Raw genomic sequence first — 273,453 nt, 5'->3', positions numbered from 1 at the left:
GTTTCTGCCCGTCCCCCTGGGCCGGAGCTGCCCCTTCTGGCCGATGGGAAGGCTTGGGCCGGATCCCAGAGAACTTTCCAGAGTGGGGGTGTGCTCCGGCCCTGGGGAAGACAAGTGTCAGCCGGGGGTCCCGGGGCTTCCTAAAACCCCAGATTTCTCAAGCCCCGTTGTGAGGCCCCGCTCAGGCCGGGGTAGCCCAGGCCGCCAAGGCCACTTTGGATCCCGCCTGTTGGGCCGCCCCCTTCCCAGCTCCCCGGCTCTTTATGGAAGCCCTTGGGGGGAATGACCCGGCCGGGCTGGAGATGGAGCCGAGCTGGCCCCTTGGGTCCAGCCGGTCTGGAAATAGCCGGGCCTGAGCCGGTCCCCAGTGCCAGCATCCTCCCCTCTGCGTGTAGCCGGGTGTGAGTGGCATTGCCCGGCCTCTTCCAGGGAAGGTGGGCTAGCAAAGCCACTGCCGGAGGGCCCCAGGTTAGCCCCTGTGAGCAAGGCAAAGCAGGCCCCGGAAGAGACTGGGCTAGCCCTTTAGAGTCACCCCTTGGGGGGGGCACACCCTGCCCTTCCAGGAGCTGGCTGCGCCGGGTTCTGCTGATGCCCGCTGCTCGGGCACGGGGGCAGGCTCCGGGTCCTGAGCTCTCCTTCCCTGCCACAGGTGCCTGGCAGAGGGAGCCGGAGACGTGGCCTTCGTGAAGCACAGCACGGTTCTGGAGAACACCGATGGTGGGTGAGAGCGCTGCCCTGGGGGCCGCGCCCTTGGGGAAGCAGGGGGTCCGGCTGGAGGGCGAAGTGCCCTTTGCTCACAGCTGGAGCTGGGGCGGGAGGGGGAGGGGCGGCTCCTGGCGGACAGAAGCTGGGAACTCCGTCCTGGCCGAGCCAGCCCCCCGGCCTTTGTATGTGTATGCTGATGCCCACCCCGCCCCCAGGCCCCCCAGCTCCGCCGACAATCCCCGCCCCCCCGTGGGTTCCCTCTGGTCGGAGCAGGGCAAAAATGGGGAGTCCCCCCAGCTGAGAGGCGCTGCCGCCGAGGCTCCGGGGGGGGGGGGGCAGAGCCTGGGGATGGGCCCCTGGGAGCCGCTGTGAGCGGGGCTCTCCTCCAGGGAGGACGCTGAGCTCGTGGGGCCGGCCGCTGCTGTCCCGGGACTTCCAGCTGCTGTGCAGGGACGGCAGCCGGGCGGAGGTCACCGAGTGGCGGCGCTGCCACCTGGCGCGGGTGCCCGCCCACGCTGTGGTCGTCAGGCCCGACACGGACGGGGCCCTGGTGTTCCGGATGCTGAAGGAAGGCCAGGTGAGGGGGCGGGGCAGCTGCTCCCTGCTGGGGGGGGAAGGTCCCCGACGGGGGTCCGGGGAGGGGGAGGTCCGCAGTGGCGCTCACCCAGTTACCCTTTCAGCCCCTCCCCCTCGTCCCCTGCTGGCCCCTCACGTGGGGGGCGGAGCCTCGGATCCCCCTGACCCCCTCCCCCTCCCCCCCAGATGAGGTTCAACCACGAGGGAGCCAGCTTCCAGATGTTCGAGTCCCAGGCCTTCGGGCAGAAAAACCTCCTGTTCAAGGACTCCACCACGGAGCTGGTGCCCATCGGCACCCAGACCTACCAGGCCTGGCTGGGCACCGACTACCTCCACGCCATGATGGGCCTGGTCTGCGACCCCGACCGTGAGTCGCGGGGGAGCCCCTCCCCCCAGACCCTGAGAACAGCGGCCCCGCGGGAAGGGAGAGCCCCCCCATCTGCCCCCCCATCCCCCCCAGCTCCCGTCTGTCCGTCTCCCCGGTCCTGCCCTTCACGGAGCCGTTGCTTGACAGCTGAGGAAGCTGAGGCAGGCGGGGTGAGGGGGTCGGACTTGAGCCCAGCGCCCCCAGCTGCCCCGCCCCGAGCGGCTCCGCGCCCCCACCCCCCCTTAGGGCCCCCTGGGGCGGCTTCCCCCCCTCTCACCCCACCCCCGTCTCCCCCCAGGGCTCCCCCGCTACCTGCGCTGGTGCGTGCTCTCCGCGGCCGAGATCCAGAAGTGCGGGGACATGGCCGTGGCCTTCAGCCGGAAGCAGCTGAAGCCCGAGATCCAGTGTGTGAGCGGGGCGTCCACCAGGCACTGCATGGAGCAGATCCAGGTGGGCAGCAGGGGATGCCGCCGGCCCCTCCCCTCGGCTGCTTGGCCCCTCCCCTCGGCTGCTTGGCCCGCCCCTCGGCTGCCTGGCCCCGCCCCTCGGCTGCCTGGCCCCGCCCCTCGGCCGCTTGGCCCCTCCCCTCCGCCACTCGGCCCCTCCTCCCTGGCCCTGCCACCTCCCAGGAGGAGAGGCCGAGGTCCTTGCCCCCAGAATCCCCCTTCCAACTCTGGGAGCAGAGCTGGGGGGTCCCTCTGCCCCATGGCGGGGCCGGCAGTGCCCATGGGAAGCCTGATGCCCTTCACGAGGAATGACCCGGCAAGAGGACCCCAGGGCGCCGGTGGCCCTCACCCGGACACCTCTCAGGGCCTGCTTCTCCCTTTCATTGCTTCCCCCGTGCTTAGCACAGTGCCGGGACACAGCAGGCGCTTAATAAGTGCCTCCTGACCAGCCCCTGCTGCATCCCGGGTCCCGGGGGCCACAAGGACCCCTGCTGGCTCTGCTTCCCCCGAGCCCGCAGGGCGCCCCCTCTCTGTCCCCGCCCGGCTCCCCCTGGGCGTGGAGCCCCCGAGGGTCCCCAGGGTCCGAGCCGACGCCATCCCGCCCCCTGCAGGCCGAGGCAGCCGATGTCATCACCCTGAGCGGCGGCGACATTTACACGGCCGGGCAGACCTACGGGCTCGTGCCAGCTGCGGGGGAGAGCTACCGGAGTAAGGGCAGAAGGGGGGCCCGCTGGCTGGCAGGGGCGGCTCCCTGGGGACGGGCCCCGTGGGGGGAGGGGTGCCAGCCCGGGCATTCGGGAATCCCCACCCCCACGCTGACTTGCCTCGGAGACCTCCACTGATGGGCCCTCACTGCCTCCCACGTCGGGGCGGCCCCAGTGCTTAGAGCCCAGGCCTGTCCGGAGGCCTGACAGCTGCCCCCCCAGAGCTTGGCCCGGCCCAGGAGCTGTTTGGGGCCTTTCCCGCCCCGGGCGTGGGGAGCCCCGGTGTCCTGGCGCCTTCTCGGGGAGATGAGAAAACTCTCACAGAGGCGCCGGCCTGGCACAGCCCGGGACGGGGGAGGGGGCCAGGGCCGGGGCGGGCAGGAGCGCAGCCGCCCAGAGCCCTTCTCCCCGGCGGGGGCTCTCAGCCCCTGGCACTCGGGAGCAGCAGGAGCCCCGGATGCCCAGGGTCACACAGGTGGACGGGCTGGGCGGCGGGACCCGAGCTCGAGTCACCTAACTTCCGCCTGCCTCAGTCTCCCCATCTGTCAAATGAGTCAATGTGGGCAAAGCGCCTGATTCTTATTGGTGGGCGGGGCGGGGACCCCCAGGGGGGCACTGGGGTGGGCTCTCACCCCCCGGGCCACCCCCAGCAGACAACAGGAAGGACTCGTACTACGCGGTGGCCGTGGTCAAGAGGAACAGCTCCTACTCCTTCACCCTCGACGAGCTCCGGGGCAAACGCTCCTGCCACGCCGGCCACGGCACCCCGGCCGGCTGGGACATCCCCGTCGGGGTCCTGGTGCAGAGGGGCTTCGTCCGGCCCAAGGGCTGCGACGTCCTGCAAGGTGGGGGGCAGAGAAAGGGGGCAGGGGAAAAGGGGGCAGAGAAAGGGGCGGGAGAGCCGGGGAGGACATGGCTAAACCCCCAAGGCCAGACCTGCCCGTGCTGCTGAAGGAGCGTTTGGGAGCCTTTCGACTGGCATCCGCTGCTGGGCCACCCCGGCCTCCACTTATCCCTCCTCCTTGGAGAACGGGGGGGAGAAGGGGGGACGGGGCTCCGGGGGATGTGGCTGGACCGGAGAGTGGGGGCACCAGGGTCCCCGCTCCCGCTCACCCCCGCCCCCTTCCTCCCAGCCGTCAGTGAGTTCTTCTCGGCCAGTTGCGTGCCCGTGAACAACGCCCAAGACTACCCGCCCCGGCTGTGCGAGCTCTGCATCGGGGATGAGCACGGCCTGAACAAGTGTTACGGGAACAGCCAGGAGCGCTACTATGGTTACAGCGGGGCCTTCAGGTACCACACCCCCGGCAGCCTCCCAGGGTGGCAGGGGCTGGCATTTATGGAGTGCCAGCTGTGTACCCGGCCCGGGACACAGCTAGAGAGACAAAGCTGGAAAGTCAGTCCTGCCCTCCAGCAGCTCACTTTGTCTCTATTTCTTTCTGTCTCTGTGTCTCTGTCTCTGTCTCTCTCTGTCTCTGTCTCTGTCTCTCTCTGTCTGTCTCTGTCTCTCTCCTCTCTGTCTCTCTCTCTCTCTCTCTGTCTCTGTCTCTCTGTCTCTGTCTCTCTCTCTCTCTCTGTCTCTGTCTCTGTCTCCCCCTCCCCTTGTCTTGGTCCCTGGCAGGTGTCTGGCCGAGGGCGCTGGGGACGTGGCCTTCGTCACACACTCCACTGTTTTTGAGAACACCAACGGTAAGAGGCTGGGAGGGTCCGGGGGGGGGCTGGGGCTCCCCCACACCACACTTGCCGTTGTGATGATTCGCTGGCACAGAGACCACAGCGAGCCCCCCCCCCCGGTGGCCTGTTGGCCCCCGTGTGCCCCCCCAGAGCACGGTCCAGTGGCCTCGGCCCAATGTCCTTCGGGGCGACCCTGCCCTTTCTGTGCCTCGGTTTCCCTGTCAGTAAAGCATAAGGCTCCGCTCGGTGGCCCCCGGGACCGGGAGGTTCCAGACCCGTGTCTGAGGCCGCAGGGCGGGGCCCACAGCTGGTCTGGCCGAGCTCCCAGAACCTGCCTTGGAGTCCGGGGGGTCCTGAGATCCTGAGCTTCCGGGGCTTCTCCCCTCTCACAGCGGAGGAGAGTGGGGGCAGGGGCTGGGGAATGGGGCGCTCCCCCAACGGCCGCCTCCCCCTCCCCCCCAGGCCACAACCCCGAGGACTGGGCGCTCCACCTGAAGTCCGAAGACTATGAACTGCTGTGTCCCAACGGCGCCCGGGCCGAGGTCACGCAGTTCGCGGCCTGCAACCTGGCCCAGGTGCCGGCTCACGCCGTCATGGTGCGGCCAGACACCAACCCCTTTGCTGTGTACGGGCTGCTGGACAAAGCGCAGGTGAGGAGGGGGAGGAGGAAGGGGAGGAGGAGGAGGAGGAGGAGGAGGAGAAGGAGGGGTACCAAGCCTGGACAGTCCAGGTTCCCCGGAGCTATGGAGCCTTGAGAGGGCCGGACTTGCAGCCCAAAGTCGGTCCGGGCCACCGGCCCTCTGCCCTGGCTGGGCTGCATCGGGCTGTTATGGGCGCTGTGGCTGGGGGGGGGGGGGCGGCCATTAACTGAAGACTGGCCCACAGGGGCAGACGGGAGGAGGGAGGGTCGGTGCCCAGAGCCGGACCAGAGAAGGCAGGGGGGCCCAGAAAGGTGGGGCCGGGCCCGAAGGACTCGCGCCCTGTACAGAAGGACGGATCCCAGCCGGGGCAGGAGTGACCGGGGGGGGGGCTGGCGGGCAGAAAACTCCCTTCTGGAGAGAGCTGCCCCAAAAGCCGGGGGCTGTCTTGGGAGGTGGCGAGCCTCCCGCTCCTGGGGGTGTCCGAGGAAGGACGGGGGCCGCCTGTCGGGGACCTCAGAGCAAGGCTTCCTTTGTCGTCCCCTCCCCCGGCTCTGACTCTGATTGTGAGCTCTAGCGGCGGGAGGCACTGAGCGGTCACTGTCCCTGCCCGCGGCCGAGCTTGTCGGTCACACGCCCCGGCCGAGGAACCGACCTTTATGTTTTCTGGGCGTGGGACTTGTCCGGAGTCCCCAGTGACGGCCGAGTCCCCCAGGGAAGGGAAGCCTCACTTGCGGGCCCTGGGGGAGGGGGGTCTCCTGGGGAAGAGGAGGAGCCGGGCCGGGCTCAACAGAAGCTGAGCCCTCTGGGGGCAGAAGCCACCCGGCTTTGTCTCTGGATCCCTGAAGCACAGACAGAACCTCGGCCTGCGCTTAAGGGTCTCTTACATAAAGGAACGAATGAGCGAACGAACCAACGAACAAACAAATGAATGAACAAACTAACATAACTAATGGATGAACGAATGAATGAACAAACATGTGAATGAATGAATGAACAAATGAATGACCAAACTAATGGATGAACGAATGAATGACCAAACTAACCTATGAACGGATGAATGAACGGATGAATGAGCAAACTAGCCTATGAACGGATGAATGAACGGATGAATGAGCAAACTAGCCTATGAACGGATGAATGAACGAATGAATGAGCAAACTAGCCTATGAACGGATGAATGAACGGATGAATGAGCAAACTAGCCTATGAACGGATGAATGAACAAATGAATGAACAAACTAGCCTATGAACGGATGAATGAACGAATGAATGAGCAAACTAGCCTATGAACGGATGAATGAACGGATGAACGCCGTTTCCAGGAGCTGTTCGGGAACGACAGCAACAAGAACGGATTCAAAATGTTCGACTCCTCCGACTACCACGGCCAAGACCTGCTCTTCAAAGACTCCACGGTGCGCTTGGTGCCGGTCAGGGAGAAGACGTCCTCCTCGGCCTGGCTGGGCCAGGACTTCGTGGCTTCCCTGGAGGGCCTCAGGTCCCTGCAGTGCTCAGGGGCAGGTAAGAGGGAGAGCCCCAGGCTGGGCCCCGGGAGCTGGGGGAGAGGCGCCCTGCGGGCGCCCATCGGGGAGCCTTGGTCCTTCATGTGCAGAGGAAGGAGGAAGGGGAAGGGCAGGAGTTGGGGGGCCCGGCGGGAGAAAGCCCCGTGGCTCCAGCCTCCGTCCGTCCTGGGAGCAGCCCCCGGGCCCAGCGTCCCCTGTTGCCCCCCCCAGCCAGACCCTTCTCTTCCGGTGAAGCTTCTTACTCTTGTGGTGACCCTGAGGGGGCCAGAGGCCCGGCGGGGGCTGGGGGGCACCGACCACCGGAGGCTCAGCCCCTGTTCACCCCAGGGGTTGCAGGTGCAGGAGGGGGTCCTCCCCAACCTCCCTCACAGCCTCAGATTCGGCCCGGGGGGGGGGCAGCTTAGAGCCTCATTACCTCCTGCAGGCTGAGGCCATGGGGGCAGGGAGGACAAATCAGCATTGCTAGAGCACCTGCTGTATGCCAGGCCCAAACTAAGCAAACCACCTGAACCTCACATTCAGGTCCTCCTGGTTTCAGACTTAGCCGTCTCACCCCCCCCCCCCCCCCCCCCCCCCCCCCACAGATCCTCCCAGGGAAGCTGCCCGGGGCTTAGGGGAGGATTGCTTCCCCCTGAGAGAGCCCCCGGGCCCAGGGACTGGGGGAGGCAGCTGGAAAGGTCCCACCGCCCCCTTAGCCGCTGGAACTGCGCCTCAGTCTTCTCCGAAAAGTGGGGCCAGCAGTTCCTGCTCCCAGGAAGGCCCCGGCCCAACCCCTGGGCCTCCGGGGGCGAATCCTGGGGGCCGAGGTGGGCCAGGCCCCTTTCAGGCTCCTCCTGCGTCCTGCGGCCCCCATTTGTGCTCAGTTCCCCTCCTCCTCCTCCCAGCCTCGGGTCCCCAAAGCTGAGCCAAAGGCTGGACCCCCTGGGAGCTGTCCGCGGTGCCCGAGAGCGGGAGGGGGGGGGAGAGAGGAGAGCTCCCACGGGGCTCAGCCCGGCCTCTCTGTCCTCCCTGGCAGTGCCGGCCGCCCCCGCCCTTCTGCTGCTCCTGCTGCTGACCCTCGGCTCCATCCTCAGCGGCCCCGCCCTGTGACAGCCCCCCCTTCCTGAAATCCGCCCCGCGGCCCTTCCTGACCCATCCCCCAGCCAGGGTCCGGGAGCCTCAGACGGAGAGGGCCCCCAGGACAAGGATTTCTGCAAAGGAGAACGGATCTTCCTTCTGGCCCCAAATCTGGATTAGAGCAAGGCTGAGGGGGTCGTGCCCGGGAGCCCCCTCCCACACTCCTGGAGCAGAGCTGGGCCACCCCCAGGCTGCCCCTACTTGCCCCCACCCTGGGGCAGAACCCCTGGCACCGAGGGCTTGGGGCGCTGCAGAGGGCACCGGCTCCCTCCGCTGGGAACCTCGGTCAGCCCTGCCCTGAGGGGCCATCCCACCGAGGCTGGCTTCTAGGCCCTGACCACTTCAGAACCCCCAAGACAGAGCCCCAGGCCCAGACCCCTCCAAGGCCCCGGACCCCCCCAAGGCCCCGGACCCCCCCAAGGCGGAGCCCCATGCCCCATGGGCACACGGCCCATTGCTGGATCAAGCCCGGTGGAGCCCTGAGCACATACAGTGGAGATGCCCCTTCCCCCGGGAGCAGCCACAGGGAGCCCCCGCCCCATCCCCTGCCCCAGGCGGGCTCCCACGGGACACCCCCACCCATCAGGCCGCTGCTGAGCCACCTTCTGCGCCACACCTTCTGCTCTGGCTTCTGCTCCGTCTCCTGGGCGGGGCCGGAGGTTCCCAGCAGGCTCCCAGGCCTCAGGGCCTCAGTGACCAGGATGTTGTGGGGGATTATGGGGGCAGCGGATCTAACACTGTGTGGCTCAGAAATGGTCACCATTTAATAAAAAGCTGGAGACATCTCTGGAGGCAAAGCAAAGTTTATTATACGTTCTCGGGGCATCCCACCGGGGGAGGGGGGTCTCCTGGGGAAGAGGAGGAGCCGGGCCGGGCTCAACAGAAGCTGAGCCCTCTGGGGGCAGAAGCCACCCGGCTCTGGATCCCTGAAGCACAGACAGAACCTCGGCCTGCGCTTAAGGGTCTCTTACATAAAGGAACGAATGAGCGAACGAACCAACGAACAAACAAATGAATGAACAAACTAACATATGAACGAATGAATGAACAAATGAATGAACAAACTAACATATGAACGAATGAATGAACAAATGAATGACCAAACTAATGGATGAATGAATGAATGAACAAACTAACATATGAACGAATGAATGGACAAACATGTGAATGAATGAATGAGCAAACTAGCCTATGAACGGATGAATGAACGGATGAATGAGCAAACTAGCCTATGAACGGATGAATGAACGGATGAATGAGCAAACTAGCCTATGAACGGATGAATGAACGGATGAATGAGCAAACTAGCCTATGAACGGATGAATGAACGGATGAATGAGCGAATGAATGAGCAAACTAGCCTATGAACGGATGAATGAACGAATGAATGAGCAAACTAGCCTATGAACGGATGAATGAACAAATGAATGAACAAACTAGCCTATGAACGGATGAATGAACGAATGAATGAGCAAACTAGCCTATGAACGGATGAATGAACGAATGAATGAGCAAACTAGCCTATGAACGGATGAACGCCGTTTCCAGGAGCTGTTCGGGAACGACAGCAACAAGAACGGATTCAAAATGTTCGACTCCTCCGACTACCACGGCCAAGACCTGCTCTTCAAAGACTCCACGGTGCGCTTGGTGCCGGTCAGGGAGAAGACGTCCTCCTCGGCCTGGCTGGGCCAGGACTTCGTGGCTTCCCTGGAGGGCCTCAGGTCCCTGCAGTGCTCAGGGGCAGGTAAGAGGGAGAGCCCCAGGCTGGGCCCCGGGAGCTGGGGGAGAGGCGCCGTGCGGGCGGCCATCGGGGAGCCTTGGGCCTTCATGTGCAGAGGAAGGAGGAAGGGGAAGGGCAGGAGTTGGGGGGCCCGGCGGGAGAAAGCCCCGTGGCTCCAGCCTCACGTCCGTCCTGGGAGCAGCCCCCGGGCCCAGCGTCCCCTGTTGCCCCCCCCAGCCAGACCCTTCTCTTCCGGTGAAGCTTCTTACTCTTGTGGTGACCCTGAGGGGGCCAGAGGCCCGGCGGGGGCGGGGGGTGCCCAGACCCTCGGGAACGCCCCCTGGGGGGCACCGACCACCGGAGGCTCAGCCCCTGTTCACCCCAGGGGTGGCAGGTGCAGGAGGGGGTCCTCCCCAACCTCCCTCACAGCCTCAGATTCGGCCCGGGGGGGGGGGCAGCTTAGAGCCTCATTACCTCCTGCAGGCTGAGGCCATGGGGAGCAGGGAGGACAAATCAGCATTGCTAGAGCACCTGCTGTATGCCAGGCCCAAACTAAGCAAACCACCTGAACCTCACATTCAGGTCCTCCTGGTTTCAGACTTAGCCGTCTCCCCCCCCCCCCCCCCTTGCCCACAGATCCTCCCAGGGAAGCTGCCCGGGGCTTAGGGGAGGATTGCTTCCCCCTGAGAGAGCCCCCGGGCCCAGGGACTGGGGGAGGCAGCTGGAAAGGTCCCACCGCCCCCTTAGCCGCTGGAACTGCGCCTCAGTCTTCTCCGAAAAGTGGGGCCAGCAGTTCCTGCTCCCAGGAAGGCCCCGGCCCAACCCCTGGGCCTCCAGGGGCGAATCCTGGGGGCCGAGGTGGGCCAGGCCCCTTTCAGGCTCCTCCTGCGTCCTGCGGCCCCCATTTGTGCTCAGTTCCCCTCCTCCTCCCAGCCTCGGGTCCCCAAAGCTGAGCCAAAGGCTGGAGCCCCCGGGAGCTGTCCGCGGTGCCCGAGAGCGGGAGGGGGGGGGGAGAGGAGAGCTCCCGCGGGGCTCAGCCCGGCGCCTCTGTCCTCCCTGGCAGTGCCGGCCGCCCCCGCCCTTCTGCTGCTCCTGCTGCTGACCCTCGGCTCCGTCCTCAGCGGCCCCGCCCTGTGACAGCCCCCCCTTCCCGAGATCCGCCCCGCGGCCCTTCCTGACCCATCCCCCAGCCAGGGTCCGGGAGCCTCAGACCGAGAGGGTCCCCAGGACAAGGACTTCTGCAAAGGAGAACAGATCTTCCTTCTGGCCCCAAATCTGGATTAGAGCAAGGCTGAGGGGGTCGTGCCCGGGAGCCCCCTCCCACACTCCTGGAGCAGAGCTGGGCCACCCCCAGGCTGCCCCTACCTGCCCCCACCCTGGGGCAGAACCCCTGGCACCGAGGGCTTGGGGCGCTGCAGAGGGCACCGGCTCCCTCCGCTGGGAACCTCGGTCAGCCCTGCCCTGAGGGGCCATCCCACCGAGGCTGGCTTCTAGGCCCTGACCACTTCAGAACCCCCAAGACAGAGCCCCATGTCCCGGACCCCCCCAAGGCCACGGAGCCCCACGCCCCGGACCCCCCCACGCCCCAGACCCCCCCAAGGCAGAGCCCCGGGCCCCAGACCCCTCCAAGGCCCCGGACCCCCCCAAGGCAGAGCCCCATGCCCCATGGGCACACGGCCCATTGCTGGATCAAGCCCGGTGGAGCCCTGAGCACATACAGTGGAGATGCCCCTTCCCCCGGGAGCAGCCACAGGGAGCCCCCGCCCCAGCCCCTGCCCCAGGCGGGCTCCCACGGGACATACCCCCACCCATCAGGCCGCTTCTGCGCCGCCACCTTCTGCTCGTCTCCTGGGCGGGGCCGGAGGTTCCCAGCAGGCTCCCAGGCCTCGGGGCCTCGGTGACCAGGATGTTGTGGGGGGTTATGGGGGCAGCGGATCTAACACTGTGTGGCTCAGAAATGGTCACCATTTAATAAAAAGCTGGAGGCAAAGCAAAGTTTATTATACGTTCTCGGGGCATCCCACCGGGGGAGGGGGGTGACGCCGGAGAGGAAGCCCCCTGGGGCCCCGGCAACATTTTTAATCCCTAAGGCAAATGCCCCCGCCCACCACTGACCCTCACCCTCGCTGGCTGAGGGTCTCACATTTGGGAACTGCCCAAGAAATTGAACTTGACCGAGATGTACAGAGCTGCCCATATTTGATTGAATGGGGGAGACCCTGATGTCCCAGCGGAGTCCCCCCTTACTCAGCAAACGCGGGCGCAGAGGGCGAGGTCACCTGACTTTGACCAAGAGTCGCCGGGTTCTGGTGGGGGTGAAGCTGGGGCACGTTTCCTCCCATGTTAAAGGCAGGACTTGGGGAACAGCTGTTATTTGTGCAGCCCCGGGACTCGCTCTTATGTCCGGCTCCTCACCTGATCCCGGCAGGCGGGGGCTGTTGGGAAGCCCATTTTACAGATGGGAAAACTGAGTGCCAGGGCTTGTCCAGGACTAGCACCGCATGCCGGAGGCAGCTTTGGGGTGCGAGACCGGCCAGGGACCCCGCGGGGACAGCTCCTGGTTCTTGGGGGCCCGCGGAGGACACAGCTCGGGCTGCAGCTGTCCTTTCTGGGGAAGCCCTGAAGGCCGGGCAGTGTCCCCCCCTCACACGGCTCCCGAGGAGCGCGTGTTCCACGGAGAAGAGAGCGGCCAAAAGGGACTGCAGGGGGAGGAGATTTTTGGGAGGAAAGGCTGCGGGGATCATTGGACATTCCCAGGAGACGCGCCCTGGGGCGAGGGACGCTCCGGCGGCAGAGGCTCGGACTGGGAGCCCAGAAATGGGGGGCGGAGCAGGAGCCACCGACTCTGGCCAGCGGAGCCCCCCGACCCCGGCCCGAGCCTCCCCCCCCCCCTGCCCGAGCCCCCCGCAGAACCGGAGTTAGAAGCGGGCCAGAGACTCCGTGAGGCCCCGGGCTCAGCAGCAGCTAGAACGGGCCTCCCGCTCCGGGCCTGGGGGACCGCGGCTCTCCCCGTCTGCGAACCCCCGGCGATGAAGCGGGCAAGGGCGTCCCCCACTGCCTGCAGCCCCGCCCCCGCCCCAAGACGGCCCAGTCCCCTTGGGGAGAACTGCGCGACCAAGGCGTTTTTGCCTCCCCCACCCCCTGCTGCCTTCTGGGTCCGGCTCCCTCCCCCACCGCACGTACCCCGCGGGGGGCCTCCTCCAGACCGCCCCCCGCCCCCGCTCTGGCCCTCCCCGACGTCTCCGGGATAAGCCGACTCCCGGCTTCCGGGACTTCGCACCTGCCCTGCTAACCGGGGCACCCTCCTGTAGATGCCCCAGCTGATCGGGGTGCCGGGAGCCATAGATGGCCGGACCAGGGCAGGGGAGAGAGGGATCCCCCTCTGCCCGGCGGCTCCCAAGGGCCCCCACGGCCCGGTGCTGAGGAATGGCCTTCAGAGACACGGGGGACAGGAGGAGCTCACTGAGAGAGACCCCGTCCAGGGGCTGGGAGTCCTGCCTGGGGGGCCGTGCCGATGACTCCGAAGGTGCCGGGCGCACAGCCCACCCCGCGGCCCTGAACGCCAGGCACAGCCCTCCCAGCTTCCCCACCCGCTCCCTTCACCCTGTGTGCCTCAGTTGTCCCATCTGCTCATTAATTAAAGCTTTTTATTTACAAAACACACACATGGGTAATTCTTCAACATTGGCCTTTGCAAAACCTTCTGTTCCAGCTTGTCGGCCTTCCCTCCCTCCCCGCCCCCAGAAGGAGGTAGTCCAGGACATGTTAAATAGGCTCCAATATTTGTCGATCCAACATGTGTGTACATCGTTGTGCAGTTATCGGCTGGACAAGAAAAATCAGACCAAGGGGAAAATGAGGCAGAAAACAAAATGCAAACAACAGTGAGCGCTCCGGGGTGTTCCTCCCTCCCCCCTCCCCCCCTCTCTGGGTGGGGGCCTCGGTCATCCCTGAACAACTGGAACTGGTTTGGATCTGAAATGGACAAAGGACTGGCCGCCCTCCCCTCCCTCAGTCTGAGGGCCTGGGGCTGGCAGAGAAGGGTCTGCTCAGCTAGATTCGGGGACTTCTTTTGCCCTTCAAAGGGCCAGATCAGCAAAGTTCCCAAGGAGATCTGTTCCGTGAGCGTGGTCCCCTAACCCTGATCCCTGTCTATGTTAAACATCTGCCTTTGTACCCTTCCTCCTGTAAAGTGGAGTCACTGTTTAATGTCCACATGTGCCGGCGGGTGAACAAGAATGCTTCTGAGGCCCGGAACCACGCCAGAATCCTTCTGGAGCTCCGGCCTGGCCACTGGGCCAGTGACCAAGAAATGATTTCTAAATCGTGAATTACTCTGGCCCTCTTGAATTCTCTTGCCTGCGCTACTTCAGATCATCTCCTTGTTGAAGAGCCACGTGGTCAGTATTGCACATTGTATAATCTGGTTGCCAGGTACAATGTTCTGATCCCGCTCTCGTCCCTCAGCCCCAGTTCCCGATGGTCTCTCCGGCCTCTCTGACATCCTCCTGCCCGGCATTCCTTACAGAACCAGAATGTTCCAGAACATTCATGTGCCACGATTTCCTCAGCCTTCCCCAGCGGAGCATCCTCTCAGGTGCCAGTTCCTTGCCCCTACAAAAGGGCCGCCACGTGGGTCCCTTCCCTCCTTTAGGATCTCTTTGGGATACAAGAGACACACCCCTGGATCAAAGGGTCTGTACAGTTGGATAAACTTTGGGGCAGAGAGGAGTGAGTGAGTGAATGAGTGAATGAGTCAGTGAGTGAGTGAGTGAATGAGTGAAAGAATAACTGACTGAGTGAAAGAGTGAATGAGTGAGTGAGTGAATGAGTAAGTGAATAAATGAATGAGTAAATGAGTGAGTGAATGAATAACTGAGTGGGTGAGTGAATGAATGAATGAGTGAGTGAGTGAGTGGGTGAGTGAGTGAATGAATGAGTGAGTGAGTGAGTGAATGGGTGAGTGAATGAATGAGTGAGTGAGTGAGTGGGTGAGTGAATGAATGAGTGAATGAATGAGTGAGTGAGTGGGTGAGTGAGTGGGTGAGTGAGTGAATGAATGAATGAGTGAGTGAGTGGGTGAGTGAGTGAGTGAATGAGTGAGTGGGTGAGTGAATGAATGAGTGAGTGAATGAATGAATGAGTGGGTGAGTGAATGAATGAGTGAGTGAATGAGTGAGTGAGTGAGTGGGTGAGTGAATGAATGAGTGAGTGAATGAATGAATGAGTGAGTGAGTGAGTGGGTGAGTGAATGAATGAGTGAGTGAGTGGGTGAGTGAGTGAGTGAATGAGTGAGTGGGTGAGTGAGTGAATGGGTGAGTGAATGAATGAGTGAGTGAGTGGGTGGGTGAGTGAATGAATGAGTGAGTGAATGAGTGAATGAGTGAGTGAGTGGGTGAGTGAATGAATGAGTGAGTGAATGAATGAATGAGTGAGTGGGTGAGTGAATGAATGAGTGAGTGAATGAATGAATGAGTGAGTGGGTGAGTGAATGAATGAGTGAGTGGGTGAGTGAATGAATGAGTGAGTGAATGAATGAATGAGTGAGTGGGTGAGTGAATGAATGAGTGAGTGAATGAATGAATGAGTGAGTGGGTGAGTGAATGAATGAGTGAGTGGGTGAGTGAATGAATGAGTGAGTGAGTGGGTGAGTGAATGAATGAGTGAGTGAATGAGTGAATGAGTGAGTGAGTGAGTGAGTGAGTGAATGAATGAGTGGGTGAGTGAGTGAGTGAAGTGCAGGGACCCAAGACTGTGCCCTCGGAGGCAGACTAGGGGGAGCCGGGTCTCCAGCCTCCCCGGCTCTGTGATCATGTGCTACAGCCTCATCCCCCAGGCCCCCACATCGGGTAGTGAGGAGTTAGGTCACCTGGGTTTCTCTGGACCGTCCTTGCCCTGCCCAGGGGGTCAGGGGGCCAGGGCCTAAAGGCCAAGGGCCAGACCCTCGGCTCTGCTGCAGCCTCAGCCACAGAACAAAACCTCCACTGAGCTTGGGGTGAGGACTCGCTCCCTGAATGGTCCTCCCCAGCCCCCCCAGGACGCACCTCCTTCTAGGTCCCAGATGAAACCGCCCCCCCCCGCCCCCCGGCCACGCCCCCCCAGCCCCAACCTCCCCCGGCAGCAGCGCCTCGGGCGGGTCCCCAGCGTCCGGCTGAGGGTCGGTGTCAGAGGCAGAATCGGGATTCAGGCCCCCCTCGGTGCCCAGACTTGGGGGGTACGTGGGGGTGAAGCTACAAGCCGCCCCCAGGCCCTCCCCCGCTCCACGTTTGCGGCGGACTTTACTCAGGGACGTGATCGTCCACCTCCACGGGGCACCAGCCCAGGACTTCGCAGGTCTTGACGGAGCTGTTAAAGCGCACGCAGTTGCCGGTCCGGATGCCTGCGGGGGGAGGGGGGAAGGGGCTGAAGCTCTCCTGCTGGGGGCGCCCTCCCGGACCCTCACCCAGGGAATGGGGGCTCTGTCCCGGCTACTCCTCTCTACACACTCCCCCTCCCACCCTGGGCGGGGGTCTCTAAGCCCGGCATAAGCCGCGGGGTCCGCGCCCCGCCCCGGGTCCGGGACCGGCCCTCCTAGGGGTCAGTGCCCCGCCTCCCACGGGTCCGCGCCCGGCCCACCTAAGGGCCTTCTCTCCCGTCCGCTCTTTTAAAAACAAATGGAAGGAAGGAAAGAGAGAGGCAGGAGGAGAGATGGAAGGGGGAGGGGGAGAGGAAGAGGGCACATGGGAGGAGGGGACATGGAAGGAGGGGACAAGGGAGGAAGAGATAGGGGAGGGGAGAGGGGGAGAGGGAAGGAGGGGGGAAAGGAGAGGGGGAAGCAGGCTGGGGGGAGCTGTCCATGGTGGGCAAGTGCTTCCCTGAGAGGCCTCTGGGCTCCTGACCCTTGGTCCGCGTGACCCTGAGAGACTTGGACCAGACGGGACCTGGGCTGCCTTAGGGGAGGGGGAGAACAGCGTGGGGAGGGGCCGACCCTTACCGTGGCCCTTGCGTTTGGGTTTCCCTGCCGGGCAGCCCCTGTCATCCTGACAAAGCCCTCCGTCTGGATTCTGGAAAGACCAGGGGGCGCCCATGAGGAGGGAGGAATGCCCTCCCTCGCACCCCCAGGCTCCGGAGAGCTGTCTCAGAGCGGATAAACCGCTTCCGAAGGTGGGGAGCTCCCCATCCCCACAGGTATTCAAGGCGGGGTGGCTGCCTGCCAGACATGGGGCCAGGTGCTCCTGAGCGCCCCCCCCAAACACAGAGAATCTGGAGTCCCCAGGGGACCCCCCCAGACGCCCGGGGCAGAGGCAGGGAGTCCCAAGACTTCCTGGGGGGTTGGGGGCCGGGCGCACCTTAGCCCCCAGCCCCAGCAGAGGGGGAGGTGCAGTCACTCAGCCATCACCTCACCCTGACAGCCCCAGCCAGAATTAGGACTTGGAGCCTCGCCACGGCCCCGTTTTGTAGACAGGGAAACTGAGGCAAAGGCTAAGTGATTTTAAAAAAAACCCTGTACACCATATTCCAAGAAATCATTAAAAAAAAAACAAAACAAAAAAAAACTGTCCCTATCTTCTAGAATTAGAGGGCAAGTGAAAATAGAAAGAATCTATGAGTTATCTCTGATAAGAAGTACGAAAATGAAAACCCTCAGAAACATCATAGTCAAAATCCAGAGTTTAGAGGATGAAGTAAAAATATCGCACGAGGATTCACAAAGAAAGAAGTGAAGAACATAAGGAACCAGAATCAGGATCACATAAGATCTCACCTTAGGAGAGAAGAAATTTTGGAATATGACATCCCAAAAGACAAAGGGAAGAAGACTTGCAACAGAGAACAACTTATCCTGTAAAACGGAATTCTAATCCTGTGTGGTGGCAAATGGGGAGGGATTTTTATTATAGCACAGAACTTCCGAGCACTACAGATGAACCGGTTAGACTTGGGCAGACTCTTTGAAATGTAAACGTAGGAGAAAAGAGAAACCTAGAAACGAAAATATATTCCAACAACCAAATGATGGCCAAAGACTTACATTCTAATAGAAGGAGAAGGAAAAGTGTCCCTTCAGAATTCCATTGTCTTAGAGTTAAAAAAAAAAAAAAAAAAGACCTAGGCATAGTTTTGTCCCGTTTTATTTGCTTTTAAGAAAGAAATAAAAAAGGAGGGGGAAAAGAAATACTAAAGAAGAAATTAGGGAAAAGAAGGAAGAGCTCTGTTTCTCATAATTGAGATGTACTAAAAAGTATAAAAATATGAAGGAAGCTGTCGGGAGAGGAAACATCTCATAAACTTTATTCTTCTTTGAACCAGGAAAGGAGTGTTGACTATATACACAAAGTTTGGAGTAGATATATATTAAATTCAATAGGGAAACCGACAGGGACAGTGAAAGAGAAGAAAGTGTTTGTAAGAAGGGAAGAACTGGTGAAGTAATGGTTTCAAACTAAACAAATGTCAGCTTTAGAAAGAGGATCATGAAAGGAAGATTCATGGGAAAGAAAGTATATGAAGCCGTGATCAAGGTCTGGGCTGGATGAAGAGAGGAAAGAAAGAGAAATGGAATCGGTCCAATTCAATACTCTTAGCGTTGACCCTATTCCTTTTCTTTTCTTTGTAAAGAATAGCTTGGGGACAAAGAAAAGAAAAATCATAAGAGGTTATGAAGGAAGAAAAATATGAGTAATAATCATAATAATAAATGTCAGTAGGATAAATTCACCTACAAAATCCAGGAGGATAGCAGAATGCGTTGGAAAGCAGAACCCAATAAGAAACATAACAAAGATGGGCGTGAAGTTAAAATGTAAGGATTGAGACAAATATATTCTGCCGTAGGTGAATTTTTCTTTTTTTTTTCAGTATAATTTTTAAAAATTGTAACTTTATATTGACAGAATCCATGCCAGGGTAATTTTTTACAGCATTATCCCTTGCACTCACTTCTGTTCCGACTTTTCCCCTCTTTCCCTCCACCCCTCCCCTAGATGGCAAGCAGTCCTATACATATTAAATATGTCACAGTATTTCCTAGATACAATATATGTGGCAGAACCGAACAGTTCTCTTGTTGCACAGAAAGAATTGGATTCAGAAGGTAGAAATAACCCGGGAAGAAAAACAAAAATGCAAGCAGTTTACATTCAGTTCCCAGTGTTCTTTCTTTGGGTGTAGCTGCTTCTGTCCATCGCGGATCAATTGAAACTGAGTTAGATCTTCTCTTTGTCGAAGAGATCCACTTCCATCAGAATACATCCTCATACAGTAACGTTGTTGAAGTATATAATGATCTCCTGATTCTGCTCATCTCACTTAGCATCAGTTCACATAAGTCTCTCCAGGACTTTCTGAAATCCTCCTGTTGGTCATTTCTTACAGAACAATAATATTCCATAACATTCATATACCACAATTTATCCAACCATTCTCCCATTGATGGGCATCCATTCATTTTCCAGTTTCTAGCCACCACAAACAGGGCTGTCACAAACATTTTGGCACATACAGGTCCCTTTCCCTTCTTTAGTATCTCTTTGGGATATAAGCCCAGTAGAAACACTGCTAGATCAAAGGATATGCAAAGTTTGATAACTTTTTGGGCATAATTCCAGATTGCTCTCCAGAATGGTTGGAGCTGTTCACAACTCCACCCCCAATGAATCAATGCCCCAGTTTTCCTGCATCCCCTCCAACATTCATCATTATCTTTTCCTGTTATCTTAGCCAATCTGACAGGTGTGTAGTGGTATCTCAGAGTCGTCTTAATTTGCATTTCTCTGACCAATAGTGATTTGGGACACTCTTTCATATGAGTGGAAATAGTTTCAATTTCTTCAACTGAAAATGGTCTGTTCGTATCCTTTGACCATTTATCAATTGGAGAAAGGCTTGAATTCTTATAAATTTGAATCAATTTTCTTTATCTTAGAAATGAGGCCTTTATTATGAATAATTTATTATTAAACCTTTGGTGCTGAGTCTTATTATTCTGAGAAGATCTCCGTTTCCTGTTTCACGCAATATCATCTGCAAAGAGTGATAATTTGGTTTCCTCATTACCCACTCTAATTACTTTTATTGCTTTTTCTTCTCTTATTGCTGAAGCTAGCATTTCTAATACACTATTGAATAGTAATGGTGATGGTAGGCAGCCTTATTTCACTCCTCCTATCTTATTGAGAACGTTTCCAGTTTATCACCATTACATATGATGTTTACTCTTGGTTTTAAATAGATGCTACTGACTATTTTAAGGAAAAGTCCATTTATTCCCATACTCTCTAGTGTTTTTAAAAGGAATGGATGTTGGTTTTGTCAAATGTTTTTCTGCATCTACTGAGATGATCATACGGTTTTTGTTAATTTGGTTATTGATATAGTCAATTATGCTAAAAGTTAATTCAATAAGTTTCTTACTTTCAATTTTATTAATCTCTCCTTTTATTTTTAGAATTTCAAGTTTGGTATTTGACTGGGGTTTTTAAATTTTTTTTCTAGCTTTTTTAGTTGCAAGCCCCAATTCACTGATTTTCTCTTTCTCTGTTTTATGCAAATAAGCATCTAGAGACATAAAATTTCCCCTTATCATCGCTTTGGCTGCATCTGACAAATTTTGATATATCGTCTCATTGTTGTCATTCTCTTGAATGAAATTATTAATTGTGTCTATGATTTGCATTTCATCCATTCATTATTTAGGATGAGATTATTTAGTTTCCAATTACTTTTTGGTCTATTTTCTCCTGCCTTTATATTGCACGCGATTTTTCTTGCATCATGATCTGAAAAAAATGCATTTACTATTTCTGCCTTTCTGCATTTGATTTTGAGGGTTTTATACCCTGACACATGGTCAATTTTTGTATAAGTTCCGTGAACCGCTGAGAAAAAAAGTAAACTCCTTTCTGTCTCTAATTTTCTCCAAAGATCTATCACAGCTAACTTTTCTAACATTTTATTTACCTCCTTAATTTCTTTTATTTATTTATTTGGTGATTCTATTTCTCTAGTTCTGAGAGAGCAAGGTTGAAACACATGTTTAGTATTGATATTGCTTCATTATTTATGGCACCCTTTAGTAAGATATAGTTTTCTTCCTTATCTCTTTTAATTAGATCTATCTTTGCTTTTACTTGTTCTGAGATCAGGATGGCTTTTTCCTTAACCTGAAGCATAATAGATGCTGCTCCAGCATACCTTCACTCTGTATGTATCACTCTGCTTTAAATGAGTTTCTTTTAATCCAGTTTGCTATCCGCTTCTGTTTTATGGGGGAGTTCATCCCATTCACATTCACAGTTAAAATAACTAATTCTGTATTTCCTGCCATCTTATTTACTTAGGTTATGCTTTCCTCTTTCCTATATCCCTTCCCTCCCCCCCAGTATTTTGATTTTGATGATCACCTCCCTCAAACAGTCCTCTCCCTTTAGAGCCCCTCCCCTTTTTTACACTTTCCCCCAATTCTTTTGTTTCCCTTTCTTTTCCCCTTTCCCCTTCCGCTTTTCTATAAGGTGAGACAAGTTTCTTCGTGATACCAAATGTGTCTGATATTCTCTCTTAGAGCCAAATCTGGAGAAAGTAAGATTCATACAATGCTCATCCCTTTCCCTGCTTTCCCTCAATTATAATAGGTTTTCTTTGCCTCTTTGTGAGATGTAATTTCCTTAATTTAATCTCTTTTCCCTCTTGTTCCACTATGATCTCCTTTCCACCTCTAGTTTTTTTATATTATCATAATAAAATCAAATTATAACCGCATTTTCTAAGTATACCCATAACAGAAATGTAGTTCTCAAGAGTTCCTTCCTTTTTATGCTTCTCTTGAGTTCTGTGTTTGGAGATCAATTTTTTGTTCAGTTATGGCCTTTTCATTAAAAATAGGTTAAATTCAACTAGATCATTGGATGTCCATTTTCCCTGAAAGCTAATGCTCATTTTAGCTATATAGCTTATTCTTGGCTGTAATCCAAGTTCCTTTGCCTTTTGGAATATCAGATTCCAGGTCCTTCAATTTTGTAAGGTGGAAGTTGCTAGGTTCTGGGTAATCCTAATTGTGGATCTTTGGTTCTTAAATTGTTTCTTTCTGGCTGCTTGCAATATCTTTTCCTTGGTATTACAGTTATGAAATTGAGCCATGGTGTTCCTTGGGGATTTAATTTATGGGTCTCTTTCAGGAGGTGGTTGGTAGATTCTTTCCATGGCTATTTTAACTTCTGATTCTAAAATATCAGGGTAGTTTTCTTTTGTGATTTTTTGTAAGATAATGCCTAGGTTCTTTTGTGCATCATGGCTTTCAGGAAGTTTAATAATCCTTAGCTTGTCTCTCCTAGATCTCTATTTTCCAGGTCAGTTGTTTTTCCTAGGAGATAGTTCACATTTTCTTCTATTTTTTTCATTTTTTGTTTTTGTTTTTGTTTGACTGATTCTTGAAGTCTTATTGAGTCATTCACTTCCATTTGTTCAATTCTAATTTTTATTATATTATTTTCTTCAGTTACCTTTTAAAGCTCCTTTTGTATTTGGCCATTTGAACTGTTTTGTTCATTGCATTTTTTTTTTCATTTCACAAATTTTGTTTTTCAATGAATTGGTATCTTTTTTCATATCAATTTTGTAAGGTGTTATTTGCTTTTTCCATTTCATCAAATCTATTTTGTAGGGATTTATAGGTTTTTTCCATCCCTTCTTGCAGAGTTCTCATTTTCTTTCCCCATTTTTCTTCTAACTCTCTTTTAAGATCCTTTATGCAAGATTGCCAGAAAGCCTTGTGAAATGGGGACCAGCTCATATCTCCCTTGCTTTCTCTTTAGGAACCTCAGGATTTGAGGTCTGTTCTCTCTCTCCATAAAAGCTGTCTATGGTGAGAGTTTTATTTATTTATTTTTTTATTTTTTAAGGCTTGAGGTCTGTTCAATGCAAAGGAGCGACAGCTGCTTTAATTTGCCCTGGGGCAATTTTGCTGATTGATTTCCAGTGCTGGGTAATGGCGGCTAGGTCCCGCGATCTTCGTTCTTCCGAGGCTCAGTGCTTCACAATTGGTCTTTTACAAAAAGCTAATCTGCTAAACCACCTGCTCGCACCCCGGAGCCTAGGAGGCCCGCGGAAGGTTCCCGGGTGTACTCCCGGCCCCAGCTCCTTGCCCGTGCTCCCTTTACGGCAATCTGGGCCCCACAACTTCTGGCCCCAAGGAAACAGACCTAGTCTGGAGTGCTTCCAAGGTAACTCCCTGTGTTGTACTGTCCATCTGCTCAAGCCCTCGGCTTCTGGCTGTGATAGTAACTGGGCTTGACCTTTTACCGAAGGTCCCTTCTCCCGACCGGCCTCAGTTTCCTTATTTGTGCAAAGGCAGGCCGGGCCCCTTCAGCTGCCTCCCTCCCCCTAAGGTATGGTGGGGCGTCAGTGAGTGCACGTGATAAAGAAGATCTGGGGGTGACAACGCAGGAGGACTGCCCCCCCCAGCCTTGGAGGGATTGTCCCTGGGGGGAGGCCCCAGGAGGGGCTGCCCTGGGGAGGGGCTTGGATCCGGGACTCCTGTCCGTGGAAGGCCAGCCCTGAGGGAGGGTACCCAGGAGCCGAGGTCTGGGATGACCCAAACTCACCCCGGGCTGTCCAGACTGCGGTAGGAGGGGTAGGTGGGAGGCCGACAGTGGAGTCTGCTGCTCTTTCCAGACCAGACTTTCTGGGCCTGGAAATTTCCTTGGTCAGGCCGGGCCAAAAGAAACAGCCTTGCCCCAGTGCGGGGGTGCGGCACACAGGAAGCCCCACATGAATGAGCCTTCAGTGCCCGACAGTGACGGGGCCCGGGCCCAGCCCCGCCCCGCCCCAGGGCCTGCTGCTGGGGGGGAGGGGAGGCAGAAGGGCCGCTGGGCTTCTGAGCGGGCCCTTCACAGTGGAAGGGGCAGGCTTGGGGGTTCTGGAAGGAGGTGGGAGCCTTCAGAGGCTGCGAAAGGCACCTGGCTGGAAGTTGGTCCTCTTTAAGGGAATGAGCTCCCGGCAGGAGCCTTGGCTGGGGAGGCTGTGGCCGTGTGGCTCGGGGAGGTGCTGTCTCAGAAACCAGATCTTTCTGTAATGTGATTCCCTGTGAGTCCCTGCGCCCCGGCTTTTCCTCTGCAGAACTGGGGGTTCAGCTCTAGCTTGTGGACCCCTGGATCCTTGCCAGGGAAGAGGTCATGGGGCCCCTGTGCTTCCGAGAGGATGGGCAGCACTTGGGTGAGTGAGAGGTGCGGGTGAAGGGACGGTCACAGTGAGAGAAAGGCGAGAAACAAGAGCCCCTGGAAGGTCTGAAGCCCCGTGATTGGGGAGCAGGGCAGTGGAGAAGGGGGGGGCGCTCCTTCAGCCCCAGGACCCTGACACCTCCTCTCTGGGCTCTCCAGCTTCAGCCCCTCCTGCTGGCCTTGGTCAAGCCGTGGGCGTGTCCCCGGGACAGCTTTGCGGGCACAGACTGGAGCCGTCTCTGCGGGGTCTCGGGCCCCCAGGTCACCCCGGAGCCTCAGCAGGGAGGGACTAGCTTGGCCGCTTTTTAAAGCCCAGGGGAGCGCTGGAAGTCTGCCCCCCATCTGCCCCAACCCGAGACGGGCCCTCAGCAGAGCAGCCCAGGGACAGGGTCGGCCACTGTGACCTGGGGGGCTGGCTTTGGTGGGGAGGAGCGCTAGGGGAGGACGGGCGGGTGTGCGGACTGTGTGGGACTGTCCCCGCCCCCAGACCTTAGTCCCCGAAGCAGAAGTTCACCCTTGGAAGTGGGGCCCAGGGGCCCCGGAGGAGCAGCCTCGGGGCTCGTCTTGTCCCAGGGACCTAAGGTTGGGGGGGGGGGCAGTCACATGGAGCCACCGCCTCTTTATCAGGACACGCCCCTTCCCGGCCTGGAGGAATTCCAGGAATTTGGGGACTTGTCCAGGCTCCCAGCCCCCAACTTCCTGCTCCGGGAGCTCTGGGGGACACGAGAAACCAACCCCGGGACTGGCTGACTCTAGTGGAGGTCCAGGGTCCAAGGGAGAGCTCGGACCCTCTGGGAATTTTGCTGACTGTCTGGGCGGGTCCCAGGTGAGGCGAGGGGTGTGGCCGCGCCCAGTCTTGTGATTCGGGGCCCATTACGGGGACCCCTCGCGCTGCCCTGACCCGTGGTTCGGTGCGGACACTCCCTATGCCAGTCCGGACTGCGGCCCCTCCCCCGCCGGGCTTTGGCCACGAGGGTTCCGGGCGAAACCCGCCAGGCTATTTCCGGATGGATCATCCCGCGCCCCCTCAATTATCCCGCATCCCCCCTCCCCCGCCCCCTCCTAGTCCACATCCCCGCCTTCCCTGAGAACCGTTCAGGATCTGGGGGCTGGAATGTTCCCCAGAGCTCGGCGGGGTCACTGGGCAATGGTGGCCGGAGGAAGTGAATGGAGGGTGGGAGGGCTGATCCGGCCCCCTGCTTCCATTCGGCCCGCCCGGGGCTCCCCTCACAGAGGGTAGTTATTGGTGGGGCCCGCGGGCCGCTCCCGGGGGTCCTGAGGGAAAGGAGGAGGAGCTCTGCCATTAAGGAGTCTCTATGGGGGGGGGGTACATGTGCGCAAGCAAGAAGTATAACAATATAACATATAAGTGTATACAGTAGCAGCCCAGACTCCTGGGGGGGAAGGGGGGGGGACGCCGCCGAGGGCTGGAGGTTAGACGGGCGCCGCGCCGTGAAGGGCTTTGAACAACGGCCGAGGGGCTGGCGTTTGATCCGGAGGGTGACTGGGCTCCTGCAGGGAGGGCCTGCCAAAGGCCAATGCGCCGGGGCCTGTTTCCTGGACTCGGAAATTATTGCTGGGAAACGGAATCAAAGAAGCGTTTGTGTCCTTCCTGACAGAAAGGCGGGTCTGAGGTTTCTCAGCCTGAGAGGGGACGCCCAAAGCTCCCACCTGGGGTGGGAGGGCTGAGGAAGAGTCCGAGGGGAAAGGGCCCTGTTGGACTGGAGCGGCCCGCAGGCGTTGGGGAGGTTCTGGTTCTGACTCGGTGGGAGGCTGCGGTTACCGTGGGCTCACGGTCCGACCAGAGGAAGGCTCTGAGTCGGAGAGCTGAGAGGCGCCCGATCCGCCGCTGGGGGAAGGGCTGCCGGGCGAGGGTGGCCTTGCCCTGAGGCCTTTTGTGGGCCCCCTGGCCTGGGAAGGGATCCCGCAGAGCCCGGCAGAACTTTGGTAGATCCCGGGCTTAGAGGCTTTTCCCTGAGAGAGTGGCCAACTCTGGGGCCAGTGGGGGAGCGTTTGGGAAACTAGAAATCCAAGGGCTGAGGACCCAGTGTGTGCCAGCCGCGGCCAATAACTAGGTTTCTGTGAATTCGTGCCCGCCCGGGTGTTCCCTAGTAAGGGGACGACTTCACCTTGGCTTGTTTGTTAAATAGGAAGCCCCGGGTGGGGGCTCGGGAGCTATGAGCCGTCGGTCCTGATACCCAGCCCGGGGGTGAACTGTTCGCCCCGCCCTGACCTCCCAGCCTGGCAGGGGGACGAGGGGCCAGAGTCGGGGACCGCGCCACAGCTGCGCACGTCGCCCAGGGCTGGGAAGTTCGACGGGCGCCGCGCTGTGAAGGGCTTTGAACGACGGCCCAGGATTTGGCGTTTGATCCAAAGGGCGATTGGGGTCCATTGTGTCGCTTTGGGAGCCGGGGGCCCAGCCAGAGAAGGCCCCGAGCTCGCTTCTGAAAGCTCCAGAGAGCCGGGGATGGGGCATCTGGGGAGGGCGGGGCCCAGCGCTTCCTAGCAGCTGCCCAGAGACCTTCTGAAAGGGCTCTCTCCATGGGCTCACCCCCCTGCCCTAATGGTCCCCACGTGATCAGAAAGTCCTGGCCCCTCACTCTCTGCGCAGGAGACAATGTGCAGTCATGTTCCTAATGTATAATGTCTGCTTCTTCCCTTCCTTCTTTCCTCTTTTTCTTCTCCTTTCCTTCCTTCCTTTTCTTTCCTCCTTCCTTCCCTTCCTCTTTTTTCTTCCATCCTTCCTTCTCCCCCCCCCCCCATTCTGTCCCTCTTTTCCTTCCCTTCTTTCTTCCCTGCCTCTGCCTTTCTTTCTGCAGCCCCAGCCCTCCCTGGGCATCCCTAGCGGGATTTGATTCTCTCCTTTTCCCTCACAGGGGCTGGAGGCCGAAAGGTCGGAGGAGGGGAAGTTAACACCCGGCCCCCGCCCAGGACTCCGGCTCCGATAAGATCTGACCATTGAGACTTGCAGGGTTGCAGAAACGCGGGGGGGAATCCCGGTTTGCGTCTGGGGGTGAGTCACCCCCCCTTCCCTGACATTCCTGTTAATGATCTGGGGTCTGACTCGGTTCTCCAGCTTCTTTCACAATGGGGCGAGGACACGAGATTATCCCTCACGAGGGAAGCAAGGAACAAAAGGTCGGCGGGGCCACCAGGCCATAAAATTCTCCCCGACGGCAAAGGCAAAGAGGGCCCGGGCGGAGGCTCCAGCTCCTTGGCCTGCCTCACCCCCCTGTGGCCGGAGCCAGGGACGCAGGGCAGAAGGGCGGCCCTGGGAAGGCAGCGGCTGGGGGCAGGGCGGGGGGGCTGGGCCCCCAACTCGAGTCCAGCGGGAAGTCCGGACAACATCTCTGCAGGAACCCGGGAGTCGTGTGTGCGAGGGGAGGAACAGGGACCTTCTCCCAGGATGGGTCGGCGGGTTGGGCAGGTCTGCGTTCAAATCCTCTGCTCCTTGTGGGGGGGGGGGGAGGGGGGCGGGCGCTGGACCACCCGGGCCTCTTTTTCCCCCTGAGGCAGTTGGGGTTAAGGGCCTTGCCCAGGGTCGCCCAGCAGGAAGCGGGGTCTGAGGCCGGATCTGATCTCGGGGCTGGAGCTCTGTGCGCCGCAGCCACTGTGCCGGGCCAGGGGCGGGCAAGAAGCAGGGTGGCTACCCGAGCCATCGGCCTGTCTCTCCCCGTCTCATCGCTCCCTATGGTTCTGTCTCTCCCTTTCCCTGTCTCTCTGTCTCTCCTTACCACTCTTTTTCTTCCTGTCTCTCTCTCTCCCTGTCATTCTCTGTGATTTTTCTATGATTTCCTGTCTCTTCCCCATCTGTCTCCTCATCTTTCTCTCCCCCATCTCTCCTTATCACTCTCTGTTTTTTCCTGTCTCTCCCTCTCTCTTTCCCTATCTTTGTCTCCCAGTCTCTCCATTTCAATCTCTGTGACTCTCGCCCTATCTGTCCCTCCCTAGTTCTATCTCTGTTTCTGTCTCTCTCCCTATCTCTGTCTCTGTCTCTCCCTAGTTCTATCTCTGTCTCTCTCTGTCTCTCCCTAGTTCTATCTCTGTCTCTCTCTGTCTCTCCCTAGTTCTATCTCTGCCTGTCTCTCTCTGTCTCTCTCCCTATCTCTGTCTCTCCCTATTCTATCTCTGTCTCTCTCTGTCTCTCCCTAGTTCTATCTCTGCCTGTCTCTCTCTGTCTCTCTCCCTATCTCTGTCTCTGTCTCTCTCTGTCTCTGTCTCTCTCCCTATCTCTGTCTGTCTCTCCCTAGTTCTATCTCTGTCTCTCTCTGTCCCTCCCTAGTTCTATCTCTGTCTCTCTCTCTCTGTCTCTCTCTGTCTCTGTCTCTCTCCCTATCTCTGTCTCTCTGTCTCTCCCTAGTTCTATCTCTGCCTGTCTCTCTCTGTCTCTCTCCCTATCTCTGTCTCTGTCTCTCTCCCTATCTCTGTCTCTGTCTCTCTCCCTATCTCTGTCTCTGTCTCTCTCTGTCTCTGTCTCTCTCCCTATCTCTGTCTCTCTCTGTCCCTCCCTAGTTCTATCTCTGTCTCTCTCTCTCTGTCTCTCTCTCTCTCTGTCTCTCCCTAGTTCTATCTCTATCTCTGTCTCTGTCTCTCTCCCTATCTCTGTCTCTCTCCCTATCTCTGTCTCTGTCTCTCTCTGTCTCTGTCTCTCTCCCTATCTCTGTCTCTCCCTATCTCTATCTCTGTCTCTCTCTCTCTGTCTCTCTCTATCTCTGTCTCTCTCCCTATCTCTATCTCTATCTCTGTCTCTCTCTGTCTCTGTCTCTCTCCTTATCTCTGACTTTGGCGCAGCCATCTCAGCCCTGTTTCTCCCTCTCTGACCCCCCCCACAGGAAGAAGGGGATGACGTCAGTCCTTGATCAGTGTCAGCACCACGGCCCTGGGAGGGGGCGCAGCGATCCCCACTTTACAGAGAAGGAAACTGAGGCAGACGGCGGTGAAGTGACGTGCGCAGGGTCACCCAGGGAGCAGGTGTCCGAGACTGGATTCGAACCCAGGTCTTGCTGCCTCTAGGCGGGCTCCCACGTGCCCCAACAGGGACCCGTCCGTCCGTTCTCTCCCCACTTTGGCTCACGCTGGCACCTGCCATTCCCGTCCCCTCTCCGGGCAGCCTCAGTTGTTCCCCGTGCGCAACCAGCGGGCCCGGAACCTTCTGATCACGGAACAGATTTCCCTTCGAACTGGACACAGAAGCGGGGCCTGCTGGGAAGAAGGTCACGCTGTGCCACCTGAAAAATCCATCCGGAGTCCCCAGCCGGAAGAACTTACTCACCGTGACATCTGATTGGTCGGCACAGCCCCTGCTTCCTGTTTTCCTGACTGAGCTTCCTCCTCCACTGGGTCAGTGCCCCTCCCTAAGGTCACATGACGTGTGAGTGACGTGGAGTGCCCAGTGGCAGGCGGCACCCCTCCCCCTTCCCGGTCGTGCTCTCGTGGGGCCCTCAGAGGTGGAGGCCGAGGCAGCGCTGCCGCCGTTTTCATCCCCGCAGGCGCCTCAGTTTCGGTGTTGTGGGGGACTTCTCCCAGAAGCCCCTGGAGCATGTGCCCCACCCTCACCACAGGGTCTCTCTCCCCACCATGGGTGGGGCCTCCCCGGGGCAGCCCCCAGAACTCCTCACAGGCTTGGGCCACAGGAGGGCGCCCCCCCCGCAGTCACTGTCCTGCGGCCCCTCCCCTTGTGTCTGCCCTCCCTGTCTATCGTTCCCTCCGGGAGCTGGTGGCCCGCAGCGAGCCCCGCCCTTGGGGTCCGGGAGCCTCCCTTGCCGCCTGTGTTCCCCACCCTCCTCGCCCCTTCCCGGCCTCTTGACTGTGCTTTGGGCCGGCTCTCGCTGGGATTCTCCCCCCGGGCGCCCCGGGCCGGCCTCCGAAGGGCTTGGACTTCTCCCCCAGTTCTCCGGCCCTCTGGGGCAGCTGGAGGAAATCTCCCCAAATGGGGGGGGGCGCTCCTTTAAGAATCAGGACCCTCCCCCAGAGCAAGCCCCTCCCCTCCACGGAGCTAAAGGAGGCCCGGAGTCTGCCGCTCGGCCCCTGATTGTGGCAACAGCTCTAGGAGGTCAGAGCCCTCTGGGTGGGGGAGAGCGGCGCGTTTGGGCCCCGGGTGGGAAAGGAGCCCTCGGCCAAGAGAAGCTGGGAGGCGGATGAGGATCTTTGTCTTTGCGCCCTTCCAGGAGGGGGCAGCCGGTTCTCTGTGGCCCTGGGGTGAAGGGCCCCTCCCACGGGAGCCGGGTCTGTGCCGGCCGAGCCCCCCTCAGCTCCCCGGGGCCTAAGGCTCAGACATGGCTTCTCCCTGACATGGAGGCCGGTGGAGGAGCCTTCAGGGGAGGCCTTGGGCCAAGCAGGAGGCCCAGAGGTTCCTGAAAAGGGTCTGTTTGCTCCCCCCTTATTTTGGGCCCGGAGCCGTGAGGCTCGTTCTGGGTCAGGCTGGGGGGGAGTTTGAGGGCCTCCTTCCCTCTCACAGCTGCCGAGGCCCAGCTGGGGAGAAGTGACGGAGACTGGTTCTTGCGTATCTACATTTTAATGAGTATGTACAGGCTTCTGTCCTCCCACAATACACAGCGCTCCATTCCCCCCTCCCCCCCATCTCCGAACGGGTCAGACACCTGGGGGTCGCTCCACTCCCTCTCAAACTCCTAAGCCTGCAGGGAACAGGGATTCAGAACAGGGGGTCCCCGCGAGGGTCTCCTCTGGGGTACAAGGGCCAGCACTGAGACACCCTTGGAGGAGGCCTTGGGGGGGGGCTGCTCTTTGCTCAAGTCTGTGGGCTTGGCCCAGAGCGGCCCCTGAGTCAGGGCCCCCCCTGGTCTCACCGTGGCTCCCTCTGGCCTCCTCAGGGGCCACTCGGAGCAAAGGAGGTGCGAGACAGAGCATGCAGAGCGTGCAGACAGGCACGTGGAGGAAGCGCGGGGCTGGGGGGCCGTGGGGTTTGCCCCCCCAGACCCCTTTTCTGTGAACTCCCTGCTTTCAGAATTTGCTGCTTGGCAGATGGGAATGCGGATGGTCGGGTTTTTAGGCGTCGCAACGTTTCCTTTTTCTGCTCCCGCAGCTGGAGGCTCTGGGACCTGGTGTTCTTGGGGTGCTGGGGGCCTGCAATCTCCCCCTCCTCAGGCCCCACGACTGGACTTGGTGCAGGGTTAACCCGCCCCCTCCGCCCCAGCACCACGGTCAGCGCCCAAATCAAGCTGCATAGAGGGGCCTGAGAGAGGGAGCAGCCCTGCCCTTGGCTGCAGAGGGAGGTGGGTCAGTGCAAGGGGGGCCGGAGGGTCGGCCCCATCGGGAGGCCCTGAACGGGCGCCCATTTAGGCCAATTTAGTGCAGAGCCCCCCGGCCCGAGGGCGAGACGAGAAGTCACCTCCTAAGGGGCTGCCCAAGGAGCCCCGAGCTCCCAGACTGCCCGAGGCTCCCGCTGCCTCCGCGTCTCTCCTGAGGAGAAATGGGGAGGTCGGGGCTGCTTTCTTTCCCCGGGGGAAGGATTCTGATTCCAGTTATGGCCGAGGACAAGGGCCCGGCCTCTTTCCTCCAGAAGGGTCAGGGGGTGTCTCCCACTGCCGCTCATTCTGCCGGGTGGGGGTGCCTTTACCTTGGCGGCTGCCCCGGGCAGAGGTAACTGGGTGGGGCAGCAGACAAGCAGGCCTGGGAGGTGGGTGATCACTCCCCCTTGTAAACACACTTGGGGTGGGGGGAGACCAGAGTCCGCGGAAAGCATCCCTGCCCCTCCGGGGTCCTCCTCCCCGCCCCCAGCTGCAGGGGCCCCGGGTAATGAGCAGGAAGAGTTTCCTCTCCCACCTTCTGAGCCCCCCCCTGCGAGGGGCGGCAGCTCCACTGAATCATAAATTAAACACATTCATCAGTCGGGGGCGGGGGAGATGAGGCGCAGATTCCGGGGCTGGCTCTCGGCCCAGGCCTGGCTGTAAACAAGGTCCCCAAAGCTCCAGGGCCGGCGGCCCCTCCCCTCCCTCCTCCCTTCCCACACGTCCCTCCTCTTCACAACCTTGGCTCCTCAGTGGCGGTCCATGGGAGTGGGCGCATGATCCCGGGATGAATGGCGACAGCAGCGGTGCAAGGACCCCCGAGGGGGCCGGGGGGAGCTCAGGAGGCGGGCTGGTCCTCTCGGGGCTCAGGCACTTCTTTGTTACAGGCATCCTTCCTGCGGGGAGGGCCAGCTGAACCTTCTGCCCCACGAACCAACCACCCTGAGCTCTGTTCCCCCGCCCTTACTACTGTTACAAACAACCCCCAGGCCTGGGGGCTCAGACTTGGGGTGTCAGGAGCCTGCCTGGGGGGCCGCCCCCTCCAGGCTCTGGCAGTTTGCCCCTAAGCTGAGCTCTGCATCCTGGGGCCAAGGAGGAGGGGCCCCAAGCCCTTTCCAACCTCCTGGACCCCAAGGGGGTGAGTCTTTGCTGGAGGGGGAGCCCCGGCCCCTGATACAGCCCCTTCCCCTCGGGAACCTTGGAGGACAAGCAGGACCCAGTGGGCCTTGCCAGGGCCAGTCAGGGCTCCAGGAGGAAGGCCCCAGGCTTCTCCAGCTCATGTACCTGTCCCCACCCCAGCTGGGGGGGACCCCAACCATAATTCTTGGGCAGACATGGCACAGTTGTTTGGGGGGAGGGTCATTCCAAGCTGGGGCTGGAAGAAGGCGAACACTTCTCTAAGTCACTTCTAACTCTAATCCCGGGATTTACAGAGGCTTTATCCTTCCCCCTTTCCTACCCCTCCCCAAATCAGGAGGACACAGAAGCTCCAGTGGAGCGCGCTGACCAGGGAAGAATCGACCTTCTTAAACAAGGAGAGTGAAGGCTCATGGGACTTGGAAGAGGCTCCGGGAGCCCAAAGCCACGGGACGGGGAGGGTGCAAGGGAGCCTCCCACCCACCCCTGCTGGCCCTGCTTCTGCCCCCCATCCACCCGGCTCCCTTCCTGAACAAGTGTAGGAATGGGGGGCGTGGGCACCGGAGGTGAGAGAGAAGCGCCCCTTGCCTGTCCACTCAAGGGGGGGCGTGGCTGCCAGGGAGGGGAAGTCTGGGGGAGATACATGGACGTGTCCAGGGGCGGAGACATTCAGTCCCTGGAGCTTGTGGGCAGCTCGGTCAAGGGGCGATGTGTCCTTTGGGGTTGTTAGCCACAAGGAGAGTCTCTCTGAGGCACCTCCAAGATCGCAGCCTTCAAGTCCCTGAGAAACTAGTGCTTCGGCTGCGGGCCCGAAGCTAGACGAACCCTGGCAGGGGGCCAGCCCCAACCTGTTCCACGGCAAGAACAGTGTCAGGAGGCCTTGGGGGAGCGGGCAGAGGCAGCTTGGGGCCCCCTGCGCTCAAAAACCACTGGGGTAACTCAGAGCGACCCAAGGGCAGCTGGGCGAGCCCAGGGGAACCCGAGGGTGACCAGTCTCAACCCCCCAGATCTATCCCTGAGCCCCCCTTCTGCACAGGAGGGCGACGTTGCCCCATGACTTACTTTAATAAGTTTCTTGATGGAGACCTGTCCTCAGATCTGAAGTGGGCTTCAAATGGATTCCCAAAGGAGCGCTTCCTCAGCATGGCCTTCACCAGGATCTGGAGAGAAGGGGCACATGCTGTGGGGCACTGGCGGCAGAGGCGGCTCCGGGAGCCACCACCCAGCTTGGCAGCCAGGGTTTCCCGCCCGGGGCCTTTTGCTGTCGGTGCGTTCAGAGGCAGAACTGAATTTTCACCCATTTTGAAAATCCATTTCTGTGACCAGCAGCTAAGGGAAGTGAGCAGAAGCGGGAGATCGTTATACCCTTCCACAACAAAACGACATGAGGATCCGAACCAGTTCCATTTGTTCAATAATGAACAGAACCAGCGGCACCCAGAGAGAGAACTCTGGGAAATGAGTGTGGACCACAACTTAACATATGCACTCTTTCTCATTTGTTTACATCTTTGTTTTTCTTCCCAGGTTATTTTTACCTTCTTTCTAAGTCCAATTTTTCTTGTGTAGCAAAATAACTGTAAAAATATGTATAAATATATTGTATTTAACCTATAGGGGACGACCTGCCATCTGGGGAAGGAGGGCAAAAGTTGGAACAGAAGGTTTTGCAAGGGTCAATGATGAAAAGTCATTCAGGCTTATGTTTTGTCAATAAAGAGCTGGAAGAAAAAAAATCCATTTGATTAGGACAGCAGGTAGTGATCGTCTGCTGCTGAGCCCAGGGAGGGGGCGAGGCTCTGCGTGGGTCACTTTGGACCCGAGTGGTGACCAAAAATCTGGCCAGTCCTGCTGTTCCCGAGTCACAGACTCAGACTGGCAGGGGACTCATTTTACAGATGGGGAAACTGAGTCGCAGAGATAGAGGGATTTGTTCGAGGGGGCGGGGGATCCGGGACCAAGTCCAAGACTCTCTCCACTCCTCTCTGATAGAGTCAGATGGTACCTCAGCATTGAGGAATGACTTGTATTTTTGTAAATTTGACTCACCTTTCCTCAGGAAAAATTCAAATCTGACTCACGCCTACCCGACTAATTAGCAGTTCCCTCGGGCTGGGCTAAGCTGACTACCTGACCAAAAAATGCTGGAAAACTAGAAAACAGTATGGTAGAAACTAGGTATACACCAACATCTCACACGATATACCAAGCTCAGGAAATGGGTATACTAGTTATACAGAAAGCTTGATATTAGCAAATTAAGAGAGCACAGAATAGTTTAACTGTCAGATTTACGTGAAGGAAAGAATTTATACCAAAGAAGATATAGAGAACATTATAAAATGTAAAATAGATCATTGATTAATAAACGTTAACTTTTTTTTTGCACAGACAAAACCAATGCAACCAAAATTATAAAGGGAAAATGTGGGGGAAAGTTTTTCAACATGTATCTCTCTTAAACGTCTCATTTATCAAATATAGAGAGAGCCGAGTCAAAGTTATAACGATACAAGCCACGCCTCCATTCATAAATGGTTGAAAAAGGATATGAACAGGCAGTTTTAGGCAAAGAAACCAAAGTTATCTCTAATCATGTGAAAAAATCCTCTCAATCACAATTGATCAGAGAAATGCAAGTTAGAACAACGCTGAGGTACCATCTCACCCCTATCAGAGTGGGTAACACGACTAGGGAAAGGGGGGATGTCAGAGAATGTGGGGAAACCGCACCACTGATGCACCCTTGGTGGAGTTGTGAACTGATCCAACCGCGCTGGAGAGATTTGGAACCGCGCCCAAGGGGCTGCCAGACTGTGTGTGAGCTCTGAGCGTCAGAAAGGGAGCGGGGCCGCTTTGTGCAAACATTGGTGCACATTTTTTTGGTATCTAAGAACTGCCTCTGCCTGGGGAAGGTGCTTCCTAGGACCCGAGCTGCCCCTGGGCCAGCCCTCACCCGCTCCAAGCCCGCTGCCCCGCCCCCCGCCCCCCACAGCCTCCCGGCAGCCCCGGGCGGCGGCAGCACCGCGGACAGCTCCTTACCACCGTGGGCAGCCGCGGGATCAGCTTCACCGAGTTCTTCACCTCCTCCTCCGTCACCTCCACGATGCTGCAGTGCTCCTCCTCCGAGGGGAGCGGGCACTCTCCGTTCTTGGTCACCCAGGGGTGCACCTGCATGGGAGGGAGGGAGGGGCCCGGTCAGCCAGGGGAGGGAGGGAGGGGCCGGTCAGCCAGGGGAGGGAGGGAGGGAGGAGGGAGGGAAGAGGGAGGGAGGGGCCCGGTCAGCCAAGGGAGGGAGGGAGAGAGGAAGGAGCTGGTCAGCCAGCCCCCCCCCCCCCCGACATTCTGACGCCATGATTCTGGGATCCCACTGTCTCATGGAACCTCCCCAGTCCTCCCTCAGCTTCTGCCCTCCCTCCTGCCTCCATACCCCCACTCTTGGCTTCCGTCTGGTCCTGAATGCTGGCCCCCAGCGCAGGCGGCCTCTTACTTCTCCCCGCCCCCCCCCCCCAATCAAGCGGACGTCTCCCACCCTGCACCTTCGGGCCCTCCGTGGTGCTTGGCCAGCCCTTGCTTTGATGACTCTGCCCCCTCTCCACAAGAGCCCCGCCCTCGGCTCGGAAAGCTCCGGGTTGTATGAGGTCGAGACCCCTGACGCCCCGACCGCCTTCCGTGGAACTTCTCAGGGAAGCTCATCCCCTTCTCCAGGCAAAGGAGAGACAGGGCGGAAGAAGGGGTGTTTGAGAAGAGGAGCCTGGGGTCCGGGGAGCCCGTAGGAAGCACAGTGACCAGGGGCACGCCTCCCCCTCCCACCTCGGACAGCAGAGGCTACTAAAAGAGGCTTCCGGGCAGCCCCCAGGCTCTGGCCACTGGGTTTCTCCCCTCGGGGCCTCCCGGCCCCTCTCTGGCTCCAGCTCCCGCCCTGCCTGAGCTCTCCAAGGTCCCAATGGTTTCCTTTCACCCCTGACTTTGCCAGTGTCTTCCATCACTGAGCACTCCCTCTGTCCCCGCCCCAACCCCGCCCTTCGGCTTTCCCAGGCCGGCTCTGTCCCCCTCCTCTAACACTCAGCCTTCTGGGTGGGGGCTGGGTGGGCACTGAGGGGCGGGGCGGGGTGCAAAGTTCAGCTAAGGCCGCCCCGGCCTCATGGAAGGACCTGATCACACACACAGCAAAGGAGCGAACTGTCAGGGAGGAGGGGGAAGGGGGAGGGAGGAAGCTGGGGGGAAGGGAGAGCCTCAGTCCCTGCCAGCGGGAGGCGGGCGCTGGGGGGTCGGAGAGGAGGGGGCGACAGGGAGGCATCCGAGGCTGTGGTGCAGGCCAGGCCAGGAGGAAGCTGCTCCCGACGCCCCAAGGAGGCCCAGGGCACTCACCTTGATCTCGGGGATCACGATCCTCGTCTGGGGATCCTTGTCCAACATGCGGAGGATCAGGTCCTTCAGAGACTCACTGATCAGGGGCCTGGGAGGGAGAGGGCGTGGTGGGCAGGGCGGCCCCAGACCAGGACAATGAGCAGCCCGGCTCTTGCCTGGTAACCCCGAGTTGTTTGCTTTCTGGTTTCCCCACGGCGGGAAGTCCAACCTCCGGCCCCATTTGGGGAGGCTTCGGGGACACCTCTGCCTGGTGGTCTTAGTGGTCACTTGGGGGGGGGGGGAGGGGGAGGGCGGAGGGGGAAGCCCTCCTCAGTCTGGGCCGCTGCCTGCACGGGAGGCTTACTTACTGCTCTGGGAATCCCACTTCCTCATTCTTGATCTTCTGGTGGAGGGCCAGGATGGAGTCATCGATGAAAGGGCACTGGAAGAAGGAGCCGGGCTTTAGGAGGGTCATCTGGGGACAGGGATGGGGGAGAGGGGGCCGGGGAGAGCTGGAGGGGGGGGTCGTGAGAGTCAGTGAGAAGTCACAAAGCTGCTGGGGGCCCAACCTGCAGGTCCGAGCAGAAACCGGGTGGCTGGAGGTCAGTGTGGGGATGGCTAAAAGTCAGAAAAATGGGGATGAAGTAGTGAAAAGTTGGAAGGAAGGAGCGAGGAAGGAAGGAAAGGAAGTTAGGATGGAAGCAAATAAAGGAAGGAGAAAAGGAGAGAAGGAAGGAGTGATGAAGGGAGGGAGGGAGGGAAGGAAGGAAAAAGGAAAAAAGAAGGAAGGAGAAAAAAAAAGAAGGAAGGAAAGAAGGAAAGAAGTACAGGAGAGAAGCAAAGAAAGAAGGGAGAGAAGGAAGGAAGGAAGAAAGGAAGGTAGGAGGGAAGAAAGGAGTAAGAAAGAGAGAGAGGAAAGAAGAAAGGAAGAAAGAAAACAAAAAAGGAAGGAAGGTGCAGTCTTTCTCCATTATACAGGGCAAGTCCCCGTGGGCAGAGCTGGGAAGATGGCACCGGCTAGGCGTGCCCTCACCCCTTCTCCCTTGGCCTGGCCCCCTCCCACAAACATGAAGACCATCTGTGTCAGAGGGAGGGGCAGCGCTCGTCCCCCAGGGTAGGAGAGCGGGTGGCTTCCCGCCAGCATGAGCACAGCTTTGGACGGGCACGCTCTGCCCCATGTGGGGCGCCCTGCCCAGGCCTTGGCACCTGGCAGGAAAGGGGGCAGTCGTGTTAGCGAGGAGACTGGGCCCGCTCACCTTCCCGTAGACGAAGCAGTACAAAGTGATGCCCGTAGCCCAGATGTCCAGGGCCTGAAAGAGAGCACACAGTAGGGCTGACTAGTGCCGGGCTGCCCTGGCCCCGGCTCCCTTGGCCCTCCTGGGGTCCAAGCCGCTGCTCATTTTGCCCCAGAGGCCGGGGACGGGGGAGAGCCAGGCGCTCTGGCTTGGCCGAGGGCCCGGGCACCCACCTTTCCTCGGAAGCTCTGGACCGAGTCAGAGATGGCTTCCGGAGCCATGAAGGCCGGGGTCCCGGCAGTGCTGGACAGCTGGGCGTCGCTCCCCTCAAACTGATTGCTGACCCCAAAGTCGGCGATCTTCACGTGGTCGTCGTCGCCCAGGAGCAGGTTGGACGGCTTGATGTCCCGGTGGATGATCTTCTGGTAATGGACTGCGGGCGAGGAGAGGGGAGAGACTGTGGGCTTCTGGGGCGGCCGGCCTGGGCAACTGGCTGCGGCGTCTGCCCGGGGCCGGCTCCGGGGCGCCTGAGCATGGCGGCAGAGGCTGCACTCTTGGGCAGTGCCCTCTGGGGCCCCCTTTTCCCCTGAGTCTCTCTGGCCCTGGTCTGGACCTCCTCAAGACTGGCAACGGTCCTTCTGCCCTGGGACCCCCTGGAACTGCCCCCAGGCCGGCTGGGCCCGAGCCCCCCTCCCAGACTCTGGGCTGCCCCACCCCCCGACAGGCTGGGCGCCCCGTGACCTCTCACCCCCCCAAACAGGGATCAGGCCAGGAGGTGGAAGGGCTCCAGCTGCTTCTAGGACCAGAGGCCAAGGACCCGGAAAAGGACTGGCCCTCCGGCCCCAAGGGGCTCCCTCACTGCCCGACACCGCTGCCTCCCCCCGCTTCCCCCCCACGGTAACCCAGGGGCATGAACCCCAGGAAGAGCCCCGAACGTTTCCAGCTTTGGGCTTAAGTGCTGAGGGGTACCCTGAGGAGAAGGGGCACCCGCCCATTTTTCAGATGGAGAGACTGAGGCTGGGGAGGCTACATGGCCAGGAAAGCTAACCCTCAGTGCCTCCTGACTCCCTCCTAGGGACGCAGAGGGGGAGCCCCTGGGAGAGAGCCTGGGACAGGGACCCCCATCTTACTAGCCCCCCAGGATGAGCTGAGCTTCCCCTCGCCCTCCCCAACCCGCCCCCCTGGGGCTCCCTCTGCACCCTCCCACCCTCAGGCCCTAACCCTGGCTCCCAGCTGAGACCCCCTGCCCAGGCCCAGCCCCCCCTTCCAGAATTTTCCAGAAAGTTCCCAAGTGTCACTAATTCCCGAAGTCTCAAGCGCCTTTCTTTAAGGGAGCGGCGCAGGGTCCCGAGGGACGCCAGGCCGCACTTTGGGGGCTCCCGGGGCCCTGGCGGCTGTTCCAAGTCAGCCTCGGGCTCCCCTTGCGCCAGCCCTCGTCTCCCGTCAGCCCCGCCATCAGTGCTGAGCCTCCTTTTCCCAGAAGGCCCCGCAGAGGAGCCGAGCCGGCCTGGTCGGATGCCCCCTCCCCTCCCCCCAGGGAAGAGTCCGTGACCCGAGGCCCCGCCCCCGGGCCCCGAGGCCCCGCCCCGGGCCCCGCCTCCGGGCCCAGGCTAGACCTGGTCCGGAAAGCGGGCGCCGATGGGAAAGAGGCTTTCCCGGCCACGGAGCCGGTGCCACCGGCGGGCGGGCTTCTTAGGTTACCGCGACATGAGTCATGTGGGGGAGAAAAGTCGGAACAAGAGGGAAAAACCGAAAGTAGCCCCTGGGATCTGTCCTCAGGCTCCGGGGCTCGCTCTCTACATGCCCGGCCTCGGCCATCCCATCTCTCCACTGATGGCGCTGTTGGGGCCCCCTGCCCTTCCTAGGCCCCTCCCCTGTCCTCCCTAGGCCCCTCCCCTGTCCTCCCTAGGCCCCTCCCCTGTCCTCCCTAGGCCCCTCTCCTGTCCTCCCTAGGCCCCTCCCCTGTCCTTCCTAGGCCCCTCCCCTGTCCTTCCTAGGCCCCTCCCTCTGTCCTCCCTAGGCCCCTCCCCCTGTCCTTCCTAGGCCCCTCCCCTGTCCTTCCTAGGCCCCTCCCCCTGTCCTTCCTAGGCCCCTCCCCCTTCAGTCACTCCTACTCTCAGGCTCCGGTCCCGGACAATCTCCCCACCTGGGCGGCGCCAGCTCCGTCCTGGCCCCTTGCCCCGCTCTGCTCTCACCGGCCTTTGCCCTTCTGGCATTTCCAGGCTTGGGACCGGGCCTGGCACGGAGGAGGCGCTTAATAAATGCTCACTGACCGAGGGACTGCGCAGGGCGGTAAATGCGAGCCAAGCAATGGGGGGGGGCGGGGGGAGGGCCCGTCTCCGGACAAAGCCCCGCCCTCCCCGGCCCAGGCTACTCACGGTACTCCAGGCCCAGGACGATGTCCCGCAGGTACGGCCAGGCCTGCTCCTCGGTGAAGGGGTCGTCACAGGGCACCTCCATCACGGGGCTGTGGGGACACGGCCATCAGGAGCCTGGGGGGAGGGGCACGGGGGGGGAGGGGGGAAAAGTGGGGACCTACAGCCAAGCTGGGCTCTGATCTCCGGGGGCTGCTCTTGGGTCCTCAGTGGGCATTTAGCATCCTTGGCAGTTTCCCTCTCTCCCCTGTGTCTGTCTTTGTCTGTGTCTCTGTCTCTCCTCTTCCTCTCTCTCTCCTGTCTCTGTCTCTCACTCTCAGTCTCTTTCTGTCTCTGTCTCTTTCTGTCTGTGTTTGTGTCTCTGTCTCTCTCTGTGTGTGTGTCTCTCTCTCTCTCCTGTCTCTCACTCTCTCTGTCTCTCTGTCTGTCTCTCCTCTCTCTCTCTCTGTCTCTCTCACTCTCAGTCTCTGTCTCTTTGTGTGTGTGTGTGTCTCTCTCTGTGTCTCTCTTTCTGTCTCTCTGTCTCTGTCTCTCTCCTCTCTCTCTCATTCTCAGTCTCTGTCTGTGTGTCTGTGTGTGTCTCTCTCTCTCTCTCTCTTTCTCTCTCTCCTCTCTCTCTCTCTCTCAGTCTCTGTCTCTGTGTGTGTGTGTCTCTGTGTCTCTCTTTCTGTCTCTCTGTCTCTGTCTCTGTCTCCCCCCCCCTCTCTCCTCTCTCTCTCTCTCTCTCACTCTCAGTCTCTGTCCCTCTGTGTGTGTGTGTCTCTCTGTCTCTCTCTGATTCTCTCTCTCACTCTCAGTCTCTGTCTCTCTGTCTCACTCTGTGTCTCTCTCCTCAGACTTAGACATTTTTACTCTCTTCATGGACCTCAGGCCTGGGTGACTGGGGCAGGCCCAGAACTCTCTCCACGTGTCCCCAGACTCCCAGGAGTCTCCCGACATCATTCTGGGGTGTCCCAGCCCCCACAGGGGCGCCTCTCCCGCTCAGGAAACTGCTCCCCACCTCCGGACTCAGTTGGCCTCTTGGACCCCCTTTCCTTCGCGTCTCAAAGCCAGGAGGGCGCCCTCGTGGTCTGCAGAGTCCCTCTGCTGGCCAACACCCTTCCTACAACTGACCGTGGGGCAGAAGAGCCCCTGGGAGCTCCCCTGGCCTCCCCTGCACAGGCGGCGCCTCGGTCCGGTCTCCAACACGGCAGCCCCGAGGGAAACAGACCGGCCCAGAGGCCGAGAACCAAGCTGGACACTCCCTGGCCGAGGCTGGGGCCCTGTGGTCCGGTGGTCACTGCAGCCTCCTCCAGGGGACCCTCCATGCCTCGGTGGATCCCTCCCCACTCCCCCCCATTCAGAGGGGACAGTGAGGGGCTCGTAGGCTACTTACCCCTTTTGGAGCAGGTCAAACACTGGAAAGAAAGCAGAAGACGGTCAGACAGCTACGGTCCCATGGGTGCCATGCCCCCCCCCCCCCAGGTAGAGATCTGAGTTCCAATCCTCTTGGCCTGAGCCGAGTCAGTTCACTGGCTTAAAGCTCAGTTTCCCCACATGTAGAGTGAGGAGGCTGGACTTCTATGACAGGATTCTGAGAGGTTTTTTTTGGGGGGGAGGCCCCTCCCCATCCAGAATGGAGTCCAGCATTTCAGGCGGGCAGCAGAGTCCCAGAGTGGCCAGTGACCTTTGGGCCCCATGACACCCTCGGCCCAGGCTCAGTTCCCGATGCCTGAGGCAGGATTCACACCCAGCCCTGGCCCGGCTGGCTACCTCTGAGGCCCCTTTTCGGGAGGGGGGAGGGGGGGCAAGCAGTTTAGGGCTGACCCCTCACTCTGGTCTGCCGCCCCTCCCCCGGCTCATCTTATCAAAAGGGAAACTCCCTCCCCACCCCCAATTGCATCCATGGCGAGAACCCAGGAGCTCACCCATGTAGAGGTTGTCCTCCGCGGGGTCATCCAGGACCTGTCCGGGGAGGAAGCACCATCAGCAGGAGGGGCGCCAGTGTCCACTCAACCCGGGGACCCGAGGGGAGGAGGACAGTGTGGGGGAGGGGAGGAGGGCAGCATGGGGGAGGGGAGGATAGTGTGGGGAAGGTGGGTTGAAGAAGAGGATGACAATATGGAGGGTCAAAGAAAGTGTCAGTTTGTACAGAACACTTTCCACACAAATTAAGTCTGATCTAATCAACTGGAAAAATATGAAATGCTCTTGGATTGGGCGAGCAAATTAATAAAGATGACAATACGACCTAATCTAATCTATTTATTTAGCGCTATACCAATGAGACTCCCAAAAAACTACTTTGATGACCTAGAAAAAATAACAACAAAGTTCATATGGAAAAACAAAAGGTCAAGAATTTCAAGGGAATTAATGAAAAAAAATCAAATGAAGGTGGCCGAGCTGTACCAGATCTAACATTATATTATAAAGCAGCAGTTACTAAAACCATCTGGTATTGGCTAAGAAATAGACTCATTGATCAATGGAATAGGTTAGGTTCAAAGGACAAAACAGCCAATAACTTTAATAATCTAGTGTTTGACAAACCCAAAGACACCAGTTTTGGGGATAAGAATGCATTATTTGACAAAAATTGCTGGGAAAATTGGAAATCAGTATGGCAGAAACTAGGCATTGACCCACACTTAACACCGTACACCAAGATGAGGTCAAAATGGGTTCATGACCTAGGCATAAAGAATGAGATGGTAAATAAATTGGAAGAGCATAGGACAGTTTACCTCACAGACCTGTGGAAGAGAGAGGAATTTATGACCAAAGAAGATCTAGAGATCACTATTGACCACAACATAGAAAATTTTGATTATATCAAATTGAAAAGTTTTTGTACAAACAAAACAAATGCAGACAAGATTAGAAGGGAAACAATAAACTGGGAAAACATTTTTATAGTCAAAGGTTCTGATAGAGGCCTCATTTCCAAAATATATAGAGAATTGACTCTAATTTATAAGAAATCAAACCATCTCCAATTGATAAATGGTCAAAGGATATGAACAGACAATTTTCAGGTGAAGAAATTGAAACTATTTATAGACATATGAAAATATGCTCCAAATCATTATTAATCAGAGAAATGCAAATTAGGACAACTCTGAGACACCACTACACACCTGTCAGATTGGCTAGAATGACAGGGAAAGATAATGACAAATGTTGGAGGGGATGTGGGAAAACTGGGACACTGATACATTGTTGGTGGAACTGTGAACACATCCAGGCATTCTGGAGAGCGATTTGGAACTATGCTCAAAAAGGTATCAAACTGTGAATACCTTTGATCCAGCAGTGTTTCTACTGGACTTATACCCCAAAGAGATAATAAAGAAGGGAAAGGGACCTGTATGTGCCAAAATGTATGTGGCAGCCCTGTTTGTAGTGGTTAGAAGCTGGAAAATGAATGGCTGCAGATCAATTGGAGAATGGTTGAGTAAATTGAGGTATATGAACATTATGGAATATTATTGTTCTGTAAGAAATGACCAGCAGGATGAATACAGAGAGGCTTGGAGAGACTTACATGAACTGATGCTGAGTGAAATGAGCAGAACCAGGAGATCATTATATACCTCAACAACGATACTGTTTGAGGATGTATTCAGATGGAAGTGGATCTCTTTGACAAAGAGACCTAACTCCGTTTCAATTGATAAATGATGGACAGAAGCAGCTACACCCAAAGAAAGAACACTGGGAAATGAATATAAACTGCTTGCATTTTTGGTTTTTTTCCCGGGTTATTTCTACCTTCTGAATCCAATTCTCCCTGTGCAACAAGAGAACTGTTCGGTTCTGCACACGTATATTGTATCTAGAATATACTGTAACCTATTTAACATGTATAGGACTGCTTGCCATCTAGGGGAGGGGGTGGAGGGAGGGAGGGGAAAAATCGGAACAGAAGTGAGTGCAAGGGATAATGTAAAAAAATTACCCTGGCATGGATTCTGTCAATATAAAGTTATTTAAAAAAAAAAAAAAAAAAAAAAGAAAGTGTCAGTTTGATGAGGGAGAAGGGAAGTCCCTTCTCGGAAAATTTCCAGGGAAAGCACAGGCTCAGGCTCCAGCCCAGAAGGGAAAGCAATCTGGGGGATGGTAGGGGAGGAGCAGACGGCAGACTCCCCCCTCCAAGGTGGATGAATGAAACATAGGAAAGGAGGGTAGGGGAAGAGTTGGGGGAGAGGGCTGGGGAGGAGTCCCCAGTAACAATAGCTTCCTATAGTCCTTGGGCCCCAGGGCTGGGCCCCCCCAGCTTTTGACTGCTTCCCCTCCTCCCATCCCCGGGGTGCAGAGGAGCCTCCTGCAGTTCCAGGGGTCTACTGGGAGCACGGGCCCAGGCTGCCTTGTCTGCCACCCGGGGGTCCTGTCCCCAATGTCCGGACTTACCTCGATGAGTTTCACGATATTCACATGGTCCAGCTTCTTTAAGATGGCGATCTCCTGGTAAACCCGGTCCAGGGGAGCCAGGGGGACAGTCTGACCACCCATGGCAGCCTTGGAGCCGCGTGGCGGAGGACGCCCTACAGAGAACAGGAAGCCACGGGAGGCTCAGGGGGTGTTTGTCCAGAAAGGCAGAAGCAGAGAAACCTAGGGATCCCCCCCCATCAGAGACTCTCCTGATGGCAAAACCCGCTGAAGGCTCCCAGGCCTGCCAGAGGCACCTGCCTGACCCCAGCCTCAGGGGGCCACCAAGGGGTCCCCCCGCCTCTGTTCAAGGGGCCACCAAGAGGCCACTTAGTCCCTGCCCAAAGGACAACCAAGGGGCCACCAGCCTCTGCCGGACACCCTAACCCTCCAGTTCATCTCCTGCCCCACCCCCAGCCTCCCACCTTTGGGCCTCCCTGATCATCAGGAATGAGTTCCTCCATCCTGTTAGGAAGGCTCCCCACATCTGCCCCCTCACAGCCCCCTCTTGCTCCTGACTCTTCCTTTGGGACCAGGGCTAAGTGCCCCCTCCCCCACACAGTCTGGCCCTTCAGATGCACGAGGAAACTCCGCGGTCCCCCCTCCTCAGGCTCCTCTTCTCCAGGCTCCCCCAGGGCAGGCTGCTGCCTTCCTCCTGGGGGCTTCTGGGAGAGGCCTCATCCAGGCTGGGATCACAGGGACCCCCCCAATCTTGTTCTTAGGGACTTTCAATGTCTTTCTACCAGGGCCTGGAGCTCCCCGGGGCCTGAGGCTGAACTTTGTTTCTTTGTCCCTTTTCTCAGGGAAAGGATGCCAGCCCCGGGCCAGGCCTTGGGGAGACACAAGAGGGCCCTGCCCTGTTCCTTGTCCGGTGAGGATACTGCCCAAGCACCCGCAGAGCCGGCAGCCCGAGGGCGGGCCGGGGCCCCGACCCCCAATCCCCTTCCCCCAGCGGGAGCCTGCCCGGCCAGAGACACCCATGGGAGGGGGTCCCTGCTTCAGCCCAGGCTGGGGGCGTGGTCAGCTTGCTCCCCAGGCCAGGCCTGTAGCGGACGCGGAGCCCCCCCCCCCCCCCCCCCCCCCCCCGCGGGACCCACACAGACAGCCCGGTCCAAGAAGTCACGGGCGCGCGTCCCAGGCCTCCCCAGGAGACTACCTACGTGGGAATCCGTACTGCTTCAAGAGCTTCTTTTTGGACAGGACTTTCATGGCCTGGGGAGTCAGAGAGACAGGGAGGTTAGCGCCGCCGCCCCTCGGTCTGCTCCCCGGGGGCCGGCCCCCTCCCCAGGAGGGCGGGGCTGCCGGGCACAGGCCTCCAGGTCCCTCAGGACTTGGAATGACGCGGCCTGGGGCTGGACGTTGGCGGCTGCGGGGTCTGAGCTCAGCACCTCGGAGAGCGGCCCGGGGCGGAGCCACGAGCCAGCCCAAGCCTGGCCCCGCCCAGCAGCCTCCGGGAGGCGGGACGGCTCCGCCCCGAGGCGGTCCCAGGGCGCCGAGGGGGCGTGGCCTCAGACACCCGCACTCCAACGCTCCACCCCAAATGCGCGCCTCCGACTCGAGACCCTTTGTAGGTGGCCCGGGGCTCGTCCCCGCCGGGCTTCCAGACCTCCGAGGAGAACCCAAGCAGGGGGCCAGGCTCTCCCACCAGCCGCCGCCCCCTCCCAGCTCCTCCGCCCCGCCTTTCTCTGTCCGCTCTGGACACGCCCGACCTCATGGACGCCCCCCCCCCTCCCGTGCCAGCGTGGCGGTCAGAACCCAGCGCCAGCGGGGGCCGGCACGTGCCGGGCAGAGGCCCCCGCCCCTCCTGGCTCCCGCAAACGCTCCGTCTCTCCCGTCCCTCTGTCCCCAGGTCTGTGTGTCTGCTTCCCTCTCCTTCCGTCCCCCGTCCCTCTGTCCCATCCTCCCTCTCTCTTCCTCCCCTCTCCTTCTGTTCTTGTGACCCTCAGTTGACTCGCGCTCACGGGGCTGGTGGATCACGGGGCCAGGGGCGACCTTCCCGGCAGGATTTCTCCGTCCCCCAGACTCTCCTTCCAAATCCCGATAACTGGAGCAGAAGCCCCCCAGGGACAGGTCCCACCCCCTGCCCGCCCCGAGCGCGCTCAGCTCTCAGGATTACCAGCGGGTCGGCCCGCTGAGGGGGGCTGGGACAGCGCCAGGGCGAGCTATGGCTCCGCCCCCGGCCCCGCCCACACCTGACACGGCTTTCCCACAGAGTCGGGAGGAGGAACAGAACTCCCTCCCCCACCCGAGGCCGGCCTCGCACATTCAGTCTCCCCAGCTCAGGAACCAAGACCCCCCCCCCCCACCGGCCGAAGCGAGCCCCCTGCTGGCATGGCGGAGGAGCTGCTTTCTTAGTCACGGGTTGGGAGCCCAAAGCTTCCCTGGGCAGATTCTCCTTTCCCACGTTCACACTTGCCATCCCAGGCGGGCACTTCTGCAGTCCCCTCGTCCTGAGCCTGGCAGCCCTGCTGTCCGCTGGGCCCGACAACTACCCCGGTGCCGCCGTGTCCTCGGAGATGGAAAACTTGCTGGGGGGCGGCTGGGGGGGGGCAGTGGGGAGCGCCCCAGCCCTGAAGGCAGGGTTTAAATCCGGCCTCAGACACTTAACACTTCCTGGCTGTGTGACCCCGGGCAAGGCACTTACCCCCAACTGCCTCAGGCAAAAAAAAGAAAAATCCCCCCCCACACACTCAGAAGTCCTGGAGGGCGTCCCTAGAAATGCCTGACCCGGCTCCCGAAAGCTGCCGTGGGCGCCCCGGGGCCCCCAGAGGGGCTTCAGGCCCGGCCTGTGCCGGCGAGGAGCCCTCGGGCTGACGGCGGCCCAAAGGGCAAGAAGCCGGAAGCTCCCCTGGGCCCGGCGTGGAGGGGGCCGCCTCCGGAGGCGGGAGGGCCGGCCTGGCAGAAAAGGCGACCCCCCAGAGCGGCCCGGCCTTCTCCCACTCCACCCAGACACTCACATAATACTTGTCATCAGATTCGTTGTAAGCCAGCCGCACCACGCCATAGGAGCCCTGGGGACACAAAGGACCCGAGTCATGAATGAAGAAAAGGGGGGAGGGAGGGAGGGAGAGAGGGAGGGAGGGAGGGAGGAGGGAAGGAGGGAGGGACAAACAGCTCCCATTTCTGAGGCCTTCATTTCCCAACACCCACTGGATTGAACTGGACCCCCACCACGGTGGCATAAAATAGGGGCTTCCCTCTCCCCTCGGTGCAGAGGAAGGAGCAGGGGCCAGAGTGTGGGAGTCACTTAAGCATCATGGTGGCCTTGGGCCTGGCTCTCCTAGGATGCCCCCCCGCCCCCACTGCTCTCAGCCAGCGGCCTGGCTTTGGCTCCCACCTCATGGCCGCATCTCTCGGGGCAAAGCCTCTCGGCCCCCAGACCCTCCCCACCACTGAGCTGGAGCTGGAGGGCGCTCCAGGGCCAGCTGGTGTAGGGCTCCCTTTCACGGAGGGGGAGACTGAGGCCTGAGAAGGGGCGCTGACTGCTGCCCCGAGGGCCCCCGCGGCCTCAGAGGGAACAGAGCATCCTCTCTGGGCCGGGCTCTTGATGCAAGACTTTGCGCTTGGAGACGGGAACGTCCGTCTGTCTGCACCCGTCTCTCTGTGTCTCTGTTTCTGCCTCTGCCGCAGCAGAGCCGTCCCGCCCGACAATCAGAGCAGAAGCCCTGGCTCCTTGCGCCCATCCCCGGCCCCCCCAGGCCAGGAGCAAGGGCAGAAACCATGGGGGCAGGAGAAGGACGGGAGGCCCCGGCCAACCCACCTTTCCAATCTCGCTCTGGAGCTTGTACTGGTTTAGCTGGACACAGTCCTGTGGGGGGAGGAAAGAGCAGAATCAGGACGGGGTCGGCCTAACCTCGCGGACCCCGCCTAGGCCGGAGCACCCAGAACCCCCCGGGCGGCCAACAAACCCCAACGGGCTCCCGGGCCTGGGACCCAGGACAACCGTCTCTGCCCTGGCCCGAGGTCAGGCAGGAGGCAACTGAACGGGAGCGGCTGGTCCCCCTTGCGCCTGGGGGCCGGAAAGTCAAGGACTCGCCAGGCCTGGCACGGGCCCAGCCTGGCCCCCTCAGACCCCGGGTGCCCATCTTGGCAGCAGTGCCAGGAATTAGGTGGCAGAAACCATGGGCAATGCCAAAAGCAGCAGCCTCTCGCCTGGATGGAAGCATTAGTCCACGTGTCCGGAAATGGGCTGCTGGGAGTTGGTCACCAAGAGCATTCGTTGCAGGGGAAGGAGGATTTGGTCTTCAGGCCGAGCAAGGGAGGGGCTGGGTCAGCCAATAAACATTTATTGTGCACCTACTGTGTACCGGGCATTGAGCTCCTTTCTCAAACTAAACAGCCAAGCGTTCCAACGCTACCGCAGAGGGCACAACTCCATGGCATTGGCCAGTGTGTGAAAGCCAGACGCTTGCTTGCCAAAAAGATGACTTACAGAGAACTCTCGCACGGCGAGTGCTCAAAAGGCCGCAGAAAAGGAGATGCGAGGACGCTCTCGAGGTCTTTCTTCAGAACCTCGATTGTCTGCCATGGAAGACCTTGGCACAGAGCCTCCCAGCATGGCGTGCCCCCTCAGAGGGGCTGGGCGCTGAAAAAGCCGGATTCAAGGAGCACAGAAGAGACACCAGATGTGCAGCACGACAGAGGCCCTCCCAGATGTTCCCCCAGACTCCGTGTCCCATCTGGGCAGAGCGTTCCGGGCCTGTATCTCGTCAGCCGCCGCCACACACGCTATCTGGCTCTCATACGTGGGTGCCATTTTGGTCCCCTTCCAGGACAAAGAACCGCCACCTACGGCCACCTGACCCGCTGGCACGCTGAGGCCGGGGGTCGCTGCTTCCCCCAGATGGCCACCAAACTTCCTCGCGGAATAAGGAATCCTGCAGGTGTGCACGCGTGGCAAGGAAGCTAAGCTTCCACGACTCCTTTGTTAGCACCCGGAAAGTGCTGCTTTGTGCACACCAAGAGGTGTGTGAGCCTCTTCCCCTGCGCTCGCAACAACCTGCCAGGACAGCCAGTCTCCTCGCCCTGCCTGCAGCTCCTCCCATTAGTCATCCTCCTCCTCCATGCTTGCAGCCCCCTTCCTAGGCTACACCAGCCTCCTCGCCCGTGCTTGCAGGATCCTTCCTAGGAGAGTCACCCTCCTCGCCCATGCTTGCAACACCCTTGCAGGACAGCAATCCTCCTCGCCCATGCTTGCAACACCATTGCAGGAAAGCAGTCCTCCTCACCCATGCTTGCAACACCATTGCAGGAAAGCAGTCTTCCTAAGCTATTCTTGCAACGCCCTTGCAGGCTAGCTATCTGTGGAAGCCGCAATCTCTAAGCTGATCGAATGTGCACAGCCCTCATGCAGGAACAACATTTCCCTCTATGATTCTCATCAGTGGACTACTATTTCCTATGTTATTTATAATTGACTTGATTACAGCACTAAAATATTATCTAAAAAAATCTGGTGACCAGGGGAATTTGGACACGTTAACTAGAAACGATTCCCCAGGCATATTTCTGTCCTAATAAAGCTGATCTTGCACTGAGACAAATGATAAAGGAGAGAACACCATGGAAAGCATTGTCACTGTGGGAGAGAATCCAAAGGTCCAAGAAATAATGGTGTTTACCGACTTAGACTCAGAAAAGACCAGTCTACCTAGGAACCAAAAGATGGTCGAAGTATGACTAGGAATTGCCCTAAATGCCTATGGATATGGCTTCGAGTCAGGGAAGTAGAGGAATCAAACAATCCATAGGATTGACAAAGAAGACACAAGTAAACTAACAAAATTCACTGACATTTCACCTTGTAGGACATTTACCGTTCATTATAGCCTTCGCGTAATGTAGTCAGTAATGAACACTTAATCATAAAAAACTTACTCAAATATTAAATGTCAAATGTAGTAACATATAAAGGTCAATAAGTCAGACACATGTCGAAGACTATGTTGACCTAAAGAAAAGTGTATGATCGTGATATAGTATAAAATAAAGCCTGAAGGAGCCTGAGAGAAGTGGGAGCATCACTTCCATCAGTTCCTCACTCAAACTACCCCACGACTCCCGTCTTCCTTTGACACCGACCCTATTCCTCCTGCTCACCCCCCGGACCCCCTGCAGAGGCCGGACCCCTGCCGCTATCCTCCTGACACCTGCTCGCAGCATCCTTCCAGGATAGTGGCAACCCTCCAGAAGTCACCCTCCTCGCCCGTGCTCGCAACGCCCTTACAGGACAGCAGCCCCTTCCCCCAGGAGTCCTCCTTGCCTGCAGAGCAGCCCTTCTCCCCAGCCCTAGGCAGCCCTCGGTGCTTTCTCCTACTATGTGTCCCATAGGACAGGGGTTATCCCAGCGCTGGGCCCATAGAAAGAGCCAAGGAAGGCTTGGGGAATACTTGGGAACCCCTTAGGGGGACCCTTTTCCTTGGCATTGGCAGCAGCGCCGCCCGACCCCCCATCCCGCACCCGGCTCGGCCACGCTCACGCCGTTCGCCCAGGGCCTCACCTACCTCCGCGTCCGAGATGGACACTCGGTGGGACTCGATGGTGGGCCGGCGCGCGACGCGGGGCGAGACGTGGTTGGCGGGCCCCGTGGCGTAGGGCCCGCTCGCGGAGGGGCAGGCAGCAGAGAGACAGCTTCCGCTTGGCTTTTCCTGGAGAGAGAGCTTCCTGTCAGTGAGCGCCGGCCGCACGGGGCCATCCCGTGCGGTGAGGGAGGGGGCCGACGGGATCCTCTCTCGGGCTTCAGGGGGGCCGCCGCTCGCCGCAGAGTCCGGGCCGTGGTCCTCCCCAGAGAAGGCGGCCCCGGCGTCCCCTGCGCCGGCTCCCCCCGGCTCGGCCACATCGATGGCGGCCACCCTCTCGGCCAGCTCTGCGCAGGGCTCCTGGCAGCACAGGCTCGAGCCGCCCTCCATGCCGGGGACGAAGGCCAGCTTCATGCACTCGCGCGGCCCGGGCCTCCGTCCTGGAAGAGAACACAGGGGGAGGGGTGAGGTGCGGCCGCCCGGACCCGGGGACCCCAAGATTCGAAGCCAGGCCCCCCGACTCCCAAAGCAGCGCCCGCCGGGCCTGGCCCCGACTCCCCGGGGGGGCACGCAGCCCTTTGCCCCCTCAGCCCCATCTTCCTATTCTTGGTCCAAGTGAGTCCTGAGCGCCCTCTTGTCCCAGCCCCACCTGCTAAGGCCTCTGGCCTCAGCTGCTCCCCAAGGCCACCACCTGTGGGCCCCGTGAGAGCCCCAAGTTCAGGGACACAAAGACCCCGGGAACTGCTCCAGAAAAGCCCCCGAAGCCGGTGGCCGGGCAGCCTGGCGCTTGCGGGGGAAGGGCGGGCCCAGGCACCAGAACACAGACGATGCTGGAGAAGGGGGCCCAGAACTCTAACCCCCACCCCCGCCCCCCCAGGCCGCTAATGACGCCCACGGCCCACGGCCCCTGGTGGCCTCTTGGCTCCCGAGGGTGGGGGCAGCTGCCGGAGAGCCTCGGAGGAAGCTCCAGAGAAGGGGCTTTGAGGCTCCCACCCAGGGCCCCCACCCTGTCCTGAAGCTGGCCCCCCGCTGCCCTCTGCTCTGGGGGCCCACTCCCCTCCACAGGCCTCCGTCGGGGCCGCAGGACCACAGACGGTCCCAGAGAGGGAAGGAAGTGCCGGAGGCCAAACAGGCAGCGAGTGCCGGACTCCCTCCCGTGATGGGGACTTGCTCCCCCCCAAGCAGGCCGTGCTCCCTGTTCTGTGGGGCCCCCTCCGGACCCCCGAGCCCCTCCCCTCCCCCGGCCCGGGAGCTGTGAGTCACTTTGCCACACGGGGGAGGGGCCCTGACCACGCCTGGACTGCAGGGGCACAAGAGACGGCTGCCCCGGCCACCCCCCCCGCGGGCACGGGCGCAGACCGGCTCCCTCCGCCCGTCCGGCCTCGGCTTCGGCCCCGATCCGTTCGGCCTGCACGTCATCACCCTGAGCACACACTCCCAGCCCCCACCAAAGCGGCTGCTAACCGAGAAGGCCCAAGAAGGGCCGGCGCAGCACAGGGGACGGGTGGGCGTCCCAGGCCAGCCTCAGTTTTCTTCCCTGTGGCCCCGGCAGAAGCAGGAGGACCGGGTCCCAAAGTCCACAGAGAACAAGGTTACTCAAGGTCTCTAGATCCTGTCCGCGATCGCGGCCGGGACTCGTTCCTGCCGGACCCCAGGGAGCCCCAGGTGCACGAAGCTTGAGCCTTTGCAGGGCGTGGGCAGACCTGCAGGGAGCAGAGTTCTGACTCCGAAAGTGACCCTGCCTCTCCCAGGACCAGAGCCCGGAGCCGGGCAGACACAGGCCTGAGACGCCCCCTCGGAGGAGTCCAGCCCCTGCCCGATAAGGAGGAGGATGGGGAGCACTCCCCTGGCCCGGGAGGCCCCTTCCCCAGAGGCAAAGCCTCTGACCCCGAGGCGCTCTCTGCCTCTCCCCAGCGTCTCCTCCCCCAGCAAACGTCAGGGGTCTCACAACTGTGCTCCCGGGATCCCTGAGCTACAGGCGGGAGCCGGCCCTGCCCCCACTGGCTGCCTTGTGGGATCCCGGGCCCTCAGCAGCTCCCCAGGAGGCAGGTGACCTCCCGTCTGCCATCGGCAGCTCAGACTCGGCGCTTCCTACGGCCAAGGCCGCGCTGGGCCCCCTCACCAGGCCCCCCTCGCCGGCCCCCCCCTCACCAGGCCCCCCCTCGCCGGCCCCCCCCTCACCAGGCCCCCCCTCGCCGGCCCCCCCTTGCCGGCCCCCCCCTCACCAGGCCCCCTCACCAGGCCCCCCTCACCAGGCCCCCCCTCGCCGGGCCCCCTCGCCAGGGCCTTGGGCCTCTGGAAGGCTCTTGGGCAGAAGGCCAGTCTCACTCCCCCTGCCCACCTGCTGCTGGGGTCCCGGGGGCTGCTCCAGGCATGCGGGAGCCCAGAAGGACTCGCTGACGGGGCAAGTTCTGCTGAATCACGGGCAGAATTCTACTTTTCTCTCTTTTGTTCTGGCCCCTCAGAAGCTTCCAAGAGGCTGATGAGCAGCAGCCCTGAAGCAGGAGCGCAGCGAGCCCCGCCCCTTCCCCGAGGGGCCCAGACAGGCCCAGACCCGGGAGCTGCCGAGGGCCGGATTACCAGGTCACCGTCTCCGCCCACAGGTCACGGCCCGGCCTACGCCAGCTGGCCGGTCTGGCCGGGCTCTACCTGGCTCCGGAGGCGAGAGGCGGGCGCAGCTCCCCAGACACCCCCTCCCTGGCCCCAGATTAAGCCGCGAGCAGAAGCAGCAGGACAGACCCGGGAGCACCGGCCGGGGGCGCAGCCGGCTCCGAGGGGCCCCTGGTGTGGGCCTGGGGGAGGGGCCGAGATGCAGCCTCAGACAGGCCGGGGGGCCGAGAGCCGCTTGTGACCCTCTAGACGTCCCCAGCCTGGGCACAGCCCCTGGCCCGGAGGGCGCCCCCCAATAGACAGAGATTTTAAGACTCCCCAGAGGCGGCAGCTCCGGTGCTCAGAGGCTCTGAAGGGACTGACGTGCTCCTGTGACATCGGGGCTCCCGTTGCTATGGGAACCCCCCCAGCCTAGCCCGGCCGTATCCCCTCAATGGTCCTGCAGAAAGCGGGCCTGGCCGGGAAGGGGCAGGTTCTGAGGCTTGGCGAGCACCAAACCCCCTCCGGGGGAGGCCCCAAACCAGGCCCCAGAGGGGGAAGGGGGAAGAGGGGCCCTCCCCAGGCATCCCCCAGAGCGGGCCTGGCTCAGCCCTTCCCAGGAAGGGGAGTCTCTTGTGGTCCTTCAGCAGCCCCAGGAGGGGGGCCCGGAGTGCGGGGCCTGTCCCTGAGACCCTCCCTTCGGACCTCTGCCTCCCCCCGAATGGCCCCTGTCTCAGCTCAAGCCTTTCTCACCCCAATGGGGCCGGGGAAACAGCCTTCAGGGGCTCCCTGACTCAGGCCTCCATCCCGTCTTCCACACGGAGGCCCAAGGCACGGCTGGCTACTCGGCCCCTACTCAAGAGCTCCAGAGCCCCCCAGTGCCCAAGACCCAACACCCCCCCCCCCCCGTACTGAGAGCCTTCCCAGCGCAGACCCACACACCCTCCCAGCCGGCTCTCGTGTCACGTCCCTGACCCTGGGGCACTCACCCATCCATGTACAGTCACACACTCACACACTCTCTCTCTCACACACACACACACACACACACACACACACACACACATACTCACACACACTCACACACACACACACTCACACACTAACTCACACTCACACACACTCACACTAACACACACACTAAATCACACTCACACACACTCACACTAACTCACACACACACACACACACACACATTCACACACACACACACACACACACTCACACACACACACACTCAGAACAATAGAAAGGGCGCTAAATGAGGCGTCCAAAGGCTTAGGCAAGTCTGGAGGAAGAAGACAGTGGGCAGGATGTGCCTTATGGTCCCTTCCAGTCTTCCAAGTCATCAAACAGACCCCTGTAGCAGCCCTCCCCCACGCCATCCCCACCTCCACCCGGGTCCTGGGTGGGCAGAGAAATAAGGAGAGACAAGAGAGGGAACACAGAGATCCGGCAGCAAAGGCCTGGGGAGAGGCAATGAATTAGGAAAGGAGAAAAGCTCCAAAACAAATTAGGCCAAAAAGACAAAATTCTCGTGTCAGCAAGGATGCGGGGAACTAACGCAGAAGGACCAAAACTTTCCACGGAAGCTGCAGACATTGGAGCCGGGGGATGGAAGCTGCAGAGGACCACGGCTGCCATCCAGACTCTCCACACACAACAACATGTCCCGGAAGAGATCGCCTAGCAGAATGCGCAGAACAATGAAAAGAAGATTGAATAATGCTCTGAATGTCACAGAACTTAGAAAACGATAAATCGATATATACGCTAAAGCAGAAAACTTGGAAGAGAAGACAGAAAATGTCAGCTTTAGTCAAAATTTGAGAAAATATATAAAAACAAGCCATAAACAAACCTAACATCTGAGGAAATACAGAAAATTGTTCTTGGGGATAAAGTAGGTAAAGCGGCGAGTAGAAAAATTCCCAGGAGCCAGCGAGGTGAAATTCTACCAACAAGTCTTCTAGGTTTTCGATCGCTAAGTTTCAAAATTATAAAAACAAAGAAACAACCTCTAATCACTTAGAGGAAAAAATAAGAAAATTATTTTAAAACACCAACTAAGACAGGGTACTTCTCAACCACAGGGGAAAGATAGGACTACATACAATTCTATTTTGTGGGCCTTATTTAAGATAGTTTTCATATTCACCTTTGTAAAACCTCACTTCAAATTTTCCTCTCTTTCTCCATCCCGCCTCCCCAAGACAACAAGCAATCTGACATAGGTCCTTCTAAACATATTTCCCTATTCATCAGTCTGCTATACCTAAATCTTAAAAGCACAGGAGTAGATCTCTCAATTCTATTTTTTTTGCCCCATCAGCACATTTTGTAAAGTGGGAAAGGAGAAGGGGCAGGATAGGGAATAAATATTTCGAGAGTGCCAACTGTGTGCTCAACACTTTACCAAATACCATTTCATTTGATCCTCATTCTACCTGTGTGGCTGGTGCCATTATTATCTCCGTTTTACAGTTGAGGACACTGAGGCAAACAGAGATGAAATGACTTGCTAGAAAGTATCTGAAACCACATTTAAACTCGGATCTTCCTCATTTTCTCTCCCTCAAAAGAATCTCTTTTAAAAACCTCAAAGAATTTATCCACAAAACCAAAGAAGCACAAAGTACTTAAAGGCCAGTAGGGAGGGGATTCTAAGTCAAAAACAATAAATGCCTAAAAGTAATAACTCACTTTTTAGATTGAAAATCCCCAAATACATGGCTCCATTTTGTGTCATTATAATGGAAACAAGTCAAGTGTGAGTTTGCAATGTGCATCATGATGCACATTAAATATGTCCCTGTTTATAAATAGACAAATTAAAACATGATAAAAACGAGGGAGAAGGAGGTGATGTAGACCAACAAAAAGAATGGGGATTTCAGAGAACTAATTCCTCTTTCTGCCAACTCTTTCTCTGGGTCTGTCCCTCCCTCTCTAAAAGGGAAGGAGTTGGATTTACCAATCAATAACATCTATTAAATGCCTATCGTGTGTGACAAGCACTGTACCCGGGAGACAAAGAAAAGTAAAAGCCATCCTTGGCCTCGAAGAGCTCGCAATTTAATGGGAAAGAAAACGCACAAGCAAACAAGTTATAGATAGGATAAATTGGGAATAATCAACAGAAAGATGGCACTAGAATTGAGGAGGTTTGGGAAAGGCTTCCTGTGGAAGGTGGGCTTTTAGCTGACTTAGAAGAAGCCCATGGAATTACTGAGTGTGCGTAACATGATTGGACCTGTACTTGGTGGTTGAATGGAGGATGAACTAGAGTGGGAAGAGCATTGAGGTAGGCAAACCCCCAGCATCAGACCCCAGAATCCAGCTGTGAGGCGAGAACAGTCTGTACGTGGTAAGGAAAAGGCCAGAGGAGAGGAGGGGGTATATTGGGGAGAGGCAGAGGTGAAATAAAAGGGGAAATGAGGAAATACTGCAGAGGTGAAAGTGACAAGAAATGCTGCAAAGGCAACATCTACAAGAGATGTTGCAGAGGTGAAATAGACCAGAGATGCTGCAGAGGTGAAAGTGACAAGGGATACTACAGAAATGAAAGTGACAAGAGATACTGCAGAGGTGAAAATGACAAAGAGATACTGCAGAGGTGAAACTGACGAGAAATGCTAGCGGTGGATTGGAAGAGAGATGCTGCAGAGGTGAATCTGACAAGAAATGCTGCAGATGTGAAATCAACAGACCTTGGCTGCAGACTGGATAAGGCTGGGGGGAGGAAGAGTGAGGAGTCCAGGCTGACTTCTAAGCTGAGAGTCTATGGGACTGGGAGCATGGCGGTACCCTGTACAGTACTACCTGTATAGTAATAAGGCAGGCAGAAAGGGAGGATTTGAGGGGGAAAGTAATGAGTTGATTTGGACACGTTCAGTTTAAGATTTCTCCCTGATATCCAAGTTCAAGGCATTTAAAAGGCAGTTGGAGATATGAGATCAGAAGTCAGCATAGATGCTCAAAAAGTTATCAAACTGTACATACCCTTTGATCCAGCAGTATTACTACTGGGCTTACATCCCCAAGAGATCTTAAAGAAGGGAAAGGGACCTGGATGTGCATGAATGTTTGTGGCAGCCCTGTTTGTAGTGGCCAGAAACTGGAAACTGAGTGGATGCCCATCAATTGGAGAATGGCTGAATAAATTGTGGTATATGAATAATATGGAATATTATTGTTTGGTAAGAAATGACCAACAGGATGATTTCAGAAAGGCCCGGAGAGGCTCACATGAACTGATGCTGAGTGAAATGAGCAGGATCATTCTATACTTCAACAGCAATATTATATGATGATCAATTCTGATGGACCTGGCCATCTTCAGCAATGAGATGAACCAAATTGGTTCCAATGGGGCAGTAATGAACTGAACCGGCTACGCCCACAGAAAGAACTCCGGGAGATGACTAAGAACCATTACCCAGAATCCCCAGTCCCTCTGTTTCTGTCCGTCTGCACTTTTTACTTCCCTCACAGGCTGATTGTTCACTATTTCAGAGTCCGATTCTTTTTGTGCAGCAAAATAACGGTTTGGTCCTGTATACTTATTGTGCATCTAATTTAACTAATATATTTAACATCTACTGGTCAGCCTGCCATCTGGGGGAGAGGGTGGGGGGAAGGAGGGAAAAATTGGAACAAAAGGTTTGGCAATTGTTAAGGCTATAAAATTACCCATGCATGTAACTTGTAAATAAAAAGGTATAATAATAATAATAAAAAAGAAGTCAGCATAGAGACTGGGATAGGAAAGGTAGATTTGAGAATCATCAGCATAAAGATGGTCATTAGATGCATGGAACCTGATGAGATTAAAGCAATAGAGAAGGAAATGAGAAGAGTCCCAGGATGGACGTCAGAGTCTTGTTAGAGACGCTGCAGTTAGAGTCTTGTTGTTGTGGTCAGGAGGAGAATCCAGCAAAGGAGCAGTCAGAGAGGTTGAAAACAGAAGAGAGGGTCCAAGAGAAGAAAGCGACCAGTAGTGTCAAAGGCTGCAGCAAGGTCAGGGATTGAGGAAAAACAAAACACTGGATTTGGTGAGGAAGAGATCGATAGTAAGTTTGGAGAGGGAAGTTTTGGTGGAATGATGAGGTAGGAAGTCAGACTATAGATTTAAGAAGAGAGTAACAGGAACGGAAGAGGAAACATCATAGAGACTTTTCCAGGTGTTTAGCCACAAAGGCAGGAGAGACATGAAATAATAGTTATCAGGGGTAGGTGGGTAAGCATTTGGGAAGCAGCCGGTAGAGAGGGAGAGACTGAAGATAAGTGAGAGAAGAACCAAGAGAGGGGCAATGGATGGAGGAGGAGGAGACAGGATGGAATGGGATCATTTGAGCATAAAGAACTCGATGAATCTCCTCACATGAGGTAGGGAGGAGGGAGGAGGAAGAGCAAGGGAGAGGAGATGAAGAGGGGAGAAGGGGAAATTCATGGTGAATGGTCTCACGTTTTCCGGTAAAATACAAGGCAAGAGTCTCAGCGGAGGGGGGGTGGGGGGGGAGAAGGGAACCATGGTAGGTCTGAGGAGGGATGAGAAGGTTTGGAAGAGTTCATTGGAAGAGAGTAAAGGGATTGGCCAGCGGCGGTGAGGACCCAGCCAAGGTTCTAGACCATAACCGAGTCGTGGACTCAGGCGGATCGGCTGCCCGATTTTCTCCATGGTCATTCAGCAGCGCCGGGGAGCACAGGTGGCGGGCGGGAGGACACTAACATTCTGCTCCGGTCCAAGCCTGTGAGCCATTAACTGCTGGGCCCAGAAAACCGAGCCCCCATTCACAGGACGAGGGGAAGCTCATGAGTCACCAATTGTCCATGTGGAAAGGAAAGGCCAATGAGGACAGCAGGGACCGGACAAGAGCGAGCTCGTTTCTGACACTTGGGATAACACCTTACGCAGCGCGCCGCCAGACCCCGCCCACCGACAGGGCACCTGGCAGCTCGCTCCGCACCGGGAGACGCGCCATCGTTTTGGTGACGGGGTCAGCGTAAAGTGCTGGCTGGCTCTGGGTCTCCGGGAAATCCCCTGGTGCTGACTGACCGGGGTGCGAGCTCGCGGAGACCACCCGGGACAAACCCCCGGCCCTCCCGGCACTGGGGGCTGGCCTCCACCCTGGGCCTGTGGCTGAGAGAGAGACCGAGCCCGAGGAGCCCAGGGAGGAGGGAGAGCTCCAGGGGCCGCGGCCACGTGCCCAAGGCTTTAGGCTCAGGGAAATCCGCAGCAGCCTCGTCCACTGAAGCAGGAGGAGCTGGGGGAGACAGGAAGGGCCCGTCCTCTGGGGAAAGGGGGCTGCAGATGCCCAGCCCGAGTCCAATCTGCTTCTGCACGCTGGCTATGCCCCCCTCCCCCACACCGGCCCCGCCGGCCCCCAGATCCGTGGGGAAGCGCCCATGAGATCATGGTCTGCGAATGCTCCGCAGACCAGAAGTTGCAGCCACGCCCGCTCCCTCATTCCGGCTGTTTCTAAGCCCCTCCCCCCAGAAGCTGGGGGTGGGGGGGATCCCTGGCTCTGGGGCCCGGCCAAGTGTGTGAGTCAAGTCCTGGGAGTCCTGCAGGCCGGGCCGGGAGGAGGGAGGGGGGCCCGGGGTGAGCCCTGCCTCCCACGGACCCCAGCCTGAGGCCGCCCGGGAGGTTTGGTTATTCGGAGGAACAGGACACGGCGGCCTCTCCCCCGGAGTCTCCGCGGAAAGGGGTGAGAGGCTGGGGGAGAGCAGGGCAGGGGCCGTGGGACCAGAGGGGGCTCCAGGGGGCAGGAGGCTGGTCCGGAGCAGAAAGGCCCGGAAACGCTGGCTTAGAGAGCGGGCCTCTTCCCCCGGCCCCAGAGCCTCCCTGGGGGGGCCGCGCCCCAAGCCCGTCGCCGCTGGCACACACGCAACATGCAGAACCCGCGCGAATCTGGCTTTTGTCTCCAGGACCCTCGCAAGTCACTGACCGACTCCCGGAGCTGGGCCTGGGATCCGCGTGGCGGCTGCTCCATCCCTGGCTGGGCGAGGGCCCCCCCAGCACAGCCCCACTTCTCCCCCCACCCCCCAAAGTATTTTTTCACAAAAACAGTTGTCTCCTTTTGTCTGAATTTTCTGAGCCTGGATTTTATTCAGAAAAAGCAAGGCTGGGCCCAGTTCTACAAGGCGCAGCACCCTGGGCCGCAGCGCCCACCAACTCCCTCCCTCGGCCTCCCAGATGGGCCCCATTACTCAAGGCTTGCCTGGCCCATTAGGGCAGAGTCCCCCCCCCCAGGGCAGAGACACCCCCCCACAATACTCCCCCAGGGCAGAATCCCCCCCCAGGCACAATCCACCCCCCATAGAACTCCCCCCCCAGGGCAGAGCCCCCCTCAGGCTTTTCCTTGCATCCCCTGCCCCCAGTGCCCGAATCCCCGAGGCCGTCCCAGGCTCTGTTGTTAACTGGAGGTGCCCTTTGAGTTCCCAGCCCCTGCTGCCCCCGGGCTGGGGGGCACAAAGATTCCCAGGGGGCCTTGCAAGGAGGTTCTGCTTCCCCCTCACCGCACTTCCCTCCCACGGAGCCATCTCCCTCCTCTTCCCCAGCATCAAAGGGCCGAACATCCTCCTCTCGGGGTTTGGGGGAGACAGGAAGAGGCTCCTCCGCCCCAGCCCATCCCCCCTTCCCTCACACCCTGGGGCAAAGCTGTGGGAGAAGGCACGAGCCAGGGCCCCCCCAGAGCCGCTCCCCCGCTGGAGGTCAGCCAGAGCCGGCGTGGGGGCAAAGGGGAAAGGTCAGCCGGGGGCTTCAGGGCGTGGCCAGGAGCAGCCGGCCCTTCACGCTGCCCGCCCAGCATCCTCAAAGACCGCCCAAGATGTGGCTCAGGAGCTGGGTTTAAGCGCTGCTGGGACCGGTAAAGCAGGATTCATTCCTCTCACACACAAGGCCCGTGTGTGCCCAGGCTGGCCTGTGCAGTCCCGGGGAGGGCCGGTGCCCGCCTTGGGCTGGCAGAGTGCCCGCACACACAGGGCACACATGGGCACACGCAGATACATGTGAAGATGCCACAAGTTCCTGACACGGATCTGAGACGTCCCAGAGGGAGGAGAGACTCGCTCCTGCCCAAGGGGGCCCCTCTCCTGGGGCCCGTGGCCAAGACCTGGAAAGGGCAGGAGGCTCCTCCCGGCAGCCAGCGGGCAAGGGCAGTGCCGGAGCCCAGCCGGGGCGGGAGGGGCGGGGGGACGAGCAGAGGGCAGGTGGTGGCGAGCCCAGAGGCCGCAACCGGGAAGGGCTGAGTGCTGGTCGGCGCCGGGGACCCCCCCTTTCCCCCCCAGTCTAGGAAGGGACAAGACAAGCAAACCCCGCCTACAACGCCCAGTGTCCCTCCCCAGGACGGGTTTTCCGCATGGGGCCCTTAGCGCCTCCCCCTGAACCCCAAGAGTCGGCCCTTGAGCCCCCAAGGTCGGTTCTCAGTAAATCGCCAGGACGGGAAGCGCTCGCGTCCCAGGGACACAGTGAACGAAATGACCCCCCCCCCAGAAGCTGACACTGAATCAGGGAACCTGGAGGGCACAGTGGGGTCACAGAGCCCCTTCTCCCCTGCCAAGGCCGGGCCCACGCTGGGGTGCAGCCGGTCGGGCCCTTACTTCCTGAGGGGCTCAGTCCCCCCATCTCAGGGACAAGCAGGAGACTCTCAGACCCTAATCCTCCGAGGCCCAGCCCCCGAGGGCCGATCCCTGATGTCCAGTCCCGGATGCTCCTCCCCCAGCAGGCCGCGGGCCCTCCCCCGGGACTCGGGCGGTCACTCTGTCCCTCCGGCTACCGTTACACTGTCGGCTTCCAATAAGCTTTTCTCCCTGCTGAGCCAGGCCGGGGGAGACCCCGCGTCCCCCCACCATCCCTGGCCCCCCACCCGGAAGCCCCTCCATCTGGGAGCACCCCCCCCCCGGAGCCAGCGCGAGCTCCACTAGCCTGACCCTCAACCTCAAGAACCCCGGCCGCAGCCAGAGTCGGGGGAGACTCGACGGCCAAGACCTTCCTCCGGCCCCCACTTTGCACCACCTTCTCCCACATCCTCTTTCTGGTGACCCGGTTCTCCCTGGAGGAAGCCTCCGTCCCCGCTGCCAGAGCCAGGAGGAAGGGCAGGGACGCCTCTGCCCAGAGCCCGCCCGCGGCTCCCCGCTGCCCAGTCCCCTCCAGCGGTCAGAGAAGTGCTGCCTTTTCCCTCTTATCTTCTGACTCACTCCCCAAAGTTCTCAAATGATTTTCCTGTAGATTTCAAAGGAGAAGCCCCCGGGCCTGGCTCGGGGTCGGCGAGAAGCCCCCGGGTCTGGCTCGGGGTCGGCGAGAAGCCCCCGGGCCTGGCTCGGGGTCGGTGAGAAGCCCCCGGGGTCAGTGAGAAGCCCCCGGGTCTCCTCACAAAGTGCTCTGAGACCAGCTCTCCCCATTCCTGGTTCTGCCCTTGCCTTTGGGCAGAACTCCCAGGGAGCCCTGGGCTCCCGTACCCCGTGATGGAGAGAACTCTGCACTGGGGGCGTGGGGAGGGTTCAGACCCTGCCTCAAACCCCTCGTGCCCCGGGGCCTTGGAGAGAGAAGCCCCCCGCCGTTGTGGTGAGCCGTCCGAAGCCCCTGGGGCCGGGCGAGCCCGGCAAGGCCCCCGAGGGAACGGCTGCTGGTCCCCCACGCCCCACGCTGCCCTTCCCAGAAGGCTCCCGCCCGAGCTCCCGGAAGGCCCAGCCTGGTGCTCAGTGGGGCCGCCAGCCTCGAAGCCCAGCCAGGTTAGGTGAGTCACCGCCTGCCCGGCCGGCGGCCCACAGACGTGACTCAGAGGCTGCCCCGGGGAGGGTCCGGCTTCTTTGGCGCCGGTGCCGGGTCACGCTCACACACAGGCTGGGGGGGAGGGGGGGCCCTGTCCGCGGTGGGGGGCAAGGGGGCAACTGGCGGCAGATGCTGGCCCCGGGAGCTCAGCCCACCAGCTGAGAGCCCCCCCAAAGCCACCAGCCAAGCCCTCGGGGACCCCAGGGATTCACACAGGCAGTAAGGGGCAGGAGAGCGCTCGGGGCGCCCTGACGTGCGAGGGAGGCTGGGCAAGGTCCCGGCCTCACCTTCCCCCCAGAGCCGGCTGGGGCCCACGCCCGGACACTCTCAGACCGTCCGCGTCCTTAAGCCAGGAGGCCTGGAACCGAGCACATCCTGGCCAGGGCAGGGCCCAGGGGGGCCCAGGCCGAGGCCCAGAGGCTGAGCCGGGGATCCCAGCAGCTTCTGTCCCTCTGTCCCACTGGGGACCCACTGGGGCTTGCGGGCCACTGCGGCCCCCAGATCTTTTCCTGACCAACGACCGAAATGACTGGTGAAACCTGGGGCCCAAGTGAAGAGCAGGGCGGCCGTGTCAGCTGAGGATCCTGGTTCTGAGAGACCCACAGGCAGAATCCGTTCCTGGGACGACTAATGGGGACAGCGGTGGAGGTGGCCCAGACTCCGGGGACACTGGCCCCGGCCCCCAACCCCAAGATTCCTGCACCCATCATCCACCCAGAAGTGCGGGTCTCCGAGAGGCAGGGGAGAGATGCCCACAGGCAGAGCACAGGCCTGGGGCAAAGGCAGCAGCTCGGCCCGGGGAAGTCTCTGGATGCAGAGCCAGAGGCTAGCTCCCTCTTGCTCACTGGCCACCCGACCTTCCCGGGCCCCAGAGACCCGACCTTCCTGGGCCCTGCACGGAGACCCGACCTTCCTGGGCCCTGCACGGAGACCCGACCTTCCTGGGCCCTGCACGGAGACCCGACCTTCCTGGGCCCTGCACGGAGACCCGACCTTCCTGGGCCCTGCACGGAGACCCGACCTTCCTGGGCCCTGCATGGAGACCCGACCTTCCTGGGCCCTGCATGGAGACCCGACCTTCCCGGGCCCCAGAGACCCAACCTTCCCGGGCCCCAGAGACCCAACCTTCCCGGGCCCCAGAGACCCGACCTTCCCGGGCCCCAGAGACCCGACCTTCCCGGGCCCCAGAGACCCGACCTTCCTGGGCCCCAGAGACCCGACCTTCCCGGGCCCCAGAGACCTGCCCTTCCTGGGCCCCTGCGTGGACCTGGGCAGCCGGGTCATGGAGCTGAGATCGCCCCAGCCCAGAAGGCTCCGGGCCCACATCTGCCAGGCCAGCAGCCAAGCCGCCCTCCCCTGCTTCTGCCAGTAGCCAAATGTCCTCTAGCCTAGGCAAGGAGCCCGCCTCTCTCCAGAGCCTCAAGTCCCCCGGCTGTGCCAGAGGCCAGGGCCACAATGGCGGGAGCCAGGCCCCGGGCCGCCGCCAGCTGCCCTGCCTGAGGAACCCGCAGTCTTTTCTTGGGCCTGTCACTGGGAGAGGCTGTGCTGTGCCCAGTCCCAGGCAGGCGCGCCATTCAGGGCTGGGCACAAATGTCTCAGACAAAGGAGGCACAGGGCGGGGAGGCCAGCCCGGGGTCACAGGCTCTCTAGAAGGGCTCCAAAGGAAAGGGAGCCCAACTCGTCCCTGGTCAGGGTTCTGTGCTAGACAGAACCCCCGCCCCCCACGGCCCCCGCCGGGGAGGCGAGCGCCCAGCCCCCTCCTGGGAGAGGCTCTGAGGCTAGGGAAATAGCCTCTTCCTAAGCCTGCCCAACCCTCTGAGAAGGAGGAGGAAGAGGAAAAATGTTAGCAGAAGGAGATGAGGGGAGGGGAAGGGGGAAGAGGAGGGAAAGATAAAGCAGGAAGGGGAAGAGGAGAAGAGGAGGAGGAGGAAGGTTTTTTGGGCCACCCAGTCCTTTCCGTGGCTGCATCCTCTCTTCACCTGGCCCCCCCTTGGGGACCTCCTGAAGCTCTGCCCCACGCCCCCAGTGGGCTGCATGCAACAGCGGGTGCATTACGCCAGGCGGGCCGCGATCACCCCTCTGGGGACAGGAGGCCACCTGAGTGTCCAGCTTCGCTCACTGGGCCCTTTGGGTCTGTGCTGCTCAGATATTCATTGAGGGGCCTCTCTTCCCTCCTGGGGCTGGCTGAGCCCCCCCCCAGCTGTGGCTCCCCCAATGGCTGCTGGGGATTCTGGGAAGAGGGGCACCCTTGGAGGCCAGCGAGGAGGCTGCTGGGAGTGGCCAGCTCCATCTGCCGTCAGAGCTGGCTGGGAGCTCGGGGAGGGCCAGCGGCCCCGGGCACTGCCCCCACCTCCGGCTTCCCCCAAGACCCCTAGGGAGCCCTTTGTGCCTATTCGATCCCAGATGGAGCCCCAGGGATGGCAGCTAAGCTGGTGGTCGGCGTGTCTGAGCCAAGGCTGCTCTGAGCTGGGCCCTGGCCGAGGAGGGAAGAGCCTCCTCCGTGCTCCTCTGCCTGAGGGTGCCTCCATCCGGAGCCTCAGTCCCACCAGCTGAATGGGAGCCCCGGGTATCGCCAGCCGTGCCGGGCTAGAGCCCACCCTCCTGTTCCTGGGCCTGGAGGATTTAGAAGCATCTCTGAAAGGGGCTCTTAAAGGACCCCCCCACTGGCAAATAGCCTCCAGGCGAGTGACTGAGAAGCGAGGTCCTGGGGGAGGGTCCCCAAGGCCAGGTCAGGCTCCTCCCACGGAGGATGGCAGGCCCCGAAGGCCGTTAGATGAAGCAGCCCCCCCATCTCCCCAGCGCCCAGAGAGAGAAAACCGGAGGACGGATCCGCCCCCAGCCTGGCCCGTGGCCAGCCCTCTCCCACTGACCGGCTGGCTCTCCCTCGGCCCAGGCCCGCGGGGCTCTCAGCGAGGGCTCCGGGTCTGCCACAGCCGGGCAGGGCTCCTGGGCCGGGGAGACCCAGGGGAGACTCGGGGGCACCGTCCGGCTGCCAAACCGCCGCCCTCCCCCTGGGGCCATCAGTGGGCTCAGTCACTCCCCTCGCACTGTGTCCCAGCCTCCTCCTCCCCAGCCTCCTCCTCCCCCGGCCAGGATGGGCTCCCGCCCCAGTCCCGCATCTCCACAATAAAACCATTATTCATGCATCTGCAGAGGCGGCTCCGTTTGCTGCAAGGTGGAGGGAATGCCGCAGGGGGGCCGGAGCCGGTGGGGAGGAACCCGAGCAAGCAGCCGGCACCGAGGGCCCCGCGGGCCAAGGGAGCCGGAACCCGCAGCCCTCCCTGCATGGGAAGCCCCTCCGCTGATGTAGAGAGCCACCCGAGGCACCGGGCAGTCATCCTGACAGGAAGACGGAGCCCCCCCCCCCCCCCCGGGCTCTCTGCAGATCCCTGAAGCCGTCCCCAGGCTTCTCTGGTGTGGCCGTGGCCCTGGAGCCGCCCCATGCCCGCCAGGCAGTCCCGGAAGGGTGCTGGGCCCCCCACCTGCAAAGGCCAAGGGCTGCAATCTGCCTCAGGGGAGGCGTCTCCCGACCGAAATGCTGGCAAGTCTGAGGCCACACGGGTCACACGGCGGGGCCGGTTAGTCGGGGAGCCCCCTCCCAGAACTCATTCCCTCCCCACAAGCTACCCCCCCGCCCTGCCGAGCCCCCGCCTGCAGAGCACGTTCTCCCAAGACTCAAAGGCCGGCCCCAATTCCCCCAAATGCTCGGACAAGGGCTTGCCAGGGCCCCGGAAATGGCGAGTCGGCCGGTCTCCCCCACGGCGCACAGGCGCTGCCCCTGCCGGCTCTCTGACATCCCACCGCTAACGGCGCAAGGCCTGGGGGGGGGGGGGGACGCTGGTGCCAGCGGCCGAGGAAAGCCCGGCGGGCCGAGCCCCAGGGTCTCCCATCCCCCAGCAGGGCCCCCAATCCCGGGCTCTGGCAGGGACCATGTGGTCTGCCCCGGTCCCAGGAGGAGTCTCCCCCTGCTGAGGAGGGAGCGGAGGCCCCACGGGGCACATCGGGCTCGCCCGACCGGGATCCACCATCAAGCTCGGGGTGGGCTTCCTGAAGCCGGAGATGAAAGGTTCTCTGAGGCCGGGCACCCCAAAGAGCGCTACTCGCCCCGTGGCCAGCGCTTGCCAGGCCACCGCAAAAAGGAGAAGCCAGGCCACGGCCCGGGGAGCCCTCCCTGGGACACAGAGCGGCCCGAGGCCCCGGGATGGGACTGGCTGGGGAGGAGAAGGCAGCAAGGCGAGGGTGCCCGTGGCCCAGGCGGGCGGGCAGTGCACCCTGGGAGGGAGAGGAGGCCCGTTCTCCCAACCCGGAGCCTCGCCAGCTCCCACCTACGCTCTGAGGATGGGAGAGCCAGAGGCAACCTCCAAGGCGCCCGCAGGTGGGCGGCTAAGAACGGGAGGGGCGGCAGCTGGCAGAGCTCACGGCAGGCCCGGCTGTGGGGCAGCAGCTCCCTTTTCCCATGACGGGGTGTGTGTGTGTGTGTGTGTGTGACACGTGTGTGTTTGTGGGGAGGAGTGGTGACTGCAGGGCCCAGCTCCGGGCGCCCCTCACCCCCCACCCCCACGGAGCAGCTCCCCAGGAACGGCTGGGGGAGGAGGAGGGCCCCGGGCCTGGTTGCCTGGCGCACACGAGCCCGCGGGAGGTTCCCCAGAACAACTTACAGGTGTGGGCTGGGTTCCGCGGGCGCCCCCAGGCCAGGAGGGTCCCCCGGACACGGCGGGGGTGGGGGTGGGGCCCTCCCGCAAAGGCCTCTCTCCCCAGGGCCGGAGCTCCCTCCTTCCTGCCAGCCCGCTCCCAGCTCCCGCGCTGGGGCCCCGGCCCGACCTGCCGGGCCCCGCTCCGGCCCCTCCCCGCCTCCGTGCCCCCGGAGCCGCCCGCCGGCGCGCTGGCCCTGGCAGCCCCCGTGGGCCGCGGGCGCGCGGACCTGCTCCTCACGCCGTCCCGCCCCCGGCGCTCGGCTCGCTCCCCAGGCCCGGCCAGCGTGGGCCGGGGCTGCGTGGGCTTACCTCGCTCGATGCAGCAGCCTCCGCTCGGGGTGCGCCGGGGCCGGCTGTCTCAATGCCCCCGCGCCGGCTTTCTGCCTAGCTCCCGAGCCGGGGGCCGCGTCTACGCGTTGCCGCCGCGGCTCCTCCCGTCACTCCGGCTCCTCCTCCTGCTCCTTCTGCTCCTTCTTCTTTTCTTCCTCCTCTTCCTTCTCCTCCTCCTCCTGCTCCCCCTCCTCTTCCTCCTCCTCCTCCCCCTCCTCTTCCTCCTCCTCCTCCTCCTCCTCTTCTTCCTCCTCCTCCTCCTTCTCCCCCCTCTCCGGGCGCAGCCAGCTCCCGACTCAGCCAGACAGGGCACAGCTTGGCTCAGCCTCCGGGCCTCGGAGGGGCGGAGCCCGAGCGCAGCAGACCGCCGCCCATTGGACCCTGGCCTGGCCGCTACCCGATTGGGCCGGGGGAGCGGGCCCCCACCCGGCCGGCGTCCAATGGCAGGTCCGGCGCCGGGGCCGCCCGTGGGGCGGACACCTGGGCCCGGGAGGGGGGGGGGGGTGCTGAACCTGGGCGGGTACCTGGGATCCGGGGCTGAACCTAGGACTAGGAGGCGTCCTCCAGCCGAGAGCGAGCCTGACTTTCCCGCCAGGCCCGGACCTTCCCAGCGAAGGGAGCCTGGGCCAGGACATGGCCCTCTTTATGCCTCCCCAGCTGGCAAGAAAGCGCTTCTCCCTCGCTAGTACCGAGCCAAGTGCTCCGCCAGCTGGAGGCCGAGCGTTTTCACCTGGGCTGGGATTGGAGGGGGCGGGGCGGGGAGTTAGGGGCTCAGCCTCAGGAAACCGTGCGCCCTCAGCTCCAAGCTCGCTGCCGCCTCCCTGCGGCCCCAGTCTGAGGCTCGAAGCCCTTGGGGAGCGGAGAATCAGGGCTAGCACGCAGCTGCGTCCTGGACTCCCCAAGGCCCAGCCTCCCGGCCCCGGCCAAAGCAGGGCCCAAGTCCGAGAGCCCATCCCTCTGGCTCGCTCCCTTGCTCCTGACAACTAGGAGTCCCAGCGTGCGGACGGGGTCCCGCTCCATCTATTGGTCACCCTGCATGGTGACCAAGGTTGGGCTGGGCCACAGATGACCGGGACACACACTGCCAGTCACTGCCTGCTCACTTGTCCCAGGGCAGGCCTTGGGACGGGGAAGGGAAACCGGGGACCTTGGGCCCCTTTCACTCCTTCCTCCCTCCCTCCCTCCCTTCCTTTCTTCCCTCCCTCCTTCTCTCCCTTCCTTTCTTCCCTCCCTCCTTCCCTCCCTTCCTTTCTTCCCTCCCTCCTTCTCTCCCTCCCTCCTTCCCTCCCTTCCTTCTTCCCTCCCTCCTTCTCTCCCTTCCTTTCTTCCCTCCCTCCTTCTCTCCCTTCCTTTCTTCCCTCCCTCCTTCTCTCCCTCCCTCCTTTCTTCCCTCCCTCCTTCTCTCCCTCCCTCCTTCCCTCCCTCCTTCCTTCCCTCCTTCCCTCCCTTCCTTTCTTCCCTCCCTCCTTCCCTCCCTCCTTTCTTCCCTCCCTCCTTCTCTCCCTTCCTTTCTTCCCTCCCTCCTTCCCTCCCTTCCTTTCTTCCCTCCCTCCTTCTCTCCCTTCCTTTCTTCCCTCCCTCCTTCCCTCCCTTCCTTTCTTCCCTCCCTCCCTGAGCTGACTGTGCTGCTGCCTTCTCCCCTCGGCCGCTCGAGGAGGGCTCACCGTCACCAAAAGCACGCCCCCTCTAGTTCAGGAGCTTCCGATGGGGAGAACCTCGTATTGCAGCATCGGGCCGGGAGGGGATCGAGGAGGGGAGCTGTAGAGGGTTTAGCAGGCTCAGAAGCAGAGCCATTTGCAGGAATCTCGGCCTGCCTGGGCCCCCGCGCCGGTGTCCGCGGCCGGCCCGGCCACTATCGGGCTCAGGAGGTGACTGGCAGCTTTCCTTGGCTGCCACAGAGTCCGACTGAATGCTGAAGTCATCTCGGGCAAAGCCGGCCCCGACCGAGTCTCCTCCCTTGAAAGCGCCAAAGGTGGAGCAGATGGGGAGAGGAACTTCCAAGAGGGAATCCCGCAAAGGGAGCGGCCCGCCGGGGTTAGTCGCTTGGAGAATTCCTGTCACGTGATAATGTACCAGCATATCCACCTGCGCGCCCAGAGGGCTGGGATGGCCCCTCTCTCTTCCCACCGAGGAGGCCCCCCCCCTCTGGCTCTCACGGGCGGCTTCACTATGGGCAGAGGGAAGGGGGGAATCTTGTCTCCGCTTCCTTATGGCCCATCCCAGAGCCTTGGGGAGAGTCATGGGCTGCCGTCAGGTACAATTCAGGCTCCTTATTATCTCCGGACAAAACATAAGGAGGTAAAATGGACAAACTGCTTGAAACCTATATCGAAATACATATAAATGAGCCTCTCACTGGACGGCTGAATCAGCATTTCAATTGCGTCCTCCGGCTGTCCAACAAACTCCCACAAGACCCGTGCTTTCCAAAGGGCCCCTCCCAGCTCGGAGCTCCTCCTCCAAGCCACGCGGCTCGCTCTCTCTGGAGTGGAAGCTTCCCCTGTTGCCGGAGGGATCCAGGAGCCCCAACCTCGGGGCTCACCAGGCTTCTCCCAACTTGGAGAAAGCGTTCCCCTGGGGTTAGTGCCCAGGCCCCCAGCAGGGCTTGGAGATCCCGTCTCAGGTTCGCCTGGCCTAGCAGCTCTTGACCCAGCCTTTCTACCACGTTTAGGAGGAAGGCCGCTGTTGCCGCGTGCTCTGTCGTGCTGAGATGTCCGCGATCTGGAAAGCTTTTGGCCCCGTATGGTTTGGATTAGCAGCCTCCCTGCTCCGTCCAGCTATGTCTATGAAAGAACTCTGTGAAGAGCAAGTCGTCTCCAGTCTGGAGGAAGGAGGGAGCGCATCAGATCCTCTCTCCAGCCTTGCAGATCCCAGCCTGGCCTAGGTACATTCCTGGAAATCCTCTCCAGGGGATCCACCCAATCAGTAGCCTGGATCTCTGGAGCTCTCGGGCTGTCCTTAAGTGATCCCTCACGTGGCCAGCTTGTCCCACACCTCTGAGGACCCTGCTCTGCCTCCTCGGCGCAATCCTTGCCTCCGCCCTTGCGAGGATTTTTGCCTTCCTCAGAAGCCTTGGCGTTTTGAGACTTGTGGCCGTAGGGCGCCACTGAAGACGGTCCTAAGCGTCTGGACAGCAGAAACGCCCTCGTTGCTGTCTTTGGGCCCACGATGACCTCGGATGCTTACAGATCAGGCAAGCACACGGTGTCTGGCACTTTAGGGTTTGTTGACTGACTGATTGACTGATTGAGGAAAGGATAAGAAAGTCACTCGCACCGTGGTTCTCATTGCAGCCAAAGGTAGAGAGCCCAAGAACCCAGCGGGAGGGCTTAGTGCTTACCAACTCGGGGTGTCTATTGGGGCAAGCAAAAAGCTGCCTCCAAAGCTCGCCTCCAGCAAGCTGCCTCCTGAGCAGAAGTTCATCACTGAAGATTCTTCGCAAGATGGGACAGCACCGATAACTATACAGCCACCCTCTGATTATTATTATTATCTCCATTCAACAAGTAGAAGACGTAATGGGAGCAAAGGAGAGAAATTTGCTGATTTTGAAAAGCCCTTTTGCACAGCTAAGAGCATGCAGAATCAAAACCCAGTGGGACTCGATCAACATTTATTTTAAAAGGAAAGAAAGAGATTGGGAAAAAATCTTTGCTGCCAAAATTTCTTCTAAAAAGCTGATATCTAAACTCTGTAAAGAAATGGCACATATTTACAAGTAAACTCCATTCCAAAAGCAGATCCAAGGCAAGTTATCAATAAGTGCCTGAAAAGCATTCAAACAACTTCCAACCAAAATCATCACAATCTATTGGTTCTTATCTAAACTATATAAAGAAATGGTGAATAAAATCCATCCCCTAAAAGATAATCGATCAAAAACAGGTCAAAGGCAAATTATCAATAAGTGCCTGGAAAGTATTTCAACAACTTCCAACCAAAATCATCACAATCTATTGGTTCTTATCTAAACTCTATAAAGAAATGAATAAAATCCATTCCCTAAAAGATAATCGATCAAAAACAGATCAAAGGCAAATTATCAATAAGTGCCTGAAAAGTATTTCAACAACTTCCAACCAAAAGAATCATAATCTATTGGTTCTTGTTCGATTTCTTTTTTTTTTTTTTAATGGGACTAGCTAAATAATTTATTTCTCTGTTTACCTGGGCAATCTATATTTATGTAGATATTCCTCCATTTCACTTAGATTATCAACTTTATTGGCATATTGTTGGGCAAAATAACTCCAAATTATTACCCTAATTTCCTCTTCATTTAGTGGAAAGCTTCATTTTTGAGACTAACAATCTGATTTTCTTCTTTCCTTTTTGTAATCAAATTAACTAAAGATTTATCTATTTGTTGGGTATTTTTCATAAAATCAACTCTTAGTTTTATTAATTCATTTTATTATTTTCAATTTTATTAATGTCCCTTTTATTTTCAGAATATAATCTATTGGTTCTTATCTAAACTCAATAAAGAAATGACATGAATTTATGAATAAACTCCATTCCCTAAAAAATAAATGGTCAAAAGCAGATCAAAGACAAATTATCAATAACTGCCTGAAAAGTATGTCAATAACTTCCAACCAAAATAATCATAATCTATTGATTCTTGTCTTTGATTTTCAAAGAGGACTAAAATGACATCACTTTGTTGGAATCAAGTTAGAATGTGTTTGGGGCAACTACATGGTGCAGTGGATAGAGCGCTACCCCTGGAATCAGGAGGATCTGAGTTCAAATTTGATCATAGTAGGTAGTAGACAAGCTATGTGACCTGGACACTTTTTTTATTATTATTATAACTTTTTATTGACAGAACATATGCCTGCGTAATTTTTTACAACATTATCCCTTGTACTCACTTCTGTTCCGACTTTTCCCCTCCCTTCCTCCACCCTTTCCCTTAGATGGCAAGCAGTTTTATGCTTGTTAAATATGTTATCGTATATCCTAGATACAATCTATGTGTGCAAAACCAAACAGTTCTCTTGTTGCACAGGAAGAATTGGATTCAGAAGGTAAAAATAATCCGGGAAGAAAAAGAAAAATACAAACAGTTTACACTCATTTCCCAGTGTTCCTTCTCTGGGTGTAACTATTTCTGTCCATCATTGGTCAATTTTAGCTGAGTTAGATCTTCTCTTTGTCGAAGAAATCCACTTCCATCAGAATACATCTTCATACAGTATCGTTGTTGAAGTGTATAATGATCTCCTGGTCCTGCTCATTTCACTCAGCATCAGTTCATGTACGTCTCGCCAGTCCTCTCTGTATTCATCCTGCTGGTCATTTCTTACAGAAAAATAATATTCCATAACATTCATATACCACAATTTACCCAACCATTCTCCAGCTTGTGGTGTTCTCTTCTTTAAAATATAATGGTTCTCTCTGAGCAGGTTCCTTGGGGAGGTTTTCTGGAGGCAGCCTTAGTTTCATTTCAGAGTAATAATCACTCCAAATACAGCCAGCTGATAAAATCCAAACGTTTATTTTCTCCTTCCTTGATTCCAAGAGCTCTTGCAGCTTGTCCTTTGCTTCTGCCTCTGCCTCAACTCCGACTCGTGGCTTTCAATCTTCCGAAGTGACTTCTGGCTCTAGCTCAACTCCCACTCGTGGCTTCTTCTGAACTGAAGCTCCTCCACTCTGAATCTTTTCAACTGAACTTCTGACTGAGCCTCTGTCAGCTTCTTATATATGATCTCCCAAAGGTTGACTCCTCCTCTGAGAGAGTGGGATTATGGGATCTGAGAGTGGGATTATAGGTTTCTGACTTGTGAATCTCATACTGAATACTGACTTGTGAATCTCCCAAAAGTGTGAACTCCAATGAGTACTTAAATACATTAATGAGCTAGAGGATTTACTAAGTACCATGCTAAATTAGGCAACCGACTTATCACTTTGTAAGGATTCTAACACCAACTGATGGGCATCCCTTCATTTTCCAGTTTCTGGCCACTACAAAGAGGGCTACCACAAGCATTTTGGCACATATGGGTCCTTTTCCCTTCTTTAGTATCTCTTTGGGGTACAAACCCAGTAATAACACTGCTGGATCAAAGGGTATGCACAGTTTGATAATTTTTTGGGCATAATTCCAGATTGCTCTCCAGAATAGTTGGATTCGTTCACAACTCCACCAACAATGCATTAGTGTCCCAGTTTTCCCGCATCCTCTCCAATATTCATTATTATTTTTTCCTGTCATCGTAGCCAATCTAACAGGTGTGTAGTGGTATCTCAGAGTTGTCTTAATTTGCATTTCTCTGATCAGTAGTAATTTGGAACACTCTTTCATATAAGTGGAAATAGTTTCATCATCTAAAAATTGTCTGTTCATATTCTTTGACCATTTATCAATTGGAGAATGGCTTGATTTCTTATAAATTAGAGTCAATTCTCTATATATTTCGGAAGTGAAGCCTTTATCAGATCCTTTAACTGTGAAAATGCTTTCCCGGTTTCTTGCTTCCCTTCTAATTTTGTTTGCATTAGTTTTGTTTGTACAAAGGCTTTTTAATTTGATGTAATCAAAATTTTCTATTTTGTGATCAATAATGATCTCTAGTTCATCTTTGGTTACAAATTTCTTTCTCCTCCACAAGTCTGAGAGGTAAACTATCCTAGGGTGTAATGGGCTGAGGCTTGAGTTGATTCACTGAGGTCCCAAGCACGTGAGGCTAAATAGTAATTGGACCATACTCTATTAATATATGTGCTTGGAGAAAGAATGGCCCCCGCCCACTCTTTGTGCAAATCCTGTGTATAGGAAATGATGATTTTGGTGGGTGGAGGCAGGGGAGTGAAAAGGGAAGTGGAAAGAGAGACTGCTGGCTGGTGTCTTGACACAGCTGCCCGCATTGCTATCGCGACCTCCCCTTCACCTGCAATCCCCCTTCACCTCTGCTGGCTGGCTTCCTATCGCAGCTGCCCATATTGCTATCGTACTCCCCCTTCACCTCAAAAAGAATAAAGATTGAAGATTTTTCCCTTAACCTGAATTCCTGACTCCGGCTGATTTTAAATACACATTCATCACATTTAGCGCCCAAGCGTGTGAACCAAGGATTACTTTCACTGAAGAAGTCTCCAGTGACCAGGAACTTAGGTGAGTATAACAGACAAACAGGGAACTTATTTTCTTAAAGACTAAACTAGTAACCTTTTTGGCTGAAATGGGACAGATGCTAGCTAAAGATTCTCCATCCTCCCCAACCCCTCCCAACCCCCCGAACCCCACCCAGGAGTGGCGCTATAGAAAGCCTGCTTAAGCTGATAGAATATCAAGGGCTACTTATAACTTAGGGACAGACAGCTAGACTTCTGGGTACATTAAAACGCACCTCCCCTTGGTTCTTAGAGGAAGAGCAAATCTCTCCAGATAATTGGGCATTGGTTGGTCAACAACTCTTCGCATATTACAACGAAAACAGTCCTCATTCAATTTCCATCGAGGCATTCTATTTATACAATATAATACAGTTGGCCTTAAGATACCATATAAGTTCTAGAAGAAAAGGAAAAGGCTCTAGAATAGCCAAATGGGGAAGCCTGAGATAAAGGAGGAAGACAAAGAACAGATTAATGGCCATATCCCCACAGGGCATGGAGACTTAAGTGAGGCTCAAGGGTGGGGTGAATCTGAGGCAGCTCCAGCCCCACCTAAGGAGCAGGTAAGTGACTCTCCTCCATCAACTCCACTCTCTAGGATGGAGGGAGGAGGGATGGGGGGGGGGCGGGGAATGACAGAGTGACAGCACCAGCACCTCCCCCCCAGCATTCAGCCACTCCTATGACTAGATTGCAAAAGGGACTAATTAAGGCCAAGGCAGAAGGGAGAGATGGATCAGAATTTCAACATCACATTTTTCATGTAATTCAACAGTTTAATTCTTCAGGTCAAGAAAGTAGAAGATACACTCCTTTTGATATAGAAATCCTCAAAGACCTGAAAAAAGCTTGCACTCTTTATGGGGCTACATCAGCTTATGTTAAGATGTTATTACAGAATTTGGCTTTTGAAATCTTGACCCCAAATGACTGGAAATCTATAGCAAGGATATGCCTAGAACCTGGACAGAACTACTTGTGGCTTCCTGAATATAGTGAGCTCTGTAGGATACAAGCCCAACAAAATAGTCAAAGTGGAACTCATGCTGCAATCACCTGTGACCTACTAACAGGTGTAGGTTCTTATGCAGATGTCACAGTACAGATTAATTATTCTATAGCAGCATATGAGCAAATTGCTGCTAATGCTATCAAAGCGTGGGCTTCTCTCCACAATAAAGACGACAAGGGTGGGGCCTTCACAAAAATAACACAAGGGCCAAATGAACCCTTTGCTGACTTTGTGGGACGTTTGCAGACAGCTATCACAAGAACCAATGGGGAAAATGCAGTAACAGACATTTTGATAAGGCAACTTGCTAAGGAAAATGCTAATGAGGTTTGCAGAAGAATTATACTAGGACTGCACAAGGATGCTCCTTTAGAGGAGCTCATAAGGCACTGTGCCATAGTGGGCACAAATGCTTATTATACCCAAACTATGATGAATATGGAAAGACAAGGTCCTTCTTGGCAAAGAAATTCTAGAGAAACTCATAGATGCTTTCAGTGTGGAAAAGTTGGACATTTGAGAGCTCATTGTAGATATGGAGATAGAATGAGAAGACAGGGTGAGAGAATAAAACCCAAAACCCCATGTCCAAAATGTAACTGAGGCTTTCACTGGGCCTCTGAATGCAGAGAAATGAGATCCAGAGAAATGAGAGGCAGGGCCCAGCTCCAAGGTATCAATCAAAAGATAGGTGGGGCATGATAGCAACTGAGGTTACACCCAGAGAGTCTTTAGAAATTCAGGACTCTGATGTCATCAACCAACAGAAAAGCAATCAGGATTACAGTTGGGGAGGTTACAGGCCTTTTAACACAACAGGGCAGTGTCTAGTGCAAACAGCTCCACTAGCTTTGGATAATCTGTGGAGAGACCCAGAAAGTGGTGAATGGAAGGGACCAGATAGGCTAAGTGCTTGGGGGAGAGGGTTTGCTTGTATCTCTACAGTTGGAGAAGGAATCAGATGGGTGCCAACGAGCCATATTCGCCTTGTCCATCGCAGAGAGATGGAGCAGCCCCTTGAAACGAAGGAGAAGACCCAAGAAACATCGGGTGGTTCTGTTGCTGATTGTGCTCACCATTGAAAGAGCGTGGCAGTTATGGCGTTTGACTCATGGACCTAGAAAATTGTTGGACTTGAAAACCCTCAGGAATCATTGGATTCTCTGAGAATGATAAGATTGTTGTAAGACTTGAAAACCCTCAGCAATCATTGGATTCTCTGAGACATGATAAGATTGTTGTAGGACTTAAAAACCCTCAGCAATCATTGGATTCTCTGAGACATAAGACTTGAAAGCCCTCAGGAATTATTGGATTTTCTGAGAAATGATAAGACTGTTATAGGACTTCAAAATCTGCTGGAATCATTGGATTCCCTAACACATAAAAAGACTTTTGCAGGACTTCAAAAACTTGGGGGGATCATTGGATTCCCCGATATGTGAAGCAATGGACAATAGATTGGTTTGGGACTATCTCTTGGCTGCTGAAGAAGGGTATGTGTGACTGCTGTTTACATACTCTCCTTTTAGGACTTCTGGCAATCTCTTACAACACCATGTTGATTTATATTGTTTGTTATGCTGTTACTTGTATGTACAATTCACGTTTGTTACACCACATCAAGCCTGCACTGACTGTGGGGAGAGTCATCACTAATAGCCTCTGCTTTATTGCTATGTGCTTGTGCAATACCTCCCATGCTGATGGGTTTGTGCATACCTGTTTCTAATAAGAGCCTTCAGCCCAGAAACCCACTAGCAACCCCCACTTCCCTTTGGTGCTTTTCATCTCCCTTTCTGAGATGTCAGGGAGGGCGTGATTATCTCCTTTTTAGTGCTTTCACTTCCCTTCCTGAGAAATCAGAGGGGTCGTGATCACCTCCTTTTTGGTGCTTTCACCTCCTTTCCTGAGAAGTCAGGGAGGGTGTGATCACCTCCCCTTGGGGGCTGTGACCTCCCTGAGGAGTCAGAGATGGCATGACCACCTGTGTTCTAAAACAAAAGAAAGCAGGAGATGTAATGAGCTGAGGCTCGAGTTGATGCACTGAGGTCCCAAGCACATGAGGCTAAATACTAATTGGACCATATTCTATTAATATATAAGCTTGGAGAAAGAATGGCCCCCGCCCACTCTTTGTGCAAGTCCTGATGTGTTATATAGGAAATGACGTTTTTGGTGGGTGGAGGCAGGGGAGTAAAAAGGGAAGTGGAAAGAGAGACTGCTGGCTGGTGTCTTGACACAGCTGCTCGCATTGCTATTGTAACCCCCTTCACCTCCGATCCCCCTTTCACCTGCAATCCCCCTTTCACCTCTGCTGGCTGGCTTCCTGTCACAGCTACTCATATTGCTATCGCGACCCCCCTTCACCTCAAAAAGAATAAAGATTGAAGATTTTTCCCTTAACCTGAATTCCTGACTCCGACTGATTTTAAATACGCCGTTATCACACTATGGTTATGGGTTTCTTCTATAGTTACGGGTTGATTATATGATTAAGAATTGTCATGTAAGTACAGGCTTACTAGAAGAGTAAAAACATAAGCTTGAATCATAGCTACAGCTAGTTCTAGAATTGTGAGAAGGAAAAAGATAATGAGTGTAATTGAGGATAGTATGATGTGTTCCTCTAATTTATTTATGATCTCGTTCTTTATGCCTAAATCATGGACCCATTTTGATCTTATCTTGGGGTACGGGGGTAAGTGTGGATCCATGCCTAATTGCCGCCATACTAATTTCCAGTTTTCCCAGCAGTTTTTGTCAAATAATGAATTCTTATCCCAAAAGTTGGGATCTTTGGGTTTGTCAAACACTCGATTGCTATAGTTATTGACTATTTTGTCTTGTGAACCTAACCTGTTCCACTGATCAACTCATCTATTTCTTAGCCAATAGCAAATGGTTTTGGTGACTGCTGCTTTATAATATAGTTTTAGATCAGGTACATCTAGTGACCTGGACACTTAACTCCAGTTGCCTCTCAAAAATAAAAGGTACAGGGTGTTTGACTGTTGCTGATCAGACCAATATGAGCTCGAAATGCTCTGCCACAACAAGAGAACTGTTCGGTTCTGCACACATATATTGTATCTAGGATATGCTGTGCCATATTTAACATGTATAAGACTGCTTGCCATCTGGGAAAAGGGGTGGAGGGAGGGAGGGAAAAAATCGGAACAGAAGTGAGTGCAAGGGATAATGTTGTAAAAAATTACCCAGGCATGGGTTCTGTCAATAAAAAGTTATTTTTTTAAAAAGGGAGAAATTGTCATACTGTACATTAGATATTATTAAATAAGGATCTTAAGTCACCAGTGACAAAAAAAAAAATGTTCTGCCACAGGCCAAGCACAAATAGTCCGTGTGAACATCTGGGGTGGATTAGCTAAATTTGCACATCTTACCTTTCTTTTAAACTACTTTTATTCTGCTTTGCTCTTAGAGAACACTCCTTGGATGAGGGCCTCCTGTGCCAGAGGCTCCCATGTCACAAAATCAATTCCAAATCAGTTTGATAATCCATAATCTAGGCATTAAAAAGACAGAGTTAGAAAGGATAAGCCTCTATGTTGGCGAAGCTGTGAAAAATGGGCACCTCTAATTATTAGTGGAGGTGAAATTGATGTGATTTTTTAAAAAGTAGAATCCAAATATAAAAATAATAACAAAAGTGTTTCCATCTTTTGATGGCACACTTCTTGTACTATAAGAATTCTTTATGTTACTTTTTTATTTTTAAAACATCTGCATGGATAATTTTTCAACACTGACTCCTTACAAAACCTTGTGTTCCAAATTTTCCCCTCCTTCTCCCACCCTCTCCCCTAGATGGCAACTAATCCAATATATGTTAAACATGGTAAAAAATATTAAATCCAATGTATGTATACATATTGATACTATAATCTTGCCACAAGACAAATCAGATTTAAAGGGGAAAAATGAGAAAGAAAATAAAAAGCAAACACCAGAAAGGTGAAAATGCCACGTTGTGCTCCACACTCAGTTCCCACAGTCTCCCTCTGGGGGCAGAGGGCTCTCCCCGTCACTCGGTTATTGAAACTGGCCTAAATCACCCGACTGTTGAAGAGAGCCACGTGCACCAGAATTCTTGCCGTGCCCAGTGCTCTCCTGGTCCTGCTCCCTTCCCTCAGCATCCGCCCCGGCCGTCTCTCCGGCCTCTCGGAAATCCCCCTGCTGTCGTTTCTTACCCAACACGAAGATTCCATAGCATTCACATACCACAACTCATCAGCCCCCCCCCCCCATGGGCAGCCACCCGCTTCCCAGTTTCTGGCGCCCACAAACATTCCGGCACATGAGGGTCCCTTTCCCTCCAGGCCCGACAGAAACACCGCTGGGTCAAAGGGATGCACAGTTTGACAGCCCTTGGGCAGAGAGAAAGTCTTTACACAATGAAACAGATTCATGACCAGGCCTGCAGACGTGAGTCCCCTCGCCCCCACTGGGGCGCTTTCCTCCAGTCTGTCCGCGCACGGACGTTCCCTGGCCCCGTCTCTCAGGCCGCTTCTGCTTTCTATCTTCTGCACCCCCGACACAGCCATGGTGTTAAGCCCTCCAGCCTTCGCCTCCGGCCCCGCCCCGGTGAGTCTCCCCTGGCCCCGGTTTCAGGCCGCCCCGCCAGGTTTCACGTGCTCCAATCCGCTCCTGTGAGGAGGACGCGGTTCTTCTTTTGAAAAGCGCCCATCGTCCTTTGCAACCATTGAGGAACGGCTCTGGAGCCCAGAGTGGGGCGGGGGGCGCCTACATGTCCGGGATGGGGCATTTATCAGCCGCCGTCAGGCACGTTTCCCTCTCTCTTTTGTGGACCCGCGATTAGGAAGGCCCGAGTTCAAATCCTGACTCAGTGTTTTCTGGCTGCTTGAGCCTGGGAACAGCATGTAGCCTCTCTTAGGCTCAGTTTTCCCATCTCCAAAATGGGGATAACAGGATTGTTAAAGCTCGTGTGATTGTGACAGCGTTGGGAGCCGAACAAGGTCTCAAGAGATTATAGAACTGAGTGGGAGAAGATGGAATTGAAGACGTGGGGGGGTCGGAGACCCAGAGGAAGCTCCAGTTGAACAATTCAAGTTGAAAATGCCAGTTCCAGACCCGGGTCCTGGAGACCCAAGGTCCTGGAGACCCAAGCTGCTGACGGGGAATTCCCTCCCAGGCTCTCATCCTGCAGGGCCCCTTATCCCTGGGCTTGTCCCTTACGCCCCCAGCGCCCGAGCAGACATCCTCGGCATTAGTCAGTGTTGCTCCCAGCCCGGATCCGTGGGCCCTGCTGGCCGCATGGACCCGAAGGGAAGTGCTGCCGATCGGTCAGAGCTCTTGCCCCGGCGGGGCCCGTGCGCAGCCAGCTGGCCGACAGCTTCTCCCTCAAATGAAAGCGGCTCCGGGCGGCTTCGGCCCAGGCAGAGCCGGGACTGGGGTCTCCCACCCGGAAGGAAATGCCTCACATTTAAGGGCGGGAGAGTTGACACCGGAAGCACAAGGGGAGGGGGGAGGTGGCTAAGCGGTCTGAGGAAGGCCAGAAGCACAAGCGCCGCGAACCGCCCGTGAGGTGGCCAGAAATATCGGGGAGCGGCCCCCAGGTTGTGGGGTCAGCCAAGGGGGAGTGTTGTAAACGATTACACAGTAACGGCCGAGCTTTGAACTCGTTTATTGTGTCTCATCTAAAAGACTGGAAAGTGGCGGCGGCGGCGGCCAGCCGGGGAGGGCGTCGGACCTGGATCGGCCACACGAGGATGGGGAGCCCGGAGAACCAGCGGGGTGCTCTAGCAGGGAGGCCAGCCCTGTTCTGCCCGGCCCCGGAACTAGAAACCACTGCCCCCCCCGCCCCCCGCCAGCCGCCGAGGGTGTCATGGCCCTACTCGGGAGTGATCGCCACCCCTCTGCCTCTGCGCGCAAACGAACGCCCCGTGACGTGTCCGGACAAGTCGCCTCTGCAGAGTCTGGCTCGCGGCCTCTTCCGGCTCGCTCCGCCGGCCGTTGCGGTCCCCCGCAGAGGCCGGCCCCGCCCTCCCTTCCACCCCTGCCTCTCGGAACCCCTGCTTCCTGCAGCTCGATGCGAACACTCGCGGAGGCTTTTTCCCGACAGCCCCCGTTCTGACGGATGCTCCTGCTCCGCTGTCGCCCGGGAATGGCGTTGTCCCTCTGGCCGTTACGGGGGCCCCGGCCTTGTTGCCTGGGTCCTCGTGCGCCCTGCCCGGAGCCAGGTGACCCGCACCTGGGAAGCCGCCGGAAAGGCGGGCCCCCCCAGGGACCCATTCCTTACGTGGGCCGTCCTGCGCGCATAGCCGCCCTGCTCCAGCAGGGGGCGCCCCAAGCACGTCCTAGAGCGGCTCCGCTCCCTTAGCGATGTCGGGCGGAGAGAACTCGGCCCGGGGCGCGGTGCCGGTTAACGCTGAGCAGGCGCCCCCGGAGGCGGGCTCGCTAGGCCCGGGGACTCCAGGCGGCAGGGATTCCCCGCGGGAGCGTGGCCAGGCTCCCCGGACGGCCTCGCGAGGTCACAGTGGCCAGCAGCCGTGGGCGCGCTCCGAAGCTACTGCCGGCCCTTCAGCGGCGGCCGGAAATCCCGGGGAGACGGAAGGAGACGCGCTTTCTCCCGCAGGGTTTCCCACCCGGCGGCGGCTTCGGGAGAGCCCAGGCCCGGAGTCAGCAGGACCCGCGTTCAAGCCTGGCCTCAGACACTTAATGCTTCCGGGCTGGGGGACCCAGTCACTTAACCCCAATTGCCTCAGCAAGAAAATAAAAATCCCAAAGTTTGATGGTTTCTGAGAATATTCCAAAGCTTATCCGCGAGAGCGGCCTTGAACCCCAGGTGCTAGAGAGAGAAGTGCCTCAGGAATCACCAGCAAGGTTCTTGTGCTGCGCTTGTGAACAAGGTGGAAAGACTCGACTCCGGGATGGGGCCGCGTGGCTGCAGATGGATGGCCAGGGGCCCGGACCCCCCCCCAGCCAGTGAAGCGTCAGCAGCGACCCGTGAAGAGGCCCCCGGCCCGTCTGCCTAACATGGAGAGCTGGAGAGACAGCATTAAAAACAACCCCTGACTCTTGGGGGGAAACCCTGACTCTTGGGGGAAACCCTGACTCTTGGGGGGAACCCTGACTCTGGGGGGAAACCCTGACTCTGGGGGGAAACCCTGACTCTTGGGGGGAACCCTGACTCTGGGGGGGAATCCTGACTCTTGGGGGGAATCCTGACTCTTGGGGGGAACCCTGACTCTTGGGGGGAAACTCTGACTCTTGGGGGAAACCCTGACTCTTGGGGGGAATCCTAACATGGAGAGCTGGAGAGACAGCATAAAAAATAACCCCTGACTCTTGGGGGAACCCCTGACTCTTGGGGGAACCCCTGACTCTTGGGGGAACCCCTGACTCTTGGGGGAACCCCTGACTCTTGGGGGAACCCCTGACTTTTGGGGGGAATCCTAACATGGAGAGCTGGAGAGACACTATAAAAATAACCCCTGACTCTTGGGGGGAACCCCTGACTCTTGGGGGGAACTTCCCCTGACTCTTGAGCCTAACATGGAGAACTGGAGATTCAACATTAAAAACAATCTCTGACTCTTGGGGAGGAACGTCTGACTCTTGGGGGGAAACCTTGACTCTTGGGGGGAACTTCCCCTGACTCTTGGGGGGAACCCTAACATGGAGAGCTGGAGAGACAGCATTAAAAACAATCTCTGACTCTTGGGGGGAACCCCTGACTCTTGGGGGAACCCTGACTCTTGGGGGGAACCCCTGACTCTTGGGGGGAACCCCTGACTCTTGGGGGGAACCCCTGACTCTTGGGGGGAATCCTAACATGGAGAGCTGGAGAGACAGCATAAAAATAACCCCTGACTCTTGGGGGGAACCCCTGACTCTGGGGGGAACCCCTGACTCTTGGGGGGAACTTCCCCTGACTCTTGAGCCTAACATGGAGAACTGGAGATTCAGCATTAAAAACAATCTCTGACTCTTGGGGAGGAACGTCTGACTCTTGGGGGGAAACCTTGACTCTTGGGGGGAACTTCCCCTGACTCTTGGGGGGAACCCTAACATGGAGAGCTGGAGAGACAGCATTAAAAACAATCTCTGACTCTTGGGGGGAACCCCTGACTCTTGGGGAGGAACGTCTGACTTTTGGGGGGAACTTCCCCTGACTCTTGGGCCTAACATGGAGAGCTGGAGAGACAGCATTAAAAACAATCTCTGACTCTTTGGGAGGAACGTCTGACTCTTGGGGGGGAACGTCTGACTCTTGGGGGGGAACGTCTGACTCTTGGGGGAAACCCTAACATGGAGAGCTGGAGAGACAGCATTAAAAACAATCTCTGACTCTTGGGGAGGAACGTCTGACTCTTGGGGGGGACCCTAACATGGAGAGCTGGAGAGACAGCATTAAAAATAACAACTCTTGGGGGGAACCCCTGACTCTTGGAGGGGAAACCCTGACTCTTGGAGGGAACCTTAACATGGAGAGCTGGAGAGACAGCATTAAAAACAATCTCTAACTCTTGGGAGGGAGGAGAGAGACAGACGCAGAGACATGGCGAGGAGGCCCATTGGGAGCTCAGGTTTCCCCCCGGACGCCCCAGTTGCCTGTGTCTAGTCACACCGGCTCCTTGGCACGTGGAGCTACTTCTCGGGTTTGCAGGATTTCCTAGAGAACAGCATTCAGGTTCTGTTTTGCCAGTGCTTCCGCCTCAGCCGGTCTTCATTGCTCCCCATTTTCAGTTATTTTCCAAGCTGGGCTGCCCAGCCCAGCCTCCCGCCATCTTGCCTCTTCAGCTGCTCCCCCCGGGGCTGCTCTGGTCCCCGCCTCCCGTGTCCACGCCACTCTCCACCGACGTCTGTTCACTACGCAGGGCGGGCCATCAGTTATTTCTCAGCCATGTCTGCGGCCGCCTCCATCAGCTTCCAGGGTTTCTGGTGCCATGGCGGGCCCTATTCCCCCCATGCTTGACCCGCCCAGTTCTCTTGGCGCTCTTTTCTTGGTGGTGGAGAATTTTCTGAGGATGGGGGCCTTGTACTAGAGTGGCGGGCGAGCCCGCTGCCCCGCAGAGAGAGTCTTTCTTCCGCAAATCTACCCCGTGGGCTCGTCCACTGAAAGGGCCGAGGCGATTCCTTCCCTCAGACTCGGCGCGACCACTTAAATCCAGGAATAACCAAGGGAGGATGAGCAATGGCAACAACGGGCGCCATTTTCAATAAATCCTTCCTGGGTTTCTGATGAAAAGTTGCCGTGGAATTGTTTGCATGGGCGGGAGACGCTTGGTCATCCCCTAGGGGTCATTTGTAAGTGATGAAGCTGGTCTGAAGGGGGCTCTTTCCAGGGAGGGGATCAAGCATGGCATTTGGGGAAACCCCTGGGGAGGAAAGGGAGGGGGCGGGAAGAAGGAAAGGCCTTGGGCTGAGTCTGCAGCCCTTTTGCCCGAGGAGGATGGACTTCCTCTCTCACCATCAGCGTCCCAGCATCCTTGGAGCAGCTGATTGGAGGGTCTACATTGGCAGCCCAGGACACGGGATCCCTGACTCCCCATCAGAGAAGCCCCCTCCCTCAGGGGGAGATCCAGCATCCCCCAAGTGGGAGAAAAGGACTTAGAGCAACCAGAAGCGGAGCTGCTGCTTTGCTCTGGATACTCTCTGAGCAGACAGAACTGAAAGCTGACCTCTGCCTTTAGGTTAGTTTTCAAATGGAGACCTGGAGAGGGGAAAGAGAGAGGGGGGAGGAAAAGACAGACAGACAGAGACAAAGACAGAGAATACAGAGAGAGACAGAAACAAAGAGACAGAGAATACAGAGACAGAAAGACAGACAGAGAGACAGAAACAAAGACAGAGACAGAATACAGAGAGAGACAGAAAGACAGAGACAGAGAGACAGAGAATACAGAGAGACAGAGACAGTCAGAGAATACAGAGACAGAAAGACAGAGACAGAGAGACTGAGAATACAGAGACAGAAACAAAGACAGAGACAGAGAGACAGACAGAGACAGAGACAGAGAGAGGAAAGGAGGAATCCAAGACCTGTCTCTAAGATTTGCTTCAGTAGCCCAACCATCTGTGGGAGTGGGAGTTTGAACGGAGTCTCCAAGGCTTCCATCCCACAGAGGACTGGACGTTTGGGTGGAAGAGTCTGCGCTGTCCATGTCACTCGGATTAAGGGAGCCCTTTTTAGTTTGCTTCATGCAGGAGACCCCTCCTCGCTTCCCTTAGGAGATGGAGCTCCCCAGAGTCACTAGTCCCAGCACTTCTGGGACCAGTTGCTGCTGTAGCTCAGACCCCCGAGCTCTAGCGCCCCGTCCGCCCCGTCCTCCCCGTCCTCCCCGTCTGCACCGTCCGCGCGGCTCCCACACCAGCTCACCTGCTACTCCGGTCCTCCCCATTCCAAACTGATCCCCATTCACCTAGCCCAGGTGCCCCCTCCCCCAGCTCCTCCTCTCCCCGCTCCGTGCGTTTGCACAAGCCGCGCCTGCAGTCGGGTGCTGCCCCCCCCCAGTTTCCCTCCCCGCAGCTCGCCGGTCCCAGCTGTTGCCGAATCTTCCCCTTCCGCGCGCAGCCGGGTCCCTCCGCTTGCCCCATTCCCAGCTCAAACTGGAAGCCTCGGGGGGGGGGGGGGGGGGGGGGGGGTGCTGCTGGCTGGCGTCGGGAAGGTCGGACACGTGCCTACCAAAACTAGAGGCTGTTTATTAGACGTCCCACAGCGCCCTCGGGCTGCTGCCCCTCCCGCCCCGAAGGCTGGGTAGCCGGGCACCTTCCTGCTGCGGGCCCACAAACCCAAGGCCGGGAGAAGGGCCCGGTGGCTCGTGCCTCTTCTCAAGTCAATGTTGCGGCTAGTGGGGGGCGGGCGGGGGGGGGGGGGAGCCTCCAGCTGCCAGCCCCCCCCCCCAGCCAGGCTGCAGCTCTATCCGGGCCTGTCCATCCAGATGCCCAAGCCTCTGCGTGGGCAGGGGAGTCTCTCCGGGAGGGGGGTCTCCCCGGGAGGGGGGGGTGTCTCCCCTGAGCTCAGATTTTGGGAGTCTCAGCCCAGGTGTGGGGGGTGCAGATCCGTGGAACTTTAGGGCAGAGCAGCCTTGGGGGACAGCTCCAGGGGGACATGGGGTCCAGATGGGGTGCGCTCCAAGGCTGGGGCTGGGGACATCCAGGCATCTCTGTGCAGCCTGACTGTGGGTGAGCATGCGGGTGCTCCTCGTGGGGGGCGCACCCAGGGGTGGGCCCCGGGAGCTGTGTGGGTCCTGGGCTGTGTGAGGGGTCCCGGCGAGTGCTCACAGCAGGAGGGCACATGCACGAGATGCCCGTGGCCCAGCTGGCATGGGCATCCCCTGTGGGGAGAAGAGAAAGAGCAGGTCCCTCAGCCCCAGCCCCGAGCAGGGTGAGAGTCATCGGGCAGCAGGGTCCAGATACTCGGGTGGGATCACAAGGATGAGGGAGAAGGGAGAGCTGGGAAGGGCAGAGGAGACGGCTTGGAGCTGGGGCTGGGGCTGGGGCTGGCCAGCGACCCCCCCCCCCTTCAGTCTAGCATCTCTGTCTGCCTGTTTACCCATCTGCCTGTCTGTCTGTCTCCTACCCGCCTGTCTGTCTCCTGTCTGTCTCTCTCACCCCCCCCCAACCCCGGCAGCCTAGTCTGATCCTCTGGCCAAAGGCTCGCAGTTGAGGCTTCCTGGAGAGACCCAAGAGCCTCCCTGAGGGGGCGTGGCCCCCAGGCTGGCAGGGAAGAAGGCAGACCCAGAACGGGGCGGACCCGGCTTCAGACCAACACCTTCCTTGCCATGTGACCTGGACCAGTCAGCCAACCCCGGCCTGCCTCAGTTTCCTCCTCTGTCAAATGCAGGATTGGCCTCTGGCTACCAAGGTCTTTCCAACGCAACTTCTCAAGTGCTATGAACTCACTCCCAAGACCCTTCTCCAGGAAGGGAAGGCCAAAGATGAGGAAGAGAGTACCCCCAAAGGGCCAGCATCCCTCCCCCCAAGGCCCTGAGAGTGCTAAGCGCTGGGGGCATCAGGGAAGACTGCCCCGCCTCCCTGCTCCCCTCCCCCCTCCTTGCCCCTCCCCTGGCCCCTCCCCTCCTGGCCCCTCCCCTCCTGGCCCCTCCCCCCACCCCTCTCTGCCCCAGGCACCTTCCACACTTCAAGGCGACTTCAGGTTCTCCTGGAAGACCATGGTGGAGCTAGAGGCGTCTTCGTTGTTCCTTGTCTGGAGGTCGGGTCCCAGCCCAGGAGGAAACGAGGGGGGAGAATGACGTCTCCCTCCCCTCCCCAGAGGTTCTTGGGGCCGTTCTGGGGCAGGGGCCGTGGGGGGGGGCAGGGGAGAGCCCCCCCCCCGGAGTGATGTGGCCCCGGGCTGGGGGGGTGGCCCTGACCTCCCCGGGGGGCTCGGCTGCCTCGGGCACTCCCCCCCCCCTCCGGCGGGCACTCACCTGCCCCTGGCCGGTGTCGGCCTCCGCGTACTTGAATTTCTTCTGCTGGTAGTAGTGGCGCTTGGGCAGGATGTGGAGGAGCAGCAGGTCACAGAGCACGGTGGCCTGGCGGGGGCACAGAAGGTTCTCGGGCAGGGGCGGGGGGGGGGGGTCTGAGCTCCCGGCCCGTCTCCCCCCCCCCCCCCGGGAATGGGAGCCACAGACGGGCCGGGGCAGGACAGGCTGAGCCTTGGCGGGGGTGGGGGACAGAGGGGGCCGAGCAACCGACCCTGAGGGGCTGCTGTGTCGTCGCCCCCGTTTCCCAGGTGGGCGGGGCCTCCCCCGGGTCAGTCCGTATGGGGCCGCGGCCCGGCTTTGGGGACAGTGCTCCCTCTTTCTGCTCCGGGAAAGGCTCAGGAGGGTCTCCTGCCCCCAGCCCCAGTTTTCCTCCTTGTGCCTTCCCCTGCGGGGCTGCCCCAGGGCTCTGACCCCCTCCCCTCTCCCACGGCCCGGGGGGGTGACCGGGGTGCCCGGGAGACACCGGGAGCCTCGGCCCCGTCCGTTCTCTCGGCTGGACGCGGCCGTGGCCTTGGCTCTCCCCGGGGCCCCCTTCACCCGATCCGGGCACAGAGGGAAGCGTCGGCCCGGCTCTGTCCCTCCGCCCCGCGCCTCCGCCGCGCCCCCCCCCCCGGCGCCTCCGCCACCCCCCCCCCCCCCCCCGCCACTCGCACTCACCACCCCGAAGATCCCGATGCCGGAGCCGATGGTGGTCATCGTGGGGATGATGTCGAATTTGCCGGCCTGCGGGGAGAGGGCAGGGCCCGGCTCAGAGCGAGTGGCAGAGGGAGGACCTGAACCCCGGCCCTGGCTCCGCGGGGAGATGCTCCTGCGGGACGGGCAGGGCCTTGGGAGGCAGAGGGATGGTTCCCGGGAAGCCCCGCGCCCTCGGCACTAGCCCCGGTGGCCCCCGCATCTGGAGCCCCCGCCGTGGCCCGGAAGAGCCAGCCCTCCAGGGAGGGGCCTGGGCCGAGCCTGCTCTGCCGCTCCCTCCCTGTGCCCCAGTGGGGCCTCCGTTTCCCTGTCTGTAAAATGGGAAGCTCAGGCCAGAGCCCATCAGTGGGCTTCTGCTCCACCCGACCCCCCTGAGACAAAGGCCGGGGGCTGCCCCGCCCCCCCCAAACTCACCTGGCCGTTCACCAGGATGTCAAAGCGGATCCCGAACACTTTGAACAGGTGCCGGCGCTGGGTGCCATTCTCCGAGTAGTAGCGGGCAAACCTGGGGGGAGGGGGCCTGGGCTGGAGCCGCCGTCTGGCCCCTCATCCCTCCATCCGGGTCCTTTTAGGCCCATTCACCGGAGCACATATGCAGGATCCCGAGTTCCCCACCACCCCGGCCGCCCCCAGCTCCCCATCCCCCGTCCCCCGAGCTCCCTCCCCCTTCCCCCCGCAGCGCCTTTGCCCAGCCCGGCCCCGGGGGCCCCTCACCTGAAGTTGAAGCCCGGGGAGAGGTTGTTCTCTTCGTTGTGCAGGCCGTGGAACTCGTAGACGGGCCGGCAGTGCCGCACGGCCCAGTCCAGGTCACAGTTCCAGTCGATGGTGATACCGACCACCCCTCCCTGGGGGGACAGACCTTGGGAGCCCAGAGCCTTGGGGGGGGTCCCAGACAGAGATGGGGAAGGTTCCCCGGGCGGGGCCCCTGAGGGACCCCCCCAGCCCTGCTGACACTGTCCCCTTCCGGCCCCTCGTCTGTCCTCCCAGGGAAGCAGCCCAACCCCCCAGGCTGGCCCCAAACTTCTGTTCCTCACCCGCCCTGGAAGCCCGGCCGGCCATTAGCTAAAATGTGGGTCTAAAGCTCGGAGATCAGTGATGCTGATTCCCAAGGACACAGCAAGAGACAGAGACAGAGACACAAGACGGAGAGACAAGAGCCCAAGCCTGGAGAGCCCCGGGGCTGCCCCTGTGCCAAAGGAACAAAGAACCCAGGCTTGGAGGGATGGGGACTGGGCTGACTGAGCCTGGTCTGGCAGCTAGCTCTCTTCTGTCTCTCTGTCTCTGTCTCTGTCTCTCTTATCTCTTTCCTCTCTGTCTCTGTCTCTCTCCATCTCTCTGTCTCTCTCCTCATCTCTGTCTCTATCTCTCTCTCTCTGTGTCTCTGTCTCTCTCCTTGTCTCTGTCTCCCCCCCCCCCCTCCATACCTTCACAGCCAAGGTGCTGAAGTTCTGGCCGGAGTACCTCACGATGGAGCCCAGCTCGAAGATGGGGCACAGGGGGTCCTGGCTCTTGTGGTACACGCAGCTCTTCAGGTATTGCTTGTTTATAGCTTCCACCAGGTTCCGCCTGCGGGGAGAAAGGCGGGTCCCGCTGGCCAGGGAGCAGACCGAGGCCGGGCCCCCCGCAGCCTCCTGGAGGCCAGAGGCCAGAGGGCTTGGGAGGCTGCTCCCCCCCTGGAAGGATGGAAGGAAGCGGAGTTCCCAGAGGCCCCTGAGGGAGCAGAGCCCCCAGCCTCAGAGGGGCGCCGGCTCCTGCCTTCTGGGGCCCTGGCTGAAGAGCAGCCCCAAATGTCAGGGGGGGCGGCCCGGGGGGGAGTGGCAGCCAGAGAGAGCCCGCCGCTGCTCCCGGAGCATTTACCTGTTGACTTTGAACCTGGGAAAGCTGATGCTGTTCTTGATGAAGAGGGTGAAGCTCTCGGCCTCCCTCAGGAGGGCTGGCCTGGAAGAGAGCCAGCGTCCCTCAGACTGAGGACTCGTGGCCCCTCCCCCTGTCCCTCCCTTTCCTCCTCTCCCCCTCTTCCCCATCCCTCCTCCTCTTCTTCCCCTTGTCTTCCAGGGCCAGGGTCTCCCCTAACACTTCCTCAAGCCTCCACCCCAAGCTGTCTACACCGGCTGCGAGAGGAGAGCCTGGGGGTCCCCCAGCAGGGGCAGGAAGCGGTCCCAGCCACTGCCCAGGGAGCCGCAGCCTCCGCCTGGACGCCGGCCAGCAGCCTCCCTGAAAAGCCGCCTGGCCGCCTTTCCTTCCAGACGCTCGGAGCTGGGAGGGCCTCCCAGGTCCCTGAGCCCAACCTCCCCATTTTACAGATGGGGAAACCGAGGCACCATGAGGGCCAGGGGTCGGGATCACATGACGGGATGGTAGATCCAACCCCTGGCCCTACACGCGGCCTCTGTTGTGAATCCTGCTCTTTGGCTTTTTGGATTCCACTCGGGCTCGGGAGGAGCCCCCCTCCCCCCCGCCACGGGCTGGGCCTTCACCAGGGAACCCTCTGTCCAGCCGGAAGGACGAGGTCCGCCTCTGCTTGACCCCTCGTTCCATGCCCGGCCTCCTCCTAGCCTGGGACCCTGGCCAGATCCCCCAAGGCCGCCCCTCCCCCTGTCCTGCCCCCCTCTGGAGCCCGGACAGACTCTCGGTGACCTCTGGCCCCAGCTCCGGGGGGACTGCTGCCCCCAGGGCCAGGAGGGGGCCCAACCTGGGGGCCCCAGGCCGCCCCCAACAGCCTCTCAGGGCCCCGCTCCCTCCCCGCCAGTTACAGAAACAAAAACAAAGCCCATCCCAGGTCCACTTGGAGCCGTTTCCCAGGACTGAGGAACGTATGTGGAATGGAGGCAGAGGGGAGACCGTCCAGGAACGGGTAAGTCCCTCGCTTTACTTTCTTTTTCCCTATTTGTGTCTCCGTGACCCGCACGCGTGTGTTGTGTGTTGGCCACTATTTCCTCAAACTGTAGCTAGGGTCACTTCGGCGGAAATGCTGCCGTTTCTCACTGTCATCGGTATTAGGCGCCCGGCTGAACGCCGTTGGCTCAGGGACCTCGGTGTTGAAGGTCGGTCGGCGCCACGGCTGATGTCGGGGGGGGGGGGGGAGAGGGCACCTCTTTCTCAGTGCTCCCCAAGCTCCGAGGGGATCCCTGGGGGCCAAACCTGGACTCCCGGATCGTTCCTAGTTCTTTAGCCCTCGGAAGCTCTCTCTTTCCCTCCTCCCGGCGGAATTGCTCATTCTCAGGAGAATCTCTTAATAAACAGCTTTTCTGCTTTTTGCTTCCAGAAGTCTCTGAGTGCTCATTTGGGGATAATTCTGCCCCTCGGAAACTCATACAAAGCGGGCGCTTTGTAAATGGAGAACGAATGAACGAACAAGTGAGTGAGTGGGTGAGTGAGTGAGTGAATGAATGAGTGAGTGAATGAATGAGTGAATGAATGAGTGAACGAGTGAGTGAGTGAGTGAGTGAGTGAATGAGTGAGTGAGTGAATGAATGAGTGAGTGAGTGGGTGAGTGAGTGAATGAATGAGTGAATGAATGAGTGAGTGAGTGAGTGAATGAGTGAATGAGTGAGTGAGTGAATGAGTGAGTGAATGAATGAGTGAGTGAGTGAATGAGTGGGTGAGTGAATGAGTAAATGAGTGAATGAGTAAGTAAATGAGTGAGTGAGTGAATGAGTGAATGAATGAGTGAGTGAATGAGTGAGTGAGTGAGTGAATGAGTGAGTGAGTAAGTGAATGAATGAGTGAGTGAATGAGTGAGTGAATGAATGAGTGGGTGAGTGAATGAGTGAAGTGCAGGGACCCAAGACTGCGCCCTCGGAGGCAGACTAGGGGGAGCCGGGTCTCCAGCCTCCCCGGCTCTGTGCTCATGTGCTACAGCCTCATCCCCCAGCCCCCCACATCGGGTAGTGAGGAGTTAGGTCACCTGGGTTTCTCTGGACCGTCCTTGCCCTGCCCAGGGGGTCAGGGGGCCAGGGCTCAAAGGCCAAGGGCCGGACCCTCGGCTCTGCTGCAGCCTCAGCCACAGAACAAAACCTCCACTGAGCTTGGGGTGAGGACTCGCTCCCTGAATGGTCCTCCCCAGCCCCCCCCCAGGACGCACCTCCTTCTAGGTCCCAGATGAAACCGCCCCCCCCCGCCCCCCGGCCACGCCCCCCCAGCCCCAACCTCCCCCGGCAGCAGCGCCTCGGGCGGGTCCCCAGCGTCCGGCTGAGGGTCGGTGTCAGAGGCAGAATCGGGATTCAGGCCCCCCTCGGTGCCCAGACTTGGGGAGCACGTGGGGGTGAAGCTACAAGCCGCCCCCAGCCCCTCCCCCGCTCCACGTTTGCGGCGGACTTTACTCAGGGACGTGATCGTCCACCTCCACGGGGCACCAGCCCAGGACTTCGCAGGTCTTGACGGAGCTGTTAAAGCGCACGCACTTGCCGGTCCGGATGCCTGCGGGGGGAGGGGGGAGGGGCTGAAGCTCTCCTGCTGGGGGCGCCCTCCCGGACCCTCACCCAGGGAATGGGGGCTCTGTCCCGGCTACTCCTCTCTACACACTCCCCCTCCCACCCTGGGCGGGGGTCTCTAAGCCCGGCATAAGCCGCGGGGTCCGCGCCCCGCCCCGGGTCCGGGCCCGGCCCTCCTAGGGGTCAGTGCCCCGCCTCCCACGGGTCCGCGCCCGGTCCGCCTAAGGGCCTTCTCTCCCGTCCGCTCTTTTAAAAACAAATGGAAGGAAGGAAAGAGAGAGGCAGGAGGAGAGATGGAAGGGGGAGGGGGAGAGGGAAGGAGCGGGGAAAGGAGAGGGGGAAGCAGGCTGGGGGGAGCTGTCCATGGTGGGCAAGTGCTTCCCTGAGAGGCCTCTGGGCTCCTGACCCTTGGTCCGCGTGACCCTGAGAGACTTGGGCCAGGAGGGACCTGGGCTGCCTTAGGGGAGGGGGAGAACAGCGTGGGGAGGGGCCGACCCTTACCGTGGCCCTTGCGTTTGGGTTTCCCTGCCGGGCAGCCCCTGTCATCCTGACAAAGCCCTCCGTCTGGATTCTGGAAAGACCAGGGGGCGCCCATGAGGAGGGAGGAATGCCCTCCCTCGCACCCCCAGGCTCCGGAGAGCTGTCTCAGAGCGGATAAACCGCTTCCGAAGGTGGGGAGCTCCCCATCCCCACAGGTATTCAAGGCGGGGTGGCTGCCTGCCAGACATGGGGCCAGGTGCTCCTGAGCGTCCCCCCCCCCAAACACAGAGAATCTGGAGTCCCCAGGGGACCCCCCCAGACGCCCGGGGCAGAGGCAGGGAGTCCCAAGACTTCCTGGGGGGTTGGGGGCCGGGCGCACCTTAGCCCCCAGCCCCAGCAGAGGGGGAGGTGCAGTCACTCAGCCATCTCCTCACCCTGACAGCCCCAGCCAGAATTAGGACTTGGAGCCTCGCCACGGCCCCGTTTTGTAGACAGGGAAACTGAGGCAAAGGCTAAGTGATTTCCCCAGCTGCAGCGTCCAGGATGGGCCTTCCTGGCTCGGGGCCGCAGCCTGGGGGAGGGGGAGGGACCTCGGAGAGAGCATCCTGTTTCGCTCCCTGCTTCTCTCCCCGAGGCCGCCGGGACCAATCCAAGATCCCCCGAAGGGAGGGCGCGAGCCCGGCCGCCCCTCCCCCCCGCCGCAGAGGGCTTGAGTCAGACTTTGTGTCCCCTAAAGTCCCAGGGCTCCTGCAGGGCGGGGGGTGGGGGCTCTTACGTCAGCGCAGCTCCCCTGCACCTGACCGGGAGTCACAATGAGGTTGGTGATCACCACGAAGGAGCTGGCGCCCTGGGAGGGAGAGAATGCAGCTGGAGGCGCGCTCTGGGCCCCATTCCTGCCAGGGAGGGGGCTCGTGGGGGGGGCTCGGCCCTAATTTGGGGAGGGAGCCCCTCCTTCCACTCCACCCCACCGCCTTTCCCTCCCAGGGGAGGCTGAAAGTCCCAACTCATCTACGTGGAGCCCCAGCGCGGGAGCTCAGTGCGAGCAGCCGAGGGCTGGCGGGCAGCTAAGGGGGGGGGGGGAGGGAAAGAGGAGGGGAGGGGGCAGGCAGCCGGGGGCGGGCGGGCAGCGGGGGAGGGGGGGACGAGCAGCCGGGGCCAGCGGGGGGGGGGGGGAGGGGGAGGGAAGAAGAAGTGAGGAGGGGTAGGAGGGGAGGGGGCAGGCAGCCGGGGGCGGGCGGGCAGCGGGGGAGGGGGGGACGAGCAGCCGGGGCCAGGGGGGGGGAGGAAGAAGGAGGAAGGAGGGGGAGGAGGGGAGGGGGCGGGCAGCCCTGCAGGTGGCCTTGCCACAATGATTCGATTTCCAGCCCTGGAAGAGGGGAGCTGGGAAGGGAGCCAGGGCTGGCAGCGAGGGCCTGCAAGGAGGGGAGGGAGGAGAGGACGGCTGGCTCTGACCACCCCCTCGCCTGGGGGCCGGAGCTGGCCCAGGCAGTGGGAGCTCCCACCTAGAGGGCAGACAGAGGGGTGGTTGAGGCGGAAGGGGGCCAAGGTCCGGCTGAGGACCAATAGGGGAGACTGAGGAGAAGGGGGTAAGACCCCCTGAGTACTTTCGCTGCCTTCTCCCTCCCAGACGACACCGGCCACACCTCCCCTTGCCCTCTTCCCCCTCCCCAGCCAAATCTCAGTCAGATGTGCGGCCCCAGCTGGGAAGGGGAGACCAGGACTCGGATGGAGGGCAGGGGCAGCGAGGGTCTCATAGGGGGAGGCCGGAGCTGGCACGGGGGTCCTGCCTGCTGGCAGGTGTGCACTGGGTGCTAGGACTTTGTTGGAAAAGGATAAACTGCCAAGCCGCTTTTTTGAAGGTCTCCTCTCCCTCCACTCAGACTCAGAGCCCCCACGGGAAGACCCTCAAATGGGCAATTTGGGGTGTCTGGGGCCCCCATCCCCGCTTCTCACACACTGGCTCACTCACCTGGGCTGGAAACACGTAATCAGCCACGTCCCAGACCTGTAAGCCCAGGCCAGAGATGTTGGTCACGGCCAGGCCCTTGAGCTTCACTGACACCGAGCTGATGAGCCTGTCGGTTGTCTGATAGCCCTTCTCAAAGAGAAAGACCCACCTGGGGACAGAAAAGTGTTCGTGGGTGTCCCGCAGGGGCCCGGCAGCCACCTTCTGAGCCCGGCACCCGTCTTCCTGGGGGCTCTGCTTTTCCAGAACACACCTCCTCCAAGGGGGCTGTGGGAGTGGGAGGGAGAAGGGACAGCCAGGTCCCCAGGGGCACCAGGGAGGATCTGAGTGAAAGTCCAGCCTCAGATACTTCTTAACTGTATGACCCTGGATTTGCCTTCATTTCTTCTTCTGCCAACCACCCCCTAGCTTTGCCAAGACAATGCCAGAAGGGTCCCGAAAAGTCAGATGAGACTGAAAGAACCAAACAGCAAGTCGTATCACCTCTGTTTAACTCAGCTAACCCTCCCATGTTTTTTGTGAGGACCAAATGAGACAATATTTTCACTTAACACAGGGCCTGGCTTAATAAACACTTAGAATATTTGCTTTGGAGTTAGAAGGACCTGAGTTCAAATCCTGCCTTAGTCACTAAACATGTGACCTTGGGCAGTCATTTAATGTCAGCCTGCCTCTGTTTCTCCATCTGCAAAATGGGGATAATAACAGCAGTCCAGGGTGCCGTGATAACTTATGAAAGAGTGCTCTTATTATCCCTCCTTGCTATTCTCCCTCCAAGCCTCCAATCATCAGGGCTCTCTGAGTCTGGACTTCTCAGTTGGGGAAGATCTGGGGCCGTTCCCAAAATCAAACTTGAAAAAAGAGAGCACGATGGAGAGTAGGGGTATGGAGCTGCAGAAGACTGAGCACCAGGGGAGCCCAGGGACCCAATATCTCCAACATCACCCACTTCCTCCCAGTTACTCAGGCTTCTAGTTTAACCCAATGAATGTGTATTGAGCACATTCTATGGGCAGACAGTCTTTGATTGGTTGCCCTATCTCCTTTTCTCCTCCTTTTCTGACTGCTCTTCTTCTCTCTCCTTTGCTGGAGCTTCTTCCAGATCATGCTTTCTAACCATGGGTCCCTCAAGATTCTGTTCTAATTCTTCTCTTCTCCTTCTAAAGACCTTCCCTGGGTGAGCTCATCAGCCTCCCCCGGGGTTCAATGACATCTCTGTGCTGACAATTTTCAAATCTACCTATCTTGCTCCCTAACATCTCTGCTACTGCCAGTCTCTCTGCTACAGCTCCCTTTCAGATATCTTGATCTGGACATCCAATTGACATCTTAATCTCAACATGTCCAAAACAAAACTCATTGCCTTACCCTTTAAGCCCTCTCTCCTCTCCTATCTTCCATATTATTGTAGTAAACACCTTCTTCCCAGATCCTCAGGCTCCCAACCCAGGAGCCCTCCTAGACTCCTCACTTTCTCTCACTCCCCAGAACCAATATGGTGTCTAGTATTTCACCATTGCAGCTTCTCTCCTCCATTTTACCTCTGTAGCTTCTGTTCTAGATTTCATCTCTAAAACATCTGTATTTTGTCTCTGCAGCATCTCTAGCCAGTGTCACCTCTGCAGCATTCCTGGTCTGTTTCACCTTTGCAACAGCTCTAGTCAGTTTCATCTTTGCAGCATCTCTGATCAGTTTCACCTCTTCAGTGTCCTTGATCAGTTTCACCTTTGCAGCACCTCTACTCTTTTTCACCTCTGCAGCATCTCTACTCTATTTCACCTCTGCAGCATCTCTACTCTATTTCACCTCTGCAGCCTCGCTGATCAGTTTCACCTCTGCAGCCTCCCTGGTCAGTTTCACCTCTGCAGCCTCCCTGGTCAGTTGCACCTCTGCAGCATCTCTACTCTATTTCACCTCTGCAGCATCTCTACTCTATTTCACCTCTGCAGCCTCGCTGATCAGTTTCACCTCTGCAGCCTTCCTGGTCAGTTTCACCTCTGCAGCCTCCCTGGTCAGTTGCACCTCTGCAGCATCTCTGGTCAGTTTCACCTCTCCAGCATCTCTCCAATATGTCCCCTTCTCTGACATTGTCCCCACCTTAATACAGACTCTCATCATCTCATGATTAACAATAAACTTTCAGAGGGTCTGCCTGCCTTCAGTCTCTCCCCACTCCAATTCATCCTTCATTTAGCCACCAAAGTTATTGTTAAGGACTTGACTTCTCTAAGTATTTATTTATATTTGTCTGGGATTTTTTGTTTCTTTAAGCCTCAGCATATTGTTATTTTTTTCTGTCACTATATCTGAACTTTCTAAGCATCTAAAATCAACTTGATTTCAAGAAAATTAATCCTGAAGCCAATAGGTTATCAGGACTCATAACAGAGTCAAAGTCATCCCCAGTCAGGGACTGCACAGAGAGGTAGGGGCCAGGCAATATATGCAATATTGGGGCCCTCATTGCACATATATAACCTATATCTGATTGCTTACCATCTTAGGGAAGGGGAAGGAGATGGAGGGATAGAATTTGGCACTCAAGAACTTTAAATAAAAATGTTTAAAAAATTGGAGCCCTTCAAGATCTGGCTAGGGCTTCAGCGGGGAACAAAGCCAACTAACTAGTGGCTGATGACTGTGTAAGGAGAAGGAAGTAGAGATAAAGCTGAAGAAAGGCCCCATATTGGGTCATCCCTAAGCAGAGGCAGAAGCTAGGGATTATGGAAATAGACAGGGCAGAACTGGGACAGAGCAGCAATAGGGCCATCTGGCCCACTCAGAAGACAGGACTAGAAGGAGTGGTCCTGACACAAGATCCCAATCTAGGAACTCAGACTAGAGATGTGGGTACACAGAAGAAAACCCTGAACACAATGAAGAAATGCTATGGATTAAGAGAAACCTCAAAGGCAACATGGGTGGGGGTGGGGGGAGGAAATGATTTAGACAGAGGACTCCAAGAAAGGATAGAAGAAATAAGGCAAAAATTTAAAGTAGAGCTCTTGAGGGGGAAAAAATGGAAGGAAAATAAATAGCTTAGAACAGAAGATGGAAAACTTGACCCAAGTAGTGAACTGAAAATAGAATGAAATAAATAACTTGATGATTCAACAAGACAAGAAATATTAGAATAAAGTTGAATGACTGGAAAGTCAGAAGAACGGGTATGTGTACACAACATATATGGAAAACTAGGAGATAAAATTTAAAAATCATCAGAATTCCTAAAATTACAAAATTTAAAAAAACTGGACACCATATTTTAAGAAATCATAAAAAAAAAAAACTGTCCCTATCTTCTAGAATTAGAGGGCAAAGTGAAAATAGAAAGAATCTATGAGTTATCTCTGATAAGAAGTACGAAAATGAAAACCCTCAGAAACATCACAGTCAAAATCCAGAGTTTAGAGGATGAAGTAAAAATATAGTGTGAGGATTCACAAAGAAAGAATTGAAGAACATAAGGAACCAGAATCAGGATCACATAAGATCTCACCTTAGGAGAGAAGAAATTTTGGAATATGACATCCCAAAAGACAAAGGGAAGAAGACTTGCAACAGAGAACAACTTATCCTGTAAAACGGAATTCTAATCCTGTGTGGTGGCAAATGGGGAGGGATTTTTATTATAGCACAGAACTTCCGAGCACTACAGATGAACCGGTTAGACTTGGGCAGACTCTTTGAAATGTAAACGTAGGAGAAAAGAGAAACCTAGAAAGGAAAATATATTCCAACAACCAAATGATGACCAAAGACTTACATTCTAATAGAAGGAGAAGGAAAAGTGTCCCTTCAGAATTCCATTGTCTTAGAGTTAAAAAAAAAAAAAAAGACCTACGCATAGTTTTGTCCCGTTTTATTTGCTTTCAAGAAAGAAATAAAGGAGGGGGAAAAGAAATACTAGAGAAGAAATTAGGAAAAAGAAGGAAGAGCTCTGTTTCTCATAAATGAAATGTACTAAAAAGTATAAAAATATGAAGGAAGCTGTCGGGAGAGGAAACATCTCATAAACTTTATTCTTCTTTGAACCAGGAAAGGAGTGTTGACTATATACACAAAGTTTGGAGTAGATATATATTAAATTCAATAGGGAAACCGACAAGGACAGTGAAAGAGAAGAAAGTGTTTGTAAGAAGGGAAGAACTGGTGAAGTCATGGTTTCAAACTAAACAAATGTCAGCTTTAGAAAGAGGATCATGAAAGGAAGATTCAAGGTAAAGAAAGTATATGAAGCCGTGATCAAGATCTGGGCTGGATGAAGAGAGGAAAGAAAGAGAAATGGAATCGGTCCAATTCAATACTCTTAGCGTTGACCCTATTCCTTTTCTTTTCTTTGTAAAGAATAGCTTGGGGACAAAGAAAAGAAAAATCATAAGAGATTATGAAGGAAGAAAAATATGAGTAATAATCATAATAATAAATGTCAGTAGGATAAATTCACCTACAAAATCCAGGAGGATAGCAGAATGCGTTGGAAAGCAGAACCCAATAAGAAACATAACAAAGATGGGCGTGAAGTTAAAATGTAAGGATGGAGACAAATATATTCTGCCGTAGGTGAATTTTTCAAAGTTGGAATGAAGTGATTCAGGCCAATCCAGTAGACTCGTGATGGAGAGAGCCATCTGCACCCAGAGAGAAGCCCATGGGGACTAGATGTGGAGCACAACACAGCATTTTCACTTTTTGGTTGGTGGCTTTGTGTTTTCTTTATTTTTTCCCCTTTTGTTCTGATTTTTCTTGTGCAACAAGACAATTGTGAAAATAATTATAGAAGAATTACCCATTTAACATGTATTGGATTATTTGCTATCTAGAGGAGGGGAGAGGAAGGAAGGGAGAGAAAAATTTGCAACCCAAGGTTTGCAAGGGTGAATGCTGAAGCTACCTTTGCACGTATATTTTAAAATAAAAAGCTATTATTTAACAAAATAAAAGTAAATTGGGAAATCATGGTCTCAGACAAGGCAATGGTAAAAATAGGCACAACTTCAAAAAAGATAAGCAGGGAAACCATATGATACTTAAAGGAATCCTATATGATGCAATAATAACAGTATTTTGTAATATGTATGTGTGTGGATATAGATACATGTGTGCGGATGTATGTATGTACATATTTGCCAAATAGCATTGCATTTAAATATGTAAAAGAATCAAATTATGGGGAGAAATAGGTAGCCAAAAGCCCAATAAAACGGAGGACCTTAATATCCCCTCCTTCTGACCTAGACAAAGCTAACAGAAGAGAAAAACCAGAAGGCCGGTCACCAGCTGAGTAGAATTTTAGAAAAGCTAGCGAGGCTGGATCTCCCAGGGTCACTGACCGGGAGTCAGAGTCTAAAAGTTTGGGGCCTAAAAGTCAAGGAAGTGGCTATTGGACTGTGTCGTCTCCTGAACGGGGGCTGGGAGAGGTTGACGGTCAGACCCGCTTTTAGGAAAATCGCTTTGCCGGCCCAGGGGAGGATGCACTGAAGAGGGAGGACACCCCGGGGGTGAAGAGAGCAGACTCCTTCACGCGGCCCTCCTCGGGGTGAAGCAGAGGACGGTCTCCCAAAGTCAGGAGCTGAGGAGACCCCAGGGGAGTCCTCCCTGCGGCTTCGCGCTTCCTGAATCAGTGGAGGGACCCGATGGTCACTTGGGTGCTCCAGACCCCAAGCTCTGGGGAAGCTCAGGGAAGAGACTGGCAGGGTTGGAGGGGCCTGGGAAGGCTTCCTGGAGGAGGCGGGATGTGAGCGGCAGCGGAGGGAAGTGCAAAGTCCCGGGGCGGTAATCCTCACTGGTGTTGCCTGAGGCTGGGGGCCCAGACACATGAGAGCCTGAGCCGAGCGGTGGGGAACAAGCAGCTCTTTAAGCGAGCTGGGGACAGGGGGAGCAGGGGCGGCAGGAGGAGGGGGGACCCGGAGCTCCGGCCGTCCGGGTCTTGCCTTCCTTCTCTGGGCAGTGGGGGGGGGGGTCCGGGCGAGGGGTCCCCAGTCCCTCCCGTCTCTGTGACTTGGCTAGGGGCGCAGCAGGGGACGGCTTGGGCTGTGAGCTCCAGGACCTCGGGCTTTATTTCTGCGGAGGCTCACGCAAGTCCCGCCATAGAGCGGGCCTGGGGCTCCCACCGCCAGCCTCCTCCCGCGGAGGCTGAGGCGGAGTCGGGCTGGCAGGAGGGAGGTGGGGAAGGAGACCTCGGGCCTCCTCCCTGGGTTGGCCCTGCTGTCCGCCACCCCGGGGGCCGTTGTCTTCAGTCGGGGTGGAGGAAGGAGGGGGAGAGACGGCTCCGGCACCCGCCTTCAAAGGCTCAAAGCAAGGGGGCCCCGGGGCTGGTAGCGCCCCGGGGCACCTCCCCAGCCTTGCCTGGATGCTACTTAGCAAGTCTTTCTCCCTCGGGATTTGATCATCAGCCTTTCCTGAAAAATGAGGAAACTGAGGCACTGGGGGGGGAGTGGAGAGGGAGGAGGGGGGTCCGAGGACACGCCCACTACCCGCAGCAGGTCCCTAGCGGAATCCAGATGGGCCTAAGGTCACCGCGGCAGGGCCCTTTCCTCCCACTGGGAAGTCCAGCTGTCCCCCACGGGACAGCGAGGGTCTCCATCCCGCCTCACACTCACGCCCCGGGGGCTCACACCCTCGCAGCCCCTCACCCCATCCCCCATTGGCAGCACGGCCCCCCATCTCTGCACACTCCAAAGGTACCTGCACACACCCCCCCTCCTCCCCGCCCCCCCTCAGGAAGCTGTAGGCTAAGCCCGAGCCAGCCCCGGGCTGCCTCCTGGCCTCCGGCAGAGCCAATCCCGCGGGCAGAGCGCCCCCTCTTCCCCCTCCCCCCCCACCCAGTGTCTTCAGCCTGGGTTCCAGCGGCCGCAGGAGGGAAGGAAACTCTGCGCGGGGGCAGGAGCTCGGTGGGGGGGACAGAGGCCGCCACCCCAGCTCGGACCGTGAGAGGCCAGGAGAGCCAGGGGGGCTCCTTCTGCCTCAGCCTCCGGGGGTCCTGCTGTGGGGGGGGGGAGAAATCCGGGGGGGGACAGCGGCGGGAGACAGGGCTGGGGCTCTTACCCTATCACGTAGCTGAGGACCACCAGCTGGATGAGGCGGAAGATGACGCCCACTTTCTTGTTCCGCACCAGCACCATGCGGGGGGTGTCGTACTCGAAGAAGAAAGCGGACAGCTTGGCCCTGATCCGGCCCTGCATGCTGCCCTGGGGGGGAGGGGGCCTGCCGGGCCAGCGCTGCCCTGGGGGGTCCAGTCCAGTGCTGCCCTGGGGGGCGCTGTCCTGCCGGGAGCCGGGCCGGGGCCTCCGCCAGCCGCGTCCTCTCCCTGCTCAGACCGGGACTGAGGGACAGATGTGGACAGCCCGGGTTGGGCAGTTTATCGGACAAATAAATTTCCATCTATAGGCAGGGGGCGGAGCCGGCGGGTGGGGGAGGGGGGGCCGCCCAGGCCCTGCCGGAGCTCTGGCTGCCGGTGACGGGCCTCGCTCAGGAAGGAAGCCCGGCTGTCAACCGTCAGATAAGCGCGGCCCAGAATAGGAACATCTGGGGGCAGAGGCCGGAGCCCGAGGCCTCCGGCCCTCCCGGTCCCCCGCGGCCCGCCGGGACCCAGCGCCAGGGGAGGCTTCCCGGCCCCGTCTGCCCCCGAGGACCCGTTATCCGATGGGCCCACACGGGACTAGCCGGAGGGATCACGGGCAGGGCGGGGTTCGAGTCCTGCCACTGAGCCTGACCAGCTCCTCCGCTGGGCTGCTGGCCCCAGCCCCTCTGGGCATCAGCCAGTGCCCGTCTCCAGTGCCCATCTCCAGTGCCCATCTCCAGTGCCCGTCTCCAGTGCCATCTCCAGTGCCCGGCTCCAGTCCCCATCTCCAGTGCCCGGCTCCAGTGCCCATCTCCAGTGCCCGCCTCCAGTGCCCATCTCCAGTGCCTGCCTCCAGTGCCCGGCTCCAGTGCCCATCTCCAGTGCCCGGCTCCAGTCCCCCTCCCCAGTCTCCATCCCCGGTCCCCGTCCTCGGTCCCAGCCTCAGGTCTAGCCTGGAGATGGAGGCCATGCAGAGCCATAGCCAGGTTGGGCTCTCCCTCACGCCTCCAACCTTGGTGCCCCCCCGGGGTCTCCCACTTCCCCGGCAGGTCCCGGGTGGAGGATGGCCCCGGCCCCAGGCTGCAGGACCACAGGCAGACCGGCTCCCGCTCTCTGGCCCGCTGGGGCACCTCCTTACCCGGGAAAGTCCCGCTGTCCTGCTGGGGGTCCTGGGAGCCCCCCATGCCCCCAATCTCCGAGTGAGCACAGAGACAGGGAGGGAGCCCAGAGTCAGGCCCGCACACATGGTGCTGTTTGGGCCTAGAAATCTCCCAGGACAGGGAGCCCAGATGCCCTGGCTGTGGCCGGGGGTGCTGGGGGGAGCACAGAGCGGTCTGGGGGGGCCTGCCTGCCCCACTGCCCTACCATCCCCCACATCACTCTATGACCCCAGGACTTGACATGGGGGTCCTGGTAAGAGAAGCCTTTAGAAACCCCCCAAATCTTGTCACGGAGCCCATTCTAGGAGCATCTGGGAGGCTTTGAGACTTAGCTGGAGGCCGGCCCAAGATCTCAGAGGGGACAAGCTCCAAGGCTGGCATTCGATTCCCCACTTTCTCCCCCTGGGAAGGCCCCTCCCCAGCGAAAGGCCAGGGAGAGCCCCTCCAGGAGAAGGCTGCCCCCTGAAAAGGAGAGAGGAGGCTTCAGAACCCTGATTCCTCTGGGGCCTGGGTTCCGATCCATCTCCCCGGGGCCTGGTGTCCGCCCCCCCTCCCCGGGGCCTGGTGTCTGTCCCCCCCTCCCCGGGGCCTGAGTTCCGATCCCTCTCCCTAGGGCCTGGGGTCGGGCCCCGTGGGGCAGGCAGCATTTGGATTGGCTCCTGTTCAGAGCAGCCCCGGCCTGGGCAGGGAGAGCCAGCCTGGAGCTGAGAGGTCCTTTTAGGGAAGGGCTGAGAGTGTCTGCCAGTGGTCGGGGCGGGCAGGCTAAATTTAACCGGGCTCGGGCCTAGGGCTGCCGGCCGGCCTCCCTCCCCCCAGGGGCCCGTCCGAGCCCTCCCACGGCGGAGAGCCCTCCCCCGGCCCGGCCGCCCCTTCCCTGCCTGCCCCGCTCCTGTCCCTGGCACCGTCCTGGCCGTCCCCCGCGCCCTGGCTGCCTTCCAGCGGTCCCACATGGGCCAAGGCCTCCGGTCCCGGCCATACAAGGGCTGTGTGAGCTCGGGAGGAGGAGGCAGGCAGGGGAGGGCAGCCGAGGGGTGGCAGCCCTGACCTCAGCCAGGACTGAAGCGGGAGCGGGGGAGGCAGCTGGGGGTCGCAGAGAGGGGGACGGGGGCCTCCCGGCGTGGAGAAGGGGGCTCGTCCCTCCCCTGCAGCCCAGGCCCTCGGGGCCATAGCTCCCAGAGGGGATTCTTGCTCAGCCTCCGTGACCTCGGGGCCCCTTCTAGGTCCGGGGCAGTGAGGGAGAGAGGAAGCGAGAGCACGGCCCCAGGGTGCCCCGAGAGCCCTTGGGGGGGACCCCAGTACAGCCCCGGTCTCTTTGGAGAGCCAGGCTCCAGGGGCCGCTCCTCCCCTCCCCAGCCAGCCTCGGGGGGGCAGCTCCGGGGGCACCTGCTGCTCTTTCCCTGCCTGGCCTTGGTGGGGCCCGGGGCCCGGTGCCCAGCCTGCCCTGTCCTCCTCGGGCCCCCCCTCGGGCGTGCTTGGCCACCTGGACTCCCCGGAGGGAGGCAAGCTGAATTTCCCTGCAGAGGAGCTTTCTTTCCCATCGGGGAAGCCCCAGACCCAGGCAGGCGGGCCAGGCGCTCGCTTCTCCATGTGATTAATAGTGATGGGACCCCTCGAGGAAGCTGGGAGCGCCTCCCTTTGCTCCTGTGGAACTGGTCTCCCCAGACCGCTTAGTGGCCAAATCCAATGGCCTCTTTTCAATGGTCCCGACCCCTTGTAACCCTGGACACTGTTGGTCACCTCCTCCTCCTCTTCCTCCTCTTCTTCCTCCTCCTCCTCTTCTTCCTCCTCCTCCTCCTCTTCTTCCTCTTCCTCGTCCTCTTCTCTCCAGATTCTTTTCCTCTCTGAAGGCTCCTCCTCTGCCTTCCTGGCTAGCTCTTTATTCACCCCCCGGGAGTGTCCTTCAGGGCTCTTTCCTGGACCTCTTCTTTTCTTGTTTTATGTCATGGAAGCAATAAACCGGGGGAGAAAATTAACATCCAGTGGTTCTGGTAAAAGACCCCATTTCTAAAATATAGAGAATTTATAACAATTCAAGCCTTTCTCCACCATTCTCCAAATGGTCAAAGGATACAGACAATTTTCAGATGAAATGGAAACCATTCTAGTCATATGAAAAGGGCTCTAAATCACTATTGAGAAACTCTGAGGTACCGCACCACGCGCCCGCCAGACTGGCCAGAATGACAGGAAAAGATGATGACGAACGTTGGAGGGGATGCGGGAAAACTGGGACCCTGATGCATTGTGGGTGGAACTGTGAAGTGATCCAGCCATTCTGGAGAGCGATTGGAACTATGTCCAAAGGGTTATCAAAGTATGCATCCCCTCTGATCCGGCAGTGCTACTTCTGGGCTTATACCCCAGAGAGATTCTGAAGAAGGGAAAGGGACCTGCATGTGCCAGAAACCGGAAACTGAGTGGCCGCCCAGCATCTGGAAAATGGCTGAGTAAATGGTGGCATATGAATATTATGGAATGTTATTGTTGTGTAAGAAATGACCAGCAGGAGGTTTCAGGAAGGCCCGAAGAGCCCGACAGGAACTGATGCTGAGGGAAATGAGCGGGATCATTGTACGCGGCAATAACAAGATTATACGAGGATCGACTCTGATGGACGTGGCTCTCATCAACAGCGAGATGATTGAGACCAGTTCCAATGGATGGGATGGAGAGAGCCGTCTGCAAACAGAGAGGACGGTGGGAACTGAGTGTGGGCCACACAGAGCATTTCCACTTTTTTGTTGTTGGTCGTTGACTTACATTTTCTTTTCTTTCTCATTTTTCTCCTTTTTGATTTGATTTTTCTTGTGGAAGTATGTTTAGAAGAATTGCACCTATTTAACATATATTGGATTACTTGCCGTCCAGGGGAGGGGGGAGAGGACGGGAGGGAGAATGTTGGAACACAAGTGTTTGCAAGAGTGAATGCTCAACATATATTGTATCTAGGATATACTGCAACATATCCAACATATAAAGGACTGCTTGCCATCTAGGGGAGGGGGTGGAGGGAGGGAGGGAAAAAAATCGGAACAGAAACGAGTGTCAATATAAAGTAATGATTAAATAAAAATTTTTAAAAAAAAAGAGAGAAAAAAAAAAGAGTGAATGCTCAAAGTTATCCAGTATGTTTTGAAAAAGAAAATATTTAATAAAAAAAAATGTTTTGTCCCATGTGGTAATCTCCTGGTTACCAGCGCCACGAGTTCCGTTATTATTTCTGGGTGATCCCCAGGTGGGTGGATAATAGCGATTACAGACACAGACACAGACACAGACACAGACATATGGGCACGGGTGAAGGATAACAGCCAGCATTTGCACAGCCTTTGAGCAACGCATTTCACCTCTTTCCTGGCTCCCTTTACCTCCTCCTTCGGGAGCCTTCATCCGTCCTCCTTGGGCCCCAGGCCTTTGCTCTCCTAATGCTTCCCCATTTCCTGTCTAGTTTCCACCGTGCTTGTTTGCCCACGTTTGTTTGCTGCCTCCCCCGCTGGATGGGAGACCCTGGAGAGCAGAGCCTCTCTGTGCGAGAGTCCCAGGCTAGGAGCTTAATAAATGTTTATTGACTGAGCGACAAATGTTCTGTTCCAACCACTCTGAGGCAGGTCATAGAATTATGCTCATTTTGCAGCTGAAGAGACACGTCTGCGCCCCTGCCCGTCCCACGCCCGTGGGTCTAATCCAGGTCTGGGCTTGAACGCGAGTGCTCAGGACCCCAAGTCCATAATCGCCTGCCCCGGGCCGCCTGCTGGTCGGCCTTTCCCTGCTTTCTGGCTCTGAATCTCCAGGCACGCGGCGAGCACCGGGTGCTCTCTAACCCTCCACGTGCAGGATTGACCCGGCTTTTGCCCCCTCTTCCGCCGCCTGCTGAGGGCCCCGTCCCGCCAGCTCCTCCGTCTCTCCCAGAGCCCCTCTGCCGCCAAGCGTCCACCTCCGCGGCTCCTCCGGCCCCCGTGCCCCCTTCTAATCCCTCAGCGGGCTCTCGGGTCCAGCCCCAGCACACCCCACTTGGCTTTCTCAGAGCCCACCGCGGTTCACTTAGCTCTGGAGTTTCCCTGTCATTTCTCTACACCCAAAGCGCTCCCCCCACCGGCCCCCGCCTACCTTTCCGGCCTTACCCTTCCTCCCGTGGCCCCACCGGCCACCCGCCGTCCAGGCCGGCCCCCGGCTGTGCCCGTTGCAGCCCTTTCCCCCCTCATTCTGCCCAGCGATGGGACGCGCTGCTCCTTCCGGACCTGCCTCGGAGAGCCCGTCCCTGCTCTTGCTCCCCCTGTGCACCCCACGCTTCCCTTCATCTGTGCCCGGAGCCCCTGTGAGAGGGCCGGGAGCGTAAGGTGCCGGAGCCGGGCAGGGGGAGGCCAGGGGTGAGGAGGGAAGGGGCTTGGGCAGAGGGAACAGATGCTCCGACTCAGGCTCAGGCCCTGGGCTTACCCCAGAGGACCCAGGGAGCCCGGAAGGCGCTGGAGCTGAGGAGGGATGTGAGCAGCGGCCTTTGCCAGGAATCCCAGTGGCGATGATCTGCCTGCGGGGAGGTTTCTTGCTGCTGGGGCACGGGAGGGCCCGTCGGGGCCGGGGCCGTTGGAGGCGGGGATTCCCTGGTGGCTTCGGCGCCAACAACCTGTTCCTCCCCAGCATCCCCCATGCCATCCTGCACACGTGGCCGTTCCCTCATGGACCTTGTGCTTATCTGGGACGGCGGGCTGTTTACCTTGGAAGCCCGCGTCTGGTCTGAGGTGGTCACAACCTCACGGCGGGCCCAGGTCTCACACCACGCTCTGCCAGCAACCCCCGGCCCTCCCCAGGGACGCGGGGAACCCCGCAGGGCCGGCTGCTGGCCTGGGCCACTGGACCCTTTCCAAACTCTCTCCCCGCAGGGCCTAAGGAGCCTCCAGCCTTGGGAGGGAATGCCGAGGGCTGGGGAGAGGGAGGACCGGAGGCTGCTGCGCAACCCCCAAGTCTTCCTGATCCGCAGGCTTCTGCTGAGCGGAAGTAGCCTGTGACTGCTGCAGAGAGGAGGCTGGAAGGCATGAGAGGCAGCTTAAAGGGAGCCCATTGTCCTGCCCCTGAGCTGTCCCCGTCACTGCCAAAGAAGCCTCCATCCTTCCAGCCACCCTCCGCCCTCAGCCTCCCGGCGGCCAAGCCCTGTGGCTTCTGCATCTGTGACGTCCCGCGCCCACAGCCCCCCCCCCCCCTCTTCCCCCGGCCCGGGCTCCCAGCGGCCAATCTTGCGGTTTCTGCACCTTAATGTCTCACACCTGTCCTGTGCATCCACTTGCAGTCGCCTCCCTGGCTCAGCCCAATAACTCCTGACTGAGCTCTTGACTCCAGGCTCTCCTCTCTCCAAACTGCCAAGGGGAGAGCGTCCCTTGTGTTCACGAGGCCCCCAGGGTTCCCTCTTCCCTTTGGGATGAAACACCAATCTCCCAAGTGGACGTGTAAATGAGCAGCGACTCGCCTAGTTTTCAGTTTAAAAAGTGGTCACAAATGTTATCTCATTTTATCCTCACCTCAGGCTTGGTGGTGGTGGGGAAGCTGTTATAAGCCCCATTTTACAGATGAGGAAACTAAGGCTGAGAGGAATAAAGTGACTTGCCTCGGGTCTCACGGCCAGGAAATTTCCAGTTCCAGGCCCCACTCCATCCGTGTGCTGTCCAGCTGCCTCATAGTCCGCCTCGTTCCCTCCTCCGTGTCTTGTGCTCAGACCACCCCACCCCATGCTTGGAACATTCGGTCTCTGCTGCTCAGAATCTCTGGCCTCCAGTTGGCAAAATCGTGAAAGATTTATCGGGAAAGTTGTGTTGGAGAAGCTGCAGCAAGAGGCGCACCTCTACATGGCTGGTGGGGCTGAGTTTAACACCCTGCTCTGTATCTTTCCCCCCCTTCCAGCTTTCTTTGAGCGCTGCCTTCCCAGATTAGGAAGTCAGCCCTTCAGGGGCAGGGGCTGCCTTTCCTTGTGTTTGCACCCCTAACACCACGCGGGGCACACAGCTCTTGTGGCCCTGCCCCGATATGTGACACACCCTAGGGAGGACATTTAACACCCGTCCCCTTGCCCGGGTGTCTCTCCCGAGCTCTGGAAGCTGCCGGTGCCAGGCGGCGCGATCCGCCCTGGCGGCTTCCTGGGGAAGAAACCTCCTCTAGACCCCAAAGCCTGTGCTTCTAACACACGGGTAACAAATGCCCCGCCCACCTCCTGGAGCGAGTGCCGCACAGGTAACAAATACCCCGCCCACCTCCTAGAGCGAGTGCGAGCACAGGTAACAAATGCCCCGCCCACCTCCTGGAGCGAGTGCCGCACAGGTAACAAATACCCCGCCCACCTCCTGGAGCGAGTGCGCGCACAGGTAACAAATGCCCCGCCCACCTCCTGGAGCGAGTGCGCGCACAGGTAACAAATGCCCCGCCCACCTCCTGGGGCGAGTGCGCGCCTCACGTGACTCACTGCTCGGCTCCAAGGTGGCTTAGCTCTTGGAACTCCCAGCAGCCACCGCTCCCTCCTGAATCCCAGCCCCTGGGCCTCCAGCTGCTCGCTGTACCCTCCACTTGGCCGCCCCCAAACCCATCTCAAGCTCGGTGCTTGTTAGGAGTGGAGCGCTGACCCTTCACCAGTGCTGAGGCTTCCCAGCATGCCCTAGGGAAACACACCTGCCCAGAGCCTCTTCCCTGCCTCGTTCCGGCGGGCGCCGTCCTTCCCTTCGTAGAGTGCCCGGGGTTCCATGCTGGGGAAACTTGGTCCCCCCCTTCTCCCCCCCCCCCCGCGCCAGGAGGATGGGCAGCGAGGCAACAGCGACGGACACCATCTGCGGTGTCTAAGCTTGTCCAAGGCCTTTGAGCAAAGCCCTCCTGTGACCGGAGGGACTTCGCGCAGGCGCCGCCAATCTAGGCTCGCTGGGACCTCCTCGGGCCCCCGAAGGGCCTCAGGGTATCTGCGCAGAGGACGATCGCCAGTCAAAGAAGCTCTGGGCACGGGCTGGGGACTCGCGGGGGGAGGAAGGGCAGCAGCGGCGCTCCCGAGATGCGATAAGGAGGGACCAGACAGTAAAGCGAGCGGGAGGGTCTCCTTGGTGAGCGCTTGCAAAGAACTTGGCCAAGGAGAGTCGGCTTTCGGTCAGCCTCCAGCGTGTCCTTGGCCAAGCAGAATCCAGGGGCCCCACCGCTTCGGGAGCCCTGTTGAGAGGCAAGCAGGGGCCCCTCCAGCTCGGGGCCCCATGAGCTTCCCCACGTCCAGCTCTGTCCATCTGATACTTCTGGGAGCCTTGCGGAGATCCTGGGGAGGGGAAGCAGGGACGCCTCCAGCTCGGGGCCCCACGAGTTGCCCCTCGCCCAGTTCTAGGCCGGGGCACCCGCTGCCCCTCACCCCTCTGGTGGGTAGCTGGGGGGGAGCCCCAAGGAGGCAGAAATGCACATCCACACATTTTCGCAGGAAACTTTTATTTCTCTAATCCCATGAGTACATGTCAATCACGAGTGCAACCCGACTCCAGCCCCAGCCCCCAGCACTACACCCAGCCGGCTCCGGCACATGCAGGACCTCGGTCGCAGGTAGGAAGGACGAACAGCTTTTACATTTGAAAATAGGAAACCTCATTTCTAGTTGGTCTCCCGGCCAAGGGAAGCATTACGTGCGGGGGCTGAGGGGCTCCGCCGCCGGGAGGCTTCGGGGTCCCCTCCTCTGGGGGGGATTTCTTTTGTACGGTTCGCAGACAGAAGTTGGGGGTCCTGCTCTCCCTCACGGGTCAGCCCCTCAGGCCTGGAGCATAACAAGGGCCACAGGCAGGTCCCAGAGCGCGTCACCCCCGGGCCAGAGGGCTTTCGACCCCCGCTGCTCTCCCCATGAATCCCACTTTGGCTGCCGGAACCCATGGGAGGACGAGGATTTCCTGGGAGCTTTTCGATGGAGTCTGGGATTCTGAGAAGGGAATTCAGCCACAAACCCTTCAGTGGATGTCGGGGTTTGGCTTCTCCTGCCCTGGTCCAGACTCGCTCGTAGGCCTTCAGGGCTGGAAAGAGCCTTTGAGGTGGGGCAAATTGTGGAGTCGCTAGGAGGCGCTGCAGTGGGTAGGGCTCTGGGTCTGGGTTCAAATCCCACCTATCTCCCGGCTGTGGGACCCTGAACAAATTTGTCTCCCTCAGTTTCCTTATCTGTCAAATGAACTGGAGAAGGAAAAAGCCAACCTCCCCAGCATCTCTGCCAAGAAGACCCGGGCGAGGAGGGGGCACGGGGAGAGGGACACCAACTAAACGACCCAAGGGCCGAGGGGGGGAGCCGCCTACTCCAGGAGTGCCCTGGCCATCCCTGGCCCTGCCCTCCAGCCTTGGGGACCTCCAGGAGGGAAGAACTCCACCTTCCACTTGCGCTAATTTTCCTCCAACTAGGGTCCCCTCTTTGGTCCCGGTTGGGCAGAAACAAGAGACCCCCAGGGCGCCTGAGAAGGGAGCCCTTCCTCCCTCCCATGGGCACCGGGCTCCCAGATCCCTCCGCCCAGCTTCGCGTCCCCGGCGCCTCCTGCCATGGGCCCCTCCCCCGCACACAGCTGCCCCCGGGGCCCCCCTCCCCCTCCCCGGAGGCCCTCTTCATTCATCCCAGTCACTCCGTGGCCACATCGCTGCAAACCCCGGGCCGGAGCGGGAGCTCGGAAAGGGCCCCTCCCCCGGCCCCCTTGGAGGAGCTGCGTTGGGGACGCTGCCGAGGGCGCAGGTGCCCGGGCCTGGGGCTCCCCGAACACCCGGCGCCTTTCCCCTCCTGGGCCCGCGGCCCGATGCCCTTCCGGTGAGCCTTAGGGACGCCCGCCCACGGTCCGAGGGGAAGGCCGGTGGGGGCCGCTTCCGGGAGGGGAGTCCTCGGCCCCGGGTGTGCCGGCCCTCCTCCCTCCTCCCGGGCTCGGCTTGGGATATTCCCGGTGCTTCTCTGCCCGCCCGGGGTCCCGGGACTTCCCATTCTCCGGCCCTCAGTCTCCCCGTCTGTCAGCTGAGGGCCGGCCGCTCTGGGGCGCCCCCTCCTGGCCCCGCCGCACCAGCTTTGGCAGCCCCGCTCCCGCCTTGATCGCTGTCCTTCCAGGACCCGCGCCCGGAGCCCGACTGAGCCCGGGAAGGGAAGGGGAAGCCTTCTGGGGCAGGAACACTAGACCTGGGGCTCAGCTCCTCCCCCCTCCCCCCGCCCTCCATCCGCTCCCCTCCCTCAAACTCTGCTGCCGCCAGGAGGCTCCCGATGGGGGAGGGGCCGGGGACAGGCTGATCTGGGGGGGAGGGGCTGGTGAGCCGGGCCGGACAGGCTGGAAGCAGCGCCCCCAAACCGCCCCCTGAGCTCTCTGACGCCCTCCAGGCCGGACAGGACCCCGAGCACCCCAAAGGTGCCCTAAGGGCAGCTGCTTGGAGCTTCCTTATAGACAAACATTTTCTCTACAAAGGCCGGGCTTCCCAAGCTCCCCGCCCAGGGGGCCAGAGCCGGTGGGGGTGGGGGTGGGGTCTCCAGGGGACCAGAGGGGGGGCTCCAAGGGACCGGAGCCAGTGGGGGTCTCCGGGAGACAAGCTCGGCCCGAGGCAGGAAGCAGGAGTCCTCTCCATCCTTCTGCTTCCCCCCAACTTTTCGGGCACCAAAGACCAGGAATCACCCGTGTCCTTCTGTCCATTCTCCCGTCCCCGCCCCCAGGACCTCCAGGAGCACCCACAGGCTTCCGAGTGGCCCAGACCAGCAGCAGCGAGCTCCGATCTCCGGCCCGGCCCCTCCCCTCTGCCCCCATTTCTCTGCCAGACGGGCCGAGGGGCTGCCCAGGCGGGGCCCCATTCCCAGGCCCGGGAAGGGGGAGTTGGCGCTGCTGCCTGAAGCCGCCGCCCAGGGCGAGCCCCCATCCGGCCCTGGCCCTTCGGCCTGGCTGAGCCCGTCTGTAACTGCCCCCCCCCCTCGTCCTGCTCCGGGGATGAGCCGCGGGACTGAGGCTGCGTTCAGACCCAGCAAAGAGCCTTGGGGGGTGCCAGGGGAGGGGAGGGGGTCTCTGTCGGGGGCTCCCCTGCTCACAGCCCCGGCCTTCCCTTTGGCCTGGAATCAGGCACTTCCTTTCGGGGAACCCGGGGCGAGAAACTTGGGGGGGTGGGGGGGAGACAGGGAGTGGGGCTGCTCCCTCCCCTCCCCCGCCCGGGGAGACCCCAGCCTGGCAGAGGCTAAAGATGGGGTTTCTGGGAGGACCATGGAGATGGTGGGGGGAGGACAGAGGGAGGGAAGGGGGAGGGAGGGGAGGATAAAGACAGAGACAGAGACAGAGAGATGAAGAGCGAGGGGGAGACAGGAGGGAGCAGAGAGATGAGGGGAGACAGTCAGAGCATGACTAGAACTCGAGCAGGGAGGGACTGGGGGGGGGGCAGTGGGGGGGGGGCGGCAAAGCGGAGGGGCGGAATCCAAAGAATCCAGACGAGGCTTTCAGACACAGCGGGGCGGGGCCGGGCGGCGGGCGGGGCTTCAGTCAGAGAGGCAGGGCGGGGCAGGAGGGGGGGGCCCGGCGGCCGTTCCGGGTCCTTTTATTCTAAAAGAAAAAAGCATTTAGGGGAGAACCCCCAAATCAGCAGCAGACCCAAGGCCGGCGCATGTGCAGCCCTCACGCCCCCCACTCCCTTATTGGGCGTCCCCTGTAAGGTGGGCACTCAGGGCCTCCGCTTTACAGGCGGGGAAAGTGAGGGTCACACAAGGATCCTGCCGCTAATGTGCCCAAGCTGAACTTTGTGCCCGCCGCCTCTCTCTTTTCCTGTCTCTGTCCCTGTCTCTGTGTCTCTGTCTCTCTTCCTCCCTGTCTCCGTCTCTGTCTCTCTTCCTCCCTGTCTCTGTCTCTGTCTCTGTGTCTCTGTCTCTCTTCCTCCCCCCACCCCCGGCCTCACACTGGAAGGGACTCAGTGAGCAGCTCGCCAGGCTGTCCCCCCCCCAAGACCCCCCTCCTCTGCATCTCTAAGCCGGGGCTGAGGGGTCCCCTCCAGAGCCTCGGCCGGAGGCCCCTGAGACAAGAGCCTCGGGCAGGAGTCCCTGGGCCAGCCGGCCTCCCTTGTCCCAGAGCTCCCTGGGCAGTCTCCTGGCTCAGGGCCCAGCCCCGGCCCCCTCCCGCGGGACTCCCCCCCCCCCCCCCCGCTGCTCTGAGACAGGCCGGAGCCGTCCCCACGGGCCAACAGGCCCCCCCCTCCCTCGGCCCCCTCTGCGTTCACACCACCAGGCCTGTGGGCTCCTCCTCTAGTGTCGCTTCCACCCCGCTTAAGGACCCCCACTAACTCCCGAGGCTGCCCCCCCTCAGTCTCCACAGCCGGGTCCCCGAGGGGCCGGCGGGGGGTCCCCGAGGCCTTGGGAATGACCCCGGCTGGGGCCGGGGGCCGTCGGCTCTCCCATAAATCACCCGAGAGTCTGGCCCAGCCGGGGCCCTCTGGGAAACTTCCCTACAAGGCTCTTGGCCGGCTTGGGAACTGGCTGCTATCTTGTCTCTCACCCCCACGTCTCCCAGAGGCTCCCAGGAGGCCCCAGGTTGTCCCCCGGAGGCCTTCGGTGGGGGGCAGCAGGATGTGGGCCCAGAGCTGCCCCTGGCCCAGCAGGTTCCTGTAGGAGGAGGCCGCCCCCTCCCACTCTTCCCTGCCTGGGCCCGGGCCCCCTAGGGCCCACTCCCCCCCCTTGCCCCATCCTGGAGTCCGGCCAGAAGGGCAGCTCAGCCCCAGGGCTGGCGCGAGCAGGGTCTCTTGGGAGGCGGCTGTCACCAAGCACCCCCCAGGCTCTGGCAGCCTCACACACACACCCACACAGAGACCCCCCACCCCCCAGGGGGAGCCCCTCACTCACACACACTCGGACCCGAAGACGGGCCCCCCTGCCCCTGCCTGTCCGGCTCCGGGCCCCTTCTCCCCCAGGAGAGATTGTTGGGGGGCTCTAAGGCCGGGGCGGAGTCGGGGGGCCCGGGTTGTTTTTGAGTCGGCCTTTTAGGCGGGGAGGGGGCCGGCGGCGGGGGCTGTGGGAAGGGAGCCTGGCTCTGTCTGGCCCCAAGGGCCCTCTCTGACCTCTGGATCCCGGCATTCCCTGGATCTGGGAGGCGGGGGTGGGGAGACCGCAGGCCTTAACCCCCCCAGGAGGCGCCTCCCTTGCCAGGGCTGGCCCTAAGGCCTCCACACCTTGGACCTGGGGCCGAACCCGGGGCAAGGAAGGGCCGAAGGGGGAGCTACGGCGGGGACCAACCGGGTTTGGGCGGGCTTCTGGGGAAGGTCCTCGGGGGGCCGGCTGCTCCACGCCTGGGAGGCTGTCCTGAGGATTCCTGGGGAGAGAGGGGGACACTCAGAACTGCAGCCGAGGCCCCGGGTCTGGGGGCTGCTGCCCCGCACCTCCCTCCCCAACAGGGCCTCAGTTTCCCCATCTGTAAGATGGCCTGCTTCTCTGCCCCCTTGAGATGGGGGTCTCCCTCCCCTGCAGGGAGGGGGAACCCAGGGTCCTCGCGTCAGCTCTGGGAGCCGGCTCGAGGATCACTGACCCCTGAGGTGGGGAGAGCCTCCCCCAACCCCCAGAGAGATTGTACCTCCTTCCTCAGGCTCCTGGCTAAATAAACAACAGGGTGCTTAGAGCAGGTGGGGGAGGGGGTGGGCCTTCATACAAAGGGCTGGAGCCCCATCTGAAGCCTGGGGGCGGTCTGTCTGACCCTGGGGGCGGTCCGGCTGTCTGACCCTGGGGGTGGTCTGTCTGTCTGTCCCTGAGGGGGGTCCGTCTGTCTGACCCTGGGGGCGGTCTGTCTGTCTGTCCCTGAGGGGGTCTGTCTGTCTGACCCTGGGGGCGGTCTGTCTGTCTGTCCCTGAGGGGGGTCCGTCTGTCTGACCCTGGGGGCGGTCTGTCTGTCTGACCCTGGGGGCAGTCTGTCTGTCTGACCCTGAGGGCGGTCCGGCTGTCTGACCCTGGGGGCGGTCCGTGTCACCCCCAAGGCCCCTGAGAGTGGGAAAAGCCCTCCCGAGGAGCCGTCCAAAGCCCGTCCACACAAGGCTGCTCTGAGAGAAGTGGGGGGGAGCTGTCTCCAAGAAACTGGACCAGCCCTTCTTGCTGGGAGGTTTGCAAGACGGGCCTGGGGGGGTCAGGGTTGGGCCAGATGCCCAGAGGTCCCTCCCAGCTTTGAAAGTCTGGTCCCCCGCCCTTGTGCCCACGACCTCAATGCCTGAGTCCAGCTCTGTGCTCTTTGCCGAGAAAGGATCCTGGGGGGAGGAGGGGGGACACCTCCCTGCCTGAGCCAGAGGCTGGCGATGGGCAGGAGCATTCCTGGCAGGGGGGAGCCCAGGGAGGAGGCAGCGGTGCCCAGGGAGGAGCCAGTGACACCCCCTGGAGCACTCACCATCCAGATGGTTCCGAGAGAGATACTTGAGGCCTTCATCCAGCAAAATGACAGGCAGGGAGATCTTCAGCACGATGGCCCACTGCTGCCCGCTGAGGGGGGTCACCTGGAAGATGAGCTGGGGAGCAGAAAGGAGGCAGGTGCTGCGGGAGGACGGTCAGGCACGGGCTCAGCCCGGCATCGAGGCCCCCAGCCTGGCCTCTGCTCCCCTGGGCATCCTCCCCACTCCAGCTGCTTCTCCATGTCCTGGCAAATCCCACCCGGGACCTTCCCTCACAAAGCACCCGCCGCGGCCCAGAGTAGGTCGGGGGCCGCAGCCCGGCCGGGGAGTGGGAGGGCCTGACCTCGGGCACTCACCAGCAGGGAGACCCTGGGCCAGCCCGTCCCACCCCGGCGGGGAAGGAGCTGGAGCCTCTGCCAAGAACAGCCCTGGGGCAGGGCCGGGGTCCCGACAGCCCGAGGGGCCACAGAGGCAGGCGCCGGCCGGGCCCATCCCGGGCCCCTTCCCAGGCCCCGAGTCACAGCCGGATTTGGCAGCAGCTGCTCCCCTGGGAACAGGGACCAAGGCGGGCGCCCGCCGGGGACTGACTCGGGAGCCTGGGAGGCGCCAACTTTCAGCACCTTGGCCAGGGCCAGTAAGGGGGCGGGGCTCAGGGGCGGGGCTCAGCACCGGGGCAGGGGACAGCTCCAAGGTCCTCCCGCCCCCTCCCCCTTTGCCACGGGGTGAGCCTGAGCTCCCGGCGCCCCCCGGAGGCCCGGAGGGGAGCAGACACGACCCCCCACTAGTCCCCGGGCCCGGGGGTCACTCACGGGCATCGGCTTGACGTAGAGGACCAGGAAGTGCAGGGCCATGGACATGGCGATGGCGCCCAGCAGCCAGGGGTTCAGCCAGGGGGGCATCCGCAGCAGGGACTGGTTCTCAGACACGCTGAAGAGGGGGGAGAAAGGGGGCCCTGAGGGGGGGGGGCAGCGGCCGCTGCGCCAAGGAGCGCCAGGGGGAGGGGCTACAAAACACTGGCGGCAGCGGGGGCTCCCCCGGCCTCAGATCCCGCTGCCCCCTGTCGGCAGCCCCCCCCCCCCCCGCCCCCTCGCCACGCCCCCTGCTGAGCTTGTGACCCCGCCCTCAGCCCCTGGGAGGCCCCGCCCACTGCCGCTCCCGAGAGCCGGGGGAGGAGCCGCTTTTCCGCAGTACAGCAGGAGACCTGGGGGGGGCGGTAGGAGGCTCGGGCACCCCAGGAATAAGCCTCCGAGGTGAGCCCTGAGCCCTGGCCCGGTGGGAGCCTGCGGTGGAGCCGAGGCCACGGAGGGCGGCCCTGCGCTGGGAGTCAGCTCCCGAGACCCGGCTCGGCCCCCGCGGGCAGAGGGCGGCCAGCTAGGGACAAGCACTCCGTTGTACGGCTGGAGAAACTGAGGCCGCGTGAGGTCACCCAAGGAACCAGGCTGGGTCAGAACTGACGTCCCGAGCCATCGGAGGAGGGAACTCCTTTGGTCCCCTGCCCCCATCAGCCCTCCCCCCCAGCCTCCCGCTGCCCCTCCCCCCAGCCCCCTGCTGCCCCTCCCCCCAGCCTCCTGCTGCCCCCTCCCCCCTCCCCTGTGCCCTCCCCCACCTGTTGAGCGCGTTGCACATCTCCACGGTCACCAGCACGGAGAGCGCCATGGTGGTTGGGTAACGGGACTCGAAGACCCCGCAGTCCACGCCCTCGAAGAGCGGATTGCCCTCCGTGCACCTCATGAAGTTCCTCTGGAGGCACAAGGGGCCTTGGTCGGAGGGGGCGGGGGAGGGGGCCTGGATCAGTGTCCCCCCTTCCCCACCCCCCACATTCCTCCCTTTCTGGGGCGGAGAAGGGGCCCCCTGCTGGGAGGTCCGGGCCAAGCCGGCCTCCCCCACTTACCAGCTGGTGGAAGGTGATTCGAGGCCCCTCTGGGTCATACAGAAACCACCACGTGGCTGCGCCCACGGTGGCCAGGCCCACGTACACTGTGGGAGGGGAGCGGAGGCGGCTCAGGGGGGCAGCCTCCCCCTGTCTGCGGCCTCCCCTCCACAGTCACTTTTCCGGAGGTCTGGGGGGGCCCGGGGAGGCAGAAGTTTCTCTCCCTGCGGGGGGAGGGGGGGTAGAGGCCCCCCCCTCCCCCCCCCCCCCCCCCGCCTCCACGGCTCCCCTGTGCCCGGAGCCCCTTCCAACCTCGGGCCCGGCCCCGGCCCTCCCCCTGGGCCCTCCCCCTGGGCCTCCCCCCTACCTCCCCCCTGGGGCTCGTGCCCCGACAGGCTGCAGCCCGGGCCGGCCCCGCTCACCTCCAATGGCCAGGTAGCGGAAGAACAGCCAGCCGCTGATGAGGGGCTCCTGGGGATTTCGGGGCAACTTCTCCATGATGTCCAGGTCGGGGGGGTTGAAGCCGAGGGCCGTGGCCGGCAGCCCGTCGGTCACCAGGTTCACCCAGAGCAGCTGAACGGGAATCAGCGCCTCCGGAAGGCCCAGGATGGCGGTCAGGAAAATGCTGGAGGCGAAGCCGGGACTCACTCACCCGGCCTCTGCCCCCTCCCCAAAGGCATCCCTCCTCCCGGCCCCGGGTCTGGCCCAGGGTCAGGTCAGGCAGGGTCTCAAAGCCCAGAGGCGGCTCCCGGGCTGACCTGCCGCCAGAGGGGCCCCCGCAGGAGCCAGAAGGACCCCCACGGGAGCCAGAGGGACCCCCCACGGGAGCCAGAGGGACCCCCCACGGCTGCCAGAGGGGCCCCCACAGGAGCCAGAAGGACCCCCACGGGAGCCAGAGGGACCCCCCCACAGGAGCCAAAGGGGCCCCCTCGGGAGCCAGAAGAGGGTGGACGCCAGGGCCACCTGACCTCAGAGCTAAGACCAGGAAACTTTCCAATAACTCATCTCCTTCTGTAGCAGCCCAAGAACCATGTCTGCTGAGGCCTCAGGGCAGGGGGCTGGAAACCTGGCTCCTCAAAGCAGTCCAGGGGCACGCTGGGAAAGCTGTCACTTTGGGGAGGGGTCGGGCTGAGGGCCCACCAACTGATGGGGACCCCGAGCTGGTGGCAGGTCAGTGCCCTGTGGGTGGGGGCCACAGATGGGAAGGAACTCCAGGGCCTGACCGTCCCGGGCCACGTGGCTGGCTCTCTTGCCAGGGCTGAGGAAGGGCCCGAGCTGGACCCCAAGGCCCTGCCACAGGCACCAATCCACCCTCCCTTAGCTCCCTGATCTCTGGCCCGGGCCACAGGGAATGGCAGGGAGGAGCAAGGGGCCTATCTCTGGTTCTCAACCCAGATCCCTGGGCTCCGTTATCCAGCAGATGCGCCCCTGCCCATGGGTGTGTGTATCAGTGTTCAAAGGGACGCCACAGACACCGAAGCCGATCCCTTCATTCTCAGAGGAGGAAACGGAGGCCACGGAGCTAAAGGGACTCGGCCGTTTGTAGAGGGAAGTGGGAATAAAGAGCGGGAAAAGGATGAGATGGCGGGATAGAAGAAATGCCCAGTGAGCAATCATCACTGTAAGTGTGAAGGGGATGAACTCGCCCACAGAGCAGAGAAGGACGGCAGAGAGAGCAGAACCCAACAATACGTTGTTTACAACGAGCACACTTGAAGATTCACATAAAAATAAAACGAGGGGCTGAGATAAAATCCATTATACTTTGTTGAATCGAAAAAGGAAGGACAGCCATTTAAAATAAGGCTACTACGTGCAAATGCACATGTGTGTACGTATGTAAATTAGCAGGAAAATTGTAATACTCTCAAAGGCACCGGAGCTATCAATATCAATCCTTAACCTACAGGCACCTAAGAATGAGAGCACCTTAAAGTACGATGTTGGAACCCTTACAAAGTGCTAAGTCATTAGAGCTGATAGAGACAATAATTATCTAACTCAGCCTGGTTCAGTATGATTGATCTGAGCCTACAAGGAGAGGTGATGGGCGGGAAGAAACAAGGTACTAACTGAGAAACAATGCTTGTGTTCACACCTTTACTCACTGGAGTTCACACATTTGGGAGATTTCAGGATTTAGTATGAGATATCCGAATTCACACCTGCCTTAATCCCTGCCTCCAGAAGGAGTCAACCTTTGGGAGATCATATATAAAGAGGCTTTTAGCTCCGGGTTAGAGAGTTTTACTTTGAAACATTTCCAGGGGTTGGAGTGGAGCACTCTGGGACAGACACAGAGCACTCTGGGAGATTGAGAGCCAGAAGCCCTTTCTGGGAGGCGAGACAGATTCACTGTTGTGCTGGCTGGAGGCTGAAGAAAGCCAAGGCAGAAGCAAAGGACAAAGCGGCAAGAGCTCTTAGAACCAAGCAGAGAGAGAGGCCTCTAGGCTAACCGGGCTATATTGGAGGAAGCAATAAAAGATCTGAACTTTTATCACGTGGCTGCATTTGGGTGATTATTACTTTTAACAGAAACTAAGGCTGCCTCCAGAAAACCTCCCCAAGAAACCTGCTCCCTCAGAGAGAACCATTATATTAAAGAAGAAGAACACCACGGTACCCTTCCAAACGCAGACAAATTGAACCAAATGAGAAAAAAGAAAAAAGTCAAGGACCTAAATAAAATTTTAGGAAAATTAAGTATGATCTACTTCTGATGATTACTCAATGGAAACAGAAAAAAAAAAATTCTTCTAAATTCCATATGGCATCTTTACCAAAATTAACCATATGTTGAGGCACAAAAAGTTGACCAAAATCATACAAAAGAAGAGATACTAATATCATTTACTGATCATGATGCAATAAAAATTTTACTCCATAAAGAGCCCTGAAAGAAAGAATTAAAAAAGTAACTGGAGAGGAAATAACATAATTCTAAAGAACTGGTAGCTCAAAGAACAAATTCTGGAAACAACAGAAAATTATGAGACAATATAGCAAAACTTATAGAATGTAGCTAAGAGTTATGGGAAGAAGTTTATCTCTGAATATTCCCGTCAGCAAAAGAAAGAACAAATCAATCAACTGGGCATGCAATTTCAAAAAGTTTGAACAAATTAAAAATCCTCAAATAAACAGCAAAGTAGAAATTATGAAAATAAAATTAAAATAAAAAGACCACTGAACTGAGAAATTAAAGGAGTTTTAAAAAACTAGCAAAATATAGTTAACTAACCTGATTTAAAACAGACGAAAACCAAAAAGTGTGTGTCAAAAATGAAAAAGGATAATTTACAACAGTTGAAGAAAAAGTGGCAAAAGATTCTTGGAGACTATTGCCTAATTCTATGCTAGCGGATGGCTTAGAGGAAATGGATGTCTACTTACTTAGAAAAATATGGATGATCAAGATAAGAAACAAACTACTTTAAAAACCCAGTATCAGAAAAAAGGCTTTGAACTGGCCATGAAGGGACCCCCAGGGAAAACTCTCCGGGATCAGACGGATTCACAAGAGAATCCTTTCAGACGCTCGAAGACAGGTAATACCAACATTGTGGGACTATCGGCAGTAAGGAGGAAATCTCTCCATCCAATGGCTTTCTATGAAGTAAATATGACCTTGACGTCCAAACGAAGGCAAAAAAAAGCAAAGAAAGAGCAAAATCCCCGATGGAAGGGGAGGACGAAGAGCACAAATATGGGGTCGCTTTTGTCCCCAGCTGCTCTGTCGAGGAGCAACTCCATCAGCCCCGGCCCGGGGTAAGCTCATCCCCCGGCTCCGGCTTCGTCCTCGCGCCTCGGTCCCCGCTGCTTCTCCTCCCACGGCCGCCCCTTCCAGAGCCCTAAATGGCTCCGCGTCTGCTTCCGATGTGCGCGGGGGAACCTCTGCCATTCTCCCCTTTCTCGCGCCCTCTCGCCTGTGGGCTTCCTTCCGTGACAAGGCCTGGACGGCGGGGACTCCCCAGCACTCAGTTGGGGCCTAGGACACAGCGCATGCTTAAGAACCACTCACCGTGTAGCCCACCACCCGCAGGCGCTCAGCCGAGTGGTTCACAGAGATCCGTCCATTTTAACCTCACAGCCTTGGGCCTGCTTGTGGGGTAAGTGGCATTATAATTCCCATTTTACAGCTCAAGAAACTGAGGCAGGTAGAGGAGTCACATGCCTAGTAAGTGTGTGAGGCTGGATTTGAACTGGAGCCTTCGTGCCCACCGCTCCACCCACTGCCCCACTCGGGGGTCTCCCCTGGACGCCATCGCACAGGTTTTAGGTAAAACCTTAGCAAGCGGGGGACGGCGACACGGCAGAAAGCTCGTGTCCCGGGCCGGTGCCGGGATATGGGGTCGGCCCCACGGCAGAGGGAGACATCCGCCGCTCAAGTTCACTTCCCAGTGAGTAATGGGAGCCCGGGTTTGCACAGGTGTGCAGCCTGGGCGCGGGCAGGGCGGCGGCAGCGCGGAACAGCGGCCCTTGGGAGTCAGGGCGCCCGCGAGAGCCCAGGGGGCTCCCGGGCCCGTTTCCTCCCCAGGCTGCTGGAGAGAAGGGCTTTGTGAGCCATAAAGCAAGAGAGAAGTGAGTCTTGTGGCCGAGTGAGCCTCCCGTCACAGGAAGGTTCAGGAGAGAAGGCGGTGCACGCTTAACCTGTACGCTTGGGGGGGGGGCAGAAGGGAGGGAGGGGAAACAGTCTGGAACGGCGCCCAGCAAAAGCCAGACGAAAGCGGTTTGGGGGAGTGAGGGTTGGGGGAGGGGCAAGAGAAAGGAGCCGGCCGGACGTGGTGGGGAAAAGTGGGGACGGAGGCTCGTCACGAGGGGAGTGACGGGAAACAGGGACGCTGGAAAGGTCTCGGTAACCTGAGGCACAGTCGGGAGCTAAGAAAACCCTCCACACGATGGCTTCTCTCTGCCTCTGAATCTGTCTCTGTTTCCCTCTCTGTCTCTGAATGCAACACGCACGGGCACTAATGGGGGGGGTGACCCCGCTGGCAGCCCCCCCCCCCAGCAGAAGCGGGCCGGATGGACGCTCAGCCTCCCTTCCAGTGACTCCGGCGCAGCCTCCGACCTCCTGTTGTGGAGGTCGGGCCCCTTCTTCCTCAGGGGGAGCCAAACCCTGAGCGGGGCTTGGACATGGAGGAAATCCGGGGGCCGAGGGGGGCCCTACGGGGGACGACCCCTCCCCGAGTCCCCCCAAACCCCCCGGGCCCCGGGCCCGGCTCTCACCACACGACCTCCCCCACGTTGGAGGAGATGAGGTAGCGAATGAACTGCTTCATGTTGTTGTAGATGGCGCGCCCCTCCTCCACGGCCGCCACGATGGTGGAGAAGTTGTCGTCCGACAGCACCATCTCGGCCGCCGACTTGGCCACCGCCGTGCCCGAGCCCATGGCGATGCCGATCTCGGCCTTCTTGAGGGCGGGGGCGTCGTTCACGCCGTCCCCGGTCTGCGGGGGAGCGTGGGGTGAGGGCGGGGGCTCCCCGAGGGCCCTCGTGCTGTGGCTCATCGCGCCCCCCAGGACGGGAGCCCCCGAAGCCCCGCGCTCCCTCCCAGCCCCCGGCCCCCCGCCCTCACCATGGCCGTGATCTCGCGGAAGGACTGGAGGTACTCCACGATCTTGGACTTGTGGGCGGGCTCCACGCGGGCGAAGCAGCGGGCGTTGAGGCAGGCGGCGCGCTGCCGCTCGGGGTCCATGTCGTCGAACTCGCGGCCCGTGTAGGCCCGGCCGGCCACGTCCTCGGCCTCGGAGAAGATGCCCACGCGCCGGCAGATGGCCACGGCCGTGCCCTTGTTGTCGCCCGTGATCATGATCACGCGGATGCCGGCCCTGCGGCACATCTCCACCGCCGAGGCGACCTCCCTGCGCGGGGGGTCCAGCATCCCCACGCAGCCCACGAAGGTCAGCTCCGTCTGCGGGCGAGAGAGCGCCCCCTGCTTGGGCGGGCCGGGGCACGGGGGGCCCATCCCCCCCGCTCTGCCCGGAGCCGCCTCCCGGGCCTGGGCTTACGACCGGACGCCGGGTGGGGGCGATCAGGCCCGGCTCCCGGTGCCCACCCAGGCCCCTCTACCCTCCCCCTCCCCCAATGTTTGGCCGGGGCTCCCCGGGGCGTCTCAGCCAGACCAGGCGCTGGATGCAGGAGCAGGAGGCCCCTTGGGCAGGGACGTCTGGGACGGGTTGGAGCCATGGAGCTGAGACAGGCCCAGGAAAATACAGGCGGCCCCCAAGGCCTTTGGCCCATGGGGGTGGGGGCGCGGACCCAGAGGCCGCCAGGCTGTGTCCAGGGCTACCGGAGTGAGACCCAGGGCTGAGGCTGAGAGAGCGATGAGCAGCAGAGGCGGGAGAAGGCCTGGGGGGCCCGGGGAGGGGAGACCTGGAGGCAGCTGTGGGAGGAGGGGGGTGGGGAGGGGAGGCCCGGAGGCAGCTGCGGGGGGAGGGGAGGCCGGGGAGGGGAGACACCGAGGCAGCTGCGGGGGGAGGGGGGCCGGGGAGGGGAGGCCCGGAGGCAGACCCCGCAGGGGCAGGTCCCTCACCTCGTACTCCACAAAGCTGCTGGCGTTGTCCAGCCGCATGTCCTCCATCTTGCGAGGGGCGTCTCGGGTGGCCAGCGCCAGGCAGCGCAGGGTGTCGATGCCCGTGCCCCAGTCCCGGATGCGCGCCAGGATCCTCTCCCGGGCCGCGGGGCCCAGGGGCACGGTCCGGGTGCCGACGCGCATGTGGCTGCAGCGCTCGATCACGCTTTCTGGGGCTCCCTGCGGGCCGCAGAGGGCTCGGTGTGGACCGGGCCCGGGAGGCCCCTTCCCCGCTGTCAGCGCCCCCCCCTCCCGGGATGGAGAGCTCACTACCTCTCGGGACCCTCGGTCCATCCCCGAGAGCTGCGCTCTCCCACTCCCAGATCTCCGGCGGGGGCGGCTCCTCCCCTCCCACTGCCCCACAGTCTGCGACATCCCCAAGGCCCTCCCAGCCTCGGTCTGGCCTCCTGCTGCGAAGCCTCCGGACCGGACAGACAAGAGCGGCTCTGGGGGCCGCCCGAGCCCCAGGGTGGGGAAGCAGCACCGACCCATTTCATAGGGGCGAAAACTGAGGTTCGCCCAGTCACAAGTCAGGAAGTGGGGAACGCCCCCTCCCCCCACCCGGGCCCGAGAGCGAACCTTCACAAAGAGCTTGCTGCCGGAGGTGGGCTGGGCGGGGCCGGTGGGCGTGCAGTACACGGACATGGACTTGCGGTCCCGGGAGAACTCCAGGGTGCACTCCTTCCTCATCAGCTGCTTGATGACCTGGGGGGCGGGGTCAGGTGGGGGGGCCGGGGGTCAGAGGGGCGGGAGGAAGACGCCGGCCGATGCCGGGAGGTGGGGGCAGGGCCAGAGGCCCGGGAGGGGCCCTGGGGGGCGGGGGAGCTTTCCGGGGGCCAGAACCGCCGAGCCCCGCCCCCGCTCACCGCGTTGCAAGCTCCGGCGCGCTCCACCTTGGACAGGCGGCTCACGTCCGTGTCGAAGACGTTCATCTTCTCCACCAGGCAGGTGAGGGCCGTCTCCGTGGCCTCTCCCACCTTCTCGTAGACCTTCTTGGCCTGGGCCCGGGCACAGACAAGCCGGGGGGTCAGGGGGCCCTCAGGAGGCAGCCCCCCCCGGGGGCGCAGCCCTCCCCCCGCCCTCCACACGGCCAAGAGCTGGGGGTTCCCGGTGGGGGCGGGGCGGCCCCCTCACCTCGCTGTAGTCCAGGGAGGAGTCGTTGCACAGGGCGCAGATGGTGGCCAGCTCCACGAGCCCGTCGTACTGGCTGCTGCGCACGGGCTCCCCGTCCTTCAGCCTGGGGGGCAGATCCGCCTGAGCAGCCCCTTCTCCGGAGGCCGGCCCCTCCCAGCCCCCCAAAGGCGCCCGTCCCGGGCGTCCTCCGCCCTCTCCGCCCCGGACCGTGCCGGCTGTCCCGGGCCCTCTTCTGCCTCCATGGTCCGTCCCTGGGAGTCTCGGCGGCCCCCACGCACGCACTGGCCCCCTGTGGCTTCCCCCGACCTCGCTGCCGACCTGAGGCTTCTCTTATTCCTCCCGTCCTTCTCCGAACCGCCCCTCGCCCCCAGCCGCCTCGGACCCCCCTCTCCCCTCCCCAGCGCTGCCTCGGACCCTCCCCCCTCCCTTCCCCTCCCCTCCCCAGCGCTGCCTCAGACCCCCCCCCCTCCGTTCCCTCCCCCAGCACTGCCTGGGACCCTTCTCCCCTGCCGGCCGTAGCCCCTCCCCTGAGGTCTCCCCAGTCACCCCCTCCTCACTTCCTCCCTGGTCTGTAGAACGAGCTGCTGGGGAGGTCCTGGCTGCCCCCCAGCCTCTCCCCCCTCCTCCATTCGGTCCCTAAGCTCAGGTGGGACCATCCCCCACTCCCCGAACCCCTCCTCCAGTAGCAGACACAAAATGCTTGGGGGGGGGTGAGGGGGGCGCAGCGCACAGAGTCCCGAGTTCAAATCCGGCTCCGGCCCTGGCCACTCACTAGCTGTGTGAGCCTGGGCAGGTCATTGCCAGATCGCCCCCAAAATGCAGTTTGTGGCTCAAAGCCGGGATCTCCTAGGCCCCCTCGCAGCGCCCTCCCCCATCCGGCGGCGGCGGCTCCTTCCCCATTCCTCCCCAGAAGCCCCATGTCCGTCCCCGTCCTGACCCAGCCGCCCATGACTCTCAGGCTGCGGGGAGGGGGTCGGAGGTGAGCTGGGGGGGGGGGCAGGAGGGGGATGTAAGCCAAGGAGCGCCCCGGGGGCGGGGTTTGTAAAACTCCTCCCCCTCACGCCCTGACTCCAGCCGGCCCCTCCCCTCAGGCTAAGGGACCAGGGACTGCAGGGGGCAGTGTTGGCCACGGCCGCAGCCCGCAGAGCTGCCCAGGGCCCCGGGGACCGGCCCTTCCCTCCTGAGCCGGCCCGGCTGCCCTCGGCCGGACCCTCCAGCTCCGCGGTATTCCTGAGCCCCAGGGCCCACATCCGAGCCCGGAGCCCCCGGACAAAGCTCCCGCGGAGGCTGCCCCCACTCCCTCCCGGGACTTTCCCAGCCACCTCGCTGTGCAATTCTCTGAGCTTAACGGCCCGTCCTTGGGACGCCGGGGGCTGTTTGCGCCCCGGTGTCGCCCGCAGCACTTCCCTGGGTTACATTTCATGGGAAGGGAGCGGCCCAAAGTCGGGAAACCCTGACTGACTCCGCGCTTAGCAGCCCCGCAAACAGCGGGTGGGGAGCCCCTCCCATGGGGCTCCCCGTCACCCCCTCTCCCTTCCCTCCGCAAGGCCGCAGCCCGGCCTCAGGCAGCCGCCGAGGCTCGGGGGCCTCAGGGTCAGAGCCCGGGGACTCCGGGAGTGGGCCCCCAGCTGTGGGGGGGAGGGGGGAGGGCGCTGTTCCCGGCACCCGCCGCTCCCGAGGCCCGGTCCGGGGCCTGCAGCCGCCGGGGTGAGCCCCCAGAACAGGGCCCCTCCCGGGAAGTTTCAGGGCCCCCCCCTACTCACACTTGGCCTTCAGGGGCGTAGGTAGAGCCGGTGATGCTGAACTCGTGGAGGCTGCAGTCGTCCCCCTCCGCCCGGTCAATGATGAACATCTGGGGGAGACAGAGGCGACAGCTGAGCTGGGGGTCCCTGGGGCCCCTGGGCAGAGAGACCTCCCCCCCCAGTGGCCGAGGCTGATGTTCCAATGAGCTGAGTGCCCGGCACACGGTGGGCCCTTGGTCACTATTTAGTGGCTGACTGAGCTCCGGCTGCAAAACCAGGGCACCCAATGGCGGCTTCCTTTGGCTCACGGGGACCACGATGCCGGGCTTGGACATCTTATGGCCCCAAGACAGGGAGCGAATGTTACCCGAGAACAAGCCGGCAACGAGCCCTCACCTCCGGAGGCTGGAAGCTCCCTCTCCCTGGTCCCTGCCCCAAATTTAGCAGGGCTCCACATACAATAGGCGCTTAGTTATTGCTGGGCTCTTCTGCAGGCTACCCTTAAGCTTCAGAAGTATTATTGCCCCATTTTGTGGATCTCAGCATATTATCCCAGTCTGATGGCTCTAGGTATTATTATCCCCATTTTATTAGGGACCCCGGTATCATTATCCCCATTTGATGCATCTCGGACCCAGACTAACTCTTGGGCTAGAACAGGGTCTTGCAGGCAAAAAGCCGCCCCCTCCCCACGGCATGGAGAGGGCTCAGCCAGCCCAGCCCCGCCAGGGCCGAGTGACCCCGTCCTCCTCCTGCTCTAGCCCCAAAGCCGCTCCCCTCGAGCCCGAGCAACTGCTCAGACCCACCTCCCATAAGCGACGGGGCCCAGGGCAGCCTCCGAACGTCAGCACCACGGCCAGAGGCGGAGGCCCAACTAAGCAGGCTCTGGGCCCACCGGGAGCTGCTGCCTGGGGCTGCCCCGGCCTCGCTGGGCAGGGGGCGCTGGGAAGGGCCTTCCAAGAACTTCCTGGGACCCAGACCCACCCGCCCTGGGACAGCAACGCTGGGGGAGGGGCCTGGGGCACCGCGCAGTGCTCCATACAGCAGCATCTCCCCAGCACCCGCAGGGGTGAGTCTGGAGGTGGGAGCCACCCGGAGGTCCGACCTCCACCCATCAGCTCGCCCAAGGAGGCCAATGGCGGCTGGGGGGCAGCGGGACGCCCTGCCCGGGGAAGGGCTCAGCCTGAAAGCTCCCGAGCGGGGGTACGGCCTCTGCCCCCCCTGCCTGTGGCCCAGAGCAGTGAGGGGCGAGGCCAGCGGCACAGGGGCAGCCTAGGCCCAGAGCCGGCCTGGAGCAGGGCGGACGGGACAGGAGGCGGAGGTTGGGACAGGAGGCGGAGGTTGGGACAGGAGCAAAGACGAGGACAAGGAGATTGCCCACAGCCCAAAGACCCTCCCTCTGATCTCCTTCTGGACCAGACGCTGCCTGAGGCGGGCAGGGCCCGGGGCCTCTCCTGGTCCTGTCTCCTCATTCAGGGGAATGTTTAGCCGCTGAGGGGCAGAGGCTGGTGGGCCCAGGTGTAAGGAGCAGACACGGGGCCACAGCCAGCCCCGTGAACCTTGTTCCCTGGGGAGAGGGGCTGGGAGGGGATGCTTGCCCTCCCAGGCTCCAGAGCCATTCCTGCTCTCTGAGCAGAGCCTCCTCCCTATCTCAGAGCCTGTGGCTCACACTGACCCCCCCCGGGACCCCAAGTCCCTCTGGGTTGGAGCACTGTCCATGATGAGGTCCTTACCCAAGAAAGGGAAGTCTGTGGGAGTGTGTGTCTGAGTGTGTGTGTGTGTGTGATTGTGAGTGTGAGAGCGTGAATGGGGGAGACAGAACAGATGCAGAATCCCTTCCACACTTGGCACAGCCTCGGGGGACATCCGGTGGGTGTGGGCCCAGGCCTGCTGCCCCTCGGTCATCCGAGGTCAGACGCACAGAGCGCTGAGTTTCTCTCCTCAATCAGCCAACAAGCATTAATTAAGCACCGAGGGTGAGCGGGGCGTCCTGGGGGTACCACAAGTTGCACAGTGACCCCAAAAGCCTGAGCTGTCCCCAGCGGGCCCGGCTCACCACAACAAACCCTGCGACCCTTCAGCGGACACTGCTGAGAGCTTGGGCCTGTGGGGAGGGGGCCCCGCGCCATGCGGCCCCCAAGTTCACAGCCGGCCGGGCGGGGACTCCCAGGGCTGAGGTCCTGCTGCCCCAGCCCCCGAGAGCCCGGAACGGGCGTTTTGTTTCAGCCCGGTTTCGGTCTCCTCGGACGCTCTCCGGTTCTCCTGAAGCTCCCAGTCTCACTCGGATCCCGGTCACTGATCTCCCACCTTATCCCCCGTGGGGCCGAGAGCTCAGCGCACGATTTCTGCCTCCTCGACTTACCGAGGGCTTGTTATGACCAAGCGCACACTCTATTTTGGGCGAACTCGGCGTGGACTTGGAGACGACGTAATCTCTATTTTTTCCCCTTCCGCTCTTCCATCTGTCCCATTTCTCCAGCTTGTTCAGTAAACACGTGGGATCTGGGCCTTGGCTCTCGTCTTCCTGCTCCCTTCGTGCTACGGAGCGCCGGCGGAGCCCCTCCCCTGTCTACCCGCTTATCAGAGCCGTTCCTCTTCCATCGCCGGACGGCCCCCGACCTAAGGGCCAGACTCGGCGTGGCCGTCCTGCCGGCCGCGCGGCGTTAGCTTCTGCTCCTTTCGCCAGAACGTCCTCATCCTCTTCTGACTCGAGTCTAGCCCAAGCTCATGTCGCTGCATCTTTTTACACTTGGATCCACCCGCAGGGCTCGCAGTCCGTTCTGTTCTGACCAAGTTGCCCGAGAAAGCGGGTCGGCCGAGCCCCGGGAGGAGCTTTCCGTCCCCGGCCCTCCCGGCTGCGGTCTCGGTCCCCTCCAAGTCCGGCTTCTCGGGGTCATCACATTCGGGTGTCAGCAACCACGCGCCTGGAAAATCTTGACCTTTGGCCGTCTCCAGGCAGGGGTCTTGGGGGGCTGCGCCTTTGGGGACATTGTGGGTCATTGGCCACTCTGGGAAATGCTGCTTTCTGACTCTCCCCCCAGCCTGGACCTGGCGCTGAGGGCTCACTTTCACGCGTGGCTGCGGGCGGGCGGGGATGGTGGGCCACCCCGGGCCTTGGTAGTTAGGAAGCCCCGGGGACTTTGGAGGAAAAGGTCAGAGCGGACTACAGACTGGCCGAGGAGAATCTGCCCCGGACAAAGGCACCGGGGCATTCTGGGAGGGACAACCAGTGCCGGTCACCAGCAGGCTCCACGCAATGTCCCGGCACCAGGGGAAGGGCCCCCACGGAGGACCCCACAGCTGAGGAGAGGGGATTCTTCTTCATCTTTTGTCTATTTCACCTTTGTAATATCTCTAGTCAGTTTTCTCTCTGAAGCATCTCTAGTCAATCTCACCTCTGCAACATCTCTTCTCCATTTCACCTCGGCTGCATCTTTTGTCGCTTTCACCTCGGCAGCTCCCCCATTTCACCTCTGCAACATCTTTAGTCATTTTCACCTCGGCTGCATCTTTTGTGTATTTCACCTATGCAGCATCTCTAGTCAGTTTCCCCCTTGCAGCGTCTCTAGTCAAGTTCATCGCTACAACGTCTCCAATCTTCCTTCTCCTCTGCTCTGACCCTGCCCCATCCTGGTGCAGATCCTCATCCCCTCACAGCTGGATTATTGAATGACCTTCTGAAAGGCCTCCCTGCCTAGTCTCTCCCCATTCTGGTTCATCTTTCATTCAGACACCAAAGTGATTTCCTAAATTGCGGGATCATCCGTCCACTACTCAATAAACTCCAGTAGCTTCCCGTTGCCTCCAGGAGCAAATACAAAATCCTGCTTGGCCTTCAAACCCTTCATAACCCTTTCTGGGCTTGTTACACCTACTTGCTGACGTGTACTCTGACCAATGATATTTCTGACTATTCCACCACCAACCAAGACATTCTATGTCTTGACAGTCCCCCGTGCCTAGAGCCCCAGCTATTGACCTCCCTGCTTTCCTTTAAGTCACAACTAAAATCCCATCTTCCACAAAAAGCCTCTCCCACGCCTCTGAATTCTAGTTCCTTCGCTTAGTTAATTATTTCGTGTTTGTCTTGTATAGTCTAGGATCCGTTAAGGCAAGCAAGGCTCCCCCACGACTACAACACAACCAAGGGTGGAGCTGGAAAACCCCCTCCCCCGAGAGGCGGGAGACCCCACGTGTGGAAAGAGGCATACATTTCCTGACATGACCAGCCAGCAAGCTTTGCTTGTCCTTGCAAAGCCACAGAGGCTTTGTTCTTTATTCTGATTGGTTGAGAGGATGAGGTGGGGGGCTGTCAAAGGAGAAAGACGGTAAGAGCGTCCCTCGTACGTTTTGAAGTGCTCAGTGGAGAAAGGCCAACGAGAAGCGCAGACGAGCAGACTGCTGGGAAGGTGCAGGTGTTGCTTCTAAGCACTTTTTGGAAAGGGCAGCAAGCCCTGCGTGCTCGAGATCTTCATTTCCTGCCCCCCTCCCCCTCATTGGATCTATTCTGTATGTGGGAAGGCACCTTTGTTCTGGTGCTCACAGGCAGGCAAATGGGCATCCACACACACAGAATCCCACCATCGCCCTGCAGCATCCAGGCCCACCAGACTCAATTCTCCCTCCTTGTCCCCCCGGGCCCTGGACACGAAGGCCTCTCGAGCACCCAGGCCGCCAGCTGGGGCTGGGAGGCCGTGAAGCGGGCACACCCAGCAAGAGGCAGGACCTGGCTGAGAAGCCGACCCCCTCCCCCCTCCGCCAGGTGAGGATGAGGAGACCAAACATGGCACAGAGCCAGGGGCCGCCTCCCAGACCTGCCCTTTTCCATGACACCTGGAGAGCTCTCAAGTCAAACAGGAAGAGCCTTCGGGCTAATCCAGGGGCAGCCTTGTGCCCAGAGAGGTTTGGCGAGGAGCTGCTCCTGGGCTCCGGCCTGTTCCCGGGTTGGGGGGAAGCCGGCAATGGGATCTCGAGACCCCGCCCTCCCTCAACAGGGGCCCCCAGCTCCACCTCCTGCCCCAGGCAGCCACTCCCAGAGGCGCTGGCTCCCGCCCCCTGGGCCTGCAGCCGCTCCCAGAGGCCCTGGCCTTCCCCCCCTCCCAGTGGGCCCGCAGCCGCTCCCAGAGCCAGGCCGGGTGCCACGGCCCACAGGAAGTCACCCCCGATGCCCACAGCTAGCAAGGGCCTTCCCTGCCCCAAAGTGCCTCATCCCTGAGAATGTGAACGCCCAGGAGGAAGGAGAGCTCTGTCTTTTTGTGCCCAATGCTGGACAGAGACTGGCGGGTAAATGCTGGTGGGGGCGGGGGAAGGCACCAGAGGCACAAGAGAGAAGAGTGATAACTTAAAAATTATTGGACTACCTGAAAGTCATAATCAAAAAAAAAAAAAAAACCAAAAAAAAAAACCCTAGACATCACCTTTCAGGAAATTGTGAAGGAAAACTGTCCAGATATTCTAGAATCATAGACTGAAATAGATATTTAAAGAATCCACCCATCACCTCCTGAAAAATATCTCAGAACGGAAACTCCCGAGCTCCCAAGTCAAAAGCAGCCAGAAAGAAACAATTCAAATTTCATGGAGTCAGAATCAGAATCACATAAGATTTAGCAGCTTCTACATTGAAGGATCAGCGGGCTTGGAATAAAATAGTCTGGAGGGAGAACTAGGATTACAACCAAGTATAACCCACATAGCAAAACTGAGTATAATCCTTCAGGATAAAAAATAGTTATTCAATGAAATGGAGGATTATCGAGCATTCTTGACAAGAGCTGAACAGAAAATTCGACTTTCAAATTCTAAACTCGGGAGAAGTAGAAAGAGGTAAAAAAGAAAGAGGAAATCAGGAGGGAGTCAATAAAGTGAAACGTTCTACATTCCTTCACGATAACTCCTATGAACTTTGGCTCCGTTAGGGCAGTCTGAAGGAGTTAAAAATAGACAGAGAACACAGGCATGAGTTGACGATGATAGATGGACATCCAGAAAGAAAAAAGGAAATAAAGGACTTTCAAGTAATCCCAATGACAAGGCCAGAGCTGAACAGAAATTTTAGCATTTCCACACAAGGCTCAAAGAGAAGCATAAAAAGCTAACAGGAAAGGGTCATCATAAGGGAGTCGAGAAAGTTAAAATGTTTGCTTTCCTACACGGGAAGATGGTACTTTTAACTCCTGAACTTTCTCATTATTAAAACAGTTAGGAGGAGTAAACATAGACAGAGGACAGGGATGGGACTTGAATATGTTAAGATAATAGCTTAAAAAAATAAAATTAAGGGGTGAGAAAGAGAAATGCACTGGGAGAAGGGGAAGGGAGAGGTAGAATGGAGTAAATCATCTCACGTAACAGAAATGCTCAAGGAAGAATAGGTGGGAAGATGGTGTCGGGCAATGCTTGCACCTCAGTCTCATCAGAATTGGTTCAAAGAAGAGAGAGACAGAGACAGAGACAGAAAGAAAGAGAAAGAGATAGACAGAGAAAGAGAGACAGAGAAAGAGATGGAGATGGAGAGAAAGAGAAGAGAGAGACAGAGAGAGAGAGACGGAGACAGAGAAAGAGAGAGACAGAGAGAAAGAGAAAAGAGAAAGAGAGAGAGAGAGCGCGCGCGCCAGGGAAAGAGAGACAGAGAAACAATAGAGAGACAGAGACAGAAAGAGAGAGAGACAGAAAGAGAAGAGAGACACAGAGAGACAGATGGAGAGAGACAGGGAGAGACAGAGACAGAGAAACAAGAGAGAGACAGAAAGAGAAAAGAGAACACGGAGAGAGAGAGAGAGAGAGACGGAGACAGAGAAAAAGACAGAGACAGAGAAAGAGAGAAAGAGACGGAGACAGAAAGAGAAAGAGAGAGAAAGAGAAGAGAGACAGAGAATGGGAGAAGCAGAGAGAGACAGAGAGAGAGAAAGAGACGGAGATGGAGAGAAAGAGAAAAGAGAGAGACAGAGAGAGAAAGAGATAGAGATAGAGAGAGAACTGGGGATAGAAATTTACCACACCTAATAGGGAAATGGAAGATGAAGGGGTAAGAGATGCAGGGTGGGTGGCGTAATAGAAGGAGATGGGATTAAGGGAGGCGGAGGAGACAGGATGAAAAGAGAAGGAAGGATAAACAATGAAATGGAACGGAAGGAAATACATTATTAGGCACCAATACTGTGAATATGAATGGGATGAACTCATCCATAAACAGCAGAATGGATTAGAAACCAGAGTCCAACCACACGCTGAAGACACTCCTGAAGCAAAAAGCCACATCCAGAGTTAGGAGGGCTGGCATGGGGGCACAAATGTTGGTGGCGGCTCCATTGGGTGGCAAAGAATTAGAAAGGGGGTGGCTGCCCATCAGCGGGGGAGGGGCTGAGCACATTCTGGTGTATGAAGGTCATGGGATATCTTTGATCTATAAGAATCGATCGGCAGGAGGACTTACAAGGACTGCGCGAGGTGAGCAGAACCTGTGAACACTGGCCACAATCACAGCAAGACAGACTTAGCTCTTCTCAACAACTCAGTGCTCCAAGGCAGTTCCAATAAACTTTGGCTAGAAAATGCATCCACATTCAGAGAGCATTATGGGGACTGAATGTGGATCAGAGGATACTGTTTTCCCCTTTCCCCCCTTTTTTTCTTCCTTGTGATTTCCCCCTTTTGTTCTGGTTTTTCTCTCCCAACATGTCTCATATGGAAAGAAGTAAAAAATGAATGTACATATATAACCTTGAAAAAACTTTAAAAAAAAGAAAGGGCTAGAGCAGAATCTAATATACTTCAGCTGAAGTTAAAAAAAAAAAAAGATTGATCTCAAAGCAAAAGCAAAAAAGATCTAACTAAAAGAGATAATCAAGGAAATTGTATCATGCTAAAAAGTATCACAATGAAGTAATATCAGAAATGTTTCCAGTGAGTTTCTCTACTAATGGTCTCATTTTTCAAATGTTTATTGAGTAGAGAATTGAATCAAATTAAAAAAAAAAAAAAAGAACCATTCCCCAACTGATAAACGGCCAAAGCACACGAACAGAAAGTTTTCAGGAGAAGAAATCAAAGCTACCTCAAGTCATATGAAAAAAGACTCTAAGCCACTATTGATAAGATAAATGCAAATTAAAACAACTCTGAGGTGCCTTCCATCAGGAATGACAAATGCCGGAAGGGGGAGGGAGAAATGGGCACTAATGTTGGTGGAGTCATTGTGGTCCAAGCATCTGGGAGAACAATTTAGAACTATGACCGAAGGGCTTTAAAACCAAACACAGTCTTTGAGCCAGCGATGCCCTCCTAGCTCAGTGCTCCATCTGGGCGGCAAAGAATTAGAACCGAGTGGCTGCCCGTAAGCTGGCGAGTGGTTGAATAAGTGCTGGTGGGTGAAGGCAATGGGTATACGAGGAGCGTATCTGGTATCTGAAGGTAATGTTCCAGGGATCAGATTAAAGGAGAAAGGACCCCCATGTATAATGTCTATGATATTATTTGCCTTCTCAGTGGGTGGGGAAGGAGTGGGAGGGAAAGAATCTAGAGCTCAAAATTTAAAAATGGGGAGGGGACTGGTTTCGGGAAGAAAAAAACCTGGGAAGATTTATATGAACTGATGCAAAGAGAACGGCAAAGAACCGGGAGATCCCGGGCACGGGAACCGCAATATTGTCGTGATGCTCAATCGTGAACGCCTTGGCCACTCCAATCAAGACAATGACCCGAGATAATTCCAAAGGACCCACGAGGAAAACATCCTGCCCACTTCCAGAGAGAGCTGATGGACTCTGAGGCAAATCGAAGCATAGTTTCTCCCTTAGTTTTCTGGCGCTTATTTTTTTTTGCAATATGGAAATATGGTTTGCATGACTTCCCATGTATAATGTATATGATATTATTTGCCTTCTCAGTGGGTGGGGAAGGAGTGGGAGGGAAAGAATCTAGAGCTCAAAATTAAAAAAAAAAAAAGAATGCTAAAAATAAATAAATAAACTTCAAAAAATAAGTGCTTGTGGGAAGAAGGGAAGAAGGAAGGGAAGGAGGGAGGGAGAGAAGGAGAGAGACAGAGACATGGGGACACACAGAAAGAAAACAGAATGCTAAAATAAATAAACTCTAGAAAGCAGATGCAGATGGCAAAGAGAGGGAAAAAGGAGAGAAAGAAGGAAGGGAGGCAGAGACAGAGACAGAGATAGAGACAGACAGAAAGATACAGACAGACAGAGAGACAGAAAACAGAATGCTAAAATAAATAAACTCTAGAAAGCAGATGCAGATGGCAAAGAAAGAGGGGAAAAAGGAGAGAAAGAAGGAAGGGAGGCAGAGGCAGAGACAGAGATAGAGACAGACAGAAAGATACAGACAGACAGAGAGACAGAAAGACAGAGACAGAGAGACAGAAAGAAAACAGAATGCTAAAATAAACTCTAGAAAGCAGATGCAGATGGCAAAGAAAGAGGGAAAAAGGAGAGAAAGAAGGAAGGGAGGCAGAGACAGACAGAGAAGTCTGTGGGGGTGAAAGGGGCCTCTGGGGGGCAGAAGGAGCAGTGCCCCCCCCCCCCACTGCCCTCAGCTGCTCGGCAGGGCCCCGGGCGGAACGAGCAGCTGGGTCTCTCCAAGGAGAATGGAAGGAGCGTTTACATTTGTGACAAACAGCCAGGAGGAAGTGGCTGCACATTCATCCATAAACAGGATAGGAGAGCCCCGTCCAAGCCGGCCCAGCTCCCTCGGGCGGCTGGCGCGGGGCCAGGCCTCGGACTCCCAGAGAAGCCGCTGGGGCTTCTGCCCTTATAAGGCCGGGAGGAATCCCGCTGTCTCCGGGGAAAGGTCCCGGAGGAAGCGGCTCTGCGCCCGCCCCCCTCCCCGGCACCCCTCGGGCCCTCCCAGCCTTTGTTCATTATTGGAATGGGGACGGAGCCAGAACGCAAAGGTCACCTGTCCCTCGGGTGCCAAGAAGGCTTGGCGCGCTTCCGAGAGCGCAGGCTGGGGGCGGGGGAGCCTGGGACCGCCGGGGGGGTGGGGCACAGGTGAGTCAGGAGCACCTGGGATAGAGGGAGGACCGGCTCCTGGGCCTCCAGCAGGCAGATCACCCGGCCCTACAGCCGCTGTGCACAAGGCCGTTGAACTTCCCTTGGCCAGCTGGGGAAAGGGAGGCTCAAGAGGCCGGCCCCCTTGGGGGCTGCCCCACCTTTCTCTGCGATGTCTGGTCCCCCGAAGCGCCGGCAGCCCCCACCCCGAGCTGGGGAGCGGAGAACCAGGGGCTCCCTCCCGAGCGGGCCACGGCCCTCCGAGAGGCTCCACAGAGGCCACGGGCCGGGGAGAGGCCGTGACTGTCACCTCTGAAGGGCCGCCCTGAGCCCCAAACCCCTGAGCTGCTGAGAGCTTTCTGGGCCTGTAGGTTCCCTCTGCTCACACTGGGCTGCTGGTTCATAAAGCTCATGCACATCCAAGACCTGACACTGCTCCCAGCAGCCCTTGGGGGAGGCGCCCCGGCCCCCCACCCGCCCTGCACAGCTTCTCACACCCTCCCCTCCCCTGGTCTGCCCGACCCAACGGGTCCCAGTCCCCTGTCCCTCGGCCCCCGGCCAGGAGATCCAGGCTGGTCGAGGGAGGAGCCCGGCCCCCAGGCCACAAACTCAACCCCCTGGAGGGCCCCGGGCAGCTCCTGCTGCCTGTCACAGGTTCCCAACCCCCTCCACTTCCTACCGAGGCATCAGTCATCAAGCAACCTGAGCAGGCAAGGGGAGGGAGCCCCAAGGGGCCCTTTGTGACTCTGAGCACCCCTCCCTTTGGGGCTCCCCCCCCATCTCTGCTGGTTCCGGAGCCAAAAAGGACTAATCTCCCCCTCCCAGCACAGCCCTGGCGTTCTCCGAGAAAAGCCTTGCTTCCCCAGGCTCCACGGGTCCATTCCTTTCATTGACCCTCATTTGGCTCTAACTCTTGGAGTCACGACTCGGTACAGAAATATCAGCAACGGAAAGGACGGAACTGAGGAGATTGAGAGAGGTCGGGAGAAGCTGGAAATACTTTGCTGGGAAAACCCCAAGGAATCAGCAAAGATACTAACGGAGACAATAATGTCAGCAAAGCTGCAGGCAACAAAAGCAACCCTCAAAAATCAACAGCATTTCTACATGATTACAACAAAATCCTCAAAAATCAACAGCATTTCTACATGATTACAACAAAATCCTCAAAAATCATCAGCATTTCTACATGATTACAACAAAATCCTCAAAAATCATCAGCATTTCTACATGATTACAACAAAATCCTCAAAAATCAACAGCATTTCTACATGATTACAACAAAATCCTCAAAAATCAACAGCATTTCTACATGATTACAACAAAATCCTCAAAAATCATCAGCATTTCTACATGATTACAACAAAATCCTCAAAAATCATCAGCATTTCTACATGATTACAACAAAATCCTCAAAAATCATCAGTATTTCTACATGATTACAACAAAACCGAAGAAGCCAGAACAGAAAGGAAAATTCCACTCCAGATGACTACAAAATATGAGGGGATCAGCTTCTCAAAGCACACCCAAGACTTATATAACCGCAGTTACAAAATGCTCCTAAAAACAATAAAGAACAACTTAAGGAGCTGCCAGGATGGCCCCGCTCACAGCGAGGCTGTGCCAAGGTGGCAAAAACGACAACACTACAACAGCTCATTTTCACTTTAACCTAGATGACATAACAAAGCTTGATAAAATAACAATTTCTTTGGAGTTAAAAATTAAAACAAAAGAATATTAATGGAAATGATAGAAAGAAAGAATTGTGAAGGGGAATAGAACTTCTAGACCTCGAATTATGTTATAAAATAGCAGTCATTAAAACCTGGTATGGATTAAACAATAGCAAAAAGAATAGAGGGCTGGATCAGGGGAACGGAATAAACAAGAAGGATTCAGAAACAACTCAATTGCCCAGTGTTTGATAAAGTGGAAAACATGAATTGCCTGAGGAAATAAAATCCGATTTGATAAAAAACAAAAACAAAAACAAAAACCTGTTGATTAAACTGAAAAGCAACACGGTGACAATGAAGCTGAGGCCAGTGCTGTGCACCAGAGTTTTTCCAACAGGGCAGCCAAGGTTGCTTGTCTGCCAGTCATTCAGAACGTCTCAGGCACACGGAGCCAAAGGCGAGGGCATTTAGGACCAAGATGAGTGACACAGGGTCAGACCTCCTCCCCTTCCTCTCCCCCCTCCTTTCTTTATTCCTAGGCTTCCCCTCTCCCCATCCTCTCCCCCCTCCTTTCTTTATTCCTAGGCTTCCCCTCTCCCCCTCCTTTCTTTATCCTAAGCTTCCCTCCTCCCCCTCCTCTCCCCCTCCTTTCTTTATTCCTAGGCTTCCCTCCTCCCCCTCCTCCCCCTCCTTTCTTTATCCTAGGCTTCCCCTCTCCCCCTCCTTTCTTTATCCTAGGCTTCCCTCCTTCCCTCCCTCTCCGCTCCTTTCTTTATCCTAGGCTTCCCTCCTTCCCCTCCTCCCCCTCCTTTCTTTATTCCTAGGCTTCCCCTCTCCCCCTCCTCTCCCCCTCCTTTCTTTATTCCTAGGCTTCCCCCTCCCCTTCCTCTCCCCCTCCTCTCCTCCCTCCTTTCTTTATTCCTAGGCTTCCCCTCTCCCCCTCCTTTCTTTATCCTAGGCTTCCCTCCTCCCCATCCTCTCCCCCCTCCTTTCTTTATTCCTAGGCTTCCCTCCTCCCCCTCCTCTCCCCCTCCTTTCTTTATTCCTAGGCTTCCCCCTCCCCCTCTTCTCCCCCCTCCTCCCCCTCCTTTCTTTATTCCTAGGCTTCCCCCTCCCCCTCCTCTCCCCCTCCTTTCTTTATCCTAGGCTTCCCCTCTCCCCCTCCTCTCCCCCCTCCTTTCTTTATTCCTAAGCTTCCCTCCTCTCCCCTCCTCTCCCCCTCCTTTCTTTATTCCTAGGCTTCCCCTCTCCCCCTCCTCTCCTCCCTCCTTTCTTTATTCCTAAGCTTCCCTCCTCCCCCTCCTCCCCCCCTTCCCCTCCTCTCCCCCCTCCTTTCTTTATTCCTAAGCTTCCCTCTCCCCCTCCTCCCCCTCCTTTCTTTATTCCTAGGCTTCCCCTCTCCCCCTCCTCTCCTCCCTCCTTTCTTTATTCCTAAGCTTCCCTCCTCCCCCCCCCCCTCCTTCCCCTCCTCTCCCCCTCCTTTCTTTATTCCTAGGCTTCATTCAGCCCCTTGAGGGATCCCGCCTCTTCACAGAGGAGCCACAGTGCTGGGGGAGGGGCCGGAAGGGGCAGGGTCTTCCCTTTGGGGCTGAGGTGGAGGGGGTGGGTCTGGCTGCGAGATGAGGTGCAACAGGAAACCACCACAAGCCGCCTGCCAGAAGCTTCTCTCCCATGAGACCGGACATGAGGAGGGCTGCGCGCCTGGTGGAGGAGACCGCGGGCTGCAAAAGCTCAGAGGGGGGACGCCGGGCCGTGCTGCCTGGGCTGCAGAGCATGGGATATGTTCCCTGACCACAGGAAGTCGGCAAACTCCCTGCCGGGGGCCGGGCCGCCCTTGGTTCCCGCAGCCCCCTCCCCGCCTTCGTCCCTCCCTCCCCCATAGTGATGGACTTCCGCAGAGACCCGCCTTCGAATCCCGCCTCTGACCCTTCCCATGGCGCGCATGAGGTCACTACCTCTCCTGGCCGGCCCAACACCTGCTGTCTCCTGGCAGGGAGAGGCCCCGGGGGGGGGGGGCACAGAAGGGCAGCCCCATGAGCTTCCTCCCCCGACCCTGGGCCACAATCTCATGGAACATCTGGGAAAGTTCCAGGCCAGCAAATGAATAATTTGTGCAGTGGCGCAGGGAGCGGAGCTGGGGGATCTGGTGACCTGCGGGGAAGGGGCTGGGTCCGAGCTGCCCTTGGGACAGAGAGCAGCCCCCCCCCCCCAGTCCTGGAGAAATGTGGGCCCGAGGCCGGCCTCGGCCTCTCTGAGGGCCCGGCACAGATCAGGGGCGTCTCCCAGAGAGTTCCCCTTTCTTCCTTCTGAAGGCACTTGGGGACCAGCCGCCCACCTGGGCTCCCTGCCTCCGGCCCACCCGGCCATGCCCCCCTTGCTTTCCTCCTTCCCTCCGGCTCGGCCGCCTCGGAGTCCCCGCCTTCAGCCCGACCGCCCCGTTCCTGGGGGGCCCCTCCCGGCCTCGGCCCCTGCCCCGCTCACGCCGTCGCCCCGAAGCTCTGAGGGCAGGGCCCGAGGCGGGGGAGGTGCCGGGAAGGGGCCCTGACAAGGGCCTAATGTCATTGTTATTCTTGACTCTGGGCAAAGTTCTCCCTGCGCCAAGGTGGCGGCCGCTGAGCGGGCGCTGAGGGAGTCGGGGGGCACCGAGGGAGGGCAGTGAGGGCTCTCGGGGGGGGGCTCCCTCCTGCTGAGGTGGCCTTGGTCAGAAGGACGCCCCGCCCGGGCAGCCGCCACTGCCAAGGTCAATAGTGAACAGCTGTCCCCGGAGAGGGCGGGAACGATGCCTCCGGCTCCCGCCCGGGGAACTCCTAGCAGGTAAATAGGGGCCCGGCCCAGCCCGGCTCCAGGAGGAACCGACTGAGCCGCGGGGCGGGGGGGCAGTTAGGTGCCCACAGCCCCCCCCCATGCCAGCCGGGCAGGTCAGAAGCCAACAGCCCCGGGGCCGGCCTGGAACAGCCTGGTCTCCCCCGGCTCCCAGAGAGCACAGAGTGCCCCAGAGCCCGGGGGCAGCGGCGGGGGGCCGGCACTCCTCCAGGGCGAACCCCAGGGAGCCAATGGGAGCTCCCACAGGGCTTTTTAAGGGGAGTGAGGATGGGCTGGGAGTCACCCTCCCACTCCAGGGCGGCCCAGGGTCTCAGTGCCTGGTGCCCCACAGGGAACAGGGAACAGCCCTGGCCCCCCCCCCGGAACAGCCCTGGCTCCCCCCCTCCCGAACAGCCCTGGCCCCCCCTGGAACAGCCCTGGCCCCCCCGGAACAGCCCTGGCCCCCCCCCGGAACAGCCCTGGCCCCCCCCCCAGGGACAGCCCTGGCTCCCCCCCTCCCGAACAGCCCTGGCCCCCCCGGAACAGCCCTGGCTCCCCCCCCAGGGACAGCCCTGGCCCCCCCGGAACAGCCCTGGCTCCCCCCCCAGGGACAGCCCTGGCTCCCCCCCTCCCGAACAGCCCTGGCCCCCCCGGAACAGCCCTGGCCCCCCACAGTGTTACCTGGTCTATGAGCATCTCCTTCCCCCACCCTGTGGCCGGCCCCGGGACATGGGGGGTACAAACACCCGAGTCCCGCTGTGGGGGCCCCAGACCCGGCCTCAGGGGCCCCCCATGGTCTCCGTCCCTCCCGGGATGGGGAGAGTCCGGCCTCGGGCCCTTCCCGGGCCCTGTGGGGCGACACGGGTCCCACAGGCTTCTGGGGGCTCTGGGAGGGAGTGACCGCAGGCCCCCTCAGGCTGCCCCAGCTCCCGGGCCGGGCCCCAGGGGCTTCCGCCTCGTGGGCGATCAGGGCCTGCTCTGCGCTTTCTCCAGGCCCCTGAGCTCCCCAGGACCCCCCAGGCCCAGCCCGAGCCCCACGGGGTGCGAGCCCTGACTCAGGCACTGGGGGAGACAGAAGACAGCTGGGACTTTTGCCTTCCCGCAGGGAGGAGCCAAAGCGAGAAGATGGATCCCCTCCCCTCCCCCGAGGCCACCTTGGGAGGGGGCCCTGGGCCGGCCCCCCGCACTCAGCTCCACGGTTGTGAGCAAGAAAACATCTGTCACTGAAACATTCCGGTCACGGCCGGGAAGGAGGCCCCCGCCCCCGCCCCCGCCCGAGCCCCTCCGGCCTCCCCCGGGGACCCTCACGCTCCTGAGACCGCCGAGGGGTCGTCGCCAGCCTCCCGCAGGGGTTAACGGCCGCTGCCCCTCCGAGGGGGCCTTAAGGCCCGGAAAAGGGCAGCTGGGCCCCTCTGAGCGGGCGCTTCAAGGGGCTCGGAGACCGCCCTCCCCTCCCACCTCTCTCCAGGAAGGTCATGGCCAGAACGGCCTCCGACCCCCGACGCTTCCAGGTCAGGTCCGAGGGCGGCCGGAGCCCGAGAACAGCGGCCCCGGCCCCGCCCCAGGCGCCCCCAGCTTTCTGACGGACCAGAGAAGGGCCACGAGCCCTTCGGGGCCGGGGGGGGGGCCCAGGGACGAGAGTAAGCTGGCCAGCCTGGAGCCCCCGCCCCGGCCCTTCCGCGGGCTCCGATGCCAGAAACCGAAGTCTCGTCGGGGGCCCCGAGCCCGAGAATGGGCTGGAAGCGCCCACGGGCCCGCCCGGCTCTCCCGGCCCCGCCCCCCCTCGGGCCAAGAACTGCGGAGACTGCGCCCAGAGCGGCCGCGGGGGGGCCCCAAGCCTGAAGGCCCCGTCCTGACCCGTCGGGGTCTTCCCGGGGGGATGACTCCCCTTTCCAGTTCCCAGGCAAGCAGAGGGAGGCGGTCGGCCCGGGGTCCGGTGGCTGGGAGCCTTCAGGGCCGGGCCTGACCTCGGGCCCCCCGACCCCGGCTGGCACCGCCCACCCAGCCACCCCCCGATGGCCGCCCCGCGCAGCTGCATCCCACCTCCAGAGGAGTGCTCCCCCCAGAGACAGACCAGAAGAGGAGGAGGGGGGGGAGGAGGAGGGGGGGAGGAGGAGGGGGGGAAGAGGGAGAAGAGGAGGAGGAGGAGGAGGGGGAAGGGGGGAGAAGGAGGGGGAGGAGGGGGAGGAGGAGGAGGAGGAGGGGGAGGAGAGGAGGAGGAGGAGGAGGAGGGGGAGGAGAGGAGGAGGAGAAGAAGGAGGGGGAGGAGGGGGAGGAGGAGGAGGAGGAGGGGGAGGAGGGGGAGGAGGGGGGGGAGGGGGAAGGGAAGGGGGAGGAGGAAGGGACTCACCCGGCACACGGACATCTGGTTGGTGGTCAGGGTCCCGGTCTTGTCGGAGCAGATGACGGAGGTGCAGCCCAGGGTCTCCACGGAGGGCAGGCTGCGGACGATGGCGTTCTTCTTGGCCATGCGCCGAGTGCCCAGTGCCAGGCAGGTGGTGATGACGGCCGGGAGCCCCTCGGGGATGGCGGCCACGGCCAGGGCCACGGCGATCTTGAAGTAGTAGACGGCCCCGCGGAGCCAGGAGCCGCCGTGGACGGGGTCGCCGAAGTGGCCGATGTTGATGGCCCAGACGGCCACGCAGATCACGGAGATGACCTTGGAGAGCTGCTGGCTGAACTCGTCCAGCTTCTGCTGCAGCGGCGTCTTCTCGGGCTCCGTGGCCACCATCTGGTTGCGGATCTTGCCAATCTCGGTGTAGATGCCCGTGGCCACAACCACCCCCACGGCCTTTCCCGAAGCGATGTTGGTGCCCTGGAGGGGGGAGCACTCGGTGACTGGCCCCGGGGGGGGGGGCCGGGCCTAGGGGGGGAGCACTGCCCGTGGTCGGGGGGGAGCACTGCCCGCGGTCAGGGGGGGAGCACTGCCCGTGGTCGGGGGGGAGCACTACCTGCGGTCAGAGGGGGCTCGCCAAGGCTGGCACTGAGCCCGGGGTCCTCTGACTGGGGGGCCAGGAGCGGAGGGGCCCCTGCTCGGGGTCACTTACAGATGCCGTCTGCGGCAGAGCGCGCCGAGCACCGGGGGACGGAGGCTCCCCTCCTCCTGGCTCTCCCCCGTGGCGCAGATGGCACGGGCCGGCCCCCAGCCCCGCTCTGCCTTTCCCGAGCCAGGGCCCCCAGCAGGCTCCATGTGGGAGCCATGAGGATGGTCCCCGGCGGCTCTCGTGCTCCCGGCCTCCCGGAGCCTCGCAAAGCGGGGACCTTGTGCTCTTGGGAGGCTCGCACTGAAGGGGGCCATCCCGGGCAGGACCGTTCCGGAAGGGCCCCCGGCCCCCCCCACTCTGCCCGCCCCCTGCGACTCACCGAGAACAGCATGTTCTTCTTGTCCTGGTTCACAGCGCGGGGGTCGGGGACGGGGTCCGTGTGCTTGAGCACAGACATGGATTCCCCTGCACACACACAAGCGCCCCCGAGTCCGAAGCCGGCAAGAGCCCCTCTGCCCGCTTCCCAAAGCACCCCGGCGGGGGGGAGGGGCCTCCTCTGCCCTCCCCCTCCCCCCAGCCAGCGGCCCCCCATCCCCAGGGGCCGGGAGCCGGACGTCCTCCCCGCGCTCCTCCCGGGCCTGCCCTCACCTGTCAGGATGGACTGGTCGACCCTCAGCGTGGTGGACTTGATCTCGATGAGGCGGATGTCGGCCGGCACCTTGTCCCCGACTGCAGCGGGGGAGGGAGCGAGAAAGGAGCCCCGGTCAGGGAGGGAGCCCCGCCCAGTCCTGCCGAGCCCCCCAAACGAAGCCCGGGACCCTCCTCGGAGCCCGCGTCCGTGGCCGGGCCAGAATTCGCCTCCTCGGGCCTCGGGGTAACGGTGAGGAGTTCTCCCCCCTCCCCCCGGTCAGTCCCAGGCAGCTCCCGAGTCCGGGCGGGCTTTGGGAAGGGAGGCTGGAGCCTGAGAGAGGTTAGGGCTGGACAGAGCAGCTGGGGCCCGCTCCGGGAGGTGAGGGAGGAGGGGGAAGAGCAGGAGGGGAGGAGGAGGAGGAGGAGGAAAAGGAGGAGGAGGAGGAGGAGGAGGGAGAGGAAGAGGAGGAAGAGGAGGAAGAAGAGGAGGAGGAGGAGGAAGAGGAGGAGGAGGAGGAGGAAGAGGAGGAAGAAGAGGAGGAGGAGGAGGAGGAAGAGGAGGAGCAGGAGGAGCAGGAGGAGGAGGGGAAGGAAGGAAGGAGGAGGAAGAGGAGGAGGAGGAGGAGGAGAAGGAAGGGAGGAGGAGCAGGAGGAGGAGGGGAAGGAAGGAAGGAGGAGGAAGAGGAGGAAGAGGAGGAGGAGAAGGAAGGGAGGAGGAGGTCCACGACTGGGCCACGACTTTGACACCCGCTGCAAAGGCCAGGTCTCCTCCTACCCCCTCCTCCGGCCCAGGCCATTCTGACCCAGGATCCTGCAGGGGAAGGTCAGCAAGAACCCCGCCCAGAACAGGGGTTCTGTCTGCCTCGGGGAGCAGCAGGAAGTCCCCCATGCCTGGGCCCCAAACACTGGCCTTGGGAGCCCCCAAAGGGAGGGGGATCAGAGGACAAAGGAGCGGGCCTAGGAGGGGGCTCTGACAGAGGAGGAAACTGAGGCAGCGGGGGCGGGGCCGGCCCTGGCTCCTTGGCACCCTCGGCCATGAATAGACGAGGGGGGAGGGGGAACCCAGAGGAGGGCCCGCGTTTTCCTCTTTCAGACTCAACAGCTCGGCTCGGGTCACGCTCGGGGCCGCGGCTGAGTCAAGGCAGTGGAAAATGTGAGCCGGCCCCGGATCCGGGAAGGCGCAGGAAGCGGCCACACGGCCGTCGCCACAGCAAACACTTTCCCACAGTCCTCTGGGGGCTTCTTCTGGGGAGCTGGGGCCGGCCGGCGGGGGAGGGGAGGCAGGAAGCAGCACGGGGGAGGGGGGAGCTGGGCGCCCACCCAGCCAGGGCACCTCTGCCCGCTGCCCCCAAGGCAGCCTTGGAGTGGGCCCCTCCCACCGCTATGCCAGCTCCCGCCCCAGGCGGGGGGGGGGGGCGAGGACACTGTGCCCCACCCAGGTACCCCCTGCAGTGCACTGCGCCCCCGTGCCCCTCCCCCACGCATTGTGCCCATGTGTGCCCCGTGCCCCTCCCCCACGCATTGTGCACACAGTGTATGCGCCCCCTCCCCCCGGGGCCCGGCCCCCACCTGCCACCTCCACGATGTCTCCGGGGACGATGTCGCGGGCCCGGATCCTCTGCACGCCCTTGCGGTCCATGCGGATCACCTTGCCCATCTCCGGCTCGTACTCCTTCAGCGCCTCGATGGCGCTTTCTGCGTTTCTCTCCTGCCGGCACAGGCGGGCTCCGGTCAGCACCCGAGGGGGCCGGGGGGTGGGGGCGCAGGGGTCTCTGGGAAGGCCGGCGGAAGTGCAAGGGCTGCACCGGCTGCTCCAGGGTGAGCTCGGGGCGGCACTAGGGGCGGGGAGGGAAGCCATGGCCCGGGACAAAGGCCCCCAATATCCCGGGGTGCTCTGGGTCTCCTAGGGGACACAGCCGGGTGTGACCTCAGTCCGCCAGGTACCCACCTGCCAGACCCCCACCACAGCGTTGGCGATGAGAATGAGCACGATCACCATCGGCTCCACGAAGGCCGTTACGGTCTCCTCGCCCTCCTCAAACCAGGCCAGGACCTGCGGAGACAGAAGCGGGTGGGCACGCGGGCACGGGGGAGCGGGAGGCGGGAGGCAAGCCCCCTTGGGCGAGAATGGCCGCGGGACAAAGGAGCCCCCGGCCTTTCATCTGCTGACCCGCCAGCCGACCACGGGCCTTCCTTCTCTGGGTCTCAGCCCGTCAGGTCTCTGAGCCCCCACCCCCAGTCGGGACTCTTCCTGGGCGCTTCGTCTAGTACCACGTCATTTCCTCAGTTTCCCCATCTGTCAGATGGAAGTGATAAAGCTTGGACCAGCCTGGCACCCTTCAGGTTTGACCTTGATGTAAGCCATCCCCTGGGGTCAGTCCCCCTAAGGTTCCTCCCCAGTGGCCTTGCCCTCGGGCTCGCACACAGCTCCTGGGGACCAGGGACAAGGGAGGAGGGAGGAATCCCAAGGACGGAAGAGGTGCGAGGGCCCCAGATGGCCCCCCGCAGGGAGGGAAGGGACACTTGACCCACACAACAGACTGTGAGGGAGATCAGGAAACCAATGGACAGCCAGAGAGCCCCCTGGGATGGCCAGAGAGCCCCCCAGATGGCCAGAGAGCCACCACAGGGGATTGGAGCAGCCTAGGGGGGCTTCATGGAGGAAGTGGCCCAGGGAGATGAGACAGGTAGAGGCCCCAGAGAGCAGCCTCCTGAAGCTCAGGAATGCCAGGGCTGGGAGGGATCTCTGGGCTTCAAGTGCATCCCCCAAGGGCAGAGAGGGGCTGGTGGGGGCGGGGTGGGGAAGAATCAGAGCCCAGGGAAATTCAGAGCTGCTAAAGATCAGAAAGCAAAAGAAAGGCCAGGCTGAAATAGGAGCCAAATGTCCCAGACCACCCCGAGAGGGCGGCCCAGACTCCAGGCCTCCCCAGGCCTCGTGAAGTCAGGAAAGGACAGGAAGAGGCTGCCCCGGCCAGGCAGCCCGCGCTGACTGTGGCCACCAGGTGGGGGGGCCACGAATCCCTCGCTGCCTGCCAGTACAATACTGCAGGGGGAAGGGGGAGAAGGTGCCAGTCCTGGGGTCAACAGGCAGACTACGGGAGACGGGGAAGGGGAGGCTCAAAGGTCAGCTAATCCCATCCCTTCGCTTAACAGAGGAGGAACCTGAAGTTCGAAAAAGGGAAGCAACTTGTTCAAAGTCCCACGGGGATCAAGTCACAGAGCCCGGACTCAAACTCACGTCCCACAATGCCGAGTCGAACCAAATCCCTGTTGTCATAGACACAGACGTGGGCACAAACACGGACACGGACACACATAGAAAGACAGATATGGACAAGGACACACAACAATCGATCGATAATCGTCTATTGATCACCCTCTATGTGCCAGGCATGTGCCGAGGACCGGGGGTACAAAAAGAGGCAAAAGACAGTTCCTGCCCTCAAGGAGCTTGAGATCCAATTGGAGAGACAGCAGACAAAGCAGAGCAAGCTGCATATTAGTGGATAAACAGGAAATCGAATTAAGCAGAGTCAAGACACGGACACGGACACGAACCCAGACAAGAATGAGGGCACAAACGGACACAGACACGGACACCTAGATATAGAGAGAGAAACTGATACCGCCGGGCACTGACACAGACATAGATACCAGCACAGACATGGACACGGACACAGATGCAGAACAAGCGTGATACAGACACAGACGCAGACATATACAGATACAGACACGGACACTGACACAGACAGACACATACAAAGACAATGACAGACACAGAGGCAGAACAGACACTGACACAGACACATACAAAGACATTGACACAGATACATGCAAAGACAATGACACAGACAGACACAGAGGCAGAACAGACACTGGCACAGACATAGATACAGACACATGCAAAGACAATGACACAGACAGACACAGAGGCAGAACAGACACTGGCACAGACATAGATACAGACACAGACATTGACACAGACACATGCAAAGACAATGACACAGACAGACACAGAGGCAGAACAGACACTGGCACAGACATAGATACAGACACAGACATTGACACAGACACATACAAAGACATTGACACGACAGAACAAATGCAGAACAGTGACACATACAGACGCAGACATTGACGGACACAGATGCAGAACAAGCAGTGATACAGACACAGATACAGACACGCACATTGACACAGATGCAAATATGGACATTGACATAGACAGACACAGACACAGATGCAGAACAAGCAGTGATACAGACACAGACACAGATATAGTCACAGACACTGACACAGACAGACATATACAAGGACACCGACACAGACACAGATGCAGACAATCTAATGCGGCAAATGACACATACACACAAAAAAAGTAATTCAAGGGAAGTAACTACAGAGGAGGGAAGGGGACAGAGGAGAGGAAGCAGGATCAGGAAGAGCTCCACGCAGAAGGTGCTGATGAGCTTCAGAGAAAAATCAAACTTCTAAGAGGCAGAGGAGTGGGGAAAAGGCATCGCAGGCATGAGGCTCTGCCTGAATAAAGGTACAGAGATGGGAGATGACTTATGAGAGGATCAAACTGACGGGGTGCAGCTTCTAGAGGAAATGTAGAAATAACCTGAGGGCCCCCCTGGCCTTGGAAGTGAGGTAGTTATCTATTTCTTCCCCTAGCTTTGAGAGAAAGTGTAGCAATACCCTGGTTTTGGGAGTGCTGCAGTTCCACAACCCATTGCTGACTGTCACATGACAATCTGTGGGTCGGTGATAAAGTCTGAGACAATTATGAGGTGCGTACCAGACTGCTCTTCGAACCCCCCTCTAAGCCCCCTCTTCAGTTCTCTATCTAAGCCATAAAATCAGCCTATCAGTGACAGGAAGACCGCTCTCTCTTTTTCCTACAAATCTATCCTCTTGCACTCGGTCCTTGGCTGAATCCTTCCGGAACGTGGCCCGCTTCAGTTGGCGTTACAATTACAATAAATTCTGTCCTCTGACTGGGAGATGGGTCCGAGCCTGCAAATTCTTTTGAGACCCCTCGTGACACCGGTCTGGAACTCAGGGGTCTCCTTTGAACCTCAACAAAATGAGATATCCATTGCCTGGCACATAGTAAGCAGTTAATAAATGCTTGTTTAGAAGAAGTAGCAAGTTCAGTGGTATCGCAGGGTACAGGAAGGGGAGTGGTGGGGAACACAGCTAGAGCGTTCTGCTGGGGCCCCACCAGGAAGTCATTAATATCTGATCTTGGGGAACAGGGAGCCGGAGCCTGTGGAGCAAGGGAGGAGGGTCCTTTGCAGTCGTGTGGATAGCGAGAGGGATGAGGGCCTGGGACAGAGTGGCCAAACTGAGGGGGCTGAGGGAGAGAGGGCAGGGAGAACAGGGGGCTGAGGGCCTGGAGCCTGGGCACTGCTTGGGAGGGCTTCCTCCCAAGGTACAGACCTTCTGGGGACTAGAGAGTGGGGAGCTGGCAGAAGGCAGGATCAGGGCAGAAGGACCCTCTCGTCCCCAGAGTGCCAGCTTTGGAGTCTGGGAGTGAGGCTGAGGCAGGGTAGCCAGGAGGGAGGGGGAGGGCAGCCAGGCAGGAGGGGGAAGGGCAGTGAGGCAGGAGGGGGAGGGGGGCCAGTTGGGAGTGGAGTGGGGGAAGATTTGCATCTCTTTGCCTGTGAGCCGGGTCTTCAGAGATGCCTAATTCCTCTCAAAGGTGACTTCCCCCTCTCCAGGGAGCCTCTCATTTCCCAGGCAAATGGAGTGCCCCCGCCCACACCCAGAGCCCTCGGCACCTGGCCAGGCACAAGGGCGCACACCTGTGATGGCAGCAGGTGTGGGGAGCAAGAAGGGGGCGGCCAGTGCCCGGCCTGGGGTCAGGAGAAGCAGGGAAGGGAGCCTCTCCCCCTCCCCCTCCCTGGGGGAGGGTCCGCCCATCTTGATCTTCTGGGACTTGAACAGAGCCAGCCTGGTCTAGGGGCTCGATCCCAGTGGGGCACCTGGCAGCCCCCCTCGGAGTCTGCAGACGCAGAATTGATGCAGACACGATATAGACACGGACATTGACGGATACTGACAGACATTAACAGCATACAAAGACACAGACGGAACAGATGCAGAACAGTGATAAAGACACAGACAGACATAGACACGGACACTGACACAGATGCAGAACAAGCAGTGATACCGACACAGACACAGATATAGTCACAGACATTGACACAGACAGACAGACATATACAAGAACGCTGACACAGACAGACAGACATATACAAGAACGCTGACACAGACAGACACAGATACTGATCAGCCACGGCTCCCCCACCTCAAGAGACTGCAGTCCGCGGCCCCCTTCCCTGGTTTCTCCCTGCCCCCCGCCCCGGGTCCCTGTGCTGTCACACTCACTCCCCCAAACAGCCAACCCCCATTCCACCATTGGCAGAGGACGGGCCCCATCTCCCACTTCCTCCACAGAAGGTGATAGTCGGCCGGCCCCCCAAGGGGCTCTCAGAGGGCTGATTCAGGTCTTTAGGGCCCGGGGCGTCTGTACCTGGTCCCTCCCAGACCAAGAGAGCCAGGTCTCCGGCCCGGACCTGCTGTGGTACAAATGGCCCCTCGCTCAGACCCCGACACGCCCGCGTGCTGGCCACCAGGGCACCCCTAACTCTGTTCTTCCTGCTCCAAAGCCGATCTCCTTCCCCCCAAACCCTCTCTCCTCTCACTATAGAGCCTCCCACCCTCCCAGTCCCTCAGGCTCCCCGCAGTGGCCTGGGACCCCCTTTCTCACATCCCAGCGCTTAGCCCGGGCCCAGTTGAACTACCCAGAAAACGGGGCAGCTAGATAGTGGAGAGAGTGCCGGCCCTGAAGTCCTGAGTTCAAATCTGACCTCGGACACTTAACACTTCCTAGCTGTGTGCCCTGGGCAAGTCACTTGACTCCAACTGCCTCAGCAAAAAAAACACTACCCAGAAAACCCAAGGTGGTGCCCACAGAGAGCCGCCTCCCAGGCGCCCGGCAGAAGGGTGGGAGCCCTCCCAGAGGGCCTTCCGTGCTCAGCCCTTTGCACACAGTAAGCACCTAATGAGGTCAGTAGGGGCAATAGCCCAGGCAGGGTCAGAGAGGGGGTCTGGGGCCCAGGAAGTGGAGGGCGGGGCGCCCTCACAGTGACGGGGGGCGGCGAGGGGCCCTCCCCGGACCCCCCATACTCACAAAGGATACGAAGGCCGCCAGGAGGAGGATGCGCACCAGGAGGTCATCGAACTGCTCCAGCACCAGCTCCCACAGGGACTTCCCTGGAAAGCCAAGAGACCCGAGTCTGGCCGCCACCTGGACGGCCCCTCCTCAGGGGGCCCGAGCTCCGGCCCCTGCGGCCTGTCCCCTCCCCCCAGCAGAGAGGTGATCCAGCCCCAGGCCTGGAATCGGACCCTGACTGGCCTTGTGGCCAACCCAGCGGCGCTTCGTCCTCGGGCCTCCGGGACCCGGACAGGCCGAAGCAAGTGGTCAGGGGGTTGGGGATGGAGGAAGCCCAGGGCCCTTTGCTACAATCGGGCAGACTGGATGCCCGGGGCTGTGTCCCAATACCTGGCCCTAGACCCCCTCTGGCCTATGCCCTCCAGGACCTGGCTTCCCAGCATGGGCCCCCCCAGCATAACCCCTAGAACCCACACCCTCCCAGGACAAGGGACACCGGAGCTCACGGAGCACCATCAGCTACTCACGCACCTTCCTCCGCCGGGAGTTCTGGGGGTTCAGCCGAGGTGCAGGAAAGAAATCGGCAAAGAGAAAAGAGACCGTAAGCAAGGGGGCCGGGGGGATTGGGTGCTCCAGGCCGGGCCTGCCCTCCGGCAGCTTCCAGGCAGGGTCCCGGGCACCCTGACTGAAGCGCCAGAGAGGGACCAGGGCCGCTACCAGGCCAAGAAGCCCGGAAGTGTTGAGGGGCCGTGGGAGCAGGGCCCGGTCACTTCCCCCAACCCTGGGGTCACTGTGGCGATCCAAGGGGGCTCGCCTTAGAAAGTGCCTGACAACTCGTGATGGAGGACGCAGAAAGGGGAGCAGCCCCCGGAGGGGCAAGCTGAGGAAGACTCGTGGGAGGAGCGCCCCCTCCCCGTGGTGCCCAGGGGCCTGTAAAGGGCCCCTCCTGCAGGAGGACCCCTCAGAAGGAGAATCGGGGTTCTTAAAAGGCCAAGCTTTATACCCCATGTTTCAAAGGTCATCCACTGACCCCTCCATGGAAACACTGGGCCTGAGGAGAGTGTCCGCCTGACCGCCATCGGAGAAGAGGGCGAGATGGGGGTGATCACCAAGTTCTGGCTGGTGGCCCGCGCCAGGCCCCGAGGGCAGGGGCAGAAAAAGGGGTGGATGCCCGATAGAGCCAGGGCAGGGGGCCGCCCAGCACCAGGAAGGGCTGGAGTCACGGGCGGGGCCGGCGGGGGTCTGACAACACTCCAGCGGCCAAAGAAGTAGAGGGGGCAGCGGAGGGTGGGCTCCGGCTGCCTCCAGGCCCTCACTGTGACCAGCCTGGTTGGGAAGACCCTGGGGGCCACCCCCAGAACAAGCCTTGCTGGAAATGCTGGGGCGCAGGCGGGGCGGGACGGCGCTGGCGTGCAGGGGTGCGCGGAGCCTTGGGAGCCCCCCGCCAATGAGACGGCAGGACCGTGGGCAGGGCCTTGGGCAGGCCGGCCCAGCTTCCCCCGGGGCATCGCGGAGCCAGAGATTTCCCAGGATGAACGCTGCAGTCCCTGGTTCTTCCAGGTGGCAGATGGAGCCAGAAATAAACTCCGGGTCTCCCTGGAAACCCCGCCGGGCAGCGCCAAATATGGCCAGCTTCCCCGGACTCCCTGGCGACCGTGCCGGAGGAGACGCCGGCCCCCAGCGCCGCGCTGGAGCGGGCACCTCTCTGGGCTCGGCGCGGGGCTGGCGGGGGTCGGGGGCAGATTCTGGCCAGCGGCCGGCGCTCCCCGGGGGGGCGGGTGACTCGGAGCTCCAGCGTGGGGGAGCAGAGGCCGGACGTTCTCGGCCATCCTCACTGAGCACAGAATTAGTGGGGGAGCCCCGGTGCCCCCCATGGTCAGAAAGGCCACGGACACAGGATGGGGACAGCCTTTAGCCCAGAATCTCAGGGGGCCCAAAGGCACCAGACCAAGCCTCGGGGGCTGGGGAGCCCTTGGACAGCTTCCCTGGTGGGGAGGGTCGTCCCCTCCCCCCGGGGCCGCTCAACCCACTTTGGAACAGCCCAAAGGGCATCCTCTGGCGTCTGCCGCCCTCAACTACCCGGGCTCTGCCCTCTGGGGTCCAATAGGCAGGACTGGACTCGCACTCGCGGCCACCACCTGCCAAGCACTCCCGGCCCTGGAGTCCGCATAGGGTGCTTGTCATCCAACTCTGGTTCTGTAAATATGGGAGGGGAAGGAGGAGGGAGGGAGGGAGGGAGGGAGAGAAGGAGGGAGGGAAGGAAAGAAGGAGGGAGAGAGGGAGGGAAAGAAGGAGGGCGGAGAGAGGGAGGGAGGGAGAGAGGGAGGAAGGAAGGGAGGGAGGGAGGGAGGGAAGAGGGAAGGAGGAAGGGAGGGAGGGAAGAAGGAAGGGAGGGAGGGACAGAAGGAGGGAAGGAGAGAAGGAGAGAAGGAGGGAGGGAGGGAGGGAGAGAAGGAGGGAGGGAAGGAAAGAAGGAGGGAGAGAGGGAGGGAAAGAAGGAGGGACGGAGAGAGGGAGGGAGGGAGAGAAGGAGGGAAGGAGGGAGGGAGGGAGGAGGGAGGGAGGGAGAGAAGGAGGGAGGGAAGAAGGAAGGGAGGGAGGGAGGGACAGAAGGAGGGAAGGAGAGAAGGAGAGAAGGAGGGAGGGAGGGAGGGAGAGAAGGAGGGAGGGAAGGAAGGAAGGAGGGAGGGAGGAGGGAGGGAGGGAAGAAGGAGGGAGGGAGAGAGGGAGGGAGGGAGAGAGGGAGGAAGGAAGGGAGGGAGGGAGGGAGGGAGGAGGGAAGGAGGAAGGGAGGGAGGGAAGAAGGAAGGGAGGGAGAGAAGGAGGGAAGGAGGGAAGGAGAGAAGGAGGGAGGGAGGAGAGAAGGAGGGAAGGAGGGAGAGAAAAAGGAAGGAAGGAGGGAGGGAGGAGAGAGGGAGGGAAGGAGGGAAGGAGGGAGGGAGGGAAGGAAGGAAGGAGAGAGGGAGAAAAGGAGGGAGGGAGGGAGGGAGGGCAGAGGCCGAGCCAGGGCAGGCTGGGACATCCCTGCGTTCTTGTACCCGGCTGGGGCCGCTGGCTTCCTGCCTGCTGGGGGCACCTTCCTCAGTGACCCCCTCTGCCTGCCCCAAGCCTCTGCTCAACAGGCAAGGCTGCCTAGGAGCCCCGCCAACCCCAAAAGGAAGCGGGCGGCCTTCCGGCCCCGGGGTCTCCGAATCGGGCCCCTCCTCCGCGCTGGGGTGGGGGGCCCGGAGCGTTCGGGGCCGCCGTGCTCCCCACTGTAGACGTAGCCAAACGGCGGCCTGAGCAGCTTGGGGCTCGGGACTGCCTTGTCTCGGGACTCAGTGTTCCCACCTGGAAAGTGGGAGGGTGTGGGACAGCCCTGCTCCTGGGGTCGCTGCGAACCCCTCCTGAAAGGGGGCAGCGGATTCCCGACCTCCTCGGTCAGTTCTAGGTCGCCCCCGGCCCCTCCCACGGCGCTTTGCAGCCCCCGGAGAAGGAGCGCGCGGTCCGGGCGTCCAGCTCTCGGGCCCGGAGGGCACCCGTGGGGCGGGAGCTCCCTAAGAGCCCCCGGAGCGGCCCGGGGCGGGCGGGGCGCCCTGGGACAACAGACGTTCTGCAGGGAGGGGAGACGCCCCTTCATTCTCACCTCCGGAAAGGTGACAGCGGGGGGCGGGGCAGGGGCGGAGCCCGGGAGGCCCGAGGGCGGAGCTCACCTGGTAGGTACCTCTGGGCGAGGAGGGGGAGAAGGGGGGGAGCGCGATGGCTAGCCCGCTCGGGCGGCCTGGGGTCTCCCACCTTTCCCCTCCCCCTCCTGCCCCTCCTCCTCCCTTTCTCTTCCTCCCCCTCCCCTCCCCCTCTCCCCCTCCCCCTCCTTTCCCCTTCCCCTTCTCTTCCCCTCCCTCCTTCACATTTCCCTCCTCCCATCCCCCGCTCCCTCTTTCTCCTCCTCCCCTGCCAATTCTTCTTTCTCTTCCTCCCCCTCCTCCTTTTCCTCCTCTTCTCCTGACCCTCTCGCCCCCTCAGGACCGTCACTGGCCCAGCCAAGGAGGCGGCGCCACCGCGAGCCCCTTGGCCTCTAGGGCTTGGCCCAGGCTGAGCACACAGTAGGTGTTTAATTGATGTTCACTGAACTGAATCGACCCATGGGCTCCAAGGGCGGCGGCCTCCCGCCCAGGGCGAGGCTGGCACTGCAGGGACGGAGGGAGGCCGGGCTTGAGCAGGAAGCCGGGGCTCAGAGGCAGGGCGTGCCCGCTGGCACCGGCCGGGAGCCCTCTCCGGGAAGCCGCGGCCGAGCGTGACCCTCGGCCGGGGCCTGGCTGCCGTCCCCTCCTTGGGGGTCTCTGCCTGAGGGGGCTAAATGGGGAGGGGTTGTGAGCCACCTACTGTGCGCCGGCCTTGGGCCAAGTCCTTCCCAGACGCTCTCACCACAAGGAGGCGCTGTTGTGGGGTCTGCCTTACAGCTGAGGAAACTGAGGGAGAGACCAGAACTTTCCCTGAAAGGGGGGAGGGGCCCAGGAAGGGGGTGAGCACTGGGCGCTCTCTCCCTCTTTGGGACTCAGTTTCCTGGTCTGTAAAGTGCCAGGATCCCCTCCGGCTTAGAAGCCCAAGATCCCCGAGGTCTGGGCGACGTGGGGTTCAGCAGCTGGTGTAGACACCGGATGGGGGCCCCCAAAACCTGGGGGCAAAAGGTGGGCTTGGTTAGGGGGGAGGGGGCCCCAGAGAGCCCGGGAACGGTAGGTCTGAAATGGGGGGGCGATGATCGGTGGAAAGGGAGAAGGGGGGCTGGGCGGCCTAGTGGAGTTAGGGGAGACGCCCGTGGTGGGGGGAAGAGGAAAGACCCCCGGAGACAGGCCCTACCCCCGTCTCTGCGCCTCTCCCCAGAGCGGCCACTAAATGTTCTCTGGGCCCGTCCGAAAGCCATGGGAGGAGAAGGGAAAACTGTCTGGCCCGGGACCACCCCCGGGGTCCTGAGCTCCCGCCTGAGGCAGGATTGGCTCTGGGGTCAGACCTAAAGACAGGAAGCCCCCAGTCCCTGCCCGGCCTAGCCCGGCCCCCAGCCCCGGCCCCTGCACACCAGGCCTGGGAGGGAGGACGAAGAGGAGCCGGGGCCTCTGATGAATCAGCCTTGAGCAGATGCTCTGAGGGCGGAGAAGGGGCTCCCGCCAAGGGTGGGGGGACAGGTGAGCTAGGGCCCCCCCAGGCCAGGGCCTGAGGCTCTGAGAGCGCCCGGGAAGGGCAGGGAGGTGGGGCGTCCCTTCACCGCCCCCGGCCCAGTCCAGCAGCTCCCCAAGAGCAAGCACGCGGCCCGGCTCTCCCTCTGTTTCCCCCCCAACTCCTAAACAAGCCTTTGAGCTGGGGCTGACCCCGGCACGGCCCCAGGGCCAGAAAGGGTCACGCCCCCTCCCCCTCCGCCCCTCCAGCCAGAAGGGCTCTGTCCGGGGTCCCCAGGGCTCGGAACCGGGGCTCTGGGACTCGGGCCCTGGGGCAGGGCCGGGCAGCCCCCAACCGCAGACACTCGGACCCAGCGCCGGGTCCCCTTGCCCCGGGGCCCCAGGCCTCTGTGCCCTCACCCGCCAGCCTCAGAGAGAGGGACCATCATTCCATTTTGTAGAAAGGGGGGCCGAGGGCTCCGGGGCGAGGCCGTCTGCACAGGAAAGAGGGGGTCAGGATTGGAACTTGGGGCCAGCCCTTCCCTTCCCACCCCCCACTGCCTCTTCTGTCCCCCCGCTGCCCACCCACACAAGCCAGAGGCCCGCTGACCGTCGCTCCCTCAAAGCTCCCCTTCCCCCGCCCCCTCAACCCCCCCTTCTTCCCCCTCAACTCCCCCCCCCGCTAGGAAAGGAGCCCACCCCCGGGCCCGAGCTGGGGGGACCCGGCAGCACAACCCAGGCCCGGGCCACACTTGGGCCCCAGTTGCCAAGGCCTGAGGGAGAGAGCTACCAGCTGGGCAAACAAGCGGAGGGCAGCACTGCAGCCGCCCACTGCCCTTCTGTTCTGGGCTGTACGCGGGGGGCGGGGCTTGGACACCCCCTTCCCTGTCACACGCGCCCAAGCACTGAACGGGGAGTGAGTCAGCCCCGGACACCAGGGACCCTTCAAACAGTCGCACTGGGCAATGAGGCGAGGGAGCAGACGCCGGACGATCCCCCGGCCCTTAGGCCTTGGCCTGTGACAGCTCCCGGGGCTCCCAAAGGCCCAGCAGAGCCCAAGCATTTCCAGCCTCTCCAGCTGCCGGCTCTCACCCCCCGCAGGGCTTTGTTCTGGCCCAAGTGATCCCTGGAGGCTCTGATGGGGGGAGCTGTCAAGGCAGGGGGAGCAGGAGGTCAAGGGCAGGGGGAGCAGGAGGTCACGGGCAGGGGGAGCAGGGGGTCACGGGCAGGGGGAGCAGGAGGTCACGGGCAGGGGGAGCAGTGTCACGGGCAGGGGGAGCAGGAGGTCACGGGCAGGGGGAGCAGGGGGTCATGGGCAGGGGGAGCAGGGGGTCACAGGCAGGGGGAGCAGGGGGTCACGGGCAGGGGGAGCAGGAGGTCACGGGCAGGGGGAGCAGTGGTCACGGGCAGGGGGAGCAGGGGGTCACGGGCAGGGGGAGCAGGAGGTCACGGGCAGGGGGAGCAGGGGGTCACGGGCAGGGGGAGCAGGAGGTCACGGGCAGGGGGAGCAGGGGGTCACGGGCAGGGGGAGCAGGAGATCACGGGCAGGGGGAGCAGGGGGTCACGGCAGGGGGAGCAGGAGGTCACGGGCAGGGGGAGCAGGAGGTCAAGGGCAGGGGGAGCAGGGGGTCACGGGCAGGGGGAGCAGGGGGTCACAGGCAGGGGGAGCAGTGGTCACGGGCAGGGGGAGCAGGAGGTCAAGGGCAGGGGGAGCAGGGGGTCACGGGCAGGGGGAGCAGGGGGTCACGGGCAGGGGGAGCAGGAGGTCATGGGCAGGGGGAGCAGGGGGTCACGGGCAGGGGGAGCAGGGGGTCATGGGCATCCTGCCTGAGGTTCCAGGCGCTGGGCCAGGCTCCCACCCCTTCTGATGAGTGGAAGGTGGGAAGGAGGCAGGTTGGGGCCCTTAAGGGGGGAACATTTGAGCACCCCATTTATCTCCCGGCTCCTCCTCCAAGTTAACTAAATATAGGAACACAAAAAAAAGGGAAGAGCGGCGATCTTCTGCCCCGGAAAGATAGTGTTTACACCAGTGACAGCTCCAATAAACAAATGGGAGCCCGGCCTGCGCCTGACAGCTGCGGAGAGCAGCAGGACCCGTTGGCCCGGGCCGGGAGGCGCTGACCCGAGGATCCGGGCGGCCGCCAGCACCGCCAAGGTGGGCACCAGCTCCCGGCCCCTGGGCCTCCGGCAGAGAGGAAACGGAGTGACTGGCCCAGGCTCGCTGCTCCCTCACAAAGCCAGCCCCCAGCAGCTGGGGGGCCGAAGAACCCCGGGTGGGAGGGCTGGGGACGCAGGCAGGAGGGGAACCCGAGAACGGCCCGACCCCCTCGGGGCCAGCCTTGGAGCCGCCTCCCAAGGACAGGAGGCTGAGGCAGGGGAGGCCCTAGTGAAGTCCGGGGGGCCGGTGGGGGCAGAGGGGCCCATTGGCCCTGACTCGGGGCGGTCACAAGCCCACCGCCCAATGAGAGCCAAGAACACCTGGAATCAAAATCGGGGTGGGGGGGAAGTTGACTGTTCTCTTGGCTTATGCCCTCTCGGGCCTTGGGGACCCTGGATGGGGGGGACTTGGGGACCTGGAGGAGGGGCCTGGGACAGATATGGGGCAGAAAACACCCCCCACTGAGCCATCCAGGCTCGGGTAGGGCCCGAGGAGGGGGCTCTGGATTAGAGCAGGGGGAGGGGGCGCCTCCCATCCCAGCCCCCAAGCCCAGGAGGTGGCAGCTGCCGCGCTCTCTAACCCAGAAGCGCCCAGAAAGTCCACACCGGGTGGTGGGTGTGGACACAGCCCCGCGGGCCGAGTCCCCCGGGGAGGGGGCAGCGCTGCCCTCGTGGTTAGATTTACAGAGGAGGAAACTGAGGCTGGCCCTGGCAGGGAGCCTGGGCCCGGCCGCTCCCCTGGGCCTTGGCGGCGGCTCCGGGGCCTCCCCTCTCCCTCGGGACAAGGAAGGAGCCCGGCTAGGTGACCGCCGAGGGAGCTCCCGCTTAGGGGGAAGCCCTGACAGCCCTGGGTGCTAGCGGTGTCCAGGGGCTCCGGCCCCTGCCCCAGGCGTTGGGGTTCCCCCGGCCAGGGAAGGGCCCCCGGGGGCAGGGCGGCCTCAGGCTAGCGGGGGCAGAGGTCGTGCCAGGCCGGAGGAAGAGAGCGAGCGCGGCTCGAGCTGGCCAGGGTGCTGACGGGCCCGGGCGGGCAGGGGCCAAGTCAGCCTCGGCCGGAAGCCCGGCGGCCCCCAGCGAAGGCAGCCCCAGGTCTCCGCGGCGCTTCGAGGCGCGCCCCGCCCCCGGACACCCACACGCCCTTCTCCGGGTAGAGGAGCCTCGGGGACGCTGCAGAAGCGCCCGGGGCCTCATTTCCGCCCCCCTCCCCGCCCGGGTGTGGGGCCCCCGAAGGCGGGGGTGGCCCCAGCCTGGAGCCTCACGGCCGCCGCGGCCCCGACCGCAGTCCCGGCTCCCGTCCCGCCTGGCGCTGGGACCCTGGGCGAGACTTCCTCAGTTTCCCCGGCTGTCCCCGAGGGGCTCGGGCGCCGCGGCAGACTAAGGCCCCCCCTCCCCCAGCCCCGCCCGCTCCGCGGTCTCCGGAGGCCCCCGGGGGGAGCAGCCTCCCCGCGCGCAGCCCCTTCCCCGGCCGCAGAGAAGGGCCAGCCCCCACGCCTCCCTCCCAGCGTCCGCGCCGGGCCCGGGCTCGGGGGGAGCGGGGCGGGAAGCAGCCCCCGCCGCCTGTCAGCCAGCCCGGCGCGGGGCCAGGGGCGCGGGCGGCGCGCTCACTCACCGTTGAGCCCGTACTTCTGGCGGCCGCAGCGGACCTGCTCGGGGCTCAGCCCGCAGCTCTCCCGCACCGAGAAGCGCCGCAGCACGGCGGCGGCGGGCTGCAGGTGGGCGGCCTCCATGGCTCGCGGGGGGCGCCCGCAGACTGGCACGAGCCGGCCGGGGGAGCCGCGCGAGGTGCAGCCGCCCAGGAACTTGGCCCGCGGGCGGCCTGAGCCGAGGAGCCCGGCCTGGCTCGGGGGGGGGGGGGGGGCCGAGAGGAGCCCGAGCTCGGGGACGCGAGGAGGCGGACAGGGAGGGGACGGGACCCGTTAAGGGGGAGGGGGACGGCCCAGCCCGCCGGCCGGGACTCGAGGCGCCGCCCTCCGCCCGCCCCCTCCATCCCGGGGGACCGCCCCCAGGCCGAGGGAAGCTCCCCACGGCGCCCCGGCCCCGCCCCGGGCCCCGCCTCGGCCTTCCATTGGCGGCCCCGGGCGCCTCATTTGCATTGGGTCTCCCCCGGGGAGCGGGGCAGCGCCCTCCCCCTTCCCCTCTGCCTCCCCCCGGGCCAGATGCGCTTCCTACACCGCTTCCGCCCGGGCAGCCCCGCTCCCTCCCCCTCCTGGGGCTGCCCCGCCCTCCGAGCCCCGCCTCGGGGCACCTTCCCGCGGGGGGAGGGGGCTCCCGGGAGTCACCGGGGAGAGCCCCCACTTCACAGATGGGAAAGCGGAGGGAGCCCAGAGCCTGGACAGGCCTTCAAGGTCACCCAGGGAAGAAGCGAGCACCGGCCGCTCTGCCTCCAGCTCTGGGCTCCTTCCAGCTCGCTGCTCAGCAGCAGCCTCTGCGGCGCCCCGAGCACTCCTTCCCCCTCTCCCGAGCCTCGGGAGCCTCAGTTTCCTCAGGTGTACAGTGGGTGTGACTGCGGCCATTCGGGACTGAGCCCGCCAGCTCCTAGGCTCCCAGTCCTGGAGAGCTCCTGGCGGCCTGGGGGGAGGGGGCTTCAGGCCCCTCCCCCAGCCCTGCTGCTGCTGCCTTGCCTCAGGGACCCACAGATAACAGCGCCCCCCCCCCCCCCCAGCTCACATTCCGTTGGGAAAAAGGCCCTAAGGAGGCCCAAGGGAAATGACCTCCAGGTCAGGGCAGAGGCCGGAGGGCACTGGAAAGGGGAGGAGGAGGAGGAGGACAACCCAGAGGTGCCTTGGGAGCCCAGCTAGCCCCTGAGCGGGCTCCTGCGGCCAGAGGAGGAGACACGCTTGGAGGCCAGAGAGGGCAGGAGCCTCCTTCCGCCCCGGGGCAGTGATAAATCAGGAAAGGAGGCAGCGGGAGGACTGCAAGGGGAGCAGCAGCCAAGAGCCAGGCGGAGGGTGTCCTTTTGTCCCAGGGGAGCCGGGGGAGGCCACAGGGAGGCCCTGGAGGAGGTGGCGGGAGCCAGGGGTCACAGCCGGACACATGACTTGGCAGCCGATCAGATAGGGAGGGGAGGCCTGAAGGGCCTGGTCTGGGGAGGACAGGTGAGGGCCTGAGAAGAATGTCGCCCTGGGGGGAGGACAGCTGCAGGTCGGGTTACAGGGCCCGGATCTGGGAGAGAGGAAGGGGACCCGGGCAAGGGGGCGGCAGCTTCATCACTTGGCCGGCCCGGGGGCCAGGTCACACACTCTCCCCTGCCTCAGTTTCCCCATCCATCAAAGGAGGGGTTTCTGTCCCTGCTCTGCTGCTTCCAGAATCTCCCTTCTGCTCAGCCTCCATTTCTTAGTCTGGGAAATAGGGGGAGGGGGATGCTGGGGCAAGCTGGAGGGGGGTTCCCTCCTGGCCCAGACACAGCAAGTGGCTCTAGCCCTGGGACTGGCGCTTGGGGTGACCGAGGAGGCCCCAGAGGACAGGGCAGAGGGAGCATAGAGGAAGGGCCCGTGGAGGCAGATGGCAGAGGTGCCAGGCAGTCCAGCGAGGGGCTCCCCCCGCGCCTCTGGGAGGTTGTGGTGAGGGGCTTCATGGGAGTGCCTCCGGGAAGAGGCTGAGGGGTGAGGGGCTCCCGGCAGCGCCTCCGGGAGGAGGCTGAGGCGGCCTCTGAGGGCGCCCCTAGTGGCCTCTGTGCGGAAGGCCGGGGAGGAGCGGCGCCGAGGCCGGTTGCGGGGAGGGAGCAGGTGCCCTTGAAGCTGCCCCGCGCGCTCCGGGCCTGCGGCTCCCGGGGGGGGAGGGGAGGGGGCGGCCTTCTGCATGCGGCAACAGCTCCTCGCGGGGCCTCCCGGAGCCCGGCTCGGGCTGCCAGCGCCTGGTGCAGAGGGCTCCCTGTGCCAAAGGCTGCCGGCTCCTGGGCAGGGAGCAAGGCTGGCAGCAGGTGGCGCCGCGGGGGCCCTTTGCACCAACCCACTTCTCCCCGCCCCGCCCCCCCCCGCCCCCAGGCCTCCTTCAGCTTCTTCCTCAGTGTCTCCCCCCCCTCCCCCCGCGGCAGTCCGGGGCCCGGAGGGGCTGGGGGCGGCACTGGGGGCAGAGGGGGACCTGGGAGGAGAGGAAGCGCCCCCTGCTGAGAGGAGGCCGCTTTTGGCCGGAGAGACCCCGAGGCCACCGCCTCACCCCCTACCCAAACGGGCTCCGCCCCCCAGCCTCTCCCCCGCCCCCCTTCTCACCCCCCCAGCCCCCACTCCCCGGCTCCCTCCCCCCTCGCCTCCAGCTCTTTGTGCTGCCCCTTCTTCGCCAGGGCCCGGCCAATCAGCGGCTCCCCCAGCTGCCCCTCTGGCCCGTCTCCCGGCTCCATCCCCAGATCTTCCCGCCCTCCCGCGCCCTCGGCCGCCATGTGCCGCCGCCTCCGCGGCCGTCGGGCTGCTGCCGCCCCCCAGCGGCCGGGGCTCTCCGAGGTTATGGGTGATGGTGATGATGGTGAGCCATGGAGGAGTGTATAGGGAGGACGGCCGGGGTGCCAGAGACCCGCCTGGCTGTGGGGGAAGGGCGGGCACAAAGACCATGGCCTTGGAGGCCGGAAGAAGGCCGGAGCCTCTGAGCAGAATGACGGCGGGGGCCGGGGGGGGGGGGGGCGCGTTCCGCTTTGGACAGACCGAGTTTAATGCGTCCCCGGGAGATCCGGTCTGAAATACCCAGAGGGCACTGCGAGTGATAGAGCGGCGGCGTCCAGGGGAGAAACTGAGGCTGGGGAGACAGATCTGGAGTCATCAGGAAAGAAGTAACCAGAGGCGAATATGGAGACTGAGGGAGGCGTGAGTGTGGGGGGGGGGAGAGGGAAGGTTTGGGGGGTGGGAAGGAGGAGGGGGGCAGGGGCAGAACCTCAGGGAACATCATGTGGGGGGAGAGGAGGAGGGAGAGGAGGAGGGGGGCAGGGGCAGAAGGGGGGGATCAGCTGGCAGAGAACAGTGAGGCAGGAGGAGAACCAGGGAGAGCAGAACTGCAGAGGGCAGCCGGGCAGGGAGGAGGTGATGGCGCCATCCGCCGGCACAAGGACCCAGAAAAGGCCGCCAGCTCTGGCAAGGAAAAGCCGCTGGCGACTCGGGCCGAGGGCTGCGCTGGCGGGCGGCCTGCGAGGGCCCGGAGGAGGCCGGGCTGTCAGGCTGGCAAAGGGAGGAGAGCCCGGGCCCTGATCACCGGGAAGGGAGCCTCCTGGCCCAGCCGCCCCCAGCCGGTTGGTCACCTGGGACGCCCAGGGACCCTCGGGCTCCTTTTACCCCGGCATCCGGCTTCCTTTGGGCACATCCCACAAAACCAAAGCCAAACTTCTGCCAGGCCCCTGTGGCTGGGGGGGAGGGGAAGGGGGGAGGGTTATGTCATCAGGGAGGGAGCCCTCGGCCCAGGACGCCAAGCCGGCGGGCACGATGCCCTGTGCTTGTTGGCGTGGGCTGTGGACACGGCCTGGGGGGTGTCCCACTCATTGTCCCCTGAACCAAGGGGAGACCCCCATCTTCCCACACTTTCCTTTTAAACATGGGACCCCTTCCCATCTACCCCCTAGGAGCCAGTCAATCAACAAACACTTCTGAAATACCTACTATGTGCCAGGCATCCCGACCCCAGCAGTGAGCCCGCCCCACAGGCAAGGAGCCAAAGGGAGATGGGCCGGAGCGCGAAGGGAAAGAGAAGGAGCTCGCTGCCCTGGGGGCTTAAGGACCTTGGAGAGAGAAGTTCCATGCAGAGGGCAGGGCTGGAAGTCATAGAATCAGACAGAGACAGAGACAGAGACAGAGACAGAGAGAGACAGAGACAGAGTCAGAGAGAGACAGAGACAGGGACAGGAGTCAGAGACAGAGACAGAGACAGAGACAGAGACAGAGACAGAGACAGGGACCTTGCCCATGACCAAGTGAAAGGGCCTCCCACTGTGCAGCTCAGTCTCCCTTTTCAGGTGACTCCAAGACTGAGCCTCGCCCGCTTTGCTGGTTCCAAGGCCAGCAGTCTGGGGGGCGAGTCGGAAAGTCCGGTCGCAGAGGGGCCTGGGCTTGTGCGCCCCCAGCCCCGGGGCCCCTCCCAGAGGACGCGCCTCTCGCCTCCCGGGAGCCCTGGATGCAAAGGCCGGGCCGGGAAGTGCGCCCGGGCCCCTCCAAGCAGCCCCCGCAGCCCCGGAGAGACCCCGGAGCCAAAGGAGGAAGCGCTGACTTGTGCCGCTGCTTATCTCCGCGGCTCAGGCTGGGAAGGTCAGTGCTCGGCCCGCAGGACCACGTGGCCGGCTGCAGAGCCCTGACCTTCCTGTAGTCCCGGCCCAGAGCAGGGGGGCCCGTGGGGGGAGGGGCTGTGCAGAGAGCGGGAGGGGAGCCTCCGTTAGAGGCCCTGGGAGAGCGGGAGAGGCCTCCCTGCTCCATGCTTCTGCACTGGCCAGAGCCGGGCCCCAGGGGTCACGTCTGGGCTCCTCTCACCGGCACTGGCGCCTGAGGCCCCGCGGGTGCTGGAGCTCGGCTGGACCCTCCCTTTCTCTTTAACCAAGGGGACAAAGAGGACTCCCTAGGAAGCCCTTCTTGGCCCCCCAGGGTCCCCGAGTGAGGAGGGGAGGAGGACAGCAGGGGGGAGGAGGGGGAGGGATGCAGCAGGGAGGAGGAGGGGGAGGACAGCAGGGAGGAGGAGGGGGAGGACAGCAGGGAGGAGGAGGGGGAGGACAGCAGCAGGGAGGAGGGGGGAGGATGGCAGCTCCTTTCTCCAAGACTGCGGCCAGAGCCGCCCCCTTTGGTCCCCAGCTGGTAAAAATGATCTTCCTGATTCACAGCATCTTCCAGCTGTCAAACCTTGAGGCTTCCCACCTCCAGAGTGCCAGCCTTTGGCCGGGCATTCAAGGCCCTCGGTCCTTCCTCCGCTGCTTCCCTTCCTGACCTGCCCTCCCGCCTTCAGTCGCCCAGAGGCCCGGACCCCTGGGTCTCCCCGGCCTTGCCGTTCGGTGCTTGGGGTGCCCGGGCTCCTCACCCGGTTCTTCCGAGTCCCGAGCTCCCCTTTGGGCTGAGGCTTTCCCTGGCTGGGCCCCCTCCCCGGCGCCCTCCCCCTGCGCAGGGTGCGGGCGAGCTCTCTGGGGGCCTCGGGACCTCTCTGCGGAGCCCGTCCCCCTGACTCGCTCTGTCCCAGTTAAAGCCGCCCATCCCCCGAGTGTGAGCCAGAACTCTCGCCAGGAGCCTCATTTACCGGAGGTTAAATCGGTCAGAGAGCCGCGGGCTAAAGTAGCCCCGCCCCCCGCCCCCGCGGCCCACGGCCTCCCCTCGCTGTAAGAACTCTCACCCCCGACACTTCCCCAGGGCTCCGGCCCCTCCGCCCTCCCGGGCCCTGGGCTCCTCCCGCGGCCTTGCCCGAGCACTGGGATCGAGGAGGAGGCACCCGGCGCTCCCAGGCCCGCGGGAGGAAGCCGCCGCCGGAGGTTCTGCAAATGACTGCGCTTGGAGGCGAACCCCGGCCCGAGGGCGGCCGGAACCCGAGTCAGCGCCCCCGGCGGGGCCAGCGCCCCCCCCCTCCCTGTCGGGGCCAGCGCCCGCCCGGGCCCTGTCACCCAGCCTCGTTTCCATTATTCTCTGCTGCGGGAGGGGGGCAGGAGCCAGAGAACGAATGCTGGCAAGAATGAACAACGAGAGAACAAGAGCCTGGGTGGGCCGGACCCTGGGGGGAACTTCTCCCTTCCCTCTAGCTCCTCTTGGCCCGACACCTTCTCCCGAGGGCGGCCAGGGACAGGGCACAGCCCCTCAGGCTGGCAAGCGGCGGTGAGCGACCCCGAGCTCCCCCCAGCTCCCTGGCTCTGTCTCTGTGTCTCTCTGTCTCTGCTGTGTCTCTCTATCTCTGTATGTCTCTGTCTCTGTCTCTCTCTGTGTCTGTGTCTCTGTCTCTCTGTATATGTGTGTGTCTCTCTCTGTGTGTCTGTCTCTGTCTCTCTGTCTCTGTGTCTGTCTCTCTCTATCTCTCTGTGTCTCTCTCTCTCTCTCTTTCTCTCTGTCTCTGTCCCTCTCTGTCTCTCTGTCTCTGTATCTGTGTCTCTCTCTGTCTCTGTCTCTCTCTGTGTCTGTCTCTGTCTCTCTGTATATGTGTGTGTCTCTCTCTGTGTGTCTGTGTCTTTCTCTGTCTCTGTGTGTCTCTCTTTCTCTCTGTCTCTGTCCCTCTCTGTCTCTCTGTCTCTGTATCTGTGTCTCTCTCTGTCTCTGTCTCTGTCTCTGTGAGCTCTGCACTGGTCAGACCGTCCCTCAGAGATCTCTGAGTTGTCCGGGTCGGAAGGCGGGGAGCAGGCGGGCGGGGCCGGGGGCCCATCAGTAGAAGGCGGTCGGCGCTGGGACTGAGAAGATCTAAGGTTGGAGGCCGGGGAGGTCCCAGCCCTTCCTCACGCAGGGGCCGGGCTGTGACTCCGGAGCCCTAACCTGGGGGGGGGGGGGTAGGGGGGGCGCTTCTTTGCCTTGCAAATGGCAGTCATTTGTATCCCAAAGTCTCCATGGAAAACAGATTGGGCGGGGCTTCCGCGGGCGTGGAGAAAGTGGGGAGGACCCATTCAGAGGGGAGGAGGGAGGGGAGGAAGGGGAGGGGGGGAGGCGAGCCCAGGGGGCAGAAGCCACGGTCCCATTCCATGGAGGGGTCTCCTGGCCACTTGGGGCAGGCCCAGGGCTGGACCCCAGCGCCCCCCCCCCCATTCTCCCTTCTTCCTCCCTTGCCCTCACACTAGAGCAGGGGCTGGGAGAAGGCGCTCGGGCTGCCCCGGGACGGGCCTTGGTGACCCGCTCTGAAGGAAAGTACTGAGACCGAGACTGAGAGAGACAGAGGAGGAGGGGGGAGAGACAGAGACCCAGTGAGGAAGGAGACAGAGACGCAGGGGGGAGAGGAGGAGCGGGGGTCCGGGAGGGGGATCGCCAGGCCGCGGGCTCCTCCTGGGAGCCGGCAGAAGCGCCCCCTCCCCGTCCCCCCCTCCCCTCCCCGCGGCGGAGGCTCAGTCCCGCCAGGCCATTGTGCGGGGGCAGGAAGCCGTCCAGACCTCGCCAGCTCCCGCCCGCCTCCGCCTGGAGCTCGCCCAGGGTTTGTTCCCTGGGAGGCCGCTGGGGTGAAAGGGGAGGGGCCGGGGGCGCCGGCTCTAGCCCGGATCCTGCGGGCCCGGCCCTCGCCCGACAGGTGATGCCTCGGGAAGGAGGAGCCCAGGGCTTCCGCCACGCAGGGGCCCACTTTGACCGGGGACCCAGCCACGCTCGGTTTCCCGGGGCCGGGCTCCGGGAGGTGACCCGCGCATCCCGCCCGGCCCCTCGGCTGCCTCTGGGGAACCTCTGCTCCCATCCTGCCCTGCGGGCTCCTGGAGGCCGGGACGCTGCTCTCGCCGAGTGGCTCCAGGTCTGGGGGGAGGCCGGCGCAGGCCCGTCCGCCCCACGTGTGCGCGCACACACCTGTACAATGACTCACAGCCTCAGTTTCCTCTTCTGTAAAACGGGATCACGGCAGACCGCTCCTTTATACAGGGGAGGACACCGAGGCAGAAGTGAGGTGCTTGCCCAGGCCCCGCAGCAGGGAACCGTCTGAGGCTGGACGTGAGCTCGGGTTTCCCCCGCCCAGGAGGCCCCTGCCCCCGAGCAGAGCCCCCCGGGAGGGCCCCAGGACCCCGGTGATGACCGGCAACCTTGTGCAGGGCATCCGGGCTCCTCCGGCCTGTCAGCGGCCAGCCGGACCGCCATCACCTGGGCGTCCTCCCGGAGCTGCCCGGGCCTCTGCCGTCTCACCCCTCGGCGGGCTCTTCCAAGGCGGCCGCCGCAGAAATGGAGGAAGGGGGAGAGTAGCTGGGACCCATCTCTTGGCGGGGGGGGGGGGGGGGGGGGAGGGGGGAGGTATAAGAAGCTCGGGAAGGGGCCGCGGGCGCCCGGCTCTGTGACCCCGCGGGCCGAAGGGGGTGGCTAGCGTCAGTTTGAAAACCAACGGGGGAGGCGGAGCGATCGTGGCGGGGGCTGCCGACGGGCCGGGCCGGAGGGCGCGCCCACTGGCAGCCAGGTGATGCTCTCGGGTAGGCGCTGGTAGACGGGTGCCCGGATGTCGGCTGGCACCGGGGCAGGACGAGGAGGGGACTGGCTGAAGGGAGGGAGCCCGTGGGGGGCAGCCCAGGAGACCGAGGAGGTCAGAGGGGGAGGAGGAAGGGAGGGAGAGAAGCTCCGCGGGAGGGCGGGGGGAGCCGCTGCCGGGGCCGCCGTCGGACTTCCTGGCCGAGATCGCCGGTGCCTTTAGAGGGAGCTGGGGGGAAGGGGGGGGTGAGGAGCAAAGACGCGCGCGAAAGGAGGGACGGGGAGGCCCCCACCGAGATGACAGTCGTGGGAGAGGGTTTGATCTGGACCGAACCGGGAGAGATGTGAGGGAAGGGAGGCGGCCATGCGGGCTGGGAGGGGCGGTGGGCCGGGTCAGCTGGGGGAGGGGAAGGGGGAGGGAGCTGGGCCCAGGGCGGGAGGGGCCGATGAGGGAGGGCTGAGGAGGGCGGAACGGAGAGGGAGTGGAAGGCCTGACTCCTGCGGGAGGGCCACTGAACATAAACGGGAGCCGCCCGGGACCCCCTCCGCGCCCCCCCCTCCCCCGCGGGTGCTGCGATCGGGCAATCCGCCCCCACCGCTTGCCCAGGGGGCCCGACGCCGAGGGAAGGCGCAGCCAGCGCCCGATCCCGGCTCTTCTCCGCCTGGCCCCTGCTGGGGGTCGGAGAAGCCCCCGCAGCTCCGAGCGCGGGGAGCCTCAGTCACGGCTCAGCCCCCCATCTCGGGGAGATCTTGGGCGTGGCGCCGAGAACGGCTCCTTCCAGAGCGAGCTCTCCCCGGGGACCGGCTAGCGGGAGGGGCCCTTGGGCCGGGAGGAACCCCGTCCGGACTGAGGAACACGCGTGGGTGCTGCTGGGGCCCTTGGGCCGCGCGGGGAGGAGCCCTCTGGGGAGGGTTCGCCTCCTCCCTGCCGGGGGCGCGGCGGTCCGATCTCCCCTGAACCCCGATTCTGTAACGCCTCTGAAATGGAGCTTATCTCCTCCGCCCCCTCCCCGCCTTCAAGCTTCCCTATTTCTGAGAACATCACACTCCCCCCAGTTTATCTGGGTTCCCAATCTCCTCCTCCCTCTGCCCGCCCAGCCCTCTCCTAGCCCCGCCTCCTCACCTGCCCGCCCAGCTCTCTCCTAGCCCCGCCTTCTCAGCTAACCCCTCCGCTCTCTCCTAGTCGGGGCTCCTGGAGCAAACTGCGGAGCGGGGCTATTAGGCCAGGGTCCCGGGCGGCCCGCAGTGGGGTGAGGGGTGAGCGGAAGGAGAAAAACAAGTCCAGACACAGGCTTGTCTTTTGACAGCTTTTTTACAATATATTTCTCTCCATTTGTATATTATACCCAGTTTTTACAGGCGACCCCGCGGTGTCGGCTCAAGGCTTTCTTTTCAACCAAATAAAAATCCCAAATAGGAAACCCGTACGAAAGGAAGGAGATCTAAAACCGATGAATGAAAATAGGGCGCGCCCCGGCGGGCTCCTCATCCCGGAATTGTCGGAGTCTTCGTTAGGCACATTTTCTAGCGTCCCCCCTCGCTCCCCCCGGGCCCAAGTCGGGGCCGTCTCCGAAGTCGGCTATAAGGCAGTGTGAACCGGGCAGCGACTGTCAGCGCCGGGGCTGGGGAGCGGGTGCGAGGGGCCGATGGGGGTGACCGAGAGTCCCCAAAGCGCAGCCGCGGGGGACCGATCTCGCGAGGGCTCGGGGCTCATCGACAAGGAAACCCCAAGGCCTGTGTCGGGGCAGGAGGGGGACGAGGCACCCGGAGACCATCATCTCTCCCCCGCCACGACGCACTTTCCTCTCGATGCCCCCGTACCCCTGGCCAGCGGGTCCCCGGAGGTCCCCTACGCCGCTCCTCGGACCCGACTTCGTTTCTTCGATGACCCAGCGCCGAAGCCGACCGAAAGCCGTGCACTCGGGCCCAGCCAGTTATTGCTGTGCTGCCGGTTTCAGAATGGCTCAAGTCCGCGGCGCCCTGGGGGCTGAGGCCGCGGGGCAGGGGGGGAGGCCCCGAGTCTCGGCTCCAGCCGGCCCCTGAGCGGTGTCCCGCTGGCCGCCCCCACCCCCCCACCCCGGGGCAAGGAGAAATTGAGCAGCCAGTGCAGAAATGGAAACGCTCTGGGGGGAGGGGGGAGAAGCTCAGTCGCCACCAGACACGGGGCCCAAGCCCGCCCGCTCTCGCTTGGTTCTCGGAAGGTCACTTGTCTGCCCACGGGTCACCCTGGGAGCACCTGAAGGAGCTCCCAGGAAGCATCGGCGGGCCCCAGGGCTCTCCCCGAGAAGGGAGGCCTTTCAGAGCTGACCCTCCCGGCGGCTCCCTCCGGTCAGCAGGGCCCTGCACGCCCGCGCCCCGAACAGCAGGGGACCCGCGGGCTGCCGAGGGGCCCTTAACCCTTCCAGACGCTGGTCGATTTGTTCGGGTAGTCGATGGCCAGGCTGATGGCGGCGATGTTCCTCAGCGCCTGTGGGGACAAAGGCAGGGTCGGGGATTCCGGCCCCCCCGGAACGGAGGCTCAGAAGGGTCACCGAGGGAGGCGAGTCATCCCTTCCAAGCCGGGTCCCCAACTTCCTTTCCAGGCCTCGCTTATTGGTCCATTGGCCTTGTCACTGTGGCTTCTGGGTGGGAGCGCCATCTGTTCTCTCCTCCCTCACTCTGCTCACCTCCTCCCCCACTCTGCTCACCTCCTCCCCCATCTCCTTTCACTTTTCTCATCTCCCTCACCCTTTGACCTCCCTCACCTCTCACCTCTTTTCACTTTTCTCCTTCCTCATCTTTCACCTTTCTCACCTTTCATCTCTCACCTCATCTCACCTCTCACCTTTCTCTGCCTCTTACCCAGCTTCCTTCCCAGCTCAGGTATTTGTTCAGGACCTTCTCTGCTCTCCCCTCTGGTGCCTCCTTCCCCTCCCATGTTTGTTACTTTGCAGAAACTTATACGTTACGTACACTCTGTCTTCCCTGAGAAACTAAGTTTTGTCTTTGGATCCCAACTCCTAGCAAAGCTCTGGCACACAGTGGGCGCCTACTAAATATCTGCTCGATAGTGTATTGATTTTATGGAAACTCCTTGAATTCCAGGTTAACTGCAGGCTCTCTGCCCCTGAACCTAGGATGGAAAGAGCCCTCCAGATAGATTTTGTTCTTATGATACAAGCCAACACTCCCATAGTGCTTTAAGTACTACTTTCACACCCCCTATCTCAACCAGGCCTCCCGATGGCCACTGTCATGTGGATACTGTGCCCATTTTACAGATGCAGAGACTGAAGTTCAAAGAAATGAAATGAATGACCTGGGCTTCCCACCACTAGTTGAGATCAGAACCAGGAGTCACCCTCAGACCCACGTTCACCAACATCAGCACCGCCCTTCCCACAACGCCAAGCCGTCTATCACAGACTGAGACGCGTCGTTTTCTTTAATTCTACAGTTGTTGTTGCTCAGTCGTATTGAATGGGGTTTTCTTGGCAAGATACTGTTGTGGTTTTGCCATTTCCTTCTCCATTGTGTCCCCACTTTACAGATGAGGAATTGGGGTTAAGTAACTTGGCCAGGGTCATGCGGCTAGTTAGGTTTTTGAGGTCACATTTGAATTCAGATCTTCCCTGACCCCAGAGCGGTGCGCCACCTAGCTCCCCAATTCTAAAATGAGTAATCATCAAAATATTCCAGTAAAATTTGAAAGGTGACCATGCAGAAAACCACGAGCCTCACACCAGAAAAGAGTAGACTGGACATGCAACTAAAAAAACTAGGAAAAAACAAAATTAAAAACACCCAATTTGAAATATGAAAGAAAACTATCAATCTAATAAATAAAAGTAGAAGCTGAAAAACAAAATGAAAGTGTTGTTATTGGATAAAATTTTAAAAAGGGAGAAAACCAAATGACCAGCACCAAAAACTAAAAATTCACCAGCCGCCACTGAAGAGGAAATAATTAAAGAAATTGTTAGGAAACAGGCAATTCTTATTACTATGTTGCCCAATTATGTGCCAATAAAAATCTGGCAATCTAAGTGAAATGGAGAAATATTTGCAAAATATAAATTGACCAAATGAACAGAGGAGGAAACAGAATTCTTAAATAACCCTATCTTAGCAAAGGAAATTGGGTAAGCCATCGGTGCTCTGGATCTGCAAGTTAATTCTACCAAACATTTAAAGGACAATTAACGGCGATAATATAGAAACTGTTTGGAAAAACAGGCAAAGGCAGAGTCTTTTTATGACCTAAATATGATGCTGACACCTAAACCAAGAAGAGCAAAAACAGAGAAAGAAAAAACTATGGATGAATTTCCCTAATGAATGCTGCTGCAAATATTTTAAATAAAATACCAGCAAGGAGATCACAGCAAAACATCCCAAAGACAATAGAGGATTTATATCAGGAAGATAAGGTTTTTCAATATCACGGAAAAACTATCAGCATAATTGACCGCATCGATTAGCAATAACAATGAATTATTATGATGTTAGATATATTTATCTCAACAGCTGCAGAAAAAGGTTTTGATGAAATAGAGCACTAGAAAGCACAGGAATAAATGAAACTTTCCTTAAAAGGAGAAGTAACAGCTGTTTAAAACCACCAGCAATCATTATCAGTAAGAGGGCTAAGTTACAAGCTTTCCCAACCCGATCAGAGGTGAAGTCGGGACACCCATGATCACCACTAAGGTTGAACGTTATATTTAAAATGCTAGCTACAGCAGTGAGAGAAAAAAGAAACAGAAGGAACTACAAGAGGCAACGAGGAAACAAAACTAGCACTTTGCAGAGGGAAGGAGGCTATACTTGGAGAATATTAGATAATCAACTAAAAATCACTTAAAATAATTAAACCCACGGAAAACATCAGCGCTTCCGTATACGTCCAATAGTTCAGCAGCAAGACACAGGAGGAGAAATTCCCCTTAAAAGAATTCTCTAAATAGGTGGGCGTCTCGCTGCCGAGACAAACCCAGGAACTAGATGAACACAATTACAAAATGCTTCCTGCACAGAAAAAGTCGGAGCTAAAGGAGAAGACTCTTAATTGCTAATGAGGAGGTCAAGCTAATAGAACAAAAATGACAATTCTACCTGAATTAATTTTGTCAGTGGCATACCAATCTACCAAAAAACTCTTTCAGAGAGCTAGAAAAAAATAATAATCATCTGGAACAAAAGGTCAAGAATATCAAGGAAATTCACGAAAAAGAAATGTAAAGGAAGGTGATCTAGCTGTGCTAGACTTCCAATTATAAAGAAGGAATCAGCAAAACAATCTGGTACTAAGGAATAGAGTGGCGGTGGATCAGTGGAACAGAAAGTCAGTATACAATGCAGAGTTTGGTGTTTGAGAAACCCAAAGATCCAAGCTTTGGGAACAAGAAATCACAATTCAATAAAAATTTCTGGGAAAACTGGAAATTGGTTTGGCAGAAACGAAGGTACAGACCAGAGTTTTAGACCATATACCAAAGGTCAAATTGGGAACACGATTTGGACGTAAAAGGTGAGAGCAAAAGCAAATTACGAGAGCAAGGAATAGTTTGCCCTTTAGATCTCTGGATAAGGAAAGAATGTAGGAGCAAAGGAGAGAGATATAGAGGATCATGGGAAGTACAAAAGGTGACTGATTATGGGAGATTAAAAAGGGTTTGTACAAACAGCACCCGTACAGCCAAGATCAGAAGGAAAACAGAGAACTGGGAGAATGTTTTTTTAACAGCAAGTTTTCCTGATAAAGGTCTCATTTTTCAAATAAACAAAAGGCTCCCTGGCCTCTCCCTTACACTTCCCGCACAGCCAGAATCCAGATCAGCGCCTGTTATCATTCTCCCCGGGGGGCCATTCGGGGCCCCTCGGCACTGACACCCCTGCGCCTCTCGCAGCCGGAGCCAACCCTGGAGGCTCAGGCAGAGCGGAGGCGCTCCCTCTCTGCCTCGACACCCGCGACGGACGGGCCTCTCCACCCGTGGGCTGGCTGAGAAACTAGCTCTTCTTCTCAGACTCTGTTCCCCTCAGACCCTCCATGTGTGAGATAACCAGGGCTGGCAGGCTGCCACCTCTGGGACTACAGGTGCAAAGGTTTTATAAAGAAATGGGGAATTCTCTCCCTGTGCAACAAGTGAACTGTTCGGTTCTGCACACACATATTGTATCTAGGATGTACTGTGACATATTTAACATATATAGGACTGCTTGCCATCTGGGGGAGGGGGTAGAGGGAGGGAGAGAGGGGAAAAACTGGAACAGAAGTGAGTGCAAGGGATAATGCTGTAAAAAATTACCCTGGCATGGGTTCTGTCAATAAAAAGTTATTATAAAATAAATAAATATTTAAAAAATCGGACTGAAAAAAAAAGGGGGGAATTCTGCAAAACCTCTCTCTGAGCCAGGCTACTGGGTGGCACAAAACCGCGCCATTCGGTGCCTCATCCCTCCCACTGCTCAGGTCTAGCGGGCACGTGCTCCTATCCGGACAAATCCACTCTCCTTTCTAATCCCCCCAGGGCCCAGACACATGGTTCACTGCCCCGGTTGCTGAGACACTGCGCGGGTCCCGATCCCCTAAGCCAACTGTGCGCCCATCTTCCCCGGCACCCACAAGTCCCTCCAGTTTCAGCCAACTCTCCTGAAGGCCCTGGATCAACCAAATGGTCCCCAAAAGGAGCCGGCCCGGCCCGCCCTTAAAAGTCCCCCCTGTGTTCCCAGTGGCTCCCTTGTCATCCCTTGCTGGTCTGCTCTGTAACTGGGTCGCTGGTCATCACCCATTTTCTCTGTCACGGGCTGGTCCTGTCCCTCCCAGGCCATTCTGCCCAAGGGACCAAGGGCCTGCCTCAAGGACGCTTGGACCCAGGGCCTGGATATTTGGGGCCCTGATGTGTAGAGAGCCCCTCGGGACTCTCCCCTGGCCCCCCATCTTCTGTTAGCTTCTCTGGGGCACAGATGAGCCCCTTTCATTGTGTCTTGGTCAACCGGCTGCCACGTTTGGCTCTTTTTCTCTCTTGAGGACACAACCCAGGAGCTGGGCACCTGGGGACCTCTCCCCTTCCTGAGCCCCTCCCCCCACCTCGCCGAGCTTACCTGGGCCGTGCAGCAGAGCAGGTAGTCATCCGTCGTTAAGGCGAGCAGGTAGTCCTGCGGGGAGCCTAGCTCCTATGAGTAGAAAGCATATCCAGTCAAGTGGAGGGAGGGTTGGCCCGGTAGCAGAGTGGTTAGGGTCAGAGTAGGGGTGGGTGGACCTCCCTCTGGGGAAGCCATGCTTTGTGCAAGGGCAAGAGCACCAGGGGAAGTCACATCACTTGCCCATCACATAACTGGGGGTGGGGGGTGAGGGGCAATCACTGCTAAGGTCCCACTCCCTCTAGGAACAGGCCCTTACACTGGGCACGGTCTGGCTCCGTGTGTCCCGGGGGTCCTGGGGGTGGTTGGTTGGAGGACAGGGCAGTCCCAGACCTCACCTGGACTCTGTTCTCAGTAACAAGGAAAAGCTCGGTGAGGGCTCGGTGGAGGGGCAGGAGGAGGCCGGGCTGACTCACGTCCTGGCACAGACCCTTCTCCATTTGGGCAAAGAGCTGCCAGAGGGGCCGGAGCAGGGCAAGGTCACAGAGGTCACTACAAAAGAAAGAGCCAAAGGAGAGCGGATGACCAGGCAGGATGCTGCAACATCCCAGAAGTCTCCAGGGGGCAGGGCACAGGAGAGGTGGCCCAGAACCTTCCCAAAGGGTTCTAGGGGAAAAAGGGGAAGGTTCTGGAGTGCCGCGAGGCTGCTGTGGGCACCCTCTTGCCTGCGGTGCAGTTAGCAACCCTCATGGGGGGGGGGAGGGGGGAGGCAGCATGCACGGGGAGGGGGAGGGAGTGCAGCTAAGGGCCGTTCATTTCTGAAGGGTGAGGCTCACGGCCCTCTGCACCCTCCTAGTCCTGGAGGTCTCTGAGCAGGTTGAGGGCCTGGGCTCCTCATATTTGCGGGCAGTGGCTGGTGGGCTGGTCCCTCACTCAAGGAGTCCTGAGGCTCACGGCCCACTGCCAAGTGGCCAAATCTCTCCGCTCATGTCCCCTCTGGGGGGGCCGCGGCTTCGCTTCTCAGCCAGCCAGTGACTAGGAGGTACCAGGCTCAGACTGTGCCCATCCTGGCGGAATGGCTCAAATTATGCGCCTTATGCGCCAGCACCTCGGCTGGCACGAGAGAGGGAAGGCCGCGAGCCCGGTGGGTGTCTGTGCACAAGGCCTTGAAGCCGAGGCTCTGGTCAGCCGGGCCTGGGCCCAGCAAACCCATTCTCGGACGCTCTCTTCTTAAGCACGTGCCATTTGCCACCCAAACCTTTGCCCAATGGGTCACAGAAGGCAGATTGGGAGGGAACCCCCAGCACGACCTATCTGTTGAGGACCGTCCAGCCCCTACACGGGGACACCACCAGCTCCCACCTCGGGGCGGACAGAAAGCTGCCAAGAGAGCTCCACCTGAGGCAGAAGACTCTGGAGGACTTTGGTACTTTCTTCCTCAGCTCGTTTTACAGTTTAGGAAACTGAGACAAGCAGGGGCTGAGCCTGGATTTGAATGCGGGTCTTCCTGATTCCAGACCGGGAGCTCTATCCACTGCATCACTGAGCTTCCCCAATTCCCAAGGACTCGAGAGTCTCTGGCCATGGCCACTGAGACCACCAGAAGTAGCCCATGCTCCAGAGGGCACCACCAGGCCACATAAAACACATGTCCCCTCCCTCCACGGCCTTCCAAGCTTCCTGTCTGAACCGGCCTAAGGATAACAAGTGCCTCCCCATTGCCCACAACCAGAGAACGGCCACCACTGGGGCCTCATGGGACTTGGTGTGTCTATAGTGAGAGGGCCATCTTCCTGCAGGGGGTGGGCACAAGGAATTCTCATGAAAAACGGCTCCGGAATCCAATGGGTGAATGGTCCCGGAACTAGGAGTGGGAGTCCCCTCATCTGGGTCCTGGGCGGCGCGGCGCTGAAGGGCGTCTAAGAGGGGCGAGGGGGACCTTGCCCGCCCGGCGTCCCTACCTGTGCCCGCGGCACTGCACCATCTTCAGGAGCAAGTGGATGGCTTTGAGCCGCTGGTGCCCGGTCTGGCGGCAGGCCACGCCCACCTGCCATGCCCAGATTTTGGCCAGGGGCAGGTGTGGAACAACCCTCTCCTCCGACAACATCTTCTTCAGAATCTCAAAGCCTGGAAAGGACAAAGACAGCCCTTAGGCATCAGAGCGGATGCTCTCTCCCAGAATCCTGAAGAAGGCCGAGCCCTCCCCGGGGTAAGGCGCGGAACAGGTCAGAATGACACTCCCCACACTCTCTCCCCCACACTCTCCCCATGTCTGGGACCCATCAGGGAGGGTGGTTCCAGCAGAGGTGACTGCTGCCTGCCGGGGGAACTCCTTCCAAGGCTCCCGGCCCAGGCTCCTTCATGGGGCTCTAAAGCCCTTGGCCTTTTGCACCCAGAGTCATCAAGTCTTTCCACCGGCCTCCCGTGACCCAGCCTTCACGGCCGCAGACACAGGAGTGTGGCGAGGAGTGGGGCTTGCCTCCCCAGTCCCTTCAGCTGCTCCTGCTGTCCCCGGCCATCAGGAGCACGCTGCTGAGCCCTGTCTGCCAGAAGCTCTGTCCTAATGTGCTTCCTGCAGACCCAAGAGCCGGCCCACAATGCCACGCTGCTCTGCGCCCTTGGCCTGACTTCTCAGTTACCCTTTTCGAAGCTCCACGGCTGGGGAATTCCCAGCAAAGCCCCTGGAGGAAGACAGCAAACTTGCAGGCAATATCAGCCGATTCCACTGGGCTTTGTGAGCTGCAGGACGGCCCCGGACTCACTTCTGCTGTCCTAACCAGTAGGGCCCCAGCTCACACCGAGCTAAGAGACCTGAGGCTCCTAGACAGTCCCCCCCCCCCATTTATTTTAACCCCAGAGGCTCAGATGGGAGGCTCTCTTTGCAAGGCCAACCAAGGCTTCTCCCCGTGTGCCCCCAACACTGCCCCTGCTGTCCCTGCCTCTGACTGGGGGATCCCACAGCTCTTAACCTTTTCACAGCAGAGTCCCATAAAAGCTGACTCTTTCGGCACGCCTGTGGTCCCTGCTTCGTCCCTGAACTAAAATGGTTCTTCCCAAAGTCAGCGAGAACACTAAGTGCCACGTCACCAACGGTCAGCCTTGCCCCTTCACTGTCATCGCCCACTCCTGGTTACCATCCCACTACTCTCCCTCCTCCAGTCTGGCCGGCCCTCCTCTAGGCAGACGGCTATTTATTAAGTACGCACAATGTGCCCGCCACTGTGCTGGGGATGCAAAGAGAGGCAAAAGCCAGTCCCTACCCTTAAGGAGTGAGTGAGCTAATGAGGGCGACAACATGCAACAATATCTATGTACTATGTACAAGGATGTTATGCATAGGATGAACCGGAAAAAAATTAAGCAGGAAGGCTTCCTGCGCAGGGTGGGATTTTAGTTGGGGCCTGAAGGAAGTCTCAGGAGTGAAAAGTCAAGGTGAAGGGCTGGGGGAAGAGTCAGAATTCCCAGAACAAAAGGACAAAAAGTGGAGGGAAGAGCTGGGAAGCCAAGGTCAGGGAGTGGGGAGTAAGTGAAGGAAGGAAGGAGCAGGCAGATGATGAAGGGCTTTGGAGGCCAAATAAAGCCTGGAGGTGACGGGGAGACATTGAAGTTTATCGTGTAGGGTTCGACAGGGTCGGTCCTGTCCTTAAGCAAAGTTGTGGTAACTGCTGAGTGGAGGATGGACTGGAGCAGGGAGGATTTGGGGCAGATGGCCCAGTGAAAAGGCTGTTGCAACAGTCCAGAAGTAAAGTGAGAAGATGTTGGAATCTTTACAAACTGTCAAGTCATTAGAGTTGATAGAGACAATAATTATCTAATTTAGCCTGGTTCGGTATGATTGATCTGATCCTACAAGGAGGAAAAACCAGAAGAAACCAGGTACTAAGTAGAACTAATTGATACAATGCTTGGTTCCAAGAGCTCCCCCGAATGTCTCCAAATCCAAAGGTTTGTCCTTAATCTCCAGCCAGCCAGGTGGAAAATGGAATGAATCTCTCTTCCCTCTGAGAGGGGGCTTCTGGCTGAACTCACTTGATGCTCCCCTCTCATTCTAATTCAGTTGAACTCTTCTGACTGGGCCTCTCTGTCTGCTTCTTATATATGATCTCTTCTGAGAGAATGGGATTATGGGTTTTCTCCCAGCATGCTCTCTGGCCCTAAGAGCCTCAGGGGAGGTGTGAATTCACAAAGTTACTTTGTGAAGCTCCCATACTTGTGAACTCCAATGAGGACTTAAATACTTCTTGCTTATATGAGCTCTCTAAAGGTGTGAACACAAGCATTGTATCAATTCCATTGAGTTAACACTAGGGTTCTAACATCTCCCTTGAGTTGTCACCTTGTTTCAAGTTAACACTAGGATTCCAACAGTCAGAGGAGAGGAGGAAGTGTAATGGACAAATGACACTGTACAAGCGAAACTGACGAGAATGAAAGGCTGCAAGGATGAAACTGACAAGAGAAGCCACAAAAGTGAAACTGACGGAGACCCCGGGGGATGAGAGAGAGTGAGGATCCAGAATGGCTCCTAAGTTGCCAGTCTGAGGGGCTGGGAGGAAGGCTTTGTTCTCCAGGCACCCAGCAGGCCTGGCTCGGGACGGGCCCCGTATGTCGGGGGCAGCAGCCCTACCTGTCTGAAATCTCCCCAGATGTCCGGCCGTCACAGTGAACTTGTAGCCCCACTCCGTGTTGCTCATGTCAGAAGTAAATCGGTAGTACAGCGTGTCTCCTGTGGGGGGCCAGGAGCCAAAAGCAGAGATCAAGAGTTGCTGGAGACTAGTGGCCAGGGCGCACTGCCAAGACCCCTCCCCTCCCTGGGCTCCCCTGGGCACCTCCCCCCCATCTCTGCTACCTCCAGAGATGGAGAAAGCCTTCCCTCCCACAGGCAGCTGGCCCATGAACTTTGGGAGAGTTCTATTAGGAAGTCCAAGCTCTAGAACCAAGCGCCACCCGTGGCCCAAGCTCCAAGCACTCAATCACGGGACCTGGGGGAACCCCTTCCCCCCCATTGCCCCTAGCAGGTAGTGAAAGGGGCCTGGGCAGGTGCCTTGGGGCACCCCCGGCTCGGACTCCTGCCTCCGGCACTGAGCGCCCGCCCGTTTCTTGCATGTGCCCCTGCGGCGCCTTCCTCCTCCCGCGGCCCCTTTTGAGCACAGTCCCACCTGGGATCCTGCCCCAACGTGGGACCGATTACCTGGAAGCTCAAAGTCGATCCATTTCTGGGAAGAGCCACTGAAACTGTGGCGGTCTTGCTGGAAGTCGCTGCTGCTGGACATGGCGAGCTCGTCGCAGCCCTCCTCGGTGCTGCACTGAGGGTCAAACTTCACAGAGAGGTAGATGGCGCCGGGGATGTGGACTTTGTCCTGGGGGGGACAACAGGCCTCTGAGGCTCCCTGGGCCGCTCCGCTCCCCACCCGGCCTCAGCCCCGGGAAAGTGCTGATGGACAAGCCTGAAGGCGCCAGCTCCCCTGCCTGGGGGGGCGCAGCTGTCCCCCCTCTTCCGTGTCCTCTTCCCGTCAGGCGCCAAGGGCCTCGAGGGGGCCGCCTCCCTTCTCGCTGCCCCCCCGGTGCTCGTCCCGGCTCCCGCCCCGCTCCCGGCCTGCCCGCTGCGCCCCGCACCTCAAAGGTGGTGTTGTTTTTGTAGGGGTGCTTGGATTCGCGCACTTGCACGGCCGTCCCCGGCTCCTCCATGAAGTGACAGGCCGTGAGCGCCATGGGGCCCAGCATGTCCTGGCTGCAGCTCTGGAGCACCTTGTGCAGGATCTGCCGGGGACACGAGGGGCAGAGGTCACGGCTCAGGCCCTGGATCCAGCGCAGGCCGGGGCCGTTTCCCTGGGGACAGAACCGAGCCCCCCGGGGAAAGCCCCCGACTCTCAGGTTGGTCTCCCACCCCGCAGGCCTCTGGGCCAAGGGCGGCCGTTCTTGAGGGGTTCGCTGCCTCTGTCCTGACCGTGGGCTGGTGGCCGGGACCCTCCCTGGGCACGAGCCTCACCTTCTCCCACAGCTGCCTCTCCTCCAGCTGCATGAGCATGTCCAGGATGTAGGCCATCTGGGCCGGGCTGGTGAGCTCCAGGACGTCAGCCGTGATGGCCATGGACTCCGGCCACTGGGCGAGCAGGGAGGCCAGCACGTGCCGGGCGTAGAGGACGGCCGTGGCCTCGTTGACGCGGCGCAGGTAGGCACGCGCGGCGCTCTTGGCCCGGGAGCCCAGCTCCTTGTGCAGGAGTCCGGCGCTCTTGGCCCTGCGCTGCTTGGCGTAGCTGAGCTGCAGGTCGCTCTCGGTGCTGGCGATCAGCTTCTGGGTCACGGGGTCAGACTCTTCAGCTGCGCGGTCGCAGGCCACGGGCTTCGCCTGCCGACACAGAGCGCCGTCAGGCCCCCGGGCCGCCCCCTGGGGCCCCGGGCCAGAGGGAGCGCGGCGGGCCCACGACCTACCCAGCAGGGCAGGATGATCATGTCCGTGTCCACGGCTCTCGAGGTCAGCTCTTCCAGCCTCAGGCGCTTCCGAGGCTGCCACTTCTGGGCCAGGCTCCGGATCTTCTCGTCGGTCGTGATCACGTCTCCGTCAAACCTTCCGAGGAGGAGGAGGAGGGGGTTTAGGGGCAGACGGCCGAGCAGCAGCTGCCAGCGTGCCGGGCCGAGGGCAAATCCAACTCGGGCACTTCTGGAGGGGCCCCCGGGCAGTGACCTCGCTGCTGCCTCCATTTCCTCCTCTTTATGGAGGGGACTCTGCCTGCGGAGTGCTTACTCAAGGCCAGGATGGTCAGCAGGACCCATGAGCCTGCGAGTCCACCTCGTCCCCTAAGCGAGAAGTCGGGGCTCCCTCATCCCTCCGACCCAGCAGGACCCAGCGTCCACATGGGGAAGGACGGTCAAAGGGAGACGTGGCCTCCCCGGAGACGCCTCTGGCCTGGGCCCGGCTGCTCCGAGACCCCGGGAAGAGGGAGGGCTCACTGAGGGTGCCGGGGGTGATGGAGGACAAGAGCCACTGGCCCCGGGGTGCAGGTCCAAGGTGCCCTCGAGGGCCAAGGACCCCTTCGGGCATGACGCCTGCCCCCTCCCCCCGCCATCCCTTGTCGTCCTCACCTCCTCTGGACCTCCAGGAAGAAGGAATCCGTCCTCTTCATCTGTAACTCGTACATGGCCCGGAGGATGGGCAAAGGGGCATTGAGGGCATCGTGGGTCATCTGCAGAATAAGGGCCAGGAGGAGTGAGGGCGGGGAAAGACGGGGAAGGGGGAGAGCGGCCGAGACACCGGGGCGAGGGAGCGTCCCCCCTCTCAGGAAAGCCGAGGTCGCCGAGGCCGGGAGGGCAAAGGAGGGCAGCAACACGGGAAACCGAAGGAGAGAGGCCGGTGTGGGCGTGCCCGGTCCTGCAGGCGGCGTGGCCCGTGGGCAGGGGGGGGGCCTCCAAGGCTGGCAGACCAGGGGGACGGCCCCGCCCCTCCCGGGCTGCTCCAGGAGGACGTACCAGGAAACAGACCTTGGTGGCCTCATCCAGGCCCTCGAGCGGGTCCGGCTTGCCCTGCGCCACGTCCCCGGGAGGGCTGCCTGGCTGCGGCGGCCCCGGCGCAGGCTCCCTCTTGGACGAGTAGAGCAGCACGGACAGGATCTGCCAGAGAGGGGCCGGCCTGAGACGGAGCCCAGCAGGGCCGGCCCCGGCCTCCCCAGAGCCCCCCGCCCGCCCTCCGTCCGGGGCCTCACCTCCAGGTCCCGCAGGAGCCACGTCTTACTGAAGCCGGTGCCGCGGCTACACTTCTTCACCAGCAGCTTCAGCAGCCCCGACTCCAGGAAGGCCGCCTGGATTTCCTCAAAGCCCTGAGCCTGCCACACAGAGCACCCAGGTATCGGCCCTCAGGAGCCCAGAGAGTGGCCCCGCTGTGGGGCCAAAAGCCCTTGGGGAGGCTTGTGGTTCCGACCCCCGACCCAGAGCGACCCCGCGCTCACCCAGGCTCACACGCCCCAGACCCCTCCCCCTGCAGGGCTCACCTTCAGGGTCCCGTACAGGCCCTTGAGGGCCAAGGACAGCACCCACGTGGCCTCCACGGCCTCCGGGCAGCCGGGCTCCAGGCTGCTCTGCAGCAGGTGGCTGCTGATGAAGGTGAAGTGCCGCAGGTGGGCGCTCAGCGGCGTGGGCGAGGCCGCGCCCCCCTGGCCACACGGCCGCACCAGCTGGCAGTCTTTGACTGAAACAAGGAGGGTGGGGGTCACGGGGGCGCCTCCGGGAGGAAGGGGCTTGAGGGGAGGGCGGGGGACGCTCCGGGGAGCCCCAATGGTCAGAACCTGTTTTCCGTTTGCGGGTCTTGACGTCCACGACGACGGCCCGGCTCTTCTCCGTGAAGTGCTTGAGGACGATCACGTCGTGAGGCTCGTTGGCGTTGTCCAGGTACAGGGAGCGCGCGCCCACACACAGCACCTGGGGGGCAGGGCAGCCTCGTGGCCAGCTCCCGGCTCCGCCCCCCAGGTTCCCGCCTCCGCCCCCTCCCAGGCGGGGGGACTCACCTGGGGGAAGCCCACCAGCACGAGCAGGGTGAAGATGTTGGTGTGCTTCAGCTGGAAGGGCAGCTGCTTCAGGCAGTGCTCCGTGAAGGCCGCCACCGCGCCGTGCCAGTGCGGGCAGCCGTGCAGGGCGTGCAGGATGTCCGCCATGGAGCAGGCCCAGTCCAGGCCCACGCGGCTGCCAGAGCAGCAGGAGAGGGAGGTGAGGGCGGGGGGGCTGGGGCATCCTGGGTGGGGGGGGGGTTCCTCACCTGGGGACCCGGGGTTCCGCTCCCTCCTACTCCTACTGCCCGTTTGCCCGCCCGGACCCCTGGCTTCCAGAAGAACGGAGGCGGGCGCGGGTCCGCGGTTACCTGTCCAGGCACACGGCTCCCAGGCTGAAGAGCAGGTGAACCGTGTCCCAGCCCTCGGGCGCAGCCGCCCCGTCCCCTGCCGAGAACAGGCCGTGTTTGGCCGAGAGGACCCCGGTCACCGCGGCGTCCACCTCGGCCGGCGAGAGCCGGACGATGAGCTGGCCCAGCAGGCCCAGGGTCAGGTGGTAGGTCTCGTTCAGGTGCCCCGCGTTGGAGATCACCACTTGGAACATCAGGGGCAGGATGTCCTTCAGGTTTGCCCAGGAGACCGTGGAACCCTGGGGAGGAACGTGGCCCCGTCAGGCCCGGCCGCCGGCGACCTGCACCCCCGAGCCAGAGGGAAGGGGTCGGGCGCAGAGCGACTTTGGAGCCCGGGGAAGGGTCGGGCACAGGGGGCAGAGACACCGCCCGGATCCACGCTTCTTCTCACTCGAAGGCCAAGCTCCGCAGAAGGGAAAGGGATGGGAAGAGGCTCGTTGAACCCGAGAGATCCCAGCCAAGATCTCAGCTCGCTGCTCGGTCCCGCACCCAAGGCCTTCCTGGAGGAGGGGACCTCCGGGTTCTGCGCCCCCTCCTCCTCTCAGCAGCCCCAGCCTCGTGGCCATGAACGGTGACGTCGGGCAGCCCACACCCGAGGGGTTCGGGGGGAGCACCCCCGCCCTGTGGCTCCCCAGGACTCCAAAGATTCACCCCCTAATGTGCAGGAAGAGCACGGAAGAAGACAAAGGGGCCCCCGTGATCCGGACTGACCGCTGCCCCCCCGGCCGGAGCCCCAGGTTCTCACGGATTGTATGGGCGGCAACATGGCGGCCAGCAATCCCAAGATTCTCTTCTGGGAGCACTCGGCAAACACCTGCTCGGGGCTCGGGGGCACGATTGGTTCCCGCACGGCCCTCACGGGGGAAGCGTCTGCATGAGGAAACAGGGCGTCTGAGAGAGTCCCCCATGGGACTGCCCCCAGGCCGGACCGCGGGAGCGCGCGGGGCTCCGGATGCCCGAGGGCGAGCTCTCCTCAGGAGAACGGGGTCAGTGCCCGCGCTGCCCCCACCAGCCCCTGGCTCTCCGATGCTTGGCCGGAGCCCCAGCGGGTCTGACTGGGCCCCACCAAGGCCAGGACGCCCCAGCCCTGCTGCCCAGTCACCCGCGGACGGCGGCTGCCAACCAACCAATGGGTCCACCTGGACTGAGGCGGGGCCAAGAGAGGGGGTCTGAGGTCAGCACAGCAACCAAGGCGATCAGCAGTGACCGCAGATTTAGGGCCGGCCTTGTGGGAACAAGGTGGGGTGGGGGTGGGGGGGTGAGGGGGAAAGGGCACTGGGGTGGGGGCGGGGGCGCGGGCTGGGCCGTCACAGACATGGGGGCGGCCGCCCACGTCTCCCGCGTGGCTGAGGCCTAAGGACCAAGGGGCAGGAAGAGCAGGGGCTCCCGGGCACCCTATGGGGCCCGTCCAGAAGCAGGGGGTGGGAGCTCTCCCAGAGTCCCCCCCCCCCCCCAGGTCTGCCATCAACGCCCAGCCCACCTCCTCTCTCAGCACGCCCCACAGTTGCCCTCGGCCTGAGAGATGGACACGCTCTGGCGCCCCCTGCAGAATGGGAGGTCCTTGAGGACAAGAAAGGTGTGTGCTGGGCCTACGGGGTGGGGAAGGGGGGTCCTCTGCCCACGCACTGGAGAACGAGACCAGTGAGAGGCGGAATGCTCCGAACCTGGGAGCGCCGGCCCGTGGGCTTCCTCGGGGGCTTCCCCAGACGGTGCCTTCTCCGGAGACGAACTTTGGCTTCCCAGAGCGGCCGGCGCGCCGTCTGAGGGGAGGGTCTCATCCCTGGCGTCCCCTTGGCCCTACGATGAGAAGGGAAGCCCAGGGGAAAGGGTGTGAGCTCCCCCCGCGGCACCAAGAAGGGCGGCTGATGCAGTCGGCGATCCGTCAGCTCCGGGCCCAGGGACCCCGGCCAGCTTGGTTTCTGAGGGGCCGTTTGGGGGCCGGCAGCAGGGACAGATGCGCTCTGGGGGGAAAGAACACCACCGAAGCCCTGGGTGCCCCCTTACCCAGCTGGGCACCGCCATGGGGGTGCCCGTCATCTCGGCGGCCTTCTCCTCCCCGGCGCCATCTTGGAAAGAGCCAACAGAGACCAGGTCGTTTTCTGAGGATGGGTCCGCATCTGGCCACAGGGGAGAAGAGGGAGTCAGGCTCGAGGGGCCCCCTGGAGAGAGCACGAGTCCTGGGACCCTGAGCACTTGGCGGTGCTCCGGAGGCCCCAGAGGGATGTCCACCACGGCCCGGGGGGTCCTGCCATTCTGAATGACCGCTCCCCACCACCCGGTCGCCGAAGGCCCCTGAAACCCTGGGACTCTCTCCCTGCTGACTCGGGGGGGCACTTTCTGGGACCTCACAGGCCAGAACAAGCACCACTGACATTGGGGGGCTCAGGGCAGAGCAGTGCTGATGTTTGGGGGGTCTCGGGACACCCCCCCATGCGCTACGGCAGAGATGCTTTTCTGACAACGCCGCGATGGTGACTGCCCCGTAACGGGCGCCCCGGACGCCCCAGGTCAGCCCCGACGCGGCTCACCCGCGTTCCGCTGCGCCTTCAGCAGGCATTCTCCGAGGAGCCGCAGGCACTGCGCCTGCAGGGTGGCCGCGGCCCGGAGGGCCCCAGGGTCCGGCCCTTCCCCTTCCGCCTCGGCCCCTCCGGCCAGGTCGGCGGCGTACAGCGTCAGGGCGGCAAAGAGCAGCCAGGAGTAGTTGTGGACGTAGGGCTGGACGAGCCGCTGGCAGTCGCTGGTGCGGATGGTCACCATGGGGTAGACGGTGACGCCGTGGCTGGGCAGGTGGCTGCAAAGCAAAGGCGCGGCTGGCACAGGCCGGGGGGCGCAGGGCCGGCCGCCCCCCCCCCCCCGCCCTGGGGGCCCGCAGGAAGCACCTGTCGGAGTATTTCTTGGCCGCGTAGCAGCCGTAGCAGAGGTCAAAGTCGTCGCACACGTCACAGTTCATCCTGCGGCCCACGATCACGCCCTGGCAGTGGTCACAGGCGTACTCCATGTTCACCATCTCGTGGTCGTCTTCGTGGCCCTCGGGCTTCACTCCACCTGGGGCAGGGCAGGCGCACATGGGAGGGCCGGCCCCTGAGGCCCTACTCCGCCCCACACCCGCAGCGCCCTGAGCACTTGCTGGCCCACCCGCCCACAGGAGATGCTAGAACCTCCTCGTGCCCCCAGACCCCTGCTCGGGTCCGGGGGGGTCCGGCTCCGGCCCCAGAGACCGTGTCTACAAACGTGCTGCAACCACGGAGGGTGTGGCTCGGAGACTGCAGGAGGCCTGGCACCGCGAAGCCCCAGATTCAAATCCGCCCTCTGGGCTCCATCACAACAGCCTATTTCACCCCTCACGTGCCCACTACCCTCTGAGATCGTGGAGGCCGTGGTAAGGGTGGGAGCGTGCGGGCCAGGAAGCTGCCCCTGCCCAGGAGGGCGCAAGGGGCCCATTTGACAGAGGAGAACTCCAAGGCCCAGAAAGAACATGTCTCAGCGCCAAAAGCGTGCTGGCCAGGCCCACCTCCCAATGCCCCCCCAGAGCTCCAAATCAGAGTTCCTGACCGATAAAGGAAGGCCTGCCCAGAAAGGCCCTGCCCACTCCACGGCCACACATCCCTCCCTGGCAGCGAGGACAGAAGCTCTCCCAGGCCTCCCTACAGAGAGAGGCGGCGAGGGAGAACGGTGGGCCTGGGGGGACTGAGCCCTGGAGACCCCCATGCTGGCACAGCGGGGTCTACACCCCTCCTCAGAAGCAGCAGCAGCAGAAAAGCACCCCCCCCCCCAGCACAGAGCCCAACTTTATCTCATCAAGTTCTAAATCAAGAAGCAGCCTCGAAGAACAAAGCAGCCGGAGCGTCCCAGGACCCGGCCTGCGGGGGGCTGCGGGGGCGGGGAAAGGATCCGCCGGGTCAGAAACAATGACAAGCAAAGCCTCAAAGGCAAAAATGGGCCTCGGACCCAGGCTCGACAAGGTCCAGGAAGAGTTGGAGAAGAGAGAGAGCAGAAAAACCATTATTCGAAGAGAATGAATGGCTCAGGAACAAAGGCACTAACAACACCGAAGGAAAAACACCCTGAAAAACAAAAACTGGCCTAATGGCAAGAAAGAAAAGAAGAAGAAAAGTGTTCCTTAAAAAGCAGAATTGGCCAAATGGGAAAAGAGGCACAAAAGCTCACTCGTGAAAGCAATTCTTAAAAATTAGAATTGGGCAAGTGGGAGCGAATGACTCTACAAGGTACCAAGAAACATCAAAACAAAGTCAAAAGAAAGTGAAAAATAAAATAAAATAGGAAATACTTCACTGGAAAAACAACTAAGCTGGAAAACAGATCAAAAGGGGTAATTTTATAAATGATTGGACTGCCTAAAAGCCTAGAAACCATTTTTCAAGAAAATGAAAAGATGCACAGATATCTTAGAACACCCCCCCCCAATATTCACACTCATACACCCACATTCTCTTGGTTGGGTATAGAAATCTCTTATCCAAAGGAACACAAGTAGGGAAGGGGATAACCAGAAAGGGAATGACAGCAGTAGTGATAAAAGGAAGGACAGATTTAGGAAGACAACAGGCAAAAGCAAAAACAGACTTCTGAGGAAGAAGAGAGTAAAAAAGAGAAAATCATAAAAGAAAACAGGATGGAGGAAAATACAAAGTTTGCAATCATAACTGTGAAGGTGAATGGAGTGAATTCACTCAGAAAATGGAAGTGGACAAGAGAATGGATTAGAAACCAGAATCCAATAATATACTGATTATAAGAGATATGCTTAAAACAGAAAAGAGACACGCAGAATTAAAATATGGGCTGGAGCAGAATCTCTCCAGGACTATGGGCAGGACTAGCGATCATGACCTCAGACAAAACAAAAGCAAAAATAGGCTTAATTAGAAGGGATAATCGGGAAAACTACATTTTGTTAAAAGGTATCGGAGTCAATGAAGCAATAGTAATACTAAAATAAAGTTAAATGAATTATGAGAAAAAAGAAAGTGAAACTATAGTAGTGGAGGATTTCAACTTTCCCTTTTCAAAACTACAATAACCTAACAAAACAAAGTTAAGGAGATAAATAAAACCTTAGAAAAGTTAGATATGATAGATCTCTGGATAGAACTAAATGGAAATAGAAAGAAGTATATCTTTTTTTCAGCTGCACATGGCACCTTCACAAAAACTACCGTGTAAATTTCACAAATCCAGAAAATTTTTGACTATAATGAAATGAAAATTACACTCAATAAATGGTCCTGGAAGCATAAATTAAAAATGAGTTGGAAACTAAATAATCCTAAAGCATAAGGGGGTCAAAGAACAAATCACAGCAGCAATCAATTGTTTCACTAAAGATATTAACACTAAGACAACCTATCGAAATTGGTGGGATGCAGCCCAAAGTAGAAGTTAAGGGAAAAATTTTTATCTTGAAATGCATAATAAAAGGGGGAAAGAGCAGATAAGTTAATTGAACATGCAACTTATTTTTAAAAACCTTCCAATTAATCCAATTAAGGAATAAATATAAATCCTTAAAACCAAAAAATAAAATCGAAAGTTTACCAAAAATGAAAACAGTTAATGTACCATTAAAGCAATTATGATGAGCTATTTTGCCCAGTTATGTACAACACAACCGGCAATCTACATGAAAAGAGAGACATTTACAAAGATATTAGCAAAGAAGGGAAGAGAACACCTTAAGTAACCCTCTTAGAAAAAGAAAGTAAACAGACTATACATAAATTCTTTAAGAAAAAATCCCCAAAGACCAAATGGATATGATTTCCAAATGAATTCTACCAAACATTTAAAAAAATGAATTTGGATATTATATAACTGTTTTGAAAAAATAGGTAGAAAAATCCTACCAAATTCCTTTTATGACACAAATGTGACTTTAACACCTAAACTAGGGAGAAAAAAACCACAGAAAATGGTAAATCAATTTCCTTAAGGTATATATAAAAATTCTAAATAAAATGCTAAAAGGCATTTACAGAAATCTATCACAGAGATCATACACTATAACCTGGTGGGATTTATAATAGGAAATCAGGGCTGATTCAGATATTAGGAAAACTATCAGAGTAACAGGTGATATCAATTACAAAGGCAACAAAAACATATGATGATTTCAGTAGATGGAGAAAAAGCTTTTGACAAAATACCACATCCATTCCTAGTAAAAGCAACAGAAAGCATAGGAATCAAAGGAGCCTTTCTCAAAAATGATTTATTTAAAAATCTAATGCAAACATCATCTGTAACATAAGCTAGAAGCCTTCCCAATAAGATCAGCAATGAAGCGAGGAAGTCCATTATCACTATTATTCATTATTGTACTAGAAATATAGGTTATAGCAATAAGAAAAAGAAATTCAATAGGAATAGGCTACAAGGAAACAGAACTCAACTCTTGCAAATGATACCACGACATACTTAGAGAACCCTAGAGAATCAACTAAAAAACTGAAACAACTTTAGCAACTTTACAGGATGTTAAAAAAAAAAAAAAAGCCCACATAAATTATCAGTATTTCTATAGAATACCAACCAAATCCAGCACAAGAAATAAAGGAACTCCTCTTTAACTGCTGACTTAATAAGATATATGGTGGAAACTGAATGGAAATGAACACATGCTATATTCACATCCCCTCCTCCCCCTTTTTTTCCTCTCATGGTTTTTCCCTTTTCTGATTTTTTTCTTCCCAACATGCTTCATAAAAAGTTGTGCATTAAAAAAATGAATACACATGTATACCCAGAAAAAAAGAAAACAATAAAAAGTTAAAAAATAAAACAAAATATATAGACGTCTGCTAAGACAAACTCAGGAATTACATGATCATCACAAAATGGTTCTAAAGAACTAGAGAAAGATGAATTGCTGATGGGGAAGCTGAATATAACATACATTACATTATATGCATATTATACACATAGAGGTATATGTATATGTCATCTCTATATACACACGTACATGTCATCTTTATACACACACACACACACACACACACACACGCGCGTGCGCGACCACTATAACAACGGCAATTCTAAGTTAGCTTACTGATTCAGTACTATACCGATCAAAGTACCAAAATGGTTTTTTAGAGATCTAAAAATATATCGGTCAGCTAGAAGAACAAAAGGTCAAGAATATCAAGGGAATTCATGGAAAAAAGCAAGTGAAGGTGACCTGGCTGCAGCCGATCTTAAGCTGTATCAGAAAAGGAGAATCATCTAAACTCAGTTTTTTTAAATGAAAGCAATTTTTTTTTTTTAAGAAAAGAGGATCAAGAGAGGAGTGGTAGAAAGCCAACGTGCGCACACAGCAGTCAGCGGGCGGGGGCCGGGTAACAGAGTCCATCGCCAGGAAGCCGGGGTGTACCCGTGCACAGACCCGGTGGAGGAGCCCACAGAGGGGCCCGAGTCCCCAGCAGGTGTGCCGGCGCCAACAGGAAAAGGTGGAGGAATGACGGAGAGGAGGGGAGGGGGAAGGCAGGAGCCCACCGTGTGGGGCGGCGGGACTCAAGGAAGGAGTAACACCTGAGGGACAAGCCCCCACTCCCAGACTAGATGAGAAGAGGCGGGGGATAGGGACGGGTCTCCCCCCCCCCCCCCACAAGAAGCCCCGGCCTGGAGCCAGGGGAGAGGAGGAAGGACTCGAGGACGCCCCTCTGCCGCGCTGCACGGGTGGCCATGGGTGCCCAGAAGACAGCCGGTGCCCTCCGGCCGGACCCCACCTCGGCCCAGGGAAGCATACCCAAGAAACAGGTCTTGCAGAGGTCCATGTCGTGGCACTGGAGGCAGCGGTAGCGGTGCCAGGGAGCGATCTCGTCGCAGCCGTCACAGGAGATGTCCACGTTCAGCAGGTCGCAGTAGCGGGCGATGAACATGTGCATCTGCGAGGGCAGAGAGGGCGCCGTGAGGGGGCTGGGCGGGGCCGTGGCTGGGGGAGGGGGGCCGGGCTCCCTCGCAGCCGGGGGCACCTGCCTTCCTCTGCTTCTCGGCGTCGGCCTGGCCGATCTTCTCGTACCAGGCCTCGAACATCCCGTCCCGACACTCCTCCATCCACTCCGAGGTCTGGCGGTACTCGGCCATCTCCTCGTCCTCGCTCCACTGGCTGAAAGGGAGGGGCGCTCAGAAGGTGGAGCCAGGGGGAGGGAACCAGGGGGTGACGGGGGGGAGCCCCATGGCAGAGGCCCACAGGGGGGGTCTGAGGTGGGACTTGAACTGGGGAGGACCCTCGGACCAGGAAGCCCTGACATCAGGTCTCGCCCCAGGCACAGAAGACCTGGACCCTCAGCTTCATCCTCCATGAACCAAGGGAGCGGTTCTTCTGTGGGGGCCTTCAGCTCCCACCCAATCAACAGATGAGGAGACTGAAGCTCAGAGGCCACCCGAGACTTCTGGCACTTGTGGGGGTCCAACCCCCTGCTGACCCACCCTTCCTGGGGCTCCCCCAAACACCCCACCCAAGACTCCAGGATTAGACTCCCCTTATCAAAGACTCCAGGTCAGCTGGACCACAGAGGCACTGACCAGCATCCTGGACGAGCTGGGGGGACCGGGCAGCCCTGGAGCACCAGGCCCCAGAACCATCCCTGTGAGCAGAGACAACGGTCCGTGATCCTCAGACCAAGAAGTAAGGGACCGCCTTGGGGCCAGGGGTCCCTCCCCCGGGCCCCAGGACGGCCCACTGCGGAGCTGCCTCCCGCCCTCACCAAATGGCCCTGTGGTGGAGACTGATGTTTTCCTGCGCCATGGTCATGAGCAGCTCTGGCAGCCGGATCTCGGCCAGGAAGGGGAGGTCGCTGGGCTCCCAGCCCATATCCAGGAGATGGAGCAGGGACGCTTGGACGCAGGACAGGGCAGGGAGCAGGGACCTGAAGGAGCCGGGAAGACCACACTTAGAAGCCCACAGCTGTGCCAGGGCGGGGGGGCCCCGAGCCAGGTGGCCAGCTCGGCCCCAGGCTTGGTGGGGGGGGCCCTCCCAAGCCCTAACCCTTCCTTCTCGTGTCCCCGAGCTCGGCCTCCGTGGGGGTGGGCTCCCATTCCAGCTGCTGTGCCAAGCCCTTGGACCCCCGGAATCCATTCTGGCCGGGAAGGTCCATCTGAGCCCCGACTGGGACGGAGCTGACGGCGACCTCAGCGCTCCCCATGCGGCAGAAGTGGGAGCACAAGGGGCCGTCTGAGACCGCTAGGGTGGCGAGATGTCAGAGGCAGGAGGGGAGGCCGGAGGGGAGGCCGGAGTTCTCCCCACTGACCCTGCTGCCCGGGCCGGGCCTTGGCGCCCCCCGACGTGGGGCCCCTGCCCTTGCAGCCGTCCGGACACCCGTGGGAAACACTGTCCCGTACCTGTCCTTCAGGTTGCCGAAGCCCTTCACGGCGTCCACCAAGAAGCGGACGAGCTGGTGGTAGGCGTGGCGGATCTCTGCGTGCAGCGCGGCCCCACAGCCTTCCAAGTGGCCAAAGTAGCTAAAAGCAACGCACATGGGCCGCCCGGTCACTCGGGAGGAGCCCAATGCCATCCAAAAACAGGGCCCGAGCAAGCCGGGGGGGCGACCTCTCTTGGGACACGTGAATGAGGGAAGAATGGATGCTGCCCGAGGGGATGCAGAACCAAGATCGAGAGCCACGGGGAGGGGAGGGGAGACAAATGAATCCCAACCCCCCCCCACAAGGAGCCGCAGGGGGGCGGGGGGACAGATGAGACCCCCCCCCCAGAAAGCCGGGGGGATGACGACAGATGAGATCTCCAGAGATCCCTGGCCTGGCGTCCCAGGGGATGAGCTGCCTCTGCACTCACTCAGCAAAATCCTTCTGGCAGGTGAGCAGCTCCAGCAGGAAGAGGAGGCAGGCGGGGTGGAAGCAGTGCGGCCTCCCCAGCTGCTCCACGCAGGTCCGGGCCGTGCTCAGGGCATCCAGGACGCTCTTGGCCTGGGATCTCTTCAGCGACAGGACCTTCAGGACGCTGGAGGACAGACAGCCCGTGGAGGAGGTGGTGGGGGTCAGCTGCTCCCCCAGGGGAAACGTCCCCAAGCCTCCCACCCAGGCCCAATGGAGGCCTGCCCTGAGGATGGCCTGGCTCCAGCCTGGCTCCGGCCTCGCCTCCGGGGCCCCCGGCTCCGGCCCCTCACCTCTCGTGGGAGAGCGCCTGGTCCTTAAGGAAGTCCATCACGTCCTTGAGGAGGGGGTACTTCTCGGTCACCGTGGGCACGGGCCGGGTCTCCTCCACAGACCTGAAAGACAGGAGCCTGAGGCGGCCCCGGCCGAAGGTCGGCCGGCGGGTGGGTGTGGACGGGGGGGAGAGCCCCTCGTCCTGCTGGGAGGTGCTCCTTTCCAAGGGCCTGCTGGAAGGGCCCGGGGCGGCCTCCACCCGCTGACGGGGGCTCTCGGGTCCTGAGGCCGGCACGTGCTCTTCCCCCACGGAGCCGCTTCTCTGCCGGCTCGCTCCCATAGGCGGGAACTGCAGCAGCAGGAGAGCTTTCTGCGCGCACTCTCTGGCTGAGGGGGCAAAGGGGAGACAGCACAAGGACACGGTGTGGAAGGAGGGCACCAGACCTAGGGAGCCCCCTCCATCTCCCCGGCACCTCCTGCCCTCCCCTCCACATGTCCTCTGCCCAAAATAAGGGTCCTTCTAAATCACCTCTGGGAGTCCCCCCGCCCCCATCCTCCTGTGACCGCCAGGCCCGTGCTGAGGAAAGGACGGTCTCGTCTCTGTCACCCTAGTGAGGCCCCCGCTCCCACCCTGTAGCGTTCAGTGCGCCCCATAAGCCCGGCCCTCCGGGCGACTCCATCGAGCGTCTGGATCCGCTGCGAGCCCCCATCTCTGGGGGCCCGAGGACGCCATGGCAGGGCACTCACCCAGGCTCTCCGGGTTCACCTCACGCACATCGGCATCGGGCTCCCCTGAACCCTCGTCCCCTTGCTCCAGCAGCGCCTTCTGCTTCATTTCTAACTGGGAAGAGGAGGAGACCCCCGTCACTGGAGCCGCCCCCTGCCTCGGGGCCCACGGAGCTCCCCAGAGCCCATCCTTACCATCCATATCCTGATCCCATCGGCCAGGGCGTACACCTGGGCAAAGTCCTCACTCAGCACCCCCTGGCCCCCGCCAGTAACTGGGGAGAGAGCAGAAGGGCTTTGCTCACCAGCCAGCCCTGGGCCTCCCAGGCAGCAGCAGGCTCGGCGGGCCCCGGCCCTCCCCTCCTCCCGATCCGCCCCCCTCTTTGGCAGCTGTCATCCACCCCGGCCGCCTCGGGCCCCCTCTGAAGGACTTGGGATGCTGAGCCTCCCACTCGGCTGCCTTGGCCATCTTACCCCCCCCACCAGTAGTGCTGTGCTCCGGCCCCTCTCTGTGCCCGCCTCCATCCCCTCCAGGGGGACCCGAGCTGCCCAGACAGCAGGGGGCCCGTTCCTGGGGCTACCTATCCGGTCCCACCATCGGGGATGAGGGCTCGTCCGGAGTCAGGGAAGCCTTGTGATCGGGCCAGCGGCCCGAGGCTGCGGCAAAGGGCCCGAGGGACCTCCCCGCATCTGGGGAGGGCGGAGGCCCGAACTCCCTGGCACACCCGACTAGCTGGGGCCCTGCGGGGGCTCCCGGGGGGGAGGATGCCGGCCTTCCTCTTGCTGCCTCCAGGCCATCCCTTCCACGACACCTTCTCCCCGGTACCCCCGGGTCAGCCTGGCCCCCCAGGACCCCTCTGGCCTCGGGCTCCCCGCCCCGGCCTGTCCGAGTCTCGCTGCAGCCGGCAAGGTCCGGGCCGCAGCCCAGGAGATCCAAGGTGCCCGCGAGGTGTTTCTTCACAGCCCCTGGGCGCTGGTGCTCCGAGGAGCAGGGGACGCCCAAAGCGCCCGCGGTGGCCCAGCCCCAGGATGGGCAGGGCCAGGGGCCCCGGGCGCCCTCTGGTGGCGATGAACAAGGAGGGGAAAGGGCCCTCGTCTGCTCGGGGTCTCGGGAGGATGAAGGGGCCCGGCCCCGCATTTCCCTGAGGCCGGAAGCCAGCTGCTCTTGGGCCCGGGAGGCGGCTGCCAGTGGCGGGAGCTCCCCGAGAGCAGCGCGGCGTCGCTCGCTAGCCCGGCCCGGCCCGGGGGGACAGTTACCATAGCTCTGCAGCTTCTCATACAGCTGCGGCGTGAGATACACCAGCGCGGCAAACGCGGCGTTCACGGCTCGATCCACCGCAGAACCGGCAACGCTATCTGTCTGCGGGGCTTGTTTTTTACATGCCTGTGCGAGTCCTTGGAAAAGCTCGGGCCTCCGCCCGCAGAAGCCCTGAACGGCGTCTGACTTGGCGAAGTCGACGAGGAGGTCCCGGCCCGGGTCGGCCTGAGCGCTCTGGCTCTGGAAAGCGAGACCGAGGGGGCGCGTCAGCCGCGGGCACGCAGGGTGCAGACCGCGGGCGGGGTCCCCGGGATGTGGGGAGCGGGGCTTTGTGCCCGCGGGCCGTGCAGGGAGAGCAGACCCCGAGGGAGGCGGGGAAAGCTCCTACCTCTCTGCCATCCTGGGGCGCAGGAGCGGGCCCACAGGCTCCCGGAAGCCCCTCCTGGCACAGCTGGTGCCTGAAGACCGGTTTCCACAAGGGGGAGTGGAGGACAGGGGTCACCTTGGCCACAGGCAGTCCCGTGTCACCCCCTAACTCTGCAAGGAGGAGACCTTTCAGTGTCGGCGCCAGTGAGTCCGTAAGGTGTCCCGGTGTCCCTGGTCCGAGGACCCCCCTGGAGTTGGTGCCCTCAGCGAGGGTCTCAGGGGCCCCTCCAGAAGCCCCAAGGACACACTAAACAGCTTCAGGACAGGCCGCGCGTTGGCGCGCTCTGGGCCCCCAGCCCCCCAGTCCCCTAACCCCCCCCGCCAGGGCGCAGGCCACTCACGGTCGGCTCGCAAGGCCAGGCACTGGGAAGCCAGGCGCCCCATCAGCCTGGAAACCAGGAGCTGCAAGTCCAGGCCCCAGGAAATGGCCACGTCCGGCAGGCCGTAGGCTGTGACCGTGAACTTGTAGCCCCACTCGTTGTTGCTGCTGTCCGAGTGGAAGAGGAAGTGCAGCTGGGGGCCCGCCTTAAAGGTGACTTTCTGGGGAGCAACCAGACGGGCGTTGGCGGCCGAGCGGGGGGCCCTTGCCCGAGCCCTGCCCCCCCTCCCCCGGCCCCCCAGCCACCCTCACCTTGGGCCACTTGTCCGTGCCGACCTTGGTGTCGTAGCGCGTCTTCAGGCCCCGGGCGTCGGTGAACTCCAGGTAGTCGTACCTGCCGGGGCGAGGGCCTGCGTCACTCTCCCCAGGGGCTCCTCGGGGGCCGGGGGAGGGGAGGGGGGGCGCCCCCAGACTGACCTCGTCTCCGTCTCGCACTTGTCGTCAAACTCCACCTCGAAGGAGGTGGCGCCGGGGCTGAGGAAGACGGTCGCCTCGTGGCGGTTGTTCTCGTAGTTGTGGGCGGACTCCATGGCCCAGGTGTTCAGCACCACGGGCTGCTCCTGCTGCCACGTGTCCACGTCCATCTGGCGAGCAAAGGCCGAGAGGGCCCGTGACGGGGAGCCCCCGCGCGGCCCCACGGCTCTCCCCGCAAAGGGGCTGGGCTCTTCCCGGGCCAGCACGCCCCGTGTCGGAGGGCCGGACGGCCCCTTCCCTCAGCTCTGTGCCACAGATCGGGCTGATGGGGGGCTGGGGAGGGGCATCCTCCGGTCTGGCAAGATAGCGGCCAATTTACTCGAGTGCTGCAGCCGCCCTGAAGGGGTGGGATGGGGCTGCCCAGACACAGCCAAGCTGGCAGAGGAAGCCCGGGCACGGGAGGTACCTGCTCGGGGCCGCCGTCGGGGTCGCTGCAGAGGTCCTTCAGGAGGTCCGTCAGGGTGCTGAACGCCTTCAACAGGGCCAAGTGCGGGATGTCCAGGGGGCAGAAATCCAGCAGGAAGATGACCTGCAGGGGCGGGGGCGCCGTTGGCGGGCCGGGCACGGGCCTCGTGCCAGCGCCCAGCCGCGAGAGCCGCCCCGGGGGTACTCACCAGCTGCCGGGTGGCCATGGCAAACACAGAGTTACACAACTTTTCCACTACTTTTTTCCCACTAAACTGGGACAGGAGGGACCGCAAGACCGTCCTCACGCTGGCCAGGACTTGTCCCGTGTCTGACGAGAGGAAAGGCGAGTCAGCCTCCGGATGGCCGGGGTGGGGCGGGCACTGAGCGGGGCCGACCCCCCCCCCCCCACGGTCCCGGGGGCCGGGACTCACATCTATCCAGCGTCTCCGCGGCCAGCTGCTTGGCCCGCGGCTCGCTGCCCTTGAGCTGCAGGTAGCACCAGGACAGCAGGCTCCCCTGCACCGACCAGAAGAGGGAGAACAAGGCCGGGCCGCTCTCGCCTGGGGGCGCGTCCTGCATCAGCATGTCGCACTGCGAGAGGGGACCGAGATGGGGGCGGGGGGTCACTGTGGCCAGGGCCAGTCGGTGGCGCCCTTCCCCGCCTCCGGGCCTGGGGCGTCCCTGACACACGGAGGCTCCTGGAAGGCAGGCCCCAAAGCCCAGACGTTCCCCTGGGGGTCTCCGTGACCACGCCCGCAGGCCTGGACTCCCCCAGTCTCCCCCAGACTCCCTGGGGCCAGGGCAAGCGGGAGGCGAGGAACATGGCGCCGCGGCAGAGCCAGGACTTCTGGGCCTTGACCCCCCAGGGTCTCCAGCCCCGGCTTTTCGCATGGAGTCTGCAGGCCTCGGCGCCGGGCAGGCTCGCTGCTCTGGACGGGCAGCCACATCTTGGGGGTCTCCTCACCCCCGCCGCCCACAAGGACCTTCCTGGAGGCCACGCTCAGGTTTTCGGGGCACAGGAGGCGGCCTCCGAGGAGCTCCAAGCCCGTGGGCGGCGTCCATGGGAAGCGGGCCAGGAGGAGCCGGGACGGGCCTGGGGCCGCAGAGCTGCTTCCCCGAGTCCCCGTCGGAGCCTGCCCCCACCTCGCTTCCTCTGCGGCACGCTGGGCTGAGCAAGCTCCCGGAGAAGGCCCAGATCCCTCGGGGCGGCCGGCTCCGAGTGCGAGGTCATCCGCAAACCGCCCCCTTGGGGAGCAGAGCCGGCCGGAGGCCCAGACTCCCTGAGGGTCCCGCCCAGTCAGCCAGGACCAGAAAGGGGCTCGTGCTGGGCTTGGCGACCCTGGCAGCTGTGCGGCCCCGGGGCCCTCCTTTCCAAGGTCCCTCTGCTGGCCGTCCGGCCACACACCCCCCAGGCCCACATTGATCCCCGTGGGCCGCTGGGGCACCCGGTGAGAGGTTACCTCCTTGGCAGCGGCCGCCTGCAGCGTGTCCATGACGGCCAGCACTTCCTGAACGTCCAGCTCGGCCGGGCCCCCCTTCTCTGGGAGCAGCAGCAGGCCTCCGGGGTCGCGGCCACTGGAATGACACACGCGGCCCCCCTCAGATGAGACGGCGAGTGCGTCCCACAAACGGGGGGGGCCGCCTGCACCCGACTCCTCTCGGGGGCCGCGGCTGGGCCAGCGAGTGCGGGAGGAGCAGAGCCTTGGGCCTCTTGGCCGCCATCTTGTTTCTCCTGCCTGGCCGGCCTCAGCCCTGGGATCCCCGGCAGGGACTTTTGGGGACTCTGGGGAGGCTCCTTCCCCCCAAAGTGGGGGCCGTCAGACTTGCCTGAAATAGGTGCACAAGGACCTGAAGGTGAGATGCGCAGACGGCTTCTGCTCCGGCTCCGTGATGTTCTTCTGGGAAACGCAAAGGGCCCTTTCAGGTGGAATTCGTCCCCAAACCCTTCGTGGTGTTTCTGAGGGGGCTTCGCCACAGGGAGGGGCTGTGGCAGAGCAGAAAAGGGGACCACCCCCTCGGAGGCCGGCTTCCACTTTCCAACAGGAGACCCCTGGCCCAGGCCCCCATCTGAGAGCAGAGATGCTCCAGCAACGTGATGCCCGTGGGCCGGCTGCACTTCTCGGGGGACTGTCTCTCAGGGGTCTCTCTCCTCAACACCTGATCCCAGCCCCCAGATGCAAATCAATCCCATCAGTCCCACAGGCCCTGCAGGGAAGAGACCCCCCCCCCCCCATCCGCCAGGGCCACGTCAGATGGGAGAACAGGGCTGAAAGCTGACAACGGTTGGAGACCCAGCCTCCAGTGGAGGCAGAAGATGAGCAAAAGGGATGGGAGGGATGGAGGATGTCAGCAGGAAGAAAGCAAAAAGCTCCTGGGGGAGGGGTCACTGCGGCTCCAAAGCGGCTCAGGTGCGCCCACCTTGGCCTGGTGGGCACGGGGGGGGGGGGGGGGGGGGGAGGGGAGCCCACAAGAATACGACGGACTTTCTGAAACCCGGCCCGGAGCCGGAGAGACTGTGCCCGAGGATGGTGCGCAAAGGGCAAGGAAAGAGGCTGGGGGGGGGCCAGAGCCACGTGGAGGCGGTGAGAAAGGCGAGCCCAGGGGACGTCCGGGGCCCGTGGCCTCCAGCGCTCGGCGGGTCGAGGTGCAGGAAGTGGTCCCCCAAGGCCCCCACACGGGCTCCAAGGAAGGCCCCAAACTGGGAACCAGCAGCGTGGCCAAGAAGCTCTTTCAGAGAGAGGGTCCGAAACCCCTCGAGGTCCCCAAGCCCGACGACCCCACGGGCACAGGCCCCCACTCACCATCATGGCAAACAGGTGGCGGCGCCGGGCGCGGCCATCGGGGAAGAAGACGGCGGCTCCCTGGAGGAGCGTGTTCCTCACCTCGGCCTGCAGTCTTTTCAATGGCACAGGGTCGTCCCCCGCCTCGTCCACCACTGACAAAACCAAGGACGGGCCGAGGTGGGTGTGCGGGCGGGGCCCCCGAGGGCAAGGCCCCCGGCTCCCAGCTCGGCCCCCAGCAGGGGAGCAGGACCCCCCCTACCTTGGCACAGGTGCGCGTACAGGTCCTCCGGCGCAGCCTGCACGCCGCCGTTCGGTGGTGGGGGCCCCGCCGTGGCCTGGGGCTCCGCCGTGAGCTCCGACAAACAGCTCTGCAGAAGCTGCAGCAGCATGGTGCGAGCCAGGACGCACTCTTCCCTGGGCCTAGGGGGAGAACCGAGCGTCAGCGGCCCCCGGGCTGGAGCCCGCCCGTGTGGGCACCCCCAGGTACTCCCCGCTGGGGCGCTACGGCCCCCGCACTCACCGGGCCTCCAGTTTGCTGTAGAAGCCCCAGAAGAGCCGCAGGCTGAGGCCGGCCGTGTCCAGCAGGGGCTTGTGCTTGAACCCGCTCTCTCTCTGCCGTGCCTTGTGTCGGGGAGAGACGAGCGACGTGGGGCCAAGCAGCCCCCTCCCCACCCGGCCTCCCCGGCCTCTGGCCCCTCCCCCCGTCCCACGTGTCCGAGTCCGGGACGCTCGTACCAGGTCCTGGGCCAGCTGCTGGACGAAGGAGAGCGTCTTCAGGAGCAGGGTCATGCCGCAGATGCGGTCGGCCTCGGGGTCGCAGGTGGCACAGCGGGTGCCGGGGCCCAGATCGGCGTCGGCGGGGCGCAGGTAGCCGTAGACGCTCAGGCCTTGCACGCCCAGGCGCTCGGCCGTGTCGCGCCGGGTACACAGGAACTTGACCATCAGATACTGGAAGGCAGGCGGGGCTTTGAGAAACGCCTGGGCCCCTCCTAGGCCTGACCCTGTCTGTCCCCCTCCCCCCCACCTGACCTTGGCCACCCCCCCTTCCTCCCCCTGACCTTGGCCACCCGGCACGGCTGCATCTTCACTTCCACCTCGTCCCAGTCCTCCTCGGCCTCGAACCAGCCGGCGGGCTCGTCCTCCCCGAGGTCCGCCCAGGCGCTGCCCACCCTGGGAAGGTCAGACACTTTGCCACCCTGTGTGTGGCGCAAGGGCGGGCGGCGGGCCTCCGGCTGCCACGTGGGCCCCCAGCCATGGGCCCCTGTGTCCGAGTTGGGGCCCGGCTCGGGAGGCCAATCCTTCCCACCTAAAGAGCAGCCACTTGGACCCTCACTTGGTTATGGCGGCCTCCTGTGGGCAGGGCTGGCGTAGAGGCCCAGAGCAGCCGATCCCCCACTAGTGGGCCCTGGGGCGGGGAGGGGGGGCTCAGCTCCGCGCTCAGGCCCCTCCTGACAAAAGGCCTCAGCTTCCCCTGTGCCCCCGGCACGCCCCTCGGAGGGCAGATAAGCGCCCCTGGGGCAGGAGGCACCAGCCTCACCCCCACCTCAGACCAAGAGGCCGAGTGACCCCGACAAAGGCAGCGTGGGCGCGGGGACGCGGATGCCGGCCGGACCGGCCACGCCCACTGAGGCCACGGCAAGAGACGGGGGCCGAGGCCCGGAGTCAGGGAGGCCCATCTGCAAAATGGGGATCCTGCCAGCAAGGCGGCCGCGAGGGTGCAAAAGATGCCAAGTGGAAAACCTCGGCGAGGGTCGGAGGGGGAGGGAAAGGCCGGGGCCCTTTGGGCTGCTGCCTTCGAATGCTGAGGGTCGGAGAGGTGACGAGGGCACAAAACCCGGGAGCTGACGGCCCTCCCCCAGGAAGCCTCGGCCGGCCTGGCCCAAGTGGGCCCGGGGCTCCCCAGAGTGTCTGCGAGGTGTCGGACGGTGAGGTCCTAGTGCCCGCCCAGAGCCCGTCCTCGCCCTCGAGGTGCTCCCGTCTCGGGAACCCGAGGACACTGGGAGGGGCAGCAAGGAGTGCGAGGGCCCCGGGAAGGAATGAGCCTTGGGGAGTCGGGGGCCCTGAAGAAAGGCCCCAAGGCTTCCCCAGGGCTGGGCCCCTTGGCGCTCTGCATCTGTGCCAGGTGCCCGCCAAATGAAGTGCCCGGCCTGAGGCAGAAGAGGCAGGTCAAGGGGCCCTTCCCAGCCCCAGCCTGGCTCCCATAAGGCGGCAGGCCCCCGAGCCGGGACTCAGGACCGGTGCCCGAGATAGTGGCCTCAGAGGCCCGGGGGAAGGCCTGCCGGCCCTCTCGGGGGGCGCGGAGGGGCCCCCGCTTCCTACCTGCTTTTTAAGAACTGCCGGTACTCGGGGAGCCTCCACGTATCGTACTTCTCGAACCTCTGAAAGTGCTCCTCGGCCTGGAACCTCTCCGAGGGGAAGTTGTAGGCAAAGACCAGCCCGCACTGGGCCCCGATGCTGCCCCGCCGCACCTGGAAGGGCACAAAGAGCCCTCTGAGGAGCTCAGAAGCAGGACCGGAACCGCTCACGCCATTGGATGCTGCCCTACGGGGAGCCGGGAGCTCTGCCAGCCCCGGAGCGAAGCTGCGGAGTGCCCAGGAGGCTGCCAGTCGCCTCAGAAGCTCTGCCCGCCTCCCAAGTACCGCGTGGCCAGCTCTGATGATGACAGGGGGCTGCGTCCTTGATGTAAACGCTCTCCCCCGTGTCTGGAGGGGCGCCCCCCCCCAAGGGAGCGCCTGGTTGTACCCACCAAGCCTCTGACAAGGGGCAAGTCTCACGAGGAGCTGGGGCTGGGGGCGACCATGGGACAGGGAGGCCCGAGCGTGGGCACTGCTGCCTACAATGCCCGCTGGCCAAGCTGCAGCTCCTGAGCCGGCGCTGCTGGGAACAGCGCACGAGCCGGGAACTGGACGGCACCGCCCCAGGGAGCCTGAGCAGGCTCGTTCCTAAAACCCCGTTCCGGCCCGAGTCGGTCCCCAGCAAAGTACCTTGATCCTCAGCTGCGTGACCTGGAAGGCCGCCTCTGTGCCCGTGGAGAAAATGATGCTCGCCCTGGTCTTGCCCGTCTCCGTGAGAAAGCCTGACGAGAAAATCCAACTGAGTTCTTGGCACCGAGAGTGGCTCCGAGCCAGGGGAGCCGGGCACCCAGGTCAGAACCGCCGCCCAGTGTCCGGCACTGGGAGAGCGAGCCCGACGCCCACCGCCCGCCTCCATGTCCAGCAGGTGGGCCTCCAGCCTCAGGCCCCGGCCCGGAGGTTCGGTTCCTCAAGCCCAGCAGAACCGCTCTCGTTCCTTCTCTCCCCAGCCCCGGCGCAGCCTCCCTCTCTCTAGGTTAATGCTCCTCGGTCCCTTCAAGTTCTCAGCCAGCGCTGGCTGACAGAGGCAAGGTCCGAGGTGAGGGCCCCACCCCGAGCTCAGAGGATGGTCCTGGCCTGCTAGTGCCCCACGGACAGAGCCCACCGTGACCCTGGGCTCCTCTTCCAATCACCCAGGGCGGCGGCTGGACCGGATGGCCCGTGATCCTCTCCCACGCTCCCATTCAGGGACACGGGCGCTTTCCCTAGTGAACAAAGCTGTTCCTTAAGATCCCCCGACTGGGAAGAGCTGCCCTGGATCACCGCTGGGCAGAGAAATGCAAATTCAGACACCTCGGAGGGAGCCTCGCACCTCCTGGATCGCCAGAGGGACAGGGACAAACAGGGGCCGGAGGGCAGGGGAGAGCAGGGACTCTGATGCTTGGGGATGGACATGGGGACTGGACCTCCTGGAGAGGGGTTTGGCAGCGCGCCCACAGGGCGATCCAGCTGTGCATAAGCTGCGGGCATCCCTGGAGCAGCAGTCACGTTCCCGGGTCTGTATCCTAAGGAAACCCTAAAGGAGGGAACAGGGCCCCCCCGTGCACAAATGTGTCAGCAGCCCCCTCCGTGGGGGCAAGGACCTGGAAACCGAGGGGATGCGGGCGGCTGGGGAACGGCCGGGTCAAACACGGCAATGGGATGTTATCGCTCGGACTGATGCTGAGGGAGCAGAACCAGGAGACGGTGTCCACGGCGACGGCAAGATCACAGGATGATCGATTCTGACGGGCGGGGCTCTTTTCGGATTCAGGTCGGCTGCAGCGATCGCCATCTGGACCCCGGGAGGACTGTGGGCACCGAGCGGGGATCACGGCGGGGCATTCGCACTCTCGTCGTGTTGTTCGCTCACATTTTGCTTTCTCACCTCACCCCTTTCTGATCTGACTTTTCCGGTGCCACGTGACAAACGTGGGGCCGCTCGGGGAAGCGTCGGGCCCCTCGCCGCTTGGGGAGGGGACAGGTGAGGAAGGACGACGCGGGACACGGAGTTTTCGTGAAACGAGCGTGAGAAACCACACACGTCCGTGGAAAGATAAAGTTTCATCAAAGGCAAAGTCCTCACGTGACCTGTTCTTTGTCGGCCAACTGGCCCAAGGCCGGACAATCTTGGCCCGGACACGGCTGAAACCCTGGGAGGCCACCGGGGACGGACAGAGGCTGAACGAGGGCCCAACCCCGGCTCGGTCGCCGCACCCACGTGGCTTTCCCCAAGGCCCGGCTCCGAGGCCATGAGGGGATCCGAGCAGGCAAAGGACCGGGGCTGCCTGGAACCTTCTCCCTCCCAGAGGCCCTTCTCGACGGCCCCGCCTCCCCATCCCGGCCCAGAGCCGCCCCCCACGCTGAACGAGCCGCAACGAGAGCCATCACAGAGCATCAGAAGCACCCGCCTCGGACACCTGAGGGAGGGGCTCTAGTCTTCTGTCTATTAGGTTTCCGGCAACATCACACGCGCAGACGAGCCGGTCTCGCCGCCCTGTCCCACAGCCACGTCTAGGGGTCCGCAGCCCCCTCACGGCCTTACTCCAGCAGCAAGTTTGAAGATGGATAAAAATGGGCTCCCCTCCACCCAGGGTCGTCCCCCCCCCCAAGCCAGTCGGCCTCCCTTAAAGGCTGCGCCACCATCACACAGAAGTCGGGGTGGGCAGAGGCACCGAGTCGGGCCTGAGCCCTCCGGCCGGCCCCCCAGAACTGGAGGGCTCCTCTCCTCCGGAGGGAGGCTCTGGCCAGGCTGGGAGCCCTGTTCTGTGCTTGGCTGCTGCCCCGAGGCCTAACGGAAGCGCCCTCCAGTCCTCGGCCTCTGGCCGGCAAAGAAAGGGGAGTGGGCTCAAGGCGGTGCTTCCAGGAGCCAGGCCAGGGGTCCACGGGGACCTGCCGTCGCAGGAGTCACGGAGGAGGGGGGAGGCCCAGACACACTCGCCACCAAGGAGAGCCGCCCCAGGACGCAGATGTTACATCAGCGGGCTTCATTTTCGTCCCTAGACTCCCAACTCCTCTTCAGTTGGGCCATCTTACAAAGGGTCAGGGAGGACCTCTCCCAGAAGTGGCCCAGAAGAGGCACAACGGGGCACCGAGGGTCCGAGGCTCTCCAGGACGGCACCGGCCCCCCGCGGCGCGAGCATCCCTACTCTGGCCGCCCCCGCCCTCCGGTCACTCACCATCTCCACTCCAGGGCTCGGCCAGGAGGTTTTCCGGCCCCGACTTCTCACCCTTCCCCTTGACATCACACGCCTGGAGCGTTGGCTGCAGAATCCTGCCTGGCCGAGCAGAGAGAATCTGGTCAGCCCTGCCCGGGTCACGGCCCGCTGCCCACTGCGAAGACCCCTGCCCAGGTCACAGCCCACCACCCACCGCAAAGACTCCTGCCCGGGTCATGGCCCACTGCGAAGACCTCTGCCCGGGTCACGGCCCACCACCCGCTGCAAAGACTCCTGCCCGGGTCATGGCCCACTGCGAAGACCCCTGCCCTAACCCTGACCCATTGCTCACTGTGAAGACCTTGCCTGGCAGAGGGGGCTCCCAGCGGGAGCATTTACCATATTTGTAGAGCAGGTTCTGTCGCACGGCGGCCATCGAGGCGATCAGGGCCGAGGCCTGGTAGGGCGCGTCCAAGTGGTCGGTGATGGCGCACAGAGAGCTGAGCACTTTGGCCACGCTCCCTCGGGCCAGGGCAAAGGCCAGCAAGGTCAGCTCTACTTCCGGGTTAGCCAAGCAACTGTGAATAGGGCAAAATGCGGGCGGTCACCCATGGCCCAGGGCTGGAGACAGACGGAGCCGGGGACGCTGAGCGGACCCTCGGCCCCCTGGCGGGGGGATCCCCTCCAAACCACCAAGAATCTCTGGCACCGCGCAGGGAAGGCCGCCCAGCCCCGGGCACTCCGAGCGCAGAAGGAGAACGGGGCGGGGGCTCAGTCGTTGCCCACTAACCCGAGGGCGCCCTCCCCACCCTGCGACTCCGGCCCGCCCAGAGGCCATCTGGGGGGCTCCGGGCAGGGGCCGGGCAGGAAGGCCTACCTGGTTATTCTCACCAGGAAGCCGTCCACCTCGCCCAGGACGCTGGGAGACAGGAAGCTGGCCCCGTCCGTGGAGGCCGGGGAGAGCGAGAGCGGGGGCATGTGCTGCAGCGCTTTCCTGGACGAAGAAGAGCAGAGACAGGGCTGGGGGAGGGGTCCCCCCCACGGAGCCTCACCCCTGCCCCGCCACAATGGCCCCATGCACTGTGCCAATCAGTCCTGTGACCCCGGGCCTCCAGAGAGGCCCGCCCCCTCCCCGGGGCCCTCTTCCGGACCTCCAGCCTGACAGCTAGCTGACCAGTGACCCCGCCTGGGGGCTTCCGCCCCCTCCTTCCCCCAACTGGGAAGGGCTGAACTCTGGCTCTTTCGCTCCGCCCTCGGTGCCCTCCCAGACTAGCACTCCCCAAGGGCCAGCTCCGGGCACGGGGGGTGGGGAGGGCGGAGGAAGGGGGACCAGCACCTCCCCTGAGGCAGCCCAGGCCCCTGCCCAGAGGCTCCTCCTCCCCAGCCCTGCTCAGTCCCTCAGGCTGCCAGGACCTCCCCGGACAGGCTGAGTCACAGGAGCTTCAGGTGTGCCCCGGAGACCAGGCCCAGGTGAGGGAAAGTTCAGGGGCAGGGAGGAAGGGGGCACGCATGGCTGGGGCCCCTCCCACCCCGCCGCTTTGAGGCTGGGGGACACGGGGGGCTCTCTATGGCAGAGACCCCCCCCAACACCCCAGGGGGCCGGGGCGGGGCACAGGATCGCCCCTTCCTCTCCCACAGGATAGAAGGGCAGGCGGGCAGGGGCTCGGAGGCATCTTACTGGGTGTTCTGCAGAATGGTCTGGACGAACACCGGGCTCGTCTCCATGGAGGCCGTCACCAGAGACGTCAGGAGGGACCAGTACCAGATGGCGGAGGCGTCGGAGACCGAGACCCCCGCGCGGCGCACGCGCTGGAAGCCCACCGCCCGGAGCCCGTGGATCCGGGTGTCGCAGCCGTCGCTGAGGCAGCGCTTCACGTTGATCTGGACGTCTGCCGAGAACAGAAGCACGTCAGGGCCGGGGCCTCCCCGAGAGCCTCGGAGCTCTGTGCCCCGCGCGTGGGGGGCCAGAGCAGGGGGCGGGCTGCAGTGCTCAGAGCTCTGCGCCCCAGGGCTGGGCCGGCATGGGGGGCGAGAGCCCCTGTCAGAAAGGGGAGCCGCCAAGACCTCCTATGAGGTCCCCGCTACACCCGCCACTCGGGCCCCGCCGGCGCAGGAAGGACACGGGGCCACGTGAGGCGGGTCTGCGCGGCGACATTTGTCAGGAAGCGCGCCTGCGGACGAGCCCCCCGGCCCGAAAAGGGCCCCTCGCGCACTCACACAGCTGGCTGATGTTGGCGTTCTCCAGCAGCGTCACGTAGCCGGTGACGTTGCTGGGGATGTGGACGTCGCGGACCTCCTGGAGGCTGCCGGTGCTCCGGCCCACGGCCACCGTGACCTGCTGCGGCATGTAGCTCTGGTCGCTCGCCGCCACGGCGATCGACAGGTGTCTGAGGACCACGTCCGGCTTCATCTTCAAGCTGCGAGACACCAGGGGGCGCGGGACACTCGGAAGGCGCCCCCACCGCGGTGCCCCTGCCCCCGCATCCTCCCGAGACCAGGCCGGTCCTTTGCCTGTGACCCCCAATGTGGCGCTGATGCTGGGAGGCTGGGGACAACCCCACGCTCATCTCGGGCGCTCGCCCTTGGGAGACGAGGCCCGAGGTCCCCCTGAAGCCCCCCAGGTGGCCTCCCTCAGAGCCGCGGCTCCAGAAGCCACTGGACCCGTCCGGGATCTAGCCCGGCCCCCCTCCAGATGCTCCAGACGGAAGCAGGCAGCCGGCGAGGGCCAGCCCGATGGGGGGAGGACCGTGGCCTTCCCCCCGGCTACTGCATCGCGCCTGATGGGAAGCGGACCCCGGGCCAGGACGAGGAGGGCGGGCGGGGAGGCTGAGGGCAGGAGGGGCCGCCGGCCCGACAGCGTCCGCAGGTCTCCTGGGGGATCGGCCCCCGCTCCCTCCGGGCTCCTCACCGGATCCAGTGCGAGCGGGCGCTGCCGTCGGACTGCCAGAAGGACGACGTTTCTCCGTTGGTCATCTTGTCGATGTCGGCTGAGTTGGAGGACGTCTCGATGTACGTGTAGCACTTGGCGACGGCCTTGAGCTGGTCGGACTCGGGGCTCCCGTTCAGCTCTCCCGGGGCCTCTGCAAAGGGAAGCCCAGCTCTGGCACCCGGGCTGTCCGCCCTCCTGGTCTCCTCCCGGGGTGCCCACCTGCAGAGGGGCCCGAGGACCTCCCGGCGGGCCCGGGGGCCGCCCTCACCCTTGTCCTTCTGCACGAGCTGGTCCAGAGACTCTCTCAGCACGGACGACCTCATGGCACAGACGGTGTGGCAGTAATCCAGCAGCGGGTAAGGGAGCGCCATGCTCGCGATGCGGTTCCGGTGCAGGAAGCGCAAGATCATGGCAGAGTGGGCGCCCAGGCTCTCCGTGCCTTCGGAAAAGATGTCGATGAAACCTGAAAAGCACAGGGGGCCGGTGGCCGCGGGCTCGGAGTCCGAGCTGCCCCGGACGGGGGTCCAGAACCGGCCTCGGACACTCTCTGGCCGTGTGACCTGGGAAAGGCGAGGGCCCCTTTTCTCGCCCCCCCACCTCCGGGACTGCGGGGAGAGAACGTGCGGAGACCGTGGCTGGTCTGTTGTGTCCCACTCTCTGGGACCCCCATGGGGGGGAGCTCATTTTGCTCATGAGGAAACTGAGGCAGGCGCCCGCCCAGGGTCCCCAGCCAGGGAGTGTCCGAGGCCGGACTGCTGACTCTGAGCCCGGGCTCTACACCCGAGGGACAAATGGGAAGGAGCCCAAAGTGCTGGAGAAGGAGAGAGGAACCGGAGGGGTCGATCTTCTCAGAGACCCCCACGGCCCGGGGCCAGCCCTCGCCATCCCAGCCCCCCAAGGGGCCGTCCCCCTCCCCCCGCGTGAGGCTGCGGGGGAGCAGGAAACCCGGGCCCAGGCCTGGCAGCCTCACCGGGAACCAGGGGGCAGGCCTGGAGCTGCCTGGTGACGTGGCTCAGCTCCCCGGGGAGGCTGGCGCCCCTGGAGCTCTTGAGGGCCTCCAGCATGTTCTCCACATCCACCGGGCCGTCCGCCTCCACGTCAAACTGGGCGAAGACCTGGCGGGCAGAGACGGGAGCGTCAGCCGGGAGACGGCAAGTCCCTGCCCGGGCCGAGCGCCCCGGAGCCCTTCTCCCGCCCAGGGCGCGCCCAGACTGCGGGACGCCGGAAAGGGGGGACTTTGGGGAGGGGGAGGGGGCTGAGCCTGGCCCCCTAAGCTCTGTCCTGAGCCCCAGCCCCGGACCCCACGGGCATCTGGGAGGGACCGTGCCTCGCCCTCCCCTCGGGCTTCCTCCTCCACGTGGGGGCTGGGTCCTCAGCTCCTTCTGCAGAGTCCTCCCTCCTATTCCACCTCCTGCCCGCTCCCTCTTCCCCCCCGGCAGAACCGGCTCCGTCCGCCCGGCCCTCGAGCTCCCTGGGGCTGCCCGGTGCCAGAGGTCCCTCCGCAGCAGGACCTTTACCTGCCCCCGCCGGGCTCCAGCCCCAGCGGCTCCTTCACCTCGCCCTTCCCCCGCTGCCCGGCCCCCCCGTGCGGCCCAGAAGCCAGAAGAGAAGACGGGAGTCCTCCCGAGTCCTCCCCCACACGAGGGAGCCCCTGCCAGCCTGGGAGGTCTGGGCCCCGAGAGGGCAGCTCCTGGGCAGCCTGCGGGGGCCCACCGGGGGAAGGGCTCCGGGGGCCCTGAAGCAGAGGCCGGGCCCGGGCAGAGCGTCCCACAGAAGCCCCCGACGGGAGGGGGGTCCTGGGCCAGCGGGGGCGGCTCTGCGGGGAGCCCCCTCCCACGAGTAAGGGCCGGACCTGGGCCTGGCTGGGCAAAAATCCCGCCCCAAGGAGCTGTTCCGGGGCAGGGGCTCAGACGGAAACTCAAACCGCCCTCGAGGAAAGCCACAGGGGGGCCCGAGCCCGGGCCCAAACCCAGCCAGGCCTCCGGAAGGGGCAAAGCCGAAGTTCGGCTCCGAGACGGTTTTAATAAACAAAGCGCGAGAAAAAACCAGGAAAAGCCCCGAGAGTCAGGGACGAGCGCGCGCCCCCGTCTGAGCCACGGACCCCGAAACCGCCAGCGGACCCCCCGACGTCCCGCGTCACGGACGCGCGCCTGACCCTGCGCCACCCTTGGGGGCTTCGGGGGCAAAGCGGACAGAGAGGACGCCCCGAGCCCGGGTCAGCAGCGCCAGGGGCGAGCCTGATGCCAGTCACGACGACGGGTGCCCAGGGCGCGCCGATGCCCGTGGGGGCAGCTCCCGGGGCGTCCGGAGGCTTCCCTGCCACAGACCCCACTCCTGCCCGGACTCGGGCTCCCGCCTCTGGCTCCCCAGGGAGACCTGCGGACTTTGACCGGAGACGAGGGGATGAGTGACGGCTCCTGCCACACCCTCCCCGAGGAAGCAGAACCTTCCTCCGGCCTCGGGCCCCCAGAGTCCCGGCCCCCTCTCCCTTCCGGAGCGGGCTGGGGGCTCCAGAGACGGGCCGAGCCCCATCCGTACCAAGTGCCGCCGGGGCCGAAGCCGCCCCAGTCTGTCCTCCAGACCGCAGACCGGGGGGCCCCGGGCCAGCCCCCCCCGGGGAGAGCCCGATGGAGGCAGCCCAGCGCCACGGCTCGTGCCCACCCCGCCACACCGGCCCCGTCCCTCCTCCCTCCTCGGCAGCTTCCTGCGGGGGGTCGGGGCTGGAGACCGGGGGACCCTCCCTCCCACCGCCAAGCATCAGCGAGAGCCCCCGAGGCTGCCCAAGGGAGCAGTGACCGGCCCCCAGCCCAGGTCAAACCCGGGGGGGGGGGGCTGGCCTCTGGCTGCGAGCCCCTGGCCCCCCCCCCCCACGATGCACAGCTGGCCCCGGGGCAGGGTACGGAGGGAGCCCCCCCAGCCCCCCCCGGGGCCAGGACTCGGCGGCAGCCGTCTAGCCTGGGGGCGCGGGGGTCGAAACAGTCCCGTCACGAGTTCTACGTGGGGAAGGGGAACTGGGCCAGGACCCACGGGAGAGCAGGGGCGGCCCCGCACCCAAAGGGCCCCTCCCCAGGGAGCGCCCCCAACGCCGGTCTCTTCTGCTCCCCAAGCAGGGGCTCGGACCCAGCCTCGAACCGTCCAGCCTTGCCCCCCACCTGTATGGGCGCCGGGCCACTCACATGTGAAGCTGCCAGTCCCTCCCCCCATGCAGGTGACAGGTGTCCTGGGGGGGGGGTCTGGTCCCGCCCTCCCCCCATGCAGGCGCAGATATCCTGGGGGGGGTCTGGTCCCGCCCTCCCCCCACGCAGGTGACAGGTATCCTGGGGGGGGTCTGGTCCCGCCCTCCCCCCACGCAGGTGACAGGTGTCCTGGGGGGGTCTGTTCCCGCCCTCCCCCCCCCACGCAGGTGACAGGTATCCTGGGGGGGGTCTGGTCCCGCCCTCCCCCCATGCAGGTGACAGGTATCCTGGGGGGGTCTGTTCCCGCCCTCCCCCCACGCAGGTGACAGGTGTCCTGGGGGGGGGGTCTGGTCCCGCCCTCCCCCCACGCAGGTGACAGGTGTCCTGGGGGGGTCTGGTCCCGCCCTCCCCCCACGCAGGTGACAGGTATCCTGGGGGGGGTCTGGTCCCGCCCTCCCCCCATGCAGGTGACAGGCATCCTGGGGGGGTCTGGTCCCACCCTCCCCCCACGCAGGTGACAGGTGTCCTGGGGGGGTCTGGTCCCACCCTCCCCCCACGCAGGTGACAGGTGTCCTGGGGGGGGTCTGGTCCCGCCCTCCCCCCACGCAGGTGACAGGTGTCCTGGGGGGGTCTGGTCCCGCCCTCCCCCCATGCAGGTGACAGGCATCCTGGGGGGGTCTGTTCCCGCCCCCCCCCACGCAGGTGACAGGTGTCCTGGGGGGGTCTGGTCCCGCCCTCCCCCCACGCAGGTGACAGGTATCCTGGGGGGGGTCTGGTCCCGCCCTCCCCCACATGCAGGTGACAGGTGCCCTCCCCTACCCCCACCCCGCGCGAGCCTCACCTCGTCGCCGGCCCCGCGCGCCTCCAGGGCCTCCCGCAGCTGCTCCCCGCTCACCACCGAGTCCCCGCGGGCCCGGCGCTCCTCCAGCCAGCGCAGCAGCGCTGGGCGGCCCGAGCCGTCGGGGGCCGGGGCCGGGGCCGGGCCAGGGGCACCGGGGCTCAGGCGGGCCGCCTGTCGCAGCGCTCCGGGCTCCAGCAGCGCCGCGGGTCCCGGCAGGCCGCCCGCAGAGGGACCGGCGGGCCCCGGGGCGCTGCAGACCAGGCCCGCAGTCTCGGGTCCGGGCGCTCCCGGGCCCGGCCCCGGCCCCCCTGGCCCGGTCCCCGGCCCAGAGCAGCCCCCGGCCGGGCCCTCGAGCTCTTCGTCGTCGCTGCCGCCGCTCGGGACATTCCCCATGGCCCGCAGCGCCCGTGCCCGCCGCCGGCCGGGACTGACTGGCGCAGGCGCGGCGCGGGGCGGGGCGGGGCGCGCCCACTTCCTGCGGCCTCTTCCGGCTTCCGCCCTCCAGCCCCGCCTCCGCTCCCATCAGTCCCCCGCCATCTTGGTAGGGTCACGTCCGGATCGAGGGCCGGCGGCCGCCATCTTTGTGAGGGGCGGCGGGCGAGCGCAGACTCCGATGCCGGGGAGGAGGAGCGTGAGCGGCGGCGCGGAGCCACGGCCGAGCTTGGCCGTGGCCGTGGCCGTGACCGTGGCCGTGACCGTGGCGGCGGCGGCCTGGCTGCTGGGTGGCCGGGAAGCCGGCTCGAGGCCCCGGCTGCTCCGCGCCGCCGAGCTGGCCCGCTACCGCGGGGACGCGGGCGAACCCGGCCTCTACCTGGCACTGCTGGGCCGCGTGTTCGATGTGGAGGCCGGGAGGGCTCACTACGCGCGCGGCCGTGCCTACAGCGGCCTGGCCGGTGCGCGCCCCCGACGCAGGCCGGGCCCCTCCCCCCCTCCGCGGGCAGGGTGGGGAATGGGGGTGGGGAGGGGGGCGTGACCTGCGCCTCCCCTCCCCTGGGTGAACCTCTGCCTTGCCTGGGTCATTGCCCTGCTCGGCACCGTCCGTGACCTGCACCCCGGCAGTACTGCGTGGGGGGCTGGGGCGCCCCTTCCCCTGGGCCCTAACTCCCTGTGCCCCCCCCCCGCGGTGCTCCATGCGGTCCGCGGGGCGCCCTTTCCTGTCCCCCCCCCCCCCCCGTGCTGACCCAGGCCCTGTCCCTGCAGGTCGCGATGCCTCCCGAGCCTTTGTGACCGGGGACTTCTCGCAGGAAGGCCTGAGCGACGACGTGTCGGACTTTTGTCCCGCGCAGATGCTCATCCTGCGGGACTGGCTGCGGTTCTACGAGAAGAACTACGCCTTCGTGGGTGCGCCAGGGGTCGGGGTGGGGGGGGGCTCCTCTGCCCAAAGCGCCTTCTTGGGGAACGGCACAAAAAACAATTTAGGAGAGGTTGGCCCCCAAGTGGGCAGAGCATGGCATGAAGCGGGCATGAAGCGGGCATGAAGCGCAAGGGCAGGAAGAAGCCTGTGAAACGAGCAAGACTGGAAGGATCCCCTGGGAAGGAGCTCGTTAAGGGGGGCCCGGAGCTGGAGACAAACCCCAGCACGGGAGGGAGCAGGACTGCAGCCAAGGGCAGAGTCTGCCAGGCCGCCAGAAAGCGGGGAAAGGAAGCGGGAGTTTAAAGAAAACATCAGCGAGAGCGACACGGGGGAAGATGTGAGGAGAATTAACGGTTTGGAGGAAGAACGGGCAGCATTTTGCCCAGGAAAAAACCTTCTGAAAACCAGAGGGGGCGAAGGAGAAGCGGATGACCGCGAGACGACGTAGTCAGAAGCTGGAAAGAAGGAAAGGAGACAGCTCTGTCCCTGCCGCTGCCTCTGCCTCTCTTTTAAGGGACCTGAGAAGAGAAAAACTGGACTTTCCAAAAGCCAGGACGAAAAAAGACCCCTGGCACCCCAGCGCAAGGAGTGGTCACAGAAGGTGCCCGGCCGGCCGGTTAGAGCCCCCTGCCCGGCCCGGGGCCTGCGCGTGCTCGGTGCGAGAGACCCCGGGGCGCTCGGTGTGGAAGTGCCCAGAAGGAGCAGCTGTGTGGCCTCGGGGGGCCCAGCTTTGGAACTTTGATGTGGAAGAAGACCCAAACACCCATTTTCTGCAGCCCGTGGCCTATGTTGCATCCGCTTGTGCTTCTCCCCCTGCGACCCCTCGCCCTCTAGTGCCCAGCCCGGGTGGCCGGAGGATTTCACACCCATCTCACGGGCTGCCTCCCACACCCCCTCCGAACTTCCCGTGGTCTTCAGGATGAAGTCTGAAGTGCTCTCTGGCTCCCACCTGTTTCCAGTTGTCTTATCTCCTCTGATCCAATGACCTTGGCCCTCCCGGCTGCTCCATCTTGCTCAGCTTCTCTGGCTGCCCTTTGCTCCTTCCCCACCCTTGTTACTTCCAGGATTATCTATTTCCTGCTTATCCCATACATACAGGCAGGTGCTGGGCTTTGCCTTTCTTCACGCCCTCAGTGCTAAGCACTAGAGTCTGGCACACAGTAGGTGCTCAAAAAAAGTTTGTTAACCTTCCTTCCACAAAAGAACTCTTCTGGTAGTTGAGGAAGGCTGTCCTGTCCCCCTACCATCCCCCTAATAATCTGTTCTCCAAATAAAACGTCCTCATTGCCTTCAGCTGACCCTCACCCGGCCTGGTCGCCAGCTTCTTCCCCATCCTTCTTTTGGACCCGAAAGATTTAGGAGTCCAACGTCCTCATTTTGTAGACCAGAAATCAAGTCCTGGAAGAGGAAGAAGGTTCGCCTCCTTGGAGAGCACCATGGGAGAAAAAGGTCATTTGCTTTTCCCTGGATTGCCCAGTCTTCCTCCTGACCTCCCCGGCTCCATCCTCCTCCAGTTCACTCCCATAAGTGTTGTTGGGGCATCCTCACTTTGTTGCCAAAATAATCCCCATAAACCCCGGCCCAGGCAGCCCCAACCCCCAAATCTTCGATGACAACTACCTAGAAAATGCAGGACTCTCCACCATCTGAGGGGTAACTGTCACATGCAGCTCCCTGTCATATCCTCCTCCCCATCCTTTCCTCCTCCGTCCCTTTGCCTGGGGTGCCCTCCCCCATTTTCTCTAGTTAAGTGCTCCCCTTCTTTCAGGGTCCAGGCCAAGCCCTCACTGTCACGTGCAGAAGCCTTCTCCAAGGTCCCTGGGCTCTGGAACTGCTCTTCGGTGTCACAGAGCTTCCTCCCTGCCCCCTGCATTATCTGCCATCCTCTGGGGCCTTTGTTTCCCCAATTTGGTTAAAGTTCACGGCCTAGATCCTGGTTTGGCCGGGAGCCAGGACAAGAGGTGAGGCCTGAGCTTGGAGGACAGGGCAAGGACTCGGGGCGAAGCCCAGTTCAGCACAACAGGCAGCCCCGAGGCCGCTGGTCTGGCGGGAGCCAGGAGCACATGAGGAAACCTGGTGGGAAGTAAAACTAGGAAGACAGACACGGCTCACGCCGTGGGAGAAATAATCATGGATGCCCGCTGTGCCAGGTGCCAGGTGGCTCTTCAAAGGCGCGTCCTAGAGAATAGACATTGCCAAGGGAAGCAGACTCCTTGGATCTTGGCGCTCCTCTGAGGTTGGGAGGGGGCACGTTTTACTTTCCTCCGACGGTCCTCCCTCCCCAAGTAGTCCTCATGATTCCCTGGAGGAGAACCACAGTGGGAAGAGCCCCCGACCTGAACTCGGCTGTCCAGTGATCGGTGACCTCAAGGGTTGATGTCTTGCCTGGCTCATGAATTGGATTTCAGCGGGGCGGTTGCCCAGTCATCAAAGGTCGTGGAAGACGAAAGTCAGGGGGACTGGCAGTGACCCGAGATGTAGTGGAGACAGCCCACCGAGCTCCGAGCTCTCCGCGCCCAGCCGCAGCCGCCCTCGTGGCGCCAGAACGGATCGTTGCAGTCTTCCCGCGTTTGGGGCGGACATTCCCGCCGGGGGCTCTGAGGCCCGTCCCCTGAGACGGTTTTACTGGGAGGAGGCCATTTTGTGTGCTAGCGCTCCTTGGAACCGCAGGTGAGAGGTGGGGACAGGCGGACCCAGGGCTTTGGCAGGCCCTCCCGCTCCGGGCGCTGCACCTCCCGGAACGCTCCACACTTCTCCTGGGTCACCCAGGACGTGAGCCCTGGCGTTCCGTGGTCAGCCCGAGGATAACGAGCGGAGGAAAGGCATTTCCGGAGTAGCCGGGAGGAGATTCCCGCTGGACTGTTCCTTTACCAACGCTGCGGCCTCCGACGAGTTTTTATTTCACCAAAGCCAGTTGGGGGGCGGCTGTCAGAGTCCGGAGTCTTCAGTTCTTTCAACAGTTTCAGGAAGATTTTGGAAACCTCCAACTGAAGCCCATTTCCAGGCCTTACTCCCGGCAGAAGCCTGATGCAGTCTGGGCCCGATGTGTGATGGGGCATCAGGAAGGAGTGGCGAGGCCGGCCCAGATCCTCTGCCCAGCTTTGTGGCCGGCTGTTCCCCCGCATGCCTCAGTGCCCAGGCCAGGATGCTCGCCAAAAGTTCTCGGAGATTCCGCGCCTTCATTTCTCTGGAAGAGAAGGCCCTCTCGGCCACCCGTCCCTTAAAATCCAGTTTGCATGAATGCAGCGTTAATGTTCCCATGGGCAAAGCCCCACGCCGAGCACTGGGGAGAGGAGAAAAGCTGCTTCCACTCCCTGACTCTCCAGCCCTCTGAGGCTCTCCTCCTATTGGCAGAAGCCGTTAAGCCCCTCTGCTGTCTCCCCGCCGGACTCTAGCCTGAGGACCTGGCCCTAGTCCGGCAGCAATTTGGATTTTTAGAAGGATCGTTCAGACGAGACTTTCGCCGGCTCAGGGGAAGCTTTCCAGGGACTGAGGGGGAGCAGAGGTTGCCGGGGCCCCTGCCCTCACCCAGCAACCGTGGCTGAGGGGACTTTGCCTTGCAGAGGGGGCCCGTGTTTGGGACTTGTCTTAGGGATGTGGGGAGAGCCGGCCGCTCTCATCTCGGTGTTCTCTTGCTCCCAGGAAAGCTGATCGGAAGGTTCTATGAGGAAAATGGAGAGCCCACTCCTGCCCTCCTCCTGGCGGAGGCCACCATGGCCCAGGGGGTGGCAGCCAGGGAGACAGAAGACGGGCAGAGGCAGCAGTTCCCCCCATGCAACTCGGAGTGGAGTTCGGCCAGCCCTGGCCGCTTCTGGTGCTCCAAACAGAGGTAAATGGGCAGGAAGTTGGGCGGGGACCTCCGCCTCTGGGAGGGGCTTCTTTGGGACAGAGCCACCTGCCTGGCATAGAGTAGGTGCTTAATAAATGCTTATTCCCTTCAACTATTAAAGATTTCAGTGAGAGCCTTTATGTAGTGCCCACTGTGTGCTGGTAATTGTGCTCAGTGCTCCGTGATTATTCCTTCGGTCCTCACGACAGCCCTGAGAGGTGGCCGCTATTATTGCCCCGATTTACAAAGGAGGAAACTGAGGGAGACTAGGTGAGACGGCTTGCCCAGTTGGAGGCTGGATTTGAACACAGGACTTCCTGACTCCAGACCCATCAATCCTCTGGGGAAAGAAGAAACTTGAGAGCCGGGCCACGGAGGCGACCAGGCCCAAGACCCGGGGGATAAATGACTGCGGCAGGATCCGCTGCCCCCTGGAGTCTCCCTCGGGCCCCCTGGGCCTGGCTCGTGTGTGAGGAGGTGCTGCTGCCCGCAGTGTGGGGGCAGGGGGACCCTGGCAGCGGAGGGAGGGAGGGAGGCCGAGGCCTTTTCGTTTGCCAGAACTTGGGCCTTTGAGAATGAGTTTCCCGAGTCTCAGCTTCACCAACAATGCATCGGCACACACTGCCCGTGCCGCAGCTGCTTCTCCTTGAGGGGTCCCCCCAGCCCCCCCCCCCGTCACCTCCGCTGGTGCAATAAGGTGGAAGCCCACCTCCCAGCTGCGCTTTCTGAGAGAATGTCAGCACGACCCAGCGGCACCCCCTTCCTCTCCCCCTTACCCGCAGTGCTCCCCAGACTCTGTCTTCTAGGCCCGGGGTCCCCATATTCTCAGCGAGGTTAGGGGGGATTTTTGTGAAGGGGAGAGTCAGTGGAGCATCCTTTGGGAGCTGCCCCCCGCTCTCTGAGAGGGGATCCCCCCAATCCTTGGCTGTGGGAGGCCGAGCTCCAGGGCCACTTTCTGCTCTTCTGTCCACAGCGGAGGCGTGACCAGGGCCTGGGCCGGGGTCCCCAGAAAGCTGTATCAGCCGGGGGGGAAGAAGCCCCGCTGTGTGTGTGTGAGAGCCACGGGCCCCCCCACCGGCCAGCCGGCCTCCGCCAGCCACGGCGACCGTGGCGACCTGGACGACCCGAGCCTGCAGGAGTACCCGGGCTGCCCGCCCCTGGCCAGCAGCTGCACCGTGCGAGACTGACGCCTTCGGCGGAGGAGGGGGCTGGGAGAGAAAGACGGGGCCCTCGGCTCATGGAGGGGGCACAGCCCCCAGAGAGCCCTGGGTGAGGAGGGGGAGGGGAGACGTCCAGGAGGCGTGAAGCTCCAGCAGAGCAGCTGAAAGGGCGGGCAGGTGCCCTCCTCCCTGCCCCCATCGGCCTGGCTGGGCAAGACCAAGGCAGGTGCTGGCAACGGGGGCCTCAGAGCCGGGGGCACCTTCAGGGAGCTTGGCCTTCAGCCGGCCATGGAGCCACCACTGACCACGTGGAGCGGCCGGGCCGGCTTTGGGGTGAATGAGTCAAACACCGTCGTTAAGCGCCCAGCAGTCGGCTCCTCCTCGGAACGGAGGGAGGTTCTCATCCCGAGTCCCCGGCGGTCGTGGACCTGGCGCTCCTGGCTGGTGGTCAGGGACGGGCCGTGTGTGCTCCGACCGGCTCCCTTTGCTGGAGCCCCCGAGGACGTGGCGGCTTTTTTCTCTTCCCGAGAGCGCCCTGCTCCTTGTCCCGCAGAACCGCAGAATTCCGGCACTCGCCCCACGGTGAGCCGGGGCCCCATCGACGGGCAGCCCCTCAGCGTCCTTCACTTTGGCCCTGAGAAGGGAGCTGCTGGGAGAAGTTTTTGTGGGCACAGATCATGTCTTTTGGTCGTCTGTCCATTGGGACACGGCTTTCTTTTGGGGGTGGGGGTCACGCAGCCGGGAAGTGTCAAGTCTCTGAGGTCCAATTTGAACTCGGGTCCTCCCGACTTCAGGGCTGGTTCTCTCTCCACTGCGCCCCCTAGCGGCCCCCGGACATGGCGTATTTTTTATAAACCTGACTCGGTTCCCGCAGTTTGAGAAACGAGACCTTACTCGAGACACTTGCTCCGAGATTGTTTTTATAGTGACGAGCGCTGACTGGGTTTGCTCCCGTTTATTCTCTCCCTGGGGTTTTGGGACTGAGCGCCCCCCTCCCCCCAATGCCATCCCCCTCCTCCATTCCTAAGAGATTCCCGTCGCCACCACGTGGCTGGGGGCTGCGGGTCATTCGGCAGAGGCGGTCACCCCCGTGAGCGTCTCTGTTTCCTGTGCTCTCACTGAAGAGAGCTGCGAGTTTCCAGGGACTCACTCTCGCTCCTGTGCAAAGGCCTCGGACCCCCTCCCCACCCTAACCCCCCCTCCCCCAGGCCCTCCCTGTCTCCCCGCCCCGGTGCCCGGCCGGGCCCTTCCGATTTCTCACAACTTCCAGCTGAAATGCTCCTTGGTTAATTGGGGGAGGAGGGGAGCGTCCCCGGTTGCCGAAGTCCGGCTTCCTGGGCGTTGTTTCCGCCTAGTGGGCACGTGGGGCCAGAGCTGAGCAGGGCAAGTTTCACTCCCTTCCCCTCTCCCCCTTTTTTATGGCGGTTCCTTGCACCATCCCACGTCCCCTTTTCCCAGTTCCTGGAGCGCGCCCTCCTTAATTTCCTCACTTTTTAAAAAGTTCTCCCTTTGTCTTCCGGACTGTGCCCTCTGCCTATCTGTGCCCTCTACCTATCTGTGCCCTCTGCCTATCTGTGCCCTACCGGCCATGACGATGAGAAAGTTCTAATGACTCGCGTATCCTTGGGGCCAAACCCTTAGAGAAGAGTGTTCAGAACTTTTCCGTGTAATTGGAGAAAGGTTTTGGAAAACCTAGATGCTTTAGGGGCGGCCGGTCGGTGCAGTGGGGAGCGTCCCGAATTCAGGGCTTGGGCTCCAATCTGGCCTCAGACACTTAACCCGTCCTGGCTGTGCGACCCTGGGCAGGTCACCCCAATCGCCTCAGCAAAAATAAATAAAAAGCAAGTGCTTTGTTACAGCGTCTGTGATTTCTTGTTTCAAACAGAAGCAAAGGTGGAGCTGCCCTCGGGTATTTGCCTTTTAACAGGACGGACCGGGAGGGGGGGGAGGGAGGGAAGGGCAGCGCCGGGAGTCTGCCCACGACGGGGTCTCAGTCCCAGACCGGGGGGGTGGGGGGGGAGGTTTCCGGGGGTAAAGTGCCACATGTTTCGCTCCACTGGACGGAGAAGGCTGGAGAGCATCGGCCGTTGTCCAGAGTGACGGCCGAGCTGCTCCAGGCAACTGAGCGGTGGCGCCCCTGCCCAGAATCCCTGGCGACTCTCGGGACCGCCCGTGTGTCCGGCCTCCGTTCCGCTCCCCGCGGTGGTCCCCGAGCTGTGGGGCGGCCGCCCCCCTGTGGCAGCAGCCGCCATGACCCCTGGGCGCTCCGTCCGCCCGGCCCGGAGACTGCACGGCCGCCCTTGGAACTGTCCCCGGAGGATTCTGGAGCAGGACCGGGTGCCCCACCCTGGGGTCCGGCCGGCTGCAGGGGGCGCAGGTGTAGGGCCCGGCGCTCGCGGGCTGCTCAGGACAGTGCGAGTGCTCGGCTCTCCTCTGCGCTGGGAAAGCGGCTCCTCTCAGAGCGTGCGCAGGGACTCCTGCTGGAGGCAGCCTCCACACCCGGCCCGCATCCTCCCCCCGCTCTCCCCAGCCCAGAGTCGGTTCTCGGCTCCGCTTTGCTGCCGGTCCCTGTGAGTGTCTCCCCTCCCCCGCAGGTCCAGAATGAGCTGCCACCTTCCCCAGAAGGCCCAAAGCCCCGTTCTTGCTGCCCGGATGAGGTCAAGTTCTTCCCCAAACACAAGCTGGGGGGCCCTGAGCAAGTCTCAACCCTGTTTTTCCACCGTAAAATGGGCAAAACCATCTCTCCTTGCCCGACCTTAATCGCCACAAATGCCGGCTATTGCATCACGCCACTCAAAGCTCCATTTCCACGGGTGGGGGCGCCCGCTTCCTGGCCCGGCAGACTCCGGGGCCTCCTCCCCTCCGCCATCCCCGGCAGCCGCCTCGGCTGGGCCGCTTCCCCCGCCCGCCACTGCCGCCTTCCGGGTCCCCACGGGGAGCCTCTGGCCGTCCCTGGCCGGCCTCTTCCCCCGCTTCTCCCCTCGAGGCTTCCCTCTCCAGGTGGCCGGTCAGCCTGATGGCCTTTCGGGGCCCACTTCCCGAGGGCGCGGGCTCCCCTGGAGGTTTCCCCGGCCAAGCTCGCCGCCTGCGGGGCAGAACGGTGGGGGCGGGGGGGCCACAGGGCCGAGGGTTTCACTGGGTGCTGGGTGTGAAGGGGGCAGAGCCAGTGGGCTGGGGAGGGTCGGGCAGCCAGTCGGGGGGCCCAGGGCAGGGGCGGGGGGACCGTCTGGGAAGGCAGCCAAAGGGAAGTTTGCTGCTTATGGAACGGGCACCGTGGGGCACCATGGGAAGAGTGGGAAGCGTGTGTGTGTGGGGGGAGATGAAGGGCGGGGGGATGGGAACCCAAGAGGTGCTGGTGGTTTAGATCTGGAACTGTTCAATTGTGGTGATTTTCTTCTCTCTGGGAGAGCAGGTTTCTCGGGGAAGTTTTCTGGAGGCAGCCTTAGTTTCAATTAAGAGTAAATAATCACCAAAACGCAGGTGATAAAAGTTCAGATCTTTTATTGCCTCCAATATAGCCCAGTTAGCTTAGAGACCTATCTCTCTGCTTGGTTCTAAGAGCTCTTGCCGTTTTGTCCTTTGCTTCTGCCTCTGCTTTCTTCAGTCTCCAGAGCCAGCACCAAGTTGAATCTGTCTCGCCTCTGAGAGAGGGCTTCTGGCTCTCAATCTCCCAGAGTGCTCCTCTCCGACCCCAGTCAATGTTCCAAAGTAATACTCGTCACTCAGAGAGGGCTTCTGGCTGACCTCACTTGACGCTCCCCTCTCGATCTAAAATCAGCTGAACTCTCGACTCGTAGCTTCTTCACTCTGAAAAACTCTTGACTGGCCCATTGAAGCTCTATTGATGCTCCTTTGAGAGAGAGGGATTATGGGATGCGAGAGAGAGGGATTATGGGTTTCTTCCCAGAGTGCTCTCTGGCCCCAAGAGCTTCAAGTGAGGTGTGAATTCACCAAGTTACACAGTTAACTTTATGAATCTCCCAAACATGTGAACTCCGAAGAGTAAAGGTGTGAACACAAGCATTGTATCCATTAGATCTACTCAGTACCTTGTTTCAGGTTCTGGCCCAAAACAACATCTTGTAAGATCAGATCAGTGATACCGAACCAGGCTAAATTAGATAATTATTGTCTCTATCAACTCTAAATGACTTAACACTTTGTAAAGATTCCAACATTCAGTCCCCAGGAAGGGAGGGGTGCGAGCAGGGAGGGGGAGGGGGCCCTTCGTGCTCCCAGAAGAGGCTGGAAATCATGGGGCAGGAGACGCTGACCTCGGCCTGACGGCGGGAGACTCCAGGAGGCCTGACTGCCGGACCCAGGCCGGAACCTCCCTGCCCAAGGGTCCCGGGGATCCGACCACGCCCCCTTCTGGGAAAACCATCATTCAATCCCCCCCATTCCCCGGCTCTGCCTTTAGAGCTTGGACTATCCTTTGGCTTCTCAGAAATAGGGTTCAAAGAATAATGAAATGCAGATAAAACACAAGAGGCATTTCTGGGGGCACACCCCTGGGCACTGGGGGGATGTGGCCTCGTTTCCCGTGGGGCAAATGCTCCGATCTCCATCACCTTCGCACAGTTTCACGGACAGTGCCGGGGCCGTTACAGCCAGCCCCTCTCCCAAGCCCCTCTCCCAGGCACCGGCACCTGGGCGGCCACGGGGGGGCGCACCGGGACCATGGGCGCTCGGACTCCTGACCTTCCCGAGGTCCCGTCCAGCCTCAGGCGCTCACTGTGCCCCACGTGCCTCAGTCTCCTTGAGTGTCGGGGCCACAAAGAGTCAGACATGCTTCCAAATGGGGCGCCGCGATGGGAGGGCGAACGGCCCGTCCCTCCCCGTGCAGGTCCAGGGCCCGAGGCCGTCCCGTGGGCTTAGAGCTTCCCGCATCGTCCGGGGGCAGAGGGGGCGACGCGACATCCGATTTCACAGAGGGAGCCCGAGGCACAAAAGGAGTCTCGAAGAGGGGCCAGAGCCAGGAGGGGACACGCCCGGCGTTGCGGACTCAACCTTGGGACCCAGGCCTCACAAAGCCTCCCCGGACGCTGACCACTGCACACACACGGTTACCAAAGGCTTTCATTTTAATGTACATGGTTGATGCCGTTCTAGGATTATCACAAGGAATCGGTACAGTTAATGCAAATATCCATTTGGAAAAATACATTCTATTCCACAGACTCCATGGGGACCCCGGCCGTAGTGCTCGCCCCCCGCCCTGAGCCTCCGGCCCCCCCTTTGGCCCAGGACCCCAGAGCGGGGGGTGCAGGGCCTCCGGGGGCTTTTGCCGCTAAGACTCAGCCCGGCGTGAAGCCCCCGGAAAGAAGCTGTGGAGGCGTGAATCTGCAGTCTTTAAGGCATCTAGAAGGGTAATGAGGAGCAAGCTCTGGCCAGTCCGTGCCCCTCCACATCACGAAGGGAAAACAAGGCCTTGGAAACCGATTAGGGAAGTCCCCTGCCCTGCCCCACCTTCCTCTCCCCCGGGGTTTTGTGCTTTGCCTTCTGGGGCCCCCCTCACTCCTGGGCCTTTTCCTCTTTACCCCTAACTAGATCGGGATGACCACTGGACTCGTGGCCGGGCCACAGACAAGGAGCCACCAGTCAGAGGCTGGATCTGCTCCCTCCGACGCCCTCTCACCGTGGGGGCCGTGCTGGGGACAGAGAGCGTGAAAAAAGGGAGTTCACTCTGGGACTCCTGGTCCGGGCATGGGGGGCTAAACCCCAACCACATGGTCCAAATGAGGCGAAAAGAACCCCAATCTACTGAGAAGCACCCGTGTCCCTTGCCTAGTCCCCTCCGGGCCGCTCGATGCAGCTCAGGAGCCCCCGCCTGCCGCTGGTCCCAAGCCGCGAGTGGGGGATGGGCCTGGCTTGGTCGCCCCTTTGTGAGGGCTCCGGCCTTTTCAGCTGTGACTGAGGAGGATCCGTGTCCTCCCGGGGCTGCCTGGAACCACTGCCCAAACAGCACTTAGAGCAGCCCGGAAGGTCCGAAGGCACCCGGGAAGGCTGATTGTGCCCCGACCGCAGGCGCCCACGTGCCCGTGGCAGAGCCCAGGCTGCCCCAGACGCCCCCCCAAGTCTGAGTGTGGGATAGGGGGGCAGGCTGAGCTGCAGCGTACGGACTGACCCTGACAGCCCACAAACACACGTGTGCCCAGCATACTTCCACATGCGATTCAGACCCAAGCGTAACAAGGCAGGAGGCGACAGCAGAAGCGGATGGAGCGGGAGCCGAGCCCCCGGAACATAATTCGAGGGATTTGGATTAAAGAATGAGGTGTGACTAACAAAACTCGAGAACATGGTTTCTTATGAGGCAGACGCCCAAATGCCCGAGGGCCTCCAGCATGGAAGCTGGCTGGGGGCCGCAAAGGGGGGCGGGAAGTGTGGGGACGTGGCACAGGTGGGGCCCTACCTCCTCGCCACCCAAGGAGCAGGTTCTGGTTTCCAGCAGACCCCGCGTGGAAGGCGACAGCCCGGAACAAATGGTCCCAAATGAACTTTTGTGCCAAACACGACGACCACAGACAAACTCTTGCTTGAAACGCGCGTGTGCCCTTTCTAAAGCACAAAAACAGCCGAAGTAGCGCGCATTTCTGACGCTGCTCTACATATCACAGTGTGCGTGCGTGTACGCCTGCGGGCAGCACCCACGTACGGCGACAGAAACCACGCGCGCCACAGCTCCGGAAGCAAGCGAGAGTCCGGGGCCGTCGGTCCCTCCACTCTCAGCCGGCCCAGTGACACGCTGCCCTATGGGGCCGGGGCTCGGCAGAGAGGCTGAGGCCGGGGAGACGGTTCCTCTGCCATGGGCACTTCTGGGGTGGGGGGCAGGCAGCCTCCCTTGCTGTGACAGTCTCATCTTTGAGGAGAGGGCACAAAGCCCCTTCTCCTTCCCAGTCCTCATTGGGGGAGGGGGCCACCACAAAGTTCCTCTGGCCTTTGGGGACCACACTGATGAGGGGAGGACCAGGAAAGCGGGGGTGGAACCCTGGCGAGGGATGGGGGACCCATCTCTTCTTGGCCTCTGGAGCCACATGAAGGAAGCGGTCTAAACAAAATGCCCCATGTGGGATAAACATGGTCTTTCTCGCCCTGACCAGGAGCGGGGGACACATGGGCTCCAGGTTTTCTGTGTGGGTGTGCGCACGGGCTGGAGATGCAGAGCGAGACCCGCCAGCGTCACCACCTCGAGTACACGGCTCCCTCCTGCTGTCCCCCGGGGCAGGGGCACCTCGGGGGAGCGGCCCCGCACCCCAAACGTGGTGGAGGAGGGCAGCCTGCTGCCTGCGCACCGAGCGGGAGAGCGGGGATGCTCCCGGTAAAGCTTTCTGTTGTTAAGGCCACTTTTTCCCTGGCAATCCTTCTGTGAACCCTGTTTACAAAGTGCCGCTAGCACTACTGAGCTGTGGGAAGGCTTCCTAGCGGAAAGAACCCACAGGGGAAGCCCACGGCCGCACACAGCCGGCTCGAGCCGCGGCTAGCCCGGCCGAGAGACCTCGGCCTCCTCCCTTACCCCAGGCCTCGACACCAGGCTCTCTGGGGGATCTACTGCAGTCAAACTCACCGTCTTGCTTCCAGTGGTCCATTCCAATTTAAACTTCAGCTGAAATAGGTCACAGCCTGATACAATGACAATCGTACAAATCATTGGTAGTGGAGTAAATCACTAGGGGTCCTTAATTTTTTTCAGTCTGTTGCCGGAGGGAGACAAAGGTCGTCGCCACTGCCTTCCCCCTCTCCCTGGCTGCGGGGCTGGCGAGCTGGGCGGCTGCTGGGGCCGAGGAGAACAGAGCCAGGGTGATCCCCGGCTCCCTACGAGACCCCCCCCAGGGTCAGAACGTCGAAGCAAATGTTGCAGACTCTCACGGGCTTGTTCAGGTCAAACTTGATGATGGGGATCTCCTTGGTGGAGCATTTGTGGCAAAGGAGGCGTCCACAGTGCCGACTGTGGGAGCAAAGAGAGGAAGGAGAGGCACGTGAGGGGAGGCCCCGGGCCTGCTGGGTCAGCCAAGTCCACAAAGTTCCAGGAGGGACCCCCGCGGGTACGGCCAGGGCCCGGAACCAGGTGTCCCAGCCTGGCCGGGCCCCAAGATGCAGTGCAGATCTCACCCACTGGACCAGAACCTCAATCGAGCATGTGGGTGGTCCCAATGTGCTCACTAGCCCGCCCACTCGTGTGGCTACCCTTTGACCAAGAGAGACCAAGAAAGCAGCAATGACATGGAAACTAAGGTCGTGCCCATCACTGGGGAACAGCCAAAGCAATGAATGTCATGAGATCCTATTTACTGTAGGATATGTTAAATGACAAACTTCAGGAAAAACTGGTAGGATTTTAATGAGCTGATGTCCAGTGCAGGGAACAGAATCAGGAGAATAAGCCACATGGTAAAAAATGACTTCAGAACCAACTCCCCCGGAGCTAATGATCTCTGACCTGTCATAACTAATAGCCTTTCCTCACACCTCCTCCTTTGTGCCCTCTCTTCAGCTTTGGACACCGTCCATCACTTCCCTGTCTACCAGCTCCTTCCCAACTGCCTACAAATCCACTGGTGGGAGACTCCTCCCCCGTCCTCCAAAAAGCTTCACCTGATCCACCCCTCATCATTAGCTCTCTCCTATCCTTCTTCCCTTTTGTGGCTAAACTTGAGAAGATTGTCTCCAAAAAGTGTCTCCATTTCCCTTCCTCTTCTTTTCTCAACTCATCATTCAAATGAAAATGCTCTCACTGAAGTTGCCAAAATTCAACTTCCATTTTCCAGTTCTCATCCTGAACTCTCTACTGATCAGTTTCTTCTCTCTCTCCCGGTTTTCTCCTAATTGACTTCTCCTTCTCAGTCCCTTTTGCTGGATCTTCATCCAGATCATGCTCAGTAACTCTGGGTATCTTCCATGTCTTGTTTATTTCAACTCTGCAGCACCTCTTCTATTTCACCTCTGCAGCATCTCTCCTCTATTTCACCTCTGTAGCAACTCCCGCCTATCTAACTTCTGTAGCATCTGTCCTCTATTTCACCTCTGCAGCATCTCTATTTTACCTCTGCAGCATCTGTCCTCTATTTCACCTCTACAATATCTCTTGTCTATTTCATCTCTGCAGCATCTCTCTTCTATTTCACCTCTGCAGCAACTCCTGCCTATCTAACTTCTGCAGCATCTGTCCTCTATTTCACTTCTGCAGCATCTCTCATCTATTTCACCTCTGCAGCATCTCTCATCTATTTCATCTCTGCAGCATCTCTCATCTATTTCATCTCTGCAGCATCTCTCATCTATTTCATCTCTGCAGCATCTCTCATCTATTTCACCTCTACAGTATCTCTCCTCTATTTCACCCCTGCAGCACTTCTCTTCTATCCCTGCCCCCTGACCTGGTGCAAGGCTCCCTTACCTCACAATGAGACTCCTACTGCTAGGGTTGGGAGAGAAGGGTAGATCTGTCTGCCTTAAGTCTCTCTCCACTCCAGTTAATCCTACACTCAGGTGTTAAAGTGATTTTCCTAAAACACAGGACTAACCACATCACTTTCCCCAAGTCTTCTTGCCTCCACAAAAATAAATAAACACACATTCAACAAACTGCAGTGTCTCTCTATTGCCTCCAGGAGCAAATACTAAAATTTCTAACTAGATTCTAAAGTCCTTCATGACTTGCTCCCTTTGAACTTTCCAGGCTTCTTACACCAGACTCCCCCGGCACTTCTGGATATTCCCAAAACAAGACATTTTACCCTCCAACTCTTGAGTATTTTCACTGGCTGTTCTTTCATTCTTGAGTTCTTTCCCTCTTCAACTTCATCTCTTAGATTTCCTGGACTCTTTCAATCAACCAATAAATTGATAAACACTTATTAAGCACCTACTATGTGCTGGGCACTGTGCTAAATGATGGGGGACACAAAAAGAGGCAAAAATAGTCCCTGTTCTCAAGGAATTCACACTCTAATAAGAGAGAAAAACAAAGCTATACAGAGGATAAACAGAAAATAATGAATGGAGAAAAAAATGAATGCAGAGAAGGGACTAAAATTAGGAGAGATTGGGGGAAGCTTCTTGTAGAAGGGAGATTTTAGTCTGGAATTAAAGGAAGCCAGGAAGGTCGGTAATCAGAGCAGAGGGTGGGGAACATTTCGGGCACAAAGGCCAGGCTGAGAGTACTGGGCCCAAAGATGGAGAGAAAGGCTTGTTCGTGGCATAACGGGAGCTGAAGTCACTGAGAATAAAGTATAAAACTGGAAAGGTGGGAGGGGGTGGTCACAAACGGCTTCAAAAGCCAAACTGAGCACGTTATATGTATTTGGTCCTGGAGGCACTAGGGAGCCCCTGAGTAGAAGATTTGTGTGAAGTGATCAAAGCGAGCTTTAGGAAAATCCTTTCAGGGACAGAATGGAGGAAGGGAAGAGGGGGAAAGCCTTGTGGCAGGCAGAGCCCTCAGCAGGTTATTGTAATGGTTCCCGGAGCGAGGGCTCAGCTAAAGTCCCATCTCCAAAACTCATTCTCAATCCTCCTTCACCCTGCTGCTTTTCTGCAGAAACAATCTTGAATCTAGCCTTTCTCTTACTTTGGCTCTCTAGCTCTCGCTCACATTAGACTGTGAACTTCCTGGGGGCAGGACTGCATTTTCTGCTTCTCTCTGCACCCTTAGCAGGAGCTCTAGAAATGCTGCTTCTTTTCTCTTTCCCTAGCTAGCAGTTAATTAGTGATTACTGACTAATTCTCATCAACATAATGCACCCCCCCCCAATTCCAGAGGATGGACGAAAGGACATAAAAGGGGTTAGCCGAGGGTCCCCAGCACGGCACCAGTTTAGAGCAGCCTGGGGAACCTTTGTTCTGCCGAGAGCCATTTGGACATTTATAATGTCATTTGTGGGCCACGCAAAATTATCAATATAGAGAACTTGAGCAGCGGCTGCAGTTTCCTGGGCAGGGCCAGACCAGATGATTTGGGGGCCCTCACATGGCCCCTGGTTTAGACCGACTATAGATCCGCTGGGGAGGCCCCCACAAGAGAAAGCTGAAGGAGCCAGGGAGGATCAGTTAGGGGAGGCACAGCGGGTGACAGTTGAAGAGCTGCCAGAGGGGGGGTGTGTACTGGCTGGCCCCAGTCTAGATGGCAGAAAGCCCCCGCTTACAAGCCCCGACCCTGCAACTGCAAGGATCGTCTCCTCGGCAGGTGGTGAGCTTCCCCCTCCCTGGAGGTCTTCAAGCAAAGGGAAGATGGGCACGGGGTCAGGTCTGGGTTGGACCAAAAGACCCCTGAGAGGTCAGAGACCTTGCCTTTCTCTGGGCTCAGAAATCTCCAGAGTCCTGAGGACCAGTCATGGTTCTCACGAGCCGGGGTCTCTGGAGGTTACGGAGGGACCATCCCGCCCACACCCAGTTGGGGGGGCCTGGCCTGGCTCAGAGGGCCCGGCTCCGACCATCGTGCTCCCTTGGCCCTCTGCCTCTTACTCTGCACCCACCCCGGGCGAGGGCGGCCCAGCCTCACCAGTGATGCTTCCGTGTCGTGACCCCAAACTTGGCCGCGCACTCGTAGCAGTTGGAGCCGTCACACCATGGAGGTTCCTTGGAGAGCATGTCTGAAGTGGGAGACAGCCGGGGGGACCCATTAAGTCCTGGCTCCCAGGGGCCCGGGACCCGCCAGGTGCCCGGGGGATGGGCAGCGTGGGGGAGGGAGGAGGCAGGCGCAGCCCACTCACCCAGGAGCCGGAACAGGAGCTGCTTCGTGGCCACCTGGTAGTTGAAGATGTTGACTCCTTGGTTGTTGTGAGCGCCCAGGCGAGCCCCCGCGCGAACGATTGCCCGGCACAGGTTGGCATTGCCCTTCATGTAGGCCAAAAGCAGCACTGAAACGGGCAGAAAGGCACAATGGGCACCCCCGCAGGCAGCCGGGCCCCCCCGCCATCCTCCGGGTGTGGCCAGCAGCCCGCCCTGCCCCGTGTGCCGCGGAACGGCCTCGCCTTGGCTCTTCGCGCTCGGCCTTTCTGCTTCCCCGTGAGGCCGACGCGGAGGCAAGCCGGCCCGGGCCGTCCCCTCACCTGTGTTCCCTTCGGCATCGGGTTTGTCCAGCGGGTACTCGGGCATGCACTCCAGGAAGAGCTCAAAGATGGCGGCCGCGTTCTCCTTGCCGTAGTGGCCCAGAATGTGTAACGGTGACTGACCCCTAAAGACAGGCCAGAGGCGGGTGTCAGCCCTGGCTGCGGCTGTTCTGGAGGCCAGGCCCTTCCCACAAGGGACGTCCCGGGGCTGGGCGGAACAGACCCACCCGAGCAGGCTCAGCCCACAAGCGCTGGTTGAGCACTTACTGTTTCCAGAGGAGGGGACTACAAAGGCCAGAACTGACTCCCTGACCGTGGGGGGAGAAGAGGGGGGTAACCACAGAGTGACATTGGGGGCCTGTGGGGGGGGGGAGCTACCAGCCGTTCCTCCAGGGCATAAACAAGACTAACAGAGAGGGGAGGCGGGACCTCGGGAGCCCAAGTGCGGCGCAGCTGTGGGGTGTCTGCTGTCGGGGACAGACCGGGCAAGAGAAAGGGAAGAGGCAGAAGGGTCCCAAGTCCGGGGCCGAGGAGGGCGGGCCCAGGTCAGAGGCGTCCGGCAGAGGAAGGGGACGGTGCCGGACACCAATCACGCAGGGAAATGGGGGGGCAAAGGGGAGGCCCCGCTTCCTCCCTGGCCCGCTGGCACAACCACAGCCCTTCCCCCAGGGCAGGCGGGGCCCTCTGGCCCACAGGTCCTCCCCCATTCCCCCCGGGAGTTGCTGCCCGCAGGTGCCGCTCACCTGAGATTGAAGGCCTCGGCATCCACGCTGCACTCAGTCAGGAGGGCCCGGATGGTGCTCAGCCGGCCGTGCATGACCGCGAGATGGAGAGCTGCAGAGAGGCAGGCGTCCACGTGACCAGAGGCCGCCCCCGCCCCCGGGCCTCCCTCCCATGCCCCCCGGGCCCGAGGCCGGGACACTGCCGGCAGTGTGGGGCCGAGCGGCCCGAGCCGGGCACCTTACCGTTATTCCCGTTCTCATCCACAGCGGAGAAGTCAACCCCGTTCTCCAAGAGCACCGAGCAGATGGTGGGCAGGTCCTGCTGGGCGGCCAGGTGCAGGGCGGTCTGGCGGTGCTTGGTTAGCTCGTTCACCTTGGCCCCTGCAAGAAGCTGGCACGAGAGCTGGGCGTGAGCACGGCTCCCACCGGCACGGGCACCTCCCCCCCATGACGGCCGCCTCCCGGGGGCTCTGAATGCCCATTGTGGAGCCGGGACAACATGATGGCGCCTGGGGTCCGACGACACTGAGTGTGCTGGCGCTGGACCCTTGGGCTCCCCCTGACCGCGCCCCTACTGCAGCCAGTGGGGGGGGCACAGTACCCAGAGTTCTTTCTGGAGGCGGGCAAACCCAAGTTCAAACACAGCCTCTGACAGCGAACCTCCGTCTGCCCCAGTTTCCTCGACTCTAACTCACGGGCGACAACAACTGTCTCCGGCCGTAAGGCGCTTGGCACAGCGCCCGCCGCCCATCAAGCAGTCCTCGTGCCCTTTGCTCAGGGGGCTCAGGCCGCCCCCCTCCCTCCCCACACCCCAGGCCCCTGGAGGGGGGGGCCCAGCTCCCAGACCGTACAAGGTTGCGGACGATGATCTCAGACCCCGCCTGGACCGCCAAGTGGAGGGGAGTCAGCTTCGAGGCGTCCTGGACTCGGGAGTTCACGTTGGCCTGGACGCTGATGAGGAACAGCACGCTCTCGATGTCCGAGTTCTGCACGGCCACGTGGAGGAAGTTCCGGCCCTTATTATCTACCTGTGACGGGGAGCACGGACGGTGAAGGCCGGCCAGCACGGGGGGGCCCGGACACCTCTGAGGCCCGTGAGGGAGGATGGGGCCCGGTCCCCGGTAGGGGGGCCCAGCCAGAGGGGCAGAGCAGGCAAAGGCTGTCATGCGGGCCAGGCCCCCGAGGAGGAGACGTCAGGACCTGGTCCTCACCGACGGGCCCCAGAGCAGAGAGTGGGCGCGGAGCCGCGGCGGCCGAGGACTCTCACACACTCGCGGGCTTCGTGCCCACCTCGGGAGGGACCGAGACGCTTCAGGAGGGTTCCCGTGTGACCCTTCTGCCCCCTGCACCTTTGGACTGTGCCTCAGCAGGGAGGGAGACACACATCCGGGCACACGCGGGCACAACCAAGGAGCAGGGAGCGTGGGAGAGGGGCCGCTCAGCCCCAAAATCGCCGACGTTCCCAAGGCCTGAGGCGGGAGAGCCTGAGGCAGGAGGTTTCCCCCACACGACAAACATCTGGGCAGTTTCAGCAAAACAGGCCGAAGCCAGGAACGCAAAGAGCCTTTCCCACACGTGGCCGATACGCACACGCAGCCCCCCAGCCAGAGTCTGGTCCGACTGCCCCGCCCCGCTTGCCCACCTGCTCAGCAGCTCCTGGCTCTCGCTTCAGGATGGCTTCCGCCGCCTTGTTGTTCTTGTAAGTCATCGCGCAAGCGAACGGGGTCAGGCCTTGGCGGTCCCGGACGTTCAGGCGGATGTCAGGGTGGGAAATCAACAACTGGATGATGACGCTTTGCTGGTTGCTAATAGCAACATGAATTGGTGTCCGCCCCTCAGCATCCTGGAGGGAAGCCAAGAATTGCTTTCTTTTTCTTTTTTAATAACATTTTATCCCCCCATTATACATAAAAACATTTTTTTTGGTTTTTTAAAATTTTGTGTTCCAAAGTCTATCCCTCCCATCCCCTCTCCCCGAGACAGTGAGCAATCAGACATAGGTTATAAATGTGCAAGCGTAGAAAGAGCTTCCACGTTGGTCGTTTTGTATGAAAAGAAAAAAACGAACAAGAAAATGCATGAGAGCCCGCTCTGGAGCGGACGGTCCTGGATTATCCCCGTCGCATCCCATCCTCGCCATCGCTGGGTACGACGCTCACCCGGCTCTGTTCAGCTCTTGAAGGTCAATCTGAGTTTTTCTCAAATTCTCTGCTCACCCTTTCTTATAGTGCATAATTCTCCTCCCCAATCCTATCCCCAGCTTGTTCAGCCGTTCCTCAGGCTGATTTCCAATTCTTTACCACTACAAAAAGAACTGCTATCAAATTTTGTGCAAATAGGTTCTTTTCCCTTAAAAAAAAAAAAATCTTTGGGACACCAGCCTGGCAGTGGTCTCGCTGGATCAGAGTCCGTATGGTTCCGTGGCCCTATGGGCTCGGGTCCAAATCACTCTCCAGAATACATGAGTGCATTAGCGTCCCAGTTTTTCCACATCCCCTGCGACATTTATCATTTTCCTTCTCTGTCACATGCGCCAATTTGAGAAGTATATGTGGTAGTTCAGGTTTGTTTGGATTTGCATTTCTCTAAGCAATAGCGATCTGGAGCATTTCTTCATATGATTATAAAAAACTGTGATTTCTTTGTTTGAAAATTGTCCATAGGTACCTTTGGGCCATTTGTCAATCGGAGAATGTCTTGGATTCTTATAAAATAAACTCCGTTCTCTAGTATTTAAGAAATCAGATCTTTATCAGAAATAATCTGCTGTACAGGATGAATACAGAAAGGCTTGGAGAGACCTACATGGACTAATGCTAAGTGAGATGAGCAGAACCAGGAGATCATTATACACTTCGACAACGATATTGTATGAGGATGTATTCTGATGGAAGTGGATTTCTATGACAAAGAGACCTAACTGAGTTTCAATGGATAAATGATAGACAGAGACAGCTACACCCAGAGAAGGAACACTGGGAAACGAATGTGAACTATCTGCATTTTTGATTTTCTTCCCGAGTTATTTTTACCTTCTGAATCCAATTCTCCCTGTGCAACAAGAGACCTGTTCGGTTCTGCAAATATGTATTATATCTAGGATATTCTGCAACATACTTAACATATATAGGACGGCTTGCCATCTTGGGGGGGGGGGGGTGGAGGGAGGGAAGGGAAAAAACGAAACATAAGCGAGTGCAAGGGATAATGTTGTAAAAAATTACCCTGGCATGGATTCTGTCAATACAAAGTTATTATTAATTAAAATAAAATTTAAATTAAAAAAAAAAAAAAGAAATAATCTGCTGTAACTGTTTCTCCAGTTTTCTGCTTTCCTTCTAATTTTGGTTGCATTGGTTTTGTGTGTAATTTTTTTTATGAAACCAAATTTACCCATTTTGCATTCTCTGATGCTCTTTGTATTTCTCCCCTTCTCTAGAGATCTGCCAGATGAACCATTCCTCGCTCTCCGCGAGGCATCTCCCTTGTGTTGAAAGCCCGTGCCCAATCCGACCTCATCGAGGTTCACAGTGAGAGATGCTGGCCAAGATCTAGTTTCTGGATAGGTCAGAATTTCAATGTCCATTTTAAAAGCAGAACTAATTTTTCTCACTTCAAGAAGACGGAGACAACGTATCTGAACATTCTTTGTGCAAGGACGCAAACTCGGAGACTCTTTCGAGAAGAATAAAAAGCTCCAGTTGGATCATTTTTTCAATTAAAAAAGACAGAGGAAATGTTCTGAAGACAAGGCGAGCCAGGCCACAAGAAGCCCAGGAAGCAGCTGGCCCGCGAGAGATGTGACTAGTGGCCTCAAGCTAGCCCCAGAGGGGCCAAAGGGTAGCTCCATCAGGGGGCCCAAGGAGGCCGGCGCAGACCTCAAATCTTTAATCAAACCAAGCAGAAGCCGACCACTGGCCTGGTCTCGGTGTCTCCAGGATGGCCCCCACCCCACTCCTGGCCGGTGACCTCTGGCTTCCTCCTCCCAGCTCCTACCTGCACGTTGACGTTGGCCCCAAACTCCAGGAGGCACTGGACCGTCTCCTCCAGGCCCCAGGAGGCCGCCAGGTGCAAGGGGGTCTGCCCGTCTCTGGCCTCTTCGTCCCCTTCTCCGTTAGCCCCCGGCTGTCTGGGACTGTTCACGTCACAGCCGCTGCGAGGAAGGAAGGCCGTCGGGGGCTCAGGTAGGTGCCGTGCCCCATCTGGGAGGGGGAGGCTGTCCGGAAGCCTCCAGACTCCACCAGAAAACCCCAAGAAGACCTTTCCAGGGCCAGCAGCAGAGACCAAGAGTCTCCTTTGGCTCCTTCTCTCCCACATCAAAGTGGCCTCCACCTCTGCCCACCCCGGGCTTACAGGAGAACTGGGAAGGCAGCCTTGGGAGGTGACGGGCGCAGGGGAAGAGGAAACCACCTGCGGCCTCAGGGAGCCGGGGGGCGGAGGGGCTGCCTCCCCAGAAATGACTCGTCCATCAGAGAAGCAGCCCCAGAGACGAGCGCTCCAAGGAGCATCTCGAGCACGGGGACCCACTGCCAGATGGAAGGGTGCCCTCGGGAGCTGGGCAGCCCGGGGAGGAGGAGGGCGGGCTGGGGCGGGCTCCTACCTGCGGATGAGGAAGCAGGAGACCGCCTCGTTGTTCTCATCGATGGCTCGGTGCAGGAGCGTCTGGAGGCACCCGCCCGGGCCGGGGCCCCAGCACGTGGCATCGCAGCCGTGCCTCACCTGGAGAGACCCCAGAGAGTGCTGGCTGCCCTGGCTGCGCCCCGGCTGCCCGGCCTCTCTGCCCCCCAGCTGCTGCCCCGGCCTCTGCTGACCCTCTCAGACAAGGTTGGGGCTGATAATGCCTCACTCACCAGCTTCTAAACCCCCTGGTAAGTTCTCAGTAATGCCCCTCCTCCCTCCCTTCCCCTCCAGGACAGTCTGTGGGCACCGGTGCCCACTCTCCCCCACGCCTGGGCAGCTGGAACCTGCCCCTTCACCCTGTCTCCCAGGCCCACTATCTCACCAGAGTAGAGGCGATGTCTTCCAGGTCACTTGCTAGGGCGAGCCACAGAGGGGGGTTTCCCTGGTCATCCAGAACGGACATGTCGGCCCCACGGGTACAGATGGCGTCAACCACCAGGGGAAGCTGGTTTCTGATGGCCAGCTGAAGGGCAGTCTCGCCGTCCTGGGTCCTAGGAGAGCCCACCCACACAGCTGCATTAATGCCGTCTGATCCCCAGGGCCAGGCCGCAAGGACGACCCCTGACCGGGCCTGGCCAGCCTCTCGCTCTCTGCCACGGGAGCTGGGACCCCCGGCCACACGCTCACTTTGGTTCCCTTCAGGGCGGGTGCGATCCAAACGCCTCGCACCCTCCCGGACAGGACCCAGAGTCGGACATGGCGGCCCGATGGGACAGAGGTTGGGGGGAGCCGTCCCTTCGGGTCAGGGACGCCAAAGGAGACTTCAGGGAGGAGGCGGCATGGAAGCCGGGCCTTGAAGGAGGCACAGAGACGTGCATCTTTTTGCTGTTGTTTGTTTGCATCTTGTTTTCTTGTTCATTTTCCTTCCTTTTTGATCTGATTTTTCTTGGGCAGCAGGAGAATTGTACGAATATGCTTACACATGTTGGATTTAACATGTTTTAACACGTCCAACATCCAGTGGATCGCTCGCCATCGGGGGCAGGGGAAAATTTGGAAGCCGAGGTTTGGTGAGGGCTAAGGTGGAAAAACGATCCATGCAGAGATTTGGAAATGAAAAAGCTAAAAGAATAATGAAATGATAAAAAAAAAAAGGATGGAAGAAGCGGCTTCTGGTCACGAGACACGGCCTGCACAAAGGCCTGGAGGCGGCAGAGAACAGGATGGGCACAGGGAGGAAAGGGGGGCTGCCGGCTATGGGGAGACTATCCTTCGGAAAGGGGGAGCCAGGGGGACCCCAGCTTGAGATCTGGGCCTCGCCTCAAGAGTGAGCGCCAGGGAAGGAAGTGCCAGGAAGGCCAGAGGGCGGCCACATTCCCAGATGTCCCACAGGAGGCTCCAGAGGCGCCCCCGCCCCGGCACTGCCCAGCTTACCGGATGTTGATGTCGGCCTGGTGCTCCAGCAGGAAGAGGGCGCTCTTGTCGTCCTGCCGCCGGATGGCCATGTGCAGCAGCGTCTGCCCGTCGGGCATGGTGTCGTTGATGGAGGCCCCCGACCCCAGCAGCTGGGCCGCTATCGTGTGCATGCCTGCAACAGGCCCCGGTGCGCAGGGTCAGCCACTGCCCCCACCCCCAGGGTCCCCGCTTCTCCAGTGTGGATGATGTGCTTGGCGGGAGGAAACGGCAGGCCCCGGGAGGGCACGGCAAGGGCGATGGTGACCCTCCTGGATGCCAGAGTCCACAGCTAACCCTTTTATTTAGCAACGGGAAGTGGTGCCTGGGGCCCACAGCTGTGGGGGAGTCCCTGGCAGCTTCCACAAGCCTGCACAGGGCCTTACCTGTCCACAACGCCAGCCCCAGCACAGTCTGGTCCCTGGAATCCTTGAGACTGAAGTCCGGGATGATTTGCAGGGAATTGAGCGCATGGAGGGCGTTAGCTGAAAGGAAAGGCAAAAACATGGCAGCCACTTGCGGGCTTCTGGGAAATCCTGTTATCCACAGCTTTTCTGACGTTCCTCTGAACTCCTGTCCTGAGAAATGCTGGTACAGGACCGCCCAGTGTGGCACCGGTACAAGACTGCCTGGCATGGAGTGCCTACATTGAGGGGGCACCGGCTCAGGAGCGCCTGGCATGGGTGTCCATGCCAGAGAGCAAAGCCAGGGATCAAGATCCAAAGAAACATAAGGTGCACCAATCTAGAAGCCTTCACCCAGGTGTTCACTGGGACTTGTGCCCGACTTGTGGTGGACCGCACCTTGATGCTGACGCAGCGATGGGGGTCCTTGGTGAGCACGAGGGAGGACCCCCGCACCAGCACCCTGCCCCATATGACCATCCCTGCTCTCCTGGGGCTTTCCCCCTTAATTCCCCAAGGGCCCGCTGCTCCATCCTGGGGCAGCCCAGATCCGGCATTGGCGTGGAGCAGACCCCAGGAAGCCTCTCCCATACCAGCCAAGCTCTCTGGCCCGGATCCCCGCCCCTTTACCAGCACTTCCTTCCTCCTGAGCTGTCGCGGCTCAGCTGTTCCCACAAGATGCTCGGTGGATTCCCTGGGATGGGAAAACCACCAGGCCGCCGCACCCCCTCCCCACCCCGGGGGACTCACCTTTCTGCTCCAGGATGACGGACACCACGTCGGGATGGTTGTAAGCTATGGCCATGTGCAGCGGGGTCTGCAGGTAGATGCCCTCGGCCGGACCGGGGGCCGCGGGCGGGGCCTCCTCCGTCTGCAGGTTCGGGTTAGCACCCTGCTGCAGGAGCTCGGCCGTTAGGGTGGACAGGCCATGCCGGCAGGCCGTGTGCAGTGGCGTCTCTCCCTAAAGAGGGTCACATGGCGGGGGGCGCTACATGAAAACCACCCACGAGGGGCTCTGGCACCCCCTGCCCCACTGACGCTCCCTCCTCCAACCTGAGGCAAGGGGCCAGGAGAAAACATCTCCATAATATGTGTGCCCCAAAAGGCAAACCAGAGGTGCCCAACACCCAGGCCCCGGACCCCGGGGCTCGCGTCTAAATGTCTGCTCAGTGTCCTCAAGGAACTAGAGGGTCAAGCTGGGGCCGGGGGTCAGTGCGGGGAGATGGCTTGGGGATCAAGGGCTCATGGGGTAACTGAGGGGGAAAGGTTAAGGAGGAGGAGGGGAAACCAAGAGGTCACGGGGTGAGGAGGGGGTTTCAGAAATGCCTGATCCTGGAAGCAGAAGGGGCCAAGGAGCTCCAGGCCCCACCCCGTCCCGTCTGGCGGATGGAGGGCGCGGGAGACGTCAGCACGCGCCCAAAATAAAGGCAAGAGTTGGAAAAGAGCAAAGATGGGGAGCCGGGTGCAGATCCCAGAGGAAGGAAGAGGAGTGACTGGGGGGTTGGCAGCCAGCAGCTACCCCTACCCCGACAGGGGGGTCAGGATGAAGAACAAAGTCATTAGAGGAAGAGAGCTCACTGAGGGAGAGCATGGCCGGGCCTGAGGAGGGGGCCGGGAGCAAGTCTTGGACGACGAATGGAGGGCTTCAGAGTCGGTGGGATGGGGAGACGTGACCGGACAGGGCCCTGGGCTGCCCCTGGTGAGCCGGCAGTACACGGCCTTACCCTGGGCCCCTTCCACTCACCCATCGGTTCTTGTGATTGACCTTGGCTCCGCTGGCCGCCAGGAAGAGGGCCGCGGCCTCGTTGCCCGAGCTGGCCGCCCGCTGCAGTAAACAGTTCCCTGTGAGGACGACAGGACGCACATGGGTCTCCACGCCATGCCATCGGGGGCTGGGAGAAGCTTCCAGGAATGGGGGTTCGGGGGGGGGGTCACTGCAGGAAGCAGCCAGGGCAAGGACAGGGTGGGGGCTGAGGAGGCCCAGGTGGTCCAGCATCTCAGGAACAGGAGGGGGCCAAGGGGAAATGGACGCAGAGGCAGGTCTGGACCGAAGCCGCCGAGGGAGCGTCGGTCACGCGTGCCCCATGGGACTCTGGGACTGTCTGTGGCACCGTGGGGCAGGAGGAGCCGGACCAAGGCCCTCCAGGGTCTGTGGGCTTCGTTCCCCCGCCCACCTACCCGTCACCGTGTCGGGCGCGTCCGTGTGGCTGCCCCGCTGAATCAGTCTGGCCGCGTAGCTGTTCTCATCGAAGGAGGTGCCGTTGACCACAGGCGCGTCGTCAAAGGGGTTCACCGCTTGGTCCGAAGACACCGTGATGTACTGGACGGCCAGCCACAGGGCCGTGCTGCCCTCGTGGTCCTTGAGCTCCAAGTCCAGCCTAGGGAAGCCGAGGAGAGGCCCCTGAGACCCCCCAGCCCCGTGGCGGCGGCCCCTGAACGGGCCCCCGTCTCATCCAGGGCTCTCCTGTGCGCGCTGCTCAAGAGCTTTGGTTCCCTCCTGGGAAACCCACCTGTCCCTCTCTTCTGAGCACTTAACTACCTGGGGGATGACTCGCATTCTGGCTCTGTTGCAGAAATAAGACCCCAACTGTAAAACTGGCTTCCCAGGAGCCTTCCTTTCCAACTTTGGCCAGACTGGTTTTGTCGGTGAAAACCCTTTTTCATTTCGTGCAGCCCAAAGGCTCCCTTCTGCATCACATAGTGTTCTGCCCCCCCCCCCCATCCCCAAGATCTGAGGTGCCTCTTCCTTGCGCTCCCGCTTACGGTATCACGGCTACGTCTGACTCACGAGCCCGCTCGACCTCGTATAACTTGGGTCAGCGCCCACTTCCTGCCACGCTGGTTTCCACTTTTCCCAGCAGGTTTTGTCAGACAGTGAGCTCTTCTCCCCAGAGCCGGGTCTTTGGGTCTGTCCATCACTAGATTGCTACGACCGCCGACGGTCGGGTCTAGTCCGCGTACCCATTCCACCGCTCCACTCCGCCGCGGCTTTATGACACAGGTCTACATCTAGAGTGCTTTTTTTTTTTTTCTACTTATTCCCTTGACATTCTTTTTAAATTTATTTTTGTTCTCTTAATATTCTTCGCCTTTTGCTTTTGCAGCTGGACTTGGTGATGATTTTGCTAGAATTATGAAGTAAGTTGGGGGCAGTCCGATTTCCACAGCACTGAATGAGCAGATTAGTTTAGGCAAAATTGTCATACTTGTTCCTGGGTTTGTCTCGGCAAGAAGACTCGCAAATGGAACTTCTCTTTCTCTTGCTGCTGGGCTTTGTGTGACCCCTAGAAATGCCCAGGACTTCTGGGGGGGTATTTTCTATTCTGCAACTTTGCTAACACCGTGACCTGTCCCAGGTAGATTTTTCACTTGGTTTTTTTAATTAAAGTTATCATCACGTAGTGATGCAATGAGGGAGCGTTTGGCCATGACCTCCCCTAATTCCTTGTTTCTTTTCTTGTCTCATCACTCAGGTAAGGGTCAGAGGTGAGAGTGGGCCCCCGGCTTCACCCCGGGCTTACTGGGAAGGCTTCCGGCCCGCGCCGCTCCCAGAGGTAAGCTCCTCCCCTCCTACGCTCTCTGGTGCTGATTTCTCTATTTCTTAGTAAGAACGGGCGCTGGGTCTCCCCAAAAGCTTTTCCCACGTCCCGAGAGAACCGCACGGCTTCTGTGAGCTTTGTCAGCGCCGTGCTGCCCTCGGCGCCCACGTGGGCTGGCCGTTTCTGACACCGGCCGGGGCCGTCGGGACCTCATTTTACGGGAAGGCTGTGAAGCCTCAGCAGGGCCCGGCCCCCGCTGTTGCCCGGGTACGTACTGTTTGCACTGCAGGAGCTGACTGAAGACGACGTCGTTCCGGGCAATGATCGATGAATGCAACGGAGTCCTGCCAGAGGAACAAGCGGGACACACTCACCTCAATTGCCTTGGAGTGGGGGGGATCGACACAGTGGGAGGCTGCCCCCCAGCCTGGGTCCGGCCCCACAAGCCTGGCGACCACTGACCCTCGCGACCACTGACCCTCGAGGCCTGCTTCCAGGCCCGCTGACTCACGCAGGGCGGCTGTCACCAGCCTGGCCCAGCTCAGCTTGGGGTGCAGGCCCAGGGCAAGCCAGAGCTCGGTGACCCGGGCGGGCTCATCAGCCCATTCGCCTCCTCTGCCGGCCCTCACTGCCTCATCTCTGAAGTGAGCGCGGGGGCCAAGCGGGAGCCCCGCCCCCCAGAGCGTTTCATGTGGCCCTGGGAGACGGGGGGCCCGGCCGAGGCTCCACGCAGGGAGGAAGCCAGGGGGGTGCTTAGAGCCGGCTCCTCCAGATGTCCGGCTCTCCGGCAAACAACTAACGCGCTGACCCCTTCCTCCTCCGAGGCTGGAGTGCCAGCCAGACCCACCTCGAAGTGAAGGCCCGAGGACACGATGGGGGACATTTCAAAGAGTGAAGCCACCAGCATGTTGGAAGGGGGCGAGGACCGCGCAGGGTCTGGACCTCAGCTGCCCTGAGCTGTGGAGACGCAGGCCTGGGGGTTCCGGCTGCTCTGGGCGGGGTCCACGGGCAGGCCGAGGCCTGGTGGCCAGCCTTGAGCCCTCCCACCCCATGGTTCTCCTAACCGTCCGGAAGGGCCCAGCCTGCTTTTGAGTTTCCTGCTCCCCCCAACTAGGACAAGAGCCCCCCGAACACAGCTCAAGCGACTCCCGAAGGGTGGGGGCAATGTCCCCCCTACCACAACGATGACGTGTGGCAGGCCTACTCATGTGGGGGCCCCAAGCTGGGCTCCAGGACAGGCTAGAGACACCCTGCCGAGGGCTAGATGGCTAGTTTAACAGGGTCCAACTCCACATGCCGAGACCCCAAAGAGACAACAACACACAGGGAATCCCTGGGGGCTACGCTGAAGGGGAGACTGCCGTCATGGGGGAGAAGGGGGGCAGGGAGAGCGGTCTCCCCTCCGGCCCCTCAGGGAGCGCCCGCCAAGACTCCCACACTCACCTCCCTCTGGCATCCTGCATGTTGGGGTTGGCCCCGGCCTGCAGCAGGGATTCAGTGATCCGCGCCATCTCGGAGGCAGCCTCTGCCGCGCCCTTCCTGCAGCTGGACGAGGCCACCAGGTGCAACGGGGTCTCCTGGGCCCCCGTGGTGGCGGCATTCACCAGGGCGCCGTTCTTGATGAGGAAGGTGGCTGAAAAGCTGTCTCCTGTCGAAGAGGGCCCGCAGGAGGATGTGACCCGTCTCTCGTGCATGTGAGCACTCACCCGCGGTCACTCGCACTCACACTCGTGCCCACTCACCCGCAGTCACTCACACTCACACGCATGGTCACCTGTGGTCACTCGCACTCACACACATGGTCACCCGCGGTCACTCGCACCTCACCCGCGGTCACTCGCACTCACACACATGGTCACCCACAGTCACTCGCACTCACACACACATGGTCACCGCGGTCACTCGCACTCACACACATGGTCACTCACCCGCGGTCACTCGCACTCACACACATGGTCACTCACCCGCGGTCACTCGCACTCACACACATGGTCACCCACAGTCACTCGCACTCACACGCAGTCACTCGCACTCACACACATGGTCACCCGCGGTCACTCGCACTCACACACATGGTCACTCACCCGCGGTCACTCGCACTCACACACATGGTCACCTGCGGTCACCCGCGGTCACTCGCACTCACACGCGGTCACTCGCACTCACCCGCGGTCACTCGCACTCACACACATGGTCACCCGCAGTCACTCGCACTCACCCGCGGTCACTCGCACTCACACATATGGTCACCCGCAGTCACTCGCATTCACCCGCGGTCACTCGCACTCACACACATGGTCACCCAGGGTCACTTGCACTCACACGCGGTCACTCGCACTCACACACATGGTCACCCAGGGTCACTTGCACTCACACGCGGTCACTCGCACTCACACACATGGTCACTCACCCGCGGTCACTCGCACTCACCCGCGGTTACTCGCACTCACACACATGGTCACACGCGGTCACTCACATTCACTCTCTGGAGAGGACCAAATCTTGCCCCCATCTACTACCCATCGCTGCCCCCTGCAGACCAGCCCAGGAGACGCTCCGGGCACGGACCCTCCCCAGCCTCAAGCTCCAGGCCACCACTGTTCAGAGGAGGACGCTGAGCCCCCTCCCCTCGGGCCGGCCCGGGAACCGCAGCCTGTGGAGCCCAGGGCGCAGGCCAGGGGGAGCCCCACCTCTCTGGATGGCTTTGTGCAGCAGGCTCCGGCCGCTCTTGTCCACCATGTCCACGTCCGCCCTGTGGCTCACGAGGGTGGTGGCGATGCTCTCCAGCCTCCGGGAAAGGGCGAGATCTAAGGCGAGGTCTCCGTTGGGATCCAGCTCGTTCAGCTTCAAAGGCAGCTGGTGCAAACGGGGCAGCCGGTGAGCGATCGGCAGGGACGTTTACCTCAGGCTCAGCCGCTGCTCTCGGGGCCCTTGGCTCCCACTCTCCCCCCTTCCCCTGGGCCCCCACTCCCTCCTCCCCCTCAGTCCCTGTTCCCCCTCTCCCCCCTGCTCTCCCCCAGCCCCCGCGGGCAGCACCTGCGCGTCCATCTCGATGAGGTAAAGGAAGACGACGTCCTCGCGCTCCAGCCGGATGGCCTTGTGCAGGGCGTGCTGCGTCTTGGAGCGGATCATCTGGTAGAGCAGCTGGGCGCTCATGCTGCTGAAGTCCTCCTTGCTCAGGTCATCCTGGGGGGGGACCAGCCCGCCAGCTGAAGGATCCCGGCCAGCCCACCCCACCCCCCGGAGACTGCGGGCCGGCCGCTGACCTCGCCAACCCAGGGCACCCCCTCCCCCAGACTCCCAGGGAGCAGGAGGCCAAGCGGCCCCCTTGGGTGGGGCGTCTTTTAGCCGAGACACCAATTTCACCCCTGAGGAGGTGGTGCCCAGTTGGACACAGTGGCTGCAGCTGCCCTGCTCCCCCCGGAACAAGCCCTGACCCCCTGCCGCTTCAGCACCCTGGAGCCCCACTTCCCATCCCACCCACCGGCCCACCTCGCTCCCCCTCCTCATCCCCTAGTGGGGGTGACTTCCCCAGCAGAATCCAAGGTCCCACAGAGCAGGGAGGCCCCCTTTCTGTCCCCCTAGCACCTCATGGCACACAGTAAGCACTGAATAAATGCTTTGTGGCAGCTCCCCCCAAATAACTGTAAACCCCACCCTGTGCTCTCTCTTAGCCAGGAAGCCAGAGAGGAAATCAGTTCTAAAGACACAGAATTGGTTACAGTGAGGAGGGAAAAGGAGTCCCCCGCTAAGGACTCCGACGTGGGGGGAGCTCACCCACCCGACGGGAGCTCTAACAGATGGAGGCCGGGACAGATCTTGCACAAAGACCACAAAAAACGGCCCCGTCACAGCCCTAGTGAGAGTCAGGTTCCTGCTCCCACTGTACAGACCAGAAAACTGAGGAGGAGGCAGGAGCACCAAAGCTCCCCCCACGCGTGGGAAGGGAAACTGTTCCTAAGTTACCTAAGCGAGGGTGGCCCAAGCCTTCTGCCGTGACTCACCGACGATCCCCAAGTAAACCCAGGGAGCCCGGGCACCTCTTTCCCCCAGTACATCACCACTTCTGAGGCTTCCTCTGGGTCCCCAGCTGTGGTCGAGGGTAGCCCTCCCGGTCCCCCCCATCGCTACCATTTGTCTCCTCTCCACCCCGCTGTGGCCGCCATCCGGGAGGACCTCCTCCCTTCTCATCCCCTCCCCCCCAGCTTTCCAGGCCCTGCTCCCTCATCGCAGCAGCCAAAGGATCTTCCCACAGCGCTGCCCTAATCAAGAGACCCCGAGAGTCCTCAGCTCAGACCCACTGGACGTCAAATGTCCTTCAAAGCCGGCCTCCAGTGACTTTTTTACGTGTGTGTGTGTCACCATAAACAGTCTTGTACGCGCACAAACACACGTATCATATAAGTATAAATACAAGATGGCACAACGTGCAAATATGTGTGTATTTTAGGTGTGTATATGTCATCATAAAGTCTCGTGCGTGCAGACACACCTCTCTTATAACTATAAATACAAAGTATGTCTATATTATGGGTGTGTTTTGTGTGTGTGTATATGTGTTGTCACACAGGCTTTTATGTGCGCAAAGACATCTCGTATAACTACGAATACGAAACGGTACAGTTTGGAAATCTGTAGTTTACGTGTATATGTGTTGTCACAGACAGTCTTATATATGCACAATCATGCATTTCTTATAATACAAAATAGCACAGTATACAGAGGTATGTCTAGGCAGATGTCGGCCTGACCAATCAAACGCCCCTCCCGCCCCCTAAGGACAACAATCCATCTCTGGGCCCGCCCCAGAAGGCCCTTTCTCCTCACCTTTGCCAGTCAGTTAATAAACATTTATGAAGCCATCAGGCCCAGGGCATTCCCTGCCCACTAGGAGCCCGCCCCCTTGAGGATCCCTCAAAGGAAGTCAGGGGGCCATGCAGGAGAGGGGGAGCAGAACTTACCCAGTGGCTGGCGATGATTTCCGCACAATAGTTCATCAGAGTGGTAGCGTTCAGTTCTTCTGCAGTTTGATAGAAACGGATACAATTTCTCACATTTACCAAGGACATCACTCCTTTCTCACACCTACCCAAAGAAGAAGCAGACCAGGAATGAAGTGGGAGCTGTGGCGATTCGCGCCTCTCTAAGACAAAGAGCCAGCCGGACGCGTTCCGGGGAGAAACTACCAGCCTTTTCGTAAAGCCGAGAGGTCCACGCCGCCGCTGCTTTCTAGCACGCTAGAGATGCTAGCTAAAGGAATGAGCGGAGGGGGAAGGACCAAGTCCGGGCAAAAAGAAGCGATTCTTGCGCGTCATCCCCAAAACCCAGCAGGAAGGGCTAGAAAGGGAAATTCCATTCAGAATAACTACAGACTGTCCGAAACTCCTGGGAGACCAGAGACCAAGAAACACAATCACAAAAACACCTTATAAAAATGGTATTTTCATTTCTTTCTTTGATATCACTGCTGTTATGGTCAATGTTCTAATTCTGTTTCACTTCACTATGAATCAGTTATGAGTCTTCCCAGTTTTTTCTGAAACTATCCTGCTCATCATTTCTTAGAGCTCAATAGTATTCTGTCACGATTATCTACCACAACTTATTCAGCCATTCCCCAATTGATGAGCCCTCAATTTTCAATTCTTCGCTACAAAGGACGGCTATAAATATTTTTGTACAAAGAGGTATACCCTGTTCATTAACGTCTTTAGGATACAAACCTAGGAGTATTGGTCACTCAAAGGGTATGCACAACTTTACAGTCCTTTGGTGGAGTTCTAAATGTTCTCCAGAATTGCTACATTATAGCACAACTCTACCAGCAGTGCATTAGTGTCCATATTTTCTCACATGCCCTCCAGTATTTGTCATTTTCTTTTTCTGTCAAGTTAGCCTATCTGATATAGGTGGGATGGTATCTCAGAATTGTTTTAAATTACTTTTCTCTAGTCAGTAGTGCTATTTTTTTCACGTAAGTATTGATAATTTTGATATTTTTCTTCTGAAAACTGTGTTTTCATATGCTTTGATCGCTTGTCAACCGCAAAAAGGTTCTTATTTTTACAAATTCGGCTCAGTTTCTCAGTTGGGAAATGACTTTTATTGGAGAAAACTGCTGCAAAGGTTTTCCTTTCTAATTTGGGCTGAATTATTTTTGTTTGTGCAAAAGCTTTGAAATTTCATAAAATCAAAATTATCTATTTCACTTCCCACAATCCCCTCCATCTCATTTAGTCATAATTCTTCCCATATCCAGAGATCTGAGAGGTACAGTTCTCCTTTTTTAAGGAGATCTTAATCTTAGCTCTCATCTTTTAATTTCTAAATCACATATCCATTTTGACCTTATCTCGGCACAGAGTATGAGGCACTGGTCTGCATCTAATTTTTTACCCCCAGCAATTTTTAATCAGATGTTGAATTCTTATCCCAAAAGCTTTGGATTTCTCAGACATTAGGTTACAATGGTCATTTCCTATTGTGCATTGTGTACCTAATCTATTCCACTGATCCACCATTCCATTTCTTCGCTAGTACCAGACTGTTTTGAAGATTACTGCTTTAAAATACAGTTTGAAATCTGGAAGTGTTAATCTGCCTTCCCTAACTTTTTCCCCCATTGATTCCCTTGATATCCTTGAACTTTTATTCTTGTAGATGAATTCTGTTACATTATTATGTAAAATAATTCTTTGGTAGTTTGGCTGGTATGCCATCGAATAAGCAAAGTAACAGGGAGAATTGTCATTTTTATTATGTTGATTTGGCCTACTCATCAGCAAAAATATTTTTCCAACTGTTTAAATCTATCTTTACTTGTGTGAACAAGTGATTTTGTAACTGCAGTTATATAATCCCCAGGTTTCTGTTGGCAGGCAGACTTTCAAGTGGTTTTTTATATTATCTGCAGTTATTTTCCAGTGGAATTCTATTTCTATCCCTTCCTGTTGACTTCTGTTGGTAATATATAGAAATGCCAATGATTTGTGTGGGTTTATTTCATATCCTGCAACTCTGCTGAAGTTGTTCATTGTTTCAACTAGTTTTTTAGTTGATTCTCTAGGATTCTCTAAATCAAATCATCTGCAATGACTGAGAGTTTTGTTTCCTTGTTAACCTATTCTTATCCCTTCAATTTTTTTTTCTTATCTTTTTGCTATAGCTAGCATTTCTAGTACAATATTGAAAACTAGTGAGAATAATGGACATTTTTTTCTTCACTTCTGTTCTCATTTGGAAGGCTTCTAATTTATCCTGATTACAGATAATGCTTGCTCTTCATTTTATTTTTTTTTCTAGTACCCCACTTCATTTTACTGATAAGAAAGCTGAGGTGAATAAAGTCCTCCTAAATGCAAAGTCACTTAGTATTGCTCTTTATCTTTTAGATAAATACTATTTATCATTTTAACAAAAGCTCCATTAATCCCGGTGCTTTCTATTTTTTTTTTTTTTTAAACAGGAATGAGTCTGGTATTTTGTCAAAAGCTTTTTCTGCATCTATTGATACAATCATATGATTTCTGCTGGTTTTATTATAGATATGGTTAATTATGCTGATGTCCTAATACCGACATTTATACCAGGAATGTATCGTACTGGGATTAACTGCTTCTTAAATGGTGGGATTCACATGTGAATCCATCTGGATCCTGGGGATTTTTTTCTTAGGAAGCTCATCAATAATAAGTTCAGTTTCTTTTTTCTAAGTTTAGGTTATTTAAGTATTCCATTTTCTCTTCTGTTATTTTGGGCAGTATATGTTTTGTAAATATTTACCCATCTCATTTAAATTGTCAGTTTTACTTGTATGTAATTGGGCAAAATAACTCTTAAGAATTGCAATAAATTCATCTTCATTAATGATATATTTAGTCTTTTCATTTTTGGATGCTAGCAATTTAATTTTCTTCTTTTTTAAAAAAAAAATTAAACAAATGTTTATTTGGGGGTTTTTCCCTCATAAATCAGCTCCTAGTTTTATTAATTATTTCATTTTTCCTTTGATGTTTAGGGTATTCAATTTGGTGCTTAATTGAGAATTTTAAACTTATTCTGTTTTCTAATTTCTTGCATGCCCAATTTGTTGATCTGCTCTTTCTTTTATTGTTATATGCATTTAGAGATATAAATTTCCTGCTAACTATTGCCTTGGTTGCCTTCCACAAATTTTGGAGTGTTTCATTGATTGCTATTGTCGTTAATGAAATTTTGATTATTTCTATGATTTGCTTTTTGACCTTATTATTTAAGATTAGATTATTTAGTTTCCAATTAGCTTTTGATCTATGCCTGTACTATCTTTTATTACATGTGATTTTTATTGTATTGTGGGCTAAAAAGAATACATTTACTATTTCTGTTGATTATGAGGCTTTTATGACCTACTGACCACATGGTCAATTTTTGTGAAAATATAACATAGAGCTAAGAAAAAGGTATCTTCCTCTTTCTGCACAATCGCATTCAATTTTTTCCAGAAGTACATGCTCCTTTTTCTTCATATTCCCATTTGATTTTTTTCCAAAGTTCTAGCATATCTAACTTTTCTAAGATTCTATTCATCTCCTTGACTTCTTCCTTATTTGTTTTGTTTAGATTTTTAGGTTAGGTTAGATTAGCATCCAGAGGGAAAGTTGAGGTTCTCTAATACTATACATTTACTCCCTGTTTCCTCCTTTACTTTTCCTTTCCGAATTTGGATGCTATACCATTTGGTACATATATAATGGATACTGATATCACAGTTCATTATCTATAGTTCTTCTTGGCAAAATGTAGATTCCTTATGGAGTGCTTTTTGTTTTCTTTTTTTCTGAGATCATGATTGTTATCCCTGCCTTTTGTTATTTCAGCTGATGCAAATCAGATTTGATTCCAACTCTTTAACTCTGTGTGTGACTTTTTATTGCAAGTGTGTCTCTTGCACATAACATATTGCTGGATTCTGGTTTCTTATCCATTCTGCTCTCCTGTTCTGTTTTATGGCTAAGTTTATCTCATTCGTATTCACAGGTGTGACTACTAATAGTACATTTTCCTCCATCCTATTCTCTTCTCTTTATCCCTCTCTCTCATTTTTTATTTTGTCCCTTCTCTAAAGTCTGTTACTTCTGACCACTGCCTTCTACCAGCTCTCCCTTTTATCACAGCCCCTCCTCCTCTCTCTCATCCCCTGGCTTACTTCCCTGTTGGACCAGATAGATTTCTATTACCAATTAAATTTATATCTTTAAGCACTATCCACCCTGACTCTATTTCCCCCTCCAAAGTAAAAACTTTTCCTTGTATGCCTCTTTTAAGATAACTTTCCCCTTTCCCTCCCTTCCCCCCTCTTTCAGGGCATTTCTCTTTCTCACCTAGCCATTTTTTTTACATGATCCAAAAATAATTGATGCACTCTTACAACCTCTTTCTATGTAGAATCCTTTAAACTGTCCTAATAAAGTTATTAGATGATACATGTCATTATCTATCAATATGGAAAGGCAAACAGTTTAACCTTATTGAGTCCCTTATGAAATCTCTTTCAAGTTTACCTTTTAATGTTTCCCTTGAGTCTTGTGTTTGGAAAGTCAAATTTTCTATTCAGTTCAAGTCTTTTCATTAGGAAGGCTTGAAAGTCCTTTATTGCATTAAATATCCATTTTGTTCCCCTTGAATGATTTTATTTAGTTTTGCTGGGTAAGTTATTCTTTGTAACCCTAACTCTTCAGCATTTTGGAACACCATATTCTAATCCTTCTGCTCCTTTAATGTGGTGTATGCTGGATCTTGTGTGATCTTCACTGTGGCTCCATGGCATTTGAATGATTGCTTTCTGGCTGCCTGAAGTATTTCTTCTTTTAGCTGGGAGCGCTGCAATTTAGCTATAATAATCCCGGGAGTTTTCATTTTGAGAATCTTGTCAAGGGATCAATTGGTAGAGGCTTTCAATTTCTATTTTACCCTCTGATTCTAGGAAATTAGGGCAGTTTTCCTTGATCATGGCTTTTAGGCAGTCCCTTAATTCTTAAAGTCTCTCTCCTTGATCTAGTTTCCAGGTAAATTGTTTTTCCAAGAGATGTTTTCCATTTTTTTTCTACTTTTTGATTCATTTGACTTTGTTTTATTGTTTTTTGCTGTGGTAGTCATTAGCTTCCAATGCCCATTCTCATTTTTAAGGAATTATTTTTTTGAATAAGCTTTTGTGCCTCCTTTTCCATTTAACCAATACTGCTTTTTAAAGAATTATTTCCTTTAGCATTTTTGTGCCTCTTTTGCCAAGCTATTAACTGTATTTTCATAATTTTCATATGTTGTTTTCATTTCTTTCCCCAATTTTACCTCTACCACTCAATGTGCTTTTGAAAATATTTTAAAATTTTTTCCAAGAATTCTTATTGGGCTTATGTGGAATTCAATTTTTAAGGCTATTTTGTTATTTTTATCTTCTGAGATTGTGTCTTGGTCTTCTTTTGTGGTCAGGGTTTTATGTTGTTTGCTCATTTTCTAGTCTATTTCTTGGCAGGAACAGTCTGAAGCTTTAGGGTTTTTTTGCCCTGCTCTTTTCAGAGCTAGTTCTGAAGATGTGCAAGTTGTCAGTGCTTCCAAGGTAGTAGAAACCAGGGAGAGATATTGTCACTGCTCTCATGGTCTATGCTCTGCTCCTTACCTAGAAGGGGTCCTGATTCCTTGGAATTATAATTGATGTCTCAGGTTCTCCAGTGCCCCTCTTCCCTTGGGATGGGAAACAACACTGTTCCTTAGGGTTCCTGGTCCTGACTTTCAGTCTGGCCTTAGACACGTTCTACCTGTGTGACCTTAGGCAAGTCACTTCACCCTCTTTGCCCCAGTTTCCTCGCCTGTAAAATGAGGTGAAGAAGGCAATGGCTGACTCCTCCAGTTTTTTGCCAAAAAAACCCCAAACGGGGTCACAAATAGTCAGGCACGGCTGAAATGACTAAATAACAACAGGAAACAATCTGAGAAATGCAAGTTAAAGTGACCTCATGTCCAACCAACTGGTGAAGTTCCCCAGAGAGAAAAGCGACTAATGTTGGAGGGCTGCTGGAAAGCAGGGCCGCTCACTGCTGGGTCCTTCCCTGCACGGAGGTTTCTGCCACAACTACGCCGTGCCCCAAGAGAACAAAGAAAGAGAAAAAGGAGCCATCTGCACAAAGATCCGGAGACAGCTATTTTAGGGTGGCGCCAACCGGGAAACGACTGGATGCAGATCGGCCCAGGCATTAACGGAATATCCCAGTCCTGTAAGAAGCCACGAAGAGGCAAAGGGAGGGAGGAGGACAGGGGCAGAGTGCTGAGCTAGAATCAGGAACACCCAAGTCCTAATCCAGTCTCTGACCCCACTGAGTTCTTCAACTGGAAAACAGAGACCCGACTTCCAGGATGGCTGCGGGATCACCTTGTAACTCGGCGATCTTTAGCAAGTGCTTGGCCCAGTGTCTGGCATCCAACAGGTGCTCACAAAATTACCGTTTTCTGTATGGCAAACTTCAATAAAAAGGACTCTGATCAAACCAACGACCAACCATCCTTATGATGGTGAAAAAGGGGCCATCCCTTCTCAGTTCTCCCTTCTGCTAGATTTAACCAACTTCTTCCCAAATTATTTCAGTTCTGGATTTTGTTCTCAGATAGCAAGAAGAAAGAAAATGTAACAACCCAGAAAAGAGCAGACGGAAGCGCCAGAGGATGAAGACAAGCTTGTCACTGTCCAATTCAGAGTAAAAACCGCACTCAAGAGCAGAAATTCCATGTCACGTACACTCGGTTTTTCTGTTCTTTGTCTGTTGACATGCTCAGGTGTTCACATCAAGCGCATTCAAAAAAGGAGAATTCCTTTTTAAAAAGCAGTCCTGAGCCTAGAACTGTCCAAAGGCCCCGCCTGCGTCCCCAGCGCGGCTTCCCGACCTTGCGAGCCCTGTTTCCAGGTCCGGCTGACTCACCTTTCCCGCAGGAGCTGCAGCTGGAAGCGGTTGGCCAGCCTCATCAACTCTGTCAAGAAGACATCATCTTCCTTGAGCTCCAAGTCATCAGTGTAAACCCAGCGGAGCAAGGCCATGGTCACCTCGGGGTCAGCATCTGTATAAGAAAGAGCAGCCCGTCAGGCCCAAAGCCTTCTGCCAGGCAGAGGGGTGGGAGAGGTAGGGTGCAGGAGGGGTGCCTGGGCCAGCCGGACCCGGCTCTGGCCACCAGGAAATGCTCTTCCAGCGGGAGAGCAGCATGTCACCCCTGCTGCAGTGGCCCAAGTGTGTGGGGAGGAGAGACGGTAAAAGGGGGGGAGTGGTGTCAGAGAGCACCTTAGGAGTGCCACAAAGGGGAAATGGCCAAGCCTCAGCACCTCCTGGATACGAGGGTGCGGCAGGAAGAGAGAATCCAGACAGGAGGACAGGTTTGGGGATAAATGGGCTCTGCTCACAGAGCCTCCTATTCAGAGCAAGGCTGAAAAGAAGGGGGCACCTTCTTTAATGGGGGGCAGCTGGACCAACGGCTCCAGGGCCTGCTCTAGATTGCTCTGGATTTCTATCCACCACCTGCCCTGGAATCCGAATCAGCAAAACCAGCAGAGAGCCATTCAGAGTGGCGCAAAGAGAGCGACCGGACGCTCAGAGACTGCGACTCGCAGGCGCCCCAAGGAGGGCCTAGAGGAGAGAGTCTCCACACTCACCAAAAGAGCCATGGCAGCTGGGAATAAAAGGAGCGCCCACGACCTGGGGAATGGCTGAACTGATGCGGAACATGGAATGGAAGAAATGGAGACATGGAGCGGCCGCTGGGGTGAACCCAGGCAATCACATTTATTAATGGCCTACTGCGTGCACCAGACCGTGGGCTGCCAGCGGGTCAGTTGTTTTCTTCTTAAAGTCATTTAAAAAGATCACTTGTTGGATGGGAGGGCTTTCTGAGATGGGGAATCTGAGAAGGGGATATGCAAAAGCGCCATTGAGAAAAACTGATTTTAAAAAGTGTTTTAAAGAAGGAGGACGTGGGGCAGCTAGGGGGAGCAGTGGACAGAGCACCAGTGCTGAAGTCAGAAGCATCTGAGTTCAAATCTGGCCTTGGACACTTAACTGTGGGCAAATCACTTAACCCCAGTTGCCTCAGCAAAAAAAGTGACAGAGGACACATGATCCCAAGAAGAGGGGAGGGGGCCTCCCCCACGTCTCTGCAGGGGCGGAGGCCTGTCCAATCCTTTCAGTGCTCGCCCTTCTGGCAGGTCCCACTGCTATTCCCAGCACACAGGCAAGCTCCAGAAGGCCATCCACTCTCTTGGCCTCCTACTTTTTTGTCCCCAAAGCCCTCCACTTTCTTGGGTCTCCTGTTAAAGACTTAGTCCCAGCCCTGCCTCCTCCAGGAAACCTCTCCCTTCTTCCCAGCTGCCAGAGCCTCCCACCCTCAGAACTTAACAAGTGCCTTGTACACGGTCGGCACTTCATCTCTGCACGTGGCCTGAACAGAGAAGATTCTGGGGGAGCAGGGGGAACGGGCCCTGGCAGCACTCCCGGTTGGATGGGTTCCTCACCACCAGAGCTGGCCTAAAGGGAGTGGGCTGCCTCAAGAAACGAGAGGGGGGGAAGCCTTTCAGATCTAGGCAGATCTAGGCGGGCCAGACGGGTTCGGAGATCTCATCCATGTCTGACCTTCCAAGACTTCCTGAGGGCCTGATTTCAGCTTCTCACGATTAGTCAGAAGACAGACTCAGCTTTCCTGGGCGACCCCCAGCCCCTGAAGATGGCGCAGGAAGGGAGGGAGTCTTAAAGGGGGGTGCCTGAGGCCGAGGATGGAAAAGCGGCGTCCTCTGAAGTCCTGTCTCATCCCTTGGAAAGTCCTCCTGAAGCTTGGCCCAGACAGAAACCTGGCCAAGCCACAGTGGGAGGGCTCAGGAAGATCCCGCTAGCGCCCGCAGGCTGGCCCGCGGACTCCTTTTTACATGGAGCCACCAGCTCCGGGAAGCTCCTCTGGCCTCCACGGGCTCTGCTCTGCGGGCACAAGCACACCGAAATGCCGCCTGGGTGCCAAGCTGGCATGACTGCTTCCCCAAAGGGCTTTCACCAGAACAGCCGCCCCAGGCCCCAGCAGGCAGAGACTCACCCGAAAGGTCCAGTTCTTCAGTGGAAGCCAGACTGGTCAAGCTCCAGTTCTCACTGCGCGCGGCCAGCACAAACTTATGGGCGTTGATGAGCTGATCGCCAACCTTTATTTTCAGGTCACTGGCCAAGGAAAAGAGCTATATGAGCCAAGCAGCACCAGACAGCCCCCCGAGCCCAGCCCTTCTGTCTGTCTGTCTGCCTAGAGAACTCTCAGAAGCCCAGCTTAGGAAGCGGAAGCAGAACACTCGGGGGCCCACACTCTAGAATCTCCGCCTTGGCGCTGATGGGCATCCTTTTCGCCCAAGCCCAACGCCACGCCCACCCAGGCTATAGAAGGTCTGCCACCTTCAAGATGGCTTCCGAGGGCACTCCTAACAATCACTGCACGTTAGGCCCTGAGCTCAGCCCCCAGCCCCCCGGCCTATGGCGGGAGCAAGGCAGTGATCCCAAGGGCACGCAGGCCTGACCCTGGGGTGGGGGAGGCCTCGGGCCACCTCTCCCCAGCCAAGGTACAAATGATCTGCCGCCTACACCTGCCTGCAGTCTCCCTCCCATGAAATCCCAGGTCGAGGAAACAAGATAAGAATTCAAGCAAAGGATCCTGGACAAAGCACGCCAGGGGATAAAGGCGCTGACGCCCCAGGGCCTGGCCTCGGCCAGAGGCAGGGGGATCTGGGGAGCGGTTTCCAGAAGCTTTGTGGCCAGATGGATGTAACAGGGGGGCCAAGGCGCATGAGAGCGTCCCGTTAATTGGCCCTGCTGGGGCCACGTGGGCCACATCCCGGGGCTTCTCTCTCCAGCCACGAGTCCCTCCCCAACCAAACACGCCCCGCTGAGACAAGAAGGCGAGCGAGGGTCCGTCTGCCCTCCGCCCACAAGCCGAGTGCCGCTTTCTAGATGTCTTTCACTGGCACAGGCCACGGAGGAGGCTGTTCAAGTAGCAAGAAAGACTCTGGGCTTTGGAGCTGCTGAAGCCTCTGCCTGTGAAACCCAATCAGATCCCCTGAGTCAGTCAAAGCCGTGATCAGGAATCCGGGGGGGCTTTCCCAGTTCAGAAATGCCGAGATCAGAAAACGGCCAAGAGGGATTCTGCCCATCGCCACCAAATGACCACAGAGGGTTTAATTTATCATCTGGAGAAGAAAAGTGCAAACTCTGAAAACTCTAAAAGATAATTTACCATTTTTGAACCCAGAGGCTGGGATGCTTTTATTTAAATGAAGCATGTGTTGTCGAATTCTCCAAATGACCATTTAGTAGGAAAGACGTGACTTGGAACTGGAATCGGGGGAAGAACTGGATCTGGGAGCGACTCCACCCAGCGAGCCCCCGAGAAGGCAGCGAGGTGCCCTTAGCCACCAAGCCCACAGCGCTCCGGAGCCCGGCTCTCCAACCTTGGCCCTTGAGGGGAAGTGGCTCAGGTCTCTACGCCAGAAACCATCCCCTTTCACGCTCACACCTGACCTACGGGGTTAAGAGGGAGCCTGGCACCCAACTAAAGGGAGACAAAGATGAGCACTCCCCAACATTCTGTGTCCAGCTGTAGGCCGTCTTGGGAAGGCGCGGGATTCCTTGGCTGCAGATTTGCTACAAAGGCTGGGCTCCCCTCCTTTTTTCTCTTAAAAGCCAAGGGCAGAATGCCAAGAGACCTGGGGTGGGGAGGACCGTGTGCATCCAGAGGGGCCTGTGGGGTCCGAGTGGGAGCACCACGCAGCAGTTCTGCCTCTTTTATTGTTGTTGTGTTTTTTCCTTCTCCTTTTTTCCCTTTTTGATCTGATTTTTGGTGCAGCACAATCGCAAGGCTGAATGCTGAAAACAATCTTTGGTTGGATTTTGAAAATAAGAAGCTATTATTAAAAAAAAAAAAAAAAAAGCCAGGGGCAGGTGGGAGGGAGAACTAGATTTTTGCTCTTTTCAAAAAATCAATTCCTATTTTAAAAAATAATGGGAAAGGGTCCCCCTAAAATGGAAAAGGCTTTCCCCAGGAGGACGCTGGAGACTGAAGCCTGCCACGTGCCAGCCCTGGCTGGTGATCCCTCTACAATTGTGGCTCTTTTGCATCCCCCAGAAACCCTGTCCCAGGTGGGCGTTCTTACTCTCGTTTGACACGTGAGGAAACTGAGGCCCTCAGAGGCTCAGTGGAACGTCTGAGGCTGGATTGGAAGGAGGGCGGGCTCATGCCGGAGTTGAGCAAGGGAGGGATTTCTCTCCTCCCCTTGGGCGGGCCGCTGGCCGAGCCCTGGTTTCTTTCAGCACTTGGCTGTTGGACAGAGCCCGGGCCAGCCAGGGGCTCCTGGGGAGCCGTCAGGAGGAGCCTTGATGCTGGTTTGCTCACAAGCTGCACTTTCCCTACACTTAAAATGGCCTCCTGAGCCCGGTAAAAATGCTGTGCTCCCACTCAGCCCCCACAGGCCCCTCTCTGGGTGCAGCCGGCCACGCGGGTAACAGCAGCGCATGCCCTCAGGCGCTTTAAGCCTAGCTCTTGTGGCCCTCACGCCCGGAAGTGTCTGCGACCCCCACTCCCCAGATGAGAAAACTGAGGTTCCCCAAACGGCCCGGGTCACTCGGCTACAAGCCCCGGGGCTCGGACCCATCGCTCCAGGGCCTGCGCCACACAGTGACCTGGGAGCCGGCCCCAGTCACCGGGCTTAACCGGCCCTTCCCCCGAGAGCACCGAGACCTTCCGCCAGCACCGGCCACACAAATGGCGAAGCTGACAAGTTCCAGAAGTCAGAGCGCCACGAGGGGAAGGCCCGGCCCCGCGGGTGGGGGAGGGGGCAGCCGCCATCTTCAGAGAGCTCTCCAAACCCCACATTTCCATGAGGGGAAAGATTGCGGGTCGGTGAAAATGCAGGAGGCGGCCAGGAGGGCCGGAGGGCCGGAGGCCAGAGCCAGAGGCAGCCTCGGACGCCAGGAGCCGGGGCCCCGGCGGGTCGGCTCGCCCCTGTCCCCATGGGGGCTCTTCATGGCAGCACAAGGCCTGGCACACAGCAGGCGCTATGTAAAGGCCGCAACAACGAGGTCTTGAATCCAACGACAGGTTTTACGCTCACCCCAAGAGACTGGACTTCATCTCCGCCTTAGTGCAAAGCATGAATCCTGCCAGCTCTCGCCGCCCAGCTCCAGGCCTCTCAGCCCCCTCCCCGCTGCCCCCCCATTCATTTACCCACCCAGGGGGCCCGTCTTTCAGAAGTCAGTCAAGACTGCTGCCAGAAGTTACCAAACTGTGCAGAGCATGAGTCCCCCTCCCCCTCCCCCCCACAGACACAGGTACTCTGACCCTGCCCAGGCTCTCCCCCTTCTTCCCCTCTCCCCTCTCTGCGGCTCCTCCACACTGGCCCTTTCAGAGGAGAAGGGCTTTCTTTCTGCCAGTGCTGCCCCCCCCCACGAGCCCCTCCCAGTCCCTTCCATCCCCCCAGGCCCTCCTCCTCTTGCTCCCCCCATCTTCCCCTTCAAAGTCTCCCCGCAGAACCTTCAGGCTGTCTCCCTGTTACCCCAGACGCCTGCCCTCTGCACCCCTGGGCATGTGCCTGCCCTCTGCACCCCTGGGCACCTGCCCTCTGCACCCCTGGGCACCTGCCCCTCACACCTCTGGGTACCTGCCCTCTGCACCCCTGGGCACCTTCCCCTTGCCACTTGGCTTGCACCCCCATGGCCCACCTGACTTTCTTTCTGAGGCAGCAGCACCAGGCTCCACCCGTGTCTTCCATGACCAGACTTGCCTGGGTTCTCCCCCTCCCCATCTGACCACCCCCTCAGCTTCCTCCTGCCCCTCCTCCCCGGGGTGCGTTCCCTTCCGAGTGCACACCCTAAAGCCCCACAACCAGCCCCATCACTCCTCAGAGGCTGCTCCCCTCTCACAAGGCCCCCTGACCCTCCCTCCCAGAATCTCGTTTTTTCTCCTTCACAGACCAAAGAAGGATCGAGAAAGCCAACGGGAAACACCAGAAAGGACCTCTTCTCCCACAGAACTGGCCCTCGGCCAATAAGCCTTTCTCGGTCATTGTCACGGGCCCAGGGGCACAAACAGAGGCAAAGGGCAGCCCACCTCAGAGTCCCCAGTCTAGCGGAGGGGGCAGCCGGCAAACAGAGGGGGCCAGGAAGCAGGACAAGTGGGAAGTGACCGGCGGAATGAAGAGGGACCAGAAAGGCATCGTGGAGACTGGAAGGAAGCCGGGGAGCCCCGAGGGGCGGAGGGGGACCAGGCTAATCCAGGGGTGCTGTGGCCAAAGCCCAGAGTCCCCCCACCGTGGGGAAACGGAGCAGAGAGAAGCAATTCAGTGAGCGTCCCCCGGGCGTCTGGTCAGAAATGGGAAATCGAGGCATTTAGAGACTAACCCAGTCGGGCAGTCGATAAAAAGTATTAGGCTCTTACTGTGTACCAGACACTGCTTAGCACTGGGAACACGAAGAGGCAAAAGACCAACCCCTGCCTTCTCACCGTGAGGGAGATGCCAAACATGGACAAGGCAGGGAAAAGGTGACAGTTAAGGGAGGGAAAATGCCGGGATTAAGAACAGTTGGCTCAGGCAGCTAGGGGGCGCAGTGGATAGCGCACCGGCCCTGAAGTCAGGAGGACCTGAGTTCAAATCTCGCCTCAGACACTTAACACTTCCTAGCTGTGGGATCCTGGGCAAGTCACTGAGCCCCAATTGCCTCCGCAAGAGACTGAAAGAGAAATCCCCCGGGGGCCTGCCGAGGCACACCCAGGAACTGTGCGAGCACAACCACACACACACAGTCAGACCGAAACAACCGGGACACTCTCAAGTGCTCACGGCCCAGCTCACAGTCTGAGAAAATGACAATTCTACCTAACCTGGTCTGCTCGGTCCGTGTCGCACCAATCAAACTGCCAAGAAATGACTTACAGAGCTAAAAAAAACTTGAAAAATCATCTGGAAGAAGAAAAGGGCAAGAATATCGAGGGGATTCATGGGAAAAACCCCTAAAGCCCAAAAGATGGCGGCCCAGCAGTACCAGACCCGAGACTCTAAGCAGAGTCATCACACTTTGGTACCGGCTAAGAAACGCTTGGATACCTGTGGCACAAGGAGCGATGACCAACGTGAGCCAGTATTTCCAAACCCCACAAGCCCAGCTGCTGCTTCACCAAAACGGCTGGGAAAGCTGCAAGGGTCTGTCGGAAACGGGGCAGAAACCCACGTCCCCCGCCCTCCACCAAAGGAAGGTCAAGCGGGCACATGATCTGGGCGTGAAGGGGGACTGGGAGAGCAAAGGCCGGTCTCCCTGTCAGCTCTTCGGAGAAGGGAGGAAGTTCTGACCCAAGAAGAGCTAGAGAACAGTGTGAAGGGCACAATGGACAACCTGGACCATGTTAAATTAAAGGGTCTGCACAAACCTGGCACAAACAAGCTGGGAAAAATCACGGCCAGTGTTGCTGACAAAGGTCTCTCCGACTCAAATCTCTAAGAACACGCGTCATCCCCCAACAGAAAAAGGGTGAACGGACGTGGAGACAATGTTCAGAAGACATTAAAGTCATCTTCGGTCATAGGGAAAGTCCCAAGAATCAGACATCTGGGGACAAGGGAGGGCACGCCGAGGGAAGGCAAAGGGGAGCTGCCCACGGAAGCCCCCCAGGCACCTCCCAACTTGGTTTAGAAGAAGGGCGAGCTCCTCCTGCTGCCGGAGTCAAGGCCTCAGGGCTCCCACTCGGGCAAGGCCCCTGCTCTCGACCCTCCAGACCAGAAGGGAACCGAGAGGAAGAGCATCCTTGGAGACCGAGAGCAGAGGCAGCTGGGACGGCCGAGCCCTGGCCAGCGGCGTGGGCAGGCCTGGGGAGAATGGGGCAAGAGGCGCAGAGCCAGGGAAGGGCCCGCGCTGCCCTCACTCGGAGAAGAAGGAGGCGAGAAGGGAACAGAACGGAACAAACCATGAGAGAGCTGGCTGGTGACCCCTGACAAAGCCGGCCCCGGAGGCCGCCCCTCACATCCCCGGTGGGGAGATTGCTGCGGGTGCGCTTCCCCCACATTGGCTCGAGGAACCTCGCGCCATCCTGGGGGAGGAGAGGGGAGAGGCCCGTACGACACAAGAAGCACTGGCGGGTCCGAGGACAGACTCCGAGACCGGTCAGCTGGAAGGCGGTCTCCAGGGGAGGCCCCGGGCTCGGTGCCTTCCCTCTCCCCATCGGGCCTGCTTATGGTCCTGGCCTGTGCCCCCAAATGTCCCCTTAGACTGACTGTGGGCATCAACTAGGAGGGTTGGACTGTGACTTTTAAGGGCCTCCTCAGCTCTAAAGCCTGTGGCTGTCGCCCCAGCATCCCCCCGGGGACCCCTCCCGAGACAGACCACTCAGCGACCAAGTCGTGCCGGCTCTCACCGGGAGAGCTCACAAATGCAGCCCCTCTGCAGCCTCGGGCCCATCTCCCCAGAACCAAGGCTCCCCTTCGGGGGCCAAGGCCAGCAGCTCATACCCCACGCCTGGCCATCTCCCTAAGAGATGGAGGGTCCCGGGGCTGCCGTCCAAAGCCCTCTGCCCAAGCTCCAACCCGGCTGGCCCACGACTCCTGGCTTATCTGGCCTCCCCCTCCTTGTCCCTTCCTCTCTAGAAGAGCCCCCTACTCACTGTGACAATGAGAGCAGAGCCCGATGGACACAGTCTCATCCCTGTTACCCCGTCTTATGGATGACCCCCCAGGAGCCAAAGCTCGTAAATCGCTGAGGCCGGACTTGAACTCGGGACGGCCGCTTCCTCTTCCCTGCCTGGGCCCGGGCCCCCAGCTGCCCCTACTGAGCCTCCCTGAGCGGTCTGTGCTCAATCCCAAAACGGGCTGAGGAGGCGAGCTAAGGCGCGGGGCCCCTCGGAAGTGCTCCTGCGGGGGCTGCCCGAGAAGCCCGAGGACCTTTGCAGGAGGGGGCACCCACACCAGCCCCTGAAGGCACGGAGGGCGGAACCCTGAATCCAGCCCACCGGAAAGGGCGTGAGGGCCAGACTGGGAGGGAATCTGACTTTTCCTCAGGAGCGAGGGGGAGGCGCTGGGACTGCGAGCAGGGAAGCGAAACGGGCCGTCCCCCCGAGCGGGGGCCGCTCACCTGTACTGCTCCTGCTCATAGAGATCCGCCACGATCCTCAGCAGGCGCGTGATGAAGCAGTCGCTGCCGCCCTCCTGGTGGGCCTGGGCCGCCAGGAGGCGGCACCGCTTCTCGGTCTCCGCCAGCCGCTTCTGGAGCTTCACGTACTCCTGCCGCAGCAGCGTCAGGTGCTTCTCCAGCTTGGCCACCTCCTCTGCAAGGGAACCAGACAGCGGCGTCAGGCTCGGGGGCCGCGCTTCTCACGCGCGCACGCGCCGACGGCTCGGAGGAGCCTCCGCGTGAGGGCCGGGGCCTGCGCCCAACACCCTGGTCCAAAGCCCGGCCGCCGGGCGAAGCTGCAGGCGGGATGAGCCGCCCGCCATGGGCGGACTCGCTGCAAAGGAAGCCGGCGGCAAGGCGCTGCCTCAGACCAAGGCCGCGGGGCCCCCGGACCAGACCGGTCACAACGAGGAGGGCGCCACAAAACAAACCAAAACGCGACCCGGTGCTCGTCTGGGACTTTCTGGCCACCCAAAGCCCCACCTGGAGGCCAGGATCCCCCACCAGGCCCATGGGGCAGACGCTATTTTCCCATTGCACGATGGGAAACCAGAGGCGAAGGGGATGTCCGGCCCCAGGCCCCTCAGTCCCCCAAACAGAAGCAGCAGAGGAGGGCCTGTGAACGATGGCCCTGGACAGGACCCCGCTCATGTGCCCACAAGGGGGAGAGAGCGCTTTGGCGCAGGTGAGAGGGGCAAGGCCTGGGTGAGAAACACGCTGAACTACCAGAGAAAACAGACTGAGGCGCGGGGATGCGGCTGCCAGGCAAAGGCCCCAAAGGGGAAGCGGATCGCCCTCTGCAATACCTGCTCCCTAACGAGCAACCTTCCTTCTATCTTAAACCTCTTTCACCTTCCATCTTCTAGCCCCTTCCCCGGCCCCAGGTCTCCCCCACTCCCCATTCCCCAGTCACAGGGGGAAAGTCTACGCCAGATGTTCCTCCTCTGATAATCCAGCAGCCGCGGCTCCTCAGGGACCTCGGGGCCCGGTACCCGCCGTCTCCCCTCCCCATCAGCCACATTTTCCCGGACCCTCCGCCCCTAAAATGCCTGTTACACCTGCACACCCAGGCAGCGAGGTGGCAGAGAGAGGAGGGCAGGCCCGGAGTCACTGAGCCCTGAGCCCAAATGCAGACTAAGACCCTCAGCACTGGTGACCCCGGAGGGCCTTCCCAGGTCTCCTCCCCCGTCTCTTCGAATCCCGGGGCCGGCCCCCAAGAGGACCACACAAGCGCCCTCAGTCCCTCGCACCTCCCCGTCCCGCCGTCGCGGGAGGTTCAGGCTGACGCTCCCCGCGGGGCCCGCCGAAGATCATGCCGCAGTCGGGCCTAGAATGAGGAAGACACAGGCGGCCCCTGCCCCGAGGGGGTTCGGTGCAGGCTGGGAGCAGTGCAGCCCTGAGGCCCTCGGCCCCCCCGAGAGAAAGTCCTGGCCGTGAGGCGAGAGCTCGTGGCTTGTGGGAGCAAGTTTGAGGCACATCCTGTTCCAGAGAGCCCATCCTGCACGGGTCGTTACAAGCAGACGCACGGGCGGAGGCCTCGGGGCAGGAGAGTGGGGCGCGCGCTCAGGGGCTTGAGGAACCTTAACTTCTCCTCCCCGGAGGAACCGAGGCTCACCTAGGGAGGAGGCGGAGCGGGAAGCCGCCTCTCCCAGATGGTCAGGGGGGGACATAAAGCTTGCCCCCCACCCCCACTGTGTGCCCCCTCCACACCCAATTCTGCAGATGCCCAAGGAAGCAGGCTCTCCACTTCCCTTTCTGAGTCCAAGCTTACTTCCCTCGTGGCCTCAAGTCCCTGCACCTTCCGCCGCAGTTTCTGAAATGGCCCCCAGGCTTCTGCGGACCGCCCGGGCCCGAGGGGCTGCTGGCTTGGCTGTGGGCCTTTTCCTTCCTTCACCTCGGTCCCACCCTGTGGTCGGTCACCCACTAGTCCCTGGGGCAGAAGGGAGTGTGAGGTGGCACCCAAGGTCCTGGATTGGAATCCTCTCCGAAATGCTCCGGGGCAGCCGGGGAAAGCGAATCTCCCTGGGCCCCCACTTGCTCATCGGCTGCCGCGGAGGCTGCATCCGAGCCCTTTCCAGCTCGGCTCAGGGAACGCCCGGCTCACACGGGCACAGCCCAGGTGCCAGGCCCACGGAAGTGCTTTATCAGGGTCACTTCAGACCATCCTCCCAGCGACCACGGTAGGAATGGTTTCCCCATCCCACAGTGGAGGAAACTGGTGAAAACACAGTTAGGAGACGCGCCCACGAGTGTCTGAGGCCAGATCTGAACTCAGAGTTCCTTCAGGCTCTCCGGCCACCAAATCACCAGCCATCTAGGGAAGACCCGAGTTCAAATTCTGTTACCGCCACCGATCAGATCCCTCCATCTCCGAGCCGCCTGCTTCGAGGACCACGGGCTGCTGGGGGGGCCCATCTGCGAGAGCCCCGAAGTCAGGCCCAGGCCCAGCCCCGGCTCCAGGCCGCCCACCAAACACTCGACCCCAGTCAGAAGCCGGCAGCCACCGACCGGGAGCTCCTGCAGAGGCCTCCCCCCTCCCTCAGTCACATTACGGGGAAGGCGGCTAGCCTCGACCCCCCTCCCAGAGGGGCCACAGCTCTCCCCGAAGCGCCCTGTCAGCCACAAGCACCAACTTCCAAGCAGAGCCGACGACAGGAACCCCAAGAAGGGGCTTCTAGGGGAGGCGAGCCAGGAGGGGCCCTGAAGGGAAGCTCCTTCCGACCCTCTTCTCCTGGGATCCAAACATGTCAAAAGGGGAATCAAAGAGCCCTAAGCGAGTAAGGGGGGCAGACCAAAGGAGCAATCTTAGTGGGGAGGAGTTACTTCAAGAGGAAGGCAGCACCGGTCTGGGGCCTTGGAGGCAGGGAGGGAACAACTGCAGACTGCAGCAAACTAAGGGAAATGAGCCACTGGAGCTCAGCGGACCAGGGCTAGAAAAACTTGAGTCATCAAAGTATCACAATTATGCAACCAGCCAGCAAACTGAGCGGGTCACTCCCCTCCTCAACAAGCTCCAAGGCTCCCTATGGCCTCCAGAGTCAAGACCGAATGCTCTGCCTGGCACTGAGTCCTTCTGTGTCTTGTGACACATCGTCCCGGACACATCCTCTTCCACCCAGTGGCCCCGGGCTCGGGCTGCTCCGCAAACAAGTGCCTCCATCTCGTCGTCCGCTCGCTGACTACTGGCCTCTTGGCTGCCATTAGGTTCTAACTGAACTTCCAGCTCCGCCAGGAAGCCCTCCCAGCGCCTCTTAGCTCGGGTGCCTCGCTTCTGTTAATCATTTCCCACCGGTCCTGCCGAAAGCTTGTTTCTCCTCGTTCGAATGCAAGCTCCTTGAGGGCAAAGGGCGCCTTGTGCTTGGCACCATCCCTGGCACACAGTAGGTGTTTAGTGTTTACTGACTGGGTGAGGTACAAAGATGTAGTAGTGGTTAAGTGAGGAAGACCCGATGAGGAGGGGGTTGAGTCGGCCGAAGCCGGGCCCCACGGTGGTCAGTACACGGACTGGAGTCGGCAGAAGCCGAGTTCAGATAACGGTGGCTCCCCGGGACCCACAGCCTCAAAGCGCTACGGCGACGGGGAGAGGTCTGTGGCCGGGGGCCCGGGGTCTTTGGTGACTCTGACAAAGCTACGAAAGCCCCTGGGATCTGCGGGGGTTGGACCCTGGGCAGCAGTCAGGAGCCAGAGCTCGTCCGGTTAGAAGGAAGGACAAAATCCAAGCACGAGTTCGAGAGGGAAGCCGCGTGGTCGGGCTGGTTTCAAAAATCCATTCTGCAAGGGGAGGAAGGGAAAGACCTGGCCGGAAAACAGCTGGGAAACCACTGGGGGCTTCGAATGCCGACAGGTCCTGGGGGCGTCAGCATTAGCGCGGCACCCAAGCACAAGGTCTAGAAGGGAGGGTTCCGGTGAGCTGTCTGGCCGTCTCGCCTGTGCCTCGATCGGGCCTCGACAGGTAGCACCTACTCCCTGCCAGCCATGGCACCACACCTGTCTAAGGCAGCTGCACTTTACAGACGAGAAAACTGACTCGCCTAGGGTCCCACAGCTAGTAAGGAAGGGGCTGCGGTTGGATTTGAATTCAGGTCTTCCTGACCCGTAGCGCCTCCATCTAGAGAGCTGTGGTCCAGTCTAGGACCCACCTTTAGGAAGGCAAAGGCTGCCAGGACGATGGCACAAAAGTCACTGAAGAACCAGGCAGTGTTTGTCCTGGAGAAGCTTTTTTTTTGGTTGGGGGGGGAGGGAGAGGTACAGCTCCGCAAGGGAAGTGGGAAGGTCTCCCAGAATGTGGGGCTACCTGTTTGTCACATCTGGCCCCAGAAGAGCACAGCCCCAAGGCAAAGGGATGGGAGAGGGGAGCGGGGAGGGGAAGGAAATACCTTTCCCCCTGAGCCTTCCTCCAGGGAGGAGCCTGAATGAGCCTTCCTTGGGGAAGCAAGCAGGGGCCGGCTGGGCGCTCTCCAACCTCCCTCCCACCCTGGCGGATTCGGTTCAGTTTCATTTCCCCATGGAACCGCCCTGATGAGTTTCAGGGAAGGGAAAGATGGAGGAGGGGAAAGAGGGAATGAATGAGCTGACCCACCCACCCAGGCACACGTACACACATTCTCTGGGGAACGCATTCAGAAAAAGAGCCGGTTTGTAAATGGCTGAAACAGCCCGTCCTCCTGACAGATACACTAGCTCAGACTAACCTCCGACCCAGAAATACTGACCCAAGCCCCCTCCCGCTGACAGTCTCCCACTCTCACAGCTTTCCCAAGCTGTCACGGGAACACGCAGACCTGGTTACACTCGCTAATACACCGTCACCCGCTCACCGACAGTCACTCAGTCTCACAGCGATCTCCCGGACACTAACAGGGGGGTTCTCAACGACACCCTCACGCACAGCCACGCTCGGAACCGTCACACCCCGACACGCTCACGCTCACTTAGGCACATCCACTGTCGCTCACACACTCACAGTCACAGCCAAACTCACTAAAACCCTCACAGCCACACTAACACTCACTCTGTAGCCTGTTACACCGACAGGTTCACACTCACACTCAGACCAGGACACCCACTGACGTGCCACACTCACTGTCCCACACTCATACACACTGTCGCTATCACCCGTGGCTCAGTCACTGTCCCACACACACCCTGCCATGCAGCCACACTCACTGTCACTATCACCCGTGGGTCAGTCACTGACACACACACTCACTGTTGTGCACACACACACACCCCGCAGCCACACTCACTGTCACAACCACACGCCTTCAAGACCCGACATGCCCCCCCCGCCCTGTCACACTCACACACACCCTGCCATGCAGCCACACTCACTGTCACTATCCCCCGTGGCTCAGTCACTATCCCACACACACACACACACACACACACCCGCAGCCACACTCACTGTCACAACCACACGCCTCCAGACCCGACATGCCCCCCCCGCCCTGTCACACTCACACACCCCCGTGCCGTGCACGCACTGTCGCTATCACCAGCGTTCACACTCACTGCTGTGCACAGTCACACACACACACCCTGTCACAGCCACACTCACTGTCACGCACAGTCTCGCACACACCCTCAGACCTGTCACGCTCCCCCTCACCATCACACTCGTGCACGCTCACCCCCACGGCCCCTGTCACACGCACACACACCCAGTCCCGCACCAGCAAGGCTGGCAGTGGGGGTGGGGGCAGCGTCGCCAAGGGAACCAGACGAGCCTTCCCCTCCCCCGCCTCCCCAGTCCCTTCCAACCCCCTCCTTCGGAGCTCCGGACTCAATCCAAGGTCCCAAGCTGGGACGGAACCGGACCAGGGCTGCCCCGCCCCACCCTGCCCGGTGGGCGCCTTACCGTCCGCCATGTTGGCCGCGGCCCCTCCCGCGAGCATCGCGAGACTTTAAGGGAGGGCCGCGAGCGGTGCGTTCCGAAGGCGGGAGTTGTCGCGAGAGCAGCCGGGAAGAGGCGGAGCTCAAGGGAGAGGCGGAGAAACGACTAGAGGAGCGGGGATGCTGCGCAGGCGCACTGAGCCCACCTACCCCGCCCTTTGGCGTGACTCACGTGCTCTCGGGTGGTAGGTGAGGCGCAGGAACCGGATCTCTAGTTACGAAGTAGCCGATCTCCAGCGCGCACGCGCACGTCTCCTTTCCCGCCTCCCTCCTCGTCTATTTCCCGCTTCCCCCACCCCGGGCCGATGAGCCACCCCCCCCCTTCCCGACG

The 273,453-nt window shown here is 59.8% G+C and overlaps 8 protein-coding genes and 1 long non-coding RNA gene across 13 annotated transcripts in view; 3 read left to right on the top strand and 6 right to left on the bottom strand.

The window, feature by feature from the left end:
* The window catches only part of MELTF (melanotransferrin), a 14,158-nt gene extending 3,106 nt beyond the window's left edge, over nt 1-11,052 (top strand). The window contains exons 6-16 of the mRNA XM_051985228.1: nt 650-717; nt 1,095-1,282; nt 1,468-1,648; nt 1,947-2,098; nt 2,706-2,802; nt 3,449-3,643; nt 3,932-4,088; nt 4,417-4,484; nt 4,932-5,119; nt 6,433-6,631; nt 10,536-11,052. Coding sequence (XP_051841188.1) covers nt 650-717; nt 1,095-1,282; nt 1,468-1,648; nt 1,947-2,098; nt 2,706-2,802; nt 3,449-3,643; nt 3,932-4,088; nt 4,417-4,484; nt 4,932-5,119; nt 6,433-6,631; nt 10,536-10,609 — 1,567 coding nt within the window. The 3' untranslated portion in view covers nt 10,610-11,052. The remainder of the gene's footprint in view (nt 1-649; nt 718-1,094; nt 1,283-1,467; nt 1,649-1,946; nt 2,099-2,705; nt 2,803-3,448; nt 3,644-3,931; nt 4,089-4,416; nt 4,485-4,931; nt 5,120-6,432; nt 6,632-10,535) is intronic.
* A 4,783-nt stretch (nt 11,053-15,835) lies between these two features.
* Nucleotides 15,836-16,944, bottom strand: LOC127558291 (uncharacterized). The gene is made up of 3 exons (XR_007952748.1): nt 16,856-16,944; nt 16,446-16,515; nt 15,836-15,851 (listed from the first exon to the last, which is right to left on the bottom strand). It is a non-coding gene; the product is annotated as an uncharacterized LOC127558291 (long non-coding RNA).
* Nucleotides 16,945-30,159: 13,215 nt separating this feature from the next.
* On the bottom strand, nt 30,160-68,504 carry CAMKK1 (calcium/calmodulin dependent protein kinase kinase 1). Its single transcript, XM_051991578.1, has 16 exons — nt 68,304-68,504; nt 50,922-51,376; nt 48,179-48,226; nt 47,376-47,429; nt 45,579-45,630; nt 44,401-44,534; nt 41,916-41,952; nt 41,384-41,405; nt 40,012-40,100; nt 37,867-38,066; nt 37,655-37,708; nt 36,767-36,840; nt 36,420-36,507; nt 35,091-35,219; nt 33,111-33,208; nt 30,160-31,807 (listed from the first exon to the last, which is right to left on the bottom strand). Exons 2-16 carry the CDS (start codon nt 51,348-51,350, stop codon nt 31,750-31,752), a joined length of 1,566 nt encoding a protein of 521 aa, XP_051847538.1. The 5' UTR covers nt 51,351-51,376; nt 68,304-68,504; the 3' UTR covers nt 30,160-31,749.
* LOC127554023 (collagen alpha-1(I) chain-like) lies at nt 51,349-53,787 on the top strand. The gene is made up of 6 exons (XM_051985219.1): nt 51,349-51,551; nt 51,608-51,746; nt 52,002-52,190; nt 52,243-52,537; nt 52,866-53,061; nt 53,178-53,787. Exons 1-6 carry the CDS (start codon nt 51,349-51,351, stop codon nt 53,785-53,787), a joined length of 1,632 nt encoding a protein of 543 aa, XP_051841179.1.
* Nucleotides 68,505-87,133: 18,629 nt separating the features above from the next.
* Nucleotides 87,134-103,857, bottom strand: P2RX1 (purinergic receptor P2X 1). 2 transcript variants are annotated; one of them, XM_051991580.1, is made up of 13 exons: nt 103,560-103,857; nt 96,516-96,663; nt 95,322-95,393; nt 94,568-94,637; nt 93,956-94,052; nt 91,491-91,571; nt 91,058-91,199; nt 90,348-90,508; nt 90,048-90,138; nt 89,598-89,663; nt 88,884-88,988; nt 88,585-88,660; nt 87,134-87,788 (listed from the first exon to the last, which is right to left on the bottom strand). In XM_051991580.1, the coding sequence occupies exons 1-12, from the start codon at nt 103,694-103,696 to the stop codon at nt 88,595-88,597; spliced, it is 1,236 nt and encodes a 411-aa protein (XP_051847540.1). In that variant the 5' UTR covers nt 103,697-103,857; the 3' UTR covers nt 87,134-87,788; nt 88,585-88,594. The 2 variants fall into 2 exon arrangements, with proteins under 2 accessions (XP_051847540.1, XP_051847541.1); XM_051991581.1 differs by having other exon boundaries at nt 90,348-90,478; nt 103,560-103,856.
* Nucleotides 103,858-112,152: 8,295 nt separating this feature from the next.
* Nucleotides 112,153-163,927, bottom strand: ATP2A3 (ATPase sarcoplasmic/endoplasmic reticulum Ca2+ transporting 3). Its single transcript, XM_051991546.1, has 22 exons — nt 163,559-163,927; nt 155,198-155,215; nt 154,685-154,767; nt 149,432-149,536; nt 149,053-149,191; nt 147,502-147,582; nt 147,233-147,318; nt 146,220-146,684; nt 129,403-129,491; nt 127,640-127,742; nt 127,372-127,503; nt 127,085-127,210; nt 126,467-126,685; nt 125,510-125,845; nt 125,161-125,381; nt 120,357-120,559; nt 119,956-120,041; nt 119,671-119,804; nt 118,874-118,991; nt 118,064-118,181; nt 116,932-117,007; nt 112,153-115,255 (listed from the first exon to the last, which is right to left on the bottom strand). The coding sequence occupies exons 1-22, from the start codon at nt 163,674-163,676 to the stop codon at nt 115,192-115,194; spliced, it is 3,120 nt and encodes a 1,039-aa protein (XP_051847506.1). The 5' UTR covers nt 163,677-163,927; the 3' UTR covers nt 112,153-115,191.
* A 9,322-nt stretch (nt 163,928-173,249) lies between these two features.
* Nucleotides 173,250-217,305, bottom strand: ZZEF1 (zinc finger ZZ-type and EF-hand domain containing 1). The gene is made up of 55 exons (XM_051985091.1): nt 216,913-217,305; nt 213,866-214,010; nt 213,164-213,358; nt 212,875-213,046; nt 212,184-212,383; nt 211,645-211,855; nt 210,844-210,960; nt 210,366-210,544; nt 209,988-210,086; nt 207,463-207,554; nt 206,798-206,946; nt 205,537-205,648; nt 205,214-205,426; nt 204,999-205,099; nt 204,738-204,898; nt 204,497-204,630; nt 203,523-203,593; nt 203,156-203,270; nt 202,127-202,286; nt 201,902-202,023; nt 201,694-201,816; nt 201,231-201,397; nt 201,066-201,147; nt 200,776-200,974; nt 200,397-200,545; nt 200,008-200,248; nt 198,946-199,025; nt 198,772-198,865; nt 198,045-198,411; nt 197,714-197,878; nt 197,263-197,382; nt 196,629-196,790; nt 195,898-196,027; nt 195,668-195,806; nt 190,785-190,950; nt 190,434-190,696; nt 189,910-190,022; nt 189,570-189,702; nt 188,651-188,775; nt 187,867-188,144; nt 187,517-187,691; nt 187,298-187,430; nt 187,004-187,200; nt 186,719-186,838; nt 186,486-186,626; nt 186,102-186,202; nt 185,451-185,586; nt 185,008-185,367; nt 184,635-184,778; nt 184,210-184,378; nt 183,646-183,744; nt 180,980-181,145; nt 179,417-179,570; nt 179,040-179,111; nt 173,250-174,423 (listed from the first exon to the last, which is right to left on the bottom strand). The coding sequence occupies exons 1-55, from the start codon at nt 217,303-217,305 to the stop codon at nt 174,349-174,351; spliced, it is 8,679 nt and encodes a 2,892-aa protein (XP_051841051.1). The 3' UTR covers nt 173,250-174,348.
* Nucleotides 217,306-217,460: 155 nt separating this feature from the next.
* Nucleotides 217,461-225,111, top strand: LOC127558285 (neuferricin). 2 transcript variants are annotated; one of them, XM_051991545.1, is made up of 4 exons: nt 217,461-217,805; nt 218,113-218,253; nt 221,909-222,095; nt 222,305-223,060. In XM_051991545.1, exons 1-4 carry the CDS (start codon nt 217,526-217,528, stop codon nt 222,363-222,365), a joined length of 669 nt encoding a protein of 222 aa, XP_051847505.1. In that variant the 5' UTR covers nt 217,461-217,525; the 3' UTR covers nt 222,366-223,060. The 2 variants fall into 2 exon arrangements, with proteins under 2 accessions (XP_051847505.1, XP_051847504.1); XM_051991544.1 differs by lacking the exon at nt 222,305-223,060 and adding an exon at nt 223,069-225,111 and having other exon boundaries at nt 217,462-217,805.
* A 3,210-nt stretch (nt 225,112-228,321) lies between these two features.
* ANKFY1 (ankyrin repeat and FYVE domain containing 1) lies at nt 228,322-273,132 on the bottom strand. Of its 3 annotated transcripts, XR_007952747.1 has the most exons (26): nt 273,088-273,132; nt 267,192-267,384; nt 260,137-260,255; nt 257,991-258,126; nt 251,001-251,124; nt 249,076-249,225; nt 248,730-248,895; nt 247,483-247,687; nt 246,315-246,383; nt 244,679-244,878; nt 244,245-244,342; nt 243,251-243,461; nt 242,483-242,581; nt 242,079-242,232; nt 241,027-241,195; nt 240,625-240,743; nt 240,021-240,177; nt 237,667-237,867; nt 236,876-237,052; nt 236,268-236,415; nt 236,046-236,136; nt 235,303-235,427; nt 234,964-235,110; nt 234,753-234,843; nt 229,712-231,203; nt 228,322-229,673 (listed from the first exon to the last, which is right to left on the bottom strand). XR_007952747.1 is itself a non-coding variant. In XM_051991542.1 (25 exons), the coding sequence occupies exons 1-25, from the start codon at nt 273,122-273,124 to the stop codon at nt 231,071-231,073; spliced, it is 3,519 nt and encodes a 1,172-aa protein (XP_051847502.1). In that variant the 5' UTR covers nt 273,125-273,132; the 3' UTR covers nt 228,322-231,070. The 3 variants fall into 3 exon arrangements, 2 of the variants coding, with proteins under 2 accessions (XP_051847502.1, XP_051847503.1); XM_051991542.1 differs by having other exon boundaries at nt 228,322-231,203; XM_051991543.1 differs by lacking the exons at nt 257,991-258,126; nt 260,137-260,255; nt 267,192-267,384; nt 273,088-273,132 and adding an exon at nt 255,582-257,623 and having other exon boundaries at nt 228,322-231,203.
* Between the last annotated feature and the right edge of the window lie 321 nt (nt 273,133-273,453).

This window comes from Antechinus flavipes, chromosome 3 (genome assembly GCF_016432865.1).
Source record: "Antechinus flavipes isolate AdamAnt ecotype Samford, QLD, Australia chromosome 3, AdamAnt_v2, whole genome shotgun sequence".
Classification (NCBI taxonomy): domain Eukaryota; kingdom Metazoa; phylum Chordata; class Mammalia; order Dasyuromorphia; family Dasyuridae; genus Antechinus; species Antechinus flavipes.
The sequence above is the reverse complement of the archived record's forward strand: the minus strand, read 5'-3'. Positions and strand labels throughout refer to the sequence as shown.

What these genes read in the sequence shown, in the direction of transcription:
- P2RX1 (XM_051991580.1), bottom strand. Translation starts at nt 103,696, where the DNA reads ATGCAGGGCCGGATCAGGGCCAAGCTGTCCGCTTTCTTCTTCGAGTAC. An exon ending in ACATCCTGGTGAACGGCCAG is followed by an intron (nt 89,664 to 90,047) that starts GTGAGTTTGGGG and finishes CTCTCCCCGCAG; the next exon opens with GCCGGCAAATTCGACATCAT. An exon ending in CCGACACCGGCCAGGGGCAG is followed by an intron (nt 88,661 to 88,883) that starts GTGAGTGCCCGC and finishes CCCGACCTCCAG; the next exon opens with ACAAGGAACAACGAAGACGC.
- LOC127554023 (XM_051985219.1), top strand. Translation starts at nt 51,349, where the DNA reads ATGCACTCGCGCGGCCCGGGCCTCCGTCCTGGAAGAGAACACAGGGGG. An exon ending in CCTCCCCCGGCCCGGGAGCT is followed by an intron (nt 52,191 to 52,242) that starts GTGAGTCACTTT and finishes CCTGGACTGCAG; the next exon opens with GGGCACAAGAGACGGCTGCC. An exon ending in AGAGAACAAGGTTACTCAAG is followed by an intron (nt 52,538 to 52,865) that starts GTCTCTAGATCC and finishes CTCCTCCCCCAG; the next exon opens with CAAACGTCAGGGGTCTCACA.
- ANKFY1 (XM_051991542.1), bottom strand. Translation starts at nt 273,124, where the DNA reads ATGCTCGCGGGAGGGGCCGCGGCCAACATGGCGGACG. An exon ending in AAGACATCGCCTCTACTCTG is followed by an intron (nt 240,744 to 241,026) that starts GTGAGATAGTGG and finishes GGGTCTCTCCAG; the next exon opens with GTGAGGCACGGCTGCGATGC. An exon ending in AGATCATCGTCCGCAACCTT is followed by an intron (nt 236,416 to 236,875) that starts GTACGGTCTGGG and finishes CTCTCGTGCCAG; the next exon opens with CTTCTTGCAGGGGCCAAGGT.
- LOC127558285 (XM_051991544.1), top strand. Translation starts at nt 217,526, where the DNA reads ATGCCGGGGAGGAGGAGCGTGAGCGGCGGCGCGGAGCCACGGCCGAGC. An exon ending in TGCCTACAGCGGCCTGGCCG is followed by an intron (nt 217,806 to 218,112) that starts GTGCGCGCCCCC and finishes CTGTCCCTGCAG; the next exon opens with GTCGCGATGCCTCCCGAGCC. An exon ending in TTCTGGTGCTCCAAACAGAG is followed by an intron (nt 222,096 to 223,068) that starts GTAAATGGGCAG and finishes TTCTGTCCACAG; the next exon opens with CGGAGGCGTGACCAGGGCCT.
- CAMKK1 (XM_051991578.1), bottom strand. Translation starts at nt 51,350, where the DNA reads ATGAAGCTGGCCTTCGTCCCCGGCATGGAGGGCGGCTCGAGCCTGTGC. An exon ending in AATCTGATGACAAGTATTAT is followed by an intron (nt 45,631 to 47,375) that starts GTGAGTGTCTGG and finishes CTGACTCCCCAG; the next exon opens with GCCATGAAAGTCCTGTCCAA. An exon ending in TCGTGATCCCCGAGATCAAG is followed by an intron (nt 35,220 to 36,419) that starts GTGAGTGCCCTG and finishes CCTCCCATGCAG; the next exon opens with GTGCACCCCTGGGTGACCAA.
- ZZEF1 (XM_051985091.1), bottom strand. Translation starts at nt 217,305, where the DNA reads ATGGGGAATGTCCCGAGCGGCGGCAGCGACGACGAAGAGCTCGAGGGC. An exon ending in CCGACGGCGGCCCCGAGCAG is followed by an intron (nt 201,398 to 201,693) that starts GTACCTCCCGTG and finishes TTTGCTCGCCAG; the next exon opens with ATGGACGTGGACACGTGGCA. An exon ending in CGCCCCAGGATGGCAGAGAG is followed by an intron (nt 200,249 to 200,396) that starts GTAGGAGCTTTC and finishes CTCGCTTTCCAG; the next exon opens with AGCCAGAGCGCTCAGGCCGA.
- ATP2A3 (XM_051991546.1), bottom strand. Translation starts at nt 163,676, where the DNA reads ATGGAGGCCGCCCACCTGCAGCCCGCCGCCGCCGTGCTGCGGCGCTTC. An exon ending in AGACATCGTGGAGGTGGCAG is followed by an intron (nt 147,583 to 149,052) that starts GTGGGGGCCGGG and finishes CCCCCGCTGCAG; the next exon opens with TCGGGGACAAGGTGCCGGCC. An exon ending in CAGAAGCCCGCCCAAACCCG is followed by an intron (nt 115,256 to 116,931) that starts GTTGGTCCCCGC and finishes TTTTTCTTTTAG; the next exon opens with AATAAAAGGACCCGGAACGG.